General features: G+C 39.4%; 2 protein-coding genes across 13 annotated transcripts; both read left to right on the plus strand.

The window, feature by feature from the left end:
* The first annotated feature begins 48,175 nt into the window (after positions 1-48,175).
* On the plus strand, positions 48,176-68,445 carry ASRGL1 (asparaginase and isoaspartyl peptidase 1). 6 transcript variants are annotated; one of them, XM_015620694.3, is made up of 7 exons: positions 48,184-48,326; positions 49,378-49,646; positions 53,412-53,554; positions 58,232-58,386; positions 62,541-62,659; positions 64,515-64,625; positions 67,260-68,445. In XM_015620694.3, exons 2-7 carry the CDS (start codon positions 49,460-49,462, stop codon positions 67,493-67,495), a joined length of 951 nt encoding a protein of 316 aa, XP_015476180.1. In that variant the 5' UTR covers positions 48,184-48,326; positions 49,378-49,459; the 3' UTR covers positions 67,496-68,445. The 6 variants fall into 6 exon arrangements, with proteins under 6 accessions (XP_018861483.1, XP_015476180.1, XP_018861482.1 ...); XM_019005937.1 differs by lacking the exon at positions 48,184-48,326 and adding an exon at positions 48,420-48,437 and having other exon boundaries at positions 67,260-67,647; XM_015620695.3 differs by lacking the exon at positions 48,184-48,326 and adding an exon at positions 48,485-49,295 and having other exon boundaries at positions 67,260-67,647.
* Positions 68,446-86,674: 18,229 nt separating this feature from the next.
* Positions 86,675-173,125, plus strand: OGFRL1 (opioid growth factor receptor like 1). Of its 7 annotated transcripts, XM_033512984.1 has the most exons (11): positions 86,793-86,881; positions 94,240-94,351; positions 95,198-95,320; positions 124,001-124,186; positions 133,482-133,586; positions 160,025-160,111; positions 160,631-160,712; positions 163,683-163,761; positions 163,852-163,918; positions 164,062-164,207; positions 166,190-173,125. In XM_033512984.1, exons 5-11 carry the CDS (start codon positions 133,584-133,586, stop codon positions 166,944-166,946), a joined length of 1,221 nt encoding a protein of 406 aa, XP_033368875.1. In that variant the 5' UTR covers positions 86,793-86,881; positions 94,240-94,351; positions 95,198-95,320; positions 124,001-124,186; positions 133,482-133,583; the 3' UTR covers positions 166,947-173,125. The 7 variants fall into 7 exon arrangements, with proteins under 7 accessions (XP_015476175.1, XP_033368875.1, XP_015476176.1 ...); XM_015620690.1 differs by lacking the exon at positions 95,198-95,320; XM_015620693.1 differs by lacking the exons at positions 95,198-95,320; positions 124,001-124,186.
* Positions 173,126-239,991: the final 66,866 nt, after the last annotated feature.

Here is a 239,991-nt window from a genome sequence, read left to right on the forward strand (position 1 = left end):
AGAATAGAATAGAATATGCAGCTGCAAAATCATCTTTGAATGCAAGCAAATAAACAGAGTTTAACTTACTCAGTACTGGTGGACCTAGTGGAAATTAATGAACAGCATGCGTTAGCAAGGGTGAACACCAGTGAAAAAAAAATGGAAAAAAATCTGATTTTAATAGTGTTAGTTATGTTTTAATTGATGATTTTTCTAATATATTGGCAAATATCTTCCAAAATAACATTGTCTATGTAGTTGTCATGCTGTTATCACTTCTTGTCTATGTCAATAAGAGCCTGATCTTAATGACTGCAAATAAAGAAACTTATCACTGCAGTATCTCAACCCATTTCAAAGGCCTATAGTTGATAGGTCTGTAGCTCACATTGAAGTTACCATGATTCAGCTGTTTATCCTTGTCAGGTACCAATGTGCACAGTTTTAACCTTTGACAAATGTGGGGCAACACATCTTTAGTGTTTTAATTTACAAGGAAGAATAATCAAACTAAATGGAAATACTTCTAGAATTGCTGTTCTGGGCCCCAATGAGCTTAGTTAGTGGTTTCAGTGAAATTAAGCTCCCATGAGCCTATGAATCCAGATCTTCAAACATGGATAGTTGCTGTAGAATTACTACAGCTCAGCTTACATTATATGACAAACAGCTCTGTGACTTGCTATTATGGAGCTTCAAAAAAACATTAACCAGTCCCTAATAATCTTATTTGGAAGTAAAACAGAACAAAAACCCTAGGATGACCTAATTACATGAGAAGACTAAACCCCTGCATTACAACAGACTGCTGTCAGGGGATAGTGTATGCCTGATTTTGTACCAATTTAAACTTGCAACAGATTGTCAAGGTTTTGTTGTGCCTGACATTGTCTTGAGCTGGCAAATCTACTGTCATTCATGCTTCAACATTAAATGAAACTTTAAAGATAGCCATTATCATTAAAGTTTTTCAGTGGTATTTATACATAAACATGCCATTAATGATAAAGCATAATATATTTAATTACAATACTTGTGACCAGAAAAAAAATATCTAGAACTACTTAGCTGGTCTTGTGTTTTAAGGTTCATCAATTTCCAACCAATGAATAGTTTGTATTAAGCATATATTGGTGCCCTCTATTGGCTCTTGATAAACAAGAAGACTTAAACCAGGTAGTCCCTGGAGTTGATTGCAGAGATCTAAGAACATAGATCTGAGAGCTGTGAACAGTCCCATTTATATCATAAGAATTATTTTAGATAATCAACAGTGCTAATCCAATTAAAATAATTAGCTACCTCAAAGAAACATCTAGTGCAAACTTGTAGGTGCTGCAGACTCTTGCGTGGGCTTGACAGACATGACTAAAGGACATACAGGACCCCAAGCAGAATATTCTGTGACATCTAATTGGCATTGGATAAATTAATATATAAATCTGAATTCTGCCCTAACTGCTATATTGTAACTTTTCCACTGCTGCTGGAAGACAGAAGATGGAAGTTCACATTGATAATCTCAGCACAAACTTACAATTGGCTCCTCTATTTGGCACTGTAAAATGGTTCATGGAAGTGCAGGCCTGTTTATTTTGCTTGACATGTTTTTGGTTATTCTGACCCACTAAGCCAGAACACTCAAACAGTATGACTAAGTCTGAAGTGTATCAGACCTGCATCATAAACTGCCTGTATTGATAAGTCAGAGTGCCTCACAATTGGCATAGATGTTGGAGGTCGGTTGTCTCTACTTGCTGCAAGGTTTTCTTCTACACCAGCTGTCTCCTCTCCCAAACAATTCCTTTTCTTGGTTCAATACAACACAAGCCAGTCAGTTCCTACAAAGAACTTAAATAATCCAATGGTGCCTTGAAGGCTAAAAGTGTTTTTTAAAGTGTGAACTGAGCTAAACTTCTCCAGATAGTCTGACCCAATACAGAACCTCTCCCTGTTCAACCTACTTGTATCAAGCAAGTATAGGTAAAGAAACCCTCATGACTTCTTGTCTTCCAAAATCACAGCTCCTAAGTGAAGAGGTCAGTCTGATCTGGCAAGGACCAAGAGGTCTTTTTCCAGTCTTGAATTGGAACCATTTCTTTCTCTGCTGGATGATATGTCATGGCTCAGGAAGACCTTTCATGTTTCCAGGTTTCATACACTGTAAAGTCAAGTAAGAGCAAAAGATTCTGATACCTTCTCTACCCAGTATTACTTTAGCCTTCAGCACCTAGAGATACAGATACTGGGCCTGCTCTTTAATCTAGACAACACATCAAATGTTCACCAATGGGGACATGTAAAAGGAGTGCAACGTGCTTTGTGCAGTATCTTGCTTTGGTATTTCAGGTGGGAGAAAATCGGCTTAAGTTGGATAAGATTTGACAGAAAACTACCAGTATCTTTTTTTTCCAGTGTAAATGCTGAGTCATTTTGAGAGTATGCTGCACACTGAAGAATTAAGCCTCGACCAGTTAAAGGCTGGATTAAGACATTTTGGTGGTTTAGGTCTCTAATCCAGAAAGCAAATGGGTTAAAGCCTCTTAAACTACATCCACACTTGAAAAGCTTAAAAGTTAAGACATCAATAGCTAACTGCAACACTTGTTTATATAGCCAAGACTAAAAAACTTGGATTGACTGCTTTGAAAATTGGGATCCAATGACAAAATTGTGAATGGACTGAATATCATTATTTCCTACAGTGTAGTTCAGGCAAAGACTTGGGACTGAGCCTGAGTTTAAATGGAACTTGTAGGACAAAGGCTGAGGATTTAGAGGTGGAGCTACCAGATGTTCTCAGGGAAATCAAAGCTAATTGGTGCACTCAGGGAATACACTGTATTTCCTGTTCTAGTGTCTATCAAGAGGAATCTTAAGCATTGCTATTGTTATTTTTCTGAAAGTGACAAGATTTTTCATTAAATGTATGCATTATCATTAAATGTAAGCTTTGTTTTAATAATGTTACAAGAGCTTCCTTATTACACTTTTGTAATTATTACAAAATATTGTAATTATTTTGTAATTATTCTCAATTTTCATTAATGTGATTTTATTTAATTAATTTGATTTAATTAATGTGATACCATAGTTGTAATATTCTTCCTACAAAGTAAATAGCAACAAAACAAATCTTTTGACCCCATCACCTCCCAGACCAAAAGTACATGCATTTCCTGAAAGATAATGTGCATTGGGAAAAACAGTAGAGGAAACCAATGAATGGTGGTGCCTCATACAGGAGATTTTACCTGACAACAAAATTTTCTAAGCATGATGTTAGACACTTCTGTCATAGTGCTTGAACATAGTGATGAGGCTTCTAGAAAACCAAGAGTCGTAAGTTATCTTGCTTGTGATTGTAACTGGTGCTGGAATTGAACAAGTACATTTGAATAACCAAACACCAGCAGCTGCTGGAAATTAGAAGAAAGAAAAGCTAATCTGATAGGATCTGTCAGAGGGTAATAGTCATGGACAACATAGCATTTTCCTCTTCATGTGAGACCATTTCATGTGAACTATTCTTCCTTTGGTCTTCTGATGTGCTGGCTGAAAGGAGTGAGGTTGTGACCCCTTCATTTTATGAGCAGAGCTGATTGACAGCAAACGGCACACCAACAGTGACAAAGACCCACCCTATATTGTCCTCTGACATCCAGAGCCTTTTGTTACATTTTCAAATCTTTTATATGACATCCCACTTGTTCTTAGAGCTTTGTCTGTGAAGTACATTTGTGTATAGAATATTTTATTTTTTAAAGCAGAGGATGGATGCAGAGCGCAGATATGATGGCACACTTGCATTAATGTGTTTACTTTAAAACTTGCACTTGGTCCAGGAAATCTCATTGATTTCTACATTTGGCAGGGGAGCCAAATCTTTACCTGAACTTTGTCATCCAGTAGAATTTTGTCTGCTTCTGACAGCTAAAGTTCAAACCTGCCTGGACAGTTCCTAAAAATAGAAATTTATGGACAAGTAATGAAAATTACTAGGGGAGAGAATGCTCCTTTATAAATGAAAATTAAATAAAATTTCTTGCAGAAAAAGAAGACAACTGCAACAGCAAGTACGGGGTTAAGAAGTACTAGCACTAGCCTTTGAAGACTTCCTCACATGCAAAGTGACTGGTGATGTAGGTGTTTCACAATAAAATATTCAAACTAAGATGCCTCAAACATTTTTCAGTTTCATGGTGATGGAATACTTGCTTTTCAGAAATTAGATTCCACAAGTTATTCTGAAATAATTACACAAACCAAATGAATTCCTGAAATTTTAGGCCATGTTTTAAATGTATATTGCATCACATGCAGGGGAATTATGGATGGACTGTGCAGTGATGGTGAATAGTTAAGCCCTCTTGGCATCCAGTCACAAGTGGGCTCCAGAGGGTTCAGTTTTGGGGACAGTTCTCTTTAATGTCTTTATCAGTGATTTGGATGACACAATCAAGTGCACCCTCAGTCAGTCTGGAGATGACACCAAGTTGGGTGGGAGTGTTGATCTCCTGGAGGGCAGGATGGCTCTGCAGAGGGATCTGGACAGACTGGATCATTGGCAGAGGCCAATGGTATGAGGGTCAACAAGGCCAAGAGCCAGGTCCTGCCCTTGGGTCACAACAATGCCCTGCAGCACTGCAGGCTGGAGCAGAGTGGCTGAAAAGCAACCCAGGGAAAAGCACCTGGGGGTGCTGGTTTACAGCAGCTGAACACGAGCCAGTGTGCCCAGGTGTCCAAGAAAGGCAATGGCATCCTGGCCTGTGTCAGCAATAGTGTGGCCAGCAGAACCAGGCAGTGATTGTCCCTCTGCACTCTGCACTGGTGAGGCCTGATCTCAAGTCCTGTGTCCAGGTCTGGGCCTTTTGCTACAAGGACACTGAAGTGCTGGAGCAAGTAAGAGGCTCAAGGGGGACCTTATTGCTCCCTGCAGCTACCTGAAAAGAGGCTGTAGCCAGGTGGGGGTTGGTCTCTTTTCCCAGGTTACAAATGAGACAAGGCTTCAAGTTGCACCAGGGGAGGTTTAGATTGGACGTTAGGAAAGATTCTTCACTGAGAGGGTGGTCAGGCTTTGAAAAAGGCTTCCCAGGGAATTAGTGGAATCACTGCTTCTGGAAATTTTAGAAAGGTGTGTGGATGTGGCACTTGAGGATGTGGTTCAGTGATGAAAATTAGGTCTGGGTTAGTGGATGGACTCAATGATCTTAGAGGTCTTTTCCAACCCCAATGATTCTATGATTCTGTCATTCAAAGTTCATTATAGCAAAGGTGTTATAGAGACCTGAGTGAACCTGGAGCTCTATGAATGTATGAATTTCTAAATATAAGACACCAAATAAGTTTTGGTCAGGAAAGTATTCCTTACCATATTATCACACCTTTATGGGTATTGAAGATAAATTCTATGCCTTTCTATTAAATTTATGAGACAAGATATCAGAACCTCCACATTGCTTGTTTTGTTAGTCACTCTTCTTTGACTTTTTTTCCAGTAAAGTATTTCCAATAATCAAATGAAGAGGAAGATAATAACCCTTAAAAACTTAGGAAGTTTTTTCTTATTTGCGTAAACCTTTCCTCCTCATATTTTCTGCCTACAGCTAAAAGGCATTCTTTCAGCCCACTAAGAATGCAATTCAATATAGATGAAATAAGATGCTGATATTGATTAAGAAGAGCTTGGTTGTTTTATAGGTTAGTCTTTGGGTTTAGTGTTACCAGAAACCAAATAATTCTTTGGTATAGCAGCACATATGGCACATAATATCACCCACTGTTCTGAGGCACCCTGTTAGACAACCATATGTGCTGAAAAAAAGTCTCTGGTTGTTCAGGGGCTGATTGAAGATTGAGTGGCTGCTTTTTCTCAAAATGTCCTTGATTTACTGTTTCACATCTAAATTAGAACCTTTAAACTGTAAATATTCATGCTCAGTTTTAAAATGTTACAGTGCGTATAATTTTGGCCTGAAACACCAAGCTTCATTTCTACCAGAAAAAACCAAGCAATTCCTTGACATTGAGGAGCTATGAAGAAAAGTTCATATCCTAATATTGCAGTCTAAACATTATTAACTTCCTTGCCTAAATCTTTTTCCCACTTTACTCCCTACCGGTACAGATCTCTAGATGTGACTTTCTTCATGGTTGTATCACTGCAGTCCTTATTTCACCTCTTATCTTTTAGTATCCAGTTTGCACTCAGTCTCTGAGTTCTCTGTGGTTTGAAGAGTGGAAATATCCCATAGGAAATGTGTGTAAATAGCAGCAGTTATGGAACAACAAATAATGAATCTTTCGTGAGTCAGCTTTGGCTGTTCTGAATAATACAGTATAGAAGATAGCTCATCACAGTGAAAGGAATATTGTAGAGTATTTGCTTAAAGGAAATGTTAAAGCATGGGAATATATAATGAAAATAAGAATGGAAGAGTATTTTATAATGCCAGTTTAGCAAGACAGCAGTGCAGAATAAAACCACACACTATTTGCAATGAAATCTTTCATAAACTATCTTTAATGGGAATTAAAAAGTAGGAAGATAAAAAATTGAGTTAACACAAAAGTAGGTCATTATCTTATTTGACATAAGAATTCCTTTGCTAGAGGAACTGAGATGATTTAATGTAGGCTTTAGCAAAGAGTATGACTTAGTACCTCATGGCATTCTGTTAAACAATTAGGACCACAAAATACCTGCAGAAGTGCATAATAAGGGGACACAGAAATTATAGTCTGCAACATTCTCTGTCAATATGGAATCATCCCAGGGCAGTGTGTCTCTGATGGATTTTCTTATGACTGAATTTCACAGTATTCAACATTTTCCTCAGTGACCTAAAAGTAAATATAAAATCAGAATTAATAAAAGCTGCAGATGACATGAGGGTTGGCAGAATGGTAACTAATAGTGAATGTAGATAAGTCAGTATGATTTGGGTCAGCTGGTAGACCTGTCTATTCAAACAAACTGTAATTTAATACAGCAAGATACAGCTATCCCTGCAGAATACTGAATTCTCAGCTGAAAAATAGTGAGTTTAAAATAAATTGTGGAGTCACAATGGACTGGAATCAGAGTTCTCATTGTGATTCTGCGGCACAAAGAGGTAGTACAGATGGTGAAAGTGCAAAGAAGTAGTGAATAGAAACAGGGAAATGTTTTTTAATCTGCACGTGGTATTGGTGATGCCGCTGTGCTACCTCCAGGTGTGCTACATATGTTCCCTTTTTTAAAAAATATCAAGGCCTATCTTCCTTTCAGAAGGCAATTTTAACCACACCAATATCTGAGTTCAAGGCAGGGGTAAGTGGTAAAATGTGAGGATTTATGAAAGACAAAGTGTCAGGCTGAGTAATCTAGCACCTTTTTTGATGCTAAACACCATGAATCCATGATACATAGATAAATTTGTTTTCTCCCAGCTCCATTTGGTTGTTCCAGAAATAGATTTAATTGTGGTGTTAATCCCATTTCTTTCCAAAAAGCACTGGTATTTTCAAATGGAAAAAATGTCAGTTAATGTGGAAAATCTGCAAATATTAAGTGTAAATGTTTATATTTACATCACCCTGAGCTGAGTGGGCAGGTGCCAATATCCATGGTGTAACAGCATTAATATGGATTGTTGAGTAAAAGTAAGGAAAAAAATTATTTATTCATAGATGATTCTTGCACCAGTCATCTAAGTATACGGTACTTTTTAAAAGTACTTTAAAAAATACTTTACACAGGTAAAGTGTTCGTTCTTTCAACTATTAGTTACTCCCGTGGAAGTTGTTACTTCCGACAGGAGCGGCGGGGTCCGGCTCAGCACCACGGCCAGCGCCCGGTGCCCGCTCGGCTCCCGGTGAAAAGCCCACTCCTCCTGCAGGACTGACGCTTCCCGGAACAAAACCATTTCATTTGTAACCTTCGGCGGATTAGTTTGGTTATCTTCCATACATAATATCAATAATAATCACGGGGAAAGTGAAATAGTCGTGGTTTTTAGTCCTTAAAGATTCACAGGTGTATGTTGAACTGCCAGCAAGGGGTGAGTGAAAACCTTGTACTGCTGGTAGCCATCGCTGACAGGATGCTTTGCCAAGTATGGTGTGTAGTGGGATGCCAGCAGCCAAGCACCCACAGTTTGCTCACTCTTTCCCTTGTCACAGTGGGAATGGAAAGAAAATAGGAAGGACAAGAATAAGAAAACTCATGTATCAAACAAAGATTATTCACCGATAGCTGGAGTTGTCATAGCAGACTCAACCTGGTGAATTTAATTTAAAACATTTAATTGCTGATTTGGGGTTTGGGAAACAAAAACGACAAACATCTAAACTCAGGGAAAACGCCTTTTCTCTCCCACTCACAGGTTCAACTTCACTTCTCCTCTCTGCTTCCCAGTCTCCACTCCTCTTCCTCTCACTGAAGCTTACGCTCATTTCTGACAGTGAGGTAACAAATGAAGCAGGCTCCTGGGGCCAGTGTGTGGCTGTTTCTTTGTGCTGTTTTGTTCCTGTTTTTACTCAACTGCCCCTTCCTTCTTAGTTTCTTATGCTCCAGTGTGGACTCCTCCATGGGCCATAGTATCTTCAGGGAGGTATCTGCTCCAGTGCAAGTCCTGCAGTGCAAGTTCCTTCAGGGATGTGATCAGTTCCACCATGGAGCATATCTTACTGCTGTGCTTTTGTTCCCCCACTTTTTCATTTGTTCCATTACCCTTTGTTTTTTCTGCCTTTTCTTAAAGATGTATTCACAGAGGCACCACAAATTCCTCTGATTTACTTTAGCTTTGGCATGCAGTGGATCCATTGCTGAGCTGGCTTGAACTGTTCATGTCTGGCACAGGCAGTCTCTGACCTTCTCCAAGAGAGGCCACCCCTGCACGTCCCCCACTAGCAAAACCTTGCCATTGATACCCTGTACAGAATGGCATATCCAAGCTAAAGAAACTATCTTGGGAAGAGGTCAATCTGTTGGGTAGAGGCTCAGAAGTCTTTTTTTTATATGACAGGAAATGTCCCCTAAGGACAAGGGAAAGCAGTATTTGGTTCACTGCATCTGAGACCAAAACAAATCCATTATTTTCATTTTCCTTGGTTCTTCAAGGTCTTACGGATTGATTCCAGATTCAAAGAACCCAAAGTTAAAGGGATAATGGGGATAAAATACATTTTTTGTCCTCTTTGATTGAATTGCCCCTGCATTGTACATTGGATAATTGCTTGCAGATGTGCAAAGGAAAGGTAGGATGCTACTTCATTGATTTCCAAACATGTAAAAAACTAAAAAGACTCAAAGGATTTGGAAATTAGGTCTCTCACCACTGTTAAGGTAAGGTAGACCTTTTAAGAAGTATGGGTATTCTTGATAACACAAGATATTCTTCATAACAGCATGTGGCATCAAATCTCTGTAAGATCAATCTAAGTAACTGTTGCAAGGAACATACAGCACTGCAAACTTTCAAAAGTGCACTCAAGAACTGGGAGGAGTTTGTGTTGTAGGTTCTAGAGTGCATGAAAGATCATGCCAATGTATCTTCACAGTTATTACTTGCACTAGCTTGGTTAAGCTGGCACTGGCACTGGCAAAAGGAAAATTCCTGATCCGTAATTCCACTTTGTTTTGAGACTCTTCATGTATCAGAATGGCTTGGTGCAGCTCTGTTTACCTTTTGGGATTTCTTTGATCTAATTTGTCTGGGATTGATATCAGTGCAGCTCCATTAATTTCAGAAGCATATATACAGACTTACACCAACATAAATGTCAGAACCATATTTATAATGACATTCATATATTCTTCATTATATTCATGGACAATTGTCTACTAACAAGTCAATTAACTTCCTTCCAAACAAGCAGACTAGTGAAAGTAACATCAATAAATATCCATACAAAATGGAATCATATCAAGCAAACTAAAAAGCCTCAATGTTTTTTGTGTCTTTAACACAAGAAAATAAAAAGGCAACTATTTGCTATTATGCATCCAAAATTCTGCTTCTGTTGTATTATATGATTTTACCAAGGTTTTTTAGACTGCAGTATGTGAATTAAAGAATAATTAACTACCATTTAAATATTCATTAGTAGAATTTGTGTCATAAACAGACCAACTAATATGTCACTACAACAGAAGAGTACATCATTGTCAAGCATTGTTCTACAAAATTATATTAAGTATTATCTATAGAGGGCTGTAGGTTCTGTTCTAAGATTGAGATTACACTGAAATTGGGTAATACATAGAGGATGCAGAAGTCAAATCATGACAAGTCTTCATGGGGCATTATCACCAGACTTCCATCACTGCTGCTATTAACTCACACATACCTCTGTGTGAGTCTGTAGCACTCAAACCAGGAGAACTAAATTTTACTGAGACCAAATGTTTTTATTTAGCAGCAATTTCTGTCACTTTTGCATTCAAAATACAATGATTAAGCATGATTCAAGTCATCTGTGCCCAGACACTCATATGCCAGACATTCCTACAGAGTATTTTATGGGGTTCAATTGGGTATTTTTTCCTTTTTTCATCATAGCAATGTTTCAGTGAAAAGATTGTTGGGGAGTGAACAGGTTGAGAAAAAAAAGTCAGAACATCGAGTACCTCCATTAAAACAAGAAGCTCTGAAGCAGCTTTTCAAAAATATTCAGGGTTCAGTGTTTCTCAGTGTTCCCTGTAGGAGACAGGATATGAATAGGCTGTGAGAAAACAAACTTAGCCCAGGTTCTGGAAATGTTCAAGTACAAAAATGCACTGGTAACATCCTTGAAAATTAAGAAGTTACATCTTCTCCCTCTCTTCCCTCAGCTCCACTTTAATTCTCAAAAAAAATTAAAAAACACCCTGATTTTTAAATGAACCTTCCAAAGCTCTGATTTTCCTGTCATGGCTTTAATGGACAAACAGATAAATTGTTAATAAGTAAAGATGGTGGCACAGCAGGAAAATTTTGATGATTAGCATATCTCTTGTGGAAACATACCTCTACGCAAGAGACAAAGGGTTTTGTTCAAAGGAAGCCCATTGTTTCTATAGAAAGTGAATAGTTCCGCAAAATATTATAAATTATTACCTGCATTATTTTAGTAACTTTTTTTACTGCAATTTTAGTTGATGACCAAAATTCCTAGCTGAGATGTTCAAATCTCCACTGTTTTAGTAACATAGGCAGTTAAGCAGATATCACCTTCTCTTTCACTCAAAGTACCAACATTTTAATGAGACTGTATTTAAATTAGGTACCTAATAGAGAAAATAATTTGATTCTGTAAAAAAAAAAAATAAATCTATACTTCCTGTTGTTTTGACACTAGTCTAAAATTTTGTTGTTTTAACACTTGTCAAGCTTTGGATTAACTTCATTTCAATCAATAAGCTCAATCTTGTGATAACCAAGTCTGCTTTCTTATACTGCTGGGCTTTTCAGCTATCATAGGTCTTCAGATAGCATATTCCTAAGAAATTGACTGTGCCTCCTCCTCCAGCAAGAGGCTTACCTTTCATTACAGAAGTTCTCATTTTTCCTTTCCTGTCACTTTGCTGTTCTGCAGAAATGCAAGATCTCTATTTTCAGTCTCGGCCTTACATGGTGGCTCATGTGGGGTTTCACCTCCTGTTGATGTTGACATGAAGCAGCTTCTACAACAGCCTCAAACTGACAGGACACAACGATAATGAAAGGTGAAAACTGGCAGCTAGAAGCTAATCAAATAAATCTTTGCAGTTCTTGACTTGCTCTGGGTAAAAAGGCTAATTACAGCCTCAAGAGATTTTTTAGGGTTGTCTGAATCTCCATCTACAGCTAAAATTAAGATAGCAGATTTATATCTGTTTTTCACCTGTACTGTTCCTCTTAACATTGCATTTTTATCATGCTGGAAGAAAATGGAAAGAAATACAAACAGCAGGAGTGAAGAGAGTCAAGAGATTTCTGAAAAGAGCACTTGACCTTAACAAACCCTTGTCAGGTCAGCAGGTATCTTGGTGTATGCACAATGGAAGGCACTGTGGGTAGCAGAATAGACAAAATGGCTGCATAGAGGTTATTATTTTCAACCACTTGAAAAGCATAGACTTCAGCTGATGAAAAAGTAGAAAAGGAAAATTAAATATTCCAAAATGTTAAAAAATTTCTGATGTAATGTCTAGCATTTTAGAAAATTTTAAAATCTGGAACTGGAAAAATAGATTCTTCTGACATTTTTCTATTAATTAGGATAATCAAGTCAAGCATTATTTAAAAGCAAGCATTACTCAAAGCCATAAACACTACCACTAACAATGTTCACCCAAATGTCCCATGAGCATATCAGGCATGGAGATTCAACCTAAAACCAGATACCCTGTGCGCTTTCCTGTTCATTCAGATTTGTTTCACAATTTCCCATGAAATATTATCAACTATTAGAATGCAGAATTTGGTACAGAAATGTCTCTACTGCTCTTGATGCCCTTTTATCTTTCTCAATAGTCATATCTCTTTTGTCCATGGTAGGTGGCTGCAGAGGTTTTGAGGTTTTTCCTAATGATTTGTTCCAACTTTTCTATTATTTATGTTGCTTCACTGCTTCCATCCTTCTCCATCACATCATTTCTTGGAATCTTCTAGGTTTTCTATCTCACTCAAACAGCTTTGGTCTGTTACTCATATATTTACTTCTTTACTCATGGGATATTTTCTCTTGGCAGAAGAAAAGAAATTTCTTCTCTTTACTCTCGGAGCAAGAAGGAAGGGAATGCTCTTCTCTGTTGCTGTTCCGGAAGGAGCAGAGCTCTGACCGAAATGGAAAGGCATTTCTGATGCTGATTTCCACCTAAATACAAAAGGTTTCTTCTCTAGAACCAGGATTTTTACTTCTCATTCCTTAGTTTAGAATAGTTTTAGTGTTGCACTTTATAATCCAGTAAAATTGCTCTGCTTCTGACACCCGAAGTTCAAACCTGCCTGGACAGTTCCTAAAAATAGAAATTTATGGACAAGTAATGAAAATTACTAGGGGAGAGAATGCTCCTTTATAAGTGAAAATTAAATAAATTTCTTGCAGAAAAAGAAGACAACTGCAACAGCAAGTATTGGGTTAAGAAGTACTAGCACTAGCCTTTAAAGACTTTCTCACTTGCAAAGTGACTGGTGATGTAGATTTTTCACTTCTCTAGCTGTTAGTTGACTTTCACCTTTCCATAGTAATTATTGTCCCTTAGATCTCATAAAGGAAAAGTTTAGTCCAAATTTCTAAGAAGGGTTTCTAATACTGCATGCTTAAATCTGTATTTCTTTGCCTAACTTCCAGCTGAGCAGCATACTGCATGACTCCTATGAATTCCTGTCAGTTCTGAAATAAGTAAGGTGGAAAAAGAAGATAACATGAATTATAGCGCTACAAATCCCCCTTTTTCTGTTAGATTGTCTACAGAGAAATTCAGTAATAGCTAGGCAGTCCATGATCCCTGACAAATCAACTCTTTGTTTTCTTGGGCTTTCCTATCTTTTTTTCTGAAACCCTGCCAGTAACCTCTTGGAGGCAGCTACTTAATTTCAGTATTTTTGTGCCAGACCTAGTAACTTGGAAGGTTCATTGTTTCTTGATTTTTAGTTTGTAAAAAAAATTTTGAAATTTACCTGAAAATATTAGTGCCAAAGTCTATAGAGTTTTAATAACGCTTATGAATATGATTTCTTCTATATAATCCAGTCTATTATTAAAATTTGGTACTTGTTTCACTGTTTTATATTTGTCTGTCTACAAATTTTGGAGGGTGGAGGATGACTATAGTTTTTCTGCTATCTTTAGTGGAATGGCTTACTGGTTTGTGGTTGTTTGTTGGGCTTTATCAGTAATAAGAGGAACAAAATGCCTGAAAAATTTATTTTGGCCCTATGCTTGGTAATGGTAGGCAGATGGATCAGTTTGTATCATCAAAGAATGTAAAGTACATATCAGCAGGTGGATTTCATCCATGTATTTGGGTACCCTGGGAACTGCTACTAGGACTGTGTACTTCCTATTGATCACTTTATTTGTCCAAAGACAAAGTAATAATCCAGTACTCAGGATGGGCCAGATCCACCAAAAAAATCACCAGATCCATCTAAAAATTACCATCCTGGGATTAATGTACTCAAACCACTCATAAGTAATTTTTCTCTGCCTTCATTTTCCTGCATTTTTGTACTTAGGGAAGTCCTTGTTTTGTCCTTCACATTTACTACTGGTCCCAGCTTCAGGTGAACTTTGGTTTTCTCAGCTTCATCCCTGAATTCTTTAGCAACCATCTTTACATTTCTCCTGAGAATTTCACTCCTTCCTCCTCATTTCATGTACTTCTTTTTGGTGTCTGAGCTCATTCAGGGCTTCTGTGTTAACCCATGCTGACCTTCTGCCACACTGGCTCACCCTCCTGCACATACGAATAGAGGGATTTTATTCTCTGAGGAAATTCAACAAGCTCTCCTGTGCCCTGGTGTCCTCAGATCTGCACTGAATGCTGCCAAGAAGATCACAGAATAAGCCAAAATCTGTTTTCCAAATGTCTGGGATTATGATCTGAATATTTGTCTTTTTCATTTCACTCATGATTTTAAACTCTATGATCTCATGGTCACTGTAATCAATACAGTTCTCAGCTGGTAATGGTCTATCTACTAGTTTCCCATTTGATGGGATGATTTCAACCTCTTCAGCTCCTCAGTCATGTAGCGATTGCATCCACCTCATTGACTGATACTATGTTTTCTCTCAGTTTTAATAAAGATATTGCACAAGATTCAACAGAGAAGATCTCTGCAGGACCTGCTAAAAACACCTAAATGGATTATTTGCAATCTACATGTAATAATACATTTTGCAATATATTATTTGGTTACTTTAATTTTTTTGAAGTTGGTTTATTGACTTTTTATACTCTTTTTATCAGAATGTCATAAATTTAAAGATATTACACCAATAACTTGTATTAACAATGTCTTTAATCCAAGTACAAGCAATATCAGATTTGCTTGATAAGACGCAGTCAACAGAGCCATGTTCATTGCCATTAATTAAACACCCCAATTTGCTTCCTTGCTGATTGCATTCTGTATCAGCCTTTTTGTGATTCTGCCCAAAATTACTGTACAGCTGATGGGCCTATTGTTTCAAGGTGACGGCATTTAAAAGAGAAAAATATGGAAAGGAGAGAAGGAAAAATTGTAGAAACAAGTATTTTACATCTGAATGTATGTTTTCCTGCTCCCTTGGGCACTGGCCATGTTGGAAGGAGGCCCAGTACACATGTTTAGGATAAAACCTGTCCCAGTCAGGAAGCCTCAGCAGAGAGAGAAAGCAAACAATACCTTGTACATTATTTTGCTGCAACAAAAAAATTACTTCAATTTTTCAGTGTTAGAGGATGTTTTAAATTATTTTTTTTACAAAATGCACATCCCAAACTAGCAGAACAGAAGAGGCAAGGGTGATGTTCTGTCTCCTGCTGCTCTAAGGAGTTTTCACGGAGACAGCACTCCATGCTTGTTGAGCTGAGCTGGCTGCTTTGGAAGGCATCCTCCTCTGACAAAGCTGAATGAGACAGAACTCACCTTAAATATAGAGGATATGAGCTCATAATTGCTACAGGTCAAGTGCCTCATTGCTTATTCATCAGGTTTTGTGTTTTTAAGTATAGGTTATTAATCTGTGCAAATGTTTAAATCAGGAAATGGGGCCCAGCTGACACTTACTTGATTTAAGATGTTCCTCACCTCACCATACATACCTCTCTGTCTACTGGCCTTTGCAATTTCAACTGAGCTGGACAACACTGTGTTTAAACATATCTACTGCAGCCTAGCTTAATTAGCCACTGCCATACCAGCTTCTCCATTAATAAATATATTCAATGGAATACCTCTCTGAATAATGCAACCTTTTTGTTTATTAGAAAATTGAGCCTGAGACACATTCTTGAAGGTTGACAGGTAACTTAGCATCAATTTTCATTGTAAAGGGACAAACATAGCAAGAGCCCTGCTAACTAGCCATATAAATGGATTAAAAATGTGTTTCTAAAGTTATCTCAGCATTCAAATCTTTATAAAGGATTTGTCTTGGACTTTGTGAAAGTTATATTTCGAAGTCAGGGTAGGCTTGGATTTTAAGGAGATGTTTTTATTTTCTCTTTCCAGGTGAGTTTCACTGCAGACTACATCTCTAGAGTAATTCTTATCATCCTTATAATTTATAGTAATTCTTATAATCCTTAAAATTTATCTGGCCTTTTTCAAGGACCAAAGGTCCCTCATAAAATTCATTGCACGTTAACTGGGACTGCCCTGTTGTGTGGCTTCCCTTCCTAATGCGCTTGTAGCCTGCACATAAAAAAAAGGCTGGTACTAATAGTCTTGCATGTATTACATACTAATTACTGTGACTAAATTCCCTAGAATTCGACTCCTCATACTTCTCTTCCCTCAGTCAGTCAGTACTCACCAATATATCAACCACATCTATCATATCACTGGAGAAATCCTGATAGAAGATCCACAAGGATTTTAAACTCTTCTCTTGGGAACCCAAATTCCAGTCAAGAATTTCTCCGTTTGGTGGGTTTCTGAGTTCTTGGGCCCTGTGAAAGTACCAAGGATTTTTTACAAACTTCAAAAGGAATAGGATCACGATAGTAACATATATGTTCACTGTCCAAAAGAATCATAAATATTCACACTACTTCTGGCAGGTATATTGTCTGATTAGCCAGGATAGAAAATGGCAGGCAAAGAACTCCTTTTGTCATTAAAATGCTAGTGGTTTTTTTTTTCTCTGTTCTTCAGCAGATTTTGCCTTTTTGCCCTTCCCAGGCAAGTCCTTCAGGCCACATCTCAAAGATTTTAAGACATCCTTTGCTCAACAGGGCTGCTATCAAAATCTTCTTTCTCCTTGCAAACTGCCTTCCTTCTCTCCCTAGTTAAAAATTAAGTTAAATAAAGTTAAAAACCACATATTTTCTCTCTCATTTCTTCTCCTAGAAAAAACTTAATTATAAAAATCCATCAGAAATTGCCAAAATACAGGAGATAAGAAATCTTGTAGAAACAAGATACACAAATATTCTGGTGTAGACCAGTACCCTTTATGACCTGCAGAGCATAGGGACAAGACCTGTAGAATTAGCTTAACTGAACTAAAAACAATACCCCACTCCACTGGCATCTCATGTGAAAATAACCTGGGTGATTATAGTTCCTAAAACCTTCAAGCTTAAACTTAAATAAAAAAAATTAAAAAAAGTTGTTTATTTGGCTCTCACTGGTAGATATTTTCAGATGATATTGCTTTTTCCTTTACTGATTGAAGTCACCCTTGATAACTTGGCATCTACAATTTCCAATTGTAAATTCTTGGAGCGTTACAAGAAAGTTTGTGCATAAATACCTTTAGAGAGGCTAAACTTTCAAAATGCTGTCCATGTAAAGCATAGCAACTCTGCATGGGCATGTATTTTAATAGTCTTATTTGTTTCTTACTGGCAGTAACATTACTAGTTCTTTTATCTTTTGTTATCTACTCCATTACTTCAAACAGGTTGAAAAATAATCTAACTAAAAAGGAATTCTAAACCACTCAGTTAACATGCTTTCCAATTTACTATGCTTGGAATACTGCCATTTGAAAATAAAGGCCACAGAATTAGAAGGAGTACTCTGCCTTGATGCCTTTTTTCCCCCCGTTATATATAAGAAATACTTATTTCCTCCCTACTGATGAAGAGGAAACTCAGAGTCATTAGCTTAGCAGTAAGTGGCTCTATTGTAGACATCTAAAGTTAGATGATATGAGACCCATCTTTTTTTCATAGTGGAATGTTTCAATGCTGCTGGCTGAAATCTCTTGCACTTGCTGGGACTCCTTCAGCAGGTTTAAGGGAGATTGTGCTTTGGTGACCTACCATCTTCACAGCTGTAAGCTCGGTGAATATCTGCAGCAAAGCAGCAACCTCTTTCCAAAGTCTGATGTTACATGTTTTTCAACATGGACTCAGTGTTTGGAAACACCAACTTGAATTTTCAGCTTTTTTGGTTAAGAGTGTACCTTTAAGTACTGGCCAAGATAGCAAATTATATGCATGTTTGCAATAAGTCTCTGTATTATTGATGTCCAACAGGTCATGGAATGGACTATCCTCAGAGAAGAATAAGATTCTTACAAAAATTCCTTACTCTCAATGGTTTTGTTCATGTTGGAGTCACACAGATATTTTGGGTATTGCTTTCTCATATTTTGAATCTGGAGATGGACAAAAAAAAATACTAGAAGAATAGGAAGTAAAACTGAGAACAACTTTCTGGTTAACAAATGCAACTGCCGCTGCCTCAAGCAATCATATAACACAATCTCTTTCGTAACTCAATCAAGCACCAAAGTCACACATTTTCACTTTGTTACTGTTAGAAGATTTTTCCAGAACCTGAATGTTTTCAGTACTAAAATCCTTCTTTGAATTTCAAGCCTGAAATTAATTCATGCCAAATTAATCTTCATCTATGCTGTACTGCTGCCCCTTAGTTTAAACAGCTCTACTCCTACACTGATCTTTATATTTATAGGCAGTGATCATTTCTCCTTCTAGCTCTTGATCTAGTGTACTGAGAGCCAATCTCCCACAGGCTCTCCATCACCCTAATTATCCTGTTAACCATTTCAAAAATGCATTCCGGCTTCTCTTTTTGCACACAGATGAGCAGGACAGCACAAAGTATTCTGCATGAAAACTTATGAAACTATTCTAAACTTGCATTAATATTTGCAGATCAAAGAAAGCATGTTTGGTGGAGACTTTTCCGAAGATGTAGGCAAGAAGGATGTATATTCTTTTTATCTAGGTTATATATAATAATCACACCTCCTTTCAAAACCAAATGGAACTGTTACAGACAATGTCCAGTACACACTGGCCTGATCAGGAGTTAGAAATGCAACCAATTACACACACTTTGAGTCCCAAGTCGTTGCTGCTGGTGCCCTCCTCAGGGGTTTTTGAGATTGCACTGTGTGGACTAACTGCAAATAATAACGGATAATAATGCCAGCTGGATAAATCTTATTTTCTTGTGTATGGAAAAGAGTTTTAAATAACCACCAAAGAAGATCCGCTGCTCAAAGAAACTCCAGTGCTGAGGTCCTCAACTGCTTGTACATTTTTACAGAACAAAATGCCAATTTCTAAAGCAATCCAACTCCAATGCCATGACATGCATCAGAAGACTCTAGATATTAGTACTTAGGTGCAGGCCATGGCACTAAAAGAAATTAAATTTCCCTTATTTTACTGACATGCTTTGAACTGAAATTCCTGGCATGACATATGCCCATACATAGACACTGATTGCATTTTTGCCAGACACTGCAAAGCCTGCTGGAAAGGAAGGCTGTCTTCACAGTACAGGATCTATCTCTAGAAATCAGCATGTCTGTAGAAGGAGATCTGTGATTTTCAGTGTTCACAAGGTGTTGAAAAGGATAGTGGAACATCTAGGTGAAATATTTTCTTGTCTGTCAATCATTCAAAAAGGCAAAGGTCCAGTTGTTGGTCTCCACAGTAGCTCTAGTTACTTGCTGCTGATTCAAGATACACCACTTATATCACAGCTGACATTTCTACTTGAACCAAATCCAATCCATTTTATGCTTATTCCGTCCTTTCCAGTACATGAGGAGGCAGCAATACAAAAATCAAAGCATAAATAATACAGAAATACCTTAGTATATGTATCTAATTTATGCCATGAAAAATGCATTTTAATTAATTTTTCAAAAAGGCAAGGATAAATTAGATGAGCAGAAATAAATATTATACACCAAATGACATAAAATTTAGACTATTTTATAATCTTCCGTTTAAAATGGGTGATGGCCTTACATTTTAAAAAGCTAAGATATAAATATTCCCCCCCGCACCAGCTTTGGAGAATTTTGATTCAACTGCAAAATAAACATAGATAAAAGCACTTTCCTGGGTCAGAATCGTGGCTAACAAGTCACTAGTAACAGACAAAGCTTCAGACCCTGATGAAAATTCCTTGGATGACCAAATTCTGTGATTCTGTGAAACAGTAGGAGCACTAAAATATAAAGAAAAAACCCATCCCTTTCCCTTGAGATTTCTTCTACATAGCAGTAATTTCTAGACTTTATTGCACAATTATTGCTGTTCAATTATAAAGACTTTTTGAATTTTGGTGAGATCTTGAAGGCATTGTTTTGAAGAAGTAACTTCAGTGGACTAATTATGTACATGTGGAAGTGCAATAATGTGTTCCCCTTCTAGTCATTCTTTACAAATATGAAATTGTAGCAAATTACAATTTTACAGTTTTGATAAGAGGTTTTGCTGCAACAGTAAGATCATTTCATTGATAGAATAAGGGAAGAATTAGAAGTATGGAACAAGAAAAGAAAAGGAAATTAAAAAGAATAAAAACAAATGATCTTAAAATAATTTGTAAAGTAATTGTAATTTCGACTCTGATCTTCATGTGACCAAAAATCTATCTATATGGATATTATAGGAAGATGGATTATATGGATTATAGGAAGAGAAATATTTTTCAAAATAAATAAAATTTGTCAAAATTACTACTCAAGAAACCAGATGGGGGTGAAAGTAGTAATATATATTTTAAAAGGAGCTTGAAAACAGACTCTGTACTAAGGAAGAAAATTGTTAACTGATCAAGAAAGGACTAACAAGAGAATGACAATACAGAGAGTGGAGACAATTATGAGAAGACTGTTTTAAGAAACAGCTACTATTATGTTTACGTAACTGAGACAAGAGAGGAGAATCTTCAATGTAAAAGGTAGTTCACTAATGAAGCACTAAAGGAGTTGGAACAAAATTGGTCTAACTAAAGACAGGGAAATTATGTATTGTTAAGATTAAGAAAACAGAGAATTAGATTAAATGCTATAAAAATAGAAGAGGATATTCCTACATAGAAGACGCTGAAAATTAGGTAAAAGAGAATGACAATATGGAAGCTTAGACTGCAGAACTTCTTATAAATAAATGTTTTGAACAAAGTCTTCTCATGTCTGAGAAGAAGAAAGCAGACTTAAAGGCAAATGAAATGTTGCTGGTTTAGTCACATCTCTTAGGCAAAAAGTTCCACAGCTTTTATAAGTCACGCATATTGTCATGGAAACAAAATTGGAAGTCTTGCTTTGGTGAAGGGTATTTCAAGCCCAACAAAAGCTAAGATGCACATTTGCTTGTTTCAGTTATGCTAAATAGAGGAGGTCTGTTGTCAAGTTATCTTTGGATAGCTCTGTTATAAAGACAGCTTTACCTAATGCTTTTAACTTACCATCAAACACAGAAGGAAGAAAGAATATATAAGATAAACTATTTATTGTAAACAAATATTATTTTATTTTCTACATTTCCATTTAATTTTCCTGTTGGATGAATTCAAACAAGTTTACTTTCTGGATTACTAGGTTTATGTTACATTCTTACATAGAAAGAAGTGTTTAGATATTCTTGGGCTGCTGTTAAAAACTGACTATGTTATCTTTTAGATAAATCACATATAAAGGGGAAATGCAACTTTGGTTTCTCCTTGAAGTATTCAATTCACTGATGGAAAATATCATGGATGGAATCTGAAATTTCTGGCCATTCTGAAATGTCAATTGATTCATGCATTGTTTAAAACCCAACTGATGTGACATAATAACCATGCAACCTAGGAAAGAGCTATTTTGTCTAAACTAGACTCTCATTAAAGAAAGAAAAACAGGAAAAGGAAAAAAGGTAAAATAACCTGGAAGTGTTTGAGAAAATTTGTATGCCAGAGATGTTTAGGATTTATCTAGGCTGGATTAAGGTGTGCTAAGAACTGTATCTTCCTTCTGAAACACTGAATAATGAGATATTTTCAAAACAGACCAACAATGATATTCAAACCATGGAAATGTCAAAATATTTAAAATTTTCTGTCCAAACAGCTTAAAAATTTGAGGTTTCATTGAATACTGTTCAAAAGCCAATTTTATCTCATTAGGCAGTCAAACATATCTACAGACATTCATTTCATCTCTAATGGGCTGCTCAAAATGTTTTCCAAGAAAAGAATAGAACTTTAAATGAAGACAATAGGAACCTGGTTCAAAACAAAACACAGAGGAATTGTTTAGGTGCAAGATGGCCCCAGATAGGGATTGCTTTGCCAATGGGGTCTGGATGTTTCCATTAATTCAAAGGGCCACTATAAGCTAATTGGAAATAAATCCCCTGAAGGTTACAAGAAGCAGAAATCACATAAAGCACAGGAAATTCCCAAGATGAGGATGGCTAGAGACTGGTAGAGCATCAGGTGTAAGTATCAACCTTGCTCTTATGTTCTCTATTTGCTTTTGGCTGCTGTTGGATACCTGGAAGTTAGTCAGGGTGATCTTTGGTCTGTCATACCATGTCTGTTTATGTGGTGTTCTAGTCTAGGCACTTCCTCCTCAGTTAAAGAAACTTGCCTCTCGTTGCAATGCTACCGTATGTTCCAGTCATTTAAACCTTCTAGTCACAGGCCTTGAAAAACATAATCTTGTTTATACAGTTCTTTACAATACCATTTTTTCCCCCCATCAGATTAATTTCTATTCCATATCAGACACTCAACATTTTTGGTGTTGATTTGGTTTCAGTACTTTCTGTGTGTTTGAGTTACTTTTTCAGTAACTGCTGTTTCTAACACGGTTGTGCCACAGCAGTTCTGCCATGTTGCCCTTCTTTTAATATTTTGAAAATTGGGAACATGTTTCCCAATTCCCTGTTCATGTTTTGGCAACTGTAATTCAAAAGCAAAGATCTTTATTACCTCTGGTGTGCAAACTCCACCTTCTGGAAGTCACATCTCTGAAATCTCCATGGTAGTCAGTGTGACCAATTCATGCTGAGCATCGAGAGCACTGCAGTGCCTGCAGCTCTGTCCCCTTCTGAGAGCCAGAAATATGGCTAAGGCAAGGATCTAACTCTTATCTACAGGCAAACCACTTTTCCCAAACTTGCATGCACACTAGCACCCACTGCTCATCTAACCTCTTTGTATACACTTTTTGGGCATTTCTGATGTCATTACAGTGAAGAGATGTTTCAAATAGCTTAGGAAATTGAGAACTTGTCCTAGCCTGGACTTGTGAGGGCTCTTCTTTTGCCATTTCAGGTAAAAGTGCTCCATCTGTGTACTTGCTCTGAATTAAAAGATCAGTGCTTGCTTGTACAAAAAGCCTACACAAATGGATGGCAAGCAGTGATCAGCAATGTTTTAGCCTCTCAGAGGACACTGAAGAAGATGACACGTGGGCCAGCAGCAAGGGCCTGGCTGCTCCCTCAGGAAGGAGCAGAGGGCAGCCCCAGCATAGGCTGGTGCCATCCTGCAGGGGCTGAGTGCATCGGGCAGAGATGGACAGATTCATCCACAGTCCCAGGCACTGCAAGCACTCCAGTTGCTCCAGGAGCACTGGTTCCTTCTGCTAGGGGTACGGCACACAGGGCCAGAGACAGGACTGGTGACATGCACATCCATCATGTAGCTGGGCCAGTGACTGGTGGCCCCAAGACAGGATGAAATGGAGGTGCTGGGACTCAGGAGAGGGTTGGGGGAGGCACTGGGAGGCAGGGCTATCTGTACCTTCCAGTCTCAGGCATTGAGTTGACCTCATGCCCAGCAAATATTGCAGTACTATTGCAGTACATGGGAAATGGAGATGTCAGAGGGGAAGAATAATACTGTATCATGCTAGAAACGATAAGCCAAAACCTTTTCTTATTTAATTAGTTTGTTCTTGTTAAAAATTTGTTTTTATCCTGGCAAAAAGTTAATACAGCATAGAAGCTGATAAGACTTTTTCCTCTTCTGGCGAGTCTAAATGCATAGTGGTCAAATTCTTCCTAACTAGGATATCACATATATATTTCAGTTTTCATTATTCCCTCAAACAATTAGCTACTTAGTTCACAGGAAACATCTGGCAGTGAATTAAATCCAATTTCCTGATTTAAAAAATCAATATAGTAAAAATGGAAAATTAATTATTGAACATTCCACAGGCAGTGGTTTAGTTGATCAGATTCTGAGACTTTTTGAAGGTCTCTGATGGATCCACTGTAACCACTGGCATCTAAACTAGTTACCCTAGACTTGCTTTTAAATCTGGCAGGACAAATACATGTCTTTTAGGTGTGTTTATCCTAAACCTTGTATCTAAAATGTGCCCTAGAAACATGTACTTCTCTTCATGGACCTTAAAGTGTGTTGGCTACTTTAGAGTGTAAATACTAGACAATTCATTATTAGGTGAGGTGAATCCCACGTTGTCTGAATGAAGACTAAGACTTCATTCAGATTTTCCTAAAAAAATTTTGTTCCTTCTTTTTGGTGTGAAAATCATCCTATCAGCAATATATTTACTGAAGTGTGTTCAGTCCTGTCTATCTCCATTTAACATCTGTCTCTCAGCAACACTGGAACATGCCTTGCAGAAGGAAGCAAGCTAGCTAGAAGTCATTTGTCAACTTTGATGTCTTCCTTCCAGACACCCAGTTCTGTGAAACTTTCCCTTACTCAGTTAGACTGTCACAGCTCATTATTGTCATACAGTAGCTTGATGTATTAGCTTTGCAATCTCAGAAAGCTTGATAGCCATCAATCATTTATAATACAAAACTCAAAGCCCTGGCTGATTTTTTAATGGGGGGACCAAACCAAATTCTACTTATTACAATGTCATTCTGCTCGATTTCTTTTTTTGTATTTAGTCACATGAAAGTAAGGATTATATGATACTTCAATCTATTGGCCATGCCCTTTAAGAAAATTTTGACACCAAATCAGCCCAAAACAATCTTATAGGCCTAATTATTTTAATTCTATTAGAAGCTTGCCTTTATAAGACATGTCTCAAAACTATGCCACAGTTAGCCCTTTCTTAAGTGAAAGTTACTTGTTAGGCCACAGAAAGTTAAAATAACCTTGATAATTGAAAGCAGAATGTTTTTATAAAGAGGGTATCAAGATTCAAACCAGCTGTTTGTACAAAGTTCTGTCCACTCACACATAACTTGTACAGCTGGTTGAAAAAATTTTGTTGTCACATTTTTCTACAAAAATTTGTATATTCCATGCTATTCCATGGAAATCAAAACTTTCTCTAGGAATGGACCAATTTTGGTGACGTCATAAGGAAAAGGCAATTCAAGTTGAAGGATACCAGTGAGATCAAAATATTCCATTTTGATCTCAAGTTTCAATTTTTCATATTAAAACCTCTCTTCATTTCCAAATGTATTTTTTCCATTGTGAATTATAAAATATAAAGGAAGAAAGCATGAGAAAATAAGCCTTTCTTTTTACTAACAGGGAATTTCTAAATATGTAATTTTCTTGAAAATTTCTTGAAAGTGTTTTTCTTCATTATAGCATTGAAGAAAACCAGTTCCTTAAATCCATTTCCCACAGAATATGAAAACCATTTCCTGAACAACTCCAATCATTTCTGAGGCATATATTTCAGAAAGAAATCCTTCTCCACTTACCATTTCTTCCAAGACAGGCAGATGAATCATGCCCTGGAGGTGCCTGTTTCTTTCAGCTGGCTATAAAGGGAATCTAGGTTGATAAGTCTAGACATAGACAACCAACTTTCAGATATTTACCCTCAGGCAAGACGACTACTTTCTATTGAAAAGATGAAAATAGTATACAATTACTTTTCAGTAAGCATGATTTTTTAAATCATGCTTAAGGGAATGTTTATCAACAGTTTGTCTTCTAATTATACGCCTTGAAAGAGATTAGCTGGGGAGGTGGTGGAATCCCTGCCATCCCAGTGCAAGAATTTACTGAGAGTAACTATGGATACCTGACAACACCTTTGTATAATTTCAAATTCATCAACCCCAAATTTGTGAGAAAGCTTAATGAATACAGATACATTGAATTATGTCCTCCCTCTTCTTCTCTTGGGGACAGCTGCCCTGGGAAGGCTGGTAAAAATCCCAGTGTCCTGCTCCCGATGAAAGTAACAGCAGCATGTGGCAAGAGCAGCGTGGGTGAGCTGTGGGTCCAAGAAGAGGCATCAGGGGATGTTCTGTGCAATAACAGGAGCTCTATCAGAGCTTGACGTGATCAGAGAAAAAAGTGATGTGCTAGTGCCTTAAGACATATAATAAACTACATTTGGGGTTATTTTGCACAGAGAAAAGGAAGCTCAGGAGAGGCCTTATCACTCTCACAACTACCTGAAAAGAGGTTGTAGTGATGAGAGGTCAGCATACTCTCCCAGGCAACCACTGACAGGATGAGAGGAAATGGCCTCAAGTTCCATCAGGGAAGTTTTAGCTTGGATATTTGAGAATTTTTTTTCACTGGGAAGGTGGTCATACACAGGAACAGGCTGCGCAGCAAAGGGTAATCAGCATCCCTGGAAGTGTTCAAGAGGGATGTGAACATGGCACTGAGGATGGAATTTAGTGGTGAACACGGAGGTGTTGGGTTATTGACTGGTCATTTCCAAACTTAATTTTTCTATACATCTTAGAAATTTTATGGAGAAAGGTGGGTAGAGTCAGCTTACAGGTATTTTTGTTGTCAAGCTTTTCAACACTGAAGCTGGAGAATAATATAGTTTGTGTAGAGGCTAATTGAAAAAAGAAAAACAAATAGTGTTATATTGTACATGTGCATCCAGCTAAAGGTGACAAAGTAGCTGTAAAATTTAGCAGGTGAGTTGTACTTCTTTGGGCAAATATGACCACAGAGAAAACATAAGCAGCTTCTCTCTCATTACAGTTTCGGAGACAGAAAGAGAGAAGTTATATGTTTATTGGGCCATTTTTCAAATAAAGCAGAATTAAAGTTATTTGAGAACTGAAAATAATTCTTCATTTTGTGGTTTTCTAGAAGTCTAGTATTTGTTGACTTTCTCAATCTGAAAGGGCAGAAGATATGCCTGGGATGCCTTTACTGCCTCAGCAGAGTTTTGCAGCAGTGAATTACTTTGAAGAGAATGCATTTACATTCACTTTTGTACATGGCAGTGGACTTCTAAGCAGCTGCAGACAGCCATTTAAGATGTGGCTACAGTGAGGCAGTTCAGGTATGCAAAATCAGACAGTGCTTTTCCTTGGCACTTACTGGAGGAGGAAACACCACTGTCTATGCCACACAGAGAAGGAAAAAGTCAACTCGCAGGGCACAGACACAAGCATCCCCCCAAGGCCAGTAAGCAGCTCTAGGGATCCCACATCTCTTTTCTCTCCACTAGCTTCAGGGGTGACAGAAATGCCCAGTTCCCAGGACGAAATTTCTGTTTGTTATAGCACAATGGATATTGGCTTATGGTTGTCTGAAATACTGTTTCAGAAAAGAGAAAATAACTTTCCTCTATAGTTGATGATGTCAATGACCTTTCATGACATGATGGTTACAGTAATAGTAAGCACCTAAAAGCAAGTTGATGTCTGCCCCTGTCATCATCTACTTCCCCATTTCAGAGCATAAAAGTTATACTGGCCATTCAGAGCCTGTTCCTTTTTTTTTTTTTCATCCCATTACACCAACAGTATTTAAGAAGAAAAAAAAATTCACAGGATCTGATAGTTGTTATAAAATCTTGTTCTTGCTTTCCCCAAAGGCTTCCTTTGGAAAACCCCAGGACACAAATTCTCCAAAATACATCTCAGAAACTCCATGACTACAATACAATCAAAATTGAATAAACATATGTATTTCAGAGCATTTACACCAGCCATCCTTTGCACATGAAAAGCTTGTCCGGATCATTCATCTAAACACTGTTAATTGAATGCAGGTACTCCTGGAGCAGAAACAACCTGGAACAAAACCATCTCTGGCCATGTCCCCCACACTGGGTGAAGGAGGTCTGAGATAGCCCCTTGCTATCTCAGACCTACGGGAGAAAGGTGAAATGCTTAGGTGACTCATTTACACGCAAGAGAAGGAAATGGGTGACTGGGGAAGACAGCAAGTCTACCGTCCTTTGTCCCTCTTGCTACTCTATCCTTTCCCTCCTCTCAGACCTGAATTTCACTATACAACTTTTTCTTTACCACAATGATGTCTTTTGTTTCCTGCTCTTGCCTCACCCTTTACTTCACTCCTGCACCCCTTCCATTTCCTTTGTAAAACACAGATTGTCATGCCAGTTGCCTCATTACATATTGAATTCTGCTAAGTCTGTTTGAGAGATCTCCATGGGCTTCTGTAAGTTCTTGCTTGGGATCAAAATCTGTTAGAAGTTCTCATCTTAAAACCGCCTTTTCCACCCTGTGAAGATGTGCTTAAACATCTGGATTTGTTGCTTGGTAGTGTTTTCATCTCAGAGGAAAATTAACAGCAGGTGAACTCTTATCAGGATTCTATGGTGAATCTATTCAATTTAAGATATGCATATTTTCTGTAAATTTCATTTATGCATAATATCTATGAAAAATTAATTTGCCATGTGTGTACCTCTGAAATACTTGCTTCTTCAGGAAAAAACCCCATAAAATTAGCACTCTATCTCTATTCCAAATAATATTCTGTTAGAATGATAAAAATAACTAGGTTTCTTCATTATATGAAGCAAACAGCTCAGATTTATTCTGGGAATATTTTATCATACCTTCAAGTATATTAATTATAATTAGAGTTAAATGGAAATATTCCTATTTATTTGATGCATTTTGTCTTTTTGCTGTTCCTAAGTTGTTTACAACTAGACCAAGCCTTTCTGGAACTTGCTCTTGATTTACATTGCAAAACCAGTTTGAAAGCATGGCATTCAGAAATCACAGCTGAGGAAATATAACCCCTGAGGTTTGGATACAGCTACTCATGGGTACCAGGAGGCTCACTCAGTGATGGGATTTGCCATCCTTTTTTTCCCCAACATTCCCAGACTGAAATGTGAAGAGGGGCAGCATATGGTCACTGAGCCACCAGGCTGTTGCTTCCAGTTTCCCCGGATGGTTGCTCTTCCTCACAGATATCATCTCATGTGCAAGACTGAAAGGTAACCCACTAATATCTATATACTTGGTTATTTTTAATAATAATTTAGAGTATATTGAGGGAAGGATGTTTGGGGAAGAGGTAAATACATTTTGACGTCAATCCTTTTGAAAGGAAGTTATTGCAATTCCTTACCAGTGTTAGATAAAATACCAGAAAACCTTTAGGGTCATTCTGGTGTCATTCTTCAGCACACTGCTGTTAGCCAGAGATCAGCACTGCCCAGGAGCAAGGGTTGTTTGCCTCACTTATCTCCAACAAGAGCCCAGTGCCAGCTGATCTAACCACCATCAGCAGCCTTCAGAAGCTCTAGCACTGCTTAGATGATGCTGTATTAGTGAAACCTCATCACTGTGAGAGCACTTTATTTTATTAAAAGTGCAATTAAAACAAAATCAAATACTTTCATTAACTGCAACAACTAAAAATTATACTCCCAGTTGCTTTCTTCTCATTAAGAAAATTTGCATTTGAATAACTTTTCAACTGTGTGTATTTGTAATTAATGCAATTACAAGCCAGAGATATGTTCCCAAAAGTAAAGAAAACTTCTTTATCAGTTTTACCATTTTAATTGAAATAAGACTTTGTATAGTGAATTATTTAATGTCTGTTATCTGTAAAGTACATATAGAGATAACAAGTCAGCCTCGGTATTTGGGACTGTGCTCATTTATTTTAGAGCTGGTGTAAGTCCTGGGAGCCACAGAGGATGAATTGTTGGGTTCAACCCTGGAATACTGAGTATTTTGACTTTGTTGGTTTAAAACCAGGGCCTATTGTTTATTTAACTCTGTAAAATTATATTTTTCTTTTCCAAATTAATAAATGAGAGATAGGAAGATAAATATTCATAAAAGGGAAAACAAACTTCAGCTAGGTTGAGGGAAGATAAAACATGTTAATGGCAAGAAGGGGGAAAATATATGGTTTATAAATAAAATAATGCTACCTGGAATTGTCACATAGTCAAGGCTTGTAGACATAATCAAGGCAATATTATGCTGGATTCTGCACAAACACATGATGTTTGGAGCCTTTACTTAAAATAATTTATCATCTCTATTTTCAATCCTGAAACCCTTTTTTTGAAAATTTCTCCTGAACTTCAGAGAACCCCTCAGTCAGACCTCAGCACTGACAGTCTAGATGTAAGTATTACTGCAGGGCCCTGCATCTTCATGCCTGTATTCCATGGCAAAGCCTATTTTGAAACAGGAGTCACAGGTGTGCACTACCAGTAAACTGGCATGAGACAAAAATGGTTAAAAATATATAAGTTTATAGATTGGACAGTTCACAAACATCTTAAAAGGTTTTTAAAAACCTCCATCTATTGCTAGCTATTATTGCTTGCGTAAGAGCTTGTCAACAGGGAATTTTCATTAAATTCGTTCTTTTCTTTGACTACACAGAAATATTTTTCCTTAATTTTCATTTTTCATTCTGAAAATGTATTCAAGATGCATAGAATTCCTTTAAACATCTTCTCATCTTCTCTCCAGTAGTGAGAGAATACACATCTTCCACTAGTCCTATGACACAAATACATTAAGATTTTTCTTACATGTTCAGCAGTAAAACAAACCATATGTAGAGAGTAAACAAGTAGAAAGAAAATATAGATGGAATAGATAATTTTCCAAACTTTTATGCTCCCCCTCCCTTTCCTTCCTCACAAGTACAGGACTCACAACATGCCCTTAAACTGTCTACCGTCTAGTTTTGGTTCACAGCTGAAAGAATATTCCAAGTGAAGAACTGAAAAAAGAAAAAATTGCATAACAACCTGAACACCAAAGGTGCAACCATATGTAATAGACAAGATGGAAATCTAATCCAATCAGGAATTGCTTCAAGAATATCCGATCTGCTACACAGTAGGTCAAACAATATGGTCACATTAGCTCTTTCAGGGTTATATTGTTGTTAAACTAGGAGTTTGCTATGAGCTACATCCCAGAATCCTAGAAACACAGAATTGTTACGGTTGGAAAATACTTTTAAGATCATGAAGTCAAACCATCAACCTAGAACACCACCAGGTATCCATACAGGATTATTCATTAACTGGTGTTTTTTCAGTCCTTTACTGGCATTTTTTCCAGCCATTTACTGGTGTTTTTCCATAATAGAAGGCTTCCTCTTCTTCCCTTGAAGGGATTGTTGCAAGAAGGAAATTTAACAGCACAGGAGCTGAGTTCTAGAACTGATCAATACAACTTTTCTTCATTTCATCCTCAATTCTATACTCTGTTCATTGAAGTGTGTAATTCTCATCTTTTCTGTACACTGTTCAAGTATATATAAATTGTTATTGTACCTTTGTAGAATTTTGACTATCATGTAGCCAAGTAATACAAGTTTAGTCTTCTTCTTTCTCTCTTCCACTTCTACAACATTTTTTATTGCATTTTGGTGTTACTCTGACTTGTTGAGACCTTCAGGGCATTGACTCGCCCAGAGCGAGACACAGTACACTACACCATGCCTGGTATGTCACCAATGCTACAGAGCTCTTCAGCTGCTCTGTATTGTTCCCTCATATACATCAGGCAATATCCAGGTCCCTGCAACAGCTTTCACTGAATTTTGCTGTCTCTGTCACAAGGATTTCCATCTTGGATCAATACTCTCATCCTCATAAACCAAGAACAAAAATGCTTACATTGAATTTTGTGACTCCAGACCATGTAAAAGGAGCTCCTAAAATCTGGCATTTAAAACTCCTCTGCAGGTAAACACATTTTAAAAAACCTGATAACTTTTTCTTATCCAATAAATTAATTAAGGGCAATATAGCAATATCTTTTTCAACACTCACCAGATTCATTTAAAATCTGCAAGCATTACAGGAACCCATATTCCACCAATGCAAATTTTAACTATGACCCAGCACTTCTCATTTCCATTAAATTTCCACCCCTGTAAGCCACTGATGACATTATCTCTCTTTATTTCTACTGTCCTTTTAGTAATAGTACACTTGTTCAATATAATTCATAAATTATTACAGAACTTAAAATTTGCATCACAATCTTTGCTAGAGACTTTTCCACAGTTTCATATTATTTTACAGTGTTCTCATTTCTATATTATTTGGAATTTTGACTTTCAAATATTTTAATAATTCCACTGAAATAAATACCTATGCCAAGTAATTTAAAATTAAATCTAGTATAGTACAGATATACTTCTCAGGTTTGAACAGCAATATGGCTTCTTTGATAGCTTTTCAATAAAGGATGCTCTTATACTCAATCCTTCCATCAAAACTGCTCAAGGCACCTCTTCTCTTTAAACATCTTCATTCATGAAACTTGTGGAAAATTACCTGTTTGCCTCTTCTCAAATTTTGTTGAAATGGGACACTAGGTTCAAAGGTTCTGAAGGATAGAAGAAATATATTCTATCAAGTGTAATTATTTCAAGGCATCTATGGTTCAGTTGAAGAGAAATTATATTTTAGAAGAACTGTATAAAAAGAAGTTGAGAACTTCTAATGAGGAAATTGATGATTAACAGATGAGTCTGCTGTCACCTACACATAATGGGGAAAGTATATTTTGTCTCACAGGAAATTGAAAAATGCAATCAAATTTCTCAAATTTAAAGAACTAATGACAGGTTTCCAATATTGTTCTGCAGACATTACTGACTGGTCATACTTCAGCCTTTAATTCAAATACATATTCCTTTTACAAAAGAGTTACTTGGGATACTGGTGTGCAAACAGAAACAATCTCTGTGCTGCTTAAAATAGACTAGGGTCACTTAAGCTGCATCAGTTTGTTAAGTCAGTCATTTCTTAATAAAGACTGTAAATTCAATTTCAACACTCTTTATAGAATACACATGCTGGAAAAATAATATTAAAAAAAAGAAGTAGGTGTTAGCAAATATAATTTATATATATATAATGAAAAAAAAAAACCAAACAAACAAAAAGCAAGCCTCAAAACCTGCTCCCCAGACTGGATTATACTAATTATCTAAAATAGCTGTTCTGAAGTTATCTTCTGGGTTTTTATGCTCTCCAAAGTCTTTTGCTTGCACTGAATTTCCATGCAAAATCCAGAGTAATTTCAGCCTGGAAAGATCTTTACCTAGTGGTTTAAGGTGGTGTTATTGGTGTGAGGTATCTGAAGGCATTAAATCTGAGAGACATTATATGAGATCAAGTTTGTGCCTTTTTGTATAGAGACACCTTCTGCTGCAACCACTCTGTATTTATGGAGGTGTATATCACAAAATAGGCATTTCTCTTCTTTAGCAAATGGCATTATCATCAGATAAGTAGAGGCTGGAGTCAGACTCAACCACTTTGAGGTGGAAATTTAGAATTTTTTGCTTGTATGATACCCAGCAAAATGCAGTATATCCTAATTGAAGCTATCACAATGTAAAATAAAACACATTTCTATTCCTTAAACAGTCACACTTCACATTGTCTCTGAGGTTTTTTTTATCTAGGCTGTAGATTGGTAAAAGTATTTTGGATCAGTGAGCTAATGTAAAAGCACGTATTTGATGCCTATTCTCATTTTACAGTCTAATCTTAGGCATGTTGAAGCCATGAATGAAAGAATGCAAGTGCCTTATGAAACATCCTGATATGTGCATAGCAGGAGCACTGGGGCCCTTCACAAAGCCCCCATGAAGAAAACACTGCATGTGTCCAGCCACACCTAATCATACCAGCATATGGTGCTCTGTCAAGAAAAAATTTTTTATAAAACCTGTCTGCTATGTTCTCTGATAGCAATCAAGTGCAAGAGTGGCATTAGCACTGACCTTCTGGATGCTTCTTTTCCACTGCCTTTGATATTCTGGACACTGTGAATGAAAACAGGGAGGAAAAAAGAGTTGATTGTAAATACCTAAACCAAACTCTATTAAATATTAGAAATCACAGAGATTTAAATTTGAAATTGTCACAAAATGGGGATCTGCTGAGAAAGAGAATTCAGCATGTCAAGAACAGCCCTGAAAGATATTTGGGTAACCTACTTCAAAAATTTTACAACTATGTTAAAGAAACAGTAATAATAGAGCTTGTCTTGCTTTAGGCAGAAGGTCTTCTTGAATATAGGTTTTGAGAAATATTTAAATTGCTGTCCTCTTGCTCAAGTGGCAGCTCCTGCCTTTGTAACAACTTTCTACAGACTGGAAGAGTTAATTGGCTTCCATCAAGAAATTTCTTTATATCCACAGATGTATACATATACATCTCATTAAACACTAAATACTATTCACTAAACACTAAATACTATTCACTAAACATATACAGGTAAAGCATAAGTCAGGCACCTCAGTGGGAGGCAGTGTTCTCCACTCCTCATTTCTACACTGCATTCTGCTCTCTCTTACAGATTGTATTTTCTACTGTGCTTGTATTTGTTGTTGTCCTCTGTATTCTCTTTAATGATGTGTTACCCTCTAGAAGCCCAGCTAACACCACACAGATCACACACCTCCAGTGCTTTACATATGATATTTATTTAATGCACCACAGAAAAAGGTGTGGCTTTTCAACAATAGCATCATATTGTCAATTTAAATTGAATTTGCTGTCCATGGTGTTGTTTCGTTTTCTGTGTTGTCCCAACCTACTGAGGAGGAAGGTGGAAAAGGTATTATTCTGATACAGGGATCTGTGGGTGGGATGAGATATTGTGAAGAAGGAGTGTTACTGAGATGACAATATAAAATCAAAGCTAAATTAGAAGCTTGATTATTTCACCAAAACCAGAAGTAGATACTATGTTGGAGAAAACCTGCATATCTCATGCAGTGCTTAGTGTCAAAGGCTTTATACTCTCTTTGAATTGTATCTTCACACATATTTGCATAAAACTATTTGTGAAGTTTTATTACCCTATTGAATAAGAGCCCAGAGCTGGTAGGAACCAGCAAATTATGTATCTGGTCCCAAGGCAGTGTCTATTATCTCTGACAGATATTTGTCCAACCACCTCATAAACAAGCAGTCCCACTGCTTTCAAAATGCCTAGCAAAAATAATGTAACAACAATATTTAGCTTGAAATTTTCCTATGATTTAAGCCCATTTTATATTTTCCTACTCCCATTAGCCCATAGGACAGCTTATTCTCTTTCTTCTTTCAACTCTTTTAAATATTTTATATTTGTCATGTCTCCCCAGCATGTTTACTTTTTTATAGTAACACACCACTGTTGACTCATGCTCAACCTAAGTACCACTGTCCATTCCTCATATTACATTTTAGGTAAGAAATACACCTAAATAGAGTAGTACTTTAAAATTGTCTCTGAACTGCATCCTAATTTTCTCTGACTATTTTTCTACATCAGTATTATACCTCTCCTGGGTGTATTTCAGTCCTCCCAGCTTTAAATTTTCTGTAAACATAAAATAACTGCAATCAACGTTGAGAAACATATCTCATGGATACTATATATCTGCAAACCATTGCATGCAGGATATTTTCTGCCATTTGAGATCAGTGTGAGACAAGAGTAGTCACACCAAGCACATTTATTCATAAATTAAAGACTGGAGAAGTGATTCATGTAAGGAACAGTATCCCTAAGCAATTCTAATTTATGTATCTTACTTTTACAGAACATGGCAGAAATCCACACTTCCCCAGCTTTAATGGTATGCACATCCATATGCAAGCCTAGCCTTAACTATGCTCTTAAATCACTTTTGTACAGCTGTTTAGGAATGTTGAATACTTTTTATTTTAGTAAAGTTTAAGTTTAATGATTAAACCACTTTTTCCAAATACAATCCAGCTAATTTCTTGCTGCTTTAATCAAATTGGTAGGTATATGTTCAAAAGGCACACTAATAAATCAGTTAGGCCTTTTCTCTATCTTCCCCAAATCAAGGCCTATTCCATGCTGCACAGCTTAAGGCTTCTATTCACCTCTCCAGCCACACACACAAAGTCAACCATCTGTAAATGCGATGTTTATTCCTCAAATACAGTTTTTTAGTTTGCATTTACCCTTTACAAGTTTTTATGTAATCATCCCAGAATGCTTTCACTTTTCATTCTGTGAGATAACCATGGAGATCTGAAGAGGTTGACGTTCCACAGCAAGGAGGAGTAAGGCAGTGCTCCAGAGTCTTTGTAGAAAAAGTAATCCAAAACTAATCCTGTTTATTGAAGCAATAGTTGTTCTACAGCATGCATAAGTCAACATTGTTCAGAATTTTTAGCAGATTTTTTTTCTTAATCTGGATGCAGTTTTAAGGAAAAAAAAAAGAAAAAAGAAAACAGAAAAATAAACATTTAATTGTTGTGGACAGTGAGCAATATAAGCAGCTATGTCAGAAAAACTGCAACAGCAGCTACATGTGTTGTTCCCAGGCGTGTTAAAGTGAGCCAATTATAGCAACCCTTATGTATTCTCAGAACATGTGTTCATTCTTTATGAAATTGCAGGATATCTTAGTTGAGGGAGTTCATGTAAATTATTTATGATTAATCCTGTGGCTTGGCTTAGCTTACGTCCACTCTCAGTGAAAGAACTTTAAACTTTTTAAGTGGAAGTATGATGTGAAATATTAAAGAGAAATATTTATATATACATTCTCTTTCTATCTATGGATTTCAGACATGAGATAAAAGGTTTCTATTGTTGATTATTTCAGCTCTCTTGGTACTACTGCAAAGCACTTACTGCTGAGCTTGAAGCTACAGCTTGGGGATTTCAAACTGACAGAGAAATGCTCCAATCTAGCAGTCTCCTTTTGATTTGCCAAAAAGTCTCCTGAGCTAGTAACAGCGGTATTCTTCTGGTGTGAAAATGATCAAATATAATGAATCACTCTCATCACGCTCTAGAGAAACAATTACATTGCTCTATTAAATAAAAGCAGTTTGTATGAGGTAATGATTTTGAGAGTCCACAATGAAGTCTATCTATATTATGGATCACTTAAAGTTTTGCTCCAGGTAAATGAGATGCTAGCTGACAGCACAGCCAAGTTTATATTCATAACCAGCAAACTTCTCACAGTTTTTTTTTAATGGATGCACTCAGATACAGAACTTGCAATGCTGTCCAGCCAGTTATCTTTAAAGTATGTTTAAAATGAAAATTAATTCAGTAGCTGCTCGAGTAATTTCCATTACCCTGTTTAATGCTCCCTATTATAGACAAATGTTCTTTATGGAACCATACAGTGACAGATTGGCTTTCTTTGTTATCAGGTATCAAGCAAGTGAGCCTCATCAAACAACTCTGGTGACTATGAATGATGTTCTTGTTCCCCTGGATACACCCTTGTGTCCTTTGCAATTTTACCTTCCTTTGTCTTTTATAAGAAGAATTACCAAAGAACAGAATTTGAACTTATCCACCAGATTCAAGGTTGCTTATTGTCTTAGATGAAACATTCACTATTTCTTATGGCTACCATATTAAAGTAATCTCATCACCTAAACTCCTTCACTGGGAGACAATTCCCAGGGTACAGCACAGCTGTTGCTTGTCTTTTATAACTTGCCTGCTTTTCTTCCTGAAAGTCTGGAAACTCCGCATCCTCCTCCAGGTGCTAATGCAATATCCTATATTGTGCTTTTTCTCCAGGTGTGTAATGAAGATTAATCAAGGCTGATTTGTGTTCATGACTTCTCTTCACCCTTCACTGATTTTGTGCTTTATGCATAAACTTGGGCTTCCATATTAAATGAAAGGAAAATCCACAGATCTCAACTTACCATGACAATACATTCCTAAACTCTGTAGATTATTTTTCAAACTGTAGCAAATCAGTTAACACCCTGAATTTCGAAGCCCTGTACAATCTGCATAAAGAAATATATAACCAGTGTTTCATACTTTCAAAGCTACAGTAGAAGTGTACTGCTTTAGGTAAAACAGCTGTTGACCAACAAAAAAATATAACAATTCATTATGCTGTTTGATCCAAAGCACTGTGTTCTGACTCTGAATGTAAGGGCAGGTGAAGAAGGCCTTACAGTGTCTGTGCCAAGCAGAATTTGCTACTCAGGGCCTTGCAGACACAGTAGAGGTTAGAACTGCTTATGGTTCAAATGGAGAGCACCCAAAATGAAAGCAAATTTTCTGGGAAAACCAAATTGATTTTGCTGATTATTCTGGACATCCAGGGGTGCTCAGTTAATCAAGTCACAAGAATATAATTCAGAAGTCAGCATGCTACACAGACTACATACACACCTCTACGCTGTAAGCTACTTCATTAACATTGCTGAGCATACTACGTACATTAACCATGCAGCAGGCACTTCTAATGCACGCCTCACATTCAGAAATATATTCCAAATACATTCAGAAAAATATTGCACTCTGGGTCGACAAGGTATTACTAACCTAAGAATTATGATAGAAAACAGCAAGGGGAATATTCATGTTGCCCACTTCAACAGCCTACAAAACCAGACTAGGCTTCCTGCACAGTAAATATAGAGGGATAAATAAGTATCTCAGAGATTATTTCAGAGGATTCAAGTTAGGCAGCAGCCTAAGTCCCCTGGAGGGCAACCAGAGCACTACCTTCCTGCTTACCTTAGCTGCTCTGAAGTGTTCCCTGGAGGTGTCAATTCTACTTTACTGATAACAAACGGTGCCTATACTCCTTATTTAGAAACCTAATTTGGTATCTAAAATCAGATGTGGTGAATAATTACTGAATATTCCCTAAGACCTCAAAATTTTCAAATCGGGCAAGTGATGGGTTTAAATTAAATATTAATGAGTTAAAAGCTTAATTTTTGTAACTTCTCCCAAAAAAGTGCATCTGAAGCAGCTGACAATGAAGTTAATGCCCTGCAGACTGCAGATTTTCATGCTGTATTTAAGTAAATACATGCTAACAATCTGTTACACCCCACCTAATGAATTTTACATCCAGTACCACCAGTATAAATACAAAGCGATTTCAATACAAAGCAATTTCAATAATGAAAATTTATGCAGAATAAATATCATGCTCATTGCTTCATAGATCTATTTAAAGTAAATAACAGTTATCCCTTTCCAGTGGGATCTTTAAGGTAAAAAATGTCTTTTTCCCTCACCTTGATATAGATTAATTTAGCAAGAAATAAAACCAACAATTTATGAAAGATACAGGAGGATAGCAGTGCAGGTCCATCTCTTTTTCCACATATACTGCATGATCAGTGGTCATAGAGACTCCTTCATAAAGACTGCATACTTGAGCCTCTTTTCATTGAAAGAAAAATACATTGTACTGAATTTTCTCTCCTATTAACTACCAGTCCAAAATTTAGCTATCTACGGTAAGTTAGTCATCTAGGTCTCCCTCTGTCGTCAGCAGAGTGGCAGGTACTTCCAGAGGATGAGTCATCTCATCTATTTTAGACACATCTTAGAACTGTATGAATCACTCTGAAAATCCCTCTCCCCACAGTTACAGAGGAAGCCTAGACAACCAGCTTAGCCAGGACACTTAACTTTTTGCCAGCTAAGGCAGGTGCCTGCTACTTGATGTTCTTACAAAGAGGACGTCACTTAGGAAAGTGTTTTTTTGAATATAGACATGTGTCAACTGATGGCAATATAGAGTCATGTTCATGCTGAACTACCAGACCATAACAGCATTAAATCAGTATTAGCCTGCCTTTTGACTGACCTTCAGGTGAAAAATTCCCTGTTACTCTGCCAACTTTTTGTGCTAACTAATTCACAATTGAACACGTTGATAAGGCAGGTGCAGCTGGGCAAATACCCCAGCAAGCATTAAGCCTCTAAATTAGTGACTGGGCAGTGAATTTTTTCTAGCCAGTTCAGATAGTCTTTAATCTCCATTGGTTAATACCATTTATTGTTTTATATCATCCTAATTTAAATTTATACAAGAGTGCTTTCATACAAATTCCATTAAAAACATGCAGTTAGATTCAGAAAAGAATGAAGCATTAGAACACTGCTGCGTGTATATATATATATAGATATAGATATATATATGTATGTATGTATGCATGTTCTTTTATTTTTGCCCCACACTTCAAAATGGGCTAGAGAGGGAAAAGGAAATCAGCTAATTAAATTACAACATTTTGAAGAGGTCAAAATAGTGTAACACACACTAAACTCTAATTCAAAGAACACAGGAAGCAGAGCAATTCGGATTTGTCATCCTTTGACACAGACTGTAACAATGTAGTCAGAATTTTAAGAGAAACACGCATCTTTTTCATTCTTTCTCTCCCTCTAGGGTCACTGCACTGTGATCTATTTTTACACAGGAAAAAAAAGGAGTTTCCATTGTTAAAACAAGTTGGATGCTTCCACATCTCATTTTTGATCAGAAAGCATTTCAGAAAGCCTAGTGTCCTCCTTTCAATCAGCTTTGAAGCATTTCTACTGGTTATAGACAGCATTCATCTACAATGCTGTAATCGTAAAAACTTCTTTTTTTAAAAAAGTGGGGGAAAATGTGACCTCCAATGACTGAAGAATGAATGGTATTAAAATGATTTCTTTAAAAATGCAAAAGCTAGAAAAGGAATAAAAGCAGCAGAAAGATAATAGATCTAACCACATAACTTCAAAATTTTAGGGATACTGATATTCAGATGTTAACTACTTTTTCTTCAAAATTCCTCTGCAGAAACAGTTAACCAAATATGATGAATCTAGTACTATCTCACATTCTTGAGTTTTCCATCAATTTGAAATACCAATTCTGCATTGCCAGTTTTTTTCAAAAAGCTCACAGTACAAAAAAAGGAAATTTGGAGGAGGAAGGAAGGGAGGAGAGAAAAAGATGAAAAATACGGAGGAAAGGAAAGGGCAGCAATGGTAATTGCCTTGGAATTGACAATGTCTTCCTGATTATAGCAGGAGTCAACTTCCCATACCAAACACAAAGTATAGTTCCAAGAACACAGATCACATTTTATCCTTGACATTCTAAGAAGGAACACAATCTCCATCACCAGTATATACTGATAGTCCCAAGCACTGTCATGGCTCACGGTTGTGCTAGGTTAGTTCCACACTGCAAACCTCCTTCCCAAATACTGGTCAGAGCTCAGCTCCCCTCTATGAAATATCCAACAGTTGTGGAAGACCACAATTCCTGAGAGTCTCCCTTTCCTTTCCTGTAGCACTAGAAACTATCTGATATTCAGAACCAGGGGTTTTTTTGGCCTCACCTCAGTTCTTTGTTCACAAAGCCTGTTCCAGTTCTCTGGACAAATGTGACACTCAAAATTAAGTTTTTAGATATGAATTGAAAATTTTCCCTTGAAAACCTACCATCAGTTGTCCCGAACATACATGCCAAGTAAGTTTTATTAGATGTGCAAACATTTGGATGAAGAAATAAATCCTTCCTGCATAGCCCAGCAAAACCATCAATGTAACTTCAATGTGTGAATGCTCATAGCAGATCTGTCTCATATTGTGCTAATTTATACCCAACTGAAGGTGGCTATTGAATGTAACAATATGCATGATGATTTATTTCAAAATTCCCTTAATAATATTTTAACTTGAGACTATATTATAAAAAATTATTAAAATAAGGACTTAACAGACAACATCAGAGGCTATTCATAAGTGCATGAAATAGAGAAAAGGAGAATTAGTGGTTCATAAAATACTTTATTTGCAGTTTACAACTCCACCTAAATCTTGACATTTTAATACAAGACATCATATTTGTATTTGTCTCATTTCTCAAAATATATTTCAGTGCTAAAATCAGTAGAATGGTACCAATATTTTGAACCCTAATGTCTTGAACTTTTCTACACTCAGTACTCATCTTAAACCGGTCCTAATTACATTTGTTCATATGTTTGTGTTTTGCTAGTACTGCAATAATTTTAGTCTCTGCAATAAAATACACTATGAATCCATATCCATTAGTTTATCTTTACTCAAAGATCAGATGACAAATTGCCTCTTTTTGCAACCTTAGAATAACACCTAATTCTGAGTTTTCTTTTCATATGAGATTGTTTAGGAATATGCTGGCACCAGCAACATGATCAAATCTTCAGGAAGATAACTAGTTTTGCTGCCATCTAGCAGTCCAGTATGCATATGTAAGCCACATTTTTGCTTACCTGAAAAGGCAAACAAAGTTTGCTGCTCTCAGCAGCTTTAGGAAGCTTCCCAGATAATGGTACCAAAATAAACAATATTCCAAAATAAACAATATTGTGTGATCAACACAAGTGACACTATGGAAATCTGTACATCTGGTCTTGAATTCTTCTCCAAGCTCTCCTGGGATGATCACTTTCTGTACTGCAGCTGGGGGCAAACATTACCGCTTTCATCCTCATGATTGAGGAGAAAGACAAAATAATGCTCCCACCTTCATCCAACTCCACTGGTTCTCCATTCACATCACAATCAATTTTAAAGTGTTTTTTGTTTCCAGTATCTTTGCATGGCTTACCCAAAGATCTCACACGAATTTCATTACCTGTTACATTGCATTTACAGAGACCTGATATCAATTCTCACTACAACAGATCTATGTCTGTGCCTGGAAGACATCAATTGGCTATCTCATTTAGTATTCTCATTTTAAAATACACCTTTTTTCTTTTCCCTACTTGATTAGTTTTCCCTGCCACCAGCCTTATCATTGACTTCTTTGATTTATACTGGAGAATTTTCTGTTAGCAAACTATTCATGGCCTACTCTCTGCAGTATTTTTGCATCTTATAAAAAATTTATAAACATCTTAAAAATCCACCCTAAAATATGGCTTTTAAACATATATGTAACAAAATAGGTTTTAGTTACTTCATTAGAATTGAGGTTCTGACTTAGGAATAGAAATAAAATAGAAGGGGAAGTATTCAAAATAAAACCCCTTAGTTCCTGGCATTTCAATTGTAGTTATTTTCACACCAAAACCTACAACTGCAGTGATGTCTTAACTGTAAGCTTTTCCAACTGCATTTTTTATCAATTATTACTACAATATTGCACATACTGTATGAGTTTATACTTAGGTGGAACTGAAGGGAAAGAAATGCAATTCCTTATTAAAAAACAAAACATACTATTTATTCAAAACCAGTCTGACAACAGATAAGATGAAAAAAACTGAAATTTTCTTAAGAAATAAACTGAGGAACAACTTTGGAGAGTAACCCTTCCAAATATGCCTTTGAATCTAGTTTTATGTACATGGCACATATTGTTTCTAAGTATTTCTTAATGTTAATTACTGCAGTAGGAGATACTTTTATTGGATACATAAACCACTTGCATTAAACTATCAATCAGAATTCCATAATTCTTCTACTGTCACATTTCAACATTTTATTTCACTTAAAAAAAACATAATTCTAATAATACACTAAACATTTGAACTAAGCAAAACTATTGTGTCTTTATTTTTCTTTCTAATGGCCACACATGGTAATTATAATCCTCCTGATAACTGGGTAACTTATATCTATAAGCATACCTGCAATAGAATGCACAGCCAGCAAACTTCCAAAGCTTAATTTTTCCCTGCCCACCTTTCTGCAGAAGTAAATACCTCCACAGTATCACCAGTAGGTAATGATAGTGACTCCCTGGAGCATCATTTACTAGGTTTTTATGATTTGAACCTCATTTCAAATCACAAGAGGGAATATTTTATCTGACACAGGAGCCCCATAATTCTCTCCAATGCCTGGCAACTTGGTTAAGTCTTTAAAAAGTTACTCAAAAGTAATTTCTTTAACACCATGACTGTGTGTCCCCACTTAGTCTCATTTGTTCCTATTTCATCTCTCAAGTACAAAAAGCATCTCAGGTATTGTGCATACACTTGGTGTGTATCTGCTATGTTTTTTTTATTTCCTGCATTCTGTGATTATTTCCTGCATCCTGTGATTAGGGGAGCTAAAAGTCCACACAATTGAGTGACAAGAAGTCACAGGGAAGGACAAACTTGGACAGCCATTCATCTGTCATTTGATTAATTTTCATTCTGTTCCCACATTGTGACAGGGAAATCCCCTATGAATTATTTTAAACTGTTTTGTGGTATCTTTTTTCCCAAAGGTATTCTGTATATTGACAAAATCCACCTAAAATCTTTACTTCTATCACCTTCAGTAAGTCTGCATGCATGACAAAATTATAAGAATCGTTACTTTGTTACTGCTAAGTTGTATAATAAATTTTCCTGGAAGTTCCTGGACTGTTTAGAAGCTTGAGTCTGTATCTCAAACAATATTTGAGCAAATAATAATTCTAATGCACCTTAAAAAGTAATGATGGTTTTGCCTAATACAGGCTAAACTGAAACCCTTTTTATAATTATAGCCTTTAGCATGTTAATTGTGTATCATTAAGAACTAAGAGAACTGCATTTTTCCTAATGTAATCAAAATATAAGACAAAATAAATCTGAGAGCTGCACAAGAGAAATACTTCCTAAACTCCAGGGTTTAAAATGCTGCTATTGTTGTGGTAGCTCTGGAGTTTGCGAGGTGTTTTGGCAAGGGGCATAGGATTGAACCAAAGCAACTGTGACCCTTGCCAGCCTGTGGATGCAATTTTCTCTGAATGGATTGATCCAGAAGCCCCCTGCACTTGCTGGGACTTTGTCAGGGGAAAGTTGTAAGCCTCTGTCAGACACACAGACAAGTTTTCCAATATGCTCTTGTGTTTTATGCAGATCAGCCAAAACAAGAATGTCTGAAAGAATTTTACAGAGAGGATGTAAAGTTTCAGATAAACAGAGAATTGAAAATAATCTCAAAAAAATTGAACTTGGTCTGCCTTCTTTTGAAGTTAAAGTGATTTGAATGGAGCAGACTGGGATTTATAGACTTCACAGGCTGTGGGAGGGACTTCAAAAGCATAGAGGTGACAGAGGAACATATTTTTTCAGCCATGCAGTGACAAAACTGCAACATGGTTTCAGAGTTCTTGCAACAACAGGAAGAACAGGAAAACAAAACATTCTAATTTTAGTCTCTGCCTGTCATCCCATGTGTCAGTCTGGTTGTCTTCTACTCAGGACACTCACCTCAAATGCACCTTCAGCAGAGCACACAGCTGATAAATACTGATAAAATCTCAGTAAATACAGAGGACAGAACAACAGGAACCACCAGGACCATTTTTAAACTTTAGCTTTTGAAAACTGGTCAAATGCATGATGCACACAGTTCAAAACTAGGATGTGAACAGGGATCTCCCATGACCAGTATTGCAATCCATGCCACCCTCCCTTCTTCCCCTCACACAAGTTTCTGAGAGTGGCCTGTTAGAACCATCCCCCAGTGTGTAAATTGCTTAAATAATAGGTGCAGAAAGGCACTCTTCTTATTTGAGACAATCTGCCATGGGGAAGACATCTAAGTTCTGTGGTTAACATCTCCCCAAAGTGGGAAAACAAACCCATCTCCAATTTAATCTCACTTCTATGCAGAAGGGGAGGAAATAACATGGACACTGATGATTCTAGTGCCTCTTCCCAATAAATTATTTCCATCTGAACTATTAACATACAGTTCATTCATCAATTAATAATATTATTAATACTAATCATTAAATAGCTTACAATTAATCAATTAGAACTGATCACAACTGTGTTTTAGTGAATACATCATCTACCATTTACTGTCCTACTACTGCACATTTCACTGCTGATCTTACCTAAACTTTTAACTTAGCATAAAAAAATTTAACTCTCAGAGGAACAGTTTTTTCCAGCTCCCCTAAATGGTGTCACACTCTTCACAGTAAGAATAAGGTAAGAAGTGGTTTGCAGACTCAATCAAATTGTGCATATGAAGTAAGTTATTCAACATGCATGAGTTTTTCCAGAGTGTGACCTGAGCATCCTAATGCTGCAGTGATCTCCATATGACAGTTCTGTCTAATATAAAAAGATCCAAGTCTGCAGACTTTGTGAACACCATTCTGCTTCTGCATGCTTGACACTTGCTCAAGCAGCCTTAGCCTTGATCAACTCTGCATGCTCCTTCAATCCAATTAATAAAATATAGAGCACTGCTTTCTGTGCCGCATCAGATTTTGAAGATTTTAAAATAGTTTATGGATAAACACATGAGTAGCCACATAAACATTTATTTTTAAAATATATTTATTATAAATATGCATAAAAACAGTTATTTTTACAATATATTTCACTTGCTTTGCTGGTTCCTAAAATTAACATTTCAATGAGTGTGGAGGGAATTCTTTCTCTAGGAAGGCATGTGCTTTATTTATGGATTTTGCAGGAAAACAGAAGGCACAAGTACAGTTGTATTTTAGTCACTGGAAGTGCAGAGTAGACCCTATGACATCAGAGTATTTTTACACACATGTTCCCTATCCACATGAGCCCAGATCACTTAGTTCTCCACTTCAGCCCTCTACACTTACCTATGATAACATGTTCCCACTTCTTTCATGTAAGGCACATTCAGCTTACAAGCAGGAAAGTTAATTTCCACAAGGCTACACATGCAACCCCCTAATTTATTCTGAACATTTAAAATTTTATTTCTTGGGCAATAATATTACACAAAGGTCTTTTATGAAAATTAGCAAGAACAAAACCAACAGATTTCTAGAGCAATTATTTTAAACTTATCTTAACAGTTTACATAGCTTTAGGACAGGTTCCTGATGTGCAATTCAATGTGCTAATTTGAAAAACCTAAATAATAATCATAAAACTAAATACTAATACTTTCCAGTCTGCTCTGAGAAGCTTTACAGCATTTTTTAAAACACATCAATTGTTTGACCACAATGACAAAGGCAGTGGCCAAAGAGACCCTAAGGTAAAAAGCTGGTGTAGAAACAGATTATTCCAGTTCTATCAAGTGTCACCCTTGTTTTAATGAATCATAATGTTAGACTAATACTAAAATTTAAACTTACTATATGTGTTGTGTTCAGCTGTCCATGCACACAACCAAAATGACTCTTCTAAACTATTTAATCTAAATAGTATTGGTTTCCTGTGTTGAAACCATCTTGTCTCTGAAAACAAGATAAATGGTCTACAAACAGGCAGCACTCTCAAATAATGTAAGAAATTTTAATGTCTCTGTTTTAAGTCTACCAGCAACAAAAGAAAAAAACAAACAAAACATCAGGAATATTTCCTTTTCATTAAACCACACAAATTAATTCTGACAAATCTTTAGGCTCAAAACACTTTTCGAGTGTTTTAAGAGCTGCACTTTTAAACTGAGTGACTTTCACATTGCCATAGATCCTCGCCCTTTTTGCACAGCCGTGTCCCCTCAACACTCGGAGTGAACACAGCAGGCTGCATTCTCTCTCCCTGCAGCCCGAACTGCATCTCAACAAAGCCAAGGGAGCAGAGAGGAGGTGAGCAAAGCAAGAATGGTCAAGGGAGAAGGCCAGATGCACTCCAGTAGTTTGAACAAATGTTGAGAAATACTTTTTTACACTTCTAGTTACACAGGTAAGGGAGTTCAGAATTACGAGGATTTTTTCATAAACTCTATTTTTTACTTCTCAGGAAGAACCTTTAGCAGCTCTACTTTTAGTTAACTACAGGTTTTTTTCCACCAGCAGCGTATAATTAGGAATAAAACAAACATCAGGCTCAGTTCTTGTCTTTGCCATCAGTTAGGGAACAGTGTGGCCACATACAGCTTACCCTCACCTATATATATGTATATATATATATATATGGAGACATAGATATATACAGTAGTCTGTGCCAACGTGCCTGGGATGAGTGCAATGATCCCCACAGACCGAAGCTCCCTGGGCATACAGCTCCTTTCAGGTTACAAAACTCCACAGCCAGCCCGAGCTTTGGGAAAGGGAATAACCCGGCCCGGCCAGAGGGAAGGGTGAGCACGCGGGACGTGCTGCTGGGGATCGATTTTGGGGAGAGGTGCAATTTTTCTAACTGAACTCGAGGGGAAATCAAGCGGTGGCAGGCGGCGTGCTGGTGTGAGAGCGCGGCTGTGGCCGTGCGCAGGGCGGCGGCGGCACTGCGGCTGAGGGGGGCACCACGCCGGCATGAGCACGGCCCGGAGGCACCCGCCCTCCGCAGCCCAGGGCCGGGCCGCGCTGCCCCAGGGCCGGCGGCAGCGGCCCGGCCCCTGCCGGAGCAGGGCGGAGACCGCGGGCTGCGAGCAGTAGCGGCTGCCATGTCAGATGCGGGCACGTCTCGGCGCCGCCATGTCTCTTAAGGGCGGCCGCCGGCAAAGCGTCCCTGGGGCTGCGCCCGCCCCGCGCTGCCGCGGGCACCCGCACGGGAGCGCGCCCAGGGCGGCCGTGAGCCACAGCAAGGACGGGGCGCTCCAGGTGGGATCTGACCCCGCGGGAACGCCGGGGGCGGGCGGGAGAGCGGCGGGGGCCCGCCCTGAGCGGCAGGAGCGCGGCAGGAGCGCGGCAGGGCTGAGCCTACGGCCGAGGGTAGCGTGTGCTGAGTGAGGGAAGAGCGTTGCTGCTGGCTGAAATAAAAGCCCGAACGGCCTCGCTTACGGGATGCCGTGCCCCACAGCGGCCCCGGCTGGGATTTCCTCTGCTCCCCGCCTGCTGCCATCCCGGCCGGCCTCCCCTGCGGCAGCAGGAATGCGAGGGACCGGAGGACTGCGGGAGGCTCTGTCGGGGGGGGTTTGCCTGTAGGATGAGGGGAAAGGCTGTTAGTTTCTAGTCTTCACAGCCTCCAAAAATAGCCGTCCCCGAGAAACTTTTCAAGAGGGGAGTTTTTTCTGAGAGGTGCCCCAGATTTCAGCAGGAGACGAGTTAGCTGCTGGTTCTTTGCCTTTTTCTGGAATCAAAATCGGTGATTTGCATCACCAAAGGTGTGTAGCAGCAACAATCTCTTTAGCCCGTAGGAGGCCATGAACAGTAACAACAAGGTGTTGGCTGCCAGGTGTGAATGAACACCTCGTTTTCTTGCTCGAAGTTCAAAGTGTTGCAAGAGGCCAGAGGTCTCAGATCCAGGTGGTTGAGCGGGGTAAGCCTTTAACTCGGGTCGGGTCAGTTGCCTTTCTCTATTGCTGGTGATATTACTGTACTCTGACAACAGGCTACCCATCTAAAACAAAGAGCAGTTAGCAGGTTCAGGGGTTACTCAAGGCTTGTTCCCATGTAATGTATAATCACCACACAAGGTTCATACTAAGCAACAAGATTGTAGAGTAGCTTAGCCTGAAAAGGGCCCTTTCTGTGCCACTTCACCCAAATCCTTCCTCAAAGCAGGGCTGGCCTCAGAGTTGCACCAAATTGCCTGGGGTCTCATCCAGACTGGATTAGGAGCTCCTCCATGTGAATGCTTGGCTTCCCAAAAGGTAAAATTGTGGCAAACTGCCCATATGTGTTAGCTAACCTGGAGCCATTCTCCATGTAGAAAGAAGCACATGCTAAAGACTACCCCTTCCAATCGGCTGACCTGTGTGCACAGCTGAAAGCCTGAGGAGGAACTTGGCAGGATGAAGCCTGTCATCGTGGTGCATGGTGGAGCTGGCCGGATCTTCAAGGAGAGAGAAGAGGGATGTCGTGCTGGTGTTGTCAGAGCTGCACTGCGAGGTTACTGTGTCCTGAAGCAGGGAGGCAGTGCCGTAGATGCAGTTGAGGAGGCAGTACGATCAATGGAAGATGATCCTCATTTTAATGCAGGTAAGTTTTTTAATAATTAAGTGGACTTAAAAATCATATTATATTTCAAGTGTTTTGCCCAGATGCTTCTGCAAATTCTCGCTTGTATTATAATTATTGTTGCATTATTATTGATTTATGTACATTGCAGTGGAGTAAATACTAGTTTCACAAAATAGGTAATTTCTCACCATGGTATGTATTGTAGTTTCTCATGAGTACGCTTAGGAAGATGAGTTATTCCCATTCTTCAGTGTTACCTATCAGCCGTTTAATTTGTGTAGTGCTGTTTTACTCTTCTGTAAATCTTCTGTTGCTGTGCTATGACTATCCACTTTTAAGACATGGACTCTTATGGAATATGTGTTAATGTGCCTCTTTAAGGCACTCGGATATACCTTGAGGCATTGTGTAATCCTCAGTGCTTGACCTTTACCTATTGCCATAGAATTACTAGTGTTGGGGATTTTAGGTGTGTTTCTCTTCATTAATGTTTGCAATTAGTAATTTTGTAAGCAATACTGGAGAAGCAATGCAATAATGGTATGAGTCATAAATCTGTACCTTCTTATAGTAAGGGTTTGTAACTGGATTTCCTAATCAGTAATGTGATTAATGTTAGTGGTAGTAATCAAATACTTTCTCCTCTTCTTAGGACCTCAGGTTTATTATTTTGATGAATTTCAGCAAAAATATTTCCCCACTTCCACCATGGTATGTCAGAAAACAACATGGAATGAAATAGCTGTAGGTGCTCAATATTATAGATAGCATAGCTATTATTTTATGTGCTCAGTTAGTTTGCAGAACTTCATTCGTTCTGTCTCACCTTGCAGTTGAGAGCAGCTTATTTTAACATGAAATTTTCATTGTTTTGTTACTGTCTTGGGTTGAACATTTTCAGTTTTAGAGCATTCAAGCTGAAATCATGAAATGGACTTGGAGATGTAGTTTGTACTTTTATATAGTTAGCATCAGGGTGGCAGTCTCTCATTTAGCTTTTACTTAACTGGATTTGAACCTCCACCCATTTTTCAGGTTCGGCTATGATGATCTAAGCAGCAAGTAGTCTGTTACTTACAGATACATCTAATTGTCTTAAATCTTATTAGCTGCTCTCAGAATCTGACAAACATTAGCTGAAAGAAAAATTAGCTGAAGAGGACCCTGATTGAAGTGGCTATTTAAAACTCACTGTGTGGTATTTATCTTCATAAAAGAATAAAATAAATTTTGCTGTAATATTTTCTAGGCAAGCACAGACATTGCTATGAGACAACAATAAAGATGGGGAAGAATGGGCAGAACAATCAAATTGTGTCCTTTTTTGCATGGAAGCGTGTAGCCATGCTATCTAGGATCATCTTGATGTCGGCTTGGTGCAAGGGCTCAGAAGCCATACTGGTGTATAAAATTACCATTTTAGTGACTTGTGCAGCACAATAAAGTTATCAAGTTCTACTTGTGGCATGGTTATATTTCTGTGTCATCTCTCTGGCTAGGAGTATGAACCAGCTTGGCATGAGTACTCCAGGTGTAAGAACTGACATTCTGTTGATCCTTGCACACTCTTTCCTATGCAGCCTTTACAGAGGATAGATCTATCTATCCGCAGACAGAGAGAGTTGCAGTACTTCTCTCAGTATCCCAGCTGTGAGTAGGCTGATGTCAGACATGTTGATTATTTGTTTCCTCCTAGATTGTCTGTCTCCTGTTGTCTGTTTCTTGTTTTTCTGGCCCTTTGCTTAATAAGTAAACCAAAAACTTTATTTTTCGTCTGCCAATGGATACCATGTCCACAGAGGCTGGTAGTCCCTACCCATTGGTTTGGAAGGCAGATAAAAAGGAAGCCTTTTACTTTACCTTTACTGGTAAAAGGTAACCGCAGAAGGAAGGATTCATCCCACCTGAGATCACCTGAAGTTCAGTAAGTAGCTTTACAGTGGCGTACAGACTTTTGTGGTGATTAGTGGAATGAGAAAAGTTGGCTACACAGCTTCAAAGCTGTAGGAGTTGTGGATGCCCCATCCCTGCAGATATTCAAGGCCAGGTTGGATCATGCCCTGAGCAACCTGATCTAGTGGGTGGTGTCCCTTGACTGTGGAAAGCAGTTGGCAGTAGATGATCTTTAAGATCCTTTCCAACCCAGGCCTTTCTGTGAGTCTATGGCAAGTGGGATAAATTTTTCTTAGGAGGTACCTGTCTCTCTTTACCAGCTGTGAAAGGAGACTTTTTTAGAAAGCTGCCTTTGGTTACAGAAACTGTCTGCAACTTTTTCCTGCTCAGCAAATTTTAGAAAATCCTAACATGTATCCTATGAGCTATGTCCAGTAGACATGGGATACTCTTAATGCAGTAGTGAAGGGGCCTCCTTGAGTTTTCCCTGGAACCATGGTTCTGGTCACTGATGCTTGAGAAGGGGAATTGTAATTCTAGTGGGAATTTTGTGATCACATGTTAGAAAGCCTACCCTATCAGAAGAAGTTAAGAGCATGGCAGGGTTTAGCTAAGAAAACAATTCCTTACTAGCATAAGGAAAAGCTGGAAGAATGATGTTGACATAAGTTGTACAAGGAAATTAAACTGTAAGCTCTGTACAGATCAGTCTAGAAATTAACATATTGTGAATGATGGATGACTGTAGGACTGAACTGTGGAATAATTAATGCAGTTGCAGACAGGTAAAAAATTTTTGGGGGTGTGTCTGTACGTGGCAAGGGCAGTTTTTGAGATTACAAGAGAAGAATTACAGGATTTAGCTGCCTTTTGTCACAAAGGTTTTAATTTCATATATTAAGGTCTGAAGTATATTGGAATAGAAGTTTTGTGTCAGTTATTAATGGTGGTTTCTGGACATCTTTAATGTTGCTTTAACAGAAAGGAGAAAAACCCTACTGGATTAGTTATGTACAATGCTCAGGTCTTTTTAGCTGAGCTACCGTGTAAATCTGCCATGTTTTGGTTTGGTTTTTTACTTCTTTTCAGGCTTAGTCTTTACCATCTATATTAGCAAGGCTTGTGCATTTGATGACTTAGAACCTGTTACTCTTCTATGGTACAATTATTGGCATTATTTTAAAAAACACACAATTTGCATTACAAAATGTGTTACACTCATTTTGTACGTCATTAATTTTCAATTAGGTTAGTGAGCACTGATAATTATAGAAGATAACTACCTGATGTTTTATTACTTAATTTCTATTTTTTAAAATTATTCTATATACTGTTTTTATTCGGTAATGGAAGAACTTGTTATTTCAAGCTTTTGCTACTGTAGTAAGAGGACACTTATTCTGCTCCATTAATTTTGGCAGTTTCTTGGAGTGCTGTGTGATGTTAATCTGTTGATAGAACCAAAAGTTATACTATTCCTTTTTTGGATGGTGTTGTATCCTCCTTTTGGAAGGCAAAATAGTTTTGTACACTTAAAAGTGATCTGGAGAATAAAGAATTCTGTTTGTGATGGTTTGTTGGTTTAACTTTAATACCAAGTAGATAATTTGGATGGTATTGGAAGTGTGTTTTTCATCTTATAAAAAGTAAAACTCAGTTTTTATATAGATGTTGTACTCCATGAGACTGTTAATGGCTGGATTTTGTGGTTATACTCAGCAGTGTTTCTGCTGTTTTGTTTGTATTTGGGAGATACTTTCAGTAAGTCAGCAAAGTGGGAAAAAGAAAGGTTGCTTGATGAGAGCTTATAATTGAATCACCTGGGTGGTTAGCTCTTAACGACTTTCTTCTTTTCCTCTTGGCCCCTAATTTTTTTTTATTTGTCTTTAGGTTGTGGATCTGTTCTAAATGAAAAAGGTGAAGTAGAAATGGATGCCATTATCATGGATGGAAAAAATTTAGACTCTGGAGCAGTATCTGCAGTTAAGTGCATAGCAAACCCGATAAAACTTGCTCGACTTGTTATGGAAAAGGTATGCTGGTTATCTACTTGAGTATGAAGCATTTTCTTTCCCTTTGAACTTCATCCAGTATATTGATACACCTCAGTGATGATGTTTGTGTAGTGCTTTAAAGCAGTTAGGAAGGGATCAGTCCTTGGAAACTGTGATCATGACCATGAAGCACTTACCTTAAGGGTTTTTGAGAAATACTTACAAACAATAGCATTCTAAGGAAACATAACTTGACCTATACATGTTGGTCTTCTGTAGTTCCAGTGCTGGTATTCAAGGGTATTTTTGTTGTTTTTCACTTGGCTTTTGAAGAGCTTTTATGTTGCCACTGGGTGTTGTGCTTGATCTTGCAATATTAAAGTTAGGTAATACACTGTTCACTTTGCAGTGGTATGGAACTGAATTAAATGACCCAGTTACATATTTGGCTATGTAATGCACTCCTTTATTGTTCAGTGCAGCCTTCTCCACTGTGACCTGAAAAGGTGGTAGCACCAGGACAGTCGTAGTCTTCTATCAGTAGAGGATAACATTAGCCCTGTGTCGTGCTGACAGATTTTCCTAGATAATCCAATTCATCAGAGCAGTAAAATATTACTTGACCTCCTATATAAGATCAATCCCACCTTATTCCATTAAGTCCATTTAATATTTGCCACAGCAGACTTACCTTATTTTTCAGATGTGGTACAACTGTTCTATGTCAGGATGGGAATAAGTGATCTGTGTGATATTTGTCTGTTTTACCATTATGAGGTTGTGACAGTGACCAAAAGTTTGTCTTGTCTTTGAAGTTTACGTTTTCATCCTACTAGTGCAGCTGCCCCATTGTTGAAAAGGTTCATATTTATAAAAACACTAATAAAGAAGTCTTACATTTCTCTAACCTTTCAGATTGACTTCTGAGGAAACAAAAACTGTTTTGGTGATCTATAAAGATGATTGACATTTATCTTGTCCTCAATGGCCTCCAAAGCAGATAGAATTTTTTTGTGTCCTTAATTGGAGGTTTGTTCTGTTTTTAAGATCAGAACGTTTTGCTAAAATATTGGATATAAACACTTCTGTGAAATGTATGTTTACTAGAAAGCAGTGCTAAAACTTGTGATGAATATAGTTTCTTCCTTCATATGGATTTATTTTGTCATTAACTAGAAATTTCTAGAAACAGCCCTCTCCTCTGTCTTGTCTATTACAAAGTCATTGCATGGTGTTGCTGGTGTTCAAAAGTGTTGAGGCTAAATCTGAAATGAAATCATGAAGTTCTACTGTATGGGACCAAGTATAATGGTGTAGCCCTAACACCATGACATTTTGTGGTAAAGGTATTACTCTTTGCCAAAATGCAAAAAAATCTGTGTGCATGATGATAAATCTCAAATGTAAATGTTGGCCTAAATTGCTTGATGTATCTTGAGGCGAGTTTCTGCGCTTCTCCATCTTCCATAAATGGGAATACCAACTGATGTTGCTCCTCTGCTTGCTGTTTCCCATCTATCTTGGACAGGAATTTTGAGACACCAACTCAGGGTATTTCACAGTGCATTTTATAGTGTGTTTTGTTGTACTGTGCTTAATTAAAAAATATTTTAACTGTGTGACTTGGGGGCAATAAGGGTAGTTTTCCTGGGGTCTTCAGTCTGTATGCATAATTCCCAGTGGTTTTGAGGTGCCTTAATGCCATAAAGAATTTTGAAGCATGCAGTTCCTGAAAACAAACAAACCAACCAAAACCACCCTGTACTTCTGCTTGTAATTGTAGTTCCATCCTATTATGGAACAGTGTGAGCTCCATCTGGTGGCCAGAGTAGCTCCTCTACGTTGTTGCTGCAACACATTTGTCATTTTTGGCTGTCACTTTCCCACTGGGCTCAAACTTGTCCAAATTCATGGAGCAGAAAAAAGGAGAGCACCAGAATAATTTCCATTCATTATTTACTGTCCTGTCGTTCACAGTAGCTTCTAGAAGTGGAAAACTTTTAGTACATCAATTAGTATAACACATTCTTGAAAAAGCACTTAAATTTCTGTTTAATTATTCCTGTTCATATTGAACATAAATATAACAATATAGTGAAGTGATTTTCTTTTCTTTTTTTTTTTTTAATCTGGGGCATGTAACCCTTCTCAGGTCCAACACTTCATTAGATGGGCTTCTCATGAACATTATAGCATTAATTCATTGGTATATTAAAGCTATGTGTGTTTTCCCCTACTCTTATTGTGCAGGACTTTACATTAGGCAAAAGAGAATTTAGCTTACAACACAGATGTGTGTAAGCAAAGGGCCAGGTTTTTTTCTGTGCTGCCAGCATTGTTAAATAAACAACTGTGATGCTTTGAACTTTAGGCCAGGTAGAAATTTGGGGTATTTTCCCCATTTCCAGTGAAATTAACTAAAAGTGCCAGCATTTTTTGCTTATTTGTAAGATGTCTTGAACCCTTTTCATGGCCTTTTGGATTACTTTATATAAATGTCTTCCAGGCACTTTACATTAGCAAACATATTAATGAAACTGGAAGAATGAGACAGAAGAATGTGCTTTTGCATTGTTTGACAGTGTTCTACTAGTTCTTTTGACTGATGACATCTGCCAAAGAGAATGACAAAAACCACCTTAAGACATCTTATTTTCAGTGAAGACTGAAAAAGAAGGAAAAAAAAAAAAAACCCCGAACATAAAGTCCTGTCATAGAAGTTTATTTATCAATACTTAAGTATTCTTGTTTGTATAGCCTAGGAAGGTGCATATGTTATGCATATTTGCATATGGGATGGAATCCTATGAAAAAGTTTTTAGAAGTAACTTCCTTTTTTTATAATAAAGCTTTATATTTTTAAAATTTATTTAAAGGAGTATATAGTCTTAGTTGCTGAAGAAAGGAAGGGATGGAGGACACAGCCTTCTGGTACAGATCAAGACTAATTTAAATTTCAAATTTCCTACAAAATCCCACCAAACAACAAAAAACCCCAACCCACATCCACAAATTAAAAGCAAAACTATTTTGAGTATTGTATTGTGTGCTTCTCATGGGTTAGAGGTAATGGCAGAGGGGGGCAGTGTTGCACAAAGAAGTTGGCTTTCATGTCAAAGAACACTACCTATTAATTTTGTTAGAAATAGGTAGGTCTTACATTGTCTGGTAATGTGGTAACAGCACTCAGCATGAAAGCCTGATGTCTGCTTTCACATGTACAGGGGATTTCTGCCTTGTCATCTTTAGTATTCCCTAAAACAGTACTCTCATGCATTAAAGATTAATTAAAAAGGCATTTAAATTTTCAAAAATGTTTGCTAGCAGGCCTGCAACATCAGAAATGTTTCTAAAGTGTAGTCCTCTGTCCCTGTCCAAAGGGCTTAATTCAGAGGCTGTGATAGGCTTAAGTAGAGATCAGTGTCTTGGACTTGGGAAGAGGTTTGTCTGGAATCCTTTAAAACAATACAGTGCTGTGTGTTGGTCATGGTAGTGATTACTTGTCTTTGCTGTAGAAATCAACAGCAGTTGATGGTCTGCAACATCTTAACCTGAAGCTTTGAGACTGAATGTCCTCAGGAATGTAGCATGACATAGAAATACCCAGCCTCTGCTGTCCTTGCTTCTGGCCAAGAGCTGGGACTGTGCCACATGGGTGCTTCACAAGGCTCTGCAGGCCTGCTGCCTCCAGCATCACATGATTCTGCTTGGACCTCAGGTGGTCTGGTGTGCTGTGCTGCTGCAGGGACAGAAAGGCTTGCTTTAAGTTAGCTGCTCTGCTCTGAAATTGTTCTGTGCTGTATAGTCAGACCACCACTTCTCTAAAACCTTCCCAGGCTCTGATGAGCAATTGACAGCTATGTAATTGTGCAAGAAGCTGCTGCATATTCTTTGACAAATTAAAACACAAAAAAGTAAAAAAAAAAAAGAAAATCAGATTTCAGAGCTACTAAAGTATAAGGATTAATTTAACAAATTTATCTGGCAAGTTTCTCTAAAATATGAATTAACCAAGCTCTACAGACTTTGAAACATGGAATTAACTAAGATTGTTGAATTAAAATCTGGTTTGAAGTGCTTTGTAAATAAAGGAATCAAAATAGAACTTTCAAGTATTGTTAGAAAGAGTAAACATTGTTTGGTCAAACCCATTAGAAAGTACTCTGTTCTTAAATTTGATCCTCTGAGTTAATAAGAATAGTAGCTTGTTGAAGGAAATATTTAAAATTATATTGTTCATCTGATGATAAGGAACATTTTAGTTGTATGCTATTTACATTTGTTGGTTATTTTACTGGGGTAATGCCTTTAAACAGGAATTTATTTAGCATTCTTTTGAATAAAAGTCTTTTAAATCTCTTCGTTAACTGGACAAAACAGTTAGTTATGTAATAATTTGATGATTCATTTGAAACAGTACAAAACAGTTGCATACAAATTAGCTAAAGAACAAATTTATCAATTTTTCTTCTCCCATTATACCAAGTTTTAAATAGATAAGTACAGTTCTTTTCTACTGATGGTTAAACTTTGTGGTTTGGAGAACTGAAAGCTTTTTCAGCTATAGTGGAAGGGGATATGGACAGAAGTTTACAAATGTTTAAAATAAAATTTGTAATTTTCTTTATGTAGATACTTCTCAAAATAGCAGTTATACAAAACTGCTCAGTACAAGACAAAGGAAGAATTTTCAATTAATTTCTTGTCTTTCTGCAGACAAAGCACATGCTGCTGACTGACCATGGTGCACACCTCTTTGCTCAGGCCATGGGTATTCCTGAAATTCCAGGGGAGAAACTCATAACTGAGAGATCCCGGGAGAGATGGAAGAAGAACCTTGAACCAGATTCCAACCCTGAAGAGTTTCAGAAGTAGGTAAAATATGTATATATTTTTTTCTAATTTGGATAATTTAATTTGTGCTATCTGGTTACCAAAAAACTCAGAAGAAACCAAAAACCCCCAAACAAAGCAACCAAGAAAAACAAAACCCCAAATAAACACAAACCTTGAAGGCCTGTATTCAGGCCACAAATGTTATGTGGTTTGATACAGTCTTTACAGTATGTCTTTATTGAAAGCAGTAGAAAATCAAGCTTTCAATGAATTTGCTTAAACTTAAATTACTGAAACAAACTTGATGAAACTTGTTGCTGCTTAAGTAGATTATTGGTCACTTTGACAATAGCATGGGTTTTGTGGCTTTATTGGAGAACAAGGTTAGAACTTGTTACTGCTCTTAAAATCATCAGAAGTGCATGGATTAGCTGTAACAAACAGCAGGTATTATTTTGCATAGCTTTTTCTGTGGAGGAACTTATTTTTTAAAATCTCCAGTGCACATACTAAAGTTAAATAAAAAAACCCAAAAACCTAAGAAAGCTGATCTTGGTTAAGTAGATGATCAGATTTTTCTTTAAATTGGATTAGATAGTTAAACATCAGACTTTGACCAGTAATTCCTTCTGAGTGGTGATTGTGGCTGTTGGTTATGAAAAGGAATGAAGAAAATGACCAAGTTTAGTGATGGGTGGGAAAAGAGATGCTGCTGGATGGTATTGCCCAACAGCAAAAAATGAACATCACTTGGAAGACAACACAGTCTTGTATGAAGTTGGGAGGAAGGTGAGGTGGACAATATAGGAATGAAAAACATCGGCTGTTAAGAATGTTTTCTGTGTTTGTGAAGTAGGCATATAACACTAAATTGTTTTGAGCTTCCATTTGTATATCCATGCTTGTGGCGCAGGAAAACACTGTATTACATTACATAAATGATTTATTATGTGCTGTTCATCTGTTTTGTAAAGCAGGACTAATGGCAGGGCAGAGCTGAATTTGTAGATCAGAGGGAAGAAATTTCTTCTGTGAGCATGTTAATTAAAGTCATTGAAATGAGGCTATAAATTACAACCTATATGTTACTTTCAGTGAATTGCTAGAAGGAAAAACAAAGTGATGAGGAGGCAAAGTGTGAATATGGTCTTGTAAACAAAGTGATGTTGTTCCTTGACCGTTAAGTCTTTTTCTTGTATCCAACAGAAGTTTTCTTTTGATCCATAGTCTGTCCAAGGACTGTGTGGCATTATCACTCATTGCGAAGAATTTGAGGGTGGTGTAGCCACCACTGCCTCTTGTTCTCTTGAACATATCAGTTGGAATAGCATGGCATTTAAGTCATCATTCATTCCTCATAACTGCTTCATTCTTACCTTTTTTTTTTTCTTTTTTTTCTGAAAAATGTTAGGCATCTTCAGTTTCAGCATGGACTTCTGAAATATCTGATAATAAAAAGCTTGTGTATTTCTGAAAGGCTGAAGACTTTTTCTCATCTGGGCCATGCTGTTCTTTTCCTGAAAACCAAAATATCACCACAAATTCACAAAGTTGAAAACACATCTTTTTTAATGCAAACCCATTTCATTCTGTATCACACGTGGAATGTTCTTTTTCCCTGTTATGTCCACAGTGATTATGCAGAAACTTGCCTGAGGCGAGCAGACAGAAGGTGAAGTAGTATTAGTCAGAGGCACCATAATACCAGATCATACTGGGAATTCGAAGGTTGGTGTATATTTTACTTCCAATCCCCTGATCCTCACAGTGTTGGAAACCCTGGGGTTTCATAGGCTTTGCAGGTAAAATCTGGTGTCTCTATAAGAGATACCTTTCTCCTCTGCTGGTTAGAAGCCTGCACTGATTTATGCTGAAAGCTTAGGATTCCATTGCATGTACAGCATTCCATCCTGCACACCTTTTGCCGAGAACAAGGCGTGATTTATCTGCAGTCTCATGCTGCAAAGACTTTGGCAATACCCTTGTTAAGAATTACTGGAGTTTGCCTGAGAATCCCACAGAAAGGGTGCTGAGTCTGGCTGTAATGTAGCAAATGGGCTTCTAGTCCCATTGTGAATCACACTGCTAGAGTAACTTGAGGAGGTATTAACTAACAAGGACCCTAACAACAATAAACAGAAAACCCCACTACTGGTAACTCATTAGTTAAATGGGGATAGTATAAGTATATGTCTTACATGTAAATGAAAGATTTAGACAAAAGGGAATGAACAAATCCAAGTAATACTTTCTGTATCACAGTATATGTAGTATATAGGAATAATTCGTGATGGAAAAAATCCTTAATAGCATCCTCTGGTATACCACAGGTACTTGTTGAAGTTCTTGCTACTGTCAATAACTAAAAATAGAGAGATGATTATAATTTGATAGTTTTGTCTTCCTTGTTAATATTTTGGAGTCAACTAGCCATGAAAAAAAAATAATTGTATTTTCTTTGCCTTTGTTCTGAAGATGATCAAAGGAAAGGTTAAACTGAAGCAGTAAAAAAGGGACTGTAAGAAATCAAGTGTAGTTGTCTATTTGCTCCACTGTAGATGAGGTGTGTTAGACACATTCACTTTGTTATTTATTGCCAGTTGTGCTCTCATACCTAAACAGGTACGTACTGCCTGTGTCATCTGTGTGCTTTTATTTTCACAGTTGCCTAAGGTAAATACTTATCTAAGAAAATGTACATCTGGATACATCTTTCTTAATTTCTCAGGAGGATCTAACTTTAGTTGGTTGAAGGGTGCTACATGAATGTGCAAGGGAGTACTGAATTTACTAATGTTCTTTTCAGCAAATCATTTGTAACAGATGGATGGGTGGGAAGCCCATCTGCACCATCATATCAGTTTGAGATGAGGTCCGTCTCCACATAAATGTCAGAGCAGCTTATAAGGCCTGTGATTCATCAGTCAGCTTTGAATTGCTGTGAATGAAGTGTAGGGACTGACAGTATGATATTTTACATAAGCAGGAGGGAACAGGAAGTTGGGTCTCTGAGAAACTGACTGTGGGTTTCAAGGTACACAAGGTCTTTGTCTGACTTAATCAGCTTAGATTTTGCAAAGGTATAGAGAAACCCTCACCAGTGCCCAGGCAAATTCGAAAGGTATTCCTTTTTGAGTTGCCTGTTGGGTAGTGCCTTGAAGGATTGTTACAAATTATTTTCCTGTGTGGAGTGGTTTAGATTATTTTTGGGGTTTGGTATACTTCTAGTCACATACTGGGTTATATTCCTACGTGAATTGCTAAGACTGGAATATATGGGTATTTAAACTGTTGCTTCTCAGTAGTGTCTCACTTCTCAGTGCAGCAACTGTGTTACAGTAAGTCACGACAGGCTTTTTTTTTTTCCATACACAACTACACATGTCTGTTTTGAGCAGGCTATTGTATATGTCTTTTCTGCACTGAAGAAATATAGTTGAGACTTCTGTTTTCTTCAGTGCCTGAAGATTTTCAAACCAGTGTGCAGTTTCAGCAGAGTCTGCTGGCCAAGGGATTTAAACCTCAAGATTACGTAGCTACAGAGTACAAAGACTGAAGTATGTCTTAATGATGCATTGTGAGCAATACTAGTTGAAAGGAAAATAAGCTTTTTTTTTTTTTTTAGCCTTCAAACATTAAGGGGAGTAAGGAAAAGGAAAGAGGAGGAACAGGAAGGAAATGATTCAGTGCATGGATAACATTACTGTCCTTTTCTGTATTCACTCATTTATGCGCATTGTCATTAATAATTCCGGTTAACCTCCTGTTGAGACAGTGGAGCCAATTGTTGTATCTTTGAGTTGCCATTTAGGGGAAAGTTGTGTGTCAGTTTGTGTGTCAGCCAAAAAACTACTCCAGAACTATAATGACTAGAAGTATTTCTGCCCTGTGTGCTTTTGTTTTGCGGTCTTTTTTCCTCCCCAAGTTTCCATGCTATGAAAGTAAACAAGTTGTGGGGGAAAGATTAAAAAAAAAAAAGTGTTTTCTACTCTGTTAAATACAAAGCTTGTGAGAACTGTTGCACTTTTCTTTTTATTTTTGTAATGAGAAGCATGGCAAAAATAGTTTTATAATGAGCAGTAATTCTGTTGTAGAAATCTTCTTTAAAGCTACCTGGGAAATAAAGGCAACGTGCTTTGGCAGGTATGCTTTAATTCTGTCTAATTTTGTGAACTGTTTTTCTTGGCAGAGACCTTGGAACAGTTGGTGCTGTTTCTATAGACAGTGAAGGCAATGTAGCTTGTGCAACATCCACAGGAGGACTCTCTAATAAACTGGTTGGCCGTGTTGGTGACACAGCATGCATAGGTATGGGGTATGGGATCTTGCCTTTCACTTTTTGGGGGTACTTCATTAAAAGAAAGGAAAAAAAGTATTACAATTCTCCTTTTCATTAGTTAAACAAAATATAAATACTAGTCTATCTGAAACAGAGGTCTAACATTCAAATTTATCAAAGCTAAAGCTCCTTAGAGCATGGAGATTTGAAAGAAAATCGGGAGTTCTGTGTGGAAAATAGGGATGAGAGTTTGTTTTTTCTGTCCTTTCTTCACTGCTAACACCTGTGTTTCCTTTCTGTTGATTCTGATAAAGCTCTCCTTTTTTTATGGCTCTGCTTTCTGCTAAGTCAAAAAATGTAGCCTTCTCCATAGTAAGATGCTGTTTCCTTGATACTTAAGAAAGAAGGTTTAATTGCAATTACCGCTTCTATCAGTGAGCAAGAGTTACAAAATGACTTGCAACTTTGAGTAAATTCCTGTTCTTAAGAGAACCCCGATAAGACTGTCTAAGAACCCAACAGATGTGGTGTGGAATAAAGGAAATATTTTAAGAGATCTCTTATCCAAGTATAAAGAGACACTTGAAATCCTTTCCACAGACATCTTCCTCTCATGAAACAGACTTGCCATTTGCTTGCTTCACGGTTCTACCATGCAGCTGGGATTTGGAAAATAATTGTTTTTAGAAAAGCATGTTCCAAACTCAAATAGCATTGCTGTTGGCAGTATATGATTATTATAAAACTCTTTCTTTTGCATGCAAAGTTGCTAACATTTTGGTATCCTCTGGATTTTGACTGTGGTTTTCAGTATTGTGTCTGGCTGCAGCCTTTTGACTGCAAATACCCTCCTCCTATATAGAACATGTTCAGCGTTCTTATAGTTTGGGACATGGGTTTGTGAAGGACAAGTGAAACTGTGCACTTTTGGGCATATTGCTTGCAACTTTTGGTCTTGCTAGGCATCTTCAGGATTTGATACAGAAATGTCAGCTGTGCTTTTAAACATCAGAGGCTTTGGTAAGGGAGCATTGACTTAATACGGCGGTGTTTTTCCACATGTCCCACAAAGTCCTTTAAAAGGGTCTGATCAAGAAAGGGAAGAAACAGAAGGGAAAAGCTTTCATTGCTCTTCCATGGCATCTGTCCCCTCCCCCAGTACCTTGTTTATAATGCTGTGGTAAGTTTCTTCCTAGCTCCTGGGAAATATTTTTCTTAGGAGATGTGCTAGAAGTATAGGTATTGAGCAAGCAGAAGCTTGGTGGAGAACAGGGTGTGGAATGTGCCAGCAAAACAAGGATGGGAGAAAAAAAAACAGGGGGAAAGGGGAGTTAACAGAAGAAATACTCTGCTTGTGGTGAGGACTTCAAAGATTCATCAGGGGTGCTTTGTGAAGTTTTGCTAGAGCCCATGCCCTTCCAATTTCTTAGTTGCTGTGGAGGGTAAGTTCCCCTCAAAATGGTCAGCTCACCAGTGTCCTCACTAGATCTTCCTTCATATCGTCTCAATTGATACGACCTGGCATTCTGCATCCTGACTCTATCTTGCTGATCTTCAATATACCCTCCCTTGCTGTTCTGGAAAATATTTTTGCCCATTCCTGTGGAGTGTTGGCCTGCTTCTGCCTCTTGTACACAAACAGATCACTAGTCTTTTCTCTCAGTTTGGCAGCTGACTTGCTCCAACTGTTGTTCATTTCTTTCATATATTTTAGTTTTCAAACTGTGGCAGAAATGAGAAAGAAGCTTTTCTGACACTTTTCTCTCAGAAAGGCACAGAGTTAATGGACCTAAAGGAGGAAATGTTTGATACCTATTTTAAACAATGCAGAGTTTTAAAATCATGTTACAGAATACTGCATTCTTTTTTTTCCCCTTTGAAAAGGAAGTGGAGGTTATGCTGACAACCATTCCGGTGCCATTTCAACCACAGGACATGGGGAGAGCATTATGAAAGTGGTCTTAGCCCGACTGATTCTCTATCACATGGAGCAAGGTATATCCCAAACTTCCTGTAATCTGAAATGAGGATAGGAAACACTGCCTAGTCACAGGTTACAGTATATATGCTATCATCCTAGAACAGTTGTCAGAGGAGTTGCTCTCAGGGGTATGTGGATAGGTTAAAACAAAAACTTTAAAAACAAAACAAAGTATTAAAGTATTAATGTATTAATAAAGCTAAAATAGCTGAGATTAACAGAATTACTTCTGCTGCCTGACACTGAATCATGCTTTAGATCAGTGTGCATTGAAAGACATTACTCTGTACTTTAACGGAAGTTTTCTTTAATAATTTTTTCTCCAATTATAAACTAGAATTCTGTAAACAGGAAAAAGAGCAAGTAAAAATAAGATACATTTAAGAGAGCAGTAAGGGAGGGCTAGAAACAGATAACTGGAACTGAAATAGAAATTACGGGATATTACCCTTCTAATAAACTGTAAAGATTTAAGTATCTGATTACAGCAACAGAAATTATTTTAAGACTTTTTAACCATGATTTCAATTTACATTTTGTTTTGGAAAATGTACTAAACTGGCTGGGTATGTGGTAAACAGCTGACACAGTATGTCTTATGTGGCTGTAATACAATCTGACTGTGGGATGACCCTTTGTAGCTTTACCTTCATGACTTAGTCTGTCATCTAAACCCTTGATTATGTTACAGCCTGTAAACATAGCCAGACAACATACTTGCGTTGCATGCAGTTCAAGAATCATTAATATAGATATCACCATTATTTTTAGAAAGCTGTAGCTTTGGGGCAGTACAATGTAACTTGCTTTGAGATCAACTTAAGTGGAAATAGTTGTAAAACATTCAATTTACATTTTCATTGGAGAAGCTGTAAGTAGAGAGACAAGTAACAGCTGCAAATATTTTTGTTATACTTTATAGGGCTGTTTGCATATAATGGGTGCATTTCTCTAAATCTCATAGTTGATGTGACAGTTTCAGCATAAAATACAACCTACAGATTATTTCCCAAAGCTCTTAACATGTTATGCTCTCCCTTTACTCTCTAAATTATGTCTCTAAGTATTCAATTTGTGAACAGCATTCTAAGCTCTTGTCTAAACTGTGTTCAGTTTCTTCTCTGGGTTGATGTTAGCTGCATTGCAAGACTTATGCATTGATAGCAGTTATCTGGCTCATGATTAATCAGTTTGAAAGGCAAATGAGTCTCAAATTAAAAAGTTTATTGGAAAAAGAGAAAAAGAAAATGAACCCACTTGTATTCATGTCTAATTGGTTTGCACTTGTTCACCCTGCCCATGCTTGCTTTACCTTCATTCATTCTGCCCAGAAGTATAACTCAGCTGCCAGGCAAACGTGTCAGCAACTAGATTCCCCCCGGCCCCTCCTCCCAACATGTTTCCATGAAGGCACTGAAAACAAACCCTCACGTTATTACAGCTTTTTGAGTCCTTGAACAGCGAGCTGGAGTTGCATATGTAAGAACAACTGTAGAGCCCACATAATTCTATTTAGCTGTTTGGTAATTTGCATACAAAATATCCTCTTTTGGACAAATGCTGCAAAATTTACTTCTGTATTTCAGGACTGAGTTGCTTTGCCAGTCTTAACAGCTGTTGGAATTTCAGTGTTATAGTGGCAGCTGTTGTCTTGGTGAAAAATCAAACAGTGAAATACTGACCCTTTGAAGACCGTGCCACTGACTTGAATAGTCACAGTGTCACCCGTGCGTCAGAGTAAGGAGCTTTATCCTGTCAGTCACCAGTGCTGTGAATAATTCTGACTGTGCTGGTTTTATTTGGTTTTAACTCAAAATTTGCAGGGAAGGCATGAAGGTCAGGTTTTGTTCTATAACCTAAGCTGCATAACGTGACTGACAGTCCGTATCTTAGGGTAATTAGGCCAAGCCAGCTGCATTCCTGAATGTGTATTTAAACTTGCAGTGAACAAATATTTTGCAGCTATTACAGGTCTGTGTGTATGATATACCTATAAAATTGGATTTATTTAGAAAATACTCCTGCTAATACGAATCAAGTAGTGAAAAGCTAAAGTTGCATTGCTGGTCCTTTGTCTGATATCTAATACATTGAGTCCTCATTTTGCCTGATGGTTTCAGAAGTTTCAGGAAGAGTCATGCTGATGTCTGCTTTTGATAAATTATGACAATGTGTAGTACGTGCTTTGAGCTCTGTTGCAGCCAGTGGAACTAGAGCAGAGATGATGACTGAATTTTTTTATTGTTTTGATGTGTGTTTTTCCAAATTGTAAATGCTTTAGATCTAGCTTGTCCCAAACCTTTGATGAAAGCCTTGCAGATTGGCGGTTTTTTCCAGTCAAATGATGGCATAAGAAATGGTGTGTCTTGAACATAAAGTCTGTGAGTTAGTTTGTATTACACACTGAAACTGAATCAAAATCTGAAGCTATGTAAATAAACATTTGGAGCAGTACCACAGCATAGAAGCTCTTTGCAACTGTCCAGAGCCTTTCCAAAAATGCTTTCTTTGTTAGACTGGAAAATTCTTGCCAATCTAGTTGAAAGAGAAGTTAGATCCGATTGGTTCCATGGGAAGGGGTGAAATTTTAAGAGAATTTTAAAACTATCAAGACAGGTACTATGAAATGATTTTTTTTTTCTTTTCAGGAATGTCACCAGAGGTAGCGGCAGACACTGCATTAGACTACATGAAGTCACGAGTTGGGGGTTTGGGGGGTGTCATTGTTGTCAACAAGGCAGGAGAGTGGGCAGCAAGGTTCTCCACCAAGCAGATGTCGTGGGCTACTGTAAAGGATGACAACCTGCATTATGGCATTTATGCTGGGGAGAAGCATATAAAATCTGTTGATGAAGCACTTGCATCTGAACGGGAGGGATTCTAAGAATGAAGAAAGCTGACTGACAGAGAAGAATGAAGATCTCCAGTTTTTGCTGGAGGACAATGACAGTTGATTTTGTCTTTCTGAAAGATCTTTTTGTTCACAGGAATTACCACATTTACAGTCAAAATAAAATCTGCACATAGTTCTTCAGTGGACAAGTATAGATGTAGTCTTTTAATACCTTAATGAAGTCAGATCCTCCTTTTTAAATAAGAAAGAGAATGGTCTCTAGGTTCCTTGGTTAGTATGCCCTAATCTTACATTAAAAGGAGCTTGAGTTTCAGTATTAGAGGAACTTCTTTCCACATCCATTCTCAAAGACTGCTGCCAGGATGATTTGGGAGAAAAATACCTATTAATTAAAAGCTGCAGATTTTGAAAATCCAGAATCTTTTAAGGAGCCATCTTATGGTAACAGCTTGCTAACATCAGTGAAGTACCACCAAAGAGCAGCGAAGAGTTAAGATTAAAATTATTCTCACAGGCTTGAGGTAACTTATCACAGGATATAATGAAGTAAAGAAAGTAACTTTCTCAGAGAAGAAAAAGCTGATGCCAAGGAGCTCCAATTCCATTCCATGACATCAGACCAGAAATCACAACCAAGTAGGCTATGATGTTTCAAACTGTATGTGGACAGTTAATAGAAAGATGCTATGGATGTAGTATCTGGGGTAGTAATAAAGAAGGTTGTGCTTTCAATACAAATAACAGCAATGTTTTCTACTGAAATGTAAAGGTGATAGCACCTTTTAAGTCAAAATATGAGACAGATTCTGATTAACTGGAAAAATAATTATCTGAAAATAAGTGATTAAAGTAAGTTGTACTAAAATAAATAAATCTGCCTGTTTTGCAAGCTTCTTCTGTGAAGTCTGAAACATTGTTTGCAGAGATTTTCTTTTATAAAAAATTTGATATTCTATGTTACTTCTAGTACATTTTCTTCATTAATATTTTGTATTTTTAAAAGGAAGAGAAAAATTCTTTTTTTATTCTCTGACTCTCAACTATATAATTTTTTTTGTATTAAGAACTGTAATAATGCATTTCAGTTGGTGACTAGATTTTTTTCTTGCATGCCATCATTCTGTGGAATGTTCCCTTCACAAGATAGCCCAAATAAACATAACAAGAATCTTAAATCACGGTTTGAAACTGCTCATACCTGTGCCCCAACTACAGTAAGCGGTATTGCTGTGTTGGCACATAGAGAATAGTAAGGTTGCCAAGACCAACTTAATTTGCTCCATACTTTGATCCCTGGCTTCTTGGACATTGCAGATGGTTGGATGTGGACAGTGATGGTTCAGGAGGAGATGGTAAATGCAAAACATGACCATAGAGTACATATGCACTTCTTTCAACTGACTGTCATGTTGAAAATGGCTGCTACCTGATCATCAGAAGTTCATAAAACAGTAACAGTAATTCTGAGGTGCTCATTGGTAGAAAAAAGTAGCTTTCTATTGAGTAAAAATTAATTCCTTTCCCCTTCTGTGCATGAGATACCAATCCTACAGGGCCTGGCTGTTCTCCGGGGTAAAAAAAACAAAAGGCAGCTTAATTTTCAAAATACATCCAAAGTATTTGTCATCAATAATCTACTTTGTTTATCTCACCTGTCCCTAGAGGAAGAAAAAATTGAGGACAGGCAATAGAAAAATAACCTCCATGAGTTCAGCCAAAATTCACTTTGCAGAATTATTTTCATGAAAATGCTCAGTGGGGTTTTTTAATGAAAAATAATCCAACTTGAAGTAAGTTTTGTAGAACTAAATGTAGAACTAAATGTAGAACTATATCCATGCATGGAGGCATGGATATAGGCTGTACATAAGAATACAAATATCTTGTCACATATACTGGCTTTGTCAGATGAAAGAGTGCATAGAAGGCACACTCCTGTGCTTGAAGTAGCTGGGGTTGAGGCATGTTTACCCAGTACTGCCATAACACCTGGTGTACCTTCTTTGTAAAACTGTGTGTTAACATCTTTTTTTCTGGTCATGCTCCAAGCTGCCCAAAACCCAAGTGATGGTTGGTGTAGCAGCAAGCATAAGCTGATGCACCTGCTGGGTGGTTGATGGGTGAGGATTTGGCTCCATGCTAACCCCACCAGTTGAATAAATTTTGAACGAGTTCACATTGACCCAAAAGGCATCAGCAACCGCAGCAGTGCTACACACAGGATCTCAGGGATGTCAGAAGGAATAGTAAATAGAAATAGTAGCTACAGTGGTTAATTCACCTCAGCTGTTCTCAGGAATACAACATAATAAATTGCTGGCATGTGACAGAGTCATTATCCTCCATAGGTTCTTCTGTCACTCATAACTAGAGTCGCTGGGCACCCTCCAACAGTGTATTAAGCACTGTGACTACCATCTGCTCTGTATGAGTTCTTCTGCCTAACCCACCCCTTGGTACTATGCTTTATATTCCTTTCCTATGAAAACTGTCTGGTTTTCAAAAATATGGGCTGTTTTCAAAAAGCATGGGCTGTTATGTTGCCTAAAATCAAAAGACAGAAACTTACAACTGATAAAAAGCAGATCTTTAATGAAAGCTTTCAGGTGTACAGAAGTGACTACCTGTACATGTGATAAAGGATTTCTACAATTTTTAATTAATTAGTATATCTAGCAAGGACATCCAATAGGAGATCAGTTGCCCCAGTAACCCACCCTCGGGTCAGCCCCTTGGAGTCGGTCCAGAGGCTTCCTTGCCCTATATGTTACATCTCTTAAGTTCTGGTGGAGAACCAGATATTCTTGTCAGGAGTTCTCTTCCTAAGAATAAGACTAAACAGAATTTCAAAAATGTGTTAGAGTTAGTTTATTATCCTAAATTGTGAGAAATGGCAAGAAAAGTACTAGAAAGCATACAACTGTAAATTAAAAATCTACAAAGCTACAAATATATGAAAAAGCTAAAAATCTTCAGGCATCAGTTACACCTTTCCAATTCATGTGGGGCTGGGAAAGACTACCTGTGCCTTACATATGGCATTTGATAATCTTCAGGATGTAGTTTGATCCACAGTTCAAATTATGTCAGTTCAGGCAAAGCAGTGACCCAGGAATTAAGGGCTATATATATGCTTTTCTTTCAGGTAGCTGACCAACACTCGGTATGTGATTTCCACACCTGATCTGGATAGCAGGTAGACCTCTTATAGGACAGTGTTCCTCTCCCTCATAAGGGAGAATGGCAGCGAATGGTCAGGGATGTGGTAGACCTTATTTTCAAAGAAGCTTGAGAGCTGGGGATGGAAGAGTTTTCTTCTCTCTCTTGTTTTAGCCCTTTCAGTCATGTTATTTAGCTGGAACAGGGTGAGACTTTCTTGCAAATTATCTAAGAGGTTGCTGGTGTTGCTCAGGACTGCCTAATTTATTAATATGCTTACATGTTTCCTGACCTTTGTGAATAGTGAGAAAGCACCCTTTATAAGGGCTTTAACATTTAACAGCTTTTATAAATGTAGTTGCAAGATGCTGAACTTAGGGGGGATACCAACAGCAGGACAGGAAGCTGTGTGCCCCTGCTGTGCGCTGCTGCTGGAAATGAGCCTCTAATCCACATGGCTGTGACCTGGATATCAAAGAAAGAAAATTAGAGGTCTGTTGCCAAGAAACTGGGTGTCCTTGGCATCTAGCAAAGCAGAAACAGTTTTAATTATCTAATTAAAGCGGGGCATCCCATTATTTTATATCATTTAGAAAGCCAGTTGTGGATGTTGTCCTGTTGCTTTCATAGTACTGTGTAGAAAGGGTCCCTGACATTCAGAGATAGCTGTCATGGGTCTACATATCAAGGCAAAGATGTTAACAAAAGCACCAGGGTGGTGACCATTGACTTTGTTCACGTATTGTTAGTTCTGTGTAGGTTTTGCTTCATAATCGTTGCAAGTTAAAAGTAATCAAAACCTGTTCTGTAGGACACCAGTGCCTGGAAACTTACTTTTTTCAGTGCTCTACTTTGTCCTACACTTTAGTTCTTTGTCTCTGGGGTGGTTTTCATTGACTTTGAAATCTAACTTGGCAAAGTTTAATGGCACTTGCTGTTGTGCTTGTTTCTCTTCTGGTCTGCTTTTCCTTTGATATGCTCTGATAAATATTTGCTGTGGGACAGATTTCAATCTCAGTTACGTCAGTATAAATGAAAAGCAAAAAGCACAGTCACTGAAGTGTGTGATTATGCTGAAGGAAGTGAAATCATACATGGGCTCTCCTATCCAAAGTCAGTAGCTCTGTATTTAAACACCCCTTGCTAATGAGGGAGAGAATAGAGAGCCTGCTGCGGGGAGTCACTGCCTGAAACTGGTCTCTGGCAGTTTCAGAGTAAAGACGATGACCAGGGAAATGGTTAAATATGCATACTGGGAAATAAATAAGTGTCAAATGATTCAGATGAAAGAGTTTTAAGAGCACACAGGGTGAGCAAAGAGTCATTTTGTTTTAGATGTGTAAACCACAAAGGACGGGAATCTCATTTTCCTTTCCACTGCACTCCTTACGCTTGGTTTATTGGGGGCATGCAGATACCCTGCAACCTCTGTGTAATTGAGTTTTGCCAGACCTGGTCACATGTGCTAGAATTTCAATTATTTTTTAAATTTACATTTTTAAAATTCTTGCCTTTTGGCCTTTAAAGTTCTCCTTGGTTGGAATGAGGCTGTTTTCTTGTGGTTCCTCCCTAAGTTCTTTTCCGCTGAGGACAGGATGGGTTACAATGCGGTCTGCGTGGGCTTTCACCCTCCAGCTCTGCACTTTTGACCCTTTCCTGCTAGGGCTTTACTACAACTTAGGCTATGTAAATGCATGGTAGCATGCAGCTTATTAAATACTTAGTCTCTTCCAGACTTAATGGCTCTACCGGGTCCTGCCTGCTTAGAGGCATAGCAGGCTGTGTGCTTAGCAACCCCGGCTGCTGTGAGTGCATTGCCCCCATGCTTTCCCCACTGCCTCACCACTGAATATAGCAAATATTCCCAGCTTTTTCTGCAACAAAACCTTGCCTAGGTTTGGACATAACTACCACCTGCCAGCCACAGCCTGTGTGTTTTAACAACATCATGAGGGCTGACTATGACAGGAGACAAAACCCTGGGCTCTTAGAGTGCTCGACCCCCTTCTGCAAGTAGTAATGGCTGTAAAACAAATATACATACCAGTAAATGTAGGCCTGGTTGTTTTAGTACTTGATTTTCCTTAGAAATTTCAAAATTCAAAAAACTAATAGTTTCAAGAACAATTCATAAACCCCTGCTCTTTTGGGCTGGAAAAGTGCACAATTTGCACTTGTCCTCTGTAGGTGGAACTCATTTCCTTCATGGAAGAGAGATACAGCCAGTAAATCTCTTCTTTCCTAGATTATAGAAGGTAATCTGTGGTGCCATTGGTTGGTTAATTTCTTTATTTGTTTTGTTGGTTTTATTTCTTAAAAGCTGAAGAAGTTTACTGTGACTTTACTTATCTTTTATTTCAGCTCAGCTAAGTGTTCTGAGATGCTCAGACGCAAGTACAGCTCAGCTAAGCCTCCAGTAAAATGATCACTCAGAAATTACTATACTGGGGGAAATGAGTAGCAGGTTTTGAAGTATTTTAACCCAGGAGAAATCACAACTATTTTCTAGTCTTGATGCCTAAATAAAATAGCCATAGGTTCTTCTCTCTGTTATTTCTGCATTAAACAAATAACTTCAATTGAGGTGTGGTCTACTCCGGCCATGGTCCGAATGAAAATGAGGATGCTCTCTAGAAGAAAACATCTGAAAAATGAGGGGGGAAAAGATGGTATCATACCAGATGCCATTGTGCTTCTGGGCTGCCACCAGGCTGTGCTTCAAGCTTCTGTGGGGCAAGGGCATCTGCTAGAAAACAGACCTGAATTTTCAAACCCCAAAATACTTGGTATTTTCAGAGAGACAAACCTCCAGAAGTCCTGCATGTAATAGTAATATTTATATAACAATTCAGTTCTTCAGAGAAGTATACAGAAGCTGTGAACTGATCTGCACAGCAATTCAGTGCAGTTTATTATATTTGAACAGTTTTATCTCTGGTGAGCATGCAGGGAGATTAAGCAACTACTCTGGATGCCAACTACCAAATGCATCTGAGGTAGGGCCAAGATTAGAATATTGATTTCTGGCTTCCTGAGTCCCAGGCTCAGTTCACTACATTATGTTGTCTTTACAGATAACATTTAGACAAATAGATCTTGACATATCAGAAGCTCAGTAGCCTCTCAGTAAATTGAGCAGGGCTTTAGCTTTTCAGTTCCTGTGATTTGTGCATGCTGCAGACTTGGTGCCAGTAATGTCAGTAGCTATTGTATAGTTACAGTGAAGCCCACTTGTATCCTGAGGCATACTAGACTTTTTTTTTTCCTCTAAGTAGAAATAAGCCTAATTATGATACATTTTCTTTGTGTCAGACTGACATTTGCACAAAAAAATTCAAATAAATTTTGCTTCAGTCCTCTTTACAAAAATCCCCACATTTGTAGAGATTTTCAGTCCTGACCAGGGGTAGCTTTTCACTCTTTCTAATCTCTTGAGTAAGAAGTCAGAAAAATGGGAAAAGTCCTACATACACAGAGTTGAAATCCAGGTACTTTTGAAATCACCACATACCAAGGATACTCAGTTTCTGATATCCAAATGCCAAAGAAAAGGCAAGTATGTACTTGAAAGCTATGATAGATTCTACACAATGTATAACACAGGTATATTGGTATTAGAAAAATTGTTTCTGGGTATGCACAGAAGTGTAAGAATACTGCCATTGCTACAACGCAGGAAATTTCCAAACTACATCTGAGCTTGCTGAGGTGTAGGCCAGAACCCTTTTTTCCATTCCTAACTCCAGGTATCCCATCTGCAGCTAACAAAGCTTAGAGAGTAAGCTTATCCTGCTTACTCTCACAAAGCCTACTTGAAGTTTGACAGTCCTACAAAAGCTGTACTGGTGTTTCAAACACATCAAGTTGTCTAATAGTCTTCTCCAACCTTCTTTGTTACTTGATGCAGCAGCACGATGTCATTTGTCAGAGCACCAAAACTGGAGACATGCTGAATACGTGAATACCAAGGAAGTGGTTTCCTTAGCAATAACAGGCATGTGAAAGTCAAAACTTCCTTTCCTCCTCATGTGACCTTTTTTCAAAGCAATTCAGCCTGGGGACAATAGGAGTGAATTCCAAACACCCTCAGTGTTCCTGCACGGGCTTGGCAAGGATCCACTAAATGGCAAATTTATCTTACCTATTTATTAAGGTAAAATTTTATTTCTCTTTAGATGTTCCTCTCTAAGGTTTCTGTGTGATTATATGTACAACAAAGTGCTTATTGAAAGCAGAATTATCTAATGTCACATAAACAAATATATAGAATATAAATAATTTTCATGCCACTGTGTACCAAAACCTTTGTTACGCATAAAATCCAAATCCTTTCGGTTGTCAGGAATTAAGAGAATGAAAATTCTTACCAGGTTGTTTTAATAGCTGGACTTCACCTTGCCCATTTCATTTAAGATGAAATTCAACACTCCTAAGGAAAAAAAAGAGAAAGGGAGATGATTTATGAAGGCAAATAAGAGGAAGATGACATTTATCTCACCCATCCTGCATACAAATGCAGTATGAGTCCTCTGTTGCTATTCTTACCCTATTTAGTACAGCCTTTTCTCATCCCTAAGGAGACAGCAGTGATAGCCAGAAGTACTTGCAAAGCTGTCTGTCCAAGAATCCTGAGGTATTTTCTAAAACTACTAACTTTAAACCTGAGCTGTCTACTGAGTTAGGGAACTATGCTCTCATTCTTTTGAGCTGGGGAGGTGATGCAGCAGGTAGTCGTCAGAAGGTTACAGAAAATTCCTGTTGGAGCTGGAAATGGTCACTCAGCATAGTTTCTGTATTATAATGTGTGACAGATTGTCTTGGATTTCAGAAAGTTAAGAAAAGTTCTGGTATTACAGTTCTCCCCAGATTCAGTGTTGCTGGACCACCCATACACATTCTGTTGCCTTGCTGCCCACTGATGGGGTCTGGGTTCAAGTCCCTGGTGATTCACAGACAAGGGTTTAGGCCTCAAGGACCACTGATTATCATCTTGCTTTTAGTCACACATGCTGTGGTTTGCTTGGCTTTTCCGACCACTTTCAGCCTTTAGTTTTAAGCTCTAGAGCATAAGTTTTCGGAAATTAACAATGCAATGGGAATAGCTGAGTTTGGAGCTGGTCCCACCAGGCAGGAGAAGAAATTTGACAGGAGACAGTTCCTCTGCAGCTTTCTGTAAATCTGAGAAAGAGATGTGCTGTGGATTTGGAGCCTTAATGTCTGGAGGAAAATAGGCAAGCCATCTGCTCCCACAGGTGCTGGCGCATCGGTGCTTTGTGCTGGTTCCTCCAAGGCAAAACGTATTGTCTAGCCAAGCATTCATGTCCAACAGAGTGTGTAAGTACCTGCGGTGAGTTGTTGTTATGAAATCCCAATCCACCCTTGGCAAAATGTCATACCAAGCATGTTCATGTTTAATGCCAGGAGCTATTCAACTGCTCTGCAATATTCCTGTGGTTTCTGAAGGTGGACTGTCATGAGGGTGCTTGAGGAAGGATGCAAATGGATTCTTCTCCTGTACATGCCTCTGCCACTGATTCAGTGCCCAAGGGGATGATATTCAAACCAATTTTTGATAACACACTCATAGCCAAAGTCAGACATGATCAGAAACAGGAGCAGCTGAAGCAAAACAAGCACAACTGTGGTGAGCAACTGCAATGAGCCTTTCTGGATATAGGACACCTGTTCCACACAGGGAACAAAGAGCAGGAAAACAGGGCCTATGCTTCCCATGGGGGAGCAAGCAAGCAGCAGCTGGGTCATGGCTCCGATGGCACCACCGAGGTGGTGCAACATGGAGATGGGCTTTCTGCCATCAGGAGGTTTAGCAAGTGATGCCATAAGCCCAAAGTACCACATTACTCAGGCTGTGTGAAGTAGGTACACACTTGGAATAGCAGTGGTGGTGAAACCAAAGACTGCTCCCAGACAGTGCCTTGACATAAGAAAGGAGTACTCAGATAAAAGCCCTTGCTTTTTTTTTTTTTTCTGGTGTGGCAGAAAAGGATCAGAAAAAGGTGTAAGAGAAGCCCAGAAAATGCTCTCTAGCAGAGGAAAGGTGGCACAGGGCTGCCTATAAGTCTCCCTCCAACAGGACTACATAAAGTTGCGCTTTTATGAGTTGATTCATAAAAGTTGAGCTAGCCAATAACCTGGTGCCACAGTAACACCCAGTAAACTACTGCACTACCAAACTGCTGATTTTGTTACATGTTACTGCCAAAATGAGTAACTCAAGGATTTATTCAGCTGTCTTCATGTTGCTGTTGTGTGCAGCGCTTTCCAATCTGCTGTCACCTTGGCCAGGGGTTAAGGACTGTCCCTGTCTCTGTGAAACTGAAAAGGCATGGTGAGATTCTAGGATGAACATGGGCACGATGAGGTTCCTGGGAGCCCTAGGAGAACGTGGCACTCAGGAAGACTGCCCTCCTCCCAGCAGAGTCACAGCAGAGCAGAGGCCCCTCCATCCTCCAGCCTGCTCCATGCTGGAGGATGTCTCTCTGGCCAGGCTGGGGGTTTCGAGAAGTGCAGATCAGCAAGGGGAAAAAGCAGCTTTGGCCAATATTTTGCCTCCCTCAGACGGCACCAGCCCACCACTGTCCATGTGTCTTGCTGCCAACACATGAAGAATTCAAATTAAACTCAAAGGCTAGAAGTCTGCCAGTGGGGAAACAGCACTGCACATTAACCAGACTTCAGGAAGAAGCACAGACTGGTGCAAAAACAGAACAGTAGCAAAAAAAATGTGAAAGAAAGGAGAGGTGTGCCTGTGGCATTGGGGGGACTGGCACCAAACTGCCCATGTCCGGTTACAGAGTAACCTGCTGGGGTTGGGGAACTGTTTTCCTATCAAGGACAAATTTAAACATACAGGCTCAGTGCATTGTAATTACCCAAGACAGAGCAGACTGCAAGATGTTTTTGTCTCATGCTGTGGGACCAGGCACTATTTACAGCAATCCCATAGAAATGTCATAGGATGGTGCTCTCAGCTACATTAATTAATAGGGTTTTCTTTATTCCTTTGTTCATGTTAAGACATGCTCTATTTCTCTCAATGTGTCATTTAGCTCAATAAATTTAGTTGAAAAATTACTCAAAAATGATTAAGCAAAGATTCTTTCAAAGTTTTTGTCCCTTTTGGAGAAAATCTGGCCAAATACCTTTCTGTTCCTTTGTAGGAGAATCAGTCAGGATATGCCAGCTCCTCCTGTGTAATCCAGTTTGGGGTTTTTTTTCACTTAGTTTTTGCATGCTTCAGTTTTATGATTGCTCCCACGGGTCATAATAAACCAAGATATAAAGAAAATATATTCAGCATATTTTGAAAAATAACAAGTTATATCCTTTACAGGAAATGTGGGCTGAGGCATACTATTACAAACTTTTGTCATGTCCTTTAATCTCACTTAAGAAGGGCATAGTTCAGCCATGCTGGTTTCTTTAGAGTATGTGCTGATAGGATTTAATTAATAAATCAGATTTCAGATTCTGTGACTACTACAAAATGTTTAGCAGCAAAGTGACTTTGATAGAGCTGCTTTTGAACATATTATCCTGCTGCTGAAAGATCTCTCAATGAATCCAGTATTTGTCTCAAACACTGAAGACAGCAATGACCTGCTTTAAAAAGCACGGTCTGGGGGTCAGAGCTTGCCATCATTAAGTTACCACTACAGCAGCTCATTTGCAACCTTACTGAATAAAAACATGTATTAAATCATTTCAGTTGATGGAAAAAAGTGCAGAATTTATTCAAATTATATGTACTATGATGTTACTAGTTACTCAGTTTTTGAGTTGTGTGTTTTAACAAAAATGGCTTCAAGGAGAAGGGAGTGCAAGCTAAGGCAGTGCTATATGCCTTAATACAGAAATTTTCCAGCTATTCCAGCACAACACTGCTGTCAGTTTAGAGCACTTCTGAAACTTGCTATGAAACGATTATGACAATAATGAGACTCAAGCACATCATTCTGGAGCTGTTCCAGGTGAAATGGCCAGCGAAATGAAAAGTTGAGTGGCTGAGAATGAGGGTAGGATGCAGAGACGAGGGTGGGATGTAGAGAAAAAGGTGGGATGCAGAAATGAGGGCAGGATGCAGAAGCATGGTGGGATGTGGAGGCGAGGATAGGATGTGAAGATGAGGGTGGGATGATCGGGCCTGGACAGACACACAGCCCATGTGAAAGGGCTCTTTCACCTAACACCAGTTAGGTATCCCTTCAGTCAGCACAGACACACAATCTTGCCTCTTCACTGTGGATCTCTAGGCCCTTCAGTGTTTGAGAACCATCAGGTACCATAAATTAAAAAGTATCTCTGCAGGAAAGCAACAGTGTGCTCCAGAACTCTCCTGATTACCTTGAAAACATGCAATCACCCAGCAAATCTATTTGCTGTTGCAGATAGCTGAAGGACACATAGAAATTCAGCATCTCTACTATTGCAACTACCAAGACCTGAAAAACAGGTTTGTTACCTGTTCTACAGGTCTAATGGGAGGATATGATCTCCTATCTGTGGTTTCACTTGTTCTTGGTGCTCGTCACTTGATCAGGCAGATTTGGCCCTATTTCTGGTTCATTCTTCCTTTGTTCCAATCTGTTTTGCAGGCAGTCTTCTCAAAAAGCACCTGCGTCTCCAGCACTGTTTTGCATCAGCAGATCTCCAAGAACTTTACAAAATTAATATAAATGGAAAGAATGAGGCAGATTTGGGGCAGTTGGCAGGGGCAGGTGATTAGGGAAGCACTGTTGATCAATGGATCACCCTTGAGAGGAGCAGATGGAAGAGCTGTCACATGAAAACAGTGTGGCAGGTTCTGGAGTGATAGCCAAGCTCCCTGAACCCTCTGTGGCTGCCACTACTGCTGAAACCCACTGAGGAGACCTGTTCTTGTGCTGGTCCTCCTACAAAGAATGAGCTACTGCTAAAACCAAACAAATGCTGCTTCAAGCAGGTGTGGTTTCTATGGGGAGCCTAAACATTTCAGCCCCAATGGACCAATGTCATGATGCTTTGGGGGTTTCCTCCTCCAATTTTTAAAGAAAATTAAAAGCTACATTAAAAGACAGCCACAAAACTAACCACTTGTTTTAATGTAAGAATCACAGTTACGCTCTTTAATTCTTTGTCCCTGCATGATACAATCTTTAATTACATTCCACCAGCTACACTTTCAAGAAAAATGCTGATGTTTACTTTTCCTGGTAACTTACTGTAGAAACTAATACTATAATGAATGACATGTTCAATGACTTAATATTAACAAAGTAACAATGTGATAAAATATTGCAGCATTACTTGTTTGCTCCTTATACGGTAGTTACTGTACAAATGTTTTAGTGAACAGCACAGAAAACCTGCATCTTGAAAGTATCTTTTCAGAAAAAAGAACCTTCTAGCCAATGAGAAAAATGATCTCATAAAAAGGCAAAGAACACTGACTAATTACTTTGCTTTCTTGTGCCACACATTCAGCTAGAGAAGAGGAGCCTTACAAAATTCATATGATAGTAGCAGCTAGCAAACCAAAATTGTTAGTTCATGCTGTTTGATGGCATCTCCCCAATGTACACAGGGACCTGATCCTTATAAGCTCATGCATAATGCATCTGTTCATTTTACATACATTTATCACCACAGAACTGTCCAAAATGGGTAAATCATAGTTCCTGCAATACAGTATTTCATGTTCTCCCCTCTCTTGTTTCTGTATTCACCTCTACTCCAAATTTTAATTTGTTAGGGAATTATACATTTCATATTTTCTGGTCTATTCCTGGTGGAAGATGTGAAGAGCTACAGACATTTACTGTTCTCTTACAGTATTACAAATACAAATTATTTAAATTTAAATAATTATGTAATATCTTGTACCAGGAGAACTGCTTTTTTGTGTCCAAAGACATTTATTAAAAATATTTCTAATTGTAATAGTTTGCCTCTTACTAGTAGATTTTATTTTTTTTTTCTTTTTGCTAATATCAAGTGGCACTAACAAAATAGTCCTGTTGTCTTTAGCAAGACAGCTTAAGGAGAAAATTCCTTTGATACCAGAAGGGCGAAACCAGGCCCTTCGTTCTTTAAACAACGATTCAAAGTCACGGTGCCCTTATTGTTGGCCTTCAGTACTAAAGATTTTTCTCATGCCTGGCTTCACTTTGACTTCATGGCTAAGGTTTCAGCTAGTGATGCTATCAGACAATAGCAGAATGCAATTCAAAACAGCTAGTGGAAAAAGCCCTACCCTCTTCCTAAGCTACTAGGTTAGGGTAAAAGAAGAGCTGTGACACCACCTACTGTGAAACAAACACATGCATTAAAGCTCTATGGCACATATCTGTACATCGACTTGCTCATTACTCTTTAGGGTTTTCTTGTTTCAAATGGAAGTTACAACAAGGCTTGAAAACAGATAGAGCTTCTGCATCTCTTGAAAATTGGCTATGGTATTTTATTTTATTTTATTTTATTTTATTTTATTTTATTTTATTTTATTTTATTTTATTTTATTTTATTTTNATTTTATTTTATTTTATTTTATTTTATTTTATTTTATTTTATTTTATTTTATTTTATTTTATTTTATTTTATTTTATTTTACTTTATTTTATTTTATGTTTTTCAACCACAGCATGTCTCCGGAATTAATGATTGCATTGTCCCATGAAGCTCACCAGAAATGACAAGCATATGCTGTCATGGTCAGTACATCATATCTGTCATTTTCTTAGGGAACTCAGGTATTTTCTGTTAGCATATACTTCTTCTACTATGCTACATGGAGGTAAACTGTGGTATTAATAACTATGGAGAGAGAAGAGAATAACTGGTAATAGGAGAGACATATATCACATGCCTCTCTGTGAGGCACTAAACTGACCCCTTCAGTCCAGATTAGTATTTCTTTATAGCTGAGATCTAAAGTCTAAAAATCACCTTTGTGTAAATTGTAAAATATTATTTTCTAAGTGATTAATCTGCATTAATTTTACTTTGAAATTCAGATGCAAGACAATATTCCAGTTACTCTGATCATGTGTTTTTAAGGTTAAAGACTACATACCTCTCCCTAATTGTATCTCACCAAGTGCATAATAGAAGTACTGAATTGGACATCTGCTGCTGTCGTCTTTACCGGAGAGGCCACTTTAAAAAGCTGTCTGCTGTGCTTTCAAAGAAACCCATTGCTGTGTTCCAGCACTGAAGACAATAGTGGAGGGCAAAGATGTAACCTCTCTGGTCCAAATGTTATACATTCACATTACATCTCCTGCAGATAAAAACCCATCATTAAAATGAAGAAGAAAATGAATTTTGGAACAGTGTAGTTTTCTGAATTATTGTTTCAGACAGAAATGAAGTGGCAGAACTGCCCAATCTTAGTATAATTCATTAGGCAGATTCATTATGGTTGTATCTATCAGCCAACCCACATCAGATCCTCTTGTGCTAGACATTATAAAACCAAAAGCTGTTCTGAAAGTTGGACTATGCAGAAAATAATTTTGTACCACAGAAATGTGTTGCTTGGAGAGGTGCCTAGCTTTGTCACTTTTTTAGCACAAACATTTTTAGAGTAAGTAAAATGGTGTAATATTAATTTCACCCAAAACTTCAGATTATATAGGCCATGCTACACAGAAACAGAACATCAGCCAGAATGTATTGCTTGTTTGTGACTGGGAAGAGCCAGATAAAAAGGTAGAGACAAGTGATCAGAGCTGCAAAGGGAAGGGTGGGGTATGTTGACTGAGGGAAACATGAGGAATCAATCTTTCTGATAGAAAATAGACTGGAGGAATGCTAGGAGTACTGAACAAATATTGAAAAAGGTATGTTCTTCCTCAAGGAAGCAGAACTTTGTCACTGCTGCTCCCAACTCTACCCTTGACTTGGTTTCCTGGCTGAAATAATATATAAGACCATAAGTACTGGCTCAAAAGGGATGTGAGGCACATTTTTTGAGTTTGGATCGGAAGAGGCAAGAAGATATTACTGGTTTTGCAATTAATGTTGCAGTTTATTTGTCCTTCATAAAAAAAATAAAATTAAAAAACTGTGCTTTTTCTTCCTTCCAGCCTCCCATCCAGCAGCTCCACTGCAAATCAGATGCCATGTAGGGTAGGTACTTCTTCTTTCCAAATGTTTGTTTAATCTCCTCCTTCCCTTCTGTTCAGTTTCTCTTACAGTACAATAAAGCCTGGGTTTTGTCCACCAGTCTGTGTATATATTAGATCCTCAGCCTTATTTGTATCTATGATGACCTCTGGGGAGAATATATCACCACTTTCTCACCTCACTACAGCAGTGAAAGTGAGTAAAACACAGTTGTTTTGTCTTTGAGTAATGCATTTGATAATGTCTTAGGTTGCAATGCAAGATGTAACCAAAAGTATGTATTCTATTACCGTCTGTAAAAACCAGGTAGGGCAATGTTCTTTATCTCTTCCAAGACCTATCGCTCATAACACCAAGAGGATCTCTTCTGTTAATGGGCTATTGAGTCTCACTGCATGACTGATAAAATTCCATCATCCCATTGTGAGATGCTCCACCCAGGGGGAGGAGCCAAGCATTCCGACCAGAATATAGTCTGAGACTTGGAACGCCACAGTCTTTTTTCCACTGGATTCCCAGAGGAAGACCAGACTGTTCTACATCACCACTGGACCTTCAGAGGAAAACTACACCATTCTACAGGATCATTGCTTCAACAGAACCACTCTGTCACTCCAGGAGGGCTGCAGCCACCACTTAATCAGACTGCAACCAACAGGGTGTTAGGTTGTATTCTAACTCTGTGTTTCTTGTACTACTGCATTTTATTTTAATTTTTCTATTAAGTTGTAGTTGTTTCTTGGGTTTTTGTTTTGGTTTTTTTATTTATACATACTAGTAAAGAACTGTTATTCCTACTCCAGTATCTTTGCCTGAGAGCCCCTTAATTTCAAAATTATAATTCAGAGGGAAGAGATTAACATTTTCCATTTCAAGGGAGGCTCCTGCCTTCTTTAGCAGACACTTGTCTTTTCAAACCAAGACAGATGAGGTGGTTATCTTGGTAATTAGAAAACCCAACCCCCTCCACCCCAAGAACTCTGAATGGCTTCTCCATTAATCACCAAAGAGCATCATTGACTTACCATGTTTGTAAGAGACATGCCCCTAAAAAAGCAGACACAATTCTTCTAACTCAAAGGACGTTTTATCTGGCAGTCTAATAGCTTTCACTCACAGATATTACAATAATAAACCATGAGTGAGAAAAGGTAATAAATATGGGCCTGCATATCTTAAATATAAGACTGAATTTTATATGTTTACCAATCTACTTTAAATGTAAACCAGTAATGTTCAGGTCATCAAAAGCCAGCAAGACTGGGCTAACCCAGCCTTCTGATTGATCCATCTGGTTGTTAAAGCCTGGTGAGAGTTTGCCTCTGATGGGGTTACCAGATGTCAGCCAAGCAGCAGTGCCCATGCCCTGAGCCCATGGCAGTAGTGAGATATGACACACAACCTTCTTCCCCTGTAAATGCAGCTTAGGAAAGGTGTTTTCTCACATTTGAAACTGTTTAGGAGGAACATGGGTCAGTCAGAGGGAGATGATAAAGGCAATGAAAATCATTATTTACCTGCTGTGACCAGTGTCTTACTTCACCCACATTTTGTGAAGCTGGGCTTTTGCAGGAGGGATTTGTGCACTATGACATGAGTGATTCCAAAATTTTTGCCCAGCCGCTGCTGAGATATGGTTTAATACTTATGTAACTATTCCTAGTTACCTAATCTAGTAAAAATACTAGATGTCATTGGTCCTTCAGCATCCCTTACACCTTGTCCAATATGAGCTGTGGGTTGTTGGGGGCAGGTTTATCCTTGGAGAGACACTTATAACAGAATGGCTCTGTCCCTGGCTCTGATGGAAATGCAAGCCTTGTAAACAATACTAATGCCTGAACCTCTGCTAAAATCTGCAGACACCAGAAAAGTACCAAATCAGATCAGTAGGTCAGATCTTAATTGAGAAACAGAAATGCAGCAAAAAAAAAAAAAATCTAAGGCTCTGTTTTAAGATGCACAGGATGGATGCCTGCACACTGATATTCATCTCTCAAGACTAAAGACTGAGAAAGAACCTTTGTGCCATGTACAGGAGAAAAATCCAAGTTCGCCAAATCTGTTTTTGTTAATCATAATATTGATGAATCTTCCATAGCCACAAGACATGGTCTATGGCATACAAGCAGGAATTAGCCTTTATTACTGTCATATCTGTGGTGTGGGACTCCTACCATGGCAATCATCATCAAAGGGCAAGAGTCAGACGTTCTTCCTAGGAGGAAGCCCACACGGAGTACACAGCAGTGGGCTTTTACTGCCAGAATTCATAATCAGCACCATCAACTGCAGACTACTTTTCTGCTGCCATTAGTCACTAAGGATTGAGAGGAAATATGTGAGGAGAATACAATTAAATAGGTGCAAATGGAAAGCGGGATAAAATGCAACAGGATTTTACCAAAGGTATATTTTGTGAAACAAACCCAGAACTCTCTGTGAGTAGAGGAAGGTTCCTGAATAAGGAGAAGGCAGAAGATTCAGCATGACTAGACCTTAGTCTGTGTTTGACACATAACTTCACAGAAAGCTGTTACAGGGGTTGATAAGATGCTGCAGCATGGGTAAGAAGTTGTCTAAGAAGAGATGCCACAGAGGAAATGCTCCCTCATGGAAAGAAGCTCCTGAAGGATCAAGCATCACAAATATATAAAGTGTAACTGTTCCATCCATGTATTAAATTATGGACAGTACCAGTGACATTTATTGATGGTGTGGCTGGGAGGAGCAACCAGGAGAAAGATCAGGATAGCCTGGAAAAGGGTTTGCATGAACTTGAGGACTTGAGGAATACTGACAGAAGTTCAAGCACTAGGCAACCAGAATATGTATTTTTAGAATAAACAATAATTATATCCAGTTTTGAGACTCATATCTGTGATTTACAGGGTACGACCCTGTGGCCGTACAAGTGGTACATATTTATGGGTCACCAAATGAGTGTAACATAGTGAGAGGACTAGAGGAAATGGCCTTAAAGTGAGACAGAAGAGATTCAGATTAGACAACAGAAAAAAAAAATTCCACTATTAGGGTGGACAGGTACTGGAATAGCTGCTCAGGGAGGTAGTGGAGTCACCATCCCTGGAGGTGCTCAAGAAGAGCTAGATGTGCCGCTGGGAGATGTGGTTTAGGGTTACAGTGGCAGTGCCAGGTGGACGCTCGGACTGGGTGATCTCAAACCGCGGTAATTCCGTGATAGTCTTGGGAAAGACAGGGAGACCCCAAAGTGGTGGTTTTCACCTCTAAGCTATCATTATTATATATTCTGCTCAATTCTTAGGAATATAAGGGACTTGGTGTACCCTACAATCCAAAACTGACGTAAGGACGGCTCAAGGGAGGCTTCTGGTCTCCACCAACTCCTCTGTGCGGACCCCCAGCCGGGGACGTCACTCAGCTTCTTCGCAAGTCCTTTTTCCCGTCCACCCCTGCCGCCTCTCCGAACAAGTCTGTGGGCAGGACAGGACAGGGACAGGACATGACAGGGACAGGACAGGACAGGACAGGGACAGGACAGGCCGCGCGCCCGGGTCCCTCAAGAACGCGCAGTCCGGACCGAGCCCTGCGCGCCCCGGGCGGCTGCCCCGCGCCGCGCGCCGCGCGGGGGAGGCGGTCCCGCCCTCCGCGCCGCCCCATTGGCTCTCCGCGGGACTCTCCGCTCTCCCCGCGCCTCATTGGCCAGGGCGCCCCCTGCCCCGAGCCGATTGGCGGAGCGGGCCGGGATCCCCTCCGGCGGGGGGGCGGCGCTCGGGCGGGGGCGGCCGCTCGGTCACCTGCGGCCGGGGCGGCCCCGCTCCCCTCCGCCGGCCCCGCCGGGGCGGCCGCGGCTTCACTGGGAACGGCCGGGTAAAGCCGGAGAAACAAAGAACATGGCGAGGGGAGGAGGAGCTTACGCCGCCTCTACCGCCGGGAAGGGCGCTCCGGGGGCGTACAATGCCCGCCGCGGGGCGGGCTCGCTTCCCTCCGCCCCTTTTCCCCGCCCCTGTGGCCGGGCTGACGGGGGGCTGGGGCGGAACGGGACGGGACGGGCTGAACTGGACTGGACTGGAGATGGCCGTCGGGAGTGAGTCCGCTGTCTGCCGCAAGTTTCGCCCGGAGTGGGAAAGTTGGGTGGGACATGTCCAGGTAAGGAGCGGGCGGGGGTCCCGCGGCACCTGCGGGCCGGGCCGCGCTCCCGCTCCGCCCGCAGCTCCCGGGGCTCCGGCCGCGGCCGCAGGTGCTGCGGGATGGGGCGGCCGTGCCCAGCGGGCCCCGCGGAGCCGGTGGGGGTCAGGCAGCCCTCGAGACTGGAAACTTTGTAGGAACTTGGAAGGTTGTCCGCTCTGGTTGTCTCCCTATCTGGGGAGAGCCGTCGCCGTGCGCTACCCCGCAGCACCTGATCCAAAACCTGGCGGGACTGTCAGGGCCAGAGCGGGAACCTCCTAAAAAACTCTTCCTAAAATTGTGTGGAGTTACAATCCTACCTGTGGAGAGGTGCCGGGACCGCTGCCCGTGTGAAAGGAAGATTCTCCAGGCGGTTTTCTTCTGGCGCCCGCGCAGAGTGCGGCTCTCTGCTGGTTTTTCTCAACTCTTAAATTATTCTTTAGCTCTGGTCTTGAATAAATATTGCTCATGTCAGAATGATTATGGTACTGTTGAGAGGCCTTGGTCGGGATTTTGATCCTTTTAGTTTGTGCTGAAATGGAGACTTTGTTGTTTTTTGTGGTTTTTTTAAACTTTTAAACTAATTATTTGAGCATCCGGTCTGAGGAGTAACTTAAATGTATCTAACTGAGCGTTCAGCTTTTCAGCGTTTGTTTTAAGATGTCCTGAGATAGTTAGCTGCAGTTTGAATTTTCAGAAGTGTTTAGAAGTGAAGAGATAAATCACTGGGCTGCCTAAAGTCATGATTAATGCGTTCATAATTAATTCAGTTACGGTCCCGTCCCCCCCATCCTCCCGCAGATTCACATCGGAGCAGCTCAATTGCATATCAAAAGCCTCTTCTCATTTTCATTTAGTAAGTTATTAGACTTATGAACTGTTCTTGCTCCTTTAATTCTTGTTTTGCTCACACCCTCAACAATTGAAATGAAATTTTGGGGCAAGCGTCCCTGTGTGTTTGCTAAGACACAAGTAATAAAGACAGCTTAGTGACAGAAAAACCAGGAGCGTAAATAGCCGTTATTTTCTATCAAAGGTTAATTAGTTATCATCTTTATATCTGCACATTTAAGTATAAGATGGGTAAAATTTTAAGGTGAAAGTGCACAGCAGTTCTGGAAGGTACTGTTACACATTGCCCCAGTTTAAGAAGAATATCTCTTTAAAATGTGTTGACATTTAATTGACCTTTGAAAGTTCATTCTGTTAATCATACTCAAAGCACTAAAGCTATGGTTGACTGATCTGGTGCTCGTACATTCAGCCGTGCTCAGCATATAAATTCTGCAGCATAATTGCTACTTATTGAGCAAGAGTTTCTTTTCTTCTCCGAAAATGAGAAAGTTTTGCTTCGCCTCCGGCTGGGTGCTACGGGTAGAGTTGTGAATCCAAATGCTTTCCTGCCATCAGTTGTTGTGGCGGGTGTGGCCTCCAGCCAGGCAAGAAATTCCTTTGCTGAAGCTGTGGGTTTTTCCTTCCTGAGGCCGCACATAGGGCAAGGTAACCTTGAAGGTTACTTCTGTATCTACTTTGAGTCAAAACACAATAGGTCACTTTGCTTTTAATGTTTTAAGCTCTTCTATATGCCAGCTGTTTGAATGGAGAAGGCTGAGTTTAAAAAGGTTGATTGCAGAAGATAACTCCCTCTTTCCTCAAAAACTTGGCTCGTAAACTCAAACCTAATATACCCATGTTAATATGCATGCTACCTTTTTTTGGCTGTTATGCATAGCTTTGTTGTAACTCAAACTCATACAGATACAGGGAATGGAAGCATTGCTTATGAGCTCACTGTCGAAAGATCTGGGCAAAAATTAATTTTTTCTGGGTTCATTTTCTGGATAGATTTCCCAATGAGGTTAATATAGTTGGTTATAGTTTTTTGTGTGTTTAGACCTCTTGTCTCATATAATGACTTTATAAGTCTGTCTATTGCCTCATGAGAAATGAGGGAAATACTAAATGTTAGATGCAGTGTCAGTGATTCCCAATACATCATTAGCTCTTTGCTGTTACCATTGAAAACTAATTAACAGCTCTTAGTCATTAATCTACTTACAAAGTTAGAGACCTAGCATTACTGTTGTAGTTTTCTACCCCATGACAGCTATTTTGTCAATGCTGCTTTTGTACTGGAATGCCCTTGCCCTAACTGTGAAGACAAATATGATGTTCAAGGTGCATTTGCAGCCCAGTAACTGCCCTGACACTGTTGGGTTAGGAGCTGTTAAAGCCCACAGAGGCAGGGATTGTCTCTGAACAAGTATTCATCAGGGCTGTGTCCACCAGCACACGAGTTCTTTGAATACTAAAAAGCGATCCTGTGGTTGAGTTTTGTTTATTTTAGTAGAATAGGTACAAGTACCACACATGATTCATTTCACTGATTCTTTAGTGAAATGAATGAAGATAAATGTGCCAAGAGCATGTCTGTACTTTCTGTACAGTTGACAGAAGGAGGAGGCAAAACATCCAGGGTAGCTTAAGGGCTGGAGTGTGCAGATGCCTGACCTGCAGCTGCCCTGATGCCCGTAGCCCAGAGCTGGCACCCGCTTTGTCTTTGGGACTTGCAGGAAAAGGCCATGCAAGGTGTCCTCTCTCACCTCAGGGGACAACCTTGGGAACCAGCAGGACATATAGAGAGAGATCTCTGCAGCTTAACTTTTATAGAGGCTTAAGTCTTGGGTCTAGCTAGGTGAAGGTGTCAATCCATTTGTTATTTGCAGTTGCAAGCACTGCCCTGGAATGAGATGGGATGAGCAGGCAGGGTCTCCTTCCCCAAAAGGGGGTCATCCCACTGAGTTGGAGGAGTGATTTGAATGTGGTGGCTCTCCTGGGAGGCAGAAGGTCCAGGTCTGAACCTCTCCTGTTGAAAGCAGTGGTCAAAGCATGGATGGCATCACCACATAGGCACAGACATTCAGATGGGGGAGTGAAAACCAAGTTTTGAATTGTGGCTGAGACAGGCCTAGAGGGGGATTTAAACCTGAACTTTTCTTGTCCTAGTGTTTGTATTGTACCAAAAGATTTCTGGTGCAGCCGGTGTATTCCCAAACTCATTATTTTATTGTTGTGATAAAGGACATATCTGGAAGTTGCACATTCTTGCACTTCAGCAGTTGAGAAGTGACAGGGTGAGAAGGGGATTTGGGAACCATGTGGTTTGGACGTGCAGTATTGGTTCAATCAGTGTTATGAAGGCTTCAGTGTTGGTACAAGTAGCCGCTGGCAGGAAGCTGTGTGCTTGGAGGGTAGTAACAGCCAAGAATGGATGATTAAAGTTTTAATACTATCTAAAACTTTATCAGGCGCCTAAACCCTTGAGGGTTAAGAGGGAGAGTCTTATGAGGGTGATGGTTGATGTTCTTTCTATCTGCATTCCTAGATTACTATGAAGAGGATAATGTGAAGTTATTCTCGGAAGATTATGGCACTGCCAAAAGAATGTAGCACTGGGCCATAAATTAACCAGAACAGGAAAGGCTTATTCTCAACTCCAGTTTATTAACTCAGCCATATGCATATGTAACCCTTTGTACCAAAAACTTGTACTGTATAAGTATACCTTTTACAATAGCAGCCTACCACAGCAAATAGTTTTTTGTGCAGAAAAGTTTCTCCTTAAGTTCAGGTATGTAGAAAATAAGTTTTATGTTTTTCTGTAGGACTGCTTTTGTCTATGACACTTCATGTTGAATAAAACACATGATAATATGTTCTCGATGAGTGTTAAATCCATAGATGCTTTTTCTCTGTAACCATTTGAAATTTTAGAAGCATGTGTTAGAGTGTATACATAGACGGGTTTAGTTGCATTTTAACATACTTGCTGGTCAAGGTGAGCCCAAGCCATCCTAATGTGACATGCCTGACATAATCCCAAGGGGATTAGTTGTTAAGACATTTGAAAAATAAAGTCAGGTCTTGCTTCAGTGGTTTTCCTTAGTGACACATGTTCTAAATTAAAGCTTTTGCAGCAAGTTGATTATAAACTTTCTATGAGTCTAAGCCACTGAGAACTGTTCTTGGACCTGTCAAGAAATGTACTCATAGCTCTAATTTTTAGCTGACTACTAAATCTATATTTATCCACCAGGGATTTTCCTCACTATTGACCATCAGAAAAGTGTTGATTTTTTTTAATAGAAAAAGGTTTCATATGTGCCCTGTTTCTTTTTCTGTTTCTTTTCCATAATCTCTGGGCAGTTATTTCTGCTATCATGAGTAAAATGCAGTTACTTGACCTGTTTGGATGTGTGAAAAGTTGTGTACGGGCAGCTTTTAGAGTAACTCTTTGTGACTTATACTGAAAACTTTGGGGTGAAGGTGAGGAAGAAGAATAATTCTAATTTCCCAGTGCCTGGAGTTAATCAGTAGGGGTTTCTTCTCATTTTGTGCCTTCCTCCTACCTGTCATTTCTCACATGCAGGTCCATTTTAGCTGTTCCAGAAGGGCTCACTCTGCCTTCTCTTCTTGCAGAGATGTGTGTATTCTTTGTCATGTCAGCATTGATTACTTTGTAGTAGTTTTTTGAGCACTTTGGAGCTTCCCCAGTGTCTTAGGTACGGCATTTATGCTGGTAGGCCCTCTTTCCTTCACTGATAAGTCTAATGCTTTCTCCTTCTTTGTAGGACTGAATTGTGCCGTTGTTTCAACTTGGTGGGCGTGTTTTTGTCATGTGCTTATGAGTCTTGTAACTTCTGCTTCTTAAAAGTTGAGAGGAAAGACCTTTTCAGGGGGATGAGGATACAGGTTAACATTAACAAGATTCAGGTTCATGGCCTGTCAGTATGATGTCAGCATTTTATCTGATAGGTCAGGATATTTAATTCCAAACTGTGGGATCAAGCAAGTGTTGACTGATGTTCAGCCTCATTCTGTCCCCTCATTACATATGCCTGGTCACACCCAAGGAAAGGAGAGGCTGCTGGAAATAAATGAAGAATGGGACTTCAGTAGGTATATTGCCCCAATGGGTATGTGTGCAAAGGTTAGTACATTTGCTGCACATGAACTCTAGTTTGGTTCTTTAAATGTTGCTGTTATGTATTTCTTTTGCTATGAATAAAAAAGTGTTTTCTAAAATACTTTAGAAATGGTGTTCTTAATAAAGCTGCTTTCTACACACTTCTAGTGGATGTTTTGCTTCACATAGTACCCAGTACCATAGTTCTCTTTCATCTAGAACTAATTTCTGGTAATGTTCAAGTACCTTTGGGACAAGAGTAATCAATGCATTGCACAACCTCATGGGTAAGGATGTGTGAGGTGAAGCCTTGCAGACTCTTCTGCAACATCTGGATGCTTGTGCAGTTCACTGTGGAGCATATTAAGCTGCAATAGTGTAGGGGTCAGAGGCTGTATTTGTTTTGATCTGCTGGAGATAAAGGATAAACATTATGATTGTGCTAATTATTTTGAGAGTCTTTATGTCCCAGTTTTGTGTTTGAGCTCTAAATGAGGAAAGGAGTGATGGGAAGTAAGAAATGGCCTTCCCTGTATTTGCAGGGAATCTGGGATGGATGCAGTGTCCTACCTATAGGCAAGCAGAAATGATTCCTGCATTAACAACCTGACCTTGAAACTGGAAATATGAGGGTGAATGTGAAACATGTGAGGTGTGAGCCACTGGGCTAGATCATAGTTAAAGTCCCTGCTTTTCTCAAGAGTACAGCAGGGTATAAAATAGTTCCCCAGGAATGTGACTTCAGCAGAAATTGCATGTCCTGAATAAAGGAAATAAGAAATGTGTGTTAGGAGAGAGTTTGCAAAATATGGGATGAAAGTGTTCTAGAACTTGGAGGATGTTGGGGCAGAATTTTTTGTTTATACATGGTTCTGGTCAGCCCAACATATGTCTGTTCCTGCAGGCAGGGATCTCAGGTGTGTGCCATAACTGTAATGTGTCCCCTGTGCCAGAGGCTTATCTGCAGCTGTATTTTGCCTTTGAAATGGACAGTGGAATGAGTTGTAAATGCTTTAGGTATTTTGTTCACACTTTTGAAGCTAAGTAAATGTTCTTTTCTAAGCTTGGGATCTGTTATATTAGGCTCCCTTGGACAATGTGTCTCCCATAAAACTATGAGAAGTTACTACCATTATAGACTGTTTTGTGTTCTAATATATGCTGTTTATTCTTGTGCTGACCCAGTACGTGGTCTTAGAATTTATCTGACATAAGAATCCACAAACTTAATGGCTCTGCACTGGGAGGTGATGCAGCAGTGGGGAGTTAGGCACAATTTCAGGCCAGACACTATACTGCTCGTGGAGCAGCAGCTGGCATGGCACTTGGCTCTGCCAACAAGGAGAGAGAAATGCTTTGAACCACCTGGGTGTCACCCACTTCTGCCAGCTGATACCAAAGAACAGTCAAACCTGTTGCATATTCCTTTCTGGCCAGTACTTAAGGTTTGCAGGCTTCACAGTAGTTCCCTCATGACACTGAAATGGAGAGGAGTAAGCAACACCGTACTGTCCACTGATGCTATAGCAGAGCATAAATAGTGCTCATACTCCTCTTTAGCTTTCACTTGTTGCTGCAGCTGCCTGGTGGAGATGTGTTCATCAAAGGCATCTTTGTTTCATGTGGCACATCCAAAATGGGTTCAAGTACCTTCAGAAGGAGTACAAATTGATAAATAATATATTTTGAGTAGATTCATTTCAGTTAATAAATCCTGCACTTCTTTTGCTTTTGTTGTGTGCTCATAACTTAGATTTCAGAACTGTTGTGTGTGTTTTCTTCCTCTATTTTAGGTTGGTTTACTTTAGTTCTCCTTATTTTGTTTTTTCTATGCTCTTCTCAGTCTCTGTTTCTTTTGGTTTTTCCTAATATTGTGGTTCTGTCTTGTGTATCAGAACATAGAGAACAGGAGTTCTCTATATTCTTCTTCCTCTAGAATGATTGTGAATAAATTCTTCTCCATCTTAAAGGGTCTGGGGAGTTTGCTTTCCTGAAATGATGTTAAATCTGAGATTGATTATGTGGGTGGTTTTGGTTGTGTAATCTGTATGTTTCTTAATATAATAAATGAGAATTCATTATGCCTACCTCTGGTGGGAAATTTAAATTCTTCAGTATTGTTTCTGAATACTTATGCTTCCTTAGCAGTTAACCTTTATCTACATGGATTGAGAGACAGCTGTGTTCAGGAGTAATGTGTCACTTTAAACACATTCTAAGTTTTAAATGACAGTACCAGAAAAGAACACAGTTGTAATAATGGTTGTTAAAAGCTATATGACTTCTTGCGGACAGCCCTAATAATGAGAACTATGTAATCTGAACTGCTGAACTTCTGGAATTACAATAACTTCTGTTCATGTATGTGATTCAGATTCCTGGAAATCTGAGGAGCAGCCTTTGGTGGATGAAGAATGTAATTCTCCCTGGAGATGTGGGTATCCCTTTTGAAGGGGACTGAAGTAGAATCAGCTGATATCCAAGGAGTAAGTTCTTGGGCTTTTTTTCACCAGATATATTGCTAGTGAGGTGCACTGTAATCCACTTGGAAGCTGATTAAAGTCTTTAATGATTAGACATTGAGGAGAGAATTTTGGGAAGAGGCTCAAGAAAACTAGGCACTAAATGTTGTTCATGATTTTACCAAGAGTTTTGACATCTCATTTCCAAATGTTTGGATGTTTTGTGTATCGTTTGGTGCATAATTTCAATTGTTTGTATGCAACTGTCTGCTAAGTGCAGGGGGACGCTGTTGCTTCTGGCATTTTAGAGCTAAAATGCAGCTGGGAGAATTGGATTCATGTGCAACAGTTGGAGATACTCATGCTGTGTCATAACAGCTGTGAACTCAAGTTCATATAAGTAATATGTGCTTAATCTTCCTTTGCTGTCAGTGACAGGAAGAGGAGGAATAATATTTTCCCATATTTAATGATGATCTTGAAGTTTTTGACAAGCAAATTTGAAAATGTAAACTACAAAGCAATTTAGGAAATAATTGCCATGAGTTAATTTTTTGCAAATTCTATGTAGCTTTTAATTTGCGTTTTCATCTGTTGCTATTCCAGTGTTAATCTGATATGATTAAAAACTAATTTACCTGTCTGACTTACCCCATCACCTCATCTATATGGAAGGTAACAGAAGAGGTAGAGGCCCTTTTTCGAATTCTAGGAGCACTTGGCAAGTTTTGGTTTAGTTGTTTGTTTGTTTGCTTTTGTAGTTCTTTCTTTTTTCACCAATAATCCGTTCATCTGACTTAGAAATTTCAGGGGAATGAGAGAAAAGCATGGGAAAGCTTTTTTATATATATTTTTTTTTTTTTTTCACAGAACAGGGCTTAGGTGCTACCAGTTTGCTCCTTTCTCTTTCTGGGACATTAAATATAAATTCATGAAGACATTGAAAAGTTTGAATTATGTTTCTTTTGTGTTACATGTATTTTACCTGTTCAGGTATGTTTCACCTTATTAAGATCAGCATGTATCAAGCCCTGTTGATTGCTATTTGAGTCTTGGACAATTTCTTACTAAACACCTCTGTAAGAATACTTTACAAATTAAATATCAGAGTGGTAAATACAACTCATTGCCTTCCCCTGCATAACAGTCCATACTGAGTGACTCACACTTTTGGACTGACCTTCTTTTGACTTTCATACAGATATAATCTGTTTGTGTTTTTAAAATGGAAAGGTAGTCATATATGGAGTGGAATTGCATATGGTTGCTGATATAATGTCCCTCATGCAATGAATTCCATTTTTTAGCCATCCTACATTTTCCCCCTTTAAGGTGTAGATATTAGGCCAGTATATTTACAAATGAAATGATAATTTATTGTCATGAGTAAGTGTAATTAGGCTTAATTAGGCTGAAATACTTCCATTCTGCAATCAGTGTTTTGCATTTGAGGTTTTTTGTTTTGTTTTGTTGGGGTTTTTTGTTACTTTCTATGCATATTGTTTTACAAGGTGATTTAAGTGTATTTCTTAGCTGGCTTGTAATAAATAAGATGGAACTTGCCAAGAGAGAAACTCTTTTCCTTTTATTCCAAAGTATTGTTATAGCAAATATATTTTCTTATTGTCCTGTTCTTCAGTAGATCTAACATAGGAAAGGCCATTACCTCCTCATATTGCCAACTTGGTGAAAAGTTGGGGACCTTACTGAGAGTTTCATAGCTTGTCATGATAGCTCTCCTTAGGAGAGGGTGAGTGGATCCTGTGGCTGTGGTGTGGTATATAGATGCCAAGTGCTAGGAATTCCTGGAATGTAGAGTTGTGCAGCACTGATAAAGTTTGCTTTGTTTCCTTAGTGACTTGACCCATTGAGAAAATGTGATTCCCTAGGAAGCTTTAGGAGCTCAAAGTTTATATTGAATAAAGGGAAAGGCCCTAGCATAATTCTGCTTGTTTTCACCTGCTGCCTGAAAGATTAATTTTCTTAACCTTAGTATAGAAAATACAACCCTGAGTTTTGAAAGTGATTTATAGAGATCCTTCACACTTATCAGGTTGAGTAAATAAGCCACAGGCTTCTGCGTTCCAGCTACAGTCTTTTCATAACCTACTCGGTTTACAGTGTGGTAATTTCATTTGGGGGTAAGAAACTTTCAAGGAAAAACACCTTCTAATTAGTGTGATATAATCACTCTGCTTGCCTGCTGTGGTTTCATATGACTTCAAAAAAATAGTTGAGTAATTAATCTTTAATTTTCCCCATCATTAACTTAATAAGGAAATGGGATATAGAACAAAAAGCAAACAGCAGAACTGTACAACTGAGACGTTGTTATGCCAGATCTTTTTGGCATTTTCATTTGGTGAGAAATGTCATTCTGCCAATTCTACGTGAAGAGTAGCAGCAACTGGTTATCTCGAATCATTTGTAGAAACCTTGAACTTTATTGAAACCTTTGCAGAGCCTGCTGTACAACTTCTTCCCTCTTCCCCACAGTCCCCTGTGGGCTGGGTGGTGGGTTTTTTTTTTCCATGGTTTTAATTAGAAGCAAATATTGCATAACTTCTAATATAAAATAATTTCCATGTATCCACTTTTCTGAGGGGAAGGAAGCCATCCCAGACACTTTAGTGAAATACCCTTTGGAAGGGTTTGGTTCTATTTTTGTGCCGGTTACTATCTTTAGCTGCTGTGCTGATAAGTGAACTTTGTTGTAGAGTAATGCAGTTTTTGTATGAATGTGACAGGACTGGTCAAGTCTCTTGGAGAACAAAAACAAATACAACAGTGGAAGCAAGTTGCTCTTTTTGTACGTCCTTATTTAATTCTTACTGGGTGTAAAACAGGCAATAATAATCCTAGAAGTGTAATGCTTGAATAGAAAATATGCCTGGCTGTTTGCAAATGTTCCTCTGGGAGCTGTACTTTATTTCATTAATAAATACTATAAAAACAGTCCTGTGTACATCTGTGGGCAGCAAGACAGCAACAGAAGTTGTAGTGATCATAACTAACCTGCTTGGAGGCTTCTGCATGTTAATAATATAAAATAAACAGCCAAGGAATGTGTATTGCTGTTGACAGTGAGCGACTGTAAACATCCTCGACTGGAAGCTGTGAAGCAGCAGATGGGGCTTTCAGTCGGATGTTTGCAGCTGCCAACTGCCACAGACGTCAAGAAATGTTTGACACTTAAAACATAGCTGTCTGTTTAAGACTTTTATTTCATTTATCACAGGCATACAAATTAGGCCAAACTTTTCTACATACTGCTTAATCTTTCTTGCGATGTATGTGTCTTAATATCTAGAAATCATCCAGTCTCTGCTAGGAAGAACCAAAAATGAAATCGGGTTATATTTTTAACTGTAAACTCAGTTCTAAGTTTTCAGAGTTGCTTGTTTGTACAGGTTGCTTGGTTTTGTTTTTAGACTCCACCAGAAAGTTTTCACAAGATTATTTCACATCTTTATCATCTCTCCGATGGTTCATTTACAATTTGAAATCCTAAGCCTTGTAGGAACTTAAAGGACTTGTGGAAACTAGAAATTCACCAGTAAGCAAAACTGGGGGAAGGGGAGTGGGAGAAGTATTAGAAATTTATATTTCCTGTAAGAGATCCAACCCTTTAAAGTGATGGGGAGGTCAGGGAGATTTTATGTGTCCAGGTTTACCCCTGATGTATCATAGCATCACAACTGTTTTGGGGTTCAGTGATCTTCCCCTTCACCCTCCCTTGCAAAAAATAAAAAAGGAAGTGTTAAAAGTTGATTCATACTTTTCTAGAAGTCAATTGAGACAATTTCAAAATTCCATTCCTGCCAACTAATTACGTGTGTGAGTGGACCCTGTTGCTGAGATAATGACCATAAGACACAGAGAACAATTTCTGTGATTGGGGCACTACTTAAGGGTGATTGCTATCATTCCAGAAAAAGAGCAATGAGGTTGTAGCACATAACTGATTTTAGCTGATATTTAAGTTGATATTGAATTCCTTCTTGAGAGAACATAGAGAAGATAGGCATCTGCTTGGTACATATGTTAAATATCTATGCTTTTGGTAAACTGAGTTGTGTTGTTAATTTTTTTTTTTCTTGTTCTCAGTGTCCTTTTTTCTCCAATATGTTTGTGTGCATGTCTGTAAAAAAGTATGAGAGGACATAATCTAAGCATTAATCTGTCCCTTTACATTTCACATAAGATGCAGATGCTCTAAGATTTTCTGGACTTCTTTACTTTTTTTTGTAGTTTAATATCCTGGTCAGAGCTCTTACAAAAACATTATTGTAGGTAGGTAAAACAGTATCTGCAATGTCAAGACTCCCATGTTTTGTATTTGAGAAACTTCACTAAGTTTGGGTTTTGCAAATAGCATTCAGTGAAGATTAGTAAACTTGTCAGGTTCAAATTATATTGTATTTCAGTAATGCTTGAAGGTCCTGTTAGGACTAGCACTGTACGTCATCTGCACACTTCTTCTTCATAACAAGGTATGAGGTCTCCCAAAAAGGATTTACATTCAGATTCCAGAGTAGTGGAATTTAGATGATATGGGTAGGTGTCACATGGGAAGACTGAGAGGAGGAGGGAAGAGGCATGGACATTTTTAGTGGCTTTGAATTGCTTGCTAATTAAAATGTAAGAAGACAAAAGACATACCTTCTTAGCCAGTTATTTATTTGGCTATAAATATCTTGAAAGATGATGGTTTAGTCGGATGGCATATGGATTTGAAATTAGGACAGACACTGATGAAGCTGTGATTTTAAGTTGATGATTTCTTTCTTTGCAGATGGAGCAGGTGAAATGGGCAGAGGTTTCCAAAAAGCCTTGTTTTGCAGATTTGATGACTCAGATCAAATAATTTTGAAGATCAAATGACTCGGAAGAGCTTGTAGTAAACTCAGAAAAAGAAAATTCAACAAATACAGCGTTTGACTTAAAATAATTGGAAATTTAATTCAGGGCCAAGGTAGTTGGTAGTTGATAGTTGTTCAGGGTATGGCTTACATGGGCTGTAGAAATAGCTGATTTTTTTGTATTTATGGCAGAAGAAAAATGGGAATTATGGGCAACAGGTTAAATTTGTGAATGATAGAGGTGGGTGTTACAGCTGACAAAGTAAAACAGTAATGAAAATAGTTGTGGTTTAACAAATAATAAGTGATTAGAGGAGTCTTTCTGAGCTTAAAACTGGCTTTATTGACAACCATGAGAACCTGCTAAGTGAGCTTGTAATGAAATTTATGAGACTGGGATGCACTTCAGAAATGCCATCTAGGCAGAGATTCTTGACATAATCTCAGCTGGAAAGCTTTGCGATAGTTTTGAAGAGGATTGAGCAATAGGAAAAGACTTGCATAGGCAGAGTATTTAATATCAAAAGCATTAAGTACCTCCTGTGAAGATTTACATATTGATAATATTTGTGCTTTGGCAGGAAATTCTTTCAATACCCATTCTATTACTCTTCTTCCTGAATTACGTACTGTCTCAAAGTTTGGCATGTTTCCTCTCGGAAAATGTAGTAATATGTTGAGACTGTTTTCTTCAGCCTCTAATCACACTACGTGCACATGCGTTTTCTTTGGGAAAAGCAGCTTCAGACACGTAACCTGCTCATCTGCCAGCTACCTCTCAAAAACTGCTAGGGCTAAACTTCAGAAGAGTTTATGGTGGTTTGACCCTGGCTGGATGCCAGGCACCCATGAAAGCCACTCTAACACTGCCTTCTACAACTGGACAGGGAAAGAAAATAAAAGATTAATGAGTTAAAATAAGGACAGAAAGAGATCACTCATCAAATATCGTCACTGGCAAAACAGACTTGACTTGGGGATATTAATTGAATTTATTACCATTCAAAATTAGAGCAGAATAATGAGAAGTAGAACAAAGCTTAAAAGCACCTTTCCCCCACTCCTTTGTTCTTCCCAGGCTCTACACAGTGGCAAAGGGAGATGGAGAATGGTGGCTATGATCAGTTCATCACAGATTGTTCCTGATGGTGATCAGGGAGAGAAGACTTTCTCTGATCAAGTGTGGGATCACTCCCATGGGAGACAGTTCTCCAGGAGCTTCTCCAGTGTGAGGCCTTCCCATGGATTTAAGTTCTTAGTGAACTGTTCCAACATGGGTCACTCTTCCATAGGGTGAAGTCCTTCAGACACAGCCTGATCCCCCAGTGTGGGACCCCCACAGGGTCATAAGTCGTACCAGGAAGTCTGTTCCAGCATGGGCTCCTCTCTCCATCTCCTGTGCATCCCTGCTGGGAGCCTGCTCCAGCACAGACTTCCAGCAGGGTCACAGCATCTTTTGGGCTTCTACCTGCTCAGGTGTGGGTCTCTTCCATGGGCAGGTGGATCTCTGCATCCCCACAAATGCAGGGGAATCTCTGCTCCAGTCCCTAGAGCACCTCCTCCCTTTCCTACTCCACTGATCCTGGTGTTTGCATAATGTTTCTCTCACATACTCTCACTCCTCTCTTCTTTGAGACAAATTTTTTTTTGCACAATAAATTCTTTTCCTTCTCAAATATGTTATCATGGGGTGCTACTACCTTCTCAGACTGGCTCAGTCTTGGCCAGAAGCAGGTCCGTCTCATAGCTGGCTGTCACTGGCTCTGCCAGACATGGGGAAAGCCTCTGGCAGCTTCTCACAGAAGCCACCCTTGTAGTCTCCACTGCAACCAAAACCTGGCCATGCAAACCCAATACAAGAGTGTTAGAGCAGTGGCCCTTATTTTCTGTCTGAAATAGCAGCTGGCCACTAGCTTTGTCTTACCTTGAATATTGTGTATGTTGTCTTACCTGGTACTTGTTGAGGTCACCATCTCCCTGAAGTAGTAGGCAGGGTGTTGTTTTCAGGCCCTGGCTTTCAGATTTGGATAGATCATCCATCCATCTATCTATGGAATTAACAATGTATTCTTAAAAAGCTTCTTTGCTCCCCAGCCCTGTTTGAAAGAAAAGAACAGGTTTTATCTGAGTGGTCTTGGTTTTAACTCTGCAGAGGTTGTGTCTGCCAACCAGGGGAGGGAAGTAAAAGAGGAAAATCAACCAACGCTATTTACATCTGCATGCTGTTTATGAAAATCATCTTTAAAATGACAGGGCAACTGTTGGAAATGGCCCAGTCCATCTGCCTACATATGCATTTGTTACGAAGAAATACAGGTGATAATGTGCATGGAAAGCTTTCAGTACTGAGCTGCTGTTCCTACTCAAGCTACACTCAAAACCATTTATTGTTCAGATATGTGCTTTAACTCTTTGCTTGAAAAGTGTGTTTAATCGCCCTGTTTCTTGAGAAGTGTTGTAGTCCACAACCTCAGGATCACGTCCAGAGATACCGCAGGGTTCTGGAGAGCAGCATGGAACACCAACGAGACGGGCTCCTGTTCATGAAACCATTTATTCAGCATGGGGACAAACTCAGATCCAGAACAGAGAGCCCTGAACAGAGGCACAGCAGGGGTTTTTGGGGGACAGAACTCTTGAGGGTCTCCACCTTTGAGGGTGGAGTTCAGGGTCAGGGACCACTAGAAACACAACAAGGGAGAACCCCCAGGGACTCAAACCCAATCAGAACTCCTGGGCCGCCCTTCACAAGGGGTTTGGGGTGGGACAATGCTTATCTGAAACTAACTCTGCCTCCCCAAGGCATGTCACAACAGAGAAGTTATCTTTGTTAACTGTATGTGAAATAGGCATTAAACAATGTGCTTGTGTTGTTTAGAAACAGAATAAAAGAAGATTAATTAATCCTGTATCACTAAAAAAAATCTGAATTAGAAAGGATGATTCCTTTGAGTTGAAATGAATTAAGTTGAATTTGGCATATAACATTTTTCCCCTTTAAGCAGTAATTTATAGACCAAGATGCATGAACACAATTTTTTTTCTATTGACATACACAGGCTATTTTGTTTTTTTCCTAAAGCTTCAAATAGTTATTATGAAACAAATAAATGAACAAAGGATATGGGAAGGAAGCCACGTGCCATGCAGTGACAGTGTTTTTCCAGATGATAGCTTGAGGCATCTTTTTTAGCTGTGGATGTCAACGTAGCTGCTTTTATTTAACAATACATCTCTTAATTTAATATGGATAGCCAGCATTTTCCTCCAGTTCAGGCTTCCTGTTATTGGCACTTGGATTTTTCTTGTGAATAAATCAGAAATACTTCTGTAACTTTGTTTTGTGTTGCTGAAGTATTTTTCTTTCCCCCCGCTTCCTTTTACATCTTTTGATGAAATACATACTCCTTTCATAGTGCAGAGCATAGAAAATTAATTCAAGAACTTCTGCCTGTAGCAAGGTAAGACTATCAGTGGAAGAGAGGGTTATTGCTCAGAGCAGTTTTTTTGCAATCTCCTTTGGGCATCCAGGTGTATTTCAGTCAGTAACAGGTCTTTTAGTAGGTCTTTGAGCATTGACCTGGAGGAGCTCTGAGCCATTCTGTCTTCTTCATTGCACTCCTTTTTTAACTCTTCTTGTGTAAGGACAGAGGGCCTGCTTTTAACTTTCCAGGATGCTGTGCAGAGATCTTTTATCTCTTTGCTTTCACCATATCACTCATCTCTTTGCCTTTCCTTGACTCACCTCTATTCATTAGATGCAACTTAAACTGCTTGCTTTTGTCTTCATCACAGCCTGTACATGAAATAACTCCCACATCCAGTTGTTCTGTAATGCTGTTATTCTCTTTTATGGACCTGCACGTTTTTCAGTCCTTTTCAAACCTTTTTCCATGGTCTCAGAAATAAGAGGTTAATCAGTCAACAACCTTTTTAACTACTTTGTTGTAGTAAAAGCTTTGGAAGAGTTTGTGCACTCTGCTGAAGGCCATAGGCTGTTAAGAGGGTTCTTACAGTAATGTTTATAGTACTCTCTTTCCTCTTGCCCTCTTCACCTTCTGTATACTTAGAGAATAGGATTAATATTTTCATATTGCAGTGTTGACTTTGCAGACTTGATAGCTGCATTTCTGATGTGTGCTGCTATTTCTGGGGAAGCTGTCTGCTCTGTTCTGTGTAGAACAGTGAAAACATTTTACTTCCTCCCGAAAGATTTTCACCATTCTGCGTAACAACTTGTATATCCTTAATGTTCCTTTATATATATTTGTGTATAAGTATGCTTGAAACTAATTGTATTAAGAAATTCCACTATACAAGAATGATATACTTTGCCTTGTATTTTTATCAGTGTGTGTATACATACACACACACACACACACACACACACACGTGTATCAGGCAAGAAGGATAAGAGGCAAAGGAAGCTGTGCAAATGGTTGGGGTTTTTTTCTACCCATTGCCTAGATGTGCACACTGTGCAGAATAAACCAGCCTTGTGTTCTATAATTTCTTTTAAAAATTAATTGCTAGCATTCTACCTGTAGTTGATGACATTATTCAATGGAATATGTGCTTATCTGAAGCTCTTGCTCAGAAATTAGTGGTTTAAAATAATAAAGCAACTGAATACTTAGTCTACCTGCATTAAGTTCAAATGCTTCTGTTCCTTTAGAGCATGTTACTAGTGTGTCAGCAATTTTATGGAGGCCAGAATGATCTGTGAAGTTCTGTTATTTTGATTGTTAAAAGCCATGTAACCTTAAAGCCTTTCTAGATATCTGATGTGATTCTGGGATTCAGAGCAATGATTAATTCTCTAACTATAAATGTTCCTCATCAACATCCTGAAATGTTTTCAAAACATACGGAGGGGTTTTTGACAGCTTAAACTAAACAAGGATGAAATAGCAGAAAGCCTATGTGAGACACATTTACTTGCTGTCTCCTTGAAATCATACCTGCTATGAGGGGTTTTGGTCTTTTGTTTGTGTAGTGATGTCCCTTAAGACACTGCAGCCAGTAAATGGAGCTTCTGTGTAATGCATGGAAAGCAGTGAAAGCAAGGAAACTGGCTTAGGTCCTAGATTTACAGGGTAAGGGCAAGACCCAACTAGAAGCAGAGGGAAAAGCATATAAAGTAACACTCAAATGGCTCTGCAGAATTGGCACAATGTCCTGTCTGCTAAACGTTCTACAGGTCTTCTTAGAGAAATTTGCATGTGCAGAAGCATCTTCAGAAATACTTGAAAGACACAGGTCAGACTTGAAATGGCTGTATATATTCTGCAGAGCTTGTTAGATGAGGCTCAGGGCTATGACCCTGTAGATGTACAGTTCTGAGCAAAGGTGGCAGCTGTTGACAGGTCAATAATATAGGTATCTGTGAGTCAGTGAAGTACCTCAGAAATGTTTATTTTGTGAATACATAAGCTTCTTAACAAAGAAACTAATAATAATTGTTAACATTCTGAAAATAAATATGGTTGTGTCTTAAGGTGGAAATCCACTAGAAATGTAATTTCTCTGTCCCACAGTGGGTTAGTGGGTTATCATTACTGTTGAATACTCTGTCGGATTGTAATTGTTCATGAAAATTGGTAGGAAATACCTATGATAAGCATTTATGTTGCTGAACTTACTTCAGCTGTGCTGTAGTTAAATATACCTGAGCTGCACTGTTCCAGGCTTACATTAATGAATAAGGAGAGGCCTTTCTACACAACAATTTTATATGTTTTATTTTAGATACATATTGAGCAGTGGGATGACTTGTCCCCAGTTGCCCTGCTTGTTTCTCTCCTTTGGCTTCAAAGTCAGTCTGGGATAACTACTTCAGGTGTACGTATCTTTGCTTGTAGAAGTCCGTTTGTAGTCAGATGAATTCAATTTTTTTTCCTCAAAGGAAGAAATTCAGAAGGTAGAAAGCTTTTGAAAAATACAAGGGGAAAGATGAAATAAGAACTCAAAAAGTGTAGCACTTTTGAATGGCTTACAAAAATCTGACTAGTCATGGAAGAATCCATAATCAAGAGAGATAGCAAAGACAAAATGCTTGAGAATAGAGGTGGAAACAGTGCTTAAAAAATATTCTTTTCCTTTCTCCTGCCACAAGAAATCCCTAAATAGATGTCTCTAAGCTTTTATTCCATGAATATAAATTAGAAGATAATGAAGCAATGTATTAAATTAGTAAGAAAATGTCATGGATGGAGGGAGGACAGCTGGACAGAAGGAAAGAAAGACAGATTTTTATTAGACACAAAAGGATTTTAATATTGGTGTTCATGATCAGGTAGAAGTCAAAATTATATAGTAGTGCTTAAAGACAATACTCTATAGAGTTGTCAGGCTTGTGATTAAAAAGCTGGGGCGTAGTCAGATACAAATGTTGATGGCATTCTTTCAACTTTAGCAAGCCAGGATGATGTTTAACAACAGCTATTAAAATAGGTCATAGTTTAGAAGATGCCAATAACTTGTATCAAGGAATTGGAGAGAAGTAATATAAAAAACTCTGTGGATTACTAATCTAAAATTAGTGTACTCCAGATTACAGATGGAAACTAAATTGTGCCAGGGCTTAACTGAGTGAGTAGAGTTTATGACTATTTATAGACTGTCAGCTTGACATGGTTTTGGACAGAAATACTGAAAAAGGACTGGGACCAAGGTAGATAGGTTGAGTAGATCCCACCAGGAAATGTAATTCACTTGTTGTATTCTCTTTTTATTTTATTTCATGTTAAGTCAGGCAGATTGATAGCCTCATACAAACACTAGCCTTTATGATATATTCCACAATATTGGATTTGGCAGCCCAAACGTCCTGATAGAAAAAATTGAAATAGTAAAAAGTCTAGATATGATGTATTTGGTGAACAGATTTAAAACTATCAATGAATAGTCACTGACTGGTATGTTTCCCTGGGGTGTGGAGAGTGGTGGGCTTTGATTCTTTATTTTCTCTTAGTTTAGGTTTTTTTTCTCTAGAGAAATCCTCAAGTATTCCTGTTAGCTTGCAAGTGAATTAAATATTGGAAGGGTACAATGAAGAATGGGAATGATAGGTAAAAGGTGATGAAAGGTGATATGGTAGGTTACTTGTATCTCCTAGAAAGCAAGGTGGTACTGTTCACTTTGAATGTAACTAAAACACACACACGTACACATTTAGAAACCAGAAGTGTAGGGTATGTTTACACATCCTTCAGGCAGAATTTATAACAGTGAGGAGTTAGAAAAGTGACAGTGCATAAGCCTAAGTGGTATTTTGTACTTTTTTTCAAGGCAGTATGTTATTTGAGGAAAGGTGGACCATGGCTATGACCTAGTACGTGTCTTCTGTGTTGGAAAAGAGAAGGCAGGGTTGCTGTCTATTGCAAGGCTGTGGACAGTGTCAGGAGATGGGGAAATAGAGGGAGGCATGAAGAATGAATGTCTGGTTTAGAGAAGGGGAAAAAAAGAGAAAAAGCAAGCTAGTAAAGCTGAAAGTGTGGAATGGACAAGCATGGGAGCAACAGTACCAAAAGCTTGAAAACAAGTGTTTCAGATAACATTTTTGAAATGCTTAAATATTTTCAGTCTGCTTTTTGTGTCAAGCAGTAGAGCACGACTGTCAGGCAAAATATGTCACCAGTGTACCTCTGATACATCTGATCAAAAGCATTCCTGCGTGCTTCACTGACAGGGTGGAAACAGAGCGCTGACCAGCTCTGTGGGGAGTGAGGGTGTGGACAACAGCATGAGAGGGATCAGCCTTTAACTTGGGGTGTCCTAAAGAGATGTACCTTTGTGTCTGAGAGAGAGACTGGATGCTTATGTCTTCGGAAAATAAAGCCTTCAGAGGATTCATCTCCATGCAGTCAGGAAAGAATGCTGATGAATTTTTTTTTTCATAAAACATGGTTGTGCTGTTTTGACCCCTAAAGAGGATCATCAGCATCATCTTACAGCTTGTGTTGGATGGTATTTTTGAGAGGGATAGAACTTGGCTATATAAAACCGGCACGTTAAAAGTGTCATTTGAGAGTTCAGAGAGTTGGCAGGTCTCAGACCTGAAGTAGCTGCACTGTGGATTACTTCTAACGCTGAGCATGTTCTATCACTATGAGCTGAGGTTAGCAGATCAAATTCCTAAGTTAGTCAGTCTCTGATTCATCTTTTAAATGTTCCAGGTCTTCAAAGTAAGCCAAATTCTCTACAGCAACAAATAGTTCCACTTCTCTGAGCATACTGAACAAGTAAGTCCAGCAAAATCTAAATGCAGTTTGGCAAGACAGTATAGTGCTGGAAACACTTGCCAAAATTGACTTGGCAAAAGTTCTTCTGTTTTCAGTAGATTTGGAATAGAATCTGACAAGATCTCAGCTCTCTCTCCATGGGAACTATATGGCTCTCTTAAATATTCTTACTATTGGGTAGATTGTGTGTTAGGAGTATAGCAATAGAAGCGCTGGATGCTTTTCTTGCACAGTATCCCTTATCTCTAAGATGTGAGAAATGGGTTTATAGCTACATTAGCAGAGTCATTCTTATGCTTGTTAAATAAATGGGAAAGTGTGGCTGTAAATATGAAGGGGCAATGCTTTCTCCAGTGTTTAAAACTTAGTAGTTGTTCTGTCCCAGTCTGGCCGTAGTGAAGGTTTGAAATTCTGTCAGCAGACCACAGTCAGGAAGGCTCCTGGGTTAACAGCCAGAATTAATATCTTCCCATGGAAACAAATCCCAGAAAATGGAAGAACCAAAAAATAGTGGAAAGAAGTCTAGACCAGTACCCTCCAGTGTATTATTTTTTCTTCTTCAAATTTCTAGTGTTGCTTGTGGTAACACAAATACAAATTAGATGCTACTGTTTCAGTTTAGGCTGTTTTCTAACAGTGGGGAGTAAATGGTTTGGGGCATTAGTCAAATTTCCCAGGCATATGTGACAGCATGGAAAATAATATTTTTACACTTTGTGCAAACAGTAAACAGGTAAAGAAAGAGAAATAGATTAAGGCAAACAGAAGCACTGGGAGCAGGGAATAAATAAATGGCAGTCTAAAGATAGCAAGAAAACTGCCATAGAATTTGAAAGTTGTCACAGGCCTTGTTTCCTTTTCTATTTATTTTTAAGTTTTGATTTCCTGACCTGACTGAACTGAATACTGAGGCTGTAGCAAGATGCTGGTGGTGTCACTGATGATGCCTAAGATGGATGTTCAAAACAATTTAAATGGTAAAAATTAGACAGGATCTCCCTCTGGAGGTCTTTAAAGGCATCTCTGTCCATGCAGGGAATTTTATACTTTTTTTAGAAAGACAGCATCATTAGTTCCTAAAGCTTGGAATTATCCTGGATCAGGTAGTTGCTTCTGCCTCACCCTGGATGTTTAGTGGAAGCACAATATATGACCAAACCAGACTGGTTGCTGACTGAATGGGAGAACTAATCTGTCCTGTATGAGTGGGGTTTTTACACCATACTGAAAAAAGGTAGTTAAGGCAGTTCATGCAGACAGGTTAAATAGAAGGTTTTGGCAATAAGGTTTTGGTCTAATTTTCTGGCAAGTGACTAAGGGATCTAGGGAAGAAATTATATTTGGCAGCTTCATTAAAACATGTGACCCTAAAGAAGTAATTGCAAAGGCCAAATCTCTAGCATAGCCCCCAAACCACAATAAGGAGCAGCCTGAGTATTTGACATGTGATATCTATGTTCTTATCAATTGTCAAAAGAATAAAGGATGCATTCTGTTCATGGTTGATGAAAAATATTTAAGTTTTATACTGTTGCACCAAGTTTCTGTGCTGTCTTTGTAGCTGGTGAACATGTCCTTGGTAGAGTCAGTGGGGCCTGGATAGTAGCCCTTTTTTCTCCTGCTTGAACTAGGTGCCAGCTAGGATCTCTAAAGTGTTGGTAAAACTTGCATAATGCTGATGGATACAAGGTTTACAGGAGAGGCAATGGGACCTGAGGCAAAACTGCCAGGACATTTAAACTGACAGCACTTGCCTATGTCTAGCTACCTTAATTAGACCCCAAATGTCTCCTGTAGAGTAAGCTGAATCTCTCTGTAGGCTTTTTTGACTGTAGAGGACTGCATGGTTTAGGTGTCTTACTGCAAGTTTAATCCTACCCTAAGTGTCTTTGTCTTACTATTCTTGAATCTATAAATAGGCAGGCATACCTGTTGAGATAAAACCTGTGTAAGAAGTTCCCAGAAGTATCACAGTTTTGCCTGAGAATGTCAAAGTGGTGTATTTTCTAATAGATCCTTGCAGTGTTACATTGTGGCGAAGTGTTGACAAGGTCCAGAGATAATCTGGCATTTCATTCCCAGAGTAAGTCTCTTTTCCCTTGAGTAAATCTTTCAGGATTTAGTATGGCTTTTATTCTCTTTGAAACTATATTGTCCCTCCTGTCTGCTGCCTAATCCACGTGGATGTTTTTCTGTAGCTCCGTGCAGAACATGTGGGGGCTTTGAAAAGTTGCTAACACTGTGTTTGTTCTCTACCATCTGACAGCCTTAAGACAGGAAGCTAAAGGGTTTCAATTTCAAGATGGATCAAGTGGAGCATATTGGAAACCTGTAAACAAGAAGTCTGATCTCCCCTCTTCCCCTTAAGTCTGCACCATGGCAACTATCTACACAGAAGGATTTCATGTCTTGTATGAGGAAATCTGTAAAGAAGCCTTGTTGTTCTTTTGTTCATTTCTATCACAAAGATATTTTATACAAATATATCTGGTGCTGTCCTGGAAAGTTGGGTGTTTCATTCCTGGGAGGAACCAACTGCAGATAGCAGCTTTGTTAAAAGATTTTTTTTTTTTTCTGTTACATTTCCTTCCGTGTCAGTGTGCCGAGCTGAAAATTCGATTGTAAAGGAGACGTAAACCCATAGTAAAAAAAGCATGTAAGTTTGCCAATCTGAGCATTCTCCTCCTCATCAGGAAAATCTGCAGGTTTTTCAGATTAGTAAAATGGAATTAAAATGGTAGCTTTAGAAAAAGGAGGATGTGAGTGTTTCAGTACAGGGTTTGAATAATGAAAATTTGGAACTTGACACATTTTTGCCATAAGCATTTTGCAGTAGCTGCTTATGAGAACAGTGTTACTTTGGAATGTTTCAAATCTTCTGTCAGCATCACTGATGTAAGACTGGTTTAGCCCTTAAAATGCCAGGTGGACATACATTGAGGGGCAGAAGTTATAAGTGCTTCTCTTAAGACACAGGCAAAAAACTGCAAGCATGAAATAAATGTATGAAAATCATCCTTGCATGAGTGTCAGTTGGACCCAGGTCTAAGCCTGTCTACCACTTTTCTGTGGTTATATATGTCAGTTTTCTCCACTGCCAGCTGAACGTTTGATGTTTGTGAAGGTAGTTGCACAGTGAGGCTGAAGCTTAGATATTCCTGGCTGAGTATTCTCTTTGAGATGCACACACAGTTTGCCTTGTGTTCACAAGTGCTTATTGTCTACAGCTCCTCTTGACTATGTAAGTATACTCATTTACTCATAGCTAAAACAGATTTAAAATATTTCTAGAAAGGATATTGGTGCTTTAAGTGCTTCAGACTTCTGGCACTTACTCTGTGACATTGTGGGGCATGGGTGATTAGACTTGGTCATATCATTGTCAGTGCTTCTCTTGTAGAGAAATTTTCTGAACTGATGGCAGACTACACTTGCTGGGTATATTAACTTAAAGGTAGTATCATATGCATTCTCCTCCACGAAAGCTATAGAACAGGAAAATGCTCCAGATTGCATCTATAGAATGCCTACGGTCTGTTTTGGATACTGGTGAAGTATCTCAGTTCCTAGAGATTCAGAAGCTTCTAGTAGAATGTGTACAGATAAAGCAGTTTGCCTTAGAAGTAAGTAATTTTTAACTTCTCCAAGATGTTTCTGTGGTTGCAGCAAATCTGTTATGTTGTGTGAAGTATGCGAGTAGAAACAGGATGTGCTAAAATTGCATCATAAACTAAAATCAGAGTTGTGACATCCATCATATATTGAGAAATAATTTACACTAAATTTCTTGAACTCTTACAGGATATCTTGCAGAATATCAATTTTGTACTGAAAATAATATCTGAAGATATATATCCTCTAATTTTCATTATAAGCAATAAATCATAATAATAAATCATCACTTAGATTTGATTGCATTTTGGCTTATATTGCTAATACTCTTTAATTTGCTGGAATGGATTAGTGGAACCAGTTTTTTCCTCTTAGGAGAGAAATATCGGTAGGTGGGATAAACATTTCTTTGAACTGACCAAAAATGTAACTAATGTATCTTGAATGCAGTTATGCTTGAAGGCTAGTATATATTACAGGTTTTAACTGTGGTTTATATCTGCTCTTATTTTAAGCCTCCAGACACTTAAAACAAGGAGCGAAATATTTACATTTTAGAAAATGAGGTGTGTGCTTTCAGATCTTCTCATGGAAATGACTGTTGTTGCAATAAATTCCAATGCAGAAGATTTATGTCAACTTTATACTTTTCCAAAGAATTTGAAGACCTGTGATGTCAAATTGAACATAATTTAATCTTCACTTCCACATTTATCACTTCAGAATGAAGGACTTTTTTGGTTAAAAAATTAAAATCTGAACCCAACTTAACTTTCAATTTCCTCCTTGGTTCCTGTTTTAGCATGTCTTGGCACTGCTCTTGTGTTGGTGGGAGGTGTCACTTTGCTGAGCTCTAGGGAACAAAGTCTCCTTACACTGGCATCATCAGCATCAGGAGAGATTTTTTTGTTATGAAGAGGGTGTATATATTACTATGCTTTTGAAATTTGTGTTTTTGCCTCTGCTGAAGTGCCTAATGATGATGGCAGAATCATTTCTCATACCATCCCATGGTAACCTCAGTACAGATTGTGCAGCCTGCTGGGGCTGAGAGCAGGCAAAAGCTGGTTGTTGCAGCCTTGAACAGAAAGTAGAGTATGTCTAGCTAGAAACGTAAGTCAGGCTAGGAGGGACAGTAGTTACCTTGGCTTTTTAATCACCAACACGAGGTGTTCTTACTATTTTACATAGCCTCCTAACAAACAGCCTGTGTGCCACTTGCCATCAGCCCTCTCTGGGTTTGTGTTCAGCACAGAAGATAAAACCAGGATGTTGCTGAACTCTGCCTAACACATCAGTTCCCTTAGTAAGACACATAGAATTGCAGCGCTGGTAAAAAGTATCTCTAGAAAGGAAGTACCCAAGCTGCTTACATCCCTTTCTTCTCCCTTTAATACTTGGCAGGCTTTCACTTGGCTTGGTCAGGAAGTTATTATGGGGTCTGTCTGAAATAACTATCTGCCTGCCCTCATCTTTATCTAGAAAGGGCATAGGCAGAACTGTATACATTTGCTTTATTTATTTAAATTGTATTTTACCTTATTATTTTCCTATGTGACAATTTAGCTTTCCTGGTGGTTTAAGACAAAACAAAATTAAGCCTCTCTTCACCGTTTGGTTTGGTCTAGAAGAGGATTTTTGCAAATTAGGTCTTCTGAGAAGTAAGTAGCCTGCTCATTTTTGTCTAGAGAGGAGCTCTGGACATGAGTAGCACCATTCCATGTCAGCAGGATTCACAGGCCTGAAGAGGGGAACAGGATGAGATTTTGCAGCTTCAGTGTGGGAGGCATTGGGCACAGAAACTTTTTAAGATATTATTTCTGTTGCCAAGCCATTACTTAAAAAAATTCTTGTGCTGGAGTCTGTCTCTGCCCTTATCTTCTGCAGCTGACCCTCGAGTTTCTTCCTTCCTGCTTCTTGTATGGAGCCTGGATTTTCATATTTTCTCTAATTGGCAATTCTTTGCCTCTTGCTTCATATCAGCTGTATCTCTCATAGTCACCAGGCAGGTTGTAGGGCTGGAAGTGAGGTAGAAACAAGGAAAAAATGTGGTGCCTTTTTCTGTTTTGCCTGTTTGTCTTGTATTATATATTGACCATATGATGTTACAAGTTTGATTTGTTGGCAAAATGCATGCTGAGAGCAGCTTTTTGCTCTGTTCCTGTGTTAGTAACTGTGAGATTGAAACCACTTCAATTACCAGATGGACTGGGTTTTCCAAAAGTTATAATTCTCATGAACTTAGTGAAAATTAGAGTTTATATTTATATATCCTACCGTTGGATTATAGTTTTCTGTATTTATTTGTTTAAGTACAGGGTACAGCATGTACTATTTTGATGTACTATTTTTGGTGATCACTGTATTGTTCCACTTCCTTAAAATAAATAAAATAAAAATAGACTAATACTTAGCAGCATGCTAAGTGGTAGAAGGTTGATACTAATTAAATAAGATTGTCAAAGTCCACGTATGAGGAATTACAGATGGTCCAATCCAGAACCTTTGTAAATAGTTTAGGTACTCCACCTTTGTATTTTCACAAAGTTTGGGTAGTCCAAAGTTTTCCAGTGCATTTAAAAAACCTTAAAACTAATCACATGAGAAAAAAGTGTTCCTTTATTTTATATTGGCATCACTTAGGCCCCTCATGTGCACATGTGAAAGGCAGCAAGAGGACAGGTGGGGATGGAAATATAGAACTGCTGCTAAATTGGTGCCTCTCAGTTCCTTTGTTCGGAGTAAGAGTTACTTTAACCACAGTAAAATAGACGTGTTTTTTCAGGAGACCTCCATATGAAATAGCTAAAAAAATGTATCAGCATTTGACTAATGCTTAATTTGCTAGTTTTTCATGGAAAAAGAAAAATACTGCTGTTTCTCTTTCTTTCAAACTATTTTTGTTCCAAAGTATCTGAATCTGTCCTATCAGTGACGTTGCTGTTTCTGTAAACACTGTCCATGAGCTGGCTCCAGGACTCTGTTTGTTCAGAGCATGAGTTGGGAGACTCCCTTCCAAGAGAGGAAATGGGACGATGTGTTAAGCTTTCGCTGGAGATTGTTCACTTCCACAGAAGCTATATCCTCTGCAGGAAAACAGAGCTTGGATCCCTGCCACAGTGTGTCCGTGATATTAATGGGTAGGAGAAGCTGTGCCTGCTTCAGCAGCAGTCTGTTAATTCAGAGAAGGGGTTAGAGAACAAAGTGGAGTTTGATGAAATTTAAATGTGACACTTAATCCCGTTAGCACACAGAGGGAAAAGTTTTTTGTTCCATGGAGGGGAAGGAGGAGAGCTATTGAATGTACCTGAAATCTATGCATCAGGAAGAACCCATATCAAATGGAATCTGGGTCCATGCCTTCTTTCAAATACATCATCTTTGCCAAACAGAAACCTCAGCTGAGTTTCTGTACAACTGAAGCCCTGCTTGTTTTCAACCTGCAGCAAATGTTGTTTAATAGAGATGAGCAACTCGATCTTCTTTGGGTTGCTCACATACCACAGTGATGAGCCTTACTGAAATATTACAAAAGAAGTTTTAAGTTTACTGCCTGTTCAGGAGAAAAGAAAGTATGTTCAGGTGAGGGTTTTTTTATTGTCTTCATGGTCAAGTAGTGATTTTATTGCTAAAATATTGATTTTTTTCAGTTTCAGCATTGCTGCTTCAGGTAATGCCTATTCTTTTCTCTTATTTTTTTCTTTGACATTGCTAATTAGTCAGCCTTAGCCAAAAATGGGTTAAATTACTTCCTAAGTTGTCAGTCAGATGTTCAGTGTGACTGCAGCATGTGGTGGTGCCAAGCATCATGATTTCTGTGAAGTAAAGGTAAAGCTACCCCATGACACCTTGGCAGAGTTCTGGATTGCTGTGGGTACATGAACCTGCCTATGAACGGGTGAAGCGTGGGGCGAGGCAGCACAGGTGGGACTGGTAGGTGTAGACAGCTTGAAGTGGGGGACTCTGAGGGAGGCTGTGAGGGTGGAAATTGCATTTCTCTTAAGATACAGTGACAAAGGAAGCACGAATGAGTTGTAATAGCAACTGTAATGTGGAGTGCTAAGTCTGTCCTCGTGTGATGCTGGAGGTAGAGAAGAAGGCTTACTAAGGGCAAGGAAGCTTACAGATCTTGATTGGCCTAGACCATGACAATAGCTGTTGTTGAACAGACTATTCAACTGAGAAGGGACAGGTGGCCCTAAGAGGATATAAAGATTTCTTAGAGTGTTGTTTCTGGCAGTAGTTTTCTGAATCTGTTCTGGTCACACAGCAAGATTTTTTGCCTTTCCTTCACTAGATAATGTCGTGTAAAAGTGAACCTGGAAGACGAGGAGTTGCTGGAAATATAAGGATCAGTTGACAGAACTTAAATTTAGATTTTATGCATAAATAATCTGCAGACTTGGGTGTTTGGCTAGGTCCATGGAGTTGCAAGTATTAATTATGTTTTAAGAGTTAGCAAGCATATTTTTCTTGAAGTTTTGGAGAGATGAAGAAAGATTTCATGTGTGCCATTGGACACAGAGTAGAGGCAGTTTTCTGGACCATGTTCACAAAGGGAATGGGGTTTTTTTAGTTGCAAAGTAAACCACCCAGATTGAATGCACAGAAGAGCTTTTAAGCATCTCCACTCTAAAAACAAATGGAATGTCTTCTGAAAAGGAAGGAAGGAGCGGAGTAGCAGAATAAAAGACATGGTTCTGGACTGTACCAGAAAAGATTGGCAACTCAAAATACACAGGGATGGAATAGTGCAAATATCTTTGGACTTCGGCAAGAACTCTGTTTGCTAAGTTAACCTGAAGAACATCTGGGATGGGAATAGGATGAAAGTATGCCGAATATGGCATACTTTGTCATTAAACTTACTTGTAAGTCCTTGAAAAGGGGATGTCTTTAAAAACAAATGAACCAACATAACTATTTTAACATGGTTAAAGTAGCCATAATGTGGTTATAGTAACATTTACATGTTACTTAACATGTAATGGTTAACATGGTTATAGTAACCATAGGACACTAGCAATAGGAAATACTTCCTGCATTGCTTAATTCTTATATATGTGAATATAACTCTTAAGCTAGCACTGGCAAGAAAAATTAAATGTACAAGTATGACAAGTTCCCTTTTTAAAAAATCTTTAATTAGAACTTTTTTCATTGAGGAAAAAATGTGTCCACCTTCTACACCTGCACAGGCATGCTGATACTGCCATGTAATTGAAATGCTAGCCTCTTTCAAAGTCTCTCAGCTTGAATGCCATTTGCCATAGTGCATTCAGCAGCAGAGCTAACCACTTGGTGGGTATAGAGGAAATGCTAGAAGATACGTAATTTAGGTACTGTAGAGGAGAATCCAGAAACCCCTTTGACACTCAAGGGTGAACTTTAAAAGATTTCTGGAAATTAGGTTGTGCTAAATGGTAACTGACTGTAAGCTTCTTTCCACTTGTTTTGCTGCTAATATGAACTTCCAGTAACTTTTAAGTTCACCTTTGCAGTTTGGGTTCTGCAGAATCTGAAATTCTTTGTGTTCTTAAAACTTAGCTTTTGAGAGAGTTATGTTTCTTGGGTGAAAGGAGCCAGCTATTCTATTATTCTAGCATAGTGTGGAAGCTGGCTGTTGAGTCATGTACTCTCAATGCTGGTAACATTCTTGAGATTTCCTGAATAGACAGTAACTGGAATGGTACTTATCATCTGGACATAGGGAACTTGGTCTGAGCAAGTGGCACGTGTAAAACTGAGACACTTGGCTTTGGGTTTTGCGTGTTTTGAATGTGCAAAAAGTGGGGGAACATGACTTGCATAAGAGCCGTTGTAGAAACAAGTGTTTACGTGTAGGGAATTTGAGGGAGGGAAGTTAACAGAGAGAAACTATGAGCCTCAAGGGTACTTGTTATTATTAGAGCCAAGACTCAGGAATTAAAAAATCCAATTTAAAGAGTGCACATAAATTACCTCTTGTTTTAACCTGGCAAAGACGTGCAGTTGTATGGAACAAAATAGGAATTGTGAAAGGTTACCTAATGAAACTCAAAAGCAAGGTGAAACATGCTTATAGATTTTCTATTTAATTAAGCACTTCATCTGGTTTGCAACAAACTTTGCCTTTCCTCTTGAGTCAGTGATTAGGCTCCTCCAGGAGAAACTTCTGAGACTACAAAGCTCACCTGAACTGAAGGGAGGTTCCAAGGCATAGTTTAGGTATGAAATTAAGAGGTACTCTGAGTGCTTCGAGGGTTTCCTGTGAAGCGATTTACTTCACATTCTTTTTTTTTTTTACATTTGCCGCTGCTCAACTTGCAGACTTACGGGCAGTTTGTACTCCAGCTCCCTTTCAAAATTATATGATTTTCAGGATGCTGCCTCTCTGCTTTTTATTTCTCTTTTTCATATTAATATCCCAAGTTATCGAGCTGTCTATGTTAAGAAAACATAAATATTCAGAAAAAAACCTGTGTGTCTGTATTTCTGTTGCTCTCTCAATTTTATTCAACCTGAGATACGAAACCATACAAAGGAAATCCAAGAGTGTGGTAGGGTTAAAACAGAAGCTGAAACCTCAGAGCTGTGCTGAAATGGCCCTATAAGGCAAGACAGATGTTCCAGTAAGTTATTTTCCAAACTATTGGCCTAAAAAGTTAATCTTTTGTTCATGGTTTTTAACTCACCAAGTTTCTTTTAATTATATAATTTTTAAAGTTTTTTTCATTGTACTTAAGAAGATAACATGCACTGAGTTGATTGCATTTAGTAAGAAAATAAAAAGAAATTTTGTAAGACTGTTCAATAAGCCAGTATTAAAATTATATGCATTTTATTATTTTATTTATTTTATGATTTCGTTTTATTGTAATTATATTACATTAATCTTATGCAAGCAGGTTTTCCTGATATAAATTTCCACAGGTCAATGTATGTTGCTTTGCTTACCTGAATATTTCTCACAGAATGGAAATCACAATGTCACTAACATTGAGTAGTTCTATGCTGAGCAAAAATTTTAAGTTAGGTTTCCTAATCACTTAACAATTCTCTTAGTTTCTGGTGTTCTCTTAATACATACTTTTGCTTCAAAGTAAGGCTTGTTGATTGTGGTAGGACAAGAAGCTCAATTTATAAACTCACAAAGCTGAAAATTCTTGCTGTGACTAAATAATATAGATTATGTTTGGCATGGGAGAGTGGTTTCTTTCCTTTTTTGGTTGTTTTTTAACCTGTGCATTAATGGTCTAAAATAATGCCTGCTCTTTAAGTAGCCTGTGAAACCTCTCTAGTTAATAGCTTTAATAACCAGGTTTATAACTGAATTTCGACACAGAGCAGAAAAGATGTTTATATGCCACATTCCTTGCTGAAACTAATTTCTACCATCTAGAAGTCATAGATTTAGATATTTATTTGTGTGAAGAAGTTAGATAAAGTCTGCCATTAGAAGTTTCAAAGCAAAAACATCTCAGCCAGGGATGCCCCGGAAACACTTTCCTTTTGCAACTCTTGTAAAAAATCAGAGTTGGGGAGAACGTGGGGAGAGCCTGTGCTGTAGCACAAGGACAGACATGGTAATGCTCGTTTTGCAGAAAAGATTTATTTAGCTTAGCAACCTCATTGCTAAATATTCCTTGTCACTTTGCAGCATAATCTAAGGAGACTAAAGCTATTTAGGAACAGAGGGAATGTGAATGTGAGGGGCTTAAAAATCTGATGAGCATGAGAGAGGAGGACATTGAACCTTAATGATAGATTATTTCTTATCAAGATGGTTCTTGTTGTCCTGAGGCAGTAGAAGTTTAGGCCTGTTCTTACAGCTTCGTTGGGTTTTGTTCATGTTGATAATGTACAAATGAGGGCTACTGTGTGGGATTTTTTTAAATCAGGAAGGGCTGAATTTGTGTACCTGGACAGCTGGGGGGAATGTTAAATAATTATCCTTATTAGTCTGGAGTAGGGGGTTGTACTAACAATTCTCTAGGCTGTACTGACATCTGGTGGCAGTTTATATGTTTATACAGTATTTGAAATATTTTTCATTCAAAAGTTGGCCAACTAATTCCCTGTCTAGAATATGCCTGCTTATGTATTTTGGGCTGTTCCACCTTATTTTGTGCCTTATGTGTGGTGGCTGTTGTTTTCCCACTGTCTTGCTTCTGACTCTGGGGCAAAAAATTTAAAATTGTTGAAACTAATAATTATTTTACCTAGCTTAAAAATGTATTGACTTTTTCAGATTGTTTTTTGTGTGTCTTGTAGCAGTTATGCGGAAAAGGAAACATTATTTTATTATTTTTCTTTCCCTTCAAATATTTGCAAGGCTTATGAAGAAAATGAATGCAGTAGTTTTCTTTCTTTGAAGCTGAACGGAGAGCTGAAGGAGAACCCCGAGATCCACCTTCATTTTTATGTCTTCCCCATCAGACAGAGACTCCAGGGTTCCTCTTTGCGTACTCATATATATAAATATATATTTCTAAAGTGAAGCACAGAATGTTTAAGATGGGAAGAAACAGAATTCATTGACATGGGATTGAAGTCATCTTAGAAACCTGCAAGGCTTTTTTTTTGAGAAAGTTGATAGCAAATCATTGTTACCAGGATCACAAGGTGTTGACTGAAACTGTGTGGCCTTCCAGGAACAGGCAGATGAGCAAGCAAAGTTGGCAATTTTGAGAGAAATTGTTCTTCATGTAAGAAAACAGCAGTAGTGAGAGCTTTGTAGTTTTTGTGGTTACCACACTGATATGGAGACACAGGAAGGTGGATCCACCAGACTCTAGCTGAGCTTTAAGGATGCTTGACACTCTGACTGCTCTTTCCCAAGTCCAAATCTCAACTCTTCAGGCTGGCTTGGCTGTTACACTGTATACTAGATGTTTCTTGAGGGGTAGCTGATCAGTGAAGGAGGTAAATTGGGAATGTCTCCAAATGTCAAGACTACAGTCTCCAGGATTCCATCAGGCAAAGAGGGAAGAGTTTTGAATAGCTTGCAGTCTTCCCTGGGCCGCCTCCTCTTTTAGCTGTTTGTATTCAGAAGGGGGATTCAGCACAAGTGTTTTGCCCCTCAAGTGGGTCTCTGCAAGTGGGTCAGGTAAGCCTCTATGTAGGCAGGTTCCCTCTGTGCATTATTTTGATGAAGATTCTGAGATAGTTTTAAATTTTTGTAAAAAGCAGTGTAAGAGCTTTCCTATATAAATAGTGCGTCATTAATTTTGCTAATCACATAATATTTATAATAGTCAATGATGATTGCCTCCATTTTAATGGTGTGTTTGATGCAGAGCAGAAAGATTAGCTTTTTTAGAGGGCCATGAGTACACAGAAGGTAGCATAAAGTAAGCTCATCTTACAAGCCTGTAGGGGAGTTAGACTTTGCAGTATATATAATTTTCTCCCTGTTTGCAAACAGGGTAATTTTGCTTTATTTTATGGTCCTCTGCCATTGGGTGATATAATTGAGTGGTTCTGGCTATAACAAGTATTCTCTAAAGTGAGCAGTGAGTAATTTGTGCATGTTGGCACCCAATTTATTGTCATTACCAGAAATTAAACATCTAACTTGCTACAAAGGGAAGAGAATATGTTTTCTTTTTAGTCCTTTCCTTTTGTGCTTAGTTGTAAAATAAAAGAAAATTAAAGACTATAGTTTCTTAATAGTGGCATTTACTGGGCAGCACAGTCTCTTCTTTCCAGGTGATGGCAGGACAGTGCTTTAGTTTTGGGTTGCTAGTTTGTTGTTGCACTGCATTCTTTTAGCAGCTGCTTAGATAATTCTCTGTACTACATTTTACAGTCATATCCCTCAAGTGTAGGAGAGTGAAGCCAAGGGAGAGCAGGTTTTAGGATCAGGTAAATGACTATGTCACTAACACCTTGCCTCTTGGAGATCTCGGGGAGAAAGCTTTTATTGCAGTACTTAATTTTTACTTTTGTGATAACTTTGCTGAGACCATGATCACTTGTGTGGCTATCGGTGCCTTCCCTTAGAACCTTCAGAGGAAGAATTTTAGCCTAGCTTTGTGCAAGGCTTGCTGGCACATCACCAGCTGCATTTCTTAGACACCTACCGAAGGATGTGCTTTGCAGTGGAAGCTGGGGCAGGCAGGTTGCTGTATCTGGGTACCTAGACATAGACAAGGAACTGTGCCTGGCAAGTGGTAGGCATTTCTTTTGGCAAGGGGGTGTAATATATGTAGCTTCTTATCCTCCCCAAGTTCATGCATCTTTGACTACATAATTATTAGTAAAAAGGGAGTAGCCAACTGAAACAATTTGAAAGTCAAAGGCAGTCAATAGAGAAGCAGTAGAAATACTGTGGACCTGTGCTTAAAATCATCATTTAATTGCTGTCATGTTCTTCTGTCATTTGTTTTGACTGTATGCCCTTTAGAATAGGAATTACTGTGTTGAGTATAAATTAAGTTCTTGCAAAAAAATTTCCTTAAATTGTTTGAAGTTACCAAGTGCACCTTTCAGAAGCACATCTGAAATATATATGCAAAACTGACTTTTGAAGTCCTAAGTCACTTGTCTTATTCATTTAAATGCTAAAGCTGAAGAATGTATAAGTCTCCAAAGTGTTTGGGATGCTGTGAGACCATAATATGTTACTTTTTATTCTGATTTTTCTTGTTCTGAAGCTCCAGGTTCTTTTTGCTTCATGTGTTTTGAGTATTTCCTTGTCACTGCATTGTTTGCCTTGACAAGTTTTCTTCTCTGTGTGCTGACAGTATGTTGCCTGTTACAGCACTGGCTCTCACAATTTTCTTAGCTATGAAGCCCACAGCTCCAGTAGTTCATAGACTTATTTTGAAAGCAGAATTTTTTCCTGCTGTAGACAGTTTTGCGTTTTTTTTCCTTCTACTTACCTTTTAGCAAATACAATATCAATGCTTTCTGAATTTACATAGTTGTGTGTGGGTTTTTATATTGGGAACATATTAGGTTATTGGGAGAAGAGTCATTTTTTTGTTCCATGTGTTAAACTTGGAAGAACTGTTATAATGTTAGAGTGTAAAGTAAGTTAATATTTTCTAAGTTAGCTGTCTGATTTTTAAGCCCTGAAATTTGAATTGTACTGAAAACATAATTATAAATAGCAGTTCTAACCAGTGGTAGTAAAATATGCAAACCAAGATGATATCATGATTGATGTTTTAAATATAAAAAATCATCGTAGCTCTTGCAGGATCAAAATAGGATCTGTTAGCAATAGAAATATCAGACACCTGTCAGCTGAAGATTGAAGATTTACTGTGGTAAATTCTATCAAAGACTAGCACAGTATTATTTTTCAGCTTTCTCTTGTAAAGGGTTGAAGTGCCTTCTGCAAATCATACTTAATCTGCAAAACCTCAAATGAGAAATGTAAGGTGTCTTGCAGCAGTTCATGTGGGATTTCAAAACTGGCTCTGCCTCCAGGAGGACCTGGGACTAGATTACCTATTGAGGTGTTTACACCTGGATTATTCTGAGATTTACTCTTTTTCCTTGGTCTGAGAGAGCAGCAGCTCCATGATTTTATTTCTGCACTTTTGCTTTTGTTTCTACTGATGGATTCATTGTTGAGCCAATGCCAGTCACTTTCTTGTAGGGCTACCTGGCAATCTGATTGGTGTGGCTGCTTGATTAGAGACAGGGATTTTCCTCTTCTGTTGTATGCTTGGCAGAGATCCAACCCAAAGAACCCACAGACATGTAAAGTTGGTGGAGTGTTTGAGGAGAGATGCATCTTCTTAGTGCAGAACTAGCATAGGTTGTTTAACTGTGCACTAGAGAGATGGTTTATTGAGGACACATAGCATGAGAAAGAAAACTTTTAATTCTTACAATTCGTGCCTTGCTCTTGCAGTCAGTGTTCTTTTATAAAAGACTAAAAGGTAAAGATGATCTGTGTCTTCAGATCTATTTCAACTTCAGAGCCTCCTGCAAATCTCTAGGCCTCCTTGTGAATGGCCAAGCAATGGACAATTATGTTGTCCCCTTCTTTCCCCTCCTGCTGCTGTTGTGCCTCCTGACTAAATCAATTCCCTCCAGGCACTGTCTTTTAGATATCTATCCTGAATTTTAGAAGTACTGGAATGATATGTAGATAATGTAGAGGAGAAAACTATGTAGTTACTTTGGTCTAAATAAAACATACTTGATGCCAGAGATCAGCTGTTTCCTCAGAAAGCTGGTCAATACACTATGCTATAAATTGTGTTCATATGATGATAAGTACTGTACTAGTACTAGGGCAACCCTTCTATGGGTTGTGCTCTCAGCTAAAGCTCCCACCTTTGAACAGCAGATTAACTTTTTTTTTAAAGTACATTACTGTGCTTCTTTAACACAATTTGGGACCCTGGTTACTTGAATATGTTGGGGTTTTTTTGCATATGCATTGTTTTTTAAAGCAGAAAGTATTAGTAATCTTGTCCCAAAGGTTTTCTTATGTTGTACTAAAACCTGTTTAAGCGGAATTTTTTTCTCTTTTGAGGATTTTGACTTTTGTTCTACATGATATTTTTTTTCTTTTTTCTAAATGGATTATATATTTTTTTAATTTTATTTTGTTTGGGTTTTTATTTTCCTCTTAGAGATGATGCCTTCAAGGAAACTGAATACTTGAAGTGTTTCTGAGCAGAAAGTACAATCTCAAATGTACCTAGACTGCTGTTAACAGCCACATGTGGTTATTTAACCAAACTCTTCAATTTGCCAAGCTATATCTTTAAAAGTATTCTTTTCATCACAGTATTCAAAAGTGTCCTTGAACCATCATTCCTCTGTTAATTAAAAATAAGCTAGATAGTGTAGGTATTCTGTGAGCCAGCACTCTAAATATCACTTTTAAATAGTGTTAAAAAGCTTCCAGTCCTTTGGAAATTACATGACAGCTCTTACTTGTAGACTGCAAAGACCATTCTTTCTGCTATGTGCACTCATTAAAACGGTGAATTCTCTGTTTTCTGCAGACACGACATCAAGACATGCAAGAGTACTTTGGAGTGAACTGGCAGTAAGCCTTGCAGTACCATGGTGGCAATAACACTGGCTGTCCTCTGGAGATGCTGAAGCTCAGCCTTATTTTGAACTTCTTTCTTAGACCCTGCAACTTGTTCACAAAGGACTGCTACTGATTTGGATTCATATGATCATGGGTATGGATTTTTTCCTGCCATTACTTGACATCTGCATGTTTCCAGCAGTCAGTGATGAAGTCAGTACTAGGTCTGCTGACATTTGATCTGTTCTTGGGAGCTCTGAGTGACAGGTATTGTAAACATCCTACACTCTCAGCTGTGGAAACTAAGAAAGCTGGGAGAAGGCTGTTTACTCTCCCTGCCTTGGAAATCATCTGGAGAGCAAAGATGGAATATTATGTTGACTGTATTTCTGGCAGCCTGTATTTCATACTTTACATTATGGTGTCAGTAAACAAATTATGTCATAATGTCATTATACATGATAATATCATCCATGTCTTGTGTCCAGACAAAGGTCAGAAGGGCTTCATGATATGCTTTAGCTATACTGCTGGCTTGAGCGAAACTTAAATAGTAGCAATAATACACTGTAATGCTTCCATCCTTAAGCAGCAATTAAAGAAGACCTGTCGCACTGTTTGTTTATAGGTAGTGATACATAAAAGTTGCAGTGTGAGCATCTTCAGGTTGACACATCAGTATTGTATTTAATCAAAATCACCCTTAAATGGTTGGTACTTGTTTTCTAAGATCTATTCAATTCTTGTTTTCTACCCAAAAGTACTAGAAAGAGAGGTTAGAAGGCAAAAAGGTTTTAGAGGAATTCAAATTTCAGTTTCTTTTCAAAGAAAATCAGAGGTGTCAACATCAACTCTGATTCTAAATTAAATTAGGATACAAAGCTCTTATACCTTATGTTTTCCACTTGCTGTTCCCTACCACTTGCTCCCCAGATTGTATTATACTTTGTGCTTTGTCCTGGCAATCTTTCTCTTCTTTTTTGTGTTTCTTTCATTCTATATACTGTAAACCAAGTAGAAAGTATAATAAGCTGAAAAATAATTTTCCTTTTAAATCTAATATCCTGCTGGCATGGTACTAAATACTCTTAAAGTGAGTTTTGCAGCTTTTCTTAAGCAGGGACTCTGGCAGAAAGAATATTGTTTCCCGCTTTTCTCTTTTTCCTTGTTTATGGGGAAGGGACACACCTTTTGAAAAATAAATTTTTCATATTATAGTTGAATTCAAAGATCATTGTCTAGTTTCTTTTGCAATAGCATTCTTATGTCTTCAGAGCCTACTGCTTCAGCTTTTTAGAAAAGACATTTAAATATAAAATTTTTGAAATAAGGGCTTTTAGAAGAGTTTAGTTTTCAGGTTTTGTAAAGGGATGGGAGTGAAAAGACAACAGGTAAAAGAATGTGTAAGGGTTTGAAGTAGTACTTACACAAAATGGAGAAAGAAAGAATTCAAACTTTCATGCAGAACTTAAAAAAAGTCAGTTATTTGAAGTGATAATTATTTTTCAGGCTCTGTCTTGCTTTCCTATTGGAAGAAGCAGTAAGAGGGAAAGTGCTGTAAGGGTCACAGTGCTGTAGTGAAGGACTAAATTGATAAGTAAAAAGAAGGCTTATGATTTGTGTAGTAATTTCCAAGAAAAGCAGAGTTAACCCCTGCAAATGATTGTTTTAAGGAGATGTTAGCTGTTCAGACTAGTCAGACGATAGAGGGTAGCATTTCCTAATACACATAGTTCCCTTGGCAGACAGAGATTTCAGGGGATGGTGGAGCACAGTTACTTCCTCCACTGCATGACAATACTGATTGTATGTAGACTGTGCTGTCTGGGAAAGACAACCTCCTGAAGGAGGTAACTTCCTGAATTTCTGAGATGTGGGTTTGTATATTATTTTTATTTAGACATGCTTTGGGTTTGGAGTCATTACTTTGTGTCAATTGAAAATATTTCTCTATATTTAATATTACTTACTTATCACTGGATAGTGAAATTCCATCTTCAGTTTCATCCATCTAAGACTCCAATAGTCCCAACTTTGCCATATGTTTTTCCTGGCCCACACTTTCCTGGCTTTGTACTGACATGATACGTTTAAACTGCAAACTAATTCAGTGTCTTGACCCCACTGAAAACTAATTAAGCAAAACAGCTTTTATGTGGGTCAGCTGCTTACTCCACCACTGTCCTGTGGTCTGAAATGCTACTGAAAGTACTAGTTCCTTCAAATATGGCCAGTTTCCTGAAGGAAAAAAACCCCAGCATTTATTTTGAATAGATTATGTAATCCTAAAACAATAAAATAGTGAAATTACAGGATTTTGAATATTTTATTTGATATTAGTCTGTTGATGCTGTCTGAACACTATTGCAAGCATGGTGTTAAAATAAATTCAGATTAAATTGTTTTAATTAAAATCTTTCAGTTTTTGAACACCATTTATGATTCTTCTGTGAAGATTTGTTGGTAAAGTCTAACTAAATTGTGTTGCTAGAAGGGAGTAACTGGTAATTTTTCTATCTCCAGACCTTTAATTGTAAAGATATCTTCTGATGTACCTGCACCATACTGAGCGCTGTATAAATTGCGTCATTTCTAGATCACAGAGGTTTTTTCCCCCCAAAGGTATTGCTTGCCAAGCCAAAGGCAAATATTGTGTCCTTTTCTCTTGTTAATCCCAGACTTCAAAAGAGTTGAAAATTCTTTCCAGTCTATCAATTAAACATAGAATTTTTCTATTGTGGAAAAAAAGATGTAACAGGGCTGTTTCAAAAGCCTGTTGCCAGTAATGAGTTTTGGATTGGGTCCATGGAGAGGTAATCTGGATAGCTACCACCACAAGTCATCTCTGGGAAATTGCTGATTGTAGGCATGGCCTTTCTTTCTTGAAGGGTGGTTCTGCCAAGATGCAAAAATGACTTGTTCCAAGTGATTCTTGGCACTACCCTAGACCATATTATTCCTGCCTGTTACGGGTCAACGTGCTACATTGATTGTTTTGTTATGAGGAAAAGGAAGCTTCTTGTTATCGTGTTTCTTTATTTCTAACCTTTTGTCTTGGTTTGCTTGGGTTTTTTAAGCTACATTTTTGATTACGTAATCCTTCAAGGTAATTGTCAGACATCCATTACATTTGGTAATATAGGGAGTGACCATGGGAAGGAAGAAAGAACGTGTGGGAGTACTCAGACAAATCTGTTGCTTGTGCTGAGAATGCAACCTGAACTTGAGATTTGCAAGTGAAATATTAGAAAAATATTGTACTGAAAGTTTCAAAGAGCTGCTAGTGAGGGAAATGAGAGGTGAAAGGAGACAAGAGGTAATTGACTTGTCATGCAAAGCGTGAAAAGTAATAAAATGTTGATTTTAAGTGTAAACACTTCCTTGATGATGCAGTGAAAGAAAGACGTAATTTTCCTTAATGCTTATACAAAAGTCAAGTTCTGTTTTATGCAGTAAATCTCAGTGTCACTGATTCTAATTCAGTACAGGAGAATTCAAAAGTCTATGACAAGCTATTCTACTTTGAAGACCTATATCAAAATTGAAAAAGAAAAGAGTTTGCTTTGAATGAAGAAGAAGAAAAACACATTATGTGGACTTCAGTCACAATTTCCCTGAAATAAGAGATGGAGTTCTAGATCTGAGTTTTCTCTGTGTTGTGATTGAAATAAAAACATGGAAAAGCAACTGTCCTTCTACAGAATGCAAACAGGTGTGGAACATCTGCAGTACAGATATTTATTCATATGCAAATGTTTTTACAGCTAAAAAGTACATTAACTTAAAATCTGATCAAACACTCTGTTTGATTCAGGTTTTCTTCAAAATTAGGTTGTTTTCAAAAAATATTTTTATGTAAACTGATTCTCATAAAAATTATGTTCAATTAAATAGAATGCAAAAGCTGAAGTTTCTGTTATTCTTGTGATGATTTTGGTTCTTGACAGCTCTGGGTTCCATCCAAGACCTACTTAGCTACAGTTAAGCTGTTGTTTCCTTGTTTTTGACCTTTGGTTTTAAGGATGTTAGCATGAATTAAATGAAAATATGCTTTTCTATCAAACACTTTATAGAATAAGCAAACTTCAGCTAAGCAGTGCAGTCTATAACTACAAAGCTGAGGACTTGCTTATTTTAAATAGTATAATATGATAGCTAAATTATACCTTATTTAACTCTTCAACAAGGAGGAAAGAGTGAGGCTGTGTTGCATAAGCCTTGTGTTTGCAACACTGACTTTACAAGAATATCCAGTTTTGTTCCTCCTTAAGTTAATAGGGGATTTATGGTTTGCTGCCTTGGTGCTGTTGTTAAACTGTTAAAATAATACTGCAGGGAGCTGGGCTCTAATCCTGATTTTGGACAGACTCTGCTTTCTCCGTTGTGAAAAAGATGACACTTCCTCTGTAAAGGCAGAACCCCATATTGTTCATCAGTCTCAATTGCAATAAAGTATGCTTTCTAAAATCATGCCATCACAAGCTGGTTTGTCTCATTGTGTTCCAGCCTTTCCTGTGATTTAGATTGCTTTGCCTGCTTGTATTGCTGGGGGAGCAGAAAGGATGTTACAGACCTACTGCAGGGTTATTGTAAAGGCTGCTGAGATCTCCTCCTTGTGCTTCTGTTGTGATGCTGTCCCCCTGTGGATGAGAAGAGGGCATACAGAACTCCTAGTGGTTTTAAGTGTGTGCTTGTAGGGCAGTCACAGTTTGTACAGGTGTACCTGGCCAGCTGAGGGGGTGAGATTTGCCCAGTTATGGCACCAAGGAAATTGTCTCCAAGCTGTCCTCACCCTGCTTTGAGACCCTGGGTATATTTTTAGCTATGGGAGTGTCCAGCTGACCTTGTTTCATTATTCAGTTTATGAGAAATATATTGGGTATTGTCACCAACCAAAGATTTCTGGGCTTTCCATCATTTGAAGGCTGCATTTCTCTAGCTGTTTCTGTATAGCCTAGAGCATCTGCTGGCTCAGGTGTTCTGAAAAAGTCCTGCTAAAATAACTCAGCTCTGATGGGCAAAGAATAGGTTGATGTTGACAAATTAAATAATTTCAGGATCTATGAAATTTGTTCTGTAGCTTGGCTAGAAATAGATGGCTCTGTATAGCTATGAGCTTTGTAAATAGTTGAACTTTGTGCAACTTGCCTAATTTGCAAAGTTGTTGAAGGACATTGGGATGCCACCAGATTTTATGCTTAGTTCACAAAGTACAGATGAAACATGCAGAGTGGTAATTTTTTTTCTTGTATGTGACCATACTCACAGCATAGATATTAATGGAGCTGCTAATTAAGATCTTGCTGCTTGACTGTGCTCAGTTTAATGTGAAGTATTTAAAAGATGTGTAGACGTGGCACTTGGAGACATGGTTTAGTAGTGGAATTGGCAGGGTTAGGTTTATGGTTGGACTTGATGAAGACCTTTCTAAGCTAAATAATTCAATGATCCTAGAACTCTAATTGATTAAAAGCTACAATATGCTTTGTGCTTGCATGAAAGAGCAGATCAAATCTAAATTGAAATAGATCATGTTTTACTGCCTTGGGGTAATTGTGTGTAGCATAAAGCTTTTAAATTAGAAGTGACAAACCCAGTAGTCTCCATTGCCACTCAGAGTAGGTGTGTGTCGTAGTGTATAGATTTGCAAAAGCAGGAGAGACCAAACTTGCCTGTTCTTCACAGAAGTCCTGACATTCATGAAAAGTCCCACAGCTCCTCAGGTCCATGGCTTGAAGCCTGTCATGTTGACTCCTGAAGACCCTGGCCCTTCAGATCCCAGGAAAGGGTTCTCTGGAGAGTATTTATTACCTGCTTTCCCTGTTGAAAGTGAGAACTATGAGGTGCCTTTGTGATTAGCCTTGCTGAGGTTTTCATGCTCTTTTTAAAAAGTCTTAGCAAGTAACCAGAGGGGAGCTTGGTGACTCTGTACCTTTAGAGACAAGCTCTATTGCTAAGACAGATCTATTTTCTGGTACTTGCAGTGGCAAATCTTATTCCAACATGGCCTTTTCACCTATACTCAAAGGTTTTTCCTCTCCTGCAGAGGTAGAGGAGTGTGTTAGCCCAAATGCTCTTTAGTGAGGCTTTGCTGTCCTTTAGTTTGGAGATTCGGTTTGGAGAGCTGTGTGAACTTGCCACATCACATGCCTTGGAATAGGAGAGAAGCAGGGCTAAAACACAGAGAACAAAAGCAGCTGGATTGAAAATACCTGATATGATTTTTTATGAATTGCTGAGCTTTTCTGAGTGGGGGGAAAAAAATTATCAAAAATTAGGATTAAAAATTAAAGACAAATCGATGTCTGAACTGTGAGATCAGAAAACTCGAGAGATAAACTGAATGAAAAGTTTTCCCTTAAGGTCCTCATGGAATTTCCAAAGACAAATCTAAACAGAGAACAGCATGGATTTACATCTTTGTCTACAGGAACAGAATAATTATTTGCAGCCAGAAAAGAAACTCCAGGTTCTTGGCAGAAAAAGAAAGAGGTCTGGCTCAGAGACTTGAACAGAGTTGATTTAAAGTCTTTCAGGGGCAAGTGTAAGGTTTTTATATGTACAGTAGAACAAATTTGTGAAAATGCAGAGGTTGGAGATGAAAAACGTTGCTTCATATTTGAAAATACAAATTCGTGGATTTTGTTTATTTCTGCATGCTCAAATGTAGTATGCTAAATGCACTGTTTACAGTAAGCAAGGTAATTACCTTTAAAGGAATGTAATATATTGTCACTCCCGATTGCAATCTTCAACTTAAAAACAGGACTTATTTTGAGTATTTTAACAAAAAATGCCATTTCTATTTCACACTTCAGTCTGCAATGACAGGAGAAGTAGATGATGCTATCTTCTCCCAGTTTGAGCAATCTGAAAAATATATGTGAATTTTAGGTGCAAGAAAGTTCACAATTATTTCTTGATTGCTGTGGGAAGTAGTTCTGGGGTTTGGGTTGTTGGGTCGGTTTTTTATGCTTTGGTTTTGTGTTTGGGTGTTAGAATGTTTTATGTTTTTTCCTTTTTTAGTAGCTCATGTTGTTCTTTTGATCTGTTTGATATTGCTGGAATCATTTAAAGCAGCATTAGGCTGGTTTTACTCCTCTCTCTCTCTTTCATCTGTGTTTGTGCCTAGGGAAGCAGGAAGAGTAAGGATTTTGCTTCTGTCCATTTGAGTAAAGATTCCTGTGCTTTGCAGAGATTTTTGGTGAGGCCTTTGCAGGCTTTTGTGGGTGGGTACTAAACCAGCAATTAGTTCTGCAGTATGTGAGACTGAGTCACGGACTGTGTGCTCTGAGGCTTATATAGAACAAGATTCACTAAGGCAGCAGTAGTAGACTGAGCTCTGCTCCCTCAAAGCCTTCCCCTCTGATACCCCTGCTAAACTTTAAAGAAACAGGACTGTCCAGATTCATTTCTCTTCAGATTAACCAGAAAGATGGAAAAATGCATATGGCTGTCACCAGTAGGAATAGTTCACATGGCTTAGCAATCTAAGGCTTTTTAGTTGTCTGCTCTTCTAAAGAGAATTTGAACTGAGACTTCAAAAGGTGAGCAGGGGAGAAAGCTTCACTTTTTCAAGCAAGGACATTGGCTTTTTTGTGGCCTGGCTCTGGGGACCTGCCTATACATGGGCTTATTCTGAACATCTCTCCACCATGTCTGTGTGACTAGAACAGAGGCTTTGAAATACAGTTTCATATTTGTATAATCCATTGTATTTGAAATGCACTCTGCTTTAATACTAACAGACTTTAAGCAGAGACAAGTTCTTGACAGTTTGTTGAAAACGAAGTGTTTTTGTGGAAATATTTTCTACTTTGAAAGGATTTTTTAGAAATGTGTTTGGATCCAGACTGGTTTGTGTGTGAACAGAGAGGGCAGACCTGCAGCACAGGCACTGGGACTCAGGTGGGATGTGGGAGACTGAAATGCACGTCTCTTACTTGATTCAAGAATGAAAGCAAGTCTTGAAATCAAATACTGTACTTGTACACGAAGTCCTTGACATTCATCCTGCTTGAGAGTATGTTTTTCAAATTAAGTCATCCTAATTTTTCATTTCTTTAAATATAGAAGCATCCAGTTACATTTGGGATACAATATTTATGTAGGAAAGGAAGGCTGAGGAAAGAGTTAATCAAGGGCTGGTCATGCACAAAGAAACGAGGCATTTTTCGAAAGGCCAAAAGGTATGATGTGATCCTTGCTGATGCTGACAGACCTGTGGAGCTCAACATTCAGCAGATGGGGCTCCACCCTTCTGATAATCTGCCTTTAAACTTCGTCCTCCTCCAGAGTAGTATTTTGGAGGTAGCTCTGTAAGGTTCATCTAGTGCTGTGGTATAGGGCAGGAGCTGTCTGTGTCCCTGCTGGTCCCCAGGGAGGATGATGCAAAGGGACCCGAGGCAAAGAGAACAGAGAGAAAACAAGTCTGTGAGGACAGAGCAGAAAATAAGTTTAATAATATGGATCTATTTTTTGGGATTTTTTTTTATTTTTTATTTTTTTTGTCACTGGGGACTGCAGGACTGACAGAGGCAGGGCCTGCCCCTGCTGCCTCTGGAATGTTAAAAAGTAATAATAAAAAAACAGTCTTCAGTGCTGCTGCTGGTTTGGTAGGACACAAATTTGCTACTCTCCCTCAGCACTGTTCTCCATTCTGTTGAAAATCATCTTTTTCCTTGGAATTGAAAGAAATAAAATAGTTTCCTCAATCATCTATGGGACCTATTGTCTCAAGACACAGTCAGGTACAGTCAGCCAGCCTCCTCTGCCATTGCCCAGCTACCACACAACCTTCATCTGCCAAGGGACTCATCCTTTGGCTCAAATACATGAGGTAACTGCCTTATACTGCCTTGAGGAGAAACCAGCAGTAATTGGAAGTAATGATCTAGTAATAAAGGTCAAATTTTAATGATTGGGGACATGGCCTAGCTTAATAACTCCTGTTTTCTGTTTCAGGAGAAGAAAAGTTATTTACTTCAAGGTGAATGCTGTACTCTGCTTTGTCCCCTTGCTTGTTTAGGATTTAGGCAATAGATAGTTAAGGCAGTCTGATTTTTTTCCCTTCTTTTCAGCTAGCTTGTCTGTGAATTATAGCAGATTTGGCCTATTTTTGGAGGGGTTTGAGGCAGAGATGCTTACAACAGCTTGCAGAAAGGACAAGACTTGCTTTTGTAAAATTCTCCTTAATGTGCCAGCATCTGTGTAATTCAGTGTTTCTGTTATTTGGTCCATGGGTTTCAGAAACTTATTTTTTGCCAGTTGTCTCCCCATTTCTGGAGGTAGGGAGAGGTAAGACCTTCCAACCTGGTGAAAGATTGAAAACAAAACTTGATTGTTTTCAGGTGAAACTCCAGCTGCAAGCTGCACAGCCAACAGAAGCTAGCAACAGTCACACCATACATCTTGCTAGCTCTTTTCAATTTATTTTTGTCACCCCACAGGTGCTACCTTTTCCATCCCACTACAGTCTGGAAGAATTCTTTGATGAAAGACAACAAAGTACAAGATGATAGCATTATACCATCTGAGATGGCTTTCAAAGAATGGTATGAGACTCCAAATAATTCCTTTGGTGCAGGAAATAGAAATGTTTTATTTGAGGAAAAGTAGAAGACAACTCTTAAGCCTGGAGCTTTCAGTGACTATTTTCACCTTGCTGAAATTCAAGATAACTTCTTCTATAAAAATTTCTATATATTAAAATAAATAATAAAGATAAAGACAGTGCTGGGAGGGGTCTGTGGATGGCTTCACTTTTTATCCTTCTCATAAGTAAAGGTCAGGACTGTTACGTTAGAAGAAGGTGCAATGTGCTGGCTTGTCTGTCAGTGCAGTCAGTATTTCATTCATCTGCTTAAGCTTTCTGTCTGCAACCAGCTCAGTTGAGCAGTGTGGTTGTGTTGATTTCTGCCTGCAACACAGAGGGTTTCACTGGACAGAGACTATGCTATTTAAAGTCAAATCATCTTTATTATTTGAATGGGGGCAGAGGGGAGGAATGCAGAAATGCAATTCTGTGTGTGTCTGCTACCACACAACTTCTGTGGCAGCCATTGGGAAAGCACATTTGTCTCAGGCTTAGCACCCTGGTCTTAGTGTGTCTTACAACACAAGTACTGTTTTTATTTTTTTTAAATTGTAATTCATGATTGTGATAGGATTTTTGTTTGTTTAGTTGGGTTTGGTGGGGGGGAGTGGTAGGTTTCTTGTTTGTTTGTTTTTGTAATTTCTCTAATGAAGCTTCAAGCTTTTGTGCAGGATCAAACTTTTCTGGTGAGTGCTCACTTTAGGCCTTCACACCTGAGAGTGGACTTACTGACAGAGTGACCAGCTCTGCTTTCACTGTGAGCTTGGTACATGTGTAAGAGGGCTGCTAGAAATCAGAAGATTGGCTTTGTGCTATGTTAAAGCAACTGTAGGGCCAATAAAATGAGCATTCACAAGTCAAGAAAATCTGGAATTGCAAAATGCTTGCTGTATCAACCCAGACACAGCTTGGCAGTAATTGCTGTAGCATATCTAAATTAAGCAATGAGGCTTCTGTGGTAGCAACTGCTATGAAAGACTTTGCAATGTACATGAGCTCTTCCAAGACCCAAATGCACTTTTACATTCAAGGGGGAGTTGTCAGCATTGAGATCCTCACAAACAAGCCACTGAGGCCCTAAATCAGCAAAATACTTTTAAGCATATCCTTAAGCACTTTGTTGTTGATGAGGGGAGACGTAAGCTCTTAATTATTTGTGCTGAACCAGGGAGATGGGAGGCTCCTTGAGTATCTTCTAAAACACTTAAATGCTAGCTATGCCCTGAAATGCAGAGCCTGAAATGCTGCTGCCTTACCCTCTCAAGCTGCACTTGTCCTCTCTGAATATGCTCACTAACCTTCAAGTAACTTGCCTTGCATCTGATTCTTTGTGGGAATTTTGCCTATCCTAAGTGTTTTTCAGTTTAGAGGAACAGGCATAATGCTTTATTCAGCTTTAACTGGAGCACTTTTGATAACTGTCCATCTTATTCAAATACTGCTGAGCATGGGAATATTAAATAATCTGAAAGACAAATGGAGGATGAAGCCAGGAGGGAACCGACTTTGTCTTTTATTTTGCATCTATATCAAAACCAGCTATTGGTAGATACTTCATCTCTATCAGCACAGCTAGCATTTTGGAGTTCACCACAGGAGGCAGAAAAAGGGAGAAAAGAACTCCCCATCCCCTCCCCAAAGCAGCAGGCAGCCGCAGCTGTTTTCAAGGAGAAGGTTTGTGTCAGCAGATCTTATACAGCTATGCTCAAAAAGTTTGTGTCAGCAACCATAAAAGCTGGCCCATCAGCATTTCTGTTTTATTCCATACACAAAATGCATATTACTGAACAATTATGCCAAAGGCAGGGAATATTTCTTGATAGCACAACTTGGAAGTATCATCTCCCTGTGGGAGCAATCATGTCACATGCCACAGAAGTCTGTGTGGATTTAGATGTACATTCTTGTTGCAGGTCCTTGCTGAAAGACTGTGTTGAGAGCCAAGTCATTTGGTGTTACATCTTGTCCAAGGTAGTCTTGGCCTGATCCAAAGTTCAGGGAAAGTAGTGAATTGCTTGTAATTCTAAAAAGCTTCTTCAAGCTCCCCAAAAGCATATTAATTATAAAGGAAACTTAGTGATGTTTAGACTTTTGGCCTCCATAGTCTTCAGAGAATACATAAAACACACCGTGATTTTGGTGTGCAGTTCAATCTAGCTGGTGCAGAGTAGAAAGGAGAACTAGGATGAATTTTGAATAAAAATTGTTTTACTGCTTTAATATATGTTTACTGCTCTAGTTCAGCCACCATTTAATTGTGTTTTGGTTGTCTCCATTAAGATAGATGTTCTAATTCCTCTTTTGTCAAAAGTCACTGTTCAAAACATTTATTTCACAGTTAAGAACATTTGGTTCAGAAGTTTGGTGGAGGAACAGAATTGGGTTTTAATTTCACTTTTTATTGAATGAGCCCTGTTTTTCTCTCCTGTGAATAGGCAACAACTTGCTGTACAGTTCTCATCTCTGCTTATGAAAAGTGCAAGTTCTATAAGAAACAAACGAATGAAACTCAAGCAAAACATCATGCTTATAGTTAAAGAAGTAGAAGGGAAGCATGAAAATCCAGAGACACTCACTGCTTATTTTGTATATGAATAGGAAATATTCTATCCACATACAGGAGCTTGACTAATTAATTGCATGAGTCTCAAAGTCTGATTTCTGATAATACAAACCACTTTGGACGTGGGGACTCTGGTGACTGAAATCAGTGTGGAAATCACTGTGATGCTGAGATCTGCCTTACCTACTTGTTGGCTGTTTCGTCCAGTCTGCTTCTGGAGGTAACTGCTGCCAATGCCTCAGCCAGCACAACAGATTTTATGTGACACCCACTTCTTTTAAGCAGCCTTTGAAAGTATTTAAGATAGATCTGGATACCTGTGCAAGGCAATGAAGGGAATGCAAAGATTAGGTGTGCTCAGAAGTTTGCCAACTAGGCCACTGGGGCCAGGTGATAATATACAGCTGGGAGGGGGTGTGTGTGTCACTATAACAACTTTAAAAATAAGAAACAAAATTACAAACCCCAAAATGAAACAAAACAAACAAAGCCCACAAAAAAAAAAAACAAAACACCATCAACAGGAACAGCTAAGTCTGTTGAAAAGTCTTCTTGACTTCAGCTGAAGCTAGATTGTCTATGTAAGAGCTAGCATAAATTTTAACAAAACAATAACAAAGGATGAAAGGTACAAGAAATGTTTTCATGGAGTTGCAGTTTCTTTCTTCCTTTCTCTTTCTTCCTTTCTCTTTTCCTCTGAAATCAAGAGACTGTCAGAAAGAGAAAAAAAATCAATTCATTGAGTATGCAGTATTTTCTGTTTTCTCTGTGGACCTTCTAGTAATATGGTATTCAGGCAAAACCAATAAATGAATACAACATATTTTACTGTGTTGTGTTTATGAGACAATGACCCAGTTATTAATTTGTAGCCATATAAGCAGGCACAATCTCAGAAAATGAAAACAAATGCCCTGAGGACTAACTGTGGACATTTCTGTATAAGCTAAAGAAAAGTTCCAATATTGTGCCATCTTCAATATCTCCCCACCACTTAGGGGCTGAGTTGATAGTCATGTCCAGTGATGATTTGTTTTCTCTAACCCCCCTCTACAGTAGTACCTTAATGTGCAGGATACTATCTGCCTTCTGTCATGTAGGTTCAGAATTGGCACTGGCCAAGAACGTTTGTAGGTACCACACAGTGTTTCCATTACATTCCTCGTCTGATTTCACACCTTCCTCCAGGTTATCTAGAAGCTAGGATGCCTTCTCCCCATTGGCTAATGCTGTCCATGAAGTGAGTGAAACTAGAGGAGAAAAGCTCTTGAGAATTTTTAATCTTGTAACATTTTGACAATTCAAATAACATTAGTGACTCATGAAAAGAAAAGGGGCACCAACTGTTTCTCTTTGAGAGACCTCTCTAACAGCCTAGAGAGGAAAGTAAGGAGGTCAAGCTGATCCACTTGAAAAGCAGTCAGTTTCCTCTCTGTCCAGCCAACCTTAGTGTCTTCAAAAATACTTTCTCCAAATACAGAGCTTAAATTCTTTTTTGGTTTTTTTGTTTCAGCTTCAGCCCTTGACACTACTGCAGCTAATCCCAGTGAAAATATTTCTCTTCCTTTCAATCATTTTTCTTCCTGTGAATATTTATATAGTTATTTAGCTCTTTCCTTTAATTATTTTCCCTTTGGGCCATTTATTTCTTGTTATCTTACTTTCAAATTGTATTTTTAAATAACAAAAGCAGTGTTGAATATAGTTTAAATCTGACAACATAATACATCTGAGATTTCACAATAATTTCAAAATTAGGCTTTAGGAGACAGTAGTGTCCATTTTACTAAGACCAGCAATACAATGTTATTAATTAGCCCCTTGTCAGAAATTTTTGAACATTTGAAATAATAAGGTCTTTTAAAAGTGATTTACTGTGTGTTACTGGCATATAAAAGTCTATTGTCAGATTTTACATGAATTCTCCATCCTATTTTAATACTAATTACAATGACTACTTGAGTGTTTAATTTTTAAATACTGAATTAATTTTTCTTGTGCTTGTAAGAACACTGTGAAATAACTTGGAAATGTTTGTGACATTTGATGTTTGATTTCATAATGTCTGATGGAAGGTATTGCATGTTTCCTCACATCCTGCTCTGGCAATGTTAATGCTGTTCATTCTTTTGCAAGAATGGGGCTGGGAAGAAGTCCAGACTTATCTGTTCCTGAGGGAACTGGAGGATCCAGGGGATTATGGGATTCAGAGATTCTTAACTTCTAAAGCATTTGTTTGAACTGCTAGTAACTTAGAAGGTTAATATACTAAATATACTTGTAAAGCCTCTTACATAAAATTTGTATACTAAATGGATGCCTGACTTGAAAGAATACTAAGTTTGCTGACAGTATGGAATTAGGAGGAACTGTTGACTTAGATATAGAGATGCCCTGGTCAACTACCATGTGAAGTTTCAACGTCTGCTCTTGGGCTGGGGCAACCCTGGATGTGCCTTTGTGCTGGGGAACAAGCTGCTGGAGAGCAGGGAAAGGGACTTGGGTTTCCTGGTTGATGGCAAGTTGAACATGAGCCAGCAGTGCCCTGGAAGCCAGGAGGGTCAACCCTGCCTTGAGGGGCATCAGGCCCAGCAAGGCCAGCTGGGCAAGGGAGGGGATTGTCCTGCTCTGCTCCGCTCTGGGGCAGCCTCACCTCCAGTGCTGGGGACAGTTTTGGGTGCCACAGTGTAAGAAAGACTTTAAACCATTAGAGAGTGTCCAAAGGAGGGCACAAAGATGGTGAAGGGCCTTGAGGGGAAGCTGCATGAGGAGCAGCTGAGGGCACCAGGTCTGTTCAGCCTGGAGGAGGCTGAGGGGAGACCTCACTGCAGTTACCGCTTCCTCGTGAGGGGAAGAGGAGGGGCAGGCACTGAGCTCTTCTCTCTGTGAGAGAAGAGCTCACTGTGAGAGTGACAGGACCCAAGGGAATGGCCTGAAATTGTGTCAGGAGAGGTTTAGTTGGATATTAGAAAAATATTCTTCTCCCAGAGGGTGGTTGGGCACAGGAACTGGCTATCCAGGCAAGTGATCACAGCACCAAGCCTGACAGAGTTCAAGAAGGTTGTGTTTGGACAATGCTCTTGGGCACAAGGTGTGACTCTTGGGGCTGTCCTGTGCAGGGCCAAGAGTTGAACTCCCATGATCCTTGTGGGTCTATTCCAACTTAGGATATTCTATAACTATGAAATGGTATCCTGCAGTTTTTCAGTGGATATTCTCTCCTGATAGTTATATAGAAGTTAACAAAGATGTAACAACTGGAATTTGGCAGAGATTTTCTCTTAGCTCAATAATGCCTATTTGATTTGTTCACTATAATATTTACATACAATATTGCTAAGTCATTATCTGGCAGTGTATATAGATCTTCTGTTCAGCTCAGATTTGTAGATACTCTCTTGAAATTAAAAGTGGAAGTGATGAAGATTAAAGGTTTATCACTGCTTCCTTACTAAGATCTTGACTACCCCTGGTTAAAACTTCTGAGTGCACTTTGAGGCAGAGTTGACTAAAAAAGGCAACATGACTAAAAAATATTCTGAAGATGGATCTTTTTAATGTTTTGACCAATAATTTGAGTTTTGCAAACTCATGCCTTTAGCTCCAAGCACTGGGTATTTTAAAGCAGGCTCATAATGAGTGATGGAAGTTTAACTTTTTCAGGTGACAGTCTAAACACATTGCCAATACACCTGGTTTAATTTACTAAGCAAGTAAGCAATAAAATTAGGTCTACAGAAGTATATAAAACCAGGGTTACTTAGATTTACTGACAATAGATGCATGATGAGTATTATTAACAGGCAATTTATGCTGTCTTTTTAATAACTCTGCTAAAATATGTATTTCAAGCAGTTCTGTCAGCTTTATTCTTTTTAATTTTGGTCTAAAGATTTTTATCTGATGTGATTGTTTCCTTTGGGAATTCTAGGATGCATAAATTTCTCAGGATGAGAGAGTTTCTGTGATTCATATTTCTTGGGCTCTTTTGGCTGAGATAAAACACCTTATCAGTGTCTGTATTGTTGGTTTTTACTCTGAATTCTTCTCTTACATCTTCAGTTTGGTTTAAAACTACTTATAGCATAGAAAGTTTCCTTTCTGTATGAGTGCAGGAGGTCTCTGTACTGGATGGATATAGGAAGCCTTACTCTTTTCATAGGTGGAAAGAAACAGGGTTTGAATTCCCATAATTTTTTTTTGTATTACAGCTAAGTTCAGCTTGTGATTATGTTGAAAGAAGCCAGAAACTAATTCTTCTGGGAAAACTTCTTGTCCTAAAACTAAATGTATATTGTTTTATCTAAATTTTCAAATGCAAGTGATTTAAGCTTCTTGTCTTTAAGTATTAAAACTGTGTTCATCCTACCCATGATAAAGACGTGTCTTGCTTGTCCGGCACAAGCAAATACAGCCCCCGGTCTGTCTGGCTTTTTGCTTCTGGTTCAAAAGGGCACTGGTATCTCATGACTTCTGTGTCATGATCAACCTGTGTAGATGCAACTGCACATAAGACTGCCTCTAGTATCTAGAAAGATGTTATAGAAGAGAAAAATAGAAGACTAACTTTTACTCTTTTTTGGATATAGGTGGATGAAAGTTGATACAGATTCTGATTTAATTTCTTCTAAATTACCGTGACTTTCCAGTACTAGCCTACAGAAGCAACAAGAATCTCTGGCTGTGCTCAGTTCAGATCCTCATGCACAGTGTTTTACTACAAATCCTGCCTAGCCTCCAGCTGCTGCTCCAGAAGATTCTGTTAAATCCTGTGTGCTGCCTACCAGCCTTGTCTGGGTGTTCTGGTTACAATGGTGTCTACTGTGGATCAAGCTGAGTCGATCTCCAGGGTCTGGAGATTGACCGTGCCTGCCTTGACTTCTCAGGTACTTCACAGCCCCAGCTCTCAGGTAGACATAATTAGGTATCCAATGCTAGCCAAGATTCCTTTGTTCTGTCCTCCTGGTTCCTAGTTACTGTTCCAAAAAGACACCGGTCTCGCAGAAGTCTCATGTCATCTGCAAGCCCTGTCTGGACTCCTGAGTGTCTCAGAAGTAGTAGATACTTTTTGATCTAGAGGCTGGTGTCAAAGCAGAGGGCTCTGCTTTGTTAGCAAACAACCACAGCTGTCCTGTTGTCCTTTTGAAGAGGCTCCTAGAGATGAACTAGTATCAGCCTGTTCCACCTTCAGGAAATTGCATTTAGTAAGGGATGGAATTAATTTCACCTAACTTAACAGATCAAACACTTAGCTAGTCTACAGAAAGAGTCTAGACAACTAGCTTGGTAATATAAAAAGGGTTTTGTGATGAAGAGATGCCTGAGCCAAGTGAGATGATGGTGCCTAATTCTTCTTCATGGCTGAAGAGCAAACCTGAGTGGCTAATTTGAGCTGCAGCCATGGAGTGTACACCTACATGGTCTGCTAATGAAACAGTGATTAGACTGCAGGTGTGCCCTAAGGCACAGCCAGACACAAGAACAGCCCAGAAACTCAAGTGTCCAGAGTGCTTTGTCTTGCTATGCTGGGGACTGCACCACAGCAAGTGTCCAGGCACCGCCTGTGGGACAGCAGGGCAGAGGAGGTGAAGCAGACCCTGCTCCTGGTCATTTAGGAGACTCCTAGAGGGTAGAGAGGTAAGGCTTTAAAACATTTCCATTGAAGATATGAAGGTAGCTCACCAGGTCTGAGTCCATGCCTATATGCTATATATATATATATATATATAGGAATCTGCTATATGAGTAGAGCTACAGCCCACTAAACTATCCCCACCCTCTCTCAAACACCCATTTATGAGCTTGATGACTACATGAAGACATTTTAAGTGAAATTCAGTGTGGACTACTTGCTTAAAGATTTACCCAGTTTCTTAGGGTGGGCCATGGCATATGCTAAGTTCCACATTGTTGCTTCTACACTACAGTAGTATTTATGCACATTATCCTAAATAAGGAAACTTTTCTAGAATGGTTGCCTTAAGTCTACAGTGCAGACATAGTTTCTTTTCAGGAAATTTCCAGTAGGTCTTGAGCAATCCTTGCAATGCTCAGAGGCAACTGAAGATGCTTGAAGACATTTCCTCCCTGTAGCAGGCAAAAGTTAGCTGAGGAAAATCCTGTGCTGCTGGCCCTAGGCTGCCTAACCAAGTGTGCAAGATTGTTGTCTATGAGTACGCTGCTAACTTCATAGTTGTGTGATGATCTAAAAGCTGACTCCTTTTTTGTTCTCTTTGTCATCCTGTCATCCTACTATAGATCTATATATATATACCCACCCATGCATAGCCACACAGTTATATATGCAAACACACTGTAATGGGGAACATGGGTGGCTGTTCTCATAGTTCTATTTGGAAAGCTAAAACTAGGCTTTTGATGTTAAAAATGGTATGCAGTGCCCAGAGCAGTGGTTCAGCTTTGCCTCCTCTCCCTGTTTGCTGGGTAACCATAGCTACTGCACTTGCCTTAGCAAGAACAGATTTGTGGGAGATTCCTTCTTGCAGAATTACTGATGTAATTACAAATACCAGCAGAAAGCTTCTGCAATGGAAGTCCAGTTTCTTCTACTGCTTCAGCCTGTTTTCTGGCATACCTGCTCAAGCCATGAGCAAAACCTGCCCCCCCTGGTTTGCTCAATTGCAAACCTGTCACCCCTTTAACAGATTTTGGTTGACAGGAGCAGCTGACACCACCCTGCTCTAAAGAAAATAGCTAGTAGTTCTGCTTCTGCTGAGTATGTTGATGTTTAGCCATAAATCCTAATAGATTGATTATCCTGGATTGTTTTCACCAGCTACTGGAGACGCAAGTGTTAAAAAAGTACAAGCTCCTTCATAAAAAGCATGGAAAGATTTCAGGTCTCCTGCAGAGAAGGCAAGCCAGGGGGGAGAATAAATCATCACAGGCACTGTGGTACTGATGATTTGTATTCTTGTAGCACCTATTCCTTAGTCCTCAACTGACACAAAATAAAAGGTATTCCCCTGCCCCAAATGATGGATAATCTTGGCACAACAGAAGGAAAATAGCAGATGGGTATAGATGCATCAGGGAATACAGTCAGCCTGGGTCAGGATAATGCCAACCTTAGCTTAGCAACTGTCTAACTTCAGTTGAATTGTTGAGGCTTTATGACTTTGGAACATTTCAATACAAAGATGCAATGCAAACGCTGTCATTATGCTGTCATAAAAAAAAAAAAATAAAAAAATACTGTTTTGTAACATTTCTGATATGTAAGGAAAGGTTAGATTTCCTTTATTCTTTTAGTGATACTTATTTGCAGTGTGGTTCCTGTGTGAATGTTGCCAGACACCTGATCTCAGGCAACTGAATCATAGCCCTTTTCCCTGCTAACACTGGAGACATCTGATCAGAGCCTGAAAACATGGTGCACAATTTGGGTGACCTCAAGTGTTGGTGTAAGACTAACAGCTGAAAAAATGGCTTAGTGTTGGAGGGATGCTCAGGATAGGTACATGTGAGTCTAACATCACACTGGGGACAAAGAACTTGATATGGGAGTGGAGGAAAGCTAATTTTCACTAGCTGGGCTGAGTAGGCAGAGATCCTACACAGCACATTCTCAATTAAATTCTTTAGGTTACCATTTACCCGAACGGCTTGTCAGTGCAGTGTTCTTGTTTTGAATGTCTCGTCAGGTGTGTCACATCAAACTGAACGCTGTCTTTGCACCCAGTGACTCAGCTTTGCAGGGAATAGGTACAGTGGGAGCTACCCCTCAGGGGGCAGTGCTGGAGGCATTTCTGTGTCCTGTCAGCCTGGGTGCAAACCTCCTGCCTCAGCAGCAGGCAAACGCACCTGCATCTGGAGAAGTAGGGGTCAGCATTACTGCCAGACTCTGTGCCCTCAAGGCAGGCTCTGCTGCTGATGTGCACTTCATGTGCTGCAGGGGAATAGCCTTGGACAGGATGGGTGATGGTATTTCACAGACCTCTGCCTGATAGGAACCCAAGGTAAACCCTGTGGCTAGGAAACCAAGTGATCCATGCCTGAGTCCTGCACTATCTGCTTGCAGCCCACCTAAGTGAAGGCACATTGTTTTCTCAGCATTACCCATCTCATCCACCCTCCCATGCTCTTTATGTTCAATTTTCACATCAGTTGGTTGCATTTTGTCTTAGTTTTGAGCAGTTTTGCAAGTGAACAGTACTGCCATATGCTATGTGACTTGCAGCAGTACCTATATGAGCTGAGATCCCAAATGTATCACTCAAAGTAAGGGAAGTAGCTTGCCATGGCTTTGTACAGGGACATGGAACAATAAGTCCTTGATTGGAACCTCTGGATGTTAGTTTAGTGCAAGCAATGAGTGGTTCATTTACAAGGAGAGGGGGAGTGATGCTCTTATGAAAAGTAGACATAAGGAAGGATGTAACTTTTATTCACAGCTGAACCTGTATGATATATCTAAATTGTTATATCCGTTTATTTTCTTTTTTTATCTGTCACCACTCTTTGGCAAAGTAAGTGTTTTCAGTAAAAAAATCCTTGGTTATTTTAATGAATACTTCCTTTGCAAATGAATAGGAAGAGTTAGAGAATGAAGAAGCAGTATTACTCCAGTGTGTGAAGATGTATTATATGCAGAGATACCCATGGAGGACCAGAACTGTCTCTATTACCATGCAGAGAAAATACAAGAGTATTAATGTCTGATTATATGTGAGAAAATTCTGAATACTTTGGAACAAAAAACACAAAGATTGATTTTAAATTTTAGGTTTTAAAGAACATTTGTTATTAAGAGATATATTGTGTTGTGTCCCTTTAGTCTTGTACAGAGTATGCAAAAATTAAATTTTTGTGGTTCCATGTAGAATGTTAGATTTAGCTTTTCTGGTGTTTTTATGCTATGTCACAAAAGCAGTGCAACAAAGTTTCAATTTTATATTTATAGAGTTGGAGTCCTACAGTTTTTTCCTTGATATGCCTGCTTTACAGAGCAAACCATTAATGAAGTAGTCTTGTTCCAATATACTTCAGAAAGGTTGTATTGTTCAGGTTTTTGGTTTTTCGAGTTTTTTTTGTTTGGTTGAGTTTATTTTGGAGGGTGGGGTTGGATGGTTGTTTTGGGAGTTCTTTGTGTTTGCATGTTTTGTTGTGGTTTTGGCTTTTTTAAAGTAAAAGATATTTTGATCCTTTAGTAGCAGCTTTGCTAGAATTTAACTCAGAGTAGCCCACTCAGGAAAACACAATTTTAACATGTACTTGGATTAAACTATGAAGGATTGAAAGAGTTTAATTACCTTTTTAAAAAAAACCCACACCAGTGTAACTATGGAAACATGCCAAATCAATTTTTAAAAATCAGAATTATTAGAATCATTTTTGTTGGAAAAGGCCTCTAAGATTATAGAATCCAACCATTAACCCAGCACTGCCAAATCCACCACTAAACCATGCCCCTCAATGTCACATCTGCACATCTTTTAAACACCTCCTGGGATGGTGACTCAGCCACTTCCTTGGCCAGCCTGTTTTGGTGCCTGAAAGAACCAAGTATGCTAAATATGAATTTTTTTCCTCCCGAGAACAAAAGTGTCTGTTTGTTAACAGGAAGAATAAAGGGTTTTGTAACTTCCCCAGAAGCATTCAAATAGATTGCATGAGGAAGACCTTAAAGGTGGTGAAGCAATGAAGGCACTCATAGATGTCATGTAAAGCAATTCTTGTAATGATCACTTGGAGCAGTAGCTGGGATGGGTTTCATTCTGAGCACTTCACGTGGCACTGTGTTTTGGTTTGTGGCCAAGGCCGTGTTGGTGACACTTCAGTGGGTCATTGATCAGCAGTGCTTGCCCAGCCTGAAGGTTTGCTTTTTCCCACTCTGTCCCCCACTGAGGAGGTGGGGGACACAGCTAGGACAGCTGACAAAAATTGGCCAGAGGGGTGTTCCACACCATATAGTGTCTTGCTTAGTAATAAAAAGTGGGGTAGAGGAGGAAGAAAGGATGGGGTGGCTTCCTAAGTGGCCACTGTTCAGAGACTGGCTGGGTGTCAGTCTACCTACAGGCAGGTTGTGACAGACTAACTTTCTCTGGTTGATGTAGGGCTTTTTGTTTTTTTCATTACCTTTTAAACAATCTTTATCTCAGCCCATGAGTTATCTCAGTTTTGTTCTTCCTGTTTTCTCCCTCTGCCCTTCTGCAGTGGCAGAGTGAGCAAGCAGCTATGTGGGTGCTTGGCTGCTGGCCAGGGTCAGCCTACCACAGTCTTTTTTGGCACCTGATGTAGAGCTTGAGGGGTTTAAGATGACAGATTTGATCAGAGTGTGCTAGACTGAGCTTACAGTTGTTACAGATACTTAACTGTTACTTGGCAGGCTAGTACTTGCTCTTCCTAGCTCTGATGCCATATATACTCCTTTATCTGCTCCATTACTTTCTACCTTTCTTGCTGTACATCGAATTCCAGGGCAAGTCAATGGATCCTTTCTGCTTTTGCCACTTTCAGTCTTCTTTGTCACTTTGTTTTGCCTTGCCTGGGAAACCTACAATAAAAGCACTGTCCTGAGGCCAAGCCTGGTATTTGCCCTTGCATCACTGCTTTCCAGTCTCTGGAGAACCCTGTTATGAACCAGCAGCAGTTCTTGCTCTTCTCAGCCGCTTTTTGGGGAGAATGAAGCACGTCTCCCTTGTACCTGTAGGTATTTCCAGTACTATTGCAATGACCACTCAGTTCCTCCAACATCCCTATTCAGCCAGATGCGGGCTGTGAATCTGATTTTGTTTTCTCATACCAACAGCCGGATGATGGAGGATGTGACACAGGTCTGCCCTGAGGCTGTTGATCCCTGAGTGGCCACAGCAGGTACACCTTGAAGCATCAGTTGCAGTGCAAGAGGTCAAGCTGGAACACCTGAAAGCATGTGACCATGGATAAGCCCACAAGAGAGCAGCTACACCCCTAGAGGGACTGCAGCCCTCATAGCCCATGGGTAAGGCTGTGTTGGACAAGGTTTCTTCTGGAGATCTGTGACCATGGCTAAGTCTATGCCACAGTAGGTATAAACCTAAAGAGACTGTATCTTATCTATAAGGCTCCATTTGGAGCAGGTACAACCTGCAGTCTGTGGACAAGGCAGCTGGGTTGGTAGTGCTAGAAACTGTCTTGGTGCTTTTTTTTGCTGTTTGCCCTGTTCTTTTGCAGCCATTAAAAGTTAACTGGTGGGTAATAAAATCATGGTTCATTTACTACAGTTTATGCTTGGATGAAGCCCTGATGTTTACTGCTGTAAAAGCCCAATTTGTGTTTTGAATTTACTTATCTTATCTGATAGGTAGAGGTAATCAATAGGTATTTTACATCCTCAGTTAATTCACTACCTTATGCCTTATGCCATACTTTTTTCTGCCTTTGTTTAATGGATGTTTCCTTTGTTAAAATACTGCATTTTGGAAAACCAGTCCACCATCCATTTGGTTTCACTCACTTTTAAGTACATTAATTCAGCTATCTGATCTTTCTAAATTCATCCAGTGATTAATGGGGCAATAGACTCTTCCAAGATCCTCTTCACTTTGGGATACATTAGCAAGCAGTGCAAGCCAGTGGCAGACCTGAGGAACAACATAGTGCTGAGAATCTGACACCAACACTACTAAACATAGTGATTTTTTTTTTCCTTTCTTCAGAATAGTCCTAATCTGGTTGCATGGACTGAATGCCCATTGCATTTGGAGTGTATTGGGTATACTCCTGATCTCCATCTTCCAGTTTATTTGATCTTAACCAAATAAAGGTTATGTTCCCTGAGACTGTGTGAATGAGTAATATGAACCAAAGCCCAGAAAAGAGAAGAATTGGGAGCTTATTTTTAAAAGCTCTGCTATCTTCTGATCCAGGCTAAAGCACTAATATAGGTACAGCCTCAAAGCACTGATGTCAGATTACAGTTCTGAATTTCTTGCTGTAGCAGTCTCCCTCTTTCTTCATTCCCTATAGAGCAAATCTGTGGAGACTCATCAGCTACTTTATTGCAGAAAAGTTGGGTGCTGAGAGTTATGCTCTCAGCATATGAGTGACTTCCATGTGACACCGCTGCAGTGTGGACCTTCCCTGCTGGCACCAAGCTTTTTAGGAGTCTTTTAAAGTATCCAATTTGTCAGTCGTTCATCAGACGGCCAAGCTGAATAAACTTATGTAAATTAAAATGTTTCTAGGTGCTGAAGATGAATCACTTCTTGGGTGACTAGATATCTTCTTCAGTGTTTCTGTCTGTATGCATGTAAGTCAGTTGTGCTTGCTTTATATAGTAGACAAACAAAGAGGTACTTCATCAGAGCCAGTTTAAATGGCTACTTAAGGATTAAATGCTTTGTTACCTAAAAGTTTCATTTTTTCCCCTTAGCAACCATGTAGACATACCCAAAGCTGCATGAGAAACCCGCTTGTCTTTTCCATATTTGAGCCATACTTCAAAGATATACTTGAGGGTTAGTTGGTGTTTGGCTCTTTTTGTTGTTTTTGGTGGTTTTCATTGTGTTGTTTTGGGATTTTTTTGTCAGCTTGAATCACTTTTCTCATTTTCGGTGATTTTCATACCCCCTCAGCTAATGATGCCAAGTTTCACATGTTTTATTCACTTTCTGGTTGGGTTGTGCCTCACCCAAAATGTCTCACAAATATATCAACCGTCACTAGTTCTCACCCCATGGTCAGATCTCCAATCCCATTTATTCTCAGGACTGCATACAGAAATACTGATGCTGAAACAAAGTTTAATTTATCTCTTGGAGGATGGTTGACAGCATTGACAGCCTGTGGCATATTACCATACTGAATTATCAAGCCCCTTAAAGGAATAATGAATGCTGCTTCCACTGACTTTCTGCCAAAAACATCCCTTTGTAATGTAAATGAAAGAACACAGCAAAGCAGTTAGCTACACGTCCCACCACTGTGTCTGCTCAAACACACGGCTTGAAAAGGGCTGTTCCTATTCTATCTTTTTAGCCCTAACATGATGTTTACATTACCATAGGTGCTTTATTTTTTCACTCTGACACACCCTCAGACTTGTCAAGTACTTCCCTGCTCAAGGACAGGTATGAGTGGTGTTAGAGGGTGACAAATTTCACAGAAATATAATACAGAAATGAATCATTGTTTTCATCTGAAGCAGAACTGGGAGATGATCATTGCATTTTAGAAACAGCAAGCACCTGCATGAGAGTGAATTGCTTGTGTCAGAGTTTGAACCAAAAAACGTATCCACAGCACTCAATATTGTTACTCATGCAAAGCTGGCAATCTTTATTTTTCATCTTGTTTCCTTTGAAGAATTCATTTAATGAATGCAAATCTGCATCATGCAATTTTTTCTCCTGTATTCCATACAATGTTAACAGTACCTCCTGTTCTTAACTTGTAGCCTCCTGCCCCAAGGAAATACCACCACAAACATCACAAGCCAGCAAATGCCATTGCTTTAATGGTGTTAAGAAAAAAACATGGGGCTTTTTCCTTTTCAACATCAATATCAAGAAGAAAACTCACCCCTTTTCTTGTTAGCTATACATTTATTGTACTGTGGGGATTTTTTTTTTTATTATGACAATAGTGACACAAGTATGTATTGTTTAGTTATTCTTAGCCTCTTGGTAAGGATCCTCCTGTCCCCTGACCAAGCTGCATTTACCCTGCAAGGAAACCATTCCTTGCTTCCAGACCCTAGCCTGGATCAGTCTTTTTCTTTTTTTGTCTGTCCTCAGCTCTGCCTGCTGAGTTTGAATTTGGCTGTGCTCTTTTGTCCATGTCCTGGTTTGTGTTTTGCTTTGTAATGTGTTTGACAAAGTATCTTAACAGCTTTATCCATTGTTCTGATTTCATTTGTAATTATGGTGACAATATGGACTTTTTTAGTTTTGCTTTTAGTATTTTTTAACAATGCTGTTGATCAACATGTAATTTGTACTCCTTTATTCCTCCCCAAATTTTGGAATTCCCAGCTCACCTAGGTGGGTTTTTTTCTTTTGAAAAATTGACTCCTCACAAACATAGCTGCAAGCAACCCCCTAATTATGATGTAAGGAAGATTAGAGTTCATACAGAGCAGTAAATCAAAAAGTAAAAAGCATTCACAGTATTTTAGCACATTACTAGCAATATTTTGCTGACCCGCTTTACCCCATGCAAAATGACATTGATGTGCTTATTTACTCATCTCTTCATCCAGGACAGAAGTGAGCTGGTTTGGATGGCTCATTCAGCCTGGTCAAACAACAGTGTGAAAGCGTGGCAATGTGTTTCCTGAGCCCATCAAAGGCTGCTTGTATTCCAGCTGCCAGGCAGCTTCACGCTGTAAGAGGGCATGTTACAAAATGAAACGGGCTAATTCTGCAACAGCGCACGTGCTCACTGTACTCTGATAATTTTGCTAACTGCATCAGATTTCTAAAGTGGACATTTGTTATGTTATTTGTTAATACATAACTCAGATTTGTCATATCAGGAAAAGATCATCCCTATCCTTTCTTAGCTCTCCTGTGTCACTAGAAGCAGAATTTCATCTCTTTAAACCTACCATCTTGCATGCTCTGTTGGAATGGCAAATACACTTAATGTACTGATGGCACCACAGAGATAAACAGGGAAAGGTTTTTTCAGGCTCTACTAAACATTTTCTTCAGAATAGAATACAATAGCATTATGATGAGGCTGTCCTGTGGTGATCTAAGGAAATCTGTGATAGGGAATATCAAAGGGGCAACAAGATAGGTAGTGGGGGAGAAAAAAATCACTCCTTTCATTCCAGAATATGTGTGCACCAACTGCTGACAAGGTTTCCTATGAGGATTGCATTGTGTAAAGTACAACATGTTTCTATCCCATCTCAAATCACAGGCTGTGGGCTATGTCTTGCTTCTCATCACTCCAAAGCAGTTGAATGCCCCAACTCTTCCATCATCTCCCTCCAGCCTGGCCACCTTGAAGTCACACAGATTGGCAGGCATGGGGAAGGGCTGCCATCAAAGACTAACAGGTAGGGTTGATGTGGCAGCAGAGTCAGCGCCTGCAGTTGTCCCACTTGTGTAATTTGGTCTTGTGTCAGTCTCTGTCTGGAACTAATTGCTGAGGAGTTTGTCAAAGATCAGTGACTTTAGGCACTTTCAAATTATCCTTGATGAAGTATATGAAATCCACAATCCTCTGCCAAGAATCAAACTTTAGAACTGCACAAATGCATATAATTTTATCTGGACTTTTTTTCACTGGTAGAGATCCTATGACTCCCATGAATCACATCAATCTTGACGTCAATTAGATCTTTGAAATAGCTATGCTGCACTGTCACAACGACATAAACTCACACAATCATATAAAAACTCAGCTAAGAAAGAATGAGCAGAGTCTGTGGTCTTCAAATGGTGGCTTGGCAATATCTTTTCCTGGGACAGCAGGACGTCCTAGTCTAGTCAAACTGAAATGTTACTGCTTGTGCATGCTCCACTTTCAGCTGACAGAAGTGGGTCAAACTTGTGATGGCTCTGTGTTGGTACTGATTCTGGTTGCACTCCCAGGGAATGTTCTGACTTTATGTCACCTTAAAGTGAGGCCCTTTAACCCAAGCAGAGCAGAATGGGATTCATTGTTTGCCCTTCATTATGGATGGAAAAAGGGCTCTACACAACTTCTGCTGTGTTTAGGTGAGGAAATAAAGCACAGCAAATGACATACCAGGGTAGCTCTGATCTCCTTATAGCCTTTCACACTTCTCTGTTCATCAGAGAGCCAAAGGCTGGCTATGCATTCAGAGACCAAGGAGAAGGCAGTTTTCTTGTTCGTCTCCTTATCATTTTGATCTTATGCATAAGAAATTCAATAGGATGTGACAGGAGGTTAAAGCTCTGTCTCTTCCTAAAGAGATTTGTTCTCTTGAGTTCTGCACACCTAGCAACAGACACTCTGAAACAAGAGTCCTCTCAGTCTCTCACTGGAAGTGTACTACATGATATGACCTGATTATAGATATTCTTCATGCCAGGGAAAGGGATGCTCACCACCAGCTCAGCTGGATGCTCTCTCTGTTCCTATGGGAGCTAGATACTCAAAAGTCAGTATTTTCAGAAAACTTCAAGAGTGTGGGACAGGGTCATGTCATGTAATTTTTACAGCTTGAAAGTCTGATGTCTAAACCTGAGTTTGACTAGATCTTGGTTTCCTTTATAATCAGTAGATATGAACAATATTGTGATTTCGCTGACATATTTTAAATGCCTGTTTTTTGACTGCAGATTATCCTCTGGAGATTCTTATTTTTCTCTGCTGGCGTACGCAAGTATTGTGTGACTAGCTCAGGCTTAGCATCTACAGGTTAGATGCCTCAGTACATAAATTCCCCAAATGAGAAACCTTCTCATGAAGTTTCAAAAAGATGTCAGTCTCAGTCTCTGTTTAATGATCCAGAAGAAAAATTCACACAGCTTTGGGAGGGTTGTGCCTACTCTGAGTACGCTAAGTCATATCCTACATCTGGCAAAGGTGCCTCATTCAGCAATTCTAGAAGTTCAAGACGGGAGATACTGTGTGCTATCAAGTCAGAAATGTCCACTTGCACATCAGTTGTCAGAGGCAGTCTGTAGCAACCTTCCCAACAGAAATATGGATGCTCAGGAACATTAGGGGCAGGATCAAGTTTGTAAAGAAACACCTAAATTTAGTTGTTTACACAGAAGATGTATGCCAAAAGATAACAAGGGGTGCAATAGTCAATTAGATAAATGAAGCCCTGGTCAATACAGACCATCAGCTTTCAAAGTGATTCAGCCAACCAACCAGACATGTACAGATGTAGCTGGCCTATGCGTATATATGATAAGCATACACATAATAGGTGCATAATTTCCTTGGAGATGACCTAGAGAAGCCAAAATATCTTCATGGGGCTGGCAGCTACACCATGGAACCTCCTGAGCCTATGGAACATCCTTCTGCAGCAGAAGATGGATACAGTAAGGGATCTCCAAAGGCACTTGAATGCCTGCATTTGGGCTTCTGCATCACACTCTCAGTTTGCCTTTCAGGGAGAAGAATTTCTTACTGAGTTCCACTGCCAAAATTTCTAGCTTGCATGGTGCAGTCCAGGAGCCCTTCAGCAAAACTTAATGGCATCACCTTATCCTGTGTGGTGAACTTCTGGCAAGTGAATGTCACTTATTAGTGATGTCAGGCAGCTGACCTGCTGATGCACTGTAGACAAGCCCACTACAGAAGAGCAGGTAGTGCCAAGCTGGGTGGCTGGTTCCAGTCTATGACAAGGGTGATGTAGGATTCCAGCTATAAATCAAGGGTTTCTGCACAGCAATTCACTTAGACCATGTTGCATCCTAGAACTGGATCAGTTTCCTCTCAAGAAACTGGCTGCAGTCTTACACTCTGTTTGAAAGACAACAAGCAGAATCTTAGAGCCTTAAGGACTACACTGAGACTGCCTCTCTGACCACCTAGAGAGATCATTTTAAAGTAAAAGTCTTCTATTAATTTGTTCTGAAGTGACCTTTTACAGACTTGTAGTGCAGGACACGCCAATAAACACGGCTTTAGTTAAGGTCTTCAGGTTTGTAGTCATAGTCATAAACCAGCAAAAATGAGAGAACTTCCACTGGTTTTACTGAGCTTAATACACTGATCTGTCATGTCTAGCATGATTTATGTGAAGTCTTTTCTTCTCTGTAAATTCATTTCAGATTTCAATAGAAACAAATTTAGGCAAATATGCAACCTGACTTCTGAGTTTACAGTTAGTTAATCATTTCCAGTGACACTCACTGGAGGGAAATTATGGAGAACTTTATAAATTAGATTCACCTTCTATAGCTACTACATCAAGCTTGGCATTTAGCAATCTGGGGCATTACTGGAATAAAGAAGAGAGTTAAAATTCACCATAGTCAAAAAGTAAGCAAAAGAGGTAACAAAACCCATTAAAATACCAGTCACGTACAGCTACTGCATACAAAACATTGTCATACCTGTACAACTTTGAACACTTTCCCAAATATATGTTCATGTCCAAATATATTTGGACCCTTGTCTGAATGTATGTAAATAATACTGTAGCTCTCAGACATTTCTGTCATATCAATGCCTTTCTTCATTTCCTAAATCTACCTTTGTATGTTTAAATATCCACTATGAATCATTTTACATTAACTCGACTAAATTTCATTTTACCAATGTTATTTATTTTACCTTCCTCCATCATTTATCAAAGCTGTTTTGTAGTCTACTATATCCTCTACGGATGCATAATCCCTCCCAGCTTTATATCACCTTAATATTAGGTTAGTAAGTCTCTTCACAGTTGGTAATTGACCTCTCTGGTATCCTATTCAAAGCATCCTCCCAAGATAATGGGATAAAGTATTACAATTACCTCATTTTTAATAATTTTTAAACAGTTATCACATAATATACATGCAGCATTTGCTTTGAGAAAGCAATGTGGTTTCCACTTTAAAGTCCTCATAAAACCATGTCCTCATCAAAGAAGAAAACCCATGGTTTTGACTAATCTATGCTGTTTAGGATGTATATAAATATATATAATCAGAAGTCAAGTGCTTATTTTTTATAAGTGTTATGAAAGTCTGTACTTGATGTACGGTGGTGGTTTGCAGTCCCCTAGGTCTTCAGTTGTTTTTCATCTGTGTTATGTGACAGTCAAACTACTTGATTGAAACAGGTATTCCTGGCTTTAGCACTTAGTCATCTTCCATTGTACAGGAATACTTTAGTGAACTCAAGTGCCATAAATTCACTACCTTTGCAAAAATGACTACCAGTTATGACTGTGAGGTAATGGAATTTATTTTTTTTCTAATTAAGATATGTCATGTGGGAATCTGTTCAAGCTCTCAAATACTACCCTACAAAGCTAGAAACTCTTCATGAATCCTGACTGCCTCTAGTTCACAACCAAAACTAGCAATAAGCCACAACCCTGAAAAAGGACATTATTCACAGGAAAAATACATACACCTGCCAAAGGGCAGATCACCCACCCTTCTACTACCGGACCAAAAAACCCAAAGTGCCAGGGAAATAAAAAAAATAACCAAACCCAATCCACAATGGCTGGCAACCTGGTGGGGAGAAAAAAACAGCACCAGCTCCTGTCTCAAGAAAAAAACCTAAAAATCCCACAAAAGTTCACACAGCTGCTCCAGCAAAACAGATGGGAACCTGGTGAATCTCTGGAGTTGGTCCCCTCTTCACAGCAGGTAAAGCAGGTGGATTTGGTGTCCGTTCTCTCTCACTGGCTCAGCCTTTCCGAGGTCTGGGGCTGAGGTGGAGCAGCTCCCAGCCAATTCTTCTCCCGCTGGTCATTCTCTCAGATCTCAGACTTAAAAACAAACCGTACAGTTCACTTCAGAAAAATGGCCACCCAAGAATTGCTGCAGCAGCCTCTCCAAGGCCAGGGAAAGTTAAAAAAAAAACCTTCTTGCCTAAGTTAACAAAATGTAAGCTAGCTAAGCAAAAAAAAAAAAAAAAAGGATGCAGTCCACATGGCACCAGCGATACCTGGGGTGTGAGGCTTTGAAAAACCCATGGAAGAGCCCCAAGGCTCCCCCTCCCCACCTTAAAGCTACAGCAACCATTTCTGGGTATACAGCAGATGATAAGGGAATAGACTACTCATCATAAAATCACCCCAAGACACCCATCTTAATCAATATGGGCATCATATTGATTAACCTCCTCTCATCTGGGACCTCCCTGGTTAACCAGGACTGATGGCAAATTATGGCAAATGTCTTGGTGAGCTCTCCCACCAGTTTGACTCCCAGTTCTTATTTGAGTTTATTTGAGTCCAAGTACTCTGAGATCCATATCTTTTAAAAATCCACCTAAAATTCTGTTATGAGATTCGGTCGACAGCTTTGAGACTTGGCTGACAGCCTTGCTCTTCAGGTAAAACTGAGCTTCCTATAATGACATGCAGTTATTTGCACAAGACATTGAGCTTTCTTGCAGGAAGATCTTTAGTTTGTGGGATTAACTGCCATGCAAAATGTCATCAGAGACTCACACTAACTTTTGATGCACATACAAGGCATGATTTTGAGGCTCCACTGTCCATAATATAAACACAATCCCAGTGAGGGAACATTGAGAAAAGCTGTAGCAGGGGCGAGGCAGTAGAGAGCTGGTCTATACTGGGCCAGTAGATGTTGTCCAGTGGAAGTGGCTGGTCCGCAAGTAGTCAAGAAAAACGTGTTCCAGACATCAGAATTTCTTAAATCAGTTCCTTCAAACTATGCCAACAACATGGGAGGAGATACTGTGGAAGCAGGAAAGAAATTCTTTCCCCCAGATGAGGTCAAAGAAGAGGAGACTCTCCAAAAATACATAAGCAGGAGAGTTATAAAAGACTCTGTTCCCCCAACTGCAGCCCCAGCATCTAGTCTTACTGCTTGCTTTCTTATAACTTTTCTTGTGCCCGCTTGATGGGGATTTTTTTTCTTTATTGAAATGATGCCCACTGGCAAAAAATGAGACTGAACTTTCCTGTATGCTACATGCATTCCTCAATATCACGTATCAAAAAAGTTCCAGTAGACCTTGAAAACCTACAGGGTTGGGGGGTGGAGGGGACGTCTTGGCTTGGGCCACCAGCTTTGATCTTGGACTGAGTGGGAGTAGCTGGATCCTGAGGAGGGAAGCAGCTGGCGTGGTGGTGACTAAGGGGTATTGGAAAGGCTGAGCGGGCTTCCTTGATCTCTGAAGAACACAGGAGGAGGAGAAATGTCTTGGCCTAGGCAGGTGATGGTGGGAGGCAGCAGGGGCAGGGGCAGCAGGGGTAGACTGCGCTGTCTCACAGGCTCAGCCGTTCGGCTGTGACTGTATCTAGGTGAGCTGCTACTGCAAATACACTTGCCTGAAACAAGGTCTGACAAACCAGGGCATTCCCAGTAATTTCTTGTGTTTGGTGTCAGTGTGTGCAGCTAGCATGCTTCAAATAAACCTGAAGGAGGGTTATGTACAAGGGTGACATGAGTGCATCTAAGCATGACACTGTGGCAACTTGGCTTCAAATGATCTTTCATTTTATAGAGGGGGGCTAGGGAAACAAGAACATACAGATAAAATCAGCTCTGTACTGATGAGCCTGACATCTAGTTAAAATGTTGGTACCTGCACTTGAAACAGATGCTAAAACATTCAAGACACAGTAGACAAAAAAAGGTACAACTTTGAGTGAGGGAATGTGAAAAGTAATTTTTGGCAAGACGCTGAAGAAGCGCAACCTGTTTGATTTGCCAAGAAGAGGACTGAGATGACTTGATGATAATATACATCTTTAGGAGTGGTCACCAGACACCACAGAATTGTCTTTAAGGAGAAGGCAGAAATCCCTAAGGGTGAACTGAAGCCTACTGACCGTGGTTGGAAATGAGGACATATTTTTAGACATGAGGGTTAGAGCAGGCACTGGAACAATGTTCTATCGACTCATCGGGTCTTCGCTCCAGGCAGTGTTTCTGTCCAAAAGGCATGTACTAGCCAAATACAAAATACACTGTCACTGCCCCTTCATATTGGTCTTTGAGCATCTTGTCAGTTTCATGCCCAAATTCGCAGGAATTTAAGAAGCAGCCAAAACTGGCTTGTCACCACAGTATTGCCCCTCCATTCCTGTCTTCTCTGGTACCTGTATACTCTTTGGGGTCTACCTTAGCGCAACCGTTCCCACGTCTAGTGCACAGCCGGAGCTTGCACGCTGCGGGCGGCACGACCACTTCTGTCACTCAAAGCATCTCCTCCCCAGACCACTGCTCTGGGGCAGTCGCCATCCCCACTCTTCTCGATGAACACCCGCACCCACTAGCTTTTCTCATAAGCGTTCAGGGGACAGACACCGCGGTCGCCTCCGGGAAGTGAAATTCCCTCGGGGCGCACATCCTCGGAGGGGAGACTCCCACTCTCCCCTCGAGCACGGTCTGCCCGGTGCCGGGGAGGCGGCGGGCGGGCCCCGAGTCGCTACGCCCGACCCCGCGGTGCCGCGGCCACGGCTGGCCGCGTGTTTCTTGTGGAAATCCCGGAGCCTCCAGCTCCGCCCCGCGCGTGTCCGTGGGCTGGGGCCGGGCGGGGGAGCAGCCCCGGCCGCCGCCGCCCCGCCCCGCCATGCCGCAGCCGTAGGCAGCCCGCGGCCGCTCCCAGCCCTCGGCCTCCGCGGCCTCCGGGCCGATGGGCAGCCTGCTGAGCGGGGTCAGCTTCAAGGAGCCCACCACGGTGGAGGACTGCGACTCCACCTGGGAGACCGACTCGGAGCCCGAGGCGGCGGAGCCGCGGCGGCAGGAGGGGGTGTGCGCCGCCGCGGGAGGCGGGGAAGAGCCGCCCGAGCCGCCCGCCGCCGACTGCCGGCCCCGGGAGCCGCCGCCGGCCCCGCCAGCGCAGGACGACGCGGAGCGGGCAGAGGCGGACGCCGCCAGCCCCGAGCAGGTACCGGCAGCGCCGGACGGGCCCCCGCCTCGCCCTGCCCTGCCCTGCCCTGCCCTGCCCTGCCCTGCCCGCGGGCCCGGCGGCCGAGCCGAGCCGAGACGCGGTCCGGGCAGCCCCGCTGCTCTGCGGCACTCGCGGGCCCGGAGCGGCTGGGGATAACCCAGCGCTGCATCTCCTCTAAGCCCGTTTTCCTCTCTCCACACCCCTCCCCTCTCATTGTGGGGAGAAAATCGAGGCCTTGGCGTCGATGTTCCCGCTGCTGCCGTTTCCAGGGGAGGCTGTGTTTTAAATTAAATGGAGCATTTAACATGGCCTCTTCATTAAATAGGATGAAAATTGGAGTATTTGGTCCTGTGTGGCAGTGGAATTGTGACTCCTCGGTGGGTGTGACGAATTTTCAGAGCGAGTTTCTCTTCCTTAGGAAGCTTTGAAAATGCCGAGCTTAAAGAAATAAAGTGTTCTTTTGACAATAATTTTATCTAAGTTATAATACCGTGTAGGGTGGAGCAGCTGAGTCTTTTTTAAGGTTGCTAGATATATCATGTTTTGGTTCAGAGACCATACAGAATTAAGCAATCCTAAGCATCTTTCCCTTTTCTGCTTGTTACGTGGTGATATTAGTCCCGGATAACCAAGTGTCAAGGGGTGTTTCTTGTTCAAGCAAGTGTGTTTTGCCTACAGGTATGGTCAAAGCTGGTCTTGTGAAAGGAGGGATGAACATAGTTGCTTGTTTGTCATTAATGTGCAGTTGATAAGCCACGGGATGGGCAAAAATAGCAGCAAGTGCCCAGTGCAGTCCCGGAGAACTTCCTCTTTTAAGCTTGACTTTAACCTATTACATGTATATTGTAAGGAGTAGAATGAATTTTTTTTTAGTAACTATTCATTTTCTTCCATAGTGCAATAATAGCAATTAGGTCTATGTACACATGATTTTTTAAAATTATTTTTATTTTATTTTTTGCAAATAGTATGATTTCCTCCTCAAAATTGGTGGTGTCTCTGCGTTTTCAAGTTCAGTTACTTGTTTCATCTTGTATTAGCACTTGCCAGATTACTTTGAAGTCTTGCATTTGGAAATGACAATCGGACTGTTGCTTTAATTCAAATTCAGCCTCATTGGAAGGACAATTTATAGGCTTGCTTTTGTATTTTAGATTAATTTTTTAACTTAGGTTTAAAGTGTGTTAAGTATTTAGAAGGGAAATTTTCAGTGTTTGACCAAACAGTAGGCAAATACATGCACTTATGTTTGTTTACATGGCTGAAATCCATAATGGAAAGTAATTATTTTAATATTGTACAAATATGCTATTTAGGGGGTTTGTGTATGATGCTTATCTGCTTTCTAACTGTTTCAGAGTGCTGATGGAACTGAGCTGACAGCCAAGCCAAAGAGAAGCTTCTACGCAGCAAGAGATTTATACAAGTACCGACACCAGTATCCAGTAAGAATATTTTATGGTTTAAAATTGCCTTTTCAGTAAAAAAACATTTTTAAACCTTTGTGTTGTCCAGTAAATATGAGAAATGAGAACCAAAAAGCTGATACAGAGGCACAACATATGCAAGTGGGAGAGAAGCAATGTCTTTCCATCCTGGACAAACATGCAAACACATGATATGGGTAAGCCTGGGAAATGTGGTAGGAGCCCAGGAGAAGACTTCTGCCTTGGATATCAAAGTTGGTAGATTATAGAGTATGCCTGACTGATTATTTGTCTCTCAAGTTCCTTCAGACTGGAGGGAGGGTTCTGCTATGTTTGCTGCTGCCTCAGTAGGAGAATGTACCAGTCAGAAAGAACTTTCAGATCTTTAAACTGAGTCCTGAGTATGAGTAGAACTCTGTGGTTCCTAAAACTCTGAAATTTTTTGTCCTTAAATTATTCAAAAAAGCCCAATATCACTTTCTATATAGTCTTGGTAGGTTTTTGCAGGCTGATAATGTCCTATTTCCTTTCTTTTAGCAGAACTTTAAAGATCTTCGGTATCAAAATGACTTGTGCAATCTGCGGTTTTACAAAAATAAAATCCCATTTAAACCTGATGGTGAGTAATCTGCGACAATAACAGTGATAACAAAATAATGCTCACTAATGATAGTAGGAAATTGAAACAGTGGTGATAATTGAGGCAAATTAAAGGTGTATAGTAATATACTGTAGAGCATGAACCACCCATGTCATAGTAGCACATTGATAAGCACAAGTTTGTGCTTAAAACAGTGTTAGCATTCACTCTAGGAAGGTGGTGCTTTTCTTAGACATTATCAGCATGAAGTAGTACAAAGCATTCTTAGTACCACTGTCTTGTGGCAATACATTTATTAAACAAAGAAAAAGTTCTTCCACTATATTGCACAAACTTGCTGCTTGAATAGGAGTGGCAGGAATCTATGGGTGTTATCCCTAGAACTGTGTAAGGGGAAAAAAATGTGCTTTAGTCTTGTGTGAGATCATTGTAATAACAATAATAAAGTGATTTTTCAGTGTCCTTAGTGGTTCTGGTAGTGGAGCAGGAACCTTGTATGCAGCATTCTGCACAAACACAGGAGAAGCTGAAAGATGATAAGCCCTACTCTAGAGAGTTTGCAGTCAGCATGAGAGACAATAGGACAGCAGACAGATTGGGAAGCAGGAGGAGGCAATAAAGCAATCTTGGTTAGGGTGGTGGACAGGAATCTCAGCACACAAGGGCTTAGCCATTAGCAAAAAAGACAAAGTGAAGGCCAGAAATAAGATTTTCTGAGTTTTAGAAGAATGATGACGAGGTTACTTTGAAGGTATTTGTAGAAGGATCCTCTCAGCATGAGAGCAGCTTGGTAGGAAATAGTGAAGTGTACATTGGAGTGCAGGAGTGAGATGTGTAGGCTGCCTCTGAGGCAGGATCCTGTTGGAAACAGGATCAGTCTCATAGCAACAAATGGGTTCTGATAAGGTAGTAAGGGACAGGTCACAAAGGCTTTGGAAGTAAAGGTGTGTAGTTTTTGTTTGATGTTACAGGGCAGGGTTCCATAATGGAAGGATGCAAAGCAAAAAAAAAGTGAGACAGTATGAAAAAGTAACAGTCTAGAAAGTTAATCTTCCCAGCATTCAGGGTAGCTGCCTTCAGCAGCATTCAGAGTAGGTGTAAGCATGACAAGAAAGCACTTTTCAAGGTCAGGAAAAAAAAAAGTTGTGATGCAACTCAACTGTGTGAGAGTTCAGATAGGAAGCTGGATGGAAAAGAATGTTACACAGAAGGTTATAAAAATGTACATATAGGGAAGTTGAAGGTGAGAACTGTTTATAGACAAGATAGCAGTAATACCCTTAGCAAGTGAGAAAATAACTCAGGTTGTGAAAGAAAGATAAGAGTTTTGATTTAACTGGCTTGAGCTTTATCTAGATACCCATAGGCAGATGCTTTTAGTCAGTTTTAGTTTGACTGCAAGAAGAAGTGGGTCTGTGAATTGCCAGTAAAGAAGTAGCAGATTTGGGAGATGTTACACAGAGAGCAGATATAGAAAGAAAGTGAAGGGCACTGAGGTCTGTGTGAAACTGGGGACCATATGGCTCTGAAACTAGAAGGCCAAAAAGGTTGTGGAGAAGAACTCCTTTAAAGCCCAAAATGAAGGAACAGTTCAAGAGGATTAGTTACAAGAAGAGACAGTCATGAAAGGTATAGGAGGGCTTCACTCCCAAAATTTGCAAATAGCATTTCTCTTTGTATTCTGGGAGAAAACCACGTCAAAGGTAGCTGATAAGCCATGGAGGCTGACACGTTGTTGGCTGTGAGCTCTGGTTATGCACAAGTTTGTGCTGAGAATGGAAAAGAGTAACCACCACCTTGACCCAAGTCTGTGGATCTGTGAGAGTGTTCAGAGGGAATCTTAGCTATCCTTAGCTCGTCCTTAGGTTAAGGACAGAAATACTGGAGAATGTTGTTTAAAAAACCCAAAACATTTCTGGTGCAATACTAGATCTGGTTTAGTTCCATGACCTACAGATTTAGCTTGTGATTCTAGATCAGAGCTGGCCTGTTTGTCTCTCTGCCCTGGGACTGAGCAGCAAGTTTTCCAGTACTTGAAATTTAGGTTGGATTCAATGCAGCGATGGTGAAAGGTCCTCTTTCCAAGGTCCTTTTCCTACACTGGAAACCCCATGTACGTAGCAGCCCCTTTGACTAGCTGCTTTTTTTCACTGGGCAAAGAGGCATCTTAAATATGTAGTAGGAGACTGTATACATGGGGCTTTGGGTTTTTCAGGCTGCTCCTGTGCTATTTGACTTTGGCAGACACTGTGCAGCTGTTGTTGGTTTCAGAATAGAAACAGACGAACGCAGTGCTCATTTATGGAAAGATATTGTACGGCTTTGGGAACAAGGTTTTTATGTACTTTGTGTAGTACCTGGAAAAGTGCCCTTGCCCATGACTGAATTTCATGAGCACAGTCTCAGTGTAGTGCTTAGCCACCATTAATTAAGAAAAATTTCCAATCATAATGGTATTTGAAGCTGGAGAGATTCCTGGTATGAGAGAGTTGAGGCTTAAAAGATTGGATGGATGGATGGATGGATAGATAGATAGATAGATAGATAGATAGATAGATAGATAGATAGATAGATAGATAGATAGCTGCAGAATTTTGTCTTGTAAAAGCAATGACAGGTAATTCACAGTGCAGTATTTTATGGAAGCAGTTTGTTAATTCCCAGTCCGTGTGATAAAGGGATCTCATGGGAACTCTTAGATATATTTTACATAGTTTGCTGTCACATACCTTCACTTGTTAGTAACCCAGTATGTCAGCTGGTTTTGTTTATATTGACATTTTATAAGTACCTTATTTTTTAAATAAGTTTTAGTAACTAAATTAGTTGTAAATTAAAATTTATTTATGGCTTCAATAGACCTTATTTCACATAGTATGTGAAAGACAAAGTACATGTTCTATCATTATTTAAACATGCATGTACTTTATGTAGCTGAGTGCTGGTTTTGATGTCTACCTAACATTTTTTCAAATTATTTTTGTGCAGGGGTTTATATTGAAGAAGTCCTAAATAAATGGAAAGGAGACTATGAAAAACTGGAGCATAACCACACTTACATACAGTGGTTGGTCAATTATTACCTATTTCTGTTTCAAAGCATTAATTATATTTAGTGTTCTTATACTGAGCCATAATGCACTTATTGTTTTAACAGGCTTTTTCCACTGAGGGAACAAGGTCTGAACTTCTATGCTAAAGAATTAACTACATATGAAATTGAGGTAATACAAATTGATCTCCATACAAACCATCACAGTAATTTTAAATACATAACTGCTTTTTGTTATGTAGAACTGTCTTATACAATGCAGAAGTACTTGCTTTAGTGCCACTTAGAATTTTGGACATATTCTTTGTCCATTAGGAATTCAAGAAAACAAAAGAAGCAATTAGAAGATTCCTTTTGGCTTACAAAATGATGCTGGAGTTTTTTGGAATAAAACTAATTGATAAAACTGGAAACGTAGCACGAGCTGCTAACTGGCAAGAAAGATTTCAGCATTTGAATGAGTAAGTAATGACATGCACTTCACTTGCTAGAATTGCTATAAAATCTCTTTATGCTTTTGTTTTCTAGAGAAAGCAGAGATATTTTTTCCAAAGACTGCCAGGAAAAAAAGAAAAGGAAAAATAAATAGTTGATGCCTGGTTTATGCCTCTATCTGTATGTTCCTCCTTCCCCTTTTTTGATTGTTTTTCTCACCCATTACCAGTTGGATTGACATTATTGAATTCTTTGAAAACACAACTTTAGGTGGTGCTGAAGAAGATATTAGCTCCAAATTAATTTGTCATGGTACTGAATTTGTTTTCACCCAATCCCAAAGTGCTGCTTCTTACATGGAAAAAAACAAGTGGCTTATCTTTTTATTTACATTTCTTTTTGAGAAAGATCAAATTCTCCACACCTGTATGAAAGTTAAGTAACAGGATTTCCCTCTCTCCTCAAAACATGAAATACTTTGTATTTAAATATTTTTAACTAAAATACTGATCTGGAAAAGTTTAAACATGTTATGTCAAACCTTGGCCCAATGTTCAGAAAATTATATCAGTTGCTTTTCATTGGTATTGTGTGGATCCTAAGTTTGCGTTGAGTTTTGTCTCATACAGATTAATTGTACCAAAACCTCTTTTCGAATCTTGTGCTCACTTTCCTAAAATCTCAGACCTTAGAGCTGTAGATTGTTTTCTTGCAGCAGTTTGTTCTCCTGTCACAATAAAAGCTTGTAGGTACACTTGCTGATGAATCCAGGTGAATAATAGGAATAATTTGTTAATAATTTTACTTAAACATTGTATGAGCCAATATGGGTGTGATCTCAGACTCGGGCCACAGATAAAACAGGTTTTCAGGAAGCCCATACATTACTTCATGGTTTCACTCCTGTTCTTTCCAATGAAAGCTACAGTTTTAAGTTAGGATTTGGGACTTTCTTTATGTAATTTTATCCATCTAAAATTCAAACATGAAAGTTTTACTGCATACTAAGGTGTGCTTTACAAGGGAAAGACCTTTTCACAAGCTCTTCCAGAAGGCAATTTGTTAATTTTCTCTTAGATATTTCCTACAACAGTGGGACTTACTCTCCAGAGATGCCTGTTTTTCCTCTAGCACTGACTGTATCAGTACAGGTGCTAGTCTAGACTGGAGACCCAACTTTTAAATAACTTGTGTGAAGTGCAATGAACCCTGTTCTGTAGCTGCACTATAAATACACTACAAATCCTTTCATTTACAAAGTGACTGGGTTTTCTCCCCAGAAAGAGAACAGCATAGAATCACTAAGGTTGGAAAAAAATCTCTCAGATGTTTGAGTCCAATCTTTGACCAAGCATCACCATATCGATTAAACTATTGCACTAAGTGCCACATCTACTCATCTTTTGAACACTTTCAGGAATGGCGATTCCACCACTTCCCTGGGCAGCCTGTTCCAATGCTTAGCCACTCTTCCACAGAAGACATTTTTCCTGATATCCAGCCTGAACCTCCACGTGGTGCAGCCTGAGGCTATTTCCCTTTGTCCTGTCACTTGTTGCCTTGGACAAGAAACCAACTCTCCCCTTGCCACAACCTCCTTTCAGGCAGCTGTAGTGAGCAGTAAGGTCTCCCCTGAGCATTTGTTGCTCCAGAATAAACAATCCCATTACCTTTTGCTGCTCCTCATAGGATTTACGGGTTACAGACCCTTCACCAGCTTTGTTGCCCTTCTCATACAGCAGAAGGAACCAAAATCAGTACACATTTGATTTTATTTTCTCTCAGCCCTCTCCCCCAGTGCTTTTTACAAACATTAATTTTCACTCTCAACATCCTAGCAAAGGAGGTGCTGGTAAGCTTCAGCAGTTTTGAGAAATTAAAATACAGGAAGTCTGAAGTACATACCTGAAGTGATAAAAAGAACTGAGGAATTGCAGTTCCAGTTCTATATTTGTAAAGTGGGTTTTTTTCTGATTAAATAGAATTTTTTTACCTCTTTCTTTCAAAGGTCTCAACATAACTACTTGAGAATCACTCGAATTTTGAAAAGTCTTGGTGAACTTGGATATGAGAGTTTCAAATCTCCCCTGGTAAAATTTATTCTGCATGAAGCTCTTGTAGAAGATACCATTCCCAACATTAAGCAAAGTGCTCTAGAATATTTTGTGTATACTATTAGAGACCGAAGAGAAAGGAGGAAACTGCTGAGATTTGCCCAGCAACATTATACACCCTCAGAGCATTTTATCTGGGGACCCCCAAGAAAACAGAAGTCAGAAGGAAGCAAAGCAAATAAAAAGCCAGCATCTCCAGTTTCTATTCCCAATAGTCATATTTCTAAGCATAAGAAACAGAAAGAGCCTAAGAATGCATCGGCAAGTGGAAGCTCAGCTAGTAAAATAACTGAAGAAAGAAAGGTAGAATTCACAAAAAATGGGGAAGAAAATGATCAGGATGAGCAAGAAGCGAACTGTGATGCTGTTAGGGAGAACAGTGAAAAGAACAGTGACGATGATACTGGTCAGCTTTCAAAATCAGAAGAAATTCATGATAATTCAGACAGAAAGGAGGACGTTTCTCATTCCAAAAAAGATGATGACAGTTTGAACAATGACTGTGGAAATCACCCAGGCGTTATAGAGGAAGATAAATGTAACACAGAGAATTCTGCAAATGATACATCAGCTGATCTTCAAGATAATCTTGATAAGGAAACACTTTCAGAGGGGATCACCACAAAAGCTAAGGATGAGCTCAAACTATGAGTCTGAGGTTTAAAAAAATCTTTGTTTCACTTTGAATGAAGCAAATTATTCATTGCTTCTTCATTTTGGTTGATATTTCCATCTAGTGTAAATTCACAAGACTATGCTTGTTGCAAATGCATCAGATTAGGCTTCTGTTAGGTTAATGAATTTTGGTTTTTTCACCCTCAGTTTATCAGCAGGCAGGCAGGTGTGTCTCTTTAAAACAATTGTGTGTACTGAAAGCTAAGAAATTCATTATCTTTTCCAGACAGATTGCACAGAAAAGCTTATCTACTTTTTAAAATTCATCCAGTATTAAAAAAGAAATAAATAAAATTAAAATGTAACAACTAAAAAGCCTTGGAACATTAGAATTTTAAAGCTTCCTTTAAGTTTACTTTTTGTTTTCCATTTAGGAAGTTACTAGAAATTATTTCAAAAATACAGTTTTTTACCCTAGTGGTAATTTTTTTAAGGAACTATGGTCATGATTAATAGCAGTATTTGCACAGTATCTTTTACCTTAGATTAGCATCTTTGTTGGAGGCACTTAACGATGGATAGCATATATCACGTCCTGTACATCTGGGCATCACTGTACATTGAATAAAAGTTTTAACGTAAAAAGGAATGGTATCCACAGCTTTTGGATACAAGGGAAGTTGCACTTTAGAGTTTTTAGTCCCTGTTAAATTCTTCCTTTTCTCATCTCATTTGTTACAACTAATCTAGGGGGAGGGATCGCTTTTGATCTCTCAAAGTTTCATCTCTGTTTGAAAGCTCTCTGTTGAATCAGCTGTAATTAGACAACTCTCTCAGCTGGCTTCAGCACCTGGAAAGCTTCTGGACAGCTAAAATGCAGTGTCTTTACCACAAAACATTCCCTGATCAGCAAAGCCATCAGAGAAAAGGGCAGCAGGCATGTCAAGTTGGGTCTTTAACTTCAATGTTTCTTGCCAGTTTTGGGCAGAATCTGCACAATGCAGTCAGCTGTTGCTGGTCTCAAAGACAAAGGCAGGCCTGATGCTTCTTTCCAGCTGTCTGTTTCCTCTCTTTGCTCTCATAAGTCTCTTACAGTTTTATGTTATTTCGACAATCAGTGGAAACTTAAGGCAGGCCAGTCTGTTGGCTGGGCTGGAGCCCATCAAGTAGGAATTTCACTATTAAGATCTTTCCCAGCTTCTGCCGAAGAACTGTCTGCTCTCCCTGAGTAGCATCTTCTGATTTTCTGCTGTTCAAGTCAAACAATAGTACCCAGCACGCTAGTTGTGCAGAATATGACTTAAAAATTAATGCAGGTACAATTCACACTTCCTACAGTCCTAAAATACTCTGAAACTTCCATATGTATTTTCTGTTTCAAAGTGTACATATTATCAACTGCCTTTAATGTATGTCGTATTAAATGTTACGAGGCAAGAGGCTGACTGCATTTTGAGTGTCAAAATGCTACAGGACTTTATTGAAGGCTTATAACTCTAAATGATGTACTTTTCAGGGGTTTCAGATCATAGACAATATGTTTTGTGTTCTGTCTTGCTAATGCCCATCATGGCAATTCATCATCCATTTTTTTTCTCTGGGTAGCGCTGGTTCTTGGGATCAAATAGAGTGGCAGTGGGGGATCTTGGTCCCTATGGAAAAAGAGTAGGCTCTTTCCATTCTAAGGAAGCAAAGAAGGAAGATGTATTTCTCTTTTTGTGCTAACTTGTGAGGAAAGGAACTTACATACATGGATTTATTTTTTTTTTGGGTAACATGGATCATTCAAGTAGGCATTAAGTCTCTCTGAGAACTCCAAAAGAATTCCAGCTACTACATTTTTAAGGCCAGAAAGATCCTGAGAAGCCTTTGACAGTTCCCTGGACATGAACTGGGATTCCCTTGTTTGTGTTTGCCTCTGACTTTCAGAACAGAAGGGGAAGGAAGTGCTCTGATAAACCTGGTCTGTGTAGTTAAGGACTCTGCCCCTCCGCGTATGCAAAGGGAGGACACTTCATTTTCTGCCTATGACTGTTTCAGTCCTGAGTGCCTAACTGTGCAAACTTCATAGAGTTGTTATGTAGTTATTTTTTGAGTACCATAGGAAAAATTAATACTCTGTGTATAAGGAACATAACTACAGCATAGAAGCTAAACAGAGCCTTCATTTTATGAACTTTAGTATTAATGTGAAACACTGTACAGAAAATGTGGAGTGTTGAAGTGAAATAAGGGATGCTGGAGGTGTTATTATATTTATAGTGTAATTTGATTGAACATCAATGACCTCAGGAGATCTTTTGTCTACTGAACAAAAAAAAAATAAAAATCTTGCTCTGATTTTAAGCAAAGTTCTTGGGATGTGCATCGAGAAGATTACTCTGCAGTATTCTGTTGTCATGACACATCTCTCACTTAAACATGCTTACTGGTTTGATGTTTTTTTTAAGTATTTTAAATACTTTTAACCTGACAGAGCTGTCTGCATTAAGGGGCCAAGGTATTTGAATATATTGTCAAAAACTTTCGTACTTACACCTGTATATGTTTTTTTATCTGCAACTCAGTATATTTCTCTGTGTTTTAATAGAAGAGTAGTGGCATATCAGTTGCCTACAAAGAACTATAGGGACTATGTAAGTGCAGGTTTTTGTGTCAGGTGGGCTCCTGCACTCTAATCCTTGTTTTACAGCTTTATCAACATAATTACTCCCATGGGACACTTCAGCTTTAACTAACAAATTCCATTCCATGTAAAATGTGACAGTGTTTCATTCTTTTCATAGAGGAATTGTTTCTTCTGATTTTGCAAGTACTGAAAAGAAGGATTTATTGCAGGGCAATCATACAGCGTAGCCTCCCATTGCGATTTGCGAGGATCAAGTGGGTGCACTGTATGCATTTTTGTTACAGAATCATGGCCTTAGCAACCAAAGCACCCCCTGCTTGAAGTTTCTAAGTATTGGTTTTCAGGTTTACAATATATATATACAGTGTATATATATGTGTTGAAATGATTGTATCCTCATAGATGCCAGTACATAGTTGTTTAACCATTACTTCAGAAACTGAGGGTATGCAAAGAAAGTCAAGTCATTTGCTTACTGTTAAATTTCTTTTTGTCTTGCTATGTGCTTAAGCATTCAGGGATTTCTGTGTACTTATTACAATAGTGTATTTTGGCCCAGTGTTAGACTAGAATCTGAGCTGTTCATATGTTTATTGAACAGAACCTTCCATATGAAGGTTCTTCCTAAGTAAGTACATCTGAGTAGCCTCTGGTACTGTTAAGTGGGAGTAGTGTGTACGTGCACATACCTGTGACTTTGATTTTGAGGCTCTTATGGTGAGGGGATATGAATGTGCAATTCGAAACAACGTTACTGAGTACACAGATGAGTACACACAAGGCAATCATACAAATCATGCAAAAATGCAGCACTTTAAGGTTAATTACAGCTCTGTGCCCTACTATGCCAGACACAAGTGTGCCTCGGTACCTCATTCTGTGTTTCTGTAGAGACTGGAGGCTTGGGTACATGAGGTGTGCAGCACAGACCATTCACAGCAGAAGAGTACTTATATGTGTCAACATATCTAGGAGCAGGTCTGAAGTCTTTGTGTTCATGTTGCTCAAATAAAATCCTGAAGGATTCTAAAAATAAGTGCAATAATCCTTTGGGAGCTGTTCCCTGGCTTGGGTCAGCTCCTCAGTTTCTGGCTCTAAGATTGCAGCACTCTAATGTATTAGGTATTTGTATAATCATCGTTAATATTTCATGTAACCTAGGGTAAGCCTCCCTGAACTATTCCAGGATAATTCTAATAATCTGCAGTTGCATATATCTGTACTATAAACAGAAGGTTTACATACCTTAGAAGCTTTGTACAATGTTGATGGATGATCCAATGAGGTAAGACAAGTGACATTTACTGGATTTAAATGGAAAACGGCTTGTTTGTTTTTAAATAAAATTTATGTCTATCTGTTTAATTGAGAGGTTATTTTACACCTTTCTTTTTCTCACTGTTGTGATGGTACTGATCACAATTTATAGTTATATATGTTTAAGTGAAAATGTAATTTTTTTACACCACACTTTTGCAGGAAACATACAATATTGAATTTCCTGGACAAAAGCTGTATTTCTGAATAAGATGCAAGTATGTGAAGCAAGTTTTGCCATTAATAAAAGTGTGACAATATCATGCTGATGATGTATGTTGTTCTCAGAATTGCCAGTGGGTATCAGAACCAAAGATGTTTCTAGCCTTGTGTCCTGCCTCCAGCAGTGGCCACCAAAAGATGCTGTGAAACAAAGAAATTATACAGTGACCCCATTTGTCTCCAGGAATTTTTTGGTTTTGAATTCATGGTTTCTTTCAGCCTCTACAATCCCTTGTAGCTGTGAGTTCCATGTTTTAATAATGTTTTGTGTGGTGAAGGTGATCTCTTATTTTTGTCAGATCAATTTATTCAAGAATTGCTACTACATTTGAACACAGTACTAAAAGTTCTGGAAGGTGAAGTGTAGTCTACTTCAAATCAGTTTTTAAACGCCATGGGAGATTCTAATGACAAAATACCTGTTTAGACAGAAGATTCCCCATGTTTCTTCTGTTTTTAGGCAGAAACTTGTCCTAAGTTGGTGGCAATACCTTACTTACTTCAAACACATTTTTGCACATAAATCCTTTTGTAGACTAGTGTTAAAAGTGTAGATTAAGTGTTAAAAGTCAGATTCCAACTGCAGAACAGGGTTGATTTATTCTCTTCTTACCAGTGTGAAAGCAGAATCAGTCAAATGGAAAACCTATTCCTACCCCACATGAGTGAGGTACCTCTGGATTTGGAGCTACCAGGATCAATGAATATAACACTGGGATTGCGTAGAAGGTGGAAGTACTGTCTGGGGTTTGTTGAGAACTATACTCATCATTCTACATTTGTTTTGATACAAGTTCACACTTCCAGTTGTAATTGGAGTAACTGATCAAAAGGTGCTTTTTATGATTATCAGAGTCTGAAAACGAGGGATGGGTCAAAAAAGGCCTAAGTATATACAGTCCCCTTCAATTCACATTATGGTCAACACCATAGATTCACTACTTACAGATATTTAGATACAGTTCTTCAACACATTGTGTTTCTGTAATATCTTTGTGCTCAGCATTGGCTATGAACTGTTTCTTTTCCTGAAAGCTGTGTTCCCTTTTCAGCCCTTGTTCTTAAGTACACTTCGTTATGACCTTGGTGAAAGCAAAAATTTACTTTTAAGAATAGGTTTATTACATGCTGTATGTAATGGACTCCTAAAATGTAGTTCAAAAGCTATAGAGATCAATAGAGACCTCATCTGGCTTTACACTTGTAATCACTTCTACATTTATTTTCAAAAGCATTATGCTGTTTGCTGTAAGATAAAGAAAAATGTGATAATTGGCAAATGGTTCTGAAAGAAATCTCTTCTTAGAAATGTGGCTCTTTAATTCTACCATGCTTACAAGTTCAGTGGTGTATTCATCAACTAAAGTTTACTGTGAAATATACTGAATGTACTTACTATTGTGGCTAACCATGTGAAAATTATTGTTTGGCAGTAAAAAGGTTATGGCACTTATATTTTTGAGATTTGCTGAAGCATGTTTGCTAATCATTAGTTGCTCTTCTTTTTCTGTGTTTTAACGTATTCCATGGTTGTTTGCCCTTTATGCAGTTTGATTTCAGCAACAGATGATTAAGTGTAGTTTTGCACTGATAAAATTCGAAAATATCATAGACTTCATTGTTCAAATGTATTCTAAGAAAAAAGTGCAGTAAAAAGAGAAAACCCCAAAGCCCAACAATTTTTACTGGCAAAATGGAACAGGTCTATGTCAGTTTTTATGAATGGTCCTGCTCTCTTTCTATATTTCTTTGCAGTATTTAATTACAGGATGCTGTGCATGTTTGGTAGTACCAATACCATATGTATGTGGTAGGAGTGGTAACCAGTTTCTGGATTTGTAATGCACTATAAAGAGATATTTTATAATTCTGTATCTGTATGGCAGTGTTATGCCAAAAAAAAATGTATAAACATAAAAAGCAATAGTTTATGTTGCTTACTGCTATATTTTCAATTGTTTATAAAATGAAATTCTTGGATTTCCTTTCAGGTAAATATATTTTTAATAACAGCATCCAAAAACTCTGAACTAATAAAGCTTCTTCATTTAGCAGCATTGTTTTAGCAACATGTGCAAATATTGTGTAGCTCTAATAATGTGCAATTGCTGTTTGGCGCTTGTTTGTATAGTCATCTGTAAATATATTAACACTTAAAAGTAGGGAATTAAAGGCTCTGGTCCTCCTTTTTTGTTGTCAGTGGCAAAATGGCCATGGATAGTAGAGGAATAAGGGAAGAGTCAGCTTTTCTAAAAGTCCATGGTTTGTTTCTTGATTTAAGAAAAATGTATACTATGAAAACACTTTTAACATTAAAGAGTAAAATATCTACTGTGATCATGCAGGCATAAACTGTCTGGAGCAGTGTCAAAACCAGGCTACTGCTGCTTAAATATAGCAGGGAAACATTGAAGCTGCTAGTTTTATTTATCCTGTGCTGAAGGTGTGGGATTGGATGGCTTCAGTTCTGGTTTCATAGTGAGCTGTTATTCACATGTTGTGACTGTAGATGCATAAACTCCGTAAAGGATCCAGCAGATTTGGAAAGGGTTTCCTAATCTCACATGATTCTTCTTAAAGAGGAGAAATGGTTTCTCTCACACTGAAGGAGGACTTCCCATGTGGTCCATGTCTCAAATCAAGCCTGGTGTTAAGATGGCTCTGTTACCCTAGGTTGGTGTTGTCAGGTCATCCAGGGGTGGCATTGAACTCGTAGCCAATAACATGATGTGTCAGGGTGTTGGTCTCCCCAGAAAACTCAGTTACAGCTCCCTGAGACAGCTGCTGCGGCTCATCTGCCCCTTGGCAAAGGCTGGCTGTCAGGCTGTCACCCTCCTCTGCCCTGCGAGTGTAAACTGCACCCACAAGGGCCAGGACCTCTGTGGAAACACTTACTGATGTTGCTGAAGCACCTGCAATTCCAGACTTCGAGCACATCTGCAGCAAAAATACTGCTCTTGTGCGAGCACAGACCCTCATGGGTGCCAGAGCCACTTGTGAAGTTTCATTGGTGCTCATTCCAAGAGTAAGTGCCTAAACTGATATCCCAAAATTAGCTGGCCCTTAGTTAAATAAGACTGACCAGCTTCTGGAGGAGGTGTAATGAGGGGCTGATGAGCGCAGTGCCCTGTGCCTTGCCTGCTGCATCCCCCAGCCCAAGGGCAGGCACCCGCATGGAGCGCAGCCACACAGCCTGTCAGGGCCTTCAGGTCGGGAGGGGAGCTGCCTGCTCTGTCCCTCCCACCTGTATCTCTCAGGGCATCCATTCACCTACTTTGCTTTATTTTGAGTGGAATCTAGGAAATTTCCAGCTGCTGGGGTGATGGCAACACACAGAGCTCACTTCTGCACTGGAGGGGAGAGCACACAAGAAAGGACCGAAGTGGCAGCGCTTGTGTTTGTGCAAGGTGGGCTGGGAAGCACTTTCAGTATGCACAGAGCGGTGGTGGAGACAGCCAAAATAAATGGCAACTGCCTCTGTGGTTTAGGGAGCTAAACCACAAAGTTTTGTTTTGAAATTGTTCCACTGAAATGTTTTTCTAACAGAGCTGTGCCATAAAACTGGGAGGAGAATGTTTTATTTTGATACATGCAGATGATCTTGAGAAAGGTTAAAACATCTATAAAGGCCACATTAATGGCAAAAAATGTGATTTAGCTAACCAAACCTGGGAATACTCTTCTTAAAATATCATTTTAATTGATTTATTTTGCTTTGTTTGCCAAAGATGGGTAATAAACTGGAAGAAAAAATATGAAATATCTTCATTCCCTGGGGCTAATCAGGCTGTGTATTATCCCTGCAAAGTTAAATCGGTAAGTATGACTGCAGAGTATCTACAGTTTAAAAATAATCCTCCAAAGAAGCAGTAAAAGTATCTACCAAAGTGTTTTGCAACTAAATAATGACACGTAATGGCATTGCTTTTTGAGTGTTAGATACACATATCTTCGGAGTTGCATTACATTGTAGGCAAAACTTTAGTATGACTTTGTTAAATCATTTGTACCTCTAATGGAACTGCAGCTTTAGCTCCATGAAACCTTTCTTTGAAACGTGTATCTCTGCAGTTGAGGCAGGTCAATTGGACGTTTTGGAGCATTGGTGTGCCCTGCTTTGTCTGCACCTTGGAAGGCTGTCACTGCTGGCTGCTGACAGCCAGTCCAGTAGAATCTGGGGCCAGGGTCATGACAGGACCCTGCTCCTGCCTCTCCAAAGATCCTGTAATCCAACACACTTCATCGCCCCAAAAGGAGATGAGCTGAAGATTTGACCTTCTCAGAGCTGGCTTGGGATCTGCTCAGGATCCAGGGCTGGGATGGGGATTGTCCTGCCTCACCCTGGGGTCTGATTCCTGAAGGCTGATATGTGCCCTGTGAGTTTATTGACCTGTCCAAGAGAAGTAACTTGCAGCAATTAATGGCAGCTTGGATCGTTCCTTATGTTTAATCTTGGACTGCACTTTACGGGGTGAGATTAAAAATAAGGCTATTTTTTACTATCAAAAGCCAATTTAAGAAGGTTTAATTAGGCCCAAGTATTTACCTTGTCTGATAAACTCGCAGAATGCTTTTAAATATTTTTTTATATTGTATATGCAATGCATTAGACATTTTTGCAGGAAATATTCTATAGACATAATTTCTAGTCTTACTGAATGCAAGGGGAATGTTTAAAATTCAACTGGCTCTTTCTACTTTTATTTAATGTATAAATCAGACATAATTCATGCATAGTTCCTTCTAGGTTTAGACATTTATTGAGCACTATGTACGGTTATAAACATTTTGTAACAGCTGTTTCAAATTTCAGAATAGAAAAGAAGAAAAAAAAAGAATCCTCACATTTTCACTTCTCCAATTTCTTCTGAAAGCTTACACAAGGAAGCCTTGGATTCTCAGCATTCAAACTGGCAGCTGAAATTAGAGCCTTGAATTACTTCTGAGAACTAGGACTTGGGATCTTTAGTCCTTCATGGAACCCTCAGTCCACTGTAGGCAGATATGTAGTACTTAGTTTACTGAAAATGCAGAAATTTAGTAGAATTGTTCAAAACTACAAGGCACCTAATGCTGATACTTAGTTAGCAAGTGCTCTTAGGAAGTCTTTGAAGGATTTCTCTACATCAAGAGGAAGCTCAGGAGCAGTCTAGTTCTTCAGTCAGAATTGAAAAGATTATTCTGGAACCCTATATTTTAACTCTTTACTTAAAATAAGTTTCTTTCTATTTTTTTTCTCTTTTATGGTGAGGTCACCATGCTAATGGTACCTTCTGGTTTTTTACAGTTAAAAATGTTAAAAAAACCTTTGTTATGCTGACACATATCAACAACACCCCCCCACTGGTGGCTGCTTCTTACTCCTCTCAGTCCCCACCATATCATGCCCAAAGCTGGCACTTCTCAGTGATCCTGCCCAGACAGGAGCTGTGGGTGCCCAACACCATGGAGGTGACTTGTGTAAATGGCACTGGTGGCCATGGTCCTGCATGGCCTCAGGCACTGCTGTGGAGGTGATCACACCCAGCTCTTCAATTAAAAAAGCTGTATCTACAGTAAGCATCTGGTTTTTCCTCCTCCTCCTCCCCACATTTGATCCTTTTATAAGGTTGAATTTTGAGGCAATTCCCAGCACTTGACCTCCTCCCAGGGCTACACAGTGCCTGGTCCTGGAGGGGACACGACATTCCAGGCTGCAGCAGGTACCTGTTGCTTACTCTTCTTTCCTTGCTCAGCTGCTGCTCCCTTTCCAAAGCAGAAGCAGCTTCTCCACACTGCCTTCTTTAAACAGCAGGTAGTAGCCTATCTGTGCACTGTTACATATTTTGGGACCTCTTTCTCTGTCACTGTCCATGTTTACAATGTTGTTATCCCACCTTTGGACCGTGCAGACAGCTGTGCCAAGCTCTGCTCTCCCAGAGAGATGGTGACAAACCCGTGACCCCGTGCCAAGGCAGCGCAGCCTTGCCAGCCCTGAGGAGTAGCAAGAGAAGGCCACAACCCCTTGGGAAACAGAGACCCCAGCCCAGGCCCAGCCTACATGGGGAGTACCATTGCTCTTAAGGACAGAGGCGTAGGAGGTTGCAAAAATGAGCCTTCCTGTGGCTTTATATGAAATTTCCCAGAAGGCCACACTCAGGTATCAGAGTTTGCTTATGGTAATGGAGGCCCAGTGCCATAAAGCTGGCAAGAATATGTCCCAAAAGTGCTTTTTAGAAGCTTTTCACCACTTTGGATAAAATGCTGCTGACAACATTTCAATCTTGAAGTCTCCTGCAACCATCAGATAATTAAGAAATGTTGCTGAGTCACACCAGCTTAGCGCAAGTGCCTCCCTGGGGCGCGACTGGGAATTCTGCTGCCTGTTTCAGATGTGTCCCCAAACACAGCAGATGTGAATGATTGAGTAACATACCCTGTGGCACATTCTCTGCTGACTCATTTGCTGCACTGCTACTGAGATAATAGGATTCCTACCAGGTAAATTCAAGATGGAGTTTGGACAGAACTTTGCAAAGATCTTTTAATATAAACTCAGAAGAATGATAAATTTATATAATAGAAGTCACACTGTTGTTCAAGAATCTTTGCTGGAGAGAATTTATCTCCTCTGGGACATATTTGTTGAAATTAGATGTAGGATGAAAGCTGCGTCAGAGACAACTCTCCCACTGGCACCTGAGTAAATCCCAGTGAGAATCATACACTTTTTTCAGAAATAATTTGAGAAATTATACAAATCCCAGTGTTTCGGAGTAAGCAGACTAAGAGCAAATACAAAAATGGGATGTTACTGACTGAATCCTTTGGTATAAAATAAAAATTTAGAATTAAAAAAAAAAATCAAATGTGAAATTTGTGACCAGGTAACTCCAGATTGGTGTTTGGCTAACTCAAATTTTCTAATTGTCTTATCTATTAAGTGAAATGTTTACAGCATCCTTGATATCCCACTTGTGAGCAGTCTCTCATGGTAAAGTTCCAGCATCAGGAGGCAGCTGGGAATTAATGAAACATTACAAGGTTCTGCACAGAGGGATGCTGAGAGAGCAGACACTGAAAGGAATGTATTGAATTGGAGAGTTTCTGACCAAAGGGTATTTTTAAAGTAATGGCTTGAGAATGAGAAGAGGGGCTTTCATGCCATTGTGAGATGGGGTGTGTATAGACTAAAGGTGGGCACTCCCCTTTCTCACCCAGAACTGGATGTCACTGACACAGAGATAAGTAGAAATGATGAGTGTTTCAAAAGAGCCTTATGTTGCATTCAATATCTGATGCATTTGTGGATCTACAAATATAATTTTACCTTTCTGTAACATGAACTAAAAGCTTTATTCAGAAGTCCTGAGCCTACCTTGAGCAGGATTTCTGCAAGGGTGAAACTTGTAAACCCTAGTGGAACAACTATCCTTATGATTCTTCTTTTTTTTTTTTTGGTCCTGAATGCACCAAGAGTCTCTGCAGTATTCCATGGTGGGTTTGGTTGTCTGTGTTCAGGTTCATCCCTGACCCCTTGCAGCACAGTAACGTGGGATCACACTGCTGCAAAAAGAGCTGTAGGAGAAAAACCAAGAGACCCCTCACTGGGTGCCTCCACTGGAGCTGGGATGAAGCTCAGGCACAGATTCCTGGGCTTTGCCTGTGCCCAACCATGCTCCTCACTGAGCCTAATCAGATGGCTTGGCTCATGGCTTCTCTGGACCTGCCTTTTCATTTTTTATTTTTTTTTCTTTGGAGACTAGACAATGGAAAGAGGAAATTAAAGAAATTGAATAGTGTTTTCTGCAAATGTAATAAGATAGACTGCTGGTAAAAGCCTCAGACACTAGCCTGGAGAGTTCCTGAGAACATTTTTTCCTCCTCAAACACCCTCGCCCCCCATTACAGCCCTAGACCACGGCACCAGCCAGAGCAGCAGCTGTGAGCATCTGCATCACTACTGGTGCCTGCTCCCTTCTGACACCACAGCCCAAGAGCCTGCTGACTTACATCATGGCCTGTGGCTACTGGATTTATTTGCATTGCTGACCTCAGGCTTTCTCTTTCCCTATTCTTAGTGGGAAATTAAAGGTTTTCCTTGTTCTTGCTGCTTGACATTGGGTTTGTCCCACCTCCCTTGCCTTCCACTCACTCTTACTTGTATTCCTTTTCCACAAAAAGTCTCAGAAGACAGCCCAACATGAGGATGAAACTAGTGGCAGTCGCATATATTCACATCTATGATAGTGCCAGTCCTGTTAATCATAGCTGTGTTACAGCCTTTCTCCCAACCCTAGTAACCATTTGGATGGTAGCTCCACTCAACTGCAGACAGCACAGGGCCTGCAGATACCACCTCAGGCTCAAAGAGTCAAAAAACATGGAAAAACTCAGAGCAGAAAAACAAGGTAATTGTCACAATGTTTAGTATTTACCCAGTGCTGTTCACACAGGTCATGTCAGCATTTCGATTTCTGTGTTCATTTGGCACTCTTTTCCTCCTGATTTTGCAAGGATAACTATGGGCAAGATAAGAGAACATTTGCTTCTCTTAGATGTAAGTCTCTTGTGAGAGAGAATTAGTGAAAATCAGCTGAACCCTTGAAGTGATCTCTTCTTGGATGAAAACTGGGAAGCTGTTGAGAGGTTAAGGTCATTATTTGAAAAATAATCCTCGGTTTCTGAGGTAAAGGATTCTTTGATTTTGTGTCTCAAATTTGCTTTGCCTCACTCTCCTTTATGTATATCTACAGTGAAAGTTGAAAATATCTCAGGATGGGGATGGCTTGTAAAGAAATGCAATGAGACCATAGGAAACTGATGAGATGCTTTCTCTGGAAGCCAAGCTACAGGACAAGAGAGGCAATTCACAAGTGATAGAACAGCTGGCAACTCCAACCCACACCATCTGGATTTGTGTGATTTTATAATATTTATTGTCACTAACTCAGAGAGGAATATGAATAGAGCTGGCTGCAAGTGGAAATGAGCTGGCTTTTCAATAGAGCGAATTGTGTGTGGAGTTTTGGCAGGAACACATGGCAGGGGAGCATCCGATACCAGCCGGCCAGCCGCGCATTACCACTTCACTGGTCAGGCTGGCTACGTGAAACAACAACAGAAACATTTTCAGTCAGGCAAGGGAAACCCTGCTGGAAAACTGGCATTTCACATCTATCATTTGGAAAGGGGAGATATGAAGTTGCCAGCTCTTCATCTTCAGTCTTATGTGAGGTGCATCTTTTTTTCCTGAAAACTTTAACATCAGTAGATGTCAGATTACTCCAGAATCTTACAGCTGAAAGAATTCTTTTTGAGTCTTATGGTTAAGAAAATCTGTGACCCACCTCTACCTAACAACAGCTGCAAAAAATGGAAGAACCCCTGAGTGCATTTTCTTAAGTCTTCTGATTTGATACAGTTTGTGGTTTTGGGATTCTTATGTGTGATTGTGAAAACAGTGAGTTGTCAGTGTTGAGCGTATTTGTGTAAGTAGTGTGATTGTTGCCTTAGGAAACTGTTCTCTGAGGTGCCTGTTTTGCTCCATGAATGCCAAAGGGAACATTGCTGCTCCTAACACAGCTGTCCCAGTTGGAAGCTCAAATTGGGACAGGAAGAGTTTAGGCTTTTATGTTTCTGTTTTTCATCTGTGAAATGGGAATAACATGTTTTTTTCCTTTCTTCAGATCAGCCAAAGGATAAATAATTCTTCTGATACCACAACCTGGTAATTATATGAAAGTTCAGCTGGTCTTTCTTTTACTTTCAGATGTTTCTACTTCTAGAGGGGAATTAGAAAAACTTCCTTCCTTTCTGCCTGCCTGCCCGCCCCCCCTTCCCCTTCCCCTTCCCTTCCCTTTGTAGTACATCAATATACACAACCTGTTAGGCTGAGGAATGGTGTAGTGAGACATGAATGCTAGAGAAGATGGAGTGTCTAGGTAAGCAGCAGTCAAAAATACATCTTATGTTCTGCTTGGGCTGACTGCAATGCCTCAAAAGCAAAAGGATAGAGTGGCACTGGCTTCACTCTCCTTAGCCCCTTAGAAATGGGTAATAAAAGCAACAGCAGAGAAGAATGAAAAAATCTGGCATTGGCCAGATTCTATTAACATACATAATTAATATGCCCCACTAGAAAATCCTGCAATGGGGACAGAAATATCTTCAGCATTGAGACTACTCAGTAACTAGTATGTTAAGAGGATGCTGAAGAGAAGACCAAGTTTGTGTATCTAACTCAGGCACAATGGTGAAGTTAAATCAAGAAGCAAAGAAGGAAACTCAGCTGTTTCTGTCAGCCCTCTCAGCATGGTGTGAGCTGGCTGTGCATCCATTAAAAAGGGAGAGTTCAGCTAGAACTCTAGCAAGAGTGTCAGGAGGCACAGCCTATGTGAAACATTCACTCTTCTCCAAATAGGTCCAAATAAAACCAACTTGTGCCTGGGATGGTCCCGCTCTGGAGTGCCCTGTTCCACTCTCCAGGATAAGGGTTTGTCTCTGAAAAAGCATCTGTGCAGCTGTGAAGGCAAATGGAGAAGAGTGCATCCTGAGCAAGGTTCAGACAGGTTTAGCCACTCAAAGCAGCTGCCTGCACAATAGAAGGTTTGAAAAACATTGTGAGAGAGAAATGTTCTGTTGAAATGAATACTTCTTGTAGGTACATATTCCACATCCCTTTCTCAAGGTGATAGAAGAGCCCTGACAGAGCAGGAGTGCTGGGAAGGAAACCTTGTAGAGACAAAGCATTTTCAAATCTCTCTTCCCTTATCAAGTGATATTGCTCTTCTACTTCAAGAGGAAGGACTGGGAATTTTTCAGCCTGACATTGACTTCATCCATTTTACCAGTTTTTATGTCCCTCTGGTGAAATCTCATTGTAGCTGAAAAAATAGCAGATCTTGAGGCACACATTAAAGAAGGAAATCCCAGCTGTTCTTCCTGGACACAGGACACCTCTCTCTCTGAATGCCTCGTGTGTGTACAGCAGGATTTGTCCCTCACAGAGGCTTCTTTTGAATGAGGCTGTATAATACTGAACAAGTTCCTTTATGATCAATTTCCCAAGGGCATTTTGAACAATGCTCCATCACAAAACTGTGTAAGTTTTCACTTTGCATTTTGTGGCAGGAGGGAAAAAAATGGACCTATTTCAGAAATGCTGGCATGTGGAGACAGAGGAAAAAATAAAGTATGCTGCAACATCTTCTCTTTTTCCTGATCAGATGAGCTCACCCAGAGCCCCAGCTTCCAGCAGCAGCTTGGACATTCCCAGGCACAAATCCTGACAGGTTTCAGAGGATGAAGAGGGCAGGCTGGTGCTAGCCCAGTCAACTGTGCTGGGCTTCCCAAAGGTCTCCCACTCTTTCACCTCAGTAGTCTGGGCTTGATGCCACAGGAGACTCAGTGTGTGAGTGAGTGTGTCTTTATGTGCCCTCAGCCATTAAACAGAGGTTCAATGTGGTCTTGGAAAAAAAATTATTCAATTGAAAATCATTGTTAGCGATCATCCACTTGGATCCATAAAACTGAAATTCCTATAAACGCAGATATTTCACAGCCAGACAGCAAGTCCACTATTCCTGAAAGAATAGAAGAGTTGTACAGTTGGTTTTTTTTAAGTGTTGCTGTTGAACAGACAAATGGAAATGTCACCATTATACAGTGTGAACAAGATGTGTAGTTAAGAGAACAAATCCTTCATATCCTTGGTAGCAAGATTGCATTTAACATATTCAGCATTTTGTCCAGGCATGTCCAGAAAAAAATCAGTCTTATGATCAATATGCCACAAGAATCTAATTTTTCGATTTATCTCTCTAAGGGATTATTTTTTGATCCTTCTGATCAGACAAGAACAATTACTGTGCCTCTAAGTCCTTCCCTGCCTTTAGATTCCAATTAGTCACATCTGATACAATTTTTTCAATGTAAAATTAAGGTCATCTTTTCAGCTGTTTATGTCTAAATCAGGTAATATCATCATAACTAACTCACAGCCAGCCAGCCCAGGGCTTTCTGCATCCAGGTTTTCAGAACCATTGTCTTTTTAAGACTTTTGCCTGGGCTGTAGGAAAGCCACTGATTGAATTTTTGTTTACTTGAGATACCTCCTGGTGTTTTGAGAAGTACAGAGTCTAAGCTGAGCACCTGTCTGGCTGTGTTTCCTTTCACTAAACAGGCCTTCTGAGATCTGTGGTGTACCAACACATCCCTAATAGAGCCAGTACTTAAATGCAGTAAGTCCAGAGTTCTCTCCTCCACACTTTTCCAGTTTGTTTACCTCTTTTCACAACTTTGAACTATGTTATGCATTTGTTCTTCATCTGTTCTTTCAGTTCTGTTGTGGAAGAGGTTACAGTCTTCACAGCTTTTTGGTTTTCCTTTCTGATCTCAGTCAGGCCTCAAAGGCAGGAGCTTCTCACCTACATTTGTACAAGATGAAAAGCATATTGGGCATGATGGCACATGAGCTTATTGTTGAAGCACTTCCCCTCCCCATGAGGATATCCTTTTCCTTTAGGCAAATACCAACACAAATACCAACACAGATTGCCAACCATTCAAAAAAAAAAATGGTACTGGGAAGAAAAAACATTACTTTGTCTTCAAAAAAGGTAATGGAAAATGAAAGAAAAGGCTCACAAAAAAGCCCCAACTCTTCTCCTTTCATATGGGGCCTGGCTCTTCCTCTGGTCTGGAGCAAGGATGGGGCCAGCCCAGCTGTAGAGCCATGGACACAGATTTGTGTGGACACAGGCTCTGCCAGCACTGTCCCTCCCACCCTGTGTGCTGTTACTGGCCCAAAGAGCTCAGAGGTGTGACTCTCCTGCCCTCACCCTCGTGCACGGCACTGCCGGGGAGCCAGAGCAGGAGATACCTGATGGCACAGGTAACACAGGCAGCCAACAAGCAGGTGCTGCCTTCAGCTTCGAGATCTGTGAAGTCCTGGGATCTTGAGGAGACTCTTGGGAGCTCCCTGGAGATAAAGCTACAAGTTAATTAGAGGAGGTTTGCTGAGGACTTTTTGATCTGGGGTGTTGTGGAGGGGCTCCCAAGTCTTGTCAGCTTTGTGACTTTTACCTACTGCTGCTCTTCCATGGGGGCAGCAGTGAGGTCAGGGGAGACAGGGAGCATATCAAGCATGACTACATGGATCCAAGGGTGGTAGCCAAGGGCACAGAAGCTAAAGCAGTGTGTCCTTGGTATCATCAGTGAGGGGAAGGTCTTGAGGCAGAGTGGAGGAATCCTATATGTCCACAAGGGAGTGCATAGCTGGTGACAACAATGAAAATTTGTCTTCAAGGCATGGGAAGCCTTTCTGATAATCAAGAACTTCTGGGAAGAGATTTTATTCCTCTGACCAAACAGGGGGAAAATGTCTTTGCCAATGTGCTGGCCAACCTGGGGAAGAGAAATTTTACACTAGGAGTAATGGAGGAGAGAGGTGATGATGACCTACAATCAAATGAGGAAGTGATCAGCAAGGAAGGGGTGTGGGGTGATGCACACAAGAGATCTTATATCCAACATAAGGCAGAAAGGAGAAGAAATGAGGCCATCCTGATGGTATGCACACAAATATGGTCAGTCTACATGACAGCATGGTGGGGCAAGACCTCATACATTTTCTGGGAAATCAGAACAACTGGGAGTTGCCTTTATAAGAGAGAGCAAGGAAGGTGCAGCTGTCTCTGCCTTGGGGAGGGTGATGAGACAGCTGAGAGCTTATGGGTCAGGGTTAGAAGGTAGATCATCACGGATGACATTGTGATGGATGTCTGCTACAGACCACCTGAGCAGGAAGGAAGCGGTAGAAAAAGCCTTCTTCAGACAGCTGGAAGAACCAAAATGTACGAATGGTGTGTATATATAGCCAAAACTAAAAAGGTTTTGTAGACATAATCCCAAGACAGTGGGGAGGCACCATGGGACATGGTCTCCTACCTGGGAAGAAGCCTGGCCCTCAGCATTCTGTAGATCTCATTCCAGGCAGAGTTGTGTGGGAGGATGCCACAGAACCAGGGGTGCCAAGTCTCAGGCACGGCACCAGTGCCTGGTTGCTGTCCTGGGGCTCAGGTAGGGGACAGTGACAGTGTCCTTGTGGCAGGGCATACAGCAGGAGCTTTGGCAAGCAGAGGAGTTGCAGAGGAGGTGAGCAGCTGCACACTCTCAGGATGAGTGAGCAAGAGATGGACAGGCTCTTTGCAGTGGCTCTTTACAGCCCCAAGGTCCCTTCTAAATGGAATTATTCCATGAATCTATGGTATGAGGACAAAAAAAAAATAAGCAGACTTACCTTCATAGAAGCATGAAGGAAACTGTGAGCACAGGTAATTTAGTGATAGGTAGTATGAACAGATTTGTAGAGCTACAGTAACTGAACCTTAATAACACTGAATAATGCTGAAAGGAAAATCTAGAGGTCTCAAGCCAAGGTTTTGTACTCAACTTTGAGAATGATGTGTAGCAACAAGAGTGCTGAGATGGCTAAAAATATTACTTGTAAAAACTTTAACTGAAAGAAGACAAATTGAATGAAAAAACACTGTAGGAGTCTGCAAATTCTTCAAACTATACTTGGATAATTCCAAAGAGGAAAGAAATCACCCAGTCTATGCTTGTGCTAGATATTGCAGAGATGCAGCATTCTAAATCTTCACAGACTCCTAAAGCCTTATATCTGTAGCTATATTGGCAGCCTAACACACGGAAAGCCCCTAGCAGCAAGGAAGGAGTTTTTGTTCAGTTTTTTTACCCACTGAAAAAATTCCATAACCTGCTACATCTACCCAAGTTCCAGCCCTGGATACTTGCCTTTTGCTTGTGGAAATGAATTGTCCCCTTGGTTTTCCTGTTTCCTCAGATACCTGGGAAGCTTTGTTTTACCTTCAGGTTCCGCACTGCTTTGCAGCAGTATTCTCTAGCTGAGGCAGACGGTGGCGTCTCCAAGCATTACCAGGCTACGTGTCTTCATCAACAGAGCCCTAAGCACAAGAAGGAAATAAATATTCATAGAGCCACTGCCTCCATAAACATAAACAAACATGTAGGAGAAGGAGGCAAGGGATTAGGAGAGTTAGTTAAAAAGAGGTGGAGTTGTTAGGGGATGTTTTTACCTCCTCTGTTAAATATCTATCTGAATGAAGATCCTGTATTTTCTTCACAACCCTATCTGATGGGTTGACATTGGCCAGCTACTAGATACCGAACCAGCCATTCTCTCACTCTCCATCCTCAACAAGATAGGAGGGAAAATAGTGCTCATGGGTTGAGATAAGGACAGGGAAATTGCTCACCAATTACCATCATGGAATGTACTGAATGTGGGAAAGATTAATTTATTGCCAGCCACAATAGAGTTGGATGATGATCAACAAAGACAAAACTTAAACCATCCAAAATCTCCACCTTCTTCTCAGCTTCAGCTTCATTCCTACATTCCCAACTTTTTCAAAGTTGTCATTAAAAAAGGTTCACATTCTTATGCAGGAACTTGAAGAAGATGTTGTGGGTAGATGCAGTTGACCATAATATGTACAATATATAGAACAGAAAATGTAAAGATGGAATGTATACATTCCTGTTTCCTTTCTTTTCACTAGAAAAGAAGTGTGTTCCTGTAAAGGTTAGGAAATAAGGTTGTTTTTGTAACATGTCTTTCTCATTTGTCTTCTGAAATTTCCCTTCACCGTACTTGGCAACATCATTCATCATTGTATGAAAGTAGCCAGTGACCAACAAAGAGCCAGCTAAGTACAAAATTGGACAGGCACCTCTCCAATCCTCCCTAAATTGCTCATAGGTGTCCCTCACACATACACAGCTCAGCTTTTGGAGGTTGAAAGGTGAGGGGCCAGATAATACAGCTTATTTTTTGGACAGATAGTCAGTGCTTCCTCAGTAAGCCCAACACATGGAGGAGAGCTCAGACCTACTTTACAAATGCTTGTCACTTGAGCAGTAGATGTGTGGCAGCCTGGGTACACCCTGGCCATTGCAGACTCTGTTCTTGTTCATAAACTTCTGTCCAGGAACTCTGGGACAGAAATGCGTCTGGTCTGTGATACAGGTATGCTCAATATAAGTCCATTTTAAAAAGCAACCAAATAGCAGAATAAGGTCCATAGTCAAGAATCATACATTCAAGAGTTTGTTTCATCAAAATAGGATTTTGTGTATGTTTTCCTGAAGTGCCTACATTGTTTGCTTCTTAAACTTTACAGTGTTTATGGCTGTGGGCTCCCTGAGGTTTGCTAGTAGTTTGATAGAGAAATATTATTTAATATCTTCTCAAAATATGCACAAGGTTATATCAGGCTATCCTTTTTTTAAGCCAGAGCCCTACAGAAAACAGGTGAACAATAATCATACTAATGGTCCTGAATGTGCCTATATCAATGTTATTTCACTGCATAAAGAAATCAATGTTATTAAAAAAAAAATCATAGCAATTATAGGGGCAGTCAATTTGAGAGTGCTATTTACTGAATAGCTAGTGACCAATTTTTCAGTCCTTCTGTTTAAATTAATGAATATTTAAAGAGGAGACTAATTCAATTTCCTTAGAACCTGCCGGGTTTCATTAACACAGCAGGGAAAACACAAAACATGTATTTGAATGCTTGATTTTTCAGGAGAAGCAATTCTACCTCAGATGTGTGGAAGATTAAAAGAAACCAGAGATTAAAATTTTATTAACACAGTTTGTACCACTCCTGTGATTTTTTTCATCTTTAACTCTGGCAAATGAAAGATAGTTAAAGTCCTATTTTTTAATGAGACTTTTCATACAATAATATACATGTTTTGTGAGAAGGCTGAAAAAACAGTTTTTTTGGTTTTTGATTTTTTTTAATCACTAAGCAGCAACAACCATTTGGAGGGCAGGGTGACTCCAACATGGCAAAGCCTGGTGCAGGCTAGGATGTCTCTCAAGTACAGTGATACTGTGATAAAGCCATTTGGAGTGCCAGCATGCTTCGCTGTGCATGGAGGCTGTAAATGATACCAAAGCAGTGCCTTATCTGGGTAGAACAAAGAATGTCAAAAAAACCTTCCTTTTTCTTTTCTTTTTTTTTTTTTTTTCTGGATGAATTTCATTTACCTTTTCAACAGATTTTAAATCTTTTGTAAAATACTCCAAGGGCACATAGCACAGTGTGAGACTTGTAATCAGCCTGAAAAGAGTGACAGAAAGCTGGCTCATTTGGTGTCTCCCAATGCTTTCCTTTATTCTAACCTGTCTGTTTACAGCTTAAATCAAAGGAAATTTGAGTTTTTAACTCTTACAGCAAGTAGCAGAAAAAAGCTCAAAGGAACCTGAGCAAAATATTTGAAGTAAAATCTACATTCAGAGGAAAATCAATGGAATGAGTCACCTGCAAAAACCAATTATTGTACATGCATAACCTTTCTTTGTTGTTGACCTACCTGACAAGTGAATGCATAGATTTAACATTAAAAAAATACCATGCTTAGCTTTTCATAATGAAAGTAACTAACTGAGTAAAGACAATTTGCGGGCAGGAAGGGAATGTATTAGCTGTTGAATAGCATGAAAAACAAGGTCTTGGTGTGGAGCTCTAGCAAGAAAAGCTGAAGTGTCTATGGCTGATACTTATCAGCCTGTTTGTAAAAGCACATAATACAGGTCAGAGGTGTGCCTCAGTCAGCTTTGGGTCCCTAAGGAAGTGTTTGCAAGGAAAAGTAGGCATTTGTGTTTGCCTCTTTGCATCCTGCCTAAATAAATAGATGTGTATATTTTAGATCTTATCTTCAACCTCTTGGGATGAGCACTGTCTTTCTGTTCTGTGTTGGTGCAATAGCTGCTCTGCATGCTTGGGCTTTCTAGGAGAAACAAATTTTGTAGAGGAACAAAGTGAAGTCTGGAAATAGCTACCAAGATGAGATATATCGCTGTATCTGGTCCCTTTGTGTGAGACTGGGACAGCTGTGCTTTGCCTGTCTCAATTCCAGCTGGAATTTCATGCACATGCTTCCCTAGGGATATTTTCTTTGTCACTGTGTTGTGGTTTAACTCCAGCTGGCAACAAAGTCCCACATCCACTCACTCACTTTTCCCCAGTGGGATGGGGAAGAGAATCAGAAGGCTAAAAGTGAGAAAACTCGTGGGTTGAGATAGACAGTTTAACAGGTAAAGCAAAAGCCTCACATGCAAGCAAAGAAAACTGAAGAATTCATTCATCAATTCCCATGGGCAGGCAGGTGTTCAGCCATCCCCAGGAGAGCAGAGCCCCATCATGTGTAACAGTGACTTGGAAAGAGAAATGCCACCACTCCAAAGGTCCCTTCCCTTCCTTCTTCTTCCCCCAGCTTTATATTCTGAGCATGACCCCATACAGTATGGGGTGTCCCTTTGGTATCTGAGGTCACCTGTCCTGGCTGTGTCCCTCCCGAGCCCCTGTGCATCCCCAGCCTCCTCACCAGTGGGGTGGCGTGAGGAGCAGAAAAGGCCTGGACTCTGTTTAAGCACTGCTCAGCAATAACTAAAACATCCCTGTTTTTACCAGTATTTACAGCACAAGTGCAAAACACATCCCCATACCAGCTACTCTGAAGAAAATTAACCCTACCTTAGCCAAAACGAGGATACACTGCTATTTCTTTGTTGTTTCTTTAAAATAGAAACGTAATTTAATTTCCAACACATGCTGAAGCCACTAAAACCAGTCTTTTTAATACCATGTTATCAATATTAAATACAACTCCTTTGCTCCACAGCTAGAGCATAGAACAGGAGGGATAGGATATTGTCTGATAACATTATTCAGTATCCCCATAGGTTCACACCTATATAATTTTAAAGTCTCTGTACTTAATATAAAAATTTGAAATAAAAGTTAATGCTCACGCTGTCTCTGTTATTTGTGAACTGACTTGGACTGTACTTTCAAACAGCTAAGAACTTCAAAATCAATAACATTAATAAATGGCTTAATGAAAAACATGTCCTCTGTAAGTCTGAGCAGATTCTAATGGAAGTAAAATTAGAACCCAAATTTTCTAAGGGAGCAGGTGTCAAACCATGCTACAGGTTATGTACTTGTTTTTTCATCCAGCTTTGCTCAGCAGGGAAAAATTTTGCTTTTCAGGTCTTCCAGGCCACACCCACGGTGCCAGACACAGCCAGTCAACAAGGAAATTGGACACCCTCTGGAGGACCACCTCTGCTGTTTGGTTATTGAGCATGCTTCATGGAGCAGCTTCAGCTCACTCAAACCACACATTCCCAGACAAGGTTCCCAGTGGGCACTCTGGGTGTGTCTGGTTGGCATAGTAAGGTTTTGGTAGTGGGACTGCTGCAGGAGTGGCTGCTGTGAGAAGATGCTAGAAACCTTCCCCCCTGTCTGACAGAGACAATGACAGCCAGCTCTGAGATGGACCCACTGCTGGCCTAGGTCAAGCCCATCAGTGACAGTGGCAGCACCTATGGAATAAGGTATTATTATATAATTATATATTTGATAATTATAAATTTGATATATTGCAGCCTGATTTATATATTTGATATATTCAGGGGACCCACACTGGAGCAGGTGGATGCACAAAAGAGGCTGTGATCCATGGGAAGCCCTTGCAGAAGCAGGCTTCTGGCAGGATCCCACAGATAGAGGAGCACATGCTGGAGCCAGCTTGCTGTCAGGACTTGTGACCCCATGGGGGACCCCCACTGAAGCAGTTCATGAAGAACTGCAGCCTGTAGGAACCACCCACTTTGAAAAAGTTCATGGAGGTCTCTCCCAGGGGAGACACCCTATGCAGGGGAAGAAATGTGAGGAGTCTTCCCCCTGAGGAGTGATAAACTGAACAGAGCCCCGGTTCCCTGCCCCCCTGTACCACTGGGAAAGAGGAGGCAGAGAAATCAGGAACAAAGTTGAGCCTGGGAAGAAGAGGGGGAGGGCAGGGAATGGAAGGTGTTTTTTAAGATTTGGTTTTATTTCTCATTACCCTACTCTGATTTGACTTACAATAAATTTAATTAATTTCCCCAAGCCAAGTCTGTTTGCCTGTAACAGAAAGTGGTGAGTGATCTCTCCCTGCTCGTATCATGACCCATGAATCTTTTGTTATATTCTCTGTCTCCTGTCCACCTCAGGAGAGAAATGATAGAGCACCTGGTGAGCATCTTGTGCCCATCCAGGGTCAACCCAACACACTGGGTAGTCACCCTGCTTTGGGACAAAAGAGAATTTTTTTAATGAGCTCTTTGCCCTTATTATTTCTTAGCTCTGACATGACCATGAAGACCAACATCTAAGAAGAGTAACTACTGCTATGCACAGACAGGAATGCAGAATCACAGGGTAGATTAAATGGTAGACAGTAGGGTTGTTTCCACTTATGGCACTAAAGATTTGGCAGTTAGTGGTAATTTTACTTACATACCACAACAAGAGCTGTGATGAATTAATTTGTGCATTATACTTTTCCCAGGACACACAGAGCCACTTAGAATCTGTAATAAATACTATCGTTTCTACAGAAGAAGACTGTTCTTTTTCAGCCAAATTCACTTTGAAACAAAACCCACCAGTTTATTCCAAACCAGATTGATATGCTGTGTAATGAAAAATGTAGAATTACATTTTTCATTACACAGCATGTAATGGGGGACTGCACACATCTTTCAGCCATCTCTGGCATTGGAGTGGCTGCAGGGAGCAGGGGCTCCTGGTACTAGGGACTGAAATAATGTTGTGTATTTCCAGAGTCACTTTGTGCCTGTCACATTAGACATTTTCATGAAGTGCAATGTCTGTTCTGCTCCTGAGTACAACAGTAAAACTGAATGCAATGTTAAACCATGGATTAAACCTTTTAGCTCAGACATCTAGAATTCACATTCTCAATTTGGCGGTTTATGTAAACAACAGTATTTCTAGGCCCGTTAAAGAAGACACAGGAATTGAATTCTTATCACTTACATTCAGTTTCTGTTCTCTTCTCCAGAAACAATTTTCTAATCAACAGCAAAATACTCCCCCAGTGGCAAATTTGATTTTGAAAGACAAGCTGTTTTCTTAAAAGTGATTCTGTAACATGTGAAAAAGAGCTGCCATCAAGAAGTTCTATATGAAACTGCCCTCTGTCTAGTGAATAAAAATAAGATACATAGCAATCTTTCTCTTGCTCCAGCAGAGATGGTTCACCTAAATAATTTTAATCCTTTCAGTGAGGAAAAGACTGCTTTTAAAAATCATGTAAAGTGCTTCAGTAGTGTTCTTCCAAACTTTGACAATGTCAATGTTGAGCATGTTGATGTTCAACACAGATATCTGAGAATGCTGATTTAAGAAGTGGCATTTCTGCACACTTTTTTTACATTTCTTCCATATCAAAATGAGCTTCAGTTTGGTGTGATAATGTAGGAGATTTTCTAGGCTTATCTGTGAGGAGCTGCAGTCAGATTAATATTAGTCCTCTGTATTATTTTAAAGGAGCCACAGTTCTGCAAGCCACTTTATTTGCACAAAGCATATTTTTCACAGCAGCAGCTTCTGGTATTTTCTGCTTAAACTGCTGGGATTATGTGAGAGAAACTGGAGTTATCTCAGCAGATGTTTTGTCTGGGCAAGACCATAACAAATGTGATCTTGCTGTAGGAAACTTCAGATTAAGAAAAGTCATCCTACCATGGTCATAATTCCAACTGATCTGAGACTACTGCATCCTCTTCTCATTTAAATCCTCTCTTATAGATTTGGGATAATGATCCCTTTCAAACACCTGAATGTGTGAAACACAAGCTTCAAACTCACTGGTGAGGTTGCTTCTTTCCATCTTTCTGAACTTCTCAGAACAGAAGCAGTATGGGGTATTACACCATTTGCAATGAATGATGAACAGATGAACTGTTTTATTTTGTAATCTTCCCAAAGCAGGTACATCACTGTGAATGTTACTGGCAGCACCCTGCATCCTTGTGTATATTGCATTTCTAAGCCCAGACCAGCCTGAAGAGCTGCAAAACCTGTATGACAATAAAAAGCACACAGTGGTAAGGGAGTCTTGATGGAGCTGTCTGAGAAACAGATCTTCTTTACACAGCATGAATTTTTGTAACAAATGAATTAAAAACAGCCACCTACATCCAGAAGCTGGGAGTGCATAGGTTTATTTACAGGATGTGTGAATGTATGCTGTAAACATGACTCTAAAAATGGATTTTGTGCTTGTAGCAAAGGACAAATTGAATATAAATTCCAAGTGAAAAAACCTACTTCTTTTGATGGGTGTATTAGTCGTAGAATGAGTGGGCGGTGATATCTTGATGCTTGATATGAGAATTTGTACAGTTCTGTGTTGCTACACATCTCAGCTGGCACTCATGATTTAACAGAAAGGAATATAGTCTAAACTAGCTGTTCAGACATCCTGTGCATTCAATTAGACACCTTCATAGGGCATCCAGCCTCCCTAGATGCCTGAGAGAGGTGGGAATAATTGACTCCTGGCACTGTCTGTTTCACTTTGTTGACTGGATAGAGAGACAGAACTATTATGTTAGACAAGACACCTGTGTTTTAGACAACTAAATTAAGATTATTTGAATTCTATTTGCAATGTCCACATTTCCTAAAGGATGTTGATATGCTGGAGATCATATGAAAATTATTTTGCAACTACTGGAAGAGCCTTTCATGACATTCACACAGAGATTGAGGAATTTAGTTTATCCAAGAGACACTCAAAATAAGAGGATTATAGTGTAGTTATACAAGGGAATAGATCAGATATTGAAAGATCTTTTACTGAGGAGAAAGAGAAGATAGAAGGAACAGGTAGCTGGACCCTAGTCATACTCAGTTTTGTAACCAGTCTGAATGAATGATTTGGGAACAACTCTCAGGGAAAGGGTGTCTTCTCCATTTCTTGGCACATTCAGGTTGGAATTAAATGACTTGCTGAAGTACATGCTTGCTGGGTTTGGCTGGGATAGAGTTATTTTCTTCAGCTGGTATGGGCTGTGTTTTGGATTTGTGCTGGAAACAGTTTTAGTAACAGGGATGTTTTAGTTATTGCTGAGCAGTGTATAAACACAGTCCAGGCCTTTTCTGCTCCTCATCCACCCCCCCAGCAAGGAGGGGGTGCACAGGAAGATGGGAGGGGACACAGCCAGAAGAGCTGCCCACAGCTGACCAGAAGGTTATCCCAAAATACCTGATGTCATGCTCAGTGTATAAATCTGGTAGACAAGAAGGAAGGGATGGACCTTTGGAGTGATGGTGTTGTCTGCCCACGTCACATTACATGTGATGGTGCCCTGCTTTCCTGGAGACGTCTGAACACCTGCCTGCCCATCAAGATCAGTGAATAAAGTCTTTGATTTGTTTTGCTTGCATGCATGACTTCAGTTTTACCTATTAAACTGTCTTTATCTCAACCCATGAGTTTTCTGACTTTCATCCTTCCCATTTTCTCTCCATCCAACCAAGGGGAATGAGCAAGCTGCTATTGCTGGCTGGGATTAAACCACAACAACCCACTACAGTGAAATCCAAACTACTGCGCTTAAAACAAGGTTAAGTGGATAGGAGCCAGCCTGCTAGTTTGAGAACAAAGCCAGTAGCATAAAGGCATGAACAGGATCACAGGGAATGGTCTGTTTCACAGGACTGGATTATGGTATTCTCCTGGAATTTAAAAGGAAGACGAATCTAGTCAGTCTTCTTTTCAGCAGTTGGTTATCTGCTCTACTGCCTGATTAAATGTTTACAAGGTGGGAGAATCTTACCACCTTTTTTTGGCACTAGGAGCAAAACACCTCACATCACAGTATGAACAAATGATGCCTAGCAACAAGAAATTCAGTGCAACGTGGGCTGCTTTGATTTCAGATTTCACTGCTTAGTTTTTATTTTAACATATAAGATATCAAGAAATAAAATTCATGACCATACCACCTCTCTGTTTTATGCTTTAGGGTTTCATTCTATAGAGCAATGTATTGTTGTTCACTGGCTCCTTAAAGATGTAGACATTATTTCTGCTACTTCAGAGAAATAATCAATTTTCCATGTGGTATATGGGAGCATAGTATATACATATGTTTTATACCTTAATCACATCCGTTCCATTTCTCCTGTCACCTATCTTCTCACTACATCATATCCCCAGTTTGCACATATCACAGAATCACAGGTCCATCTAAGTCAGAAAAGACCTCAAAGATGCTTGATTCCAACCTATGAGCAAAGAACACCGTATCAAATAGACCATGGCACTGAGTGCAACATCCAGTTATTTCTTGGACACCTCCAGGGATGGTGACTCCACCACCTCCCTGGGAAGTCCATTCCAAAGCTTAATAACCTTTTCCATCAATAAATTCTTCCTGGTTTCCAAACTAAACCTTCTCTGGTGCAGCTTGAGGCCATGTCCTCTTGTCCTGTCACAGGCTGCCTGAGAGAAAAGACTGACCCCACCTGGCTACAGCCAGGCAGTTGTAGAGAGTGGGAAGGTCTCCCCTGAGCTTCCTTTTCTCCAGCATAACACCCCCAGCTCCCTCAGCTGCTTCTCACAAGACCTGTGCTCCAGACCCTTCCCCAGCTCCATTGCCCTTCTCTGAACTCACTCCAGCACCTCAGTGTCCTTCCTGAACTGAGGGGCCCAGAACAGAACACAGCACTTTAGCTGTGGCCTCACCAGTGCCAAAAACAGATGGGCAATCCCTGCCCTGCTCCTGCTGGCCACCTTGTTGCTGACACAGGCCAGGATGCCATTGGCCTTCTTGGCCACCTGGGCACACGCTGGCTCATGTTCAGCTGCTGTTGACCAGCACATGGTCAGTTCATACACAGCTATTGCCCTCCTTTCTCCTTCCTGTGGCTGTCTGGCTAAAAAAGCTGTAGAAAAATAATCTGTCTTATCTCACAGGCTGCTGTGCATCCTTTGATTGAAACTGTATCTGTAATCCTGTGCTGTCACCCCTCATTGAAGGTCTTATGTGTGATTCCTTCACAATTGTCTTAGGTCATTTCAAGTTGTATCAGTATAGAAGGGTCACAAATGCTGGTGATGTCAAAGACTTGAGGAGAGGATTGTCATGCAGCGTGAGGGGAGTCATCAACAAATCATGCCAGAAAACACCATAATTAACTGGGAAGGGGTTAGATGGTCCTGCTTAATTCAGCATGTGCTCTGTCAGGCACTTAATCAATCATCTTCTCCCAGAACATCCTGAAACCACAGTTGTAAGCCCGAGGTGAAATGGATCTGTAATTTGAAATTATATGAGGAAAACATTGTCAAAAAAATCTTGGAAGCAAAAAAAGAAACTTGGTTTGGGTTCATGAACTGAAAGTGTCTCCTTGTTTCAGACAATAAGGATCCCTTTAGAGCAGCTGAATAGCAGGTTTCTCAACATCCCTCAGGATATTATGAGAAATTCAATAGTTGAGTTAGAAAATTACTGTGGGCGTAAAAGGAAAAACAATCTTGCATTAGATATGCCAGTTTTTACTGCTCTTATTTAGCATTCTCATCTAAATCCCTTTTATCAAGATTTTTCAACTGCCATTTCCAATTGCATTGGACTGAAATTTGTCCATCACAATGGGAATGATTGATTGAAATTCTATTTAAGTTGCTTTAACCTCTTTCAATAAGAAGAGGAGCAGTGAACAGTTTATTATGCTTTCAGAGTTTTACTTGTTCCACTGTTGTGAGCTCTTCAGAAAGTAATTTGGTACAGTGGCTTGAGGTGAGGCCGGTGAACTCCTGAAACTGATGGTCCCAATTCCGGCATTCTTTCTTCCTGGACGAGGTCTTTGACTTTTCTTCCTTTCACCATCTTCACACTTACAAAGTCGCCAGAGGAGCCAAAGAAGAATTGAAGAGGTGCAGCTCCCCAAAGTGTTTCTCTTGTGTTTTTACACTGTTGTGGCCTATTTCTTCCATGCCCCACTTTATCCTTCATTCATTGTCATCACTTTCTATGTTTAGTCTCATTAATATTTTAAGCTCTGAAGTCAAGGCCTGACACCTTTATTTGTCTGTGAAGTTGCATGAACATTACTTGTGTTCTGCAGGTAAAATTAGAATAAGTAATATTCATACTAGCTTAAGATTCTGAAAACTGGGCACTGTATCTGCAAAATGTATTCCTTTTTGCTTTATACTATTATAATTATCCATTCCAAAGTGTCAGCTTAGTACTTCAAGTGGACTAACAGCATCTCTCAAAAGCCCAGTTTAAATGCAGCATGCTATTTTTTCTTCCTTTGTAATCATAACTTTGAATTTGACGTAGACCAGAAAAGCTAAAAAAATTCTATCTAAATGCCACTTGGAATGGGATTTATCAGACCAAACTCAGGTTTTTTCAATGTAGGTATCTGTATGTGAACAAAGCATATAAGATCCAATTTACCTGACACAAATTCTTCTAGAGAGTTCTGCTTAGTTCGTATAGTATGTAGGGCTTCTGGACAAGCAGGTCATCTCTATGGTGAAGATATTTCCAGTTAGGTGAGATAAATACTGAAATACTGCAGTGGTGCTCTCTTCAGCATTTTTGTGCTCCAACTCCAGTCTCAAGGTAACTTGTTGCTTACTTTAGAATACAAATTAACACCTTTTAAAAATCAATTATAAACGGAATGAGTGTTTCAATGAGTGAACTTTTCTCTGGTGAGGCAGCTCCTTCCTGGTAAGCACTTGTTTGGATAATGTGGCAAGGAGGATGACTGGGGTCCTGCAATTTGCAATATTCTTGTCATGTGGGTAAGAGCTGCAGTCTATAAAGTTGTCAGTCTGGGGTTTTTTACCAACAGACATCTCGTTTTAAAGTGGGACTGGAAGAAAGAGCATCAGTATTGCATTGTATCTGTCTATGTTTGGAGACTTTGCTTATCTAAGGAGTGGTTTTGATCCCTAGGTACTCCAAACAGTGTATCTGGAATGTTAAGTGACTGAAACACTGCAATAAACAATCTATTACTTTATGTCAGCAAGGACTGAAGGTTGCAGAAACTTGTAAGTTGACTTCTCTCGCTGAAAATGTCAACATCAACCAAGCCTCAGACTAATTCAATTATTTTCTCTTTCCAGTATCATGTCCAAAGGAAGAGTTCACAGTGCTTCAATGTCTTCAGCTTCCATGCACATTTCAGTCTGTCTGAGAGAATGATGCCTTCAGATCTGACCCCCTGTCTGCTCTGCTGAGTGCAGAGAGCAGCAGAGCTGCCACAGGAACTGATGAGTGTCATGATTTCCCTTGGTATTTCCATTCCTCTGCTTTTGAACAAACTTTCAATTTGTCAGTCTAGGCTCTGTGTATTGAAAACTTCAACTTGTAGGGACTAGTAAGAAACAGAATTCCCTGTATTAAGATTAATAAATTAATCTTCTTCATTGAAGGATGAAGCAGATTGAATAAAGGAGTTGTTATTGCACAGACCCTGGGGGCTCAGGGCATTAGTAGAGGAAAAGGAATTATCTATGGCAGTGTAGCCTAGAGTGCTTTCGAAGTTTGAATCATCTTTGTAATTTGAAATCAGTTTGGATTTATCAGAGCCTATCCCGAAATTGGCAGTAATTAAAACTCACTAATTTTTAAAATTTGAAAGCCATTGCTCTCCTGTCCTTACTGCAGGTTTCCTGTGGGCTACCCCCTCAGCCCTGCCCCAGATACAGAGTGAGATCCTTGTGAGATCTGTATGAGATTTATGGTTGAGAGTGGCTGTAAAATCCACAGAGCTTTGGAGAAATTTTTAACCCTCTGTTCTCTAAAAATCATGCCTTAATGATTAATATTGATAAGATTATGATTAATTATTAATATGATTTATATTAATAAAACCATTAATATGGTTCACCTGCTTTATTTTTCAAGCTGTCAAGTACATACTACACTCCTCAAACAAACATGTAAGGACAGAGATCCTGCCAAGAGCTCAAATCCACATTTGGCACAATCCAGCGAGTAATGTTGATTATGAGATAAGAGTGGAGGAGACACAAAGGATGAGAGCTGTTGCTAAACAAGGGATGAGAGCTGTTGCTAAGACAGGTGTTCGGAAAAATTGGGAAAGGGATTTTCCAAAGAAATTTGGGAGAATTGCTGAAAGCATTGACAAAACAGTTTTGGGCAGAAGAAAAGATGGTCCTAGATGGGTGGGAGGGAAGGACAACAGGAGACAGCAAGGCTTACTTATGGTAGTAGAAAGATTAAAAGAACAAACAGAGAGTTAAACTTAAATTGTTAAGAAAACCAGGACTGAGGACTGGCATCCAGGTCCAGTCTGTGAATTGAGTCCTGTAACCATGACCAATTGAAAGCACTAGCAGAAACTACATTTTTGCACAGCTGGAAGTAGAGCTTCAAACTGCACCCCTGTGCTCCTGTTTTTAGCACTTGTACAGATTATTATCTTCTCTGTTTCTCCTTTTACTAAACCCATTTCAAACGTTTGAATAGGTAGTGAAACAAAACCACCAGAATTCATTAAAGTTTACTGCTTTATTATAAATTACAATTCCTAGTCTAAAATGAAATACATAGAAAGAATGATGGGCAGTCTCTTGCTTTACTTTTAGTATTTACTGTCTGCTGTTTTTTCTCCTATTATGTTTAAACACCCCCCCTCCCCATTTTTGTCCTTAGATATGTATTAAAAATATTGTATATCCAGGGGAACTAAAAGTAAAGAGCCCCATACAAAGAGAGGCACTGCACAAAGGCAGGGTCAGAAGCATTGTCAGACACAAAGAAATAATGAAAAAGGGTTTGGGAGGCACGTGGCTAAGTGATTTACCCACTGTCATGGCTGGAAGAATAAGAGAGCATGCCTCTTGCCTCCACCCAACACAGATTTGGGCAGGGTGCATGCAGTAGCTCTGCAGCTCGGCAGCCCCACATTGCCTTGGCCACTGCACAATTTAGCAACCTTGGCAGCTTCCACAGGCTTGTTCTTTCCCCTTTCTCTTTCCATTACATATGAGTCACACAAAGAGATCCAAACCCACACATCTCTTCATTAGCTTCTGCTACTTTCTCTAAGGGGAGCATGTGGAGTAAGCAAAACATCTCAACCAAGCCAAACACCCTGTTTATAGATCTCAGAGTAATCTCATGTATTTTGCAGAGTTAATCTGAAAATTCGTCTACAAAATCCAAAAATCAACCAAACAAACAGCAGAACAAAATGCTGGACAGGGTAATTTGGTATTGTCCACCAGAAACAGAAAAGAGAAAGCGTCATCTTTCTTCCAGGTTCTGCTGGCTTACACTGAGGCAACAGCAGCAGGACTAGTCAACATGCAGATAAATAATCTATGTTGGAACAAGGGTATCTCTGGAGAGAAATCTTCCTATCTGAATTATATCTACACCTGCACAGGAGTAAAGCATGGAGTTTCCTTTTGTACAACTCCTGGGAAACATGCAGGAGGCCTGTGAGCAGCTCCTACACTCCTCTTGAGGCTGGTCAATAGTCTTGCTGTGCAGCACAGACAGGGAGCTCTTCAAGCAATTTGAACTTGTGGGAGAGTTTTTTAATCAAGTCAGCCAGTAATCCTTCCACAGCTGTGATGAAATAGCCTCTGACACAAGGAGCAAAGGGATTTCTTTGGGGAGACGTAAATGTGTCCTATATTGCTAGCTAGGCTGTGAGATTCTCAGTCTAGAGAAGACAAGCACATTTGCTATTTTTGCATGATAGAGACAGGAGGAGGTGGCCCAGGTGGAGCTCTTAGTCAGAGCCCAATTTGCTCCCTGGGCTATGTGCTTCTCTTCATTCACTGCATCCAAGGGGATGCCACTACTGCATTCCAGCTGAGACACCAGAGTTGCCATCACTTGTGAATTCTGCCCCACATGTCTGTATAAAAGGGAATACTGGCATGACTACTACTTTTTCTGATGTTGCCAAGGAAAGTTACTTCTTAGCATGGACACCAGTGATTCACTATCTTCTTTAAATTTTGCTTTTATTACAAATACATGCAATACATTTATGGGATATAATACAATCTTGGCAAATATTGAGTAAGGGGCTTTTAAAGGTAACATTATAAAATAGTTGCTTCTTAACTCTCATTATTATTGAACAATAAATTTCTACCCAGTATTCACAGTCTTGTAAAGAAGTTATTGTCCCTAGGCTAATAATTTTGCCTATAACAACAAGTGATAGCACATGGTTGAACAAATTACACATTTCAGAACAAAGCCCACCAAGACAATTTTTTTAAAATAATGAATACTTACACTAGACTACCTTCAAGATATAATTTTAGTTGTCCTAAATAATTGCATTCTATAGATATTAAGTTAGATAGGATGTTATTTTCGGATGTATGTTGTATCATTAAAGTAAATGACCATAGGATTTTAAAATTACATTGGTTACCACTTTTATCTGCAAGAAAAGGACAAACCTTAGCAAGCTGAGCAACCACCATCAGAAATTATCACTTGGCTATACTTAAAGTAGAAAGCTCACAAAGCAGCATCTGCACTGTAGAGAGACTGGGGAGGTTTAAGAGCTCATTGCATGAATGGGAAAAACAAACAGAAGCTCCTTTTCGTAACATCTCCAGAGTTTTCTCACTTCACTAAACCCTCTCCAAAGCTGTTTGCTAGGCTAGTTCTCCTTTCAGGGCTCCCTGAATCTTCTTTATCACCTGAAAAAGAACTTACTGGCAAGCTTGTCTAGCTAATTTTTCTCAACTAGATCAGTTTCCATAATGAAAGAGACATTTCCCTATAAACTGTGCTTTGCTTAGTCACAGGCAGTGGTTGGAAATCCCTGTTTACCATTTACATGCAAACTCACTGGAAGAAAAAGAGCAAGGATTAGTCCTAAGAAGACTCTGCAGTCTGCTCTGCACTGGGGAGGCCTCACCTCGAGTCCTGTGTGCAGTTTTGGGTATCACAATATGAAAAAGATGTTGAGCTGTTAGAGACAGCCCAAAGAAGGGCACAAAGATCGTGAAGGGCCTTGAGGGAAAGCTGCACGAGGAGTGACTGAGAGCACTTGGATTGTTTGACCTGGAGGAGGCTGAGGGGAGACCTCACTGCACTGATAACTTCCTTATCAGGGGAAGAAGGAGGGGCAGACACTGAGCTACTCTGTGGTGACAGTGACAGGACCCGAGAGAATGGCCCAAAGTTGTGTCAGGGGAGAATTGGGTCGGGTTCTTCATGCAGAGAGTGGCTGGCCACTGGAACAAGCTCCAAGGGAAGTGGTCACAAGCACCAAGCCTGACAGAGTCTAAGAAGCATTTGGACAACACTTTCACATAGATGGTGTGACTCTTGGGGCTGTCCTGCGCTGTCCTGTACAAGACCAGGAGCTGGACTCCATGATTCTGATGGGCCCCTTCCAACTCAGCATATTCTATACTCTAATAAGGCATAATATGTCTGAGAAAAGGCTCACAACTCTTCATTCAATGACAACAGCCGCTCTGTAAAGAGGCAAAATTAAATTCTGATGTTGGTGCCATTCAAAGGGAGTTCCTCTTGCCAAAAGTCCACCTACAACCTTTTGCTTCCTTTTATAATATCTTGAAAAGCAGAATTAAACACCATTTTCAGGTATAAATCTAATACTTAAGGACAGACAAACTCTCCATTCAGGGGACCACATGTAAAGATGCATGTGACTTCTGCCCTAGCTTCTAGCATCAAGCAGAGCCTTCAGAACCTAAAAGAATCAGACATCTCTACCTCTCCTGAAAGAAAAGCAGACTTGTATCTCACATTCAGCAGCACATTTGTTTATCTGCTGCCCTTTAAAGTATTTACTGGCATTTGTCTGTCATGCCAGTAAGGGCTTTCTTGTATCACCACGTGTCTGCCCATCTGGTTATGGTAGCACAACTGTAGGCTACCCTTCCAACCTGCTACAGCTGCGCTACAGTCTAGGCCAAAATAACAGTTTTAGATCCCAAAAGTGTTATTTTTAGTGCAGTTTTAGTCCCCTAAATATCCAGGAGACAAAGCTGCAAGAGATGCTCTTACACTGAGTCTGTCCCTCAGTGCCACAGAATGTCCCACTGGCTCACAGCATGTGCCCTCTCAAGTGCCACACAGGGCTGCATATTTCTCTGTATGGAAGTTGTCTACTCTCATGGACAAATCTACACAGAACCTAGTCAGAGCAGTTTTTTTGTTTTTAAAAATGCTATACCTTTAAGCATAAGGGAGCATAGCTTCACTATTATTTGGTCTCCTAAAGTTCAGCTTCCTAACACTACCTGAAGTATCTTAATGAGTATGAAAAGATGATCATAACAGGAACAATAAACTTGGAAATTCACTACTAAAATATGCCTAGCCTTATGACCACTGTACAGTCATATGTCTGTCTCTCTGTTCTAGGTACTTTGACCACTGCTAAGAAAGCAGCTGTGGGATATCACTTATCCTGGAATATTTTTACTAACTGCTAATAAGAAAACTAGGACTCAACATTATTTCCGTTTATACAGAAACACACCCTGGACTTCAGTCCTGTTTGCTGCTTGTCCTGATATCTATTTTCTTAGTCTAGAACATAATCACTGTTGCTGTTTTTAATACAATTTGAGAAGTGATGGCATTCAAAGTCTTCAATTTGGAACAAGATCCCCTAGAATTGGAAAGGCTATGGATACATGTAAAGACATTGTCTGTGCCCCAAAATTTTAAATAGAATTCAAAGCAGGTTGTAAAGATGAAGAAACAGATGAAAGATGAGTACAGTGGTGAGCTGAATAATCATGATGCTGTGGTTACATAAAGCACATAAGCAAATGTGTGCTTCCAGGGCGACTAAGTCTGAATCTATAATTTAAGAAAACCTCAATAATATCAGCTTCAGTGTGTATTGGTTATCAATGGATGACTAATTTCTTGAAGGCTGCACATGTAGGCTGCAGAAGACAGTGATGTCTTGAGGGTTTTAAGCAGGATCATGGTCACACCACAGGGTCAGCACAGCATGTACAAGGAGAGATGTGCAAAGATTACAGTCTTCTGTGGGCGAGACAGGGAAGGAAGCCTTCAATGCTGGTAGCATGGTAATGAAAGCCATAAGGGCAACGTGTTCTAAGAAAAAATCACCAAAATAGGACAAGGTAAAACGGCAAAGACTCAGCGTAACATCTCAAGTTCAGCAGCAGGAAAGGGGAACTTGTAAAGACTTTCAGCAGGGTGGGAGAGCTGGGCTGCTGCCTCAGAAACACAAAGCTTTTGTCTTACTTTGTTATAGTTTGAAAGTAATATGGCAAGGGAACCAAATGTGTTACTGTAGGCTTTGCTGTTATGGGAGGTGAATGGCAATGTGCAAAGCACCAACAGTGATCGCTTTAGAAGGAGGTTCTGGATTTGAATGTGGTCTGCCTGCTTGGAGAAATGAGGAAAATAGAGCATGCAGTGTCCAAAGCAATACAACAGTGGCAGTGGCAGCAGTTGTAGACTATGAGAATTTGAGAATATGACGGGGAAAAGGAGTTTTGGTTTTTCTCAGTTAAGATCAATACAGACCAAATTTCAGAACCTGGTGAAAGTGGGTTGTGGAAGAGGTAGTTTTGAACTGCAGTGAGTTGCAGAGGGAAAAGGTAAAGTGAATTTGGCTGGAAAGTTACTGTTCTAGCTGACCATAGAAAGCTTAAAGGAGGACAATTTTTCTTTCAGAAAGAAAATTTATTAATTTGCATAGAAAGCATCTAATGTTACATTGATCAAAGTGGAAGTCAAAGATAGGTATTTTTGTGTGGATACCAGCTTTCAGGTATCCTGACTGTTCTAATAGGTCTTACTGAGGCTTAATTACATGTAGGTCTTTGTTTAGGAACTCAAGGAGAGTGCTTTGTGATTCTTTACAGCAGAACAATATAATTATTGTGTATCAACTCATCATCTTCATCATTCCCTCATGCTACAATGGGATGTGAAAGCTACATAGTTAAAAGGATAAGCTATTGTTCCAGAAACCAAAGCTAGATAAAATACAGAACAAGTTTAGCATAAGGCTACAATTAAATTAAGAAAAACCTTGTGATATAAAAAGCTTTGGCAATGACAATGAAGAAACAAGAGGTCTGCAAGATTTTAACATGTAATTATTGCTAATAACTTAGTTTTAATGTAGAACTCTTTGATTTAAAAGCTCCCAAAATGTCCTAGATACTACCTTGTAAATGTAGTCTTTTAAGGGTTTCATTTTGAGTTTTTTACCGTTAGACAAGGTAGTAACAGTACTTGCAAAATCACCACAGTGAGCAGAAAGGAAATCAATGGCCATTCAAAAAACAGTGTAATTTTGCTTAGCCTTGAGTGCAAGCCCTCCATCTCACATCTTCAAATTACTTCAGCTTCACTGTTTTTTCTTACCCTTTTCCCACTCCCAAGTTTCCACTCACTTCCCTTTCCTTTGCTGTCATGCTTTCCTTATTTCTCATGCCATTTTTCATACCTTCCTATCAAAAGTCAGGCCTAATATGGATCTAAAGCAACATTTCCTTTCTCGTAGAGTGTGTTTTCTGTTTTTATTCCTGCATTCAGTGTCAGCTTTGCTCAGTGGATGTGTAAATGCAGGGGGACAAGGCACACTTCTGCTCCATGCTGAGCAAAACTCCAGGACGGGGCAGGCACATTGCTGATCGATCCCAGTCACACCACAGCCTGGCTGCCAGAGGAGTAACAAACTCAATGGCAAACGGGAAATACATTAAATTAAAGGATGTCTTTATACAAGAGACCTGTTCTTGGAAAGTAATCTTCTTCTGGGGGAACACAATCCAGCTCCACAGCAACAATCTTTTAAGGCAGCTTGTTATTTTAGAACAGAAAGTGAATGAGAGCACATTCATTTCCTGAAGGTAATTCTAAACATAGAGAAATTACCCAAGATGGAATCTGTCCTGGTTTTCTGGTTAATAACTTCCCCTCTGACTCCTTTGCCAAGTCCTGTATACAGTTGTGAGACAGGACTCACATATGTCATCTGAAATACAACATTTACAGAGGCACCACATCCCCATCACAATCACAGAGCACTGTTGAGAAGTGGGCTTGTGGGGAAAGATCAGGAAAAATCTCTTTTTCTGGTGTTTTCTTGCAAGTACTTTGCTCTCCTGGTGACAAGCACTGCTCAGTGCTCATTTATTATCTATTTAATACACTAGAAGTTTTCAAGATACTTTTGCATTTCTGTTACTGAGGCTAATGGAAATGTATTTTTGCAACTGTTGATTTTTCCTTTCCTGCTGTGTTACAGACCAGACATAGTCAGGTGAATTTTTTCAAAATAGCATTAATTTTCAGTGATCTGATGGATCCAAGGCACAACCACTAAATTTCTTTTCACCAAAATGGAAATTGATGTGCCAAGGAAAATCAGCTCAGCATGACACTGCCATCTGAGTGGGGCTCTGGGAAGGAAAATGGTTTGGTCCTGTGTCATGCAATTTTTGATCCTGATAGAGAACTCTATATTTTTTTAATCTGGTTATTAATTTCAACACTCCAGCTTCAATTATCAGGTCTGTTAAATATCTTCTGCAGTTCTTATTTCTGCACCACTTTGATAAGGTATGATTAAAGCAAGCACGACACAAATGAAACAAAACATATTGGGTATTAAGAAAACTGTAGTAAAATCTTCTTCCTATAGTCTTTTTTACATACTTCTATTTACATCAGAAAGTAAGAATTTTTATATGTTTATATTTCTCTGTTATCTAGTAAACTGAAGCAGGTCTTTAGTACTGCATCAAATACAAATTCTGAGCTAAATGATCATTCATTGTGCCCCAAGATTAATTTGACATTTTGTATAATGGATTATGGAACATAGTGTCGAAATACAGAACCCAGTCTTGTAAAATGCTGAGAATCCCTGGTTTAAATGGAAATTGAGGGCATTTGGACTCAATAGGAACCTTCAATTCTTGCAATTATATTTATGTTTATAATTGCTCAGCAAACCTGTGTCACCTCAGACCAGAGTTAAAGCACCCAGAGTCAAAATCAAACACAAAGAGAAGGTGACAAAAATGCAACAGGACACACTGGCCCTGGAGTTCATTTAATTTCAAAACAAAACTTCTGAGGAGCTGAGTTCTGTGTAATACTTGAGTGGGAAATTAAGAATAGAAAAAAGTGTATGGTAGACTGTGTGTCTGTCATGCCTGACGTCTGGGGGAGTTGTGAAATCCTGACTGAACCTGATATGGACACACTGTGTGACCATGGGTAAGACTGATTTCCTTCATGTGAAAATCGGCAAAATGTTGGGTGGATGGGAAGGTTTGAGTGATGCTACAAGTGCATTCCCACTTGCTTCACTAAGAAAGGGCAGAAATTGTATATGAAATATGAAGACAGTCATTTGAGGAAGGTGTTCCACAAGTTCAATTTTGAACCTAGGCAATCTATGAAGTCCTACTCTAGAATAAATGGACTGAACACATTAATACCTTGGTGGTAGAGATCCTACAGAGCAGAGAACATTCCCTCTAACCAGTCAGAGATTACCACAAGTCCAGATGGAAGAGAAAGAGCATGGTAGGGGTTATGAAGTCTCTCTTAGCACTTTCTAGCTTGCTGTGAAATATTCTGTGTCATTTGATGCACTTGTATTTGCACTCTTCCCTTTGATATGGGTGCTGCTTCTGTCTCTTCTTTTAATGATGCAAACAAATGAGGACAGACCAGGGCCCTGGGGATGGTGTGAATGCCTATGTCTGGGGAAGTGTGGAAGAATGAGTATTTGCATAGTGGGAAGAGAATGTACTGCTTCATACCATTTATCAAAGAAGGCTGAGACCAAAGTCTAGGGTAGAAAGAATAAACACGAAGCTCTTGTGCTAGATATGGTTTCAACAATATCATTTCAATTATAAAAGCCACATAAACAGCAGGAGAATCACAAGGGCAACACTAAGCAAAAATGTGTTCACATGAGTCCTGATTTAGCAGTTCTGGCATTTTTATAGAGGATGCTTCATCTTAGTCATTGCTATGGGAATAAAGAGGAGAGGAAATAATAAGAGCCTCCTGAATTTCCTCTGATTAATCCCCTATATCTTTTCTTGTCTATTAGCAAGAGTTCAAAAATAACTGCTAGACATAACAGTCTGACAACACAAGGGAATGATCAGGGGAATTTTATATCCTCATTAGCCCATCACGGAAAACACAATTTCTCTGATACTGCATCCAGATCACTCCTTTTTCAAACAGCTTAAATCAGTGGCAGTACTGTACCAAATCTGAGGGCAGAAAGAGCATTACATTGTTAGAGAGTGGCCTCCTGTATGACCAGGCTGAAGGCTTTCACCCCACTGCATTTTACAGTAAGCCAAATAGCTCATTTTTAATACCGTGATTTTCCTAAATGCCTTCAAGACCTGATGTGAATACAACGAGGGAGGGAAAACTACCACTGAGAATTTTCAGCAATGGCCAAGCAGACTCATCATTAAGAATCTGTCTTGTTCCAAATTTAAATTTGTCTGCCTTGGTTCCTGGCATGACTTTTCCAGAATGGCTGAAGGTGTAGTCCTCAGTATTTTTTCCTAATAAGGGATGTACACTTTGCAGTTAATTTGCTTCTCAAGCTCCCTTTTGATACACAACTCGGAGGGACCTTTTGAAGAATTGGGTCAAGCAACAGGAACTGTGACACAAAGCTTAGCACAGTAACTAGACTGTAGAACACTGAAAATCTCTTTGGCGAGAAGCATTTGCCCCCACTCTCAGTCATTACTGGGAAACTTTTATGCACATTCTCTAATATTCCAATTGTGCCAAAACGTGTTGCTATATATGTGGAACAGCCCCTTACCAGTCTCACTTGTCCCTGATGTAAAAGTATATCTTTGCCACTGTCCTCCCTTAACACTAAGATTATCATTTTTCTTCACAGTGGTCTTCCACTTTTTCACTCTTCCTAATCCTAAAGAGTCCATGATTTGTACAATAAATACCCACTTTCTTGGTATGGGCTAAAGCTTCTGTTCCTGTATATTAGGATGCATTAGGTGCATGAAAATACTTGCTTTATGATTGGGCTTACATATTATGAGTTATTCAGATCCATTCTCAAAAGACTGTTTAGCCATTCTCAGTATTTGCCACTTTAGTGGGATCATCCAAAGTTTCTGTCAGGAATGATCTCTGGATTGTCTTCAGATCTTTGCAAACCTTTTGGTAGTATATAGTCTACAGGCAAAGTTTGCCAGTGTTTGCCCGTGATTCTCCACTGAAAATTGTTTAAAATTGAACGCCAGACAACTTCGAATCCATTCTAAGGTGTATTTTGCACTATACTGCACTCCATACTTTTTACTGTATTGGTGTCTTTTGCTAAGGAGTCTGGATGGATTACAGGTAGGAGGTATCTTTAATAACTAAATGTGCAAACTTATCAAAGAGGAAATTGTGTTTGACTGAGCCTATTTCCCATGCTTTACCAGTATTAATTATACTGTCAACATGTAATTCTTTAACTAATAAGTCCCAAACAGCTGTCGGATTGATGTCAAGCACAGCCCACATATAATTACCTAGGTCATTCTGCTCACAGTATGAATATTAGTGTTCTTACAGTCTGTAGGAATTCTCATGGCATATCAAGGCAAACAGGTAGCAGTGAGGTACAAGTCTCCATAGCTCTGTTCATCATCAGCTGATTCCAAGTTTGCAGGAGTTTTTATGGATGTCATTGCACCCTCTGAGTCACTGAAAATAGCTATGACTAAGCTGTTACGAAATCTTCTCTTTCCAGGCAAGGTGCACTGCCTTTCTGTGTATTTAGGAGTACAATTATCCTAAGGCTGAGCTGTCATTCTAAAACCAGATTACTTTCCTGCAGTGTAACACAGAGAACTACAGATTCTTGCACTGCTATCTGCATTTTCCCTCCTCCATGTAATGGCTAATTCCTGGAACCAATTTCATGGTTTCATTAAATCCCTTAATGCTTTTATCAGAGTTCCAGGTCAAGGCTCATCAGATGAGCAATGGCTAGACATACTGCATAATGATTTACATTCAATATGAACAAGAAAGAAAACTCCACAGATAGAATATGTTTTAATTAGAGACATTTTATTTCTTACACAATGATTTGTGGTGTCAGTATTAACTCACCTCTCTTCTCCCTGAAACAATTTGTTGAATATTAGAATAAGAAGGGAATGAGAAATGGTAAAAATAAGGAAGTAATCATCAAGATTTTAGGGTTCAATGAAAAAATAAGTGAATGAGAAATTTGGGGTATTCTGATGGAAATATTGCAAAAATAAAATTCTCGCTGTTTTTGAGAATTTTAAAAGGTTGTTATCAAATTCTAAATATGTGGCCTTTTCATAAACAAAGTATCATATATATATATATATATATCTGTAGTTCACAAGTCTTTTACTGATATTCAAAAGCCATCAAAAATTATTTTGACCCTCTAATCAGACTTGCTACAATATAAAGAGGACTTCCAAGAAAGTATTACTATTTCTTGCTTCTCTCCATCTGGTGTCAGTTGGTAAAGATCAAACTTTCTAGAAAGACATTCCTAGAGCTGCTCTAGCACCTCTGTGTTGTAACCAGATCTAATTATCTTGCCTGCCATGTTTTCCAACTTATTTCTCTTGTGAATTTCTTTTATCTCAAATTTCAGCCACGTTTTCTTATACTAACTCTGAAGATCCTCCATTAGCAACATTTTTTTCCTTTTGTAGGTACTTCTGAACTGAAAGCAGATTTTTTCTTAACCTATCCTTTGATAATCCAAATATATTGACATTTTGAGTAGCTCGCTACAAGGTGTAACTTTCAATCCTTTAATCATTCTCAGAGTTTTCTTCTCTGAATTATGTCCAATTTCTCAGTGTTTCTATTGAAGTAAAAATGCCTAGAAGAAATTGAATTACTGTCAGATATATTTTTTCAAGTTCTGCTTGGTATGCCTTCCTTTCTACATCCAAAGTGTGCACTAGTACCCCACCTAAAGATGTGGCCTGCACTCAACTTGCTAAGAATCACGACCCATTTTTCAGAACCTGTGACTTCCCCATATAAATCTCACACTCCTACATTCTTTTTATGCTGAAACTTCTACTTGTCCATAGCAAATTACATAGAGGGTGTTTTTGTTCTCCTTTGTAAGCAATCCAGATTTCTAACTAACTTTTGTGGGGTTTTTTTGGTCATGTTTCAAGATTATATATTTCTATCACCAGAATAATATTTTAGCAATAAGGACATAGCTGTTTCTAGATCACTGATGAAAAAGTTAAGTCAAACAGGGAAGGACCTGAGTCCTACTACATCCTTACTAAACAGAAACTTATTTTGTATTAATTTAGTAATGAACAAAGATCACTGTTCCTTTTACTCCTACTATGTTTAGAAAATGTCTCTCCTGTGTCCTTACCTTACCTGGCCACTGGTATGTTTGGTTTTCTTTTTCTTACTAGCTTTTGAGAATTCTGATTTTTCATTTATACCACTTTTCATCCTGTTGCCCTCTTGTCTGAATATGTTCATGCATGAGTGCATAGTAATTGTTTGCAACTATTTCTAGGTTAATTTTCTAATACTCTACCCTCCTGGGTTTGAGTGTAGCTTTTTCTGGAGCGAATGAGACATCAGAAGGAACTCCCCATCCCCTTGTACATTCAGTCTTTCTTTTGGATACTGTGCCTCATAATTACATTGTGTGGTCCAACTGCAAAGCCAATTAATAAACCCAGAAGGAAAGAAATACTACAGTGGAGGAGAGGGACGAGCTTGAAATGAGAAAGGAGTAGATCTTCTAAACTGAGGAACAAAATCTACTAATTACACTAATCACCTCAGTGATTGTCACAAGGCAGATGACTTGGCAAGAAAAGCTACAGTCATACCTGGAAATAAGTAAATAGTGACTTTTAAAAATCTAACTATAAACATACCACCCCTTGAAACAGGGAAAAATAGCTTAGTACCTGAAATGAGACATAATCAGCTAAACACTTGTTCAGAACCCCTAAGACACAGCTGTATGGTTTTCAGACTCTGAATAACATAAAAATACCATGGGCATCCACTCACACTCCAGCAGATTCTCACTTAATTGGCAAAAGTGGTTCAAAGCAGTTTTAGACCAGCTTATATCAGCCTGAAGGAAGATAGAAAATCATTTGTGCAAAAATATCTGAGCTGATTTTTGTCTGTTTGAAGCTATGCCCACACCAGGAGCAGTTTGCTGGCGTGTGTGGCAGCACACCTGGAGCAGAGAGGTGCTTTGAGCCCTGGGATTGTCGAAATGTCAGATGGTAAATGCCTTTTCCCTGACATACAGGTGTAGGTCAGATGCCTGGTGGATGGGTTTAGATGCCCTGCTTGAGCCTCTGCCGGCTGTAAAACCTGAGATGGACACTGCAGTCAGAACACATACATTAATAAATGTCAGTAAATGCTTGAAACAAATTACAAAGGGATGTAATAGGGATAATAATGAGTGTTGCAAATAGCCAGGAGCTGTGACATGGCTGCACTTTATTATACTGGAAGAGCTTCGTAATAAGGATAAAGTGGGCATCATTTAATCAGCTCAGTTTTTCATACCAAGCAGATTATCCCATTGGGATAAACCTGCCTGCATGGTTTAATAAAGCACATTATAGAAAAGAATTATATCCAGTGATAATTCAACTTGTAAATTCAAATGAAAAATGAGGTTAAAGTTTGGAGAGAAGAGTTGGTAAAACTTCATCATGTACTCCAACTACCATTAAAACCTTAGATTTACTGTTTTTAATTAAGCATCCTAGCTGTTCCCTGGTCTGACCAGCCATCCTTTGTCTATTTTAAGGTCATGACAACAAGATCAGCAGTCTACAAAGAGATACCATCAGCGGACAGGGGAAGATAATAAAATGATATATTATTGTATCTCTTGAGCCCCTATTTTGGGGGTCAGGAAAGATTATCATGGAGGACCAGATCTGAGAAAATCTCTCATAACTTTGGCTGAAAGAACAAGCAGGGAAAGATCATCCCTCTGGAAAGATAAAATAGGAAAAGAGGAAATAATCTGGATGTATAAAATCACGATAGCAAAAAGAAAGTGAAGAAGGAGCAATTGCTTCTTCCAGTAAAAGAAGTAGGAGCCTACCACTACAGCTGACAGGAACTTGGTGCAAAACAAAACCAGAAAAAGTTGTGATGGTAGGCTTGGGACACTTCCTGCCAGTGAAAGCCAAAAGTGCAAAGTGTTTGCATAGGTTTAGTGAGAGGCTGGACAAATGCATGTGGAGGAGAGATCCACTTTGGATCACTCAATACAGAAAGCACATCAGGCTCAGAAAACTCTCGAAGCCGAAAACAGTTGTGGAACAAGAGATTACTCAAGGTATCAAATTGTCCTCTCCTGTCCCCACCTTCTCTGGCATTCACTTGTAACTGAGACAGGGTACCGGGCAAGTTGAGCTCTTGATCTCCACCAGGAACAGCCATTCTGATTTTCTTTAAAGTGGATTAACTCCCTGATTTCAAATTGGAAGAAGACTCCTGAAAAAGTCCCCCTATCGAGTCATTCATTTTGGTTCATTAAGTACATTATTTGGGACCCTGGTGTGTGTTTTCATTTTCTGAGACAGCCAGTCCTTCTTTGATCATCTGTATCATAATGAAGCATTGCACCTGGAGTTAAAAAAATCCTCTCCCTTGGAAGGGAAGTCTATTTTAAAAATAAATTGAACCGTGATCTTTGGCTGGGCAGTGATTTTACACAGACCATCAGAATTAGTAGGAAGAAAATAAAGACAGGAAGCCTCATTTACTAATCTATTGTGGCTTGTTGAATTTCAGAGAAAAGTAAAGGATCCCAGTACAAGCTGCTACTTGAATTAGCCTTACTTCATAAATATCCTTCAGTGCACCAACCAAAGTTAGATATGGGAAAAAGTAGGAGTTCTCAAGGGGTTATTCAATAGTAAACAGTGCTTCTTCACTCTCTCTTGTAATCTTTAGCAATACTGAAGATTTTTCCAATCTCCTCTAATTGTCCTAGAGGAGACAATGGTAACTTGGGATTTTAGAAGTACACTTTGACCCTCTCTGCCAAGGACCAGCTGGGTGCTGCTAGAAGGTGACTGTCTCCTGAAGTTTCATTCTGTGCCTAACAGAAGTAACAGACAGGTGATAATTTCTACTTTGATTAGGAAAACCTGGATTCTGACTACTGCATCAATTTGGAATTAGATATAAATGTGCCCACTTTAAAAATGTTTTCTACCTATAGCTGCTAGCAGGAGCAAGGTGCAAGGCAGGAACCCCTGGGAGTTCAGGGCACTTGCCTCCAGCCTCTCTGAGCTGTCCCCAACTCTGCAGGCACCAGGGGCAGTTGCAGGACAGCAGAAAACTCCCAAATGTACAGCTGGGGGAAAGAAAGATGCTGTCCTGCTCTTTCCTGTAACAAAACAGCCTCTAAAAACTGACAGTTCATCTGAAACCCACTTCCTGACCATGGAAAACCTTTGGTTATGCCTTTTACAATGCATATATGCATATATATGGCCTCAGTCAAAAAGTACACAATGCCGTGAAATTGGGACAGGAAAACATGAAAGGAATTTACTACCAAAAGTCTGCTTGGGCTCCTTCATGGCACAAGGAAAGGACAGGGCTTCTGCCACACTTTCTCATGGACAGGGAAGGTGCCCTGGCATTGCTAGGAAGCTGAGGGGAGTGGAGAGGGAACACAGCTCACACACATATGCACCTATGTGCATGTGGAACATGGTCTGGCCACCTTCCCCTAGAAGGGGATTTACATTCTGTTGCTCAGAATGATTATAAATATAATGCAGTAGCTTTGATAGAAACTGCAGTTCCACTTTGTTGCGGAGTATGTAGAGTTTTGCTTTAAGCAGGTGAGGAGAGGGGGCTGATCCTTGCAGGACATAGTTAAAATGAAGATGCCAGGAACTGGAAGAGCATTTAGTGAAGAGCAAGTGCAAGTTGCCATTTTAAGGTTCCACTGTGTGCTTGGGAGGACAAACACAAAAACTGAGCCCCAGGTATTACCTAGGACTTGGACAGGGGGAGGTTGTGAATAACCCTGCAGTATGCCAAGTATAACTAGGAAAAGATAGGGTTAAAAGCAGACAACAAAATTCACAGCAAAACAGAACCCTCCACTTCCAGCATCCATGCAAGACAACATGGTGTCAGTAAGGATGATAAGAGCAAGCAAATGGATAGTGAGATGGAAGGACTGTTTCAAATCTTACAAATAATGTGCAGAAAAAGAAAAGAAGCCTGGTCAATATTAAAGAACACATTCAAATCTCCCAGGATATCAGTCTCCCAGTCAGTATCAATCTATTGAATTGTCCATAGGAGTGAGATTAGTTTATAGAAGCCCTGTCACAATCTCCTCACTTTCTAAGGAAAATGTTCAGTAAAACATGTAGTAAAACTGATTTAGTGGTATAAGGCAGTCTGTGATAAAGCTTCTAGGACTTGGCTTTCCAGTATGTATTAGCCTGCTGTAATTATACTTGCTGCAGCAGTATTTCCTTAGGGCAAATCCTCCTGCAAAAGCTGTGGGGGGGTTCTCTGTCGATGGCAGAAATTATGTTATTTTTACTTCACAGTGGGATTTTATAAATGTTTCCACCTGTTAAATAGAAATTAATTCTCCCATGGAGAAAAGCAAGGCTTGTATAGAGCAAGGGAACTTTTCTGAATATCTCTTTCCTATAGCTGTTGAAGAAAAAAGGCACAGATGCAAGACACAACCTATAAATTTTGACAATTAAGTGATGAAAACTTTTCTGTTTTCATGATAAACAAACACTTGATACCTGGAGTTCACCACTAACAGCTAATATTTACTGCAGAGTGGTAAATCACTGCACAGTCACTATAAACGACATAAACGGTGCCACTTAGGCACTAGTTTGAGAAGCAATCAGTGCATAACCACGTGTGCAATGTGGGACAACACCTACATGACTGTGCCTAAGATATGGCATTTTTGCAGTATCTAATGAAAGATTGCAGGCCATTTCTCTGTGTGACATAGCTCTGATTTGCAATTCTGTGCTAGCATGTTTCACCCCTAAGGTGCTGAGTAGAACTGAGTTGATGCATTCTCCAGCAGCATCGCCTCATTTCCCGGTCAGTAACAATAAGGCACAGCTGGGGCAGATGAGCTGACAGCTCAGACCTACTGACCTGCAGGTGCTGTGTGAGCTTTGAGGACTGTTGACACCTGTCACAGGTTTGCACATCTCCAAGGTCCCTGGTTTCAGCATGAGATATATCTATTCAAGAATGACAAAGAGAATTAAGTTCTGTGCCAGAGCTATGCTGTCCTCACAGGTGCTGCTGAGGAATCAGGTTGGGAATTTGCAGAAGGCAAAAAGGATGGAGAAAGAGCAGGACTCAGGTTGTCTGCAGTTGTCTGAGTTTATGGTTTGATATTTGGAGCCAAAAATGTATATGGGATGCATCAGAATAAATATTATAACTAGACCTCAAAGACACTCTTTTTCCCTATCGTTATTACTTCCCCTGTATGTATAGCACCAGTAACACCAATTCCTTAAGAAACATGGAACCTCTGAAAGCGAATTAATTAAAAACTGTGTGTTGCCAGATACTGGTGGTATCTGCTTTTGATGTATCTGAGGTGGGTAAAAAATGGTCACGAGTATTTGGAAGTTGAAAATGTACACAAGTCTCTCACTCACACTGAAATGCTTTGAGGTGATAAACCAAGGTTTTCAAAAATATTATGTGGAAAAAAATTAAGTTTACCTTTACAATATGTTAAATTACAAATGATGGTATCAGTATAATTAATACATTTTGTTCTACCAAAAAAAAAAAGAAAAGAAAAAAAAGTGTTGGACTTTTTGTCCCAGTGTAAGATGAAAACAAACTTTGAAAAATTCCATGTATTTCTAATGGAAGAGAGTGTGTTTAGTTTCATGTGGCAGATGTGCTGGTGGTCTTGGTTGAGGAAGAGTTGTGACTTCTTAGAGGTCTATCCATGCTCAGCCGCAATAATGAAAGTCATGTTCAAAGCTAAAGGTATCACATTCATGTAACTACACCAAGTGCAGACTCCCTGGGGAATTGGTTAATATCTCATGATCTATGTGTAGATGTATATAAATCTGGTAATGAAAAGTCCCCAAAGATAAACATCTGCAGTTGAGGCTGTCAAGTGCAATGGCTCTTCCTGGAAGCAATGCTTCCCTGCACCTATGACTCCAGGTTGCCAGCCTTCAAATATTTATTGCAAAGCTAGAGGAAAAGGGGAGCTATATGCTTTGCATCAATATGCTGATCACTTCTCAGTGTGAAAACAGAAAAGCACTTGGCATTAAACCTTGAAAATGTCATGTCTGCTACGGAGCCAATATGGAAGTTGTTGATTTGGCTGTATTCAGCTCCACATATGAGGAAGGTACACATCATTTTAGATTCCTCTCCAAAGTGTTCCCTCTTCCTTTGGTGGATGTTACAGGCAGTGTCTCAGTGAGCTCTGTGCTCCACTCTCTGCTAAGCCAGCACCCATTTCCAGAACACAAAGCAGCCTGGCTGGCACTCTGCAAGTGCAGATGCTTGTCATCTCTTGACTGCAGGAGAAACACCACGGCAGGATTTCAGAACAGAAATAACCCTGTAAGAAGATGTTTATGTCTGAAAATAAAGTTCCTTAGCTGAAGTACAACCTAATTAACGAAATTCTGATTTTACCAGAACGTTCTTTCTTCTGATCAAATAATTATATGGATTGGAGGAGGAAGGAGAACTCACATTAGATTGCAAGATTTCCTTTTCAACAGAGACAGTTTCCTGTAGGACACTATGTTTTCCATACTACTGATATAATTGTCCCAAAGAGCTCTATCAGCTCTTCCAGGAAAATCATCTCCATTTTTTTGCACTTTGAAAAAGTAAGCAAAAGAAAAGTTTGTATTTTGTTTTTTCCCTAGGGTTTTGATTTTTCTTTTACTTTCAAATTCACTAGAAGGCAGATGGAGGTGAAAGAAAGGCTATACTTCACAGGAGAGCATGCAACAAATGACACATTGAAGGCTGATATATGAATGTCTTTTCTTTTTTGGCTGTGGTTCTTACAAACGCAATTGTTTCCAGAAACTAATAAGTATTAATTTAAAAAAAAATAAAAAAAAAATAAAAAAATAAAAAAGAGAGAAGTACAAAACTGAGCCAAGAAAAAGGTATTTTGAACAACAATTAGTAAAATTCAAGCTTTAGTGTCATGTTGAAATACTTTCCTACCTAGTATAGTAGGGTGAATATATAGAATCATAGGATATAGCAAGACTTTATCCAGGAAGGCTACTTCTTACTAAAAGACTAAAAACCTAAAATTCTCTCTCAGAATTTAAGGCCTGTAATAATTCACTTGCTGAATATTAAATTCCTCCTTGGAGTGCATCTACTGAACGCAGTAATTCCCCCTGCCAGGCAGCACAGGGCTGGATTGCTGTGGGAGCCCCTAAGCTGAGGGAGAGAGGGATGTCCAGGGGGAGGAATGTCAGGGATGCCTCCCTCATCTGCAACAGCTGTGGCACAGCACCAGGGCTGTGGTGGAGAGGACCACAGACAGCCTTGGAGAGCCATTGCAGAGCCACAGACTGTGGGTGTTAGAGATGGCAATATAATATTGGCTTTCGCATTTATAGACTAACCTTTTGTATTACAAGTATTTTGATACAGTACAATTTATCCTTACTTTTGACTGCTTTTGTATGGTATAACCTGTCAATTTATGAATATGCTGTATAGTTTATATGAATGGCAATGTAATAAATACATTGTATTGTATTGCTTTAGCAAAATGTTAAAAATAGAGACTAAAAATACCTCTATGTAACCAGCTTAAAGAATGATGTAAAAACAATAATTTTCCTTACATCTGTGGACTGACATCTCCAAGAGATAAGAATGATGGAAACCAGAGCATAAGCATCTGGGAAGGTTTTCTCAATCCTCACACTTGGGAAGTGTGAAACAAGAGGATGGGAAGACTGGAAGATCTAATCTATAGAATATCCTTCAGTCAGGTCAGATGTTAAAAACCAAGCAAGAAGGGAGGCTGAAATTTCAATAGTTCCCAAGAAAGTCTGGATAATAAAAATCTATGAATATGCATGAACCTCAGGAATGATACAGTATAAAGATAACACTGTTTGAAATCTACAGTGTGCTGCTCTCTGGCTAACCGGCCAGAGACACCCCTGCGCTGGATATTTTTGTCCCTTCTTTTATCCCTTATAAAAATTCTTTATATATAATAATCCCTTTTTAAAAATTCTAAAGCGTGAACTTTGTGTTTTTCACAATGGGTCAGGGTGGATTTGAGCCAGAAGAAGCCTACAGAGATAATCTGAAGAGTGTATCTTTGAGAACACATGGAGTGCAGAAGAAATTTCAGAGGACAGAAAATGACAGACATGGTTTCTGTCTTTAGAAAAGGAATAAAGAAAGCCCTTGAAAATTTTGGAGACGTCAGCATAATTTCAGTATCTGAAAAGATCCTGGAACAAATAATTACGTGATTACATTATTACATGTATTATATAGGCACCTAGAAAATAACAAGGTGATAAGAAACAGCATGGGTTTATGAAAAATAAGTAATGTCAAATGTATTTTATTTGGTCTCTTTACAAGCCTGCAGGAGAACAGTCACTGTGATGACTTCAGTAGGGCTTTTGACACTGTTCTGTATAATGTTCTCCAACATTTCGCGGCACAGTGGGAGACGGCCTCGTTGAGATTGCTGTACAACGGATATGTTGCTTGAAAAAACATAGTCAGAATGATTCACATTCTTATCAACCCTCTCTATCAAACCAGGCAAGCATTTTATACGGGCTCCTGTGGGGGGCTATCTTAGGACAGTTCTGTTCAATAATTCCATTAGCAGTTTAAAAGCTAATATATAGCATGTATACCAATTTCCTGATGACACCAAACTGGGAGGCGTTGCTAATCCTGTGGAGGACAAGTTTAGAATTTGTAATGGTCTTGGCAAATTGGAGAAATTGCCTGAAATCAATAAGATAAACTGAAATAAAGACAAGTACAGAGTGCTGCACTTATAGAGAGGAAAAAATCAAATGCACAAATACAAGTTTGAGCATATATACAGAGAGGATCTGGGATTACTCTGCAGAAAAGGATCTAGGATTACAATGAATCACCATTTTAACAAGAGACAAAAGTAGTATTCTGTTGTTCAAAAAGAAAAATGTCATGAGATGTATTGTCTGAAGTGTCAGATAACATGTAGAAGTTAATATTTAAAAGGAATTAATAAAATTTGGCAATTTTCGGTGTTGCTGAAATACTGTGTCCTGCTTTAGTTCTCTCCTTTGAGAAAAGAGGATCCACAGAAAGAGAGCAATGCATTTCAGACACCCTGACTTCTAAGGAAAGGCTCAAATACATTATTGTTTTCTTTAGAAAATGGAAGCTAGAGAGAATGTAGTAACGGTCCTGAAATACTGAAGAAAAAATTGGATAATGTTTAACTGTGTTTCTTGTCAATTGAAAACAAGAAGACAGCTAGATTTGCAGTAATACAAAATTATGTTCTATATCATAAAGCATTTTCCAGTCTTCAATAAGGCACTGGAATTTTGAGGACAGGTTCTATATCACCTTCACTGGACATTTAAGAAGAGATTATATGGGTCTCATGGGTCCTATGAAAATACTTGGTTCTGCTCTAAAGCATGAGTTTGGCTCTGGAGTTTTTTTAAGTTTCTTTCAGTGTTACAATTGCATGATATTTTGGGAAGCTTCTCCGGAGAGTCTGACTCCATTTTTTAATGGGTACCTCATAATGCTTTCCTCCTGCATAATTATTTTCCAAACAGACACATTGCCACCATATTTCTAACAAAAGATGCTTTGATTTAGGGCACTGGGTGAACACAGTGCTGGAAATCCTGCTGACTCTAATGGAGTCTTTACATGTCCAGTTCAAAATGTCTTTGCCTTAGTAACAGTGAAAGGCTGAGCTAGAAGCTTTCTTCAGAAAAAAATATGATGTGATCCCGTGCTACTTGGCTTCTGCTAGAGAGCAGCTGTTGGTATTCCTACCAGACAAAGCTGGGTTGAGCTAATGCTTGTTAGAGCTGCTAATGGTCCATTTTACTATTTAAAGAGTGCTATAGAATGTTTAACTGGTGCTGTTAACCAGTCATATTTCAACTGCTAATCACATCAAGTTAAAAAAAAAAAAAAAGTCGTATTTTTTCATTACACCAGCTCCCTAGGTTCATCACCTGCTCCAGACTAATCTGTTAGAGCTGCATCTTGGCAGAGGCACTTCTGGCAAGGCACAGTCCAGAGACAGAACAAAACTCTGTTTGTCCTGCCAAGCACAGTCTTGGCTGAGATGCTAAGGTTACTAAAAACTGTACAAGTAGCCACCAAAGTGCAAATGTCCACTGCACAGTTTTGCAGATAATTGGCTTGCTGGTGTTCCTGGCACAAGGAGGGTCTGGATCACACACAGCATCCAAAACAACAGTACGAGACCTCACAGGATTCCCACACTGTGATAGAGCATCAAACTTTGTCTGCAGTCAAATTCAAAACATAATGTGAGTGATTCCAGCAAGAAACTCAAGCAGACACAATAATTCAGCAATTAAAAACAAGCCATCTTGCAACATGTTAGCTATTAGGAATTTTTTTTCCTGTGAGGCTGGTGAGGTGCTGGTACAGGTTACCCAGAGAAGTTGTGGATGCCCCATTTCTTGAAGCATTCAAAGCCAGGTTGGATGGTGTTTTGAACGACCTGGTCTAGTGGAAGGTGTCGCTACCTGTAGTAGGAGTGTTGGAACTAAATGATCTTTAAGGTCCCTCCCAATCCAAGCCATTCTAAAATTATATGACATCAAATAAAATTTGGTTGCAAAGAAAGAAAATTCTTCATCTATATACTGTACATTCAGAAGAATCAACTTGTCCAGTCTCAAATGCATTTGACCCCAGAAATCTGTGATTTTCTCCACCAAAACTGATCTGCAGCAGTTGCTTCTCATGGCACCTTACTGCTTTGCAGAAATAAGTGCAGACTTATGCCTGCCCTGTCATCAAGTGGAACACGGTGACAAGTAGACAGGAGTAACAGTGCTCAGGAATTTCCTGGGAGCTGATAGACTACTGCCTGAAATTGCCATGACGGCACTAATATATTAAGTCCTAAAAAATGTGCAACTTTGTTTTTATCAGTTCCCCCAGGTTATATTTCCCTGGGAGAGATCTGCACAAGCAGCTGCTACATCGCTGTGCTTCAGATGTGTCTCCAGGGAGCCTGAAATCCCATTTCAGTCAAGGGGTTTTGGCTATAGAACATCTCCTCTCCCTTTCTGCTTTGCCAGAAGAGAGATGTGCTAGTCCTCTGGGCATACAGCTTAGTCTGTCTTTTCCTGAGGCTGAAGCTGATAGCTGAAGGTTTGGGTTTAATTTTTATCAACTCACTTTCTATAGATACATATAGATATAGATATACAGATTAGATATAGATATCGATTGTATATAGACACAGACATATAGATATATAGATATAAATTAGATATAGATATAGATAGATATAGATATCTCTATGCATGTGTGTATCTTGTTTAGAAGATCTCACCCTTTCCTCTGTTTATTTTAACTTATGGAATAAGTAACCCTAAAATTTTATATGTAAACGCTATAGATCCAACAGTGATTTGGGCAGTGAGGTGGCAGCTTTTTTGAAAGGAGATTGTGAAGCAGTGATTCACTGGTGAGCCTTGTAGTTTTCAAGACCCTGGGCTCAAGGATACTCTGGAAAGATGCTCCCGGGACTGATACAAACAAATTAATGGTTGGGTGTGTTGAAATCAGGATTTTGGAAAAACAGATATACTGTGTCTGTCAGTACAGCAGAAATATAAGTCTGTACAGCCCATTTTTTATTCATATGTCTGCAGAAAAGTCTGCAGAAGCTGGGTGACCCAGTGGGGTTCTGGGCAGCCCCACGAGGGTGGCTGGGCTACAGAGGCAGCCTGGGACAAGAACCACCAGGAGGTGTGCTTGTGTGTCCTGAAACCACAAAGGCCTTCTGTTAGCTGCTCAGGGGGGTGGATGTGTGGTATGAGAGCATCCTTCCCATCCACACAGACCTAGCTAAATCCTTGCTCAGAGCCCTTCATTAGCCTTTGAGGATTTATCGTTCTTAGCAGGTTCTTGTAAATGAATGACTTGCTTTATACTTTTTAGCAGATAGCCGATACTATTTGTGGATCGGTTTATGGTGTGTGTTTGACATGAAGGATTACTTTATCTCTGGGGGCTAAGGCTGTTAAGAAAAACCTTTTTTATACCTTTAATCTAATGTTTGCTTCTCCTGATACATAGGTATACTTACTAATCACTCTAATTATGTAGAGTATACAAAGCCTGCTTCGTTAGCCTCCTTCTTGATGGCACATGGTATCATCCATTGAAGAAGCTGTGCCTGTTACTCTCTGCTCGGCAACAAGAAGATAACTACTCTGATTACTTATGATTATAACTTTTATATATTTTGCATATTTCAATTTTTGCTTCAGAATAAATGTGACCTTTGTCCAACTTCATGTTTACTTTTATTCTTCCCTTAAAATACAATAAAAATAAAATTATTGCATTTATTCATGCAAATTTTCTAAATATTCTTGTCATTGATGGAGTCAAAACCTGATGTGGGGAACCGCTGTTTTCTGGTTTTATAAGACGGTGAAAAGCTGTCAGCAAAGAAAAAGCCCATATAACTTGTATTCAATAAAAATAAGGGGTTTAAGCAGAGAAACATCCACAGACATGGGTTATAATACCCAAAAAAGAGTCTGAAGTGAATGAAATGACATCATTTCAGCATGACACAAGTTCATAATAAAAAACCAAAAGTCTGTAGAATTTCCAAATAATCTCACAACATTGTTAAAACGTCACATAATGAAAGATGAAATTGAATGTAGGCCAGATAGCTGCTGTTAAATTAACTGATAGAAATGCAAGGCAGAAGGCAGCTCTCTCTACCTCAGCACTACAGTACTCTAAATCAAATAAATCATAAGAAAGAACACGAACACCACCATGGATATTTCAATGAGAAAGTTTCAACAGGAAATAAGAAAGCAGATCAAATGAAAGTTAAGCTGTAATAAGAAGGGGACAAAGAATAGTGCCTAATCAAAAGAACACCAAATGCACTGAAGCCCTATTAACTAATGCAGAAGGAGGTCTCTAGGGTGTATAGTTTCAAATGCTCCAGCTAAAAAACACTATAGCTGAAACCAGAGAAAAGGGTAATATTAAAAATATGCATGGAATGCTTTCTTCTATATGAGGGAGCTTTTAAAAGTTGGGGCAGGAAAATGAGCAAGCATATAATGCAGAAAATAGGTTAGAAATTGAAGTCTACTACTGATGCTTTCAAACTTAAGAAAAGAAACCACCCTTGTAGATATCAGATATTGCTCAAAGATAATTCTTGTCTGTGTATTATACAACTGTCATGTGGAGTTCACCACCACAAGCCACTCTTGAAAGCTTAGCAATAATTAGATACTTCTGTGCCAAATAGAGCAAGTGGGCTTTATCAGTCTCTGATGCACTGCCACATGATGGGGAAGGGCTCTGCAGTTATATCACAGTCCCTGACACACCACAGCTGCCAGCAGCCTTAATGAGATTAACTGTTGCCGTGTTGGCCAAGATGGAAAATGCACGAGGCAAATATGCCTTCCTGTTCTCCACGGCTTGCACTGAAGAACAGTAGTTGCTTAGCCTTCCTTTTGGAGCTACAAAGCTGAAGACCAAACATGCTGTGCAAAAAACAGTTTGCTGCTGGCCATGCCTGGAGGCAAAAAAAACTGGATACAATTGGTCTGATTGCATATAGTGCAACTCCTCAGGTTTCTGCCAAGCACAGTTGTCATTTATTCTTCTGGGAGGGGATAGGAATTTATAACCACTTAGTCATTGTGTATTCTCTTTGAAATTTTTTTTCTAATATTCAGATTGCTGGAGCCTGGTGTGAATTTTAAATTAAGGAACTAGAGGGGGAGAATGCATTTCTTTTTGTTAATGGCTTTTCCTTTCAAGCCACATTATTATTCAGTTGCCATGGTTTATCTGATTTTGTAAAGTACCCAGGGAGATGTGACAATGATTGGGTACTTAGAAATACACTGATAGATCGACACAGCCTATCTGTGAAGGGTAGAATATTAACATTTTCTATGTTGGTGACCACCTACTGCCTTGGTAAGTTAAAATCAGGATCCTTTTCCCCTTTACCTGTTGAGTGACTTAGATAATTGACTGCTAACAAATGTTACTTTCTACAGTAAAACCATTTACTGTTACAATTCCTGCTTAAGAAGAAAAGAGCAGACACTCAGCAGAACTATTCCTCCTTTGGAAAAAAATATGTACAAATATGTAAAGTAAAAACCACATTTTGAATTCAAATGTAAACTTCCCAGTGCTTGCTCATTTGTGTTGTTCTTGCTTTAAAAGCTGCATTTTTTAACTCTCCTCCACTCATTAAAACAGCACATACATGGTAAAGCTTTGTGCAGTTCACTTCCCACAGCTGTCTCCAGAGCCCACTGCTACCTTGACATCTTATTTACAAGTTCTTTGTATGGGATAAAAAAGAAAGGAAAAAATAGGATGTTTTTGGTTTTGACCGGGATATATATGTGGTACCCCAAAGCCAGCACAAGTCCAGCATGCTCCACTCCAGTTTTTCCCAATGCCAGCAAGACTTTTATTTCCAAAATACAGATCTTCCTACACCAAGATGATGCTTTTGGCAGTCTTTTCTACCACCATCTCATACTGGTCTTGTAGGCACAAAGATTTTCTAGACTATCATCAAATGTTATAAAATGAACAACAATAATCCAAGCCAGTGCAAATTAGGGCATGTGCCTGAAAGATGCTGTAGCAGGCTCTGGCTGGCAGTGCCAACTGAAAAGCAGCTCATTTAACAAGCTCAGTTCTTCATTTGGCCTTTTGCCTATATATTTTGAAGAATTTTTACCTTCCAAAAATGGTCCCAAAATACATTTGTGTTTCATGCAGGCAATCTGCTCTTTTGTTGAGTGGACTCCTACCGTGATGAATAACATGATCAATGATGAAGCAAGTATAGGGTCAAGCCCTGCATTCACCTACTGCCACATGAGGGAGTACCGCTGCAGAGAAAGCGTGCTCCTGCAAGGGGCAGGGCACCCCAGTTCTGGTCTCCCCACAGCCTTGCCCTAACTTCGAAACTTAACTTGTGCTTCAGGTTAGAGGAATAATTTGCATGGTTAAGCCATAAACTTGTGTTTTAGAGCGCTACTGCTCCCAGCAGATTGCTCAGCTTCTGCAGGATCAGTTCCACAGGAGTGCAGGCTGTGCAGGTTAGCAGAGAGGAGCACAGCAGTGAGGTTTCACTGCGTCCTGGCATTTTGAATGAGAGCATCACTTCAGCCTGCACGCAAAGTGGAAAGAGTTTTGTTTTGTAGATGGTAAAAATCACATCATTCCAAAATATTTATATTATGTAGAAACACTATGTGCTCTGGTAACCACAGTCTGGTAGACTATTAAACATGGGTCTGTTGCATTTTTATAGGAGGGGTGTATGCAGATATGTGCATCCACACTAGTGCGTATAATGGTTTTATACCTATTTCCAACCATCCATCCATCCATCCATCCATCCATCCATCCATCCATCCACCCTTCCCCATTTGAGTAAAAACGCTAATCAACTGCATGTGTGGCTTTCATGTTATTCTGTAAAACTATTAGGATGATCCAGTATTCTTTACTACAAGTAACTTCCTAGAAATTGCAACCACATTCATGTATTTTTATGTCCTTCATTTTTAATCACTGAGGTTAAAATAAAAGCAAAGACAAGTAAATGTAGGAATAGAGTGCATTATAATCAATAAAAAAAGTAATTTACAAAAATGTCCAATAATAATATATTTTCTGCTTCAAGTGTAATTTATTAAAATTCATTCACTCTCTTGCTTGTTTCTTACTAGACTCTAATTTGAATTTCTGGTTAATTAAAGCCTTTGTAGACAGATAGGAACAGCCTCACATGCAATCACATGCATGTTCCTCATGGGAAACTTGTGGTTTGGACCACTCATGGTTTCCACCTTGTGGTTGGGACCAGGATATCTGTTGGAGGGACAGCATAGCAGAGCATAAGCAATCCAGGAGGATCCTGGGATGCACAGATGATAGTTTCCTTCTCCGAATGTCAGAGGAGCTAACAAGAGGTGCTAAGCTGGACCTTGTTTCCAACAAGGAGAGGCTGGTGAGGAACGTGAAACTTAAAAGGGCAGCCTTGGCTGCATGACCATGAAATGGTGGAGTTTTAAAATGCCTTAGGGCAGGGAGAAGTGTACAGCACAAGCTTATTACCCAGGACTTCTGGGAGACTTTGCCCTTCTCAGGGATCTGCTTAGTAGAGTGCCACAGGATAAAGCCCTAGAGGGAGAAGGTGCCCAAGAAAGCTTGTCAGTATTCAAGGATCACTTCCTGCAAGCTCAGGAGTCATGCATCCTAACAAAGAAGTGAGGCAAAACCCTCAGGAGGCCTGCATGAATGAATAAAGAAGCCCCTGGGCAAATTAAAACATTAAAAGGAAGGCTACAGAGGGTGGGAACAAGGACAGGTAATCTTGGAGGAATACAGAGAGATTGCCTGAGCAGACAGGGATCAGGTTAGGTTGGGAAAGATAAAACCCTGATAGAATTAAATCTGGCCAGGATATCAAAGGCAACAAAATAAATTTTCTATAGGTATGTCAGTGATAAAAGGGAAACTAAGGAAATTGTGGGCCCTCTCCAGAAGAAAATGGGAGACTTGGTTACCTGGGATGTGGAGAAGGCTGAGGTACTCAATGACTTTTTCCCTCAGTCTTCACTGACAAGTGCTCCAGCCGTGCTGCCCACGTTGCAGACAAAGGTAGGAATCAGAGGAATGAAAAACTGCCCACTGCAGAAGATCAGGTTTGAGACCATCTAAGTAACCCGAAAGTGCGAAAGTGAAAAAGTCCATGGGACTTGTGCAAAGCATTTGACACTGATATCTTTGTTTCTGAAGACATGGATTTGATTGATGGACCATTTGGTGCAGAAGGAATTGGCTGAATGGTCACACTGAAAGAGTTGCAGGCAAGAGTTTGATGTCCAAGTGGAGAACAGTGATGAGTGGTGTTCCTGAGGGGTCAGGGTGGGACAGGCATGATTTATCTTTGTCAGCAACATGTACGATGGGAGCAAGTGCACCCTCAGCACATTTGCTGATGACACCAAGCTCTCTGGTGCAATTGACACATTGGATGGAAGGGATGTCATCAGAGGGACCTTGACACACTTGAGAGGTGGCCCATGGGAACTCCATAAAATTCAACAAAGCCAAGTGCAAGGTCCTGCACCTGGATTAGGGCAATCCTAAACACAAATTCAGGCTGGGCAGAGGATGGCTTGAGAACAGCCCTGAGAAGGACTTGGAGATGTGGATTGACAAGAAATTCAACAAGATACAGCAACGTGAGCTCATGGCCCAGAAAGCCAAACACATTCTGGGTGAAGTGTGACCAGCAGGTCAAGGGAGGTGATTCTCTCCCACTCTGCTCTCATGAGATCCCACCTGGAGTACTGTGTCCAGCTCTGGAGCCCCCACACAAGAAGGACATGAAGCTGTTGGAGCCTTCTGTTAGAACAAGTTCAGAGTAGGGCCATGAAGATGATCAGAGGGCTGGAGCACCTCTCCTATGAAGACAGTCTGAGAGAATTGGAATTGTCAGAGAGGAGAAGATTGGAGAGAAGACATTAGGGAAACTTTAAAGCAGCCTTCCAGTACCTGAAAGGCAGCCACTTCTTACAAGGAAAGGCTCTTTTTACAAGGGCATGTAGTGACAGGACAAGGGGGAATGGCTTCAAACTGAAAGAGAGTAGGCTTGCATCAGATGTTAGGAAAAAATTCTTTAATGTCAGGCTGCTGAGGCACTAGAATAGGTAGAATAGCCCAGAAAGGCTGTGGCTGCTCCATCCCTGGAGGTGTTCAAGGCCAGTTTGGATGGGGCTTTGAGCAACCTGGTCTAGTGGGTGGTGTCCCTGCCTATAGCAAGGGGTTGGAACTAGATGATCTTTATGGCCTCTCCCAACTCAAACCATTCTGTGATTCTAAGATTAGGCAGGCATAGAGCCCTTTGGCTTCAGTGGCCTTGCTGAAGCCCATGTTCATCCCTGAAGGAGGAACTATAGAGTTTGTGGCTGCCTCACTTTCCAAATTTTTTTGAATTTTTTCAGAAAGCAGGCAGTGCACTTGATCAGACTTGGAAGGTGATCTGAGCTTTGGCTAGCTGAGCAAAAATCTACCTTGTTCTTGCTCAGGCAAAACTTGAAAAAATAATGTTCTTGTAATCTGTGGTGCATTTCAGGCTCACATCTTTTCTCTGCCAAGTCAATTAAAAATAGGGAGGTATTTCTACACTGGAAAGAACTCAAAGAAAGACAACAAAGACTTGCAATTACAAAGTAGACCCATGGCCTCCAGGGCAAAATAGAATAAACTTAATGCAGGACATAGAAAGCCAGCACAGAAAAACACCTCCAAAGAGGCAGAGTAAAGTTACCAGAAAGGTAATACCAAAAGAAAGAGCATGAGTTGTTTAGGGTAGCCAAAATCAAGCCTTTGAATAAAAGTGTTTTACTAAATTTGGATTGTTAGGGATGGAGTCATTTAAACAGAGAACGGAAGGGATGATTTCCATGGCATCCTGCTGAGGCACTGCAACCAAGTGCTCCAAGCCCAATCTGGTAAAACACAAAATGTGTTACAGTAATAGAGGGCTATGACGACCTGTAGTACTGGAAGGAAGTTGTTTACACAGATGAAGTAACAGTGAATCAGAGAGCTTAGAAATAGAAATTTAAAAAGCTAAATAATGAATACTATAGGAAAGCAAAAAAAGGAGCTTCTTAGCTAAATACTAATTTCTAGGGACATAATCTACTGTACAGTTTAATTAGGGATGTAGGATGGAGTCAACTTCATTAACCTGAGTGTTTTGCTCAGCTTGGTAGTATCCACCTACATCCTTCAAGTGCTTGGTTCACATGCTTCCCCTAAAATATTTTGTGTGACCCAAAAGAACTGCTGAAAGGTAAAGACTTGAAAGTGAGGAGGGGCACATTTTGGCCATGTGCAGAAGAAGCAGCACTATGAAGCTGAAGAGGAGCCTCACAAGTGTTATCTCCACATATGCACAGATCTTTGAGCAGCACCTAAGGACCCTCTGGACACCTTCTCTAGGGCAGAAAATCTGAAAAGGCCCAAAAGCCAAGCAGAGAATCAGACAAAAGGGAAATGGCTGAAGAAAGGTGCATGTGTATCTTTGGCTTTGTCACTCTGAGCCTGAAGAGTAGTCTCCAAACTGGATTCATACCTGGGACTACTGTGCAGATTGCCTGAACCACCCTTTCCAAGAAAGAGCTACTGAAAGAGAGGGAACATGAATGTGTGAAAAGGGGGGAAAGGCTGAAAGAACAGAAAAAAAAATAAATAGGGGAGAGTGAGAGGAAATACGAATCAACATTAATCTTCAGGTAAAGAGGTGAAAAATTTACCTGGAGACACCAGGTTTCTGTCCACATCTAGATGAATATCTACAGGGGCTGGCATTTCTGTGAGTGTCCTAGCCACTGTGTCACAGAGTTATTCCTGCTCTTTGTCTCAAGGAGGACCTACTTTTACCACAAACATTTCTCTGAACACCCAGAAGCAGACAGCAGGATTCTCTGGGGACTTTGCAGAAGAACATCAACTGCTCATTTCACTTGGTTGAGCATAAACATTTAGCACCACATTCCTGCCTTCAGCTTTCCCTCCCCTTCTCCTTGGGACCTCTTGTAAGTCCTGTGCTGCATCTGCTGTGTGTGCATGGATGTTCTGAGGACACCCAAGGAGTCTCAAGCCACCACATTCTGCATCTCCAGCAACTGCTAGGAGGTGACACCAGCCCTTGTGTTCATGCAGGAGCCTCAGCGTGTGGGCAGGTGTCTCTGGCACTTGGGTACACCTCACCCACAGTACAGAGCAAAGCCAACAGCATCACCTGACATAGGTTTGCTCTCAGTCAGTGAGCCTCAGTCCAGGAGAGCTGCCAAGGGCAAATAAATAGGCTGTCCAAACAAAGAGGGTACTGTTTTTCTAAGCTTCCTGCAAGAAGTGGAAAGCAATACATCTTTTTGTTCTGATGTCAAAGTTATTCAGAAAAATCATGCCACTATCAAGAGTGTCACATTTAATTGAACAGCACTTGAGGTTTTTTAATGATCTTGTCTCTCTTCTGCACCCTGGGGAATTCCTGCTGCTGTTTGCTCTACAGTGCTGAGACTTATCAGAGCAATCACTTAACCCTCCCACTGCCTGCATGTCAGCAGTGCAACAAATGCTGTATTTTATGAAAATACCATTATAGCCTCTTAGTGACTTTCAAAAATTAGGTCACTGCCAGATCAATGCAGCTATGTTTACTTCATTTCAGGGATTGATTTTGGTGCTCTAAGAGGATAAGCAAATGGCTGAGAGTAGTTGACTCTCTTTGGCACTGCAGCATTGAGCAGTTCGACTGTAGGCTGAACCAGTAAATCTCTGGATCTTTTAAATTTCATTTCTAATCAGTCTTAGAGCAAAATTTATGCTCCCAACCTGCAAATGATATTTTGCTTCTGGTATTGTTCTTTTATATGCTGGGAACACCCACTGATATAAAAGACAGTATTAGAGTCAGGAGCCATGCTGCGCATCTAAGAAATTATATTGCTCTTCTGATGCCCTTACACAGGGTGAAATGCTTCTGTAAGAAAGTGGCACACAGCATTAGAGTCTACAATCATTCAGCAGCTTCCATGAGAGATGTGCTCCAGTTACAAATAAAACATTGCCAGTTCTGTGGGCTCACACTGGGCTCTGTGGTTCGAGCTGCCGTCTTTCCTTCTCATTTGCCACGTCTAGTCATAAAGTGCCGTGAGTCATTTCAGTCCTCAGAGTCACTTGTGTACATCTGTTTTCCTGTAGCCCAGATGCAAAAGTTAGGATTCAGTAAATGACTCAGTTGATGATGTTTCACAATGAAAAGCATCCGGCTAATATCCAATCACAATACCGGATCTTTTGGAGTAACAGGAATGAAACTATAAAAAACAAAAGTAGTTTTAACACTCCAGGAAGCATCGATGAGCCTTAAGAATGGGTTGTGTGTATTTTATAGAGTTGCTTTTCAAAGCAGGGTGAGGCTAATGACTGTCACATTGTTGTATCATCCTCTTTTGCTATAGCACAAGGCTGTTGTGAAATGTTGCCTTAGTCCTGGGGAGAAGAAGATCTATGGAGAGCAACCTGTCCTTGTGTGGAGTTTTGCTGCTATGGGGAGCCAGGCACTGCAGCCTTTGGGCATGCAGAACACCTCTTGTGGCAGAGCATCCCCACTTGCGGAGACCATCTTGCTGCCTTCCTGAACCACCACACAGCACTAAGAGGCCTCTCCTGCTGATATTTTATCCAACAGAAATGAGGTTTTTCATCTCATCTGTTGTTGTTGTTGCTATTATTAGTATTATTATTATTATTACTAATTTTTCCACATGATACTTGGAAGTACAAAATACATTTTGTCAGAAAAAAATAGGGTTTTATGGCATTCTGAATAGTTTCCCATAAAAAAAAAAATCATTTCCCAGAAGAAATAAAAGACCTGAATCTCTCATAAATCATCCCAAGACACTTTTGTTACAAAGTAATTGAGAATCTGGAGCCTCTTAACCTTCTTTTAGCCCTATTTTTCATCATATCTCCTACAGCCAAAGAAAGCCTTGCTTGTGGTAGGATACCATATTTAATACATTACACTATATGCCCTTGCTGGACCTCAACACTCTTTCCAGTACTTTCCAAGGTAATACGATTTATGCTTTCTTTAAATCTCTTCCAGTGCTATTTTTTTTTAATAAACCACAGTCAGCTTTAGGAAGTCCAACTTTAACAGAAGTGATTCAATATCCTCTCAATTGCCTTGGGCTTCTTCAAAGAGTGCTTGAAAGGGAGGATGTGGTGAGACTGATAATGGGATATGGCATCCTTCACTTCCAAGCTGCCAGCTTGCCACCAACACTCTTGGGGCCACTGTGACTGGAAAAACTATGTGAAATGTGCTCACCTTCATTTTCTTACAGCTTGATGTTTATTGCAGAAATACCTGCCACTGCGATGGGCAGAGTTATGCTGCAGCCTGAGCAAAGGGGCAGCAGGTGAAGATAAGGGCTTGCTGCCTGCTGTAGGGCTTGTGACAGTGCATATGAAAGTGGCCTCTGCTTTGCTTAGCTCTTTACTGTAAAATAAATTATGGCTCCAGAAAGGATGAATAATAAAGAGATTTTCAAATGTATAGCATTTTCAATATTTTGGTTGTTTGCCAGGTAGTGTAACTGCATTAGGAGACTGCCTTTGTTTCTGAACATTACAGCATAATAAGGGAGGAGAAAACTATGGAGACATTTTTCTTTAAAGGGTGGTGGTTGTAGATCAGGTGAATAAAGACATTGGCAAAGCAGTGTGGAAAAACTGTGCTGTACAGCTTGAGCCAGAGGTGCTCTGTGAGAATAACATTCATGCTGCTCCCAAACATCCAAACACCCAGATGGAGTATTTGATGCTTTGGGGGTCCTGGGAAAAGCAACACAACCTGCACTGCACCTGCCTGTGAGAGGACAAACTAATTTTGTAGCACAAAGAGGATGCAGAGGCTTCTTGGAGTGTCTGTAGGCCCAGGTCTGCCTATGTGGAAACACAATTTATTTGCCATCCCTGCCAAAGTAACACCTTCAATAAGCCGATTCAGCATCTCAGACATGACCCTTCCTAGAGCTGGTGTAGAATTTAAGAGACATGAGAGGCAAATTACAATCTGAATATACCTACAGGTTAGAAATTTGTCTCACTTACTGCTTTCAGCAGAAGTATCTTATTTCAACCAACCCTTCTCCCCAGCACGACAGATTATTTCCAGGATGGCAGGAGTACATGGCAGGAAAATTCAGCATAGCTAAGGAAGCTGTGCTTGTTAGTCCCAAGGGTTTAGCATCAAGTGAACTGCCCTTAACAGCAATATTCTGCTGCCCCCCAGGGGAAGGAAGGAACATGTATGGATGGGCTCCGAGTGACCTGCACCACTTCACCCCTAGATTCAGAGCTGAAGTTCTGCTCCTGGACCTGCTTTCTCCAGGCTTTATGCCTCTGGAAAACAATGTTTAAAACTGCAGTGTTTAAATGACGGAGCCAGAGGCTGAGAAGGCAGTGGGTGCTGCAAGACTCTTTATTGCCATTTCACACAATGAGATATGATTGCTTACCTGGGTCTGTGTCAAGGAAGGCAAGGAAATGAATATGTATGAGAAACCTAACTGTTTGCAGAAACAGCAATACTAATGTCAAAAGGCACAAGAATAACTTTCCGTTGCCAAATAACATGCATTATTTAGCATTAATACATGTGCATAAATAAGAAAGTGTAGCAGGTATATTTGTGCATTCTCTGCTTCTGAAAAATATTTGTTAATGTCACAATAAAAATGTTGTTCATAAAAGTAGACAAGGCCAATCTACTATAAAATTATCTACATATCTACATAAAAATATAATGTTCTGCTCTGCTTAGGATCATCCTAAATAGAAACATCTGAAGGCCCCAAAAAATGTCATGTAAACTGGAGCTTTCATGGCTTTCCAAGAGAAATCTGTTTTCATATAAATTCCTGCTATCTACTCACATGGCTTCTTCTCTGTATTTAAGAACATCACATGTTGTCCAGTCCAATGTTAAAGGATTCTGGAAAATTGCTTAGGTCATTTCGATTTACTCTTCAATAATCTGTTTCTTTACCATAAGTATATACCATGACTTTTATATATTATTTGTATTTGTCTATCCTGGATTATACTGGATCATGTTGTTACTCTGCTGGCAAAGGTGTGAGAGCTCAGTTATGTAAACACATGAAGAGTGAGAATGTGAGCTCTTCAGTCCTTACAAGTTAAATTGAAGAAATTGGTAATCCAAGTCAGAAAAAAAGTAACACTTGACCCTTCAAAGCAATAATAAAACAATAACTCATGTTTCATGTGATTATTCCTCCTCCACAGAGACATAGACTCACTAATCTGTGTTAGACAGACTGTTTTTCCAGTTTCACCTGGGAAGTGAAAGCACCTAAGTAACAGCAACACAAAACAAACCCGAGAAAATCCATGCTCACTGAAATGCCTGTGGAAATGTAAGACATGGAAGCTGCATTACCTTTTTTGCAGGAAAGAAATGACATTTGATGATAAGGTTTCAGTGCCAGGTCCCCAGAGTTAGGGAATATGTATGTGTCAAGGACTGAATAAGGGCTGTTGCATAATTCTGAGTATTTCTTTGCATTTCTGCCTTCCCTTTTTATCTCAGACATCCCCAATGAGTGTACCGGTGGGCACCACAGCTGCTGCAAGCGCTCCCCAGCCCCTGGCCAGCCCCGCACAGCCAGCAGGCTCTCAGAGGTCTTTCCTGCTGGGGGCTGCTAAATCTTCCATGAGCACCCATGGGCAGAGCTTTCCACAGTGTCAAGCACTTGGTGCACACCCAAGGAAGCTTTCACAGGGACAGAGAAGCGCATATCCCTGGGATTAGTGTTTAATCTAATCTCTGATTAGATGCGAGACTCTGTGTCTGCCAGAAAGTGTGAAAGACCTTGTCAAGAAACTACTTAGTATCATATACTTACTTTCCTTAGTGTCCGTAGTGTTTACAATGAGTTTACTCTTGGAACAGTTATTTATTCAGTATTTTTTATTTTATGTTTTTTTTTTAAGTCAAAAAGGTAGAATGGGGCTGCTGGCTGACATGAAACATGTCATGGCTGATTTGCAGGTAGATAAGACTGGTGCTTTAGTAATCAGAGGTGGTTCAGGGCTGCCCTCACTGCAGGGCATACCTTCACTGCTCACCCATGTGTGCTGACACACATCCCTTTCCTGTGCTCAGATCTGTTTCCAGGTCTCCAGTGAGGTGACTCCAAGCTGTGGGCCTGCCATACAAGAGGGCTCCTGCCTTGGCACAGACCCATGCAGGCTCCTGATGGTGACAGAAACCCCCTTGCACATGGGTTCATTGAAACTATCAAGCCAATGTGGTCTTTAAGCCTTTTGTAAACATGACATTCAAAAGGCTCCCATCTGCATAGAAGCATAGCTGCCTGTCCTATAACAACTTGGGAAACATCATTTTTCTGGTGCCTCAAAATCATTCTTGTCACTCCTGTTAAGATAAGCTGTGTCTAGCCTGTCTTCTCCAATGCAGTGTTCTTCAGATCAGAAGGATATATATATTATGTATGCATTGAATTAGAGGTTTAAGCCATGTCTAAGATGGTGATTATTTGTCCCTACTATCTATTTCCAGGAGATTTGCAGGACTGCATGGTCTCAACACACTTGGATATGGTCTGTTAAAAGTTCTCCTTTATGCTAAGAAGATTTGAAAACTCTGCAGCCTAAGCAAGTAGGCTTCCTGACAAGATTATTTCATGTTAGGTACACTTGGTTTTATCTGAAGCTGGCTGTAATTTGTTAAGATACAGTACACAAAGAAATTAAACTATAAACTTTAAAGCATCCATCAATTTCAATATAATTTGTTTAAAAAAGCTAAATTATGGGTTAACTCAGAAGGTAATAGAATTCAGAAATAGAGTACTTGTGATACAAGGAGTCCCTTCATACATTAATTTTCATTTTTGGTGAGATGAAGTTTGAAATTAGATTCAGATTGCAAATTATAGCTTTGTATGGGCTCCCTATTGCTAGCTCATGAAATACTTAGATTCCTGAGGATGAAGCAATTTTGCTTCCCATAACAGACTGCAAAAGCCTTATTTCCCACTGGTAAAATAATAGGTCTGCAGCTTAAAGTAGGAGCGAGCCATGTCTTTGCTCCTTGACTTGGTCACCAACAGGGATACATTAAACTGAAACATATAACTGAAGAAGAAATGGTGACATAACGTGAGGGTTTTTTTTTAATTCAAAGCTTATTCTTTTCAGTTCCCCACTACAGATAACATTACAGCCTGAATTCTGTGAAGGAGGCAGCTCATGACTTCATGTCATACATATACCTTATTTACCTCTCCCTGAACACTGCTAAATTCTTGCTTTGTACCAGTTTTTGGGCTCCACAGCACTCACAGACATAGGAGGAGAAAGCAATTTGTCTCCTGGCATAAACTGATGGACTCATTCAGCAGAAAAGATCCATTACATTTAGGGAAGTCAGAAGAAGTAACACTTATGGCAACAAAGCAGATGTGAGATGATCTGTAACCCTGAAGGCAACATATTAAGTCTATAAATTGTCTTCCTGTGGTCTCCTAAACATCCATGGTTGTATTAATCTATTATTATCCCCCTTCTAGGAGCAGCAGGGAGGAAGGCTGTGTGGAACCACACCTCAGCAGATGCTGGCAACGGCCAGGTCCTACCTTAGGCAGAGGTTCATGAGCTGAAATAATGATTAGACAAAGCTTAAATACCAAATGAAACTATTTTGCTGTCTTCTGAAGCTTAAAGCAAAATGGGTACATTGTGACCAAAATTAACTAAGAAAATTTCCCAGAAGAAGAATGGAACAGATTAAAAAAATAAATTACAGTGAAATACTCCTGAAATGTGGAAAACAACTGGAGAAGGTTTGACTTTGTTATCTGATGCAGAAAAAGACTACAGATGCTAAAAGACTACAAGACTACAGTTGGGACTTTTTCTGATTCTGAAACATTTTCTGGTTTTAATAGCTTGCAATTAATTCAGACTGATAATGAAATTGTGTTACTGCATTAAAAAAAGAGGAATAGTGGTGAAATGAAGTGTCAGATTTGCTTCCAGAGTACAAAACAGAATTTGTGTCAGATTTTTGATTGTGTATCACATCTTATAATTTTAGCAATTTATATTCCTGAGCAGACACATTAGGATGGGAAATTGGAACAAAAGATTCAAAGCAAAATTCCAAAGGACACAATTAATCCTCAACAGAACAAGCTTAGATTTTTCTAAGTAAAATTGAAATCCAGTCTGGTATGAAGCCTCCAAAATGTGTTACCTCTTTGACAGCCAAGAGTCACATACATTAATAAAAAGGAAGCAAATCTTGAAGCTGGAACCTTCAGAAATCCGGATGTCCTTTAGCCAACACCACAAGTTATGACAAGGTCTGACCCTTGAAAAGTAATGCAAGAATTATGGCAGAGTATATTGTTCAGTGAGAGTTTAGAGAAACCCTCTATAAGGGTGCACAGACTATATGGAAAAAGAACCTCCCATCATCAATTTCACTGAAAACCCTTTTACAATGGACACAATGCAGGGAGACGGAGCCTGAAAGCAAATGGAGTTTTAATTCTTTTTTAACTGAGTAAAACCAACATGGTGCTAAAAACAGTGATACAAATGCTCAAAGAAATACAGTGAATAGAAGGCAAATGGCTAAAGTTCAGGATGGAGGTTCAGAAGTCAAGCATCTCTGAAGTGGGACAGAAGCCACAGGTGAAAGAACAGTTAGAAAAAGGCTTACACACAACGGAAATGCCTGCATTCCTCTGATGGAAACATGTCTGTCCCTGAGTGTCTTTAAAAGCATGCTCTCATTTGGGAAGCTAGGAACCAGAGACATGAAGAGATGTGGGAATGTATTCCAGGGAAGAAGGGATCTGCTAGCAGAGTACAGGGCAAACCTGTATTAACATTAACCTGTAATTAACATCTGCCATGTGATTACTATATTTAAGGACGTTTCTCTTATGTAAGGCAGAAGTAAGAAAAGAGGGTGGTTTATCTTACTCTGGAGACCTCAGAGCTGAAAAACCAGAAATATAATGCTGAATATATGTAAAAAGACATAATTCTTCATTGATGCATGTTATCAAAAGAATTTAAATCAGTATGTGCACAAAAATTTTCCTCCAGCTATAACTCTTGAACAGCTGAAAGAAATGGCAGGTATTTGTCTATGCTTCATGCTTCAGGACAGTGGCATTTTCTCACTAGGCATCCTCACTGGACTGGCAGTCAAAGCCAATGAGTCTCCAGCATCCCTTGGTGCCTGTCTGTGGAAAAACTGAAGAAGCCACTAGTAAAAGTTGTCAATGTAGCCAGAAAGCTAGAGATAGTAGGTAACACACGAGTACTATCTGAGATGCCTTGGGGCATCTGGTCCATCTGCATAAAGCTGCTCAAAATAACATGAGCTTTCAATGATGTCTCACACCAGAGGAACAGTTTTCAGATGCACTATGTGGGCTATGACAGGAGTTCCCAAATGGCATTTAACACTCATGAGCAGGCCACTGTACCAAGCCCTTCAATGTCCCTCTGGGAACTGAGATATTTACTGTGCCTGGGAACACATTCATGCAGACATCTGCACTTGGATGCTGCAGCCTTGAGTTACGTTCTGCCCTTGGTGTACTACATATAACATATATGGGAAAAAGGAAACGCAGTATGATGTATGGGGAGCTCAGAGGGCATTTAAGACCATGTCTAGTAAAATGACTTTACAGGACAGGAAACATGTCATGGTTCTTCCAAGTGCTGAAACAAGTGTGGATACCCAGCCTAACTCAGCCCTTGATGACTGTCAGTGTTGTTAACATCCAGTTAGTGAGAAATGCCTCTGCCTGAATTAAGGTGCAAAAGAGACCATTTGCCAAAGTCAAAAATAGGGATATTTTAACAAAAAATGTGAGGCAAAGAGATAGAAAGAAAGGAGAGGGAGAGGGAGAGGG

Source organism: Parus major, chromosome 3, assembly GCF_001522545.3.
Source record: "Parus major isolate Abel chromosome 3, Parus_major1.1, whole genome shotgun sequence".
Taxonomy (NCBI): Eukaryota; Metazoa; Chordata; class Aves; order Passeriformes; family Paridae; genus Parus; species Parus major.

Bases quoted from the DNA above. Each gene is read 5' to 3' on its own strand.
- OGFRL1 (XM_015620686.3), top strand. From the start codon at position 158,409: ATGGGCAGCCTGCTGAGCGGGGTCAGCTTCAAGGAGCCCACCACGGTG. The intron at 158,664-160,024 runs GTACCGGCAGCG...TAACTGTTTCAG, and splicing joins ACGCCGCCAGCCCCGAGCAG to AGTGCTGATGGAACTGAGCT. The intron at 163,762-163,851 runs GTTGGTCAATTA...TTGTTTTAACAG, and splicing joins AACCACACTTACATACAGTG to GCTTTTTCCACTGAGGGAAC.
- ASRGL1 (XM_015620694.3), top strand. From the start codon at position 49,460: ATGAAGCCTGTCATCGTGGTGCATGGTGGAGCTGGCCGGATCTTCAAG. The intron at 49,647-53,411 runs GTAAGTTTTTTA...ATTTGTCTTTAG, and splicing joins TGATCCTCATTTTAATGCAG to GTTGTGGATCTGTTCTAAAT. The intron at 64,626-67,259 runs GTATATCCCAAA...TTTTCTTTTCAG, and splicing joins TCTCTATCACATGGAGCAAG to GAATGTCACCAGAGGTAGCG.